The 285789-nt window shown below is 41.4% G+C and overlaps 5 protein-coding genes and 1 pseudogene across 24 annotated transcripts; 4 read left to right on the top strand and 2 right to left on the bottom strand.

Annotated features, from left to right (window-relative positions):
- Window positions 1-56383: 56383 nt before the first annotated feature.
- On the bottom strand, window positions 56384-85324 carry LOC117414915 (ras-related and estrogen-regulated growth inhibitor). The gene is made up of 5 exons (XM_034024767.3): window positions 84927-85324; window positions 83585-83786; window positions 69039-69095; window positions 62090-62163; window positions 56384-58696 (listed from the first exon to the last, which is right to left on the bottom strand). The coding sequence occupies exons 2-5, from the start codon at window positions 83643-83645 to the stop codon at window positions 58289-58291; spliced, it is 600 nt and encodes a 199-aa protein (XP_033880658.1). The 5' UTR covers window positions 83646-83786; window positions 84927-85324; the 3' UTR covers window positions 56384-58288.
- LOC117414556 (histone H2B 3-like) lies at window positions 84049-84550 on the top strand (annotated as a pseudogene).
- Window positions 85325-92726: 7402 nt separating the features above from the next.
- Window positions 92727-153076, top strand: LOC117416165 (receptor-type tyrosine-protein phosphatase O-like). Of its 7 annotated transcripts, none has more exons than XM_034027235.3 (27): window positions 92727-93171; window positions 115824-116094; window positions 117287-117445; window positions 118076-118228; window positions 118510-118932; window positions 119170-119331; window positions 121204-121400; window positions 122042-122162; window positions 123738-123931; window positions 125171-125282; window positions 126892-127055; window positions 129425-129545; window positions 130397-130530; window positions 131985-132120; window positions 134428-134548; window positions 135799-135867; window positions 137768-137851; window positions 138657-138692; window positions 140520-140601; window positions 141542-141632; window positions 142683-142759; window positions 143314-143448; window positions 143600-143722; window positions 145440-145594; window positions 145993-146128; window positions 146560-146681; window positions 149562-153076. In XM_034027235.3, the coding sequence occupies exons 1-26, from the start codon at window positions 93079-93081 to the stop codon at window positions 146662-146664; spliced, it is 3654 nt and encodes a 1217-aa protein (XP_033883126.3). In that variant the 5' UTR covers window positions 92727-93078; the 3' UTR covers window positions 146665-146681; window positions 149562-153076. The 7 variants fall into 7 exon arrangements, with proteins under 7 accessions (XP_033883126.3, XP_033883125.3, XP_058882853.1 ...); XM_034027234.3 differs by having other exon boundaries at window positions 126892-127076; XM_059026870.1 differs by lacking the exon at window positions 149562-153076 and adding an exon at window positions 147327-149555 and having other exon boundaries at window positions 126892-127076.
- Window positions 151001-242024, bottom strand: LOC117415482 (epidermal growth factor receptor kinase substrate 8-like). 11 transcript variants are annotated; one of them, XM_059026876.1, is made up of 26 exons: window positions 241733-242023; window positions 221546-221629; window positions 221091-221188; window positions 193716-193861; window positions 192893-192983; window positions 188184-188260; window positions 181518-181585; window positions 181009-181170; window positions 180133-180282; window positions 177854-177936; window positions 176622-176761; window positions 173568-173641; window positions 172305-172431; window positions 171227-171315; window positions 170684-170758; window positions 170438-170586; window positions 169395-169575; window positions 169086-169120; window positions 165784-165895; window positions 164666-164812; window positions 163172-163207; window positions 161401-161424; window positions 160237-160474; window positions 158461-158656; window positions 156370-156502; window positions 151001-153690 (listed from the first exon to the last, which is right to left on the bottom strand). In XM_059026876.1, exons 5-26 carry the CDS (start codon window positions 192955-192957, stop codon window positions 153577-153579), a joined length of 2475 nt encoding a protein of 824 aa, XP_058882859.1. In that variant the 5' UTR covers window positions 192958-192983; window positions 193716-193861; window positions 221091-221188; window positions 221546-221629; window positions 241733-242023; the 3' UTR covers window positions 151001-153576. The 11 variants fall into 11 exon arrangements, with proteins under 11 accessions (XP_058882859.1, XP_058882868.1, XP_058882857.1 ...); XM_059026885.1 differs by lacking the exons at window positions 193716-193861; window positions 221091-221188 and adding an exon at window positions 155120-155178 and having other exon boundaries at window positions 241733-242024; XM_059026874.1 differs by lacking the exon at window positions 221091-221188.
- Window positions 242025-243253: 1229 nt separating this feature from the next.
- Window positions 243254-245168, top strand: LOC117972583 (uncharacterized protein C22orf31-like). Its single transcript, XM_059027859.1, has 3 exons — window positions 243254-243262; window positions 243690-243839; window positions 244609-245168. The coding sequence occupies exons 1-3, from the start codon at window positions 243254-243256 to the stop codon at window positions 245086-245088; spliced, it is 639 nt and encodes a 212-aa protein (XP_058883842.1). The 3' UTR covers window positions 245089-245168.
- A 1160-nt stretch (window positions 245169-246328) lies between these two features.
- On the top strand, window positions 246329-275239 carry cwf19l1 (CWF19 like cell cycle control factor 1). Of its 4 annotated transcripts, XM_059026866.1 has the most exons (15): window positions 246331-246420; window positions 246604-246796; window positions 248532-248616; window positions 249402-249486; window positions 250027-250128; window positions 251565-251779; window positions 252120-252235; window positions 253710-253794; window positions 255134-255286; window positions 258437-258545; window positions 258967-259046; window positions 260288-260497; window positions 267950-268069; window positions 271592-271689; window positions 273629-275239. In XM_059026866.1, exons 2-15 carry the CDS (start codon window positions 246774-246776, stop codon window positions 273771-273773), a joined length of 1626 nt encoding a protein of 541 aa, XP_058882849.1. In that variant the 5' UTR covers window positions 246331-246420; window positions 246604-246773; the 3' UTR covers window positions 273774-275239. The 4 variants fall into 4 exon arrangements, with proteins under 4 accessions (XP_058882851.1, XP_058882849.1, XP_058882848.1 ...); XM_059026868.1 differs by lacking the exon at window positions 246604-246796 and having other exon boundaries at window positions 246329-246420; XM_059026865.1 differs by lacking the exon at window positions 246331-246420 and having other exon boundaries at window positions 246429-246796.
- Window positions 275240-285789: the final 10550 nt, after the last annotated feature.

Below are 285789 nucleotides of genomic sequence, written 5' to 3'. Positions count from 1 at the left end.
CCAGCACAATTTGTCACAGTCTTCACAATTCAAATGGTTTACATCAGGATTTTCTATACAATTTACTACAATGATGTTTTCTGTACACTATCCTACAGCTGCATTACTGCAGTATTTTCAGCACAGTTTACAGTTAAATATTTTCTGCATAATTTACCACAGTACATTTGCACAATCCACTACAATATTTTTGCATAATTTGCTTATTTTTTCCTTGGTGTTTGTGCACAATATACATTATGTTTACTGCACAATTTACTACATAATTTCAATATTTTCTGGACAATTTACATAATATACCACATTGTTTCCTGTGTTATTTATTGTATGATTTCCCAGGCACACATCACACGCTTCACCATTTCACATTATGCAACATGTTATGCATAATATTTTGTACAATACGCTTCATTATTTTCTGAACAATTTGCTTAATTTACTGCTACAGTTTCCTGAACCATTTTCAAACAGTACTTACTGCAATGCTGATGCCCACTGTATGTTATGTTCTAGTGTTTTCTGCACAATTTAGATGACACTAGGATTTTCAGCGGTTTTCTCTGCTAGCATTGCTAGCGGTCTTGCATACTTTATTAATTAGTGTTTATTGCACACATGACTACAGTATTTTATTTTCACACAATATGCTACAGTAGTGTTTTGACAGCATATCTTATACTGCAGTATAACTTGAAAAGCAGTAAATTACACTGTAGACACGAGCACACTGCAGAAATACAGCAGTATAGTATGTATGCAGACACGAGCACACTGCAGAAATACAGCAGTATAGTATGTACGCAGACACGAGCACACTGCAGAAATGCAGCAGTATAGTATGTAGTATGTTGTGCAGAAATCACACAGAAAGAGCTGTAAACTGCAAATGTCACAGCAGTCAAAAACACTGCAGTCATGTATGCAAATAAGCACTAGTAAGTAAAGCACCTAATGATACGGTAAATATCATTGGCATGAAAATACCAAAGTAGAAAGTGCAAAAATGCTGTAATATATGGTTCAGAAAACAGTGGAATAAATAATTGGAAATGTGCAGAAAACACTAGTAAATTGTGCAGTATTAGAGAAAATACTGCAGTAAATCATGCAGACATACTGGTAAATCAGTTAAATTGGGCACAAATACTGTAGTAAATAATGTACATTGCACAGAATAAACACTGAACTAAATTGTGCAGGAAATGCAGTAATAAATTAGCTGCAGAAAATACTGTAGAGTATTAATATTTACTCCATGACCGAAAATACTGTAGTAGATTGGAGCCCCAGTAAATAAAGTACTACAGTCTGTGCTGGTAGTGTGTAACGCTAATACATATGGTATCTGTAGTAGATACATATATAAGCAGTCTGGGAACAGAAGCTCCTGCCAACCAACCCCCTACCAATTCTGTCAGATCAGCAGGCGTAATGTAGCACAGTGTGAAAGAATAATAACACAACAACTATGCAAATGACAGGTGACTGGCTTCATCAGGTAAAAACCCATACAACCAGAACCCTGCTTCTCACCTGTATTACAAAGGTGATTCCAAATTCTAACACCAGACAATGAGCATTCCGAGCAGCTATTCTTAACTCAGCTGACCAATCAGCAGACTATGTAAATACACAGTCATTTGAGACACAGTGTAAACTGCTACTGAATTGTGATATTGTCGCTTTACAGCTGCTACAATAGTGCGGTTCGGATTAGAATGTCTGTAATAGTCTGTACCAAAACACTCAGTAAATGAAGAGCATTTATATTCAAATAATTTTCTCCACTGCAGGGTGGAGAATGAATGCATTCATCGTTTTTAAACTGACTGACGTGTTTAATGGCTGCCTTTTCTTTTCTCTGCTTAGTTGGATTAGTAGAGTTGAATACTCCATCAACAACATTTTGTATCAATTCATGTGTATGATTACCGTAATGGCAGGTGTATAACAAGCATGTGTACAAGGCACATTACCGTTAATAATAACCATATAACAAACCACCATTATATATGTAGCAATAGGAAGAATGTTACTCGTATCTTTTAGTATTTCCTCTTTCTATTACCATGACGAAACTCAACTAGTTGTGATGCCAGCAGTTGGGTGATTTAAAATCACGCTGATTATTCAAGTACAAAGGTGTAAAATATACAGCTGTGACCAAGAGTGCATCCCCTCCTTAGGTTTGAGACAATTTAAAAAATAAATATGAACAACACTTTTATTTAACATCATGTAATCAAAGAAACTTTTGTTATCAAAAGTCTACCGGAAGCCATAATAGTAGTACAGTATTTCATGTTACATTTTTCAATTTTGAAGTCAGTTTTTTGTTAAGTATATGGAAAACTACAAAGCGGTATGTAATTCAATATGTTAACGTAACATTGTTCAGCAGCTTTCATTCATTCTTTCCCTGTCTCCAATTACAGCAGCACCAAGACACACACACACACACACACACACACACACACACACACACACACACACACATATTAGTTTGTGTGCATTTGCACATGGCTTATTGGATTTCCTTGGATGTCCTTTGCTTAGATAATATCCTGCTTTACACAATTGCTTTCCCATACAAGAGAAAATAAATTTAAACTGCAGAATCTGAATAAAGAATAATTTGCCTGACCGCCAGAAGATGCAGTTTTTCCTTAGGGAAGCATACTACAGTGAGACTGGAGAGTGTGGTCTGTGCAACACAGGAGGCGGGCCGATACATTAGTTCAGCCTCTGCTTAGGTTTTCATTTAAGAAAACAGGACCATCTTCCCAACGTATCCTCCCAGATTTAGGGGGTTTGCAAATGCAGGTTAGGGTTAGGGTTAGGGTTAGCGTTTAGTGAGAGACTGCATTCCTTTTTCATTATAGCCCTTACAAAAGTTTACCACAGTAAAAGCGCAGCAAAGTGTAGTAAGGAAGGCATGGCGAAAGCAGGATAAAGCATAAGAAATATAAAGCCCAGAGAAGTATGGTAATGCATATTAAAAAAAGAACAACAAAAAAACATGCCAAGCCCTGGTAAACTATGGGAAAAACCATAGTATTGCCATGGTTACCGTGATCAAATAACCAACCCCAGATTCAGTACTAGGGGACACTGAGCCTGCAGTTACTCAGGTCTTCCTCTAGGGGTCAGTAGCTTCCTCTTAGTTCGTGTGACAGGCGACCACAGTTTAATATTGAATTTCACAAACTATCTGGATGTCAGTTCACTGTAATCTCTGGATTTAAAACTCAAATTAACAAAGGAGAGGATTCTAAAAGCCATTTACTGGAAATTGTCATTAGCAGGATTTTTTTAGATAGCAGAAACGTGACACTCTAAGACATTATTGTGTGGTAAAATACTCTGACCCATTATATTATTTACACACACACAGTCTAAAAAATGATTCTAAAGGATTTTTGGACCGTTTGTTTTTTTACATCTGCTAATGTTTAAAGATTCACTATTGCTGCTATCATTTTTACAAGCACTGAGATGGGTTCCGATAAGTTCCTGCGATGTGATTGGAAGGCACAGCTCTCCCCTCTGCAGTGTTTATGTGTCATATGCTGTCTCTGCCAACGAGCGACACTTTAATGAGAAACAGCAGGCATTTCAATCAGCAGACAGAAGTTGGGATCACTTCTTCATTTAAACTCTATTCTTTCATGTTTAATTGTTTTTTATAGGGCTTCTACTGTAAGTAATATCCTAATTCCAAGTCTTTTAATTCCATGCTTGATGCAGGATGGTACTTTAGCTAACGTACAGGGCTACAAATCTCCTGCTCCTTGACAATGTCTGGCCTTTTTTCATTGTTCTGGTGAGATTTATCAAGTCAGTCTTCATGAGCTATTTTAAACAGCTTTACTTTGAAGGTCAGGTATCTCACCGCCTTCTTTTAGACAAACTTCACAACGGATCAAACTCAGGCAACATTTTACATTGAGTGTCTCTAATTACTGTGTATTTACATAGTAGTTACTTAGTAAATACAGGTGCACTAACACATAATTGCAATATTATTATGCACAGTTCCAATGCACTTAACATTGCACAATATGTGTAAGTACACAACTGTATCAGAAAAAGGTTTAGAGCTACAGATACACTTAGAGTTAGGGTTAGGTTTAGGTTCAGGGTTAGGGTTATATCATGCAAAAAAGTGTACACATTAAGTAGATAGTAACTATGCATAATATAGTTGTAATTATGTGTAAGTACACATGTGTTTACAGTGCTCCCTCGCTATAACGCGGGTCTCGGGGACACACAATATGAGCGTTATAACCGAAGAGTGTTATAAACGGAGGAGGGGGTGGGGGGCGCCGCGGGACACATAACAACACACATCTGACTAAAATATAAAATAAAATAACTCCCTCTCTATAATGCACGTATAGTGTAGCAAAAATTTAACTTTCCTTGAAGTAACCATTCATAAAGCACCATGTAGTGAACGCTATATTTTTTACAAAAAAAAAAAAAAAAAAAGGTAACATTCCCACTTGTGGATCATTTTAATTACCAGTTTTTTAAACTATAAATAAATAGCTAAACGGCGGTCGGAAGTTCAGTTCGAAGCGACAGACAAGCAAACCAAGTGCGAGAAGGAGAGCGGGTCGGGAGAGGGGAAGAGAGGGAATGGGCTCACCCCAGGTTCGGCTGCCTGAGCGGGGCTGAAGCGTCTTGTCCCCCGGAGAAAGCTGCAGCTCCTCTCGCAGCAAAAATGTAAATACATTAGGCAAGATAACCACGTAATAGGCCTAATATTTATATAGTTATAAAACGAATGCTGAATAAGATGTCTGTGTTATAAAGTGCCAGCGCAGCTTTTCTTCAGTTCAGATACTGTATCAAAAGGGAGAGACACTTTAAAGAATGTCTTTATTGAGAGTCACTTTTAAAAATCCTGACGCATCTTTTTCAAGGGAATTCTCACATAACCCTAAAAAGCCCATGCTATATATAACAGTGGTTCCGAAAACACTGCAAAATCTCTACGACACTTACAGACGTGGTGAGGTCGTGAGGTCAGTGCTGCTGCATTAGCTTAGCTGTTGCAAAACTCAGAGTTTAGAAAGCACAAAAATAATGTTGTGAGCTTGAGACAGCAGGCAATGGAATAACTGGTGGTAAGTGTGTTGAAAGAAATGTTTTATGGAAACAACTATGCAGAGAAAAGAGGAAGTAGAATGTTAAACATAGGAGGTAATTTCAGCACAGCTTGCAAGCTTGTTGATCTGTCTGTATAAACTGGGAGTCACACAAGCACTCAGAGAGACACATGTCTGAGAGCTTCCATCCTCCTCCCGGAACATCGTGCTGAGGTATGGCCAACGTGACTCCCAATGGGAAGTTAGTATGTCCGACTGCCAGACTATTAAACCTAGAGCCCATTTGATCTCTTCTTATGCATGTGTGCTTTGAGACGTGGAATCAATAAATGTAGTGCTGTTTAAGGTCAAGCAGGAGTCAATCAATACTATAAATGTACAAAACAGTGTGCAAGGTACAGAAATGGAAGTCTCTGTTAAATTAAAAGTGGGCCAGAGACTTTGCGGCAAAGGTTTCTGCTTGTTTTGTCCCGTGTCTATGTTGAAAACATATGGGCTAACTTTCTAAACTCACCCTGGGAGAGGTAGAGAAATGAAATAAAGCAAAACCCTGCAGATTGATTCCTACTTCACAGTATGTTCGGCAGTTTTCAGGCAGAGGAACTGAAACAGAATCTATGTTTTTCTTGGAAGTGCCTAAGAGACCAAGAGATCTGTCATCACCCAGTCTTGTGCGCTTGTGTTGTTGGCTTTGCCCTAGTCAATAGTATTGTAGCAGGTGGGACTATGAAAGCCTAGGAAAGCTAAATGAGTTCATTGGGTAATCTGGTGCCATAATTATCAACCTAAAATAAACAGCTGTATAAAGTTTGATAGTAGGAAGCTGGCTGGTAGCAGAGAGATTGCAGGTTTCCCCAGTGCAAGACAGAGAAGAAAAAACACGTTTTGCAGTTTTTATTGGTTTAAAGGAGAGCCCCATTGTAGTACGAGACAGGGAAAAGATTTGACATACCTGCGTATCCTGGGAAGCGGATTACATCGCATTATTACAGCCTCGTATTAACTGGTACCTGTCTGTTTCATTTATTTATGTGTTCTCTTCGTATTTAGTAACTGTACGAGGAGCCGTGTGGATTCTAACTTGAGTCGACAAAAAAAAAATTCGACTGGTCTAAAGGAATGCGGTGCTGATCAACATGTTTTGTTTGTTTTCCTTTTTTGAGTTTTCTTTCTTCGCTAGATTAATCTATTTTTCAGTGGTTGGTTTTAAACTTGGTTTTCTTTTGTTTTTAGAGCACATGTGATTACTGAACATTCTCCCTTATGCTGTGGTGGGGTTGGGGGGTCACCGTGCTCTAGCCTGGCTCTCCGCCCTCCTGTAGCTCATCAGCATTTGCCCAGTTATGACAAAATGTCTTGTTAAGCTTTTAATAGCCCAATTTGTAATATAATCTGAGTGTTTGGAAACTCACATTTGTTTGAGGAGAACCATTCTTGGTGACACTAATTGGACAAGGTGCACTATCTTTAGAGTTCCCTTTAGTATAAACAAAAGCAGAGGGTGGCGTAGTCGAGTCTGCCCATAGTGGGGGCGCTACAGTATCCAGCTACTCGTGTTATCTGTGTTGATATCCAGACTCCAGCAGCTCTCTGTAGCCAAAAGACCCCACAAGCTGCTACATGTTCGAGGGGATCTAAATAAGGGTAATATTATCCCTAGAGTTGAGTTCAGAAGTGACAGCCGCAGGGACTACGGGGGGTATCCATAAAGCATTTACCACCACTCCTGCACCGTTGGTAAGGTGCGGTTAAAAACAAATTATCTTTAAAACATGAAAGTTAATTTCACCCTAAACAGTGTGCAATGTTAAGTCCTGTCTGTCTGTCTGTTTGTCTATAGCTATCTGTCTGTCTGTCTGTCTATATCTGTCTATCTATCTATCTATCTATCTATCTATCTATCTATCTATCTATCTATCTATCTATCTGTCTGTCTGTCTGTCTGTCTATCTGTCTATCTGTCTGTCTGTCTGTCTGTCTGCCTGCCTGTCTGTCTGTCTGGATACAGGCCAGATGATATTACAGTATAATTTACATTCACTTCAGTACAGTGCATTTTTCTCGTTTACGATTTGGCATTTCCTCAGTTTTCAGTTGGGGTTCTCTGGTCCAAATTGTTTCTAAAATAAAGTTCCTCCAAACAGTTTGAGAGCCTCTGGCTCAAATAGCTGTTGTGGTGGGTGATCAATCTGTTACTGGCAACTGAGTGGAGTGCTAATCCATCACAGAACTGTTATACCAATCCATTACTCCTACAACTTCTGCATCCTAAGTGTATTTTGTTTTAACAAAACGGCTGAGTCTTTTGTATCTGATTCATACCATTTGAGATTTGACGAATACCTTTTGCAGTTCTAATGGCGTCAGACCTCTCTAAAAGCTACCCTTGTTCACTGGGGGAACGTGACTGCTCCACCAGGTACCAACTGATCAGTTTTTTTTTTTTAACTCTAATAGCCTCAAACTAAGAAGATTTGTTTCTTGGGAGACTTTCAGGTGACATATGTGGCACTATATTATGGATTTTTGCATTAAATATGTTTTTCACTACTCTGTAGATATGACCTAATTTAGCCTAGTGGGGGCCCCAGGGTTGCTGGCTCCTAATTCGTCTTTGTTTAGCATGGGCAGTCGCTGCTTGAGAGAGAGGCCGAGATATCCTTCTGCAATCATGGTACATTTACAGAGAACATATTGTAAACTGGCAAATCTACCGAAAGTTACTAGTAAAAATAAAACAGCCTGCTTCGCTTACACTGTTTTTAAATTGTTTTTTTATTAGTATTTTCTTATTTTATTTTTTTAAACATATTATTATTAATATCATCGTCATCTATTTATCAAAGCAAGGAATACATGAGGAGGCTGTGTGGTCCAGCGGTTAAATAAAAGGGCTTGTAATCAGGAGGTCCCCGATTCAAATCCCACCTCAGCCACTGACTATGATAAAGCATAGGGAAGCATTTTAAAGCACAGAGAGGTATGGTAAAGCATAGGGAAGCATTGTACAGCACAGACAGAGGTATGATAAAGCATAAAGAAGCATTGTAAAGCACAGAGAGGTATGGTGAAGCATTGTAAAGCACAGAGAGGTATGGTGAAGCATTGTAAAGCACAGAGAGGTATGATAAAGCATAGAGAAGCATTGTAAAGCACAGAGAGGTATGGTGAAGCATTGTAAAGCACAGAGAGGTATGGTGAAGCATTGTAAAGCACAGAGAGGTATGATAAAGCATAGAGAAGCATTGTAAAGTGTTTAATGAGAGGACGCTGGCGTGTTTTGCTGCCGCTTCTCATGATACAGCTTTTTTTTGGTTTAACTGTTTGCAATTGTAAACTTTTTGGAATATCCTTTATACTCCATGCCCATGGATGGATGGGATCCCATGGACTGGATCCATGCCCTGTTTCCTGCCTGCTTGACCTGCTTACCCGCTTGTTTGCCTGCCTGATAATCTCTGCTGCTTAGGCTGCTGCGGGTGCTGTGTTGTTGTTGTCTGAGCCTTGTCTCTGTGCTGCGGGTTTTTGATCTGCTCCTTTTGAACTGGGACTCTGCAACATTGCTGGATTTCTTCGGGTCCACTAAAACTGCATTGGATTGCTGAATTGGCTGGAGTTCTGGGACTGGTCTGTACAATGATATATATCTGCTGTCTATATTTTATAATTATGGTTATTATGATCACTTGCTCTGTTTCCAAGTTACTGTTCAACCATTCATGGCTGTTACGCCTAGAAGTGGTTTGTATGACACATGTAGTTGTCTGGGTATTCTGCAGCGCCGCCCGTATTTACACAGAGGCTCTGGATGTGGACTTATTTATCGTGCTATCTCTAAACACAATATCAGCACTTTGTGGTCACAGTGCGCCAAATATGTACCATGGTGGTGTGGATTTCAATTCCTTGCATTACGTTCCAATTTGATGTCGGCAGTAATGCCGTATTTCCCCCAACACAGAACTCTGCCAGGTTTGCTCTTCTTAATACTTGTTCATTGAACAATAAGACTTTGCTTCGCAATTACTTTATTTCAGAAAAGAAACTGGACTTTCTATGTTTAACTGAGACATGGCATCAGTCACATGAATGTATGTTGCTGAGCCAGGTTACACCTCCTGGCTCTGGATACATTGAAAAGGCTCATTCTATTGGATGGGGTGGGGGTGTAGCAGTTATACACCATTTGTACTACGACTTAAAAATGGTCCCTGTACTGCATGCTACTTCCTTTGAGTGTTTGGCTTTTAAACTAAAAGGCTCACAGCCTTTGCTGGTTATTCTTATCTACCGTCCTCCCAAACCTAACTCTGCATTCCTATCTGAACTATCTGAGCTCCTTACTGTAGTCTGCCCAACAGCTAGTTGTATTTTCATATTGGGTGATTTTAATCTGCGTGTTGATTCCCCTGACTGCACCCTGGCTGCTGATTTTTTGGCAGCCATTGATAGTCTTGGCTTCACACAGCACGTTAACTTCTCAACGCATAGCCATTGCCATACTCTTGATTTGGTTTGCACATATGGTTTGGGGATTTCTGAATTAGAAGGCATTGATCTGGGCCTCTCTGATCACAAGGATATACTACTAAATATGGGCATTCCATTACCTACTCATAATAGCAAACGCATCATAACATTTCGCAATCTTAACTCTGTTACCCCAGTTAGTCTGTCTGAGGCACTTACAAAAATGCCTTTTTACATTGAACAGCATCATTTCCTTGATGATTTAGTCAACTATTACAATGACATGTTAATTTCTATTCTTGACTGTCTAGCTCCTGTTAAAACTAGGATGGTCTCCTTTTCTCATTCATCCCCCTGGTATACTACAGAACTTCACACCATGAAAGCAGCAGGACGCCAGCTTTAACGGCTGAGGAGGAAGACTGGGCTTACTGTTCATGCACAGGCATATGAACAACATCTACTGGCATACAGGGATGCTCTCAAGGCTGCTAGATCCAGCTACTATGGTAATCTAATTGAGGGTGGCAGAAGTAATTCTAGAACCTTGTTCTCCACCATGAATAAATTCTTACTCTTCTTTCAGAAAAAAAAATAGCAACATTAACAATCAGTTTCTAGTCTTCCCCTGTTTCACTCAGAGTGGACAGTCCAGCTACTGTTGCTGTGTCTTCTACTGCTTCCATGGTGACCAGGCTTTCTCACTTCCTCACTATTGATAGTGTTTATCTGTCTGAACTGAGAACTACTGCTTCTCCCCTAGGTCTTATCCCTACCACTCTTGTTAAGGCCTGCTTCCTTTTATTCTTAATGTCATCAATGAGTCTATAAGATCTGGAAGTGTACCGTTGCTGCTTTCACTCCTGTGTTAAAGAAGCCTGGGCTGGATCCTGATGTGTTAAACAATTACAGACCAATATCCAACTTGCCTTTTCTGGTAAAAATTCTGGAACATGTGGTCACATCGCAATTACAGAGCTATACAGACATGCTCAAATTTGTTGGTACCCTTACAGCTCATTGAAATAATGCTTCATTCCTCCTGAAAAGTGATGAAATTAAAAGCTATTTTATCATGTATACTTACATGCCTTTGGTATGTCATAGAATAAAGCAAAGAAGCTGTGAAAAGAGATGAATTATTGCTTATTCTACAAAGATATTCTAAAATGGCCTGGACACATTTGTTGGTACCCCTTAGAAAAGATAATAAATAATTGGATTACAGTGATATTTCAAACTAATTAGTTTCTTTAATTAGTATCACACATGTCTCCAATCTTGTAATCAGTCATTCAGCCTATTTAAATGGAGAAAAGTAGTCACTGTGCTGTTTGGTATCATTGTGTGCACCACACTGAACATGAACCAGAGAAAGCAAAGGAGAGAGTTGTCTGAGGAGATCAGAAAGAAAATAATAGACAAGCATGGTAAAGGTAAAGGCTACAAGACCATCTCCAAGCGGCTTGATGTTCCTGTGACAACAGTTGCAAATATTATTAAAAAGTTTAAGGTCCATGGAACTGTAGCCAACCTCCCTGGGTGCGGCCGCAAGAGGAAAATCGACCCCAGATTGAACAGAAGGATAGTGTGAATGGTAGAAAAAGAACCAAGGATAACTGCCAAAGAGATACAAGCTGAACTCCAAGTTGAAGGTACATCAGTTTCTGATCGCACCATCCGTCGCTTTTTGAGCGAAAGTGGGCTCCATGGAAGAAGACCCAGGAGGACTCCACTTTTGAAAGAAAAACATAAAAAAGCCAGACTGGAATTTGCTAAAATGCATATTGACAAGCCACAATCCTTCTGGGAGAATGTCCTTTGGACAGATGAGTCAAAACTGGAGCTTTTTGGCAAGTCACATCAGCTCTATGTTCACAGACGAAAAAATGAAGCTTTCAAAAGAAAAGAACACCATACCTACAGTGAAACATGGAGGAGGCTCGGTTATGTTTTGGGGTTGCTTTGCTGCGCCTGGCACAGGGTGCCTTGAATCTGTGCAGGGCACAATGAAATCTCAAGACTATCAAGGCATTCTGGAGCGAAACTTACGCCCAGTGTCAGAAAGCTCTGTCTCAGTCGCAGGTCATGGGTCCTCCAACAGGATAATGACCCAAAACACACAGCTAAAAGCACCCAAGAATGGATAAGAACAAAACATTGGACTATTCTGAAGTGGCCTTCTATGAGTCCTGATCTGAATCCTATCGAACATCTATGGAAAGAGCTGAAACTTGCAGTCTGGAGAAGGCACCCATCAAACCTGAGACAGCTGGAGCAGTTTGCTCAGGAAGAGTGGGCCAAACTACCTGTTAACAGGTGCAGAAGTCTCATTGAGAGCTACAGAAAACGTTTGATTGCAGTGATTGCCTCTAAAGGTTGTGCAACAAAATATAGGTTAGCGGTCCCATCATTTTTGTCCATGCCATTATCATTTGTTTTCTTATTTACAATATTATGTTGAATAAAAAATCAAAGGCAAAGTCTGATTTCTATTAAATATGGAATAAACAATGGTGGATGCCAATTACTTTTGTCAGTTTCAAGTTATTTCAGAGAAAATTGTGCATTCTTCGTTTTTTGTGGAGGGGTACCAACAAATTTGAGCACGTCTGTATAACATCCAATGAGCTGTTTGAACCTTTCCAGTCTGGGTTTAGAGCTAAGCACAGTACTGCAACAGCCCTTGTGAAGGTAACAAATTATTTGTTGGTGGCTGCTGATTCAAGATCTCTCAGTATACTTCTTCTGCTGGATTTAAGTGCAGCTTTTGATACTGTTACTCATGATATTTTGGGTATCACTGGCACATCTCTTTGTTGGTTCAGGTCCTATCTGTCTAATAGGAAGCAATTTGTTATCCGAGGCAACTATAAATGTGATACTGCCCCATTTACACAAGGTGTCCCCGAGGGCTATAACTCTCATTCTTTCATCTGCGTAACATTGCCCAGTTAAGATCATTTCTGTCCTCATCTTCTGCTGAGAAATTAATTCATGCATTCCTCTCCTCAAGATTGGACTGCTGCAATGCTCTTTTGTCTAGGGTTTCTGTTAAAGTACTCAATAGGCTTCAGTACTGGCAGAATTCTGCAGCCCGGGTTTGAACCTCTTGTTGTGAGCACATAACACCTGTACTCTATAAACTGCACTGGCGCCCTGTGAGGTATCAGGTTGACTACAAAATTCTGCTCCTTACCTATAAGGCCTTAAATGGTGCTGCCCCTGTTTATTTGAGGGATCTATTGCAAGAGACATTCCAGCGCGCAATTTAAGATCCATGGATGCCGGGAGTCTGTGGATATTTTTAAATCTCGCTTAAAGACACACCTTTTTGATGATTTATTTTAACTTTTGATTTGTTTTTATTGAACTGATATTTTATCTGTACCTTTGTACATTATATTGTATGTTTGTATTGTTGTTCTTGTACAGTGCTTTGGTTCTGAGAAAAGCGCTCTATAAATAAAATCTATTATTATTATTATTAAAGCACAGAGGGATGGTAAAGCATACGGAAGCATTGTAAAGCACAGAGAGGTGTGGTAAAGCATATTAATAAACAAACCATAATAACCGTTATAGATGTTCCCCACAGTAAAAGTACCAAATAAAATTTTCTTTGAAAAAAATCTAAACACAAGCTGTATTTATGTAATTTGCTACATTTTAAATCAATATTAAAAAATAAATAAAAAGAAAACCTTTGTTTTGGCTGCGTCCTGTTTTGAGGACAGTCAAGTTAGATCGGCCATGAAGCTCAACACATAGAAAATGGAGCTTTATCATCACTGTGGGGAGGAAAACACCAAGAAATGTATAATTTTTGGGCTTCAGTTTCTTATTTTATATTGAGGCCTCATTTGAAGGGCTTTATTTGCAGAATGAACAGAAACATTGAGACTTAACTTGCAGTCAACAAAATTAGAGTAAATATAACTATACTATAAATATAGAGTAATATAGTTAAAAACAAAATTCAAATAACAGGCAGATGCCAGTGAAAAAGGCTCCAAAATATTACAAAGTAGCCTGTCCTCAAATGAAGCCATGGCACTTAATGGGTTAAGTCTCTCATTAAAAAGAAATAAACATACAGGAGGCTTGATACTGTAGAGAAGAGTGGTCAGCTGTTTTCAGTGTAGTTATCTCTCCTATACTTCAAAAGCGGTATACAATTTCACAGTTATCATTCCTAGACCTGGCACTACGTCTGCGGTGTTGAAAGAAAAGTTAAGCCAACGATTGCTCCGAACAAGACAACTCTGTTAATACTGTGACAGAAAAAGTAATCTCTGTTTAAAACTGTAATCTACAGGGATTCCATTTTTCAAAGCATTTCTGTAAACTGTGATGGTCTGCACTTCATGTAAGGCATGATTTAATTAGGTATGCATGCACGCTTGTCATGTTTACACTAAAAACACATTCATATGGGAAATAATTCCTCAAGCAATGCAGGATTGTTCCGAGAATAGTTTCCAAAAGGCTGATTGCTTTTATCCATCACAAACTGAGCTTGCATTTGTTTGTTTTTTTAGCCAAGATTTAGATTGACACTGATTAAAAAGCAAGCCAGGTGTCAAACAGCATCAGAAAAGCAATTTGTACCCATTACAACCTTGCTATAAAGTTTCTTCAAGGCTCTTGTAAATCTCTGTGGTTTCCTCTCATCTGCTAAGCATCTATAAATGTTAATAAAGTGTTTATAAAAGGGGAAGCTGTGTGGATATCATAGTGTAAGGTTTGTGAATGAAGCTAAACACGGAATTAACTGCTTTGTTGCGCTATAATTACCAGACCATGTTTAAAATTTGAACAATGTTTATCATTTATCAGTTCCAAATCCCCACACTGCATTCTACACTGAACATTATTGTTTAGATACAATACGTGCTGCAATATTAACAGAGACAGGCAATTGATCAGATTACCTGAACCCCTGGAGAGGGTTCCTGCGCAAATGTGTGCAGCTGGGACGTGGAACAGGAGACGCGTTGCTTGGCAACCAATTGACCAGTCAGGTTCGCCTGACTCTGAGCTGATGGGGAGGTGCGGCTTGGCTGGGGGGCGTGCCCAGAGGCTGCACACAGCTCAAAAAGCATCTGTGTCACAGCTCGAGGTGACTGCATGGCCATCGCTACACAGACGGACGCTGAGCGAAAGCTTGTGCTTGTTGACATCGAGGACGAGAGCGTCCGCTCTGCAGGAACTACTACACGAAACCCTTCCACTGCAGGACGGTGCTCGTGAAGGCATTACCCAGCCGAGACCGCTTGAAGAGGCCGGAGTCGCCGTGAGGATGCTGGGGCTCCGGGAGCCCAGAAGTAGGTCAGTTTAGGGGAGGTTGATCCCAAACAGTATAGAGAGGGTTTAGTGTAGTAGGTTCCTGGAGCGGGGCGCTTCTAGTGAGACGAGCTAACTTTTATTTTTAACTTTCTTTTGTTTTCTTTATTAAATCTGACACTAGGTCTACCATTGCTGGTCCCCTAGTTTACAAGGTTACTGTAGTTAATTCCCTTTCCCATACATTTCCACCATACTTTATCACTTCAATCATTCTAAGCATAAGTTACATTTGCAACTACTTATGGCAAAGTCACCTCCAGCAAACGGGTTTAACATTACCAACACATTTCCACACTACAACAGCAACAGTACAGACTGTGCATTTATGAACACAATACAGAAACATACTCATCACATTTTAGCCGAACGTAGAAGGCATACAGGCTCATATAAAAACTTGGGTTATATACATTTTATTAAAGATGTGTCTTCATTAATATTTTGTACAAACTCGATAAGTACCACTTGTATCATACAGCTAGCCTTGATGTTTCATGAGGAAAGAACCTGTAAGCTTCAACTGAGCAAAACAGAGATAAAATGAAAGAAAGACAGAAAACGTCAAGGCTTCTGAGAATGGTGATATGGGAATGTGAGGTAAGGAAACATTTTTTAAATCGCTGGTATAAAGCGGATATAAATACTTTCGAAGCCAGATCAACAGAGCACAGACATGGTGTTACTTGTAGATTTAGACAGGCAAAAGCACCTTTGATTTACAATGAATTTACACTCATTCCTCCAGATTATGCCCAGATAAAAACTAACAGAGCCTGCGGGAAAGAGATTTACGCTTGGATCTGTCAAAATCCAAGCCTGTTGGTTCTTTGATACCCCACATACCCACAGAATGTATACCTCAGAATGTACTGAGGATAAGAAGCTTTGATCCACAGCCCCACTGTACAGCCAGTCTCCAGTTCTTAAGCCTTTAAAACAATGCCATGCTACTAACCACCAACTGCAATCTCACTCTTGCTGTTCTCCATTTTAGGGCATTAACTAAAAAGCCATTTCTGGCGCTCAGAAATGGACAGATTTATTTCCAGTCCTCAGATTCCTCCAGACTAGAAGCAGAGTTTATTTATGTTGGCTCCGAGACTGGAGAGTCGGCCCTTAGTGCTCATTACAAGAATTATTATCTGTGTGATGAGGGATATTCTTCTATTACTGGACTAACAGACGCACTCACAGCGGATTGACGTCAGTCTAAAGTCGTGGGCCTGCTGATGCGCGTTCCTTTCAGAAGTCTCGGCAGGAATGAAATGAATCCATTCACTAATGTGTTGATGCTCGTTCCTTTCAAAAGTATTTATTGGCAGGAATGAAATGAATCCATTCACTAATGTGTTGATTTCAAAACCAGATATGCTGTCCTTCCCTCACCTTTGCAATTGAGTACTATCCCACACGTCGGAAAGGAACTTATAAGATGTAAGGTTACATTAATGACAGGTTAGGGAAACGGACAGCAGGTGGAGATATAAACTATTTCACTGTTAAACAAGGCGGGATCGGGTTATCAAATCATGTAATCAACATGCTAGTTTAGAATGTACTATTTTTAACCCTGCAATGCCCATTTCTGTGTCCCATCTGATCCGATGCTTAGCCACCCTTCTGTATTATTATTTAAGGAAGGAATACCCATTCTAAATAAAATGCATGAAAAAGATGCAGACCGATCGCCAAACAAATGTGGCAAACTACCTTATGTTGGATTGGGTGCAAGTTCTATTAACCATTAACCAACTTCCTAACTTGCTATATTGTTAAATATAGTGATATAAATCCTATTGGAAGTGTGACTAAAGCACAAAACAACGTATTGTACAGGGAAACTATTAAAGAAACTTCCAGCACAGCACACTGGGATCGCCACAGGAGAACGGTGTCCAACGGTCCAGATAAGCTGCATACCATGTTTTTACGCATTAAAAAATCCGACATACGCACTGAATTTAAATTTAATGCACAAAAATACACATAGCAATTTTGCTGCACAGCTTGTCTGCCTCTCCTAATACTTCCATGAACAACTATCTCCCAGAATACAATGTCTTCAGTTACTAGGAAGCTGTACACAAGTGGTGAGTTCACAGAGATCATTCTGTGCAGAATCTGACCAATTTAGCCAATGGGTGCGTTCATCATTCTTAGAAGACCGTTGGCTAAATTGGTCAGATTCTGCACAGAATGATCTCCGTGAACGCACCCAAGAAAAACAAACCCAACTAAACATTATCCAATCTCTGGCTAGCCCTGTTGTCTTTGTAGCCAATCACAGTGAGAATAAGAGAAATTCAATGCTACAAAGGTTGAAGCATAAACACCCAAGTCCACTGTGAAAGGCGCTATATAAAATAAAGATTATGTAACCATTATGTAAATACATAGTAATTAGAGATACTTCATGTAAAGTGTTACTGGATATACAAACACCCGTGCAAGAAAACATCAAATATTAATAATAATAAACACAACTGCATTATTATTATTATTATTATTATTATTATTATTATTATTATTATTATTATTATTATTATTATTATTATTATTATTAATAATATGAATCTTTACAGTGCAATATAATAATGAATAATCAAAAGTTTTACAATATTTTTACCTATTATCCCATCTTCTCTAAATATTGCTGTTAGTGTGGCAGTATTTCAGACGCAGTCCATTTCGACAGAAGAAGCCAAGCACACAGAGTCTACAAACATAACCATTGGTCAAAAAGAAGGGGGGGGGGGGGGGGGGTGACGGAGGAACATTAAGAGGTTCAGTGCCCAGGACCCTCCTTCGTGGGGGGGGTTCTCGTGGTTAGAACGAGGGGATCTTTTGCCAACATTTCCGAAAGAATCCGGCCCTGGTTCCAAGAGATTCAGTTCACAAACCCCTGTATTTGTTTATTGAAGATTATTTATGGTAAGCTGATGGGATGTGCCAATTTTGTGTGAGTATACTTTGACTGTCACCTGAGATGTATTGGTTCGTATGAAGAAATTAGGTCACTGTTTTTAATGTTGAGCCTCATTGTCTTTATTAAAGAGGACATACTGTAGCTGCAAATATGCCCAATTATTTTACCCCCATTTTCTCCCCAGTTTAGAATGTCCAATTATTATTTTCCCCTCACCACAGCAATTCCCCACACAACTCAGGAGAACTGAAGGTTCAGTGGACGACCTCCGATCCCACGATCGAGCCAGCTTCCTCTTCTACACCCAGGAACTCCAGAGCGGAGGTCAGTGAGCTACCGGCCTCTGGAGGACAAAGGCCAGCCCTGCAGGTGTCCACTCTGAGCTCACTGGGCGCCTGGCCAGTAGGGTCCGCTGCAGCACGATGAGGAGAAACAGTCCCTGCCGGTTTTGCCTCCCTAACCCACGGGAGCGCCAGAGCCAATGCGACGCTCCCTCCGGAATCCCCAGCGAAGACTGATGACTTCACACAGCCAGGACACATGTTTGCAATCATGCAGAGTGGGTCTGGGTTCTGTTGCTCCCAAATTGAATTCTTACCATTTGGATCTAAATCTGCCTTTGCCTGGCTCATTCCATTCAAATCATGAGACAATGGGACTTTTCAAGGTCACACGATTTAAATGAAATGAAGCACTGTCCTGGCACTTCAGATTTTCCAGACGAGCTTAAAGTTATAGGCACAAAAAAACTTAACCTTAACATTTTTACAGGTTTTTATTGTGCTGAGAATCATTCTTTTATTCTTTTTTTTACATGAATTCATATTTGCAAATACTTCAAGCACAGAACTATAGATCAGGGCTGTCCAATCCTGGTCCTGGAGAGCTATTCCACTCCAGGTTTAACAGGGAACATGAGATAATGAACTACTTCAGGGCCTGGATGGAAGTTTAATGGGTTCAATTAAACCATTTAGAACAGGGTTGGAACAAAGACCAGGAGTGGCAGGGCTGACGTTGGACACCCCTGCCCTAGATGAACTGCTGTCTTGTTGCAGACAGACCACTGGAGTGAGTTTGAAGTACAGAGCAGGAAGTGATGCGGTACCAGGAAGCAGCAGCAGGACCTTTACGCTGTGCTTAGTATCTGCCTGTATTTCCATACTTCAATTATGAATAAGCAAAGAACTTCATCTTAGAGAAGGGGGCAAAATCGCTACTAAGAGGTAAGAAAATGTGGCAACACTTTCCATTAAATGTTTGGTGTTTAAAAAAACTAGTAATTTTCTTACTCAGATGGAGTATCCTACAATATTTTCATTGAACAGGAAAAGTTTTTTTTTTTTTTTTTAATTATTATTATTATTGTACATATTATGTATGGTATATAGAGTTCTTTTTTGCAACAACAGACACAGTTTCATAACTGTATAACTGGGATCCAACACAAATTAACCCCTGGTCCAAACCATGCCCTCAGCGTCATAAAAAACAAACTTCTCTACCATAGTTCTATGAGGAGTGTTGAAAAACATTTACAACCGTATTATTCAGAGGGTTATACTTTGATGAAACAGAAGTATTAAAAACATAAACCAAAGACTGAACCATGCTTCTCCGAATGATTCACTGCATCACAGTGAAATAGTGTAGGTACACATGAGATTATTTGGGTAGGGGTGGGGGTAGGTGGCCTTTTAGATATCTGTAATGTTAATATCAGTACATTTGCAGTGGGCTTCATTTTGTTTCAGTTGCATGTCTGGCAGTTTGTATATATGTTTTTGCAATGGTAACAATGTGAAAGGAAGGGGTTTAATCAGCTGGGACACTGCAACTTTAAAAGCTCTTGTCCCTGCGCTGACGAGATATGAGTTTGTTGACTTTGCAAACTACCAGCCGGACGAGGACCGTTTACACCGAGCCCCCGACTGTGCTGATAGCCGGCTCTTAGTTATTTATGGCGCTAATACGTTTCCTGCTGCTGTTCCAGTGCTTAGCAGTTCATATAAATTCCTGAGTGGTAATAAATCAAGTGCTTGAGAGGGTGACGATAGCCCACCTGCGGGAGCTGGGGAGGGACTGAATTGAACGAGACGCTGCCGGGTCTACTGCACTACATGCTTTCAGTGCACTGCAGTGTAACTCGACAGTCTCTCCATGTGCCCTGTGTGTATATATATATATATATATATATATATATATATATATATATATATATATATATATATATATATATATATATATATATATATATATATATATCCTTCATCACAGTTTAATCTATGTAATAAAATGTATTTATATGGCTCTACAATGGTTTGCCAGATTTTTTACAATGCTTTAGCAATAACTAGCAAACTGTCGTAGGGATGAATTGATGCTGGGGACGTATTGTCGCGGGGGCAGAATACAACGCTGCCTCGTTACATAAGCAATACATAATTTTGCAACTAAGAAACACAAATGAAAAACAGCGAATAAAATAAAACACAAAAATAAAAAACGATAAATGCATTTTAAAGCACACAGGACATTTCTGTTATATATTTTAACAGATGTCCGAACAAAACTGTAAATACAAGCAACGATCGTTGCCACAGTTACCGATTTATTGCTGCTTTTGTTAGATGTTTTTATTTTGTTTATTTTTTGATTATTATTATTTTTTACTGTGTACGGCAAGGCTTAATTTGTAAACAAAAAGGTAGCGGAGCGCTATAGTTAAGGAAGAGTGACAATGTTTTTGTTTCTAGACCTAATGATGTACTGACCTTGACCTCCAGTAGCTCCCGTGTAGTTCAAGTTCTCATCTGCTTGTGGATCGCGGGGTGCTTTACTATTGTTTGAACAATACCGGCGGCGCTCCGACTAATCTGATGAATCAGTTTCTTGCTGTTTTGTGTGTAAAAAATAATAATAATAAAAAATCTTTACAGAACACTTTTGTTATTCAATTCATGTATCAGGAAAGAGTTTTGTTTTTTTTATTGTACATGTTTTGTATATAGTTATTTTTGCAACCAAAAAAATGATTATTATGTGTTTTTTTTGTTTGTTTGTTTTTCATACGGTTTATCATTTGCAAACGCTATAATTCTCACCTGTGTGGTGCACGTCCAGCACAAATGAAGCCCTGGTGTACGATGGTATGTATTGGGTGTGTTTGACCATTGTTTGACCCGAGCGTCAGTTTGAAATACCTGAGAAATCATTTGACAAGCGGTTCAATCTGTGTGATCCAACAATGTCAGAGATTGCATGACAGCGGAATCCAGGGATGGGAACTTTAGAGATGAGCGCTGTGCCTCTGTGAACAAAGCAATCGCAAGAGCGCTCAGATTTAAAGGTGCAGCTGCCTATTTTGTATCTCAATTGTCTATTTATTTTAAATTCTCTATTATGCTTTGAAGCGTGGTCAGACTATTCATTGAATCATCACCAATCCTGACCGATCTAAATGCCTTTTATAAACGTCTACTCTAAAGCAACACACACGACAGAGGGGGGGAAATTGCCTCTACTCAGAGGTCAGAGTCACACAGATGCACGAACGGGTTTGAGCTTTCGGTGTCCGGACTGAAATGAAAGTCCATCTCCTGGCTGTGTTTCCCCCACTCTTATTACCTAATCCTTTAATCTTCAAATGCACCGTTTTTTATTCTTGGAGCTCTACCAAGTGCTGTATTTTTAATGAGGCTTTCCCACGTAGATTTCCTTAAGTTGTAATACAGATAGCTATATTTCTTACCGAGTGTTGGCAGGCAACGTTAACCACTTCGGGCTTTAGGGTTTGGAAGAAAAAAAAAGGAGTCAATCTCAGCCGATTGATTCCAGCTTTTTAGTCTTGTATCCATCTCGCTCCTGCTAAATGTAAATCAGACCTCTGCCGTCTGAAAACCTGGCATGACTCATTAAAAAAAAAAAAATGTTTTTCACATTTTTTTTACATTCTGTATTTCCAGGAATGTAATCTGTGAGCCATACACGCTGTGAGCTCTATGATATAAACCATGTTGGGTCTAAATACAGTACCGCTGCCTTTAAAAACTCAGAACTAAGGCTATCAATGGTTATCACGGATTTCACTATTTCTACATAGTTCCCATGCACGGATTAGCACTAGGTGCACTTGCACAGGGCCCCCTGATCAAATGGGGGCCCCGTCACTGAGAAGTTAAGTGCGTGAAAGTAATTAAAAACGAAGGCACTTACACAGTATAGGTTTGCGCGGAGATCCTGGCAATTTGGTGCGCACGCACATAGTAACCGCATAGCAACTTTGGAGCCGCTGAAAACAAACCGAGACAGACGCTGTTTCCTTTGTTACCATCTATTTTGATACAATGCCGAAGAGTTGTGTGGTTGTTGGATGCCGCAACCACGACTACATGAAAGATAAACTGCTGTCATTTTATGAACTTCCGAAGAGGCGTTTAAACCCAGATAGAATGGATAAGTGGCTTCCACCAGACTCAAGAACCATCTGCAGCGAACAATTTTTATTCATGGTAAACATAGTTATACTTACAGTATAAATTACAGTAATACACAATTATAACTTGTACCAAAAAAACCACAATATTGTAACACAGGTATCAGCAGGTACATGGCACTTAAAGGGAACATCCACTTTTTTGTGTTTGTGTGTGTACATCTTCCTATATAACACAAAAAGTAAAGTAAACAAAAAGTTAAGTAAACAGCCAGCTTCTCCAGTCAGCCAGCCAGCTTCTCCAGTCAGCCAGCGAGCTTCTCCAGTCAGCCAGCTTCTCAGGTCAGCCAACTTCTCAAGTCAGCCAGCCAGCTTCTCCAGTCAGCCAGCCAGCTGCTTCTCAAATCTCACCAAGAATGTAAAGTAAGCATTGAAGTCTTTAAAAAAAAAGTTATTTATATATCTATTATATTTTATTATATATTCATTTAAAATACTTGTATATGTCCTAAATTAGTACAGTTTCAGGCAAATTAGTTAATTTGGGTTAATAGTGTATAAAATGTAATAAAAATAAATTGGCTACTTTTGGGCTATTTTTTATTCCACTTTTGGCTATATTTCGGAGATTTTGGTTGAGCTTTTGGCTACAAACATCATATAGATCAGGCAACCCTGGGCACGGGGCCTCATTTATGGTATTGCACAGGGCCTCAGAATAGGTTAGTCCGGGCCTGATAGTACCCCTTGAATATTTCCATTTCTGAAAGAATAATATAAATAAACAGATTTGTATCACTTAAAAATAAATACAGCAAACGTTTGCCTTATTGACGCACTCCCTGTTACACTGCATTCAGGAACCTGGCAGCCGGTTTAGTTTGCTTCCAGTAAATGATTGAACACACACTGCATAGAGCTGCAATATTTCTTTACAATGTCTTCAATGAAAAACACACCAGCTGCATTAACGATCAGAAATATATATGCTAAAGATTGCTCTGTCCAGTAAAAGAAAGGTACATTATTTTTTTATACATTTTCAATGTGACATTGCTTTTTTTCTGATTTAATTGTGAAATATCTTGAAATATCTATTTTTAGTCTGTGAAATGCAGTCATAATCACTTCAGACTCTTGGGTATATGTTAAAAATGTCTGTTACCAAGAAACCATTCAATATGCAGCATGTCCATTAAAAAAAGGCTTTGAAAGACCAAAGCAGGAGGTGAAAAGACTCAGCAACACAACAATTTGCAATTAATGAAGGCTGAGTGTGAATGTGGCTCTTTACTGCTCCATTTCAGGTCATGCGTGATCTAAAGCTGAGGGAACATGAAGCATGTAGCTCGGAACTTGGTTTCAGGAGACTAGGTTTCAGGCCACTGCACGGCACACCAGGGGATACTTGGGGTTTGATACAGCAAAGTTACCTCAAACTAGCTCTCCTGTAACCAGATTTCAAGCCACTTTTTCTGAAAAAGTGGTTTCGTGTTCCCTCAGCTTAAGAGACTAATTTCAAGGCTGTTGAGAGGTAAAGGCGCTGGCAGGCATAGCCTGTCCTCACAGCTCTGGAAGGGAGAGAGCGCACCTCTCAGTCCTGGCCTGAGCGCCTGCCTGTCTGCCTGCCTGGTTTTCAGTTCTTCTTCACGAATTGTGTGGTGTTTGTTTCGCGTTGAAGAATACAGTAATGCCCACTAGGGCCCTAAGTTGAACTACCAAACTGATTTCACTTGTGATATAAGTGCAACAGTGTGGAGTAGTGGTTAGGGCTCTAGACTCTTGACTGGAGGGTTGTGGGTTCAATCCCAGGTGGAGGACACTGCTGCTGTACCCTTGAGCCAGGTACTTTACCTAGATTGCTCCAGTAAAAACCCAACTATATAAATGGGTAATTGTATGAAAAAAAAAATGTGTACAACATAATTTAATTGGTTTGTGTTTTATTATTATTATTATAAAAAATTACCTTTACAGAGCACTACCACACAGTAGTTAACTGCAAATCCTGTACGTCAATAATCCTGTAAATCACAGAATGAAATGACCTTGTCTTTTTGGTTTTGTCCGAGCCTTACCTGCTCCATACAGTCAGCGACCAGCAGGCGATGTCCAGGGTTGTAGTGCTTAAGTACTGGAGCATCAGCCCTGCTAACATGGGAATGGGTTTGTAAAACAGATTCTAATCACCACCAACTGCCGACAGTCATGGATAGCTCATATTACGTACTGCAGTGCCAGACACGGAGCGCTTTCACATCGATGACATGGCAAAGTGTTTAACCAGGCTGGACTGAGAGGAAGAAATCTATTTTACAGCCTGTGTTCATCTGCAGACACAGCACTGATCTTGCAAAAAAATCTGCAGTGAGATTACTCTACCTAAAGCTTCTTTCAGTGGGACAGAGGAATGGAAATGGACACTAGATGCATTATAGCACCATCAGTGTGTGTAATCCTTGTTAATGTAAAGCTAAGCTACAGACGAAAAGCTACTACAGAAACCCTAATTTAAAGAATGAAAGGGGTTTTAAGAGACTACATTGGGGCATTTTCAAAAGGCATGTCAGTTAAGCAATGCTGCTACTGTAACACAGTGAAGGTTAGCAGTAGTTCGGTATACAGGTTGGGGGTCAATTCCATTTCCAATTCCCATCCCTTTTTAATCAATTCGAACACATCATTGATCAAAATTGCAATTAGCCGAGTTCTGTTAAAATTAGCTTCTCACAGACAGTGGCAACAAATTACGTTTATGGAAATCGCTGTTTGTTAGTAAACTGGCTTCAAATAAACGCAGCTGAACGATCACACAATTATGTCTCTAAGGAATTGCAATTGGAATTGTGAATTGACCCCAACCTTGTACTGTAGAGAATCTGAGCTGTATTATAAAATGCCCCTGTCAGCAGGCTGTGTATGATTCTGCGTTGAGATACAGATGATCTTAATTAGGAAGCACCAGGCACCTACCAAGCCCAGTCCTTCAAACGGCCTTTGCATAACGAAGCGCAACTTGGTGTCAACAGGACTAGGAAGATGAAAAGAATGGCAAATGGGATTAGAACGATGATGGGGAGGGCTGAGTCAAAGGGAAAAGGAATTCAAGGATAAGACAGGAACAGGGTTCATTTTCTAAGAGAACTGGGAAAAGTGCCCATTAGAGGACAAATAAAATCTCAATTCAAGCAGAAAGTACAGTAATCCCGTGTCACACACACACACAAAGAAAGATAACCAACTGTCCTCCAGTCACAGATAATGTGTAGAAGTGTGAACTGTAGCTTTTCAATAGTTGAAACTCTTCATAATAAAAGTAATAAAAAGACCCGTTTGCTGTGCTGTTAAGTGAAGCTGCTGCTGAGCAGTTATACAGTTCTGTTAGAACTCCAGTTACAATTCAAACTGACCAGAGTTCCGTAACCACAGCGACACTCAATTTGAATCAGCAGGCTTATAAAAATGTAAAGTTGGAAACTTCACCTGGAACGTTCTAAAAGATATATTAGTGAGTGCGTTAAGTAAGTGAGCGGCTCAGAGCAGCTCAGTAAAAGAATAAATTTAACGACTCGCTCAGTTCTGCTCCCGCTGAACCGCTCAGAGCGCTCCTGAGCATTTTTCATCAGTGATCAGAGCGAGCGGACGGAATGGCCACCTGCAGGAAACAAGTGGAGATGACAGGCAGGATTGACAAATACGTTTGTCAAGAACGATGAACTGGTTTCGACTTATGAAGTTATATGTATTAATTGGCTAAATAAGATGGTAAAAATTGTTGTTTTCGAATTTGTATCATTTAATTTCATTTTTTTTAAATGTAGAGCTGTTTTATAGTTATTAATGTATTATTATTAGGCTTGTAGTATTAATATTATTCATAATTTTCATTATTAATGTTGGTATTGTCGGTATTAAACACAGCCAGATATGAGGTTCAGTCCAAACAGGGCGCCGAACTCAGCGAGGTACAGCAGGGGACAGTAACTTCACACTGGGCCATTTTATCTACCATCACCTCAAACACAAACAAGTAAATAATTATGTAACACAATTTTTGTTCCTGGATTATACTGTAAATCACTTTCACGAATCAGCCCCCAAATGTAGTCTCCCATCATGTTCTCGTTATACTGTCCTTGGTAGCGGCGTTCAAAGTCCAGTATATCCTGGTGGAAGCGCTCGCCTTGCTCCTCCGAGTACGCTCCCATGTTCTCCTTGAATTTATCAAGATGAGCATCAAGGATATGGACTTTGAGGGACATCCTACAGCCCATTGTGCCGTAGTTCTTCACCAGAGTCTCAACCAGCTCCACATAGTTTTTGGCCTTGTGATTGCCCAGGAAGCCCCGAACCACTGCGACAAAGCTGTTCCAAGTCGCTTTCTCCTTACTAGTGAGCTTCTTGGGGAATTCATTGCACTCCAGGATCTTCTTTATCTGTGGTCTGACGAAGACACCGGCTTTGACCTTTGCCTCAGACAGCTTAGGGAAGAAGTCTTGAGGGTACTTGAAGGCTGCTGACTCCTTATCTAGAGCTCTGACAAATTGTTTCATAAGGCCCAATTTGATGTGCAGTGGTGGCATCAGCACCTTCCGGGGGTCCACCAGTGGCTCCCACTTGACTTTGTTCCTCCCCACAAAGATCTCGGTCCGCTGTGGCCAGTCCCGCCTGTGGTAGTGTGCTTTGGTGTCCCTGCTGTCCCAAAGGCAAAGATAGCAGGGAAACTTGGTAAAACCACCTTGGAGACCCATCAGGAATGCCACCATTTGGAAGTCTCCTATGACCTCCCAGCCGTAGACCTCTCGCAACATTTTTCATATATGATATATTTTTTCAATAACATTGAAAATTGTAAAACATTTTAAAATTAAAAACTTTTACAATTTCAAAAATTTTAACAAATTTTATAACATAAAATTCCGAGCAACAATTGTCCATCTTACCTTCCAGAGTTTTTTTGCAGTGCTCACAGGTGAAATGAGGTGCCCAGGGTTTGTCTTGATCCCCGACAGGCATGCCGAAATATGCCTTGTAGGCCTCACACATCTTAGCAGATGCTTCCACGGAGTACTTTTTCGCTCTTGTCTTGATAAATTGGCCGCAGACATAGCAAAATGCGTCTGCCGGATGCTTGCAGCCTCTTGATGCCATCTCACAAAAATGCACTTAGGCAGCTGGAACTAAACTGAACTGGTGGGCTTAAGGCCCCTGTATTTATACTACTATTTATATTACTGGAAAGTTCTAGAAAGTTCTAGAAGTTACTCCAAGTTTACTCAGCACTGAATCTATCTGGAATGTTCTGGAAAATAGGTAAATTTCAAAATATCACTGTCCTAGTCACAAAAGCAAAGTTTGTGGGGAATAATAGCCATTTTCTATACTTTTGAGGCATAAGCAATTAGGAAATAACACTTACTACCCAGGAACCAAAAAATAAATAAAAATTTGTTACACTGTGTTATTATTCGCCATTTTTAAAAGTCGCTCAGCGCTCTCGTGGAGCAGAGCGTTAAGTCATTTAAATCTGCTCAGTGTGCTTTCTGAGCGTTCTCATTCTGAGCGGCTCACTTAACGCGCCCATTGTCATTATTAATAATGCATATTAAACCTGTGTTATTGCTCACAAACTGGCCAATGGTCACTCAGTTTTTCAAGCTCACTACCATGCTCAACTCCAGTCAGTATTTGTACAATGTGGTCAAATTCGAGCTTGTGAAAGAAAACAAAATACTTTGAAAAAAAGGAAAAAATAAAACACCAGATGACAGGAAAATTAGCTTTGGCTTTTAAACTCAATTCAGAAGTTAATTGCCATTGATTGGAACATTCCTCTAAAATGGTGCAGCGTATACAACAGTCAGAGTCCTCACTCGAGTAAAACTTGAAATATCGAACCCTGTTTTCACTTTTCTGAGGTGTTTTCAACACATTTCTCCTCACGGTCCTTGTTAGCACGAGAGCTGGCAGAAAACAACAAGTATATCCCATCCACAGGTCAATCACAGGCCCACACTCCTGAAAAAAATTAAAGATAAACTCTGATAGCATGACTGACGATAGATGAGAATCTCTCTCTCTCTCTCTCTCTCTCTCTCTCTCTCTCTCTCTCTCTCTCTCTCTCTCTCTCTCTCTCTCTCTCTCTCTCTCTCTCGGGCAGAGGTGTCTGGGAGTTTAGGACCTGCAATGAGAGGGTAAGCAGTCAAGCATGTACCAAGAAAAGCACCCCAATCTTGAGGTGTAACAACGATAATGGGATCAGTCAGGGTTCAGCCTGGATTTCATAAGCTACTTTTAAATCAAGCCTCAAAATAAATGAGACACAGAAGGCTTGATTCAATAAAAGCCTACGATGTGTCTAACCCTTTAACACGGTAAAGTGGCACAGTCATTTTGTATTTATCCTATGAGTTTCCCATGATTATACTACGCATTTGCCAAGGTTTGGCATATTTTAATACACTTTTCCACACTGCAACTCTATGGACATTACAGTGCTTACCAATGCTTTACCGTGCTTTCACTGTGCTTTATTTTTTATACAGGTTAGTTTAGCACGGTTTGTTTTTTATTATGCTTTACCATACCTTTCTGGACTTTACCTCAGTTTTACCATGCTTTCACTATGCTTTAATACACTTTGCTGTGCTTTTACTGGGGGACACTTTTATAGGGGAAGATTCTTGTGGTTTTTATTTTTGATGGGGGATGACAATTAGGGGGGTTCTCTTCGTTAAACATATTCACTGATTAATGGTAGACAAACATTTTATCTCATGCCTTCATCAGCATGTTTCTGTCACCCAGTGCAGTTCATCATCTAGTGCAGGGGTGGCAAAAGTTGTCACTTCCAGTCCTGGTCTTTGTGCCAACCCTATTCTGAATTGTCTCATTAAACTAATTAACCCTTTATCCAGACAATGATCCGGTGCGATCCGGCACAAATTAACCCCAGGATATCAGACCAGTTTGAAATGGGATTCATTCAGTCACAGTATAGGATTGTGGCTCGCTAAACCGTACTGTCCCACTCACCTCTATTCTGAGGAACTCACCTAGTGAGTAGGCACTAGATTTGGGTGTTAAGGTTGGACAATTCAGAAAAAATGTGTTGCATATAAGTGACCTTTGACCTTTGTGAAGTGTCAGGTTACAGATTGGATTGCAGATGGAAGCAGATGTAGGCAGTCCAATGTTTGATAATGAAAGTACAGTGGAAACGTGACAAAAAACTAAACGCACAGCGGGGTTGGGGTCAATTCCTGTTTCTCAATTCCAATTCCTTTTTAAAACCCATTCGCTATTCCAATTCCAAAGCCCTTTTAATTAATCCAGCACACCATTGATCAAAATTTTCATTGGCAGTATTCTGTTAAAATGAGCTTCTCACAAGTGGCAACAAATTACTTCAATTGAAGTCACTGTTTGTCAGTCAGTTAAACTGGTTTCAAAATGAAAGCAGCTGAACCATCACAACAATTATAATGTCTCTAAAATATCAATTCCAATTCCTTTGAAGGAATAGAAATTGGGAATTGATTTTAAAAAGGGAATGGGAAATGGAATTGGAATTGAAAAACAGAATTGACCCCGACCCTGAGGGATTAACCACTAATCCTTGTTTAAAATTAATCTAAGATTAAACATCAAAGATTAAAATCTAATAACATTGCACCACTCATTTTAATCCAGGTGTACATGTGAAAGGTGGATTACATTTAAACCTTCCTTGGAGGTGGTTTGAATTTGGACACTGGCAGCATACCTCAAGAGGATTGAGTTACAGGAAAGAGTTCCACAAAGAAAAATTAGAGACATACGATAAAAAAATAATATGCGGCATGTTAAAAGTATATACATGCAGGGATGCAGGGGTCCACCTGTACCGATCACAGTGGATCCTAGATCCTGTACCTTTTTGCCTGACAGGTGAGAATTATACAATTTGCAACTAACCGAATGAAAAACAAAAGTAAAACAAGCAAAAGTTTCCTATTCCATGAATTGAATAACAAAAGTGTTCTGTTACGATATATTTTAGGATGTGACATCAGTGGGTGAGAAAGTTACTAGTTTTCTTTCACAACCCAAACGGCGGAACGCCAAAAAACTAGAGCTTGTCGCTCCTGTTCATCAGATTAGTCACCCTCCGCTGGGATTGTTCAAACCTGAAGATTATATTAAAACAGGGCTCGGCAAAGGAGGGCATGCAGCGTCCGACCCCAGCAATAAGACATGAAATCCACAAGCACATGAGAACGTGAAGCACATATATGGAAGCTACTGTAAATCAAGGGCAGTGGAATATGGTAGAAGAAATGCGATCCCTCTTCCTTAATTATAAGAATCAGTACCTTTTTGTTTACAAATTAAGCCCTGCATTTACAGGTGTCGATAACTAACAAACTTTAGTGGCCTTAAATGAATGCTCGCTCCAAATGTATCGTCTCCGATAAATTAATACTTTCCGTAACTTTGAAGCTTTTTTGCCTGAAACATCATAATCTAGGACAACACAATAAATATAATAGAATTTGCCACTTTAGGAATGCTATAAACACTTTACCACTAAAATAAATATTTTCAGTTTTACGCAAAGTAAAACAAAGCTATGCTTACAGTTAATTCATATTCAGAATTAATTCAGGACAACCCGGTTGGCATAACTAGAGATCGGGTAAAGGATTGTAGGAAAGCAGCAGGCTGCATGTGGGGCCTATTATTATTTGTTTATTTAGCAGATGCCTTTATCCAAGGCGACATACAGAGACTAGGGTGTGTGAACTGTGCATCAGCTGCAGAATCACTTACAAATACATCTCACCCGAAAGACGGAGCACAAGTGACTTGCTCAGAGTCACACAATGAGTCAGTGGCTGAGGTGGGATTTGAACCGGGGACCTCCTGGTTACAAGCCGTTTTCTTTAACCACTGGACCACACAGCCTATGTTGTTGTTTTTTGATAATTAATTTAAAACATCACCTGAGCAGAGAAATAGTATATAATGAGAAAAACTAATATAATTTAATGTCATCTCATGCTTGAACTTTTTACATTTACATTTGCTAAATACAGTGTATAGAAATAAATACTGACTGCTAATCAGAAATCTAGGATCACCTGCTGAATCCAAGATGTACTAATCCTGTTTAAATTATTGTGGTGCAATGTAACTGATTAAACCATAACCCCAGATCAACTAACCCTAGATTAGCACTAAACTGAGTTTTATTGAATCCATGTTGATGCATTCGACCCCCAGTCTTTTTTCAAGCCACCAGAATGACTTGTTTTGCTGGACTCTTGCGCTCAGTGACCTACAGGACACACCTGGCAGGGCTGAAGCGTGGTGGAAATGTCAAAGCAGTGCAGCTGCAAGGGGGCAGTAAATCATAGGAATTAAGAGATTTCACTTCGGCAGCAATGCAACCTCTTTCAGCTTCAAAGTCCTTTCTGTGAGTAAGCCTGAAATCTTTTTTGCATTCCATGTGTTTCGTATTGAAGAGTTGTATTAAATGGGCATTTAAAACAGAAAAGGAACGTCTTTCTGTTTTTAAGCACTGGAAGACTGGTGCTTTGGACTGTTCTGCACTGATCCCTTCCGTCCGTCCATCCGTCTGTTTGTCTGTCTGTCTGCTTGCCTGCCTGTCGGTCTGTCTGCCTGCCTGCCTGCCTGCCTGCCTGTCTGTCTGTCTATCACACTCAAGAATTTTACAAGTCTTCACCAAACTTCTCTGCTAGACTCCTATAGACCTTTCGAATCGAAATCCGATAAAGGGGTTCAGATCACGTACAAGAAATGACAGTGAGCACTGTCTTTGGGGTTACTGGTGGCAGAACATGTCAGTCTTCAAAGTAAGCAGCTGGTTGGTTAAAGACAGGAAAGAAGGCATGGCAAGGGTGGGGACATTTTCACTTCTCCAGCACAGTGAATGGAGGTGCACTACAGGTAAGATTAATGGAAGTATTTCATTAGCTAAAACCTTTGTAATGCTCTTCAGGCTTAAATGAAATAATCTTATATGCATGTTTAAGAAGGCTTGGATTCACAGTGCTGGCTGGAATTCAAGGCTAGTATATGCATGGCCTGGACTGAGCTCAGACACCTCAAGGTTAAGGTCATGAATATGCCTGGGCCTGAAAGTATTAGATTATGGTATACAACACGATAATGAGCCTATTGATACCAGCACAAGGTAATGTTTGTTTTGTTCAGAACCAACCCTCTAAGAGACTTTCACACTGTACCACCTACACAGAACCCTGTGGTATAAGAATGTGACCTCAAATTCTTTTCACCATTTACAAAGCTGAGAAAAAAAACTTCTAGTCGAAAACGTCTGGCAAAGGATTACTCTGTATGCTACCATTGACTAAGCAGGAGGGAGAGAAGAGAGCAAAGAAAAATGTACTGTACTGTATTCAAGGTAACACTTTCCATGAAGTGTCTCTAATTACTGTGTATACACATATGAATTACATAGTAAATACATGTGTACTTACACATAATTACAATGGTATTATGCATAGTTACAATGTACTTAATGTGTAACAATATATGTTACTATAGAATTGTATCAGAAAGGGTTAGGGTTAGGGTGGGTTAGGTTTAGAGTTAGGCTTGGGGTTTGGGTTAGAATTAGGTTTGTATTATGCAAAAATTTGACACATTAAGTACATTGTAACTATGCATAATAACATTGTAATGATGTTGCAGTACACATGTATTTACTATATAACTACTATGTAAACACACAGTAATTAGAGACACTTAATGCAAAGTGTTACCCTCTCTCATTATTTGTCTAACTCAATGGTGTAAATATAGTTTTGACATACATTTGCCTCCCAAAGTCTTGCGCAGCCATAGTTAAGCAAAACCTTTTAAACTCCTCTTTGTTATTTTTTAATGCAAAATGGGTTAAAATGAATGCAGCCATGCTCATGCCCTATCAGTATATTACAGAAGACATATTTTACATTCAAGGTAATAAAACATGGAAATAAGTTCCCAAAGCTCTCCTTTAATAGTATGAGGAGTCCACGGAAAGAGGAAAGCTATTATGTGTTTGCATAACTGCTAACATATCCAAGCAGGTTTGCACTGTGACGACACTATTTCTTCTGCTTTAATAAATAGTATGTTTAATCTTGAGAAATGTTGAACTACCTATTTTTAGACTGAAATGATAATAATAAACAATTTTTTGCTGTGGAAAAAATACAGCCCTGATTGAGTCATGTTTTCATTTTTAAAAAAGAACACAATACATATCAATGCTATTATCCATGTCAGCTTGTACCATGCAGGAGATGATTTACAGGAATGCTCTGAAATGTGGTGTTTTGATTGAACAAGAGCGGATTCGTGATTTACTGTGATGTAGACTTCGTGGGAGGTGGTGCAGCAGTTAGGAGTCAGACAGTCAGGAGTGATGGGAAACTTTATGAACTTTATTTGGCTAGTAGAGGAATTTACATTTCAACTATTTACAGACACAAAACCAAACAGAACAGGACAGATTACTCAAGCAATAATCGTCCTCTAGCCCCTCTCTCTGTGACTGACTTATGAGGTGCTACCCAGTTAACCCCTCCCCAAGGGACACACTAACTAGGCATACTTTAAAATAACCCAAACAAAATGTCACCTAGGCTATTCCATTACATTCATATATATATATATATATATATATATATATATATATATATATATATATATATATATATATATTTAATTTGCCATTTAATATACAAAACTCTGTATTCTACTTAGAATGGGCATCAACCAACACCACATTTACTATTTATACAGGTTTCGTTCCCACCCCATACTTTGTGCCTCATTTACCAAAGGGCACTACATTTGGAGTTAGCACGCATGTAAAGTAGTGAGCCTATTTACTGCCCATTTACTAACAGAGAACGCATTGAAATACGTGCACAGTATTTGGCTAATTTACATACCATACCGTGCACACTACATGTACTGTGAGTGATAATTTAATGTGCACGATAATGCCAGAGACTTACCCATGACCACCCTGATATCAAAAGCCCCAGCAGTCCAGGCGTATCTTTTGGTCAGTAGCTTATTGTGAGGTGGCTTACATTGACTGAAAATGAGCGATCAACAGACACAGCACTCAGCAAGGGACAGGCAGAGGCAACGTAAAGTGAAACTGCACTGCTAACCATTTAAGTATTCCTTGTAGGATCTAAATAAAAAAAAGGCTTTTTCCATTCTCCTTTAATGCATATGCAATAAAACTCATGCTGTGCAATGGCATTGTTTTCTTTTTGTTCTGCTTACTCGAGAAATATTGATTGATGAGATGTAGCCTCAGTTCTCTTCCTTGTCAACATTGTCACCCTACACAGCAGGCTCCATGGATCGGGGTGACAGTGTCATGTGAGTCCAATCAATATCTCCCATCACATTGGGGAAGCCAGCAACCTGGTATAAGCCCACTTTCACATCCTGTAAACCTGTCCTCTGTGTGGGAAATGTAATATAACTCCCCATGAGCTTTAGCAGGGCATGTTGTATAATACACTCGAGTAGCTACAGCTTCTATTGACAGGGAGCCTGTGAATCCAACTAAACATAGGCTGGGAGAAATCCTAGTGCACTGGACAAATGTGACACTGTCCTGGTTTTACTTAGTAAAAGACTGAAGGGACACAAAGCTAAAATAATTATATGCAAACACACACAGAAGATAAGAATACAAGGTAGTTAGAAATGTATTGGAATCCTGGAAGTCTTGCTTGCTCCCTTTTGTTGAAAATTGCAGGTTAATAAATAGGTTGCAGTTAAAGCTGAATAACATTTAAAATAAATAGTTAATACTCTGAAGTTTTCTCCTTTAGGATTTTTACAAAAATGTTGTATTTTTAATTTTATTTGAACTGTATATAATTTCATGTGTAAGCACAACTACCTGGACAATCAATTCTCATTTCTGAACTTGTTCCATTCAAACAAATTTTCATAACCAAGTAATTCAGCAAGATGTATTTATTTCGCGTTAGTGAATCAGTGAATCAAACGAACAAATCTGTTGAATTGATTCACTAAACGTAATGAATCAAACGAATCGAGTCAGTAAAGAGAACTGAACCACACATCACTAGTTTTCAACCCAGAAAAAGAGGTTTAAACAGCGTGCCTATCAGTTGTTAAAGCTTGATTTCCATACACACTAATAAATGATCACTTTAATGCACACACTAGAATGAATGTCCTTTAGTAAATACCATGTGAATACAGCTCATCTCATTATTCTGAGCTGGAAGCTCTTTTAAATACATTAGTATGCATTACCATACAAATCACATATTCATTCTGAATACCATAGTGTGAAGCACTACATTTAGTGTGCGCCATAATATGCCAAGTACCGCATGCGATAATGAATAAAATTGCAATAGTAAATATGGCAATCATGAACATGCTGCATATTAATTTCAATTATCATGGACCATAAAGTTTAGCGCCCTTTAGTAAATTAGGCCCTTTGCACATAAGAATGCAGGCGCCCTATTCTGGCTCCAGTTTATTTTCCCCTGGTGCTCTTTCCCAAAAGGTAAGTAAACTTAAAAATGCATCTTTGCCATCTACTAATTCCTTTGGTATTTAAAACAAATTTTGTTCAGATGTTGCTGGAACTGAGGTAAGTAGATAAGCCGTGCCTGTTTCTCTAAAATGAACTGTCATTAAAAATAAATTAAAAAAAACTGCGGCCAGTGCGTATCAGAATGTTTAACAAAAGTCTTATGCAATGTTCTTAATGTTAACTTGGTGAAGTTCTGGGGGCATGAACCAGGGCTTCGCTATTTCCTAATTTCACCTGTCTATCATCATTGACTCCCAATTTAAACCCGGTCACAGCTCAGCTTTCTCTTGCATCAGCTTTTTTCCTCCTCCTCCCTTCTGCTCCCTTTTTTCATATGCCGCATGCCTCTGTCTCAGTCCCCTTTGGGGGGATAGTGATTCTCACTTCCCCAACCTAGAGTTCCCATAACTCCACAGGTTCTTCGTGCAGTCAGAAGGGACCTCCAGCCACACTATTCTTTCACAGCTCATGTGCTTTATCTTGCCTCATGAAAGAAGGCTCTGTCTTACTTCCTCTTTTATCCTCCTGGGACATGGCCCTCATACTCTTAGTGCTCAAGTCCCGTAACTAACAATTATTTGTGTTCTTTCAGATTCAATTTTCTTACGTCAAGGCTTCGTATGAGCTGTTCTGTCCTCAGAGGGTCGAACCCAGTCGCTAACTGAGGTCCTATAATGACTATAGGCCGAGCCTATAACGACTCTCAGAGAAGTCAGAGGACTCAGGGGCCCGGAGGCCGATAGTGCCAGCCTCGACTCCATAGGGAAGGCTCTCTCGATTGGAGTCCGGCCCGTCCTTTTCTCTCTCTCCCCTGCTCTAGAGGCCGAACCTCAAATCCTAATTTGCAAAACACTCCCTTCCTCCCGCAGCTCTGGTTCCCGCCCCGTGAATTGGTGATGGGAGCGGCTGCATTCTCCATCACACTTAGAATGTATTTTGAAAATGTCAGATACAGTTAATGTTAGTGAGGAATGAGCAGTTTAAGCCAGTGTTTCTCAAACTGAGACTTTCTGGGGACTTTTTTTTACTGAAAAATTATTATTTCACTGTGGCGAGAGGCAGGCGTTGTGAAACTCACATCTACTCTCGCTGCAGTACAGAGCATCTTTCTTGTTTGTTCAAAATTGTTTTTAAGAGTCCCACAAACAAAACACATATATTGTACAGCTAGGGACAAATGTTTTGCATTACTTAGACTCACATAGGGTGGTGCAAAACGTTTGGCCCTAGCTGTGTAATATACAATATACTCAAAGACACTGATACATATAACAAGGTGGAGGCTGGGCACTCACTGCAACATTCATGTTACTGATTGATCTAATATTGCAATTGTGGCACTGTCGACCAGCGCAACTTCAATTCCAATAGAAATCTGTGGTCAGAAACTGCTGAAATAACAACAATTTCAACCCATAAGAAAAAAAACAAAAACATTGTGTCCTGACTGTTCACTGCACCATAAAGAAGAATGAGTTCTGGAAGCATCGATAAAAACATATTACAGAAAGAAAGTATGATTGCAATAATTGACAGACCACCTGAGCTCTGACAGCAGTGCTGTGACGTATCGCCACAGACCCTGTGGATGTCAAAAGCCATGTTAATGAAGTCTGAACGCCTCTGGTTTGGACTGTCTTTTCTGTTTCTTATTCAGAGAACATGTAAGATGTTCTTTCTTGCTCTGAGTTAAATGAATAATTAGTGCACGGGAGAATCGTCAGCAGGTAAGACGATCAAGGGCAGGGCAACGAAAGTACACGATCGGGTTTGTAAGTGCTGTTTGTCTGTTATTGACGATGTACAGATGTTGTTACATGTTTGATAAAAACGTGTCTCTAATTCAGACGCTGTGTTGAATACACTGTGCAGGTTTGCCTTGAGCTGTGCTGGATAAGCTCCTCCCTGTCTGATAGATAACACATTACATGAAGTGTCTCTAATTCATATGTATTTACATAGTAGTTACATAGTAAATACATGTGTACTTACACATAATTATACATAGTTACAATGTACCTAATGTGTAAATTACAATGTTCTTATGCATAGCTACAATGTACATAATGTGTAGATCTTTTCACATGATATATGTAAGTACACGATTGTATCAAAAAAGGGTTAGGGTTAGGGTTAGGGTTAGGGATACGGTTATATCCTGCATAAGGATTTACACATTAAGTACATTGTAATTATGTGTAACGTGTAAGTAACTACTACACTGCAATTAGAGACACTTCATGTAGTGTTACTGTTTGATGGATACTATAATGGGTCTGTTACCATTACATTAATGTGTTATATCTTAGGCTTCATTGGGTACATTTAAACATTTGATTCACAATTACTTTCATGTTCAAAGTGTATGTGTCACTGACTAATGAGATATTTGTGTAAGAATGGACGATGTTAAATGTGCAGCTGTGGTCAAACATTTTGCATCACCTAGAATTTTAGGATTTAGACATAAATAAGAAACAATTAAACTATGTCAACATAATTTAGATCTTTTATTTAACATCATGTAATCAAAGAAACTACAAAATGATATCGCAAGAGTCTACCGGAAGCCATGATAGTAGTGCAGTATTTCATGTCAGATTTGGAAATGTCATATTTTTCAACTTTTTTTTCAGTTTATCGTGAAATATATGGAAGACTACAAAGCGGTATGCAATTCAATATGTTAACGTAACATTATTCAGCAGGTTTCATTCGACTTTAGGAAGCAACATGAGTTCATTCTATAGGGTGATGCAAAACTGTTGGCCACACCCTTATAAAAGTTTCCCATAGTAAAAGCATAGCAAAGTGTAATAAAGCATAGTGAAAGCATGGTAAAGCAAAGGAAAACACTGTAAAGAACAGCGAGGTATGGTAAAGCATATTAATAAACATGGTAAACCAGGGTAAATTACAGTTAATACATGGTATTACCATGGAAATAGCATGGGAAAAGTGCAAAAATACGGTGCAAAAATACCATGGGTAGCTGTATTATGATGTACACAAAGTGATGTAACTATCTCTAACAAATACAGCTTCTTCAAACTCTTGTTTTCCAGATAATGAAACCCAACCCCAGGTATTCATTGCTCTTCATTCAGAGGAATAACAGCCCCTCACTGTTTTGTTGAGTGCTGAACAGAACCCACGTGCTGTTCGCTTCATCAGAATTCAAATCTCTACATAATGGAAATAGCACACAATACAATGCAATACAGGTTTATTTTTATCTAGCACTGTGCAAAGTTAAAAACACAAGAGAGCTCCCATGTACAATACACTCCAGCTACAACCGATTACAGAAAAGCACATTAAAAAAGAGCATGCTTTCAATTTAGACTTAAAAGAATGCAATATTTCAACCTGTCTAATGTCAATCGGAACAGAGTTCAACAAGCGAGGAGCTCAACAGCAAAAAGCTCTTGCTCCAGCTGATTTAAGAGTTCAAATCTTGAAGCTGACACATAAAAAAAATCAACTAATAAAAAAGGCTTTGAAAACAAAAATATATAACACACATTGGGCCTGCTTCTCAAAGCTATTTACTCAAAATGAAATGGTATATATAGATTTTTTTACCATAGTTTACCCTGGCTTGCCATGTTTATTAATATGCTTTACCATACGTCCCTATTCTTTACAATGCTTACCTGGGCTTTATCATGCTTTCACTATACTTTATTACACTTTGCTATGCTTTTACTATGCATAACTTTTATAAGGGATTCACTGTGTAACTGCTCACACAAAACAACCTACTGGGAACCCATTATAATCCCAGCGTATTACCCTGATAACACCATAGCCAGCAGAATCATAAGCTGCATTACCAGAAATGTATTGCACAGTACAGTGGTCCTGATATAGTCTGTCTGCTGATATGGTGTCATGGCACTGCAATGGAACACCAGCAGTATGGATTGGTCCATACCATCAATACCAGTGGGGGCTGACACAGGGAAGCCACACAAACGGGGGGGGGGGGGGTTATACTATGTTATGAGACACCCCTGTGTTTCCAAGAAGAAAACAAGCTCTGGTTTGCTTTCCCAAGCCGTATAAAGAAGGAAAGCAAAGTCTGTCATGTTCATTTATTATTGGGGTCTTTTACAAGTCGTCAAGACACAGCTGCAGAGGTGTGAGATCAAAGTGCTGGCAGCTCCAGTTCTAATCATAAAACAACAAGCTCTCTGTGTCCACACTCACAATTGCATTACATTATTATTAAGACATTTACCAGGCGCTTTTATCCAAAGCGACTTACAGAGACTAGCAGATGAGCTATGCATCACCAACTGTTGCAAAGTCTCTTACAATAGGACCTCGGTCTCATCCGAAGGCTGGAGCACAAGGAGGTTAAGTGACTTGCTCAGGGTCACACACAGTGAGTCAGTGGCTGAGCTGGGATTTGAACCGGGAACTTTTTAGTATCAAGCCCCTTTCATCAACCACTGGACCACCAAGCTTCCTATGCATCCTTGGATCGCTCTTGAAGGATGCACCCATCTTTATGTTTCAGCTCAAGGGTTTAGGAGGTATGTGTTTGCATTGGCTTTTGAGACACAAATATTTTAACAGATTTTGTTTTATGAACTGGGCAATTGCTAACTATGAATGGTTACTCATACAACCTTTCGCTTCCATACAAACTCCAGTGGTTTAATATAGTGAAAGCGGTAGAGTCCAAATAGCCCACAGAACAGTTTTGGACCAAACAAAAATTGTCTAAGAAGCGTGTGTTCAAGTCAGAATCGCTTCAGGCAACATTAGCATGGGTGCTAATGGTCGCCATGGTGATCTTTCAGGATATGACAACAGAAGGTTTTGAGAATTGATGTGGTGTCAGCTGACAGCCAGCACACTGTGATATAGCCACGAGATAAGCACCTATCATGAAGCACTGCACGTGTGTCCTAACCAGCCCACAAAAGATAGTCTTATCGTTTGTGAATGTGAAAAGAGATGTGTGGTCTCTGTAGAACTGTATAGAGTCAATGAATCTTCATTAAGAGTGATTAAAAGCACCGCTTTCACTCTTTTATCAACAAGAAAAAAGGAACGGTTCACCAAGTTCAGCAAATCTCCAGATCATCACAAGTAGGGTGGGCACAATGACTGACAAGCTTCACAGTACAATAGCTACCATTTAAATCCCCCCCCCCCCTCCTCCTCACTGACCTTTTTATGGTGGTTACAGTCGTACAGTCCTTTAGTAGGTCTCTGTGTTCTTTTACTCTAATAGTGAGGTTTTATTTAAATAGGTCTCAAGTTTCATCAACTGGAATGCCGGTCCAGACTGTTAGCTGTGGATGAGCGGAGATGGGAGGTTCAGGGGGCCCCCCTTCCTTTGGGAACAATCATTGATCTGACCTCAATTAAAATCACATTTCATTTTGAATCAGTAAAAGAACAGCATTGGTTCCAAATCATATGGGAGGCTGTGTGGTCCAGTGGCTAAAGAAATGGGCTTGTAATCAGGAGGTCCCCGGTTCAAATCCCACCTCAACCACTGACTCATTGTGTGAACCTGAGCAAGTCACTTAACCTCCTTGTGCTCAGTCTTTCGGGTGAGATGTAATTGTAAGTGACTCTGCAGCTGATGCATAGTTCACACACCCTAGTCTCTGTAAGTCGCCTTGGATAAAGGCGCCTGCTAAATAAATAAATAATAATAATATAATTTGCAACTTGAATTAGGAACCCATCAATTGAATGAAGTGTTCATATACTCATAAGCTGGTAACACCCAAACAGCTCAATCCACTTTCTACATTCATATGCTTATTTGGAACCAGCTAAGACTGACCTTAAATCCAATCTTACATAGAAGTTGTATTTAGTCATTTAGTACAGTGTTCTCCTAAGCTGGGGGAACACAAAGCCTCTTTTTCAGGAACAGTGGCTTGAAATCTGGTTCCTGGAGAGCGGGAGACCTTGTTTGAGGCACCTTTGCTGTAACAAACCCCAAGCCTCCCCTGGTGTACCGTGCAGTGGCCTGAAACCAAGCCAAAAAGTGGCTTTGTGTTTCCTCAGCTCTACTCTAATAGTGAGATATTTTTTAATCGTGTTTCCCTATTGCTCAATGTAACTGGTTGCCACATTGCTCACAGGCATGTACAGTCAAACACACTTAATATTACTGTTAATGTCACCCTCCCTCATATTGAAATGTCCTGGAAAAGATATAATGAAAGTCAGTGAGCACAAGCACCTGATAATAATGTTTTTTCTACTCGACTAAAGTCTTGAAGTTTCAGCCGACAAAAAACATTCCTATCTTTAAAAGCCTCGCTCCATCGTTCTCTCCTTGTGCCACACGCAGGCATTTACAATCTCTGCTATCAAAGAGTTCTGAAGGACCCTACCTCTGGCAGCTAGACCTTGACAGACGAATGATTGCCATGACAACGGGAAAACGCTTCTGTTTCACTAAGAAATCAACAGCAATGGTGCTTCGAGAACAGTCAGATTGAACAGTTTCACATTCGGTTTTATTTTGACGTGAATTCAAAGGATGGCAAACTAGCAGAATGTCTGCGACTATATACAGTACCCCCCCCCCCATAAACAAGCCAGCATTCTAGATGTGTGCGGTATACAGTGAAGTGAGCTGCTTTTAAACTGTGCATCGTGCGAAGCACTGAGCTAGTGGCGTCGTGCCGTTCGCAAGAGGTCTCTTCGTTTTGATGTCTCTCATCTCTCCTACTAATGAGAGGTGACCTTATATATGTTTTTACAAATGAAGATTGTGACAGAAAATTTTGAAGACAGTATTTATTCTACCTTTATGGTTGCACTTCGACACCACTTTACATGAAGTGTCTCTAATTCCTGTGTATTTACATTGCAGTTACTTAGTAAATACATGTGCACTCAGTGGCAGACACAGGGTTCACAGAAATGGTAGGCAATTGAATATCTGAAGTAGGCAAATTATATGTGGGGGTCCAAGGGCCGCTTAAGCAAAACAAATGGTGTATTCTTATATACCTGGACACAGTCATATTTCAGAAGAAAATGTCACCACCCTTTGTTAACAGACTCTGTGGGTCTCATCATGGCCACACAAGACTGCGATTTCACAGCGCAGGTAACGTCTGTCAGCATCCACAAAGGCTTTGTGACCTGAAATTAGCTCAGTTATGACACTTCCTTTTTCTTGACTAACGTAGTAGTTTTGACACAGTGTCATTGCCACTGCATGTCAGCTGATGTTTAGGATGCACTGTAGAAAGATTCTACCAATTATCATTGTCACTATGAAACCACAGACAGGAGAAACAGTAAACAGAATCAAAACTACAAGAATATTCTAACCATTCCAATGGGTAAAATTTAGAACTAAATGATCGTTTAGTTCAAGAAAGCGAAGATTATGGGAAGCGTGTTAGCTGAGGGCTTTGTGGGCCACTTTCTTTAAGCCAAGGTCATAAGGAGGTCAAGCACCAGATGCATGCAAATCCATGATTGATCTTTCAGTGGAAGAACATGAAGGATTGGGGCAAAATCTAATTTTCACTACTGCTACTGGCTGCTGTGAGGTGTAAGCTTTCACAAACAGATGCATTCTTTTGTTCTGTATTGGCTGTGAAAAGTTTTGTAGTGTGAGCTGCTTCTTATGTTATTTCACAAAAGATAAAATACAAATAAATAATAAAAAAACAAAAAAAATAGCTACACTTCTCTTTTATTTATAGTGGTGCCAATTTGGCTACTTAAATGTTTTTAGACTTTTGAAATGCTGCATATTTCTGTAACTTATTATTTAGAGAACAACCAGAATTGTTGCTTTGCCAAATGAAATTAATACGAGAAAGCACGCACCCGTGAACAGTTTGGGGGAAATAAACATATTTTGAGTTGAAAATAAAATGGAATAAAAACAAGATGAAAATGTCTGACTCAAACCAGAAAAGGATGTAGCTAATAGATTGCACAGTTGGATTGTACGCTGTGGGAGTTCATGGAATGCCCAGTCTTTACCATTATATCATATGACTGAAGTAGGTTCAGATAATTAAAAGAAAAATAACTGCCATTTGGCAGTGCAAGTGAAGCGAGAGCAGCAGTTTAGCGGTGCTTCTGAAACGTTTTAGTTGCGTGCTCTCTGTTCAAAACATTTGTAATACTAATTACAAATGTTATTATGCAAATTTTTATTCATCATATAATCCTGATCCTAATCCTAACCCTAACTCTAAACCAAATCAAAACCCTACCCCTTTTCTAATACAATTGTGTACTTACATATATCGTGCAAAAATATGTACTTTGTAACTATGCATAATAACATTTTAATGATGTGTATTTACTAAACAGCTATGTAAATACATAGTAATTAGAGACACTTCATGGAAAGTCTTACCGAAGATTTTTACAGAATTCCACAGATTGTTTTTCCACAGTGCTGTCAATGATAATAATATAAAGGATTTTATAGTCATATCGTTTATCTCCATTCTTTCCACACACTAGGTACAAAAAACAGATGATGTCCTGAACAGGAAACAGGAGACGGGGGAAGAATACAGCAGTCTAGCAGGCTCCGTCTGGATCACACTGCAATCCCCTCAAACTAAGCCCCTGCTGGACGCTGCAGATTGTTTCCAATGTGTTTCTGTAACAGGAAGCTCCACACATGGGCAGGGAGAGTCTGTATCTCTGTGTGTTTGAAGTGCTGTCCCAAATCCAGAAACTTAAAAACACTCAATCACAATTCTGAAGGTAAAACTATAGAGCTGAAGGAACATGAAGCCACTTTTCCAGGAACAGTGGCTTGAAACCTGGTTCCAGGAGATCTAGCCTGAAGCAACTTTGCTGAATCAAACCCCACGTCTCCCCTGGTGTGCCGTGCAGTGTCCTGAAACCTCGTCTCCTGAAACCAAGTTCCAGGCCACAGAGATGCTTTGTGTTCCCTCAGCTTTAGGGTTTCCCAGTCTCTCTAGCTGGTCCGACTAGCTGTGGTTGCGAGCCTTTACAGCCTTTACAGAGTCAAACTGAGGTGGGCCAAGTCTGCCATCTTTCACAACAGAGAGGGTACTGTAGGGGTTGCAGATGTCACAATGCATAGTTGATAAACTAAATGCTTGTCTTGGTCATAAAAGACTGTGGCAATGTGCCCCGCCCCTGTGTGCTTATTATGTGTTGTATGTTGCGTGCGTGTGTTAATGTCGGTGTATAGTCATTGGTACACGGGATATAAACAGGTCTGTGTTTCACGTGTGAGTTAAAAGTGTAGATTTGTATTTAGGCACGAGGAGGGCACAAATCACTTCACGTGCTGGTTAAATGTAATATGTGAGCACGGGGTTGCACAGAATTAATTCACGTGCTGGGATTCAAGTGAATAATTAATTAGTAATTGGATCCCAGCACAACAGTATATATAGATGCACATTTTCATTCAGTCGGGGTTGGGTGTTCGGTGAGTGGAGAACGGGATTGGAGCGGAGGTAAATGTTAGGAAAAAGAATAATAAGAAGTAGTAGTAAAATCTGCTCACCGTGTTGTGTTCGTCTGTCTGTGCACTGTTTAGTTCGTTTTGTTTGTCTATTTATTTTGGCCCCAAGTGCCGTGTCCTGTGTTTTTGTTGTTTCAAACCTTTTATTTTCTGTTCTGTTTATTAAATGCTGAGCGAAAGCATTCGCTCAGCTTCACCAAACCACATCTCTCTGTTTATTTATTTCCTGGCTCTGGTCTGACACCACCCACTCCGGCCGTCTTTGTGACAAAGACCTAAAGCTAAGTAAGGCTAAAACTGGCCCTTCTACGGTGTGCTATTTAGGAGCGCTACAGTGTATGTGGTGGTATTTCTCTTCAGAATGTTTTTTTTACACCCAATTTTATCCCCAATTTGAAATGTCTAATTATCCCCCCCCCCTCCAACCCCCCACCACAGCGGTTCCCCACTCAGCTCAGGAGAACTGAAGGTTCAGTGGGCGTCCTCCAATCCCACAATCGAGCCAGCTTCCTCTTCTACACCCAGGAACTCGAGAGCGGATGTCAGTGAGCTACCGGCCTCTGGAGGACAAAGGACAGCCCTGCAGGGGTCCGCTCTGAGCTCAGTAAGTGTCTGGCCAGCAGGGTCCACTGCAGCGCAATGAGGAGAAACAGTCCCTGCCGGTTTTGCTTCCCTAACCCACGGGAGCACCAGAGCCAAAGCAACGCTCCCTCCAGAATCCCCAGCGAAGACCGGTGACCTGCGCTCCCTGACTGCATGACTCGCCCTGCACACCAAGCGCCCGTGCCTTTAGCAGGGGAGACCCTCGGGTACCCCCATTTCTTCAGAATGTTTAATCAGAATTCTAAGGTACAATACAATACAATTAGATTTTTTTGCAATAGTGTTCATTACTATAACTCTATTACAGTGTACAGTTAAAAACAAAAAGAACTGTAACTGTCTCTGACATAAATCTGGCTTCCAGACAATGAAACCCAACCCCAGGTATTTGCTACATCAGAATTCACTTCATCCGAATATGTTGAGTATGTTTTTTGAGATGTGATAGTTTCCTGCTCCAGTAAAAAAATAAAAAAGACATTCAAAGATTGGTATGTAAAGCTACTAATACCCTATTCAGGCGATTATCACAATTTGAAAACGTGATTGTGAATAGCAGTCATGTGGTTTAAATGCACATTTGGAAACTACCACGCCTCAAAAAACACACTCAGCATACATAATGAGCTCCAATGGCAGTCTAATGACAGATCCACACAGCATGGCATATCTATTGACTGTTTTTCAACATGTAACTAAACTTCAGCATGTGGTTAATTGCATATTAATTAAATACTTATTTATGCCACTCAAAATAAAGCTTTACCGAATGTACTTATACAAACACACACCCCCACACACACACACACACCCACACACACACCCCCACAAACACACACCCACCCACGCACACACAGACACACACCCACCCACACACACCCCCACAAACACACACACACTCCAACATACACACCCACCCATGCACACGCACACACACACACACACACCCACTCCCAAACACACCCACACACACACACACCCACACACACACAGACACCCACACACACTCACCCACCCACCCACACACACACCCACACACACCCACCCACACCCCCACACACACATTGTATTCCCAAAACAGGCACAGCTTGCATTTAGATTAATATATCTGCACCTCCGTGTAATCTTTACTGCAGAAACAACACAGGGACGCGCCTTGTTGTCTAGGCAACCAAGGGCAAAGCCTGTTGACGTCAAACATCCCCCAGTAATTCTCAGCTAAATTGGTATGAAAGCAGGCTTCAGCAATGAGGCTGCGTTTCACCCTGCTTGCATTTGTCAATAGCACGGGGGAAGAGCTGGCTGTGTGATTGTCAGCAGTGAGTCAATGCATCGACCAGGCTGTGACTAGGGGGCAGTATTTGAATGACAGAATACTTCTGTTAAAGGCGAGCCGGTAAATCTTGATTCCTGCAGTCAGTAACGTGCAGCCTGTTCTTGAAGATACTTTTGAAAACACGTCAATCTTATAGATAGATGCGTTCTGATCTTAGTCATTTTATTGCAGCTGTTTTGCTCCGTTCACCCTAAAGGAGGATAACTTCACTCGTATGACTTGCTCACTAAATATCTTGGTATCCCTGAATAGATGATTGTGTCCTCTTTAAAAATATGCTATTTTAAACGAACAGTCTCTCCCACAAGTGCTGTGGTACTCCAGAAATGATCTACTTACTAGCAATAATTTTAAAGAGGAGACGATTCAATAAACCAGGGTATCTGTGCTCGAAAAGAAAACAGCAGTGTGTTCATTTGCTAGGGGCAGGATAATAATCTCCCTGGAAATGCACTTTATATCCGTGAATGAAAGGCCCATCACCAAATCTGATGGAACAACAGGAAGAATGGGGTTGGGTGATTGTATAAACATGCCGTTACCTTGAAGACATTTTCCACCCCACTTGAAGAAACATTCCTTTCAGAGCCGTACACTCATTTCTGAGCCTTTTTTACCTCCAAGGAGTTAATCAGATGCTTGCCCAGTTGGGTAATTCTTCATAGGAGCCTGTATGTCTCAAAGGGAAATAAGCAATTATACCAATACCTCCCCCTGGGGGCAACTTGACATGAACACATCTCCTCTCACGTTTCAGTGCTGTCGGGTTTTATTGATTTATGTTTTTTAACAAGCAATCCAAATCGCACTGTCATTATTGTGTAAACGTTTACCGTAGTAAACTTGCACAGTGAAGTTCCAGCTTTCCCAAAGCCATCCATGCCTTTACCATAGTGTAGGCATGCTTTGCCATTTTTTAAAATATGCTTTACAATACCTCTCTGAGCTATACAATGCTTCCCTATGCTTTACAATACCTCTCTGTGATTTTCAGTGCTTCCCTATGCTTTACCATCCCTCTCCGTGCTTTACAATGCTTTACCAGACCTCTCTAAACTTTACAATGTTTCCCTGTGCTTTACCATATCTCTGTGAGCTTTACTATGCTTCCCTGTGCTTTACCATCCCTCTCTGTACTTTACAATGTTTCCCTATGCTTTACCATCCCTCTCTGTGCTTTACAGTGCTTCCCTATGCTTTACCATCCCTCTCTGTGCTTTACAATGCTTACCTATGCGTTACCATCCCTCTCAGTGCTTTACAATGCTTCACCAGGCTTTATTACACTTTGCTACACTTTTACTACAGGGACCTTTTATAAGGGTTAGTTGACAATGGTTGGTTGTTTAACTTGCTTTACCACACCTCTCTTTACTATGATTTCACTACATTTTGTATAATTTAAGGGATTATTAACCTGATTTCCTCATTCGGCTGCAAATATAAACTTTTGGGTCGCACTTTACTAATAAGTGCCTCTAATTACTGTATATTTACATTGTAGATTAATCTTGAGATTTAAAAATGAATCTTAGTTAATCTTGGTTTTAATCGCATATTTAATTGATACAATTACTGCATCCATCTCATTTAAATTTGTTTTATTACTGATGTTGCCGCATGAAATGAATTACGGTGTGCTAAGAGGGACAAGACAGAGGAGTGCGACTAACGTGCGTTAAAAAAATTAACCTCCCAGAAAATGAACGTGAAAAAAGGAAGAAGAAGAAGAAGAATACATTGGTTAAGACCCGCACAAAGTTCCTCTTTGATATCAAGAGATTAGACGACATGCCTGCCTTGCTGCTGTCAAACAAACAAACAAACCAACACAGAGCTAAGAACACATCTCCGGGATCCTGCCAGTGCAGGGCAGCGCCAGCAATGAGTCACAAACAGGTATGATGGAAGGAATGTTACGATGAACTATGCCTGCAGCCTGTAACCAAATTTAGATATACGGCACCCTGCTGGGCTAAAACCTTTCTCGATTAACCCATTAACTGCCAGTGTCCTCCTTAGAGGACAGGCTGCTTTGTAATTGTTTGGAGCATTTTTAACTGGGTTATTTAGATTTTCTCTTTAACTATATTGTTATGATACCTTACTCTGATTTTGTTAACTTCAAAACTTGTAAGTTCTAAATGTTTCTGTTCATTTAGCAAATACATCCCTTCAGATGCTTTTGTGATGCCTCGATATAAAATAAGAAACCAAAGCCTCAAAACGACACATTTCTTGGTGTTTTCCTCCCCACAGTCATGATAAAGTGGCTCAATTTTCTATGTGTTGAGCTTCATGGCTGGCGTGAAATGTCACAGCTCTGATTACGGGCACTTCTAAACTTGACTGTCCTCAAAACAGGACGCAGCCATTTGTAGCCAAAATAAAGGATTTACTTTTTTTTCTGTTTCCTGATTTTTTCAAAGAAAAATGTATTATGTACTTAATGGGTTGATTTCACCTGCAAAGTGGAATTCTCTCCTTGACCTCCTATCTGGTTCCCCTTATTATTATTTATTTATTTATTAGCAGACTCCCTTATCCAGGGCAACTTACAATTGTTACAAGCTATCACATTATTTTTACATACAATTACCCATTTATACAGTTGGGATTTTACTGGCGCAATCTAGGTAAAGTACCTTGCTCAAGGGTACAGCAGCAGTGTCCCCCACCTGGGATTGAACCAACGACCCTCCGGTCAAGAGTCCAGAGCCCTAACCACTACTCCACACTGCTGCCCTCAATTAGATGATTATTGATTTGTACTTTATCTAAATTCACATTTACAAGAAGAAACGTTTTTCTAAGCACTGGACATGCAGCTCTGTCAAAATGCTGTTTATTATCTTGTTAAGTCCATAACTGTATGATAATGTGATGTTGTCATCCTTTGTGTCACAAAGGTCTTGATCTGCATCACTGGCAGCATGTCCATTTCTCTTGTGGTTGCTGTGCTGCATTCAAGAACAGCAACAGCAAATCAATTAATACCAGAGTGGATTGTGCATGTTTGATGATTGATCACAAGCAATACAGACCAGATTAAATCTAGTTATTCACACTTTTAAATGACTGGAGTGATGTTTCTGGTTAAGAATCAGTAACTATGACTTGCATGCTTTAAAAACAGCAATGAGGTGAAGACCTAGGAAGGGAAACACTCAGGGACTACCTGAAAGTAAGCCATGCAAACTGAGAGCTTTATTTAACCTTCTGTGGTACCAGATATAATTTTTAAAAAGGTAAAATGCAAAACAGCCATGCAAATATACCAGGGTAAGCTCTGAAGCCTCTAGAATGACGATATTTAATAATAACACAATAATAATTTAAAAATTAAACATCGGTGTATTTATTGTAGATCATAACAGCTCGTTGTTTCCATTATGTTGTTATCAAATAAAAACATGTAAAAAAAATCCAGATTAGAAAAAAATAGGTCAGCTATTACCATTTAAACATGTGATCTACACACAATCTGAATGATTAAACACAATCATTATTATTTATTTCTTAGCAAACGCCCTTATCCAGGACGATTTACAATTGTTACAAAATATCTCAACACATTATAATATATCACAAATTATCACATTATAAAATATCACATTACAGAATATCATAATACAGATAAAAGCAGTTATGAAAGTACAATAAGATCACATTCAAGTAAGAGCAAAATAAAGAATACAGTAAACTATAATAATCCATAAGATTGTTTTTCTGTTTTTGAATGGCGTTAAAACAACCTAATAAATTACTTTTCTGTTAATATGCTGAGCACACTGATACAGTTTTGTACTAAAACAAAAATGACAGGACAATCGCAAAACCAGGATGATTTCATAATTTTACTGTTTCTGACTGGTACAAAAAATTAAGTCTGAAAATTGGGACTATCCCAGTTTTCCTGGGACGTCTGGTAACCCTAGTCACAGGTGACCATATTGAAATGACATCATCTAGTTTCCAAACATATGCCTGAATCTATTCCCTGCGGCAAGAGGAATCAGCTCAATTATGACGAGAATGCTGTGAACGGGTGAAAAGCCCTCACGTGTAAATAGTGTATTTTTGTGATTTATCTTGTGATTACTTTATAAATGTCCCCAGGAAGGTTAATTTGGAGCCCTAATGATATGTTAACGTTCACATGAATGCTGCTGGTCAGGCTGAATTGCAGTTAGTTCTGTTTTGGACTCCAGAGAGAGGCTGGCTCCCTGTGTGTTCTCCTGCTAGGCAGCTTTTGTTTTTCTGTGGTTAAAATGTTTTGCTTTTTATTTAATTTAATAAAAGTGTGCAGGCCTTCGTTTGAACCGCACCGTCATAGATGCCTTCGTCCAGTGCGGTCAAACCCTCATAGATGCCTACATAGTACCAGTGTAAGACCTCAGTAAGACCATTAGCACATCGGTGTCTATTCATCAAGAGCCAGATGAAGAAGAATTATTTTCAGAACTCTTCGTGTTCAGGGATATTACTGAAATCAACCGATATCGGGCCAGAAAGTGATACATCGTCAGAATGTGGTTCGCATACCCGTTTAACGCCACAAAATGGTACGCTGTTAAGGCTGCAATCAGGTTCTAATAAAGTGGCCAGGCATTGTATAGGATAAAGTGCTACAAAATATACCTTCAATGAGCCAGACAAGGCTGAATCATGTTGCTGTCCTTAATGCTCAGCTCATCAAGACCTTACCAGAGATCTAGATGTGAATAAGACTCTTGACAATTTCATCCAGTGGGCTACAGTGAGACATAATGTCTTTAAATTCGGACATTAGTGAAGACCATGCGTGCGTGAGTAATTCATAGAGGCTGTAATCCAAACTCCACAAACCAGCCCACTCCCCATGACACATTTCAAAGCACCCAGTGGCAGAGCCGGTGCCTATGGTGTAAAATACCACACTGACGGGCATATAGCAACTAAATGGTTAGCTCTTACTAGTAAGTAGCCCAGCCACACTGAAGTGAAGAAATGCATAGTCCACTTCCTTCAAGTAATCCTGCACTTTCGACCCAGCTGTATGCAAGTTCAATACTTGTGTTAAGAGATTTGCAGGGCTTCAAACTCACACTAGCCCTGCAGCTGCACCCAGTCCTAGGGTTCAGAACTCCTCTTGTTCAGGGATATTACTGAAATGAAATGGTACACTGTCAGGGGTGCGGTAAGAGCAAACAGTGGCCCAAAATGATATTAGGCACAGGTCTTAATAAAGTGACATAAAACTGCAGTAATAGCCACTGGGTACAAAATCAGTTTGTAACCTTGAAAATTTCCTCTGTGTGTCCGGGATTACTGCTAAAATGCACACTCTAAAAATGATGATTGTCAGTTTGTGAAAGCAGATCATTATCAACAAAACCAAAAGCAGGCAGCGGTGCTAAAGCCTCTTTGAACAGAAAATGAGAAATGTAAGAAGAATGCACCCCGATTAAAAGTGCAGATTGTTTGTAAGGGTATGTGCTGAGGGTGATGCTATCGCTGAGTTTCAACATGTAAATAAAATGAGTAATTTCCCTGAAGAATAGAAATTGAAGAAATAAGCGCACACTGCAATATGAAGTTAGAACTTCATATACACTACCCTGGGAGAAAAGTTAGTAATCAATCCAAGTTCTGTAATTAAAGAGCTCACAATTTAACTGGGTAATAATTATTTCTATTTTCATCTAATCAAAACATGTTAAATCTACAAAAAGCCAGATTAGAAAACATTTAAACATTTGATGCCTGTCGCGATGGGAGAGAGCAGTTCTGACGTTGATGGAGGGATGGTAGTATGTGAATTAGATGCAGTAATCATTATGAATAATTCAGACACTTTGCAGACCTGTCAAATCAGTGCTGCACTGGTGGCACAGGATGGACCTCCTTTTCCCAGAGTTCACCCTGGTATCCCATGTTTATTAATATGCTTTACCATACCTCGCTATTCTTTACAATGCTTACCTGTGCTTCACCATGCGTTCACTGTGCTTCATTACACTTTGCTTTCACGCTGGGAAACTTTTACAAGGGGTTCAATTTTCTTGTACAGAATGTATAAAAAGATTGACCACGCGTCCTCCCTGAATCCCCAGCGTTTATGTATCTATACAAGCTTTTGTTAGAAGCTTTCATCGCCTTTTTTCCTTACTGATTGAGGGTTATCTCCAGCTTATATGCCATAGCTGTTTTAAGAATGTCTTCTTGTCAACACCAGAAGTGGAGTATTTTGCTTGTTTTCAGTAGACTGTGCTAATCAACATGTTTTTTATAACTGATTTGATCCCGGGTGAAGGCAAGCTCCAGCATGCAATCGATATCTCTGCTGGGGAGAAAATACTTGAATTCTTGTCAACCTTGTCCAATAGTTTGTTTCGAACAACTGAACAACATCACAACGCACTTCATAGCATTCATTGCATGGGTTGGATTTTCAAAGAGTTGAATCCAGTCTTAATGAACTCCTGTTTATTGAAAAGAGAAAAACACCTCCTGTCTAGACTTCACAAAATGAGTATCAAACCCGTATTTTTTTTTTCAATATGAAGTATTGACAAATATACCTTCCAGTTGCCCTTTTGCTAAGGTCTTTAGAAGTATCCTTTGCCATTTTTCAAGATTTCTTTTTCTTGCACCATTTTTTGATACTGCACTCGGATAGACAAGATTAATCGATTCATCTTTTTTAAATGGATCACAGCCCACAGATGTAATCAGCACTCCACATAAGGTTTTGGGTCTGGGAGTAACTTACTCTCTCATTTTAACACTGACAGAGTAAAATGTTTTCTCAGGGGGTAAAATGCAACATTACCTTGAAGTCATGAGCAATCTCTAAAAATACTGTACAATCTTTAATGGCTCTTTTTTTTCTTTAAAAAAGAGACTTCCATTTTAACTGCAATGTTACTTTGAACTCCTGTACAACCACGCATGTGTTCTACAAGGTTCTTTATCGGCTCAGCGCATTTCTTTCGAGGTATCACACTGACTCTGGAAATTAATTACGTTACTTATATTTTAACATTCTTAAACTCAGTGAACATGTTAAAACTTCAATATAAAGCCATACATATAAATAAAATAAGGAAATGCATTAATAAGTTATAAAACAGTTGTTCGTGGAAGTTTTAGGGGAGGCGGGAGTGGAGGCAGACAAGCTGTGCAGCAAAAAAACACAGACAGAGAAGCCTCTAATACCTCCAGGATCATCGTGGACCATCGTTGAATCAGTCTGAGGGCTCTCTCCAGGGGTTCAGGAAATCTGATCAATTGCCTGTCTCTGTTAATACTAGCAGCATGTATTGTCAATACCTTTCAATGTAGGATGTAATGTTTAATATTTGGAACTAATAAATTGTCAACAAAAAATTTAAACATGGTCTGGTCCTTACAGCGTAACAAAGTAGTTATTTCCACGAGACAACAAATTGTAAAACAAGGAATCTACACAGCCCAGTATTTGAAGATGGGATGACTCAGAGCTATCAAGAAGTGTGCGTGGGATAAAATGGGCATCATGGTTGTGCATGTATCCATTCAGTTTGAAAACAGTATGGTACGGCATTCCATTTTTACATAGCTTATAAAACCACACTACAAAATCTGCAGCTCTGCCCTGTTTGAAACGACATTGCAAACAAGCTTGCAAGCTTATGATTTCCTTTCCAATGTCAATAATTACCGCTTGTGGGTTTGCTGGCTTCCACGTTGATTGGAGGCTGCACCGCCCAGTTTTAGAAGCTCTTGCTCCTCATTGTGTAGCACATGAGGGAGGGAAGCAGGCAGCAGCTTTAGAACAGCTGCCTGCAGCTGGATCTCTATGAAAAATGTAATGTTCTGCTGACTGCAGGCAAACACACAGACCACATTTGTTTTGATGCAGTTCGGACTAGCAATGTTCTGTTCTCTTCCATGACGTTGCCCTAATCCTCTCCAAACCACAGCCTGGAAATAGAACTGCCAATGTCAGCTGCAGTATTTTGCTAAACCCTTCTGGGAGAATTGTAGGTATTTTAAAAACCAGCAATGCCGTGCTTGTTTTACAAACAAACGGGACAGTGAGGTTTAGAAATCTGGGCATTGTGCAGTGAGATCTGGGGATTGAGTTATACGGTTCCTTATAATTAGATCAGAGGACCTGGGGAATACATTTCAAGTCCAATTGGATTTCTCAGTCAAGTACTGTAAACTGAGGCTGTTTGATTACCAGACTCACTGTGGGCTGGTGTCACAGACTCCTTTTAAATTAAGCAAAGCTGTGGTTCAGGCAGGGAACTCGCTTCAACCTCAGATCAAATTACGCAAACATCCAGCTTATTGTAGGAGCTTCCAATACCAGATCAAATCATCAATCGAATAGCTAGTATCTTATTCGTCCTTCGATAAACAACACGTCCAATGATCAGCAAGGAAGGGATTTATATCTTACCTCAATCCATTACGTCCCGGCTGTGTGTCAGAGTTCGCCCCCTCTTCCCCAGCCTGCACCTGCTTTTTGACTTCGTCTAACGGGGGAGGGCAGTTATCCTGCCCTCCTGCCCATGGCTTCCCTACGGTCAGCCTCTCCACTTATCTGCAAGCTAATTTATGGTCTGGGGTAAGCGAAGCCAAAGGCCAAAGGCCAAAGAATGTAGTTTCAAATATGTATAATGTAGTAGTGTTGTCTAGTGTATATTTTAATAATTGCATGAGTTTCCTGGCTGAATTGTGCTGTGCTGCATCCTGGCTGTGTAAAGTCTTCACTGGGGACTCTGAAGGGAAGACACAATGCAGTTTTTTGTTTTTTTTGTATTTCTTTCTTTAATTCTTGAAAAAGTTCACTGCACTGCATTTACTTTTCTTTTCACACAGCTGAAGAAGGGCTTTTGTCCGAAACATCCTGAAATAAATTATTTTTACTGATTTAAACCTTTTCTGTACATCCCCCCCCAAAAAAAACCTTGTTTATTGATTGTGTACAGAGTGTGCGAGGACCTTGCACCATTCTAATGCTTTTTTATTTTTCAATTCAAATACATTGATTGCATTTTATAATATATCACCACACAGGCTGCTAAATATTTGTTAACTCTTAAGGTGCTTTATTTCACAATATTACAAAATCTAGTTGACATTTATTTAATTTTTTTTGCCATTTTACAGGTTTGTCAAATATATTTTCATATCATTACAGAAACCAGTAGACTTAGTAATATCATTTCTGGTTTATTAAACATTGGCATAAATTTTCAGCGTGTTTTTTAATCTGACAGGTTTCGTTTTGTAAAATCAACACCAACACACGTTTTTGGTGTTCCTGGTGCTTTTGGATTTACTTTTCTCCTTTGTTCTTTACTGGTAGAGGTTCCAGGTTTAAAATTTTGAGGATTCAAATTCATTTTCTTACATCTCAGTAGTGCCAGCAACAATACCACTACCCTGTTTTAAAGGAATGTTAACCAAGGTTTTGAAATCCATGTATTACTCGTTCCAGCAACATTATCACCACCAAATGTATTTTAAAGTTTTGATGTGCGCTTGTTTAAAAGAGCCACTATGTTGCCAGCAATAACATCAGGCAAGAGAACTGATATCTAAGCTTTTCTTAGCACTTCTTTATAGACGGACCAATCCTAATGTTGTCAGGGATAACAATATGCATACAAAGGGATAGTAAAGCCTTTGTTAGCCCTTAGAGAGACTGTTATGCTGAAATAAGACATCATGACTGGGTCTAGGTGAATGAAAAGCTCTTTGAGGTTTACTGTGGGGGTGACAAGTTTCAATTCAAGAATAGAATGCAGTTTATCGTGGGAAACAGGTGGCTAAACAGCAGCATTACTCATCAGTAAAGAAGACAGCAATATAATAGCCTCCTTTGCATCTATATCAGGTGAACTGGCACCACATCAAAGCCTATTATGTGTGCAAATGTATTAGAACACCTCGTTTATATCCTTCATATACCTGCCTGCATGAAGACCTCAGGGTGTGAGAATTTACATTTCCGCTCAGTAATCGACGATATAGAAACAATAGGCACTCGTGTGTGACCACTTTGTGCTTCAATCAGGAATCTTAAACAACTTTTAAAAAGTCTCATGCATTTTGCCATCTGTGGCTCTGTGTTCCTTTTCTCTTCCTATTGCAAATTAATTGCATGTGTGGTCTGTTAAAGTCATCAATTAAATCAGACAATGACTAATTTGCCTATTTTTACAATTTTCCAAGATTTCCAGTTCCAGCGATTTCATCTGCACAACAAACCTACAGAAGCAACATGGTGTTCTAATACATGTGCACACTGCTGTATATACACACTGTCGTATCTCGCTGTACAGGGATTTCAGATTACCTAATAAATTCATCACAAGATGGTTTTGCTTAAAGGAGACAGAGCCACTGCTTCAATATCCATGTTCTTTTTTTATCACAGCCCCTTGTGCGCTGCAGTTTTTTCGTATATGTTTGCATATTTCTCAAGCACGATGCTACAAATTATAAATCAAATTGAATCTTGGAGGTACCTGGTGGTCTCAGAGAATGCATCCCCGTTCTTTTTTCTGAAGTCTGCAATCATTTCAAGTGTTTCTCATTGCAATTGAGGTGCTTTCACTGGAGTTCAGGAGGTGCCTTGTAACACAGGCTAGATGGCAGGTAAACAAAAGCACCAGGGTTTGAGTAATCGCAATAAGAGACAGAGAGTGATTGCAAACGTCATAAACGGTTAAGGGGGTAGTCAAATAAAAAAGGGTCTATGACTATAATGCGTGGCCAAAGTCTGACCTACAGCACAAGAAGTGATGAGGTACCAGGCATGCTGAATATCATGCTGTATCTGCATTCTGTTAACATGCGCAAGGGCCATCTTCACTCCAGAACAATAGGGTGACCAATGTCACTAAGAAGCATGGATGACAAAGCCTTGGCTTGTACTTCTATCTGAATGCAGCTGGCAGTCTTATTTATGTATTTACTGGTTGTTTAACTGCTCATCTTGGTCAGCATTTTGTTGATGGCCTGCTTGACGTGAGTGGTGGAGCTCCGTCTCCGGGTCTTCCCCTGGACCATCTTGCGTCTCCGCACTTCCCTGCAGAGCTCATGGAAGGCCTCGTGGATGCTGCCATCCCCTGTGCAGGCCGAGCACTCGTAGAAGGCGCAGGCCAGCTCGGTGGCCAGCTTCTCGCCCTCCTCGGTGCTCACCTGGCGGGCGTGCTCCAGGTCAGCCTTGTTGCCCACCAGGACCAGCGTCACGTTCTTGGGTTTCTTGATCTCGTCCAGGAAGTTCTTCAGAGGCACGACCTCGTCAAAGCTGCCTCGGTCTGTGATGTCATAGACGATGACGAAGCCCTCGCCCCACCTCATGTGACCTTCCCTCTGTAGAAGATCTTCCTGTAGCAGAAAACACACAGAGGGGAGTTAAAGGGGGGGGGGGGTTGTACAACTGATAGGGTTGTAATGATTCCTCGATAAATTATGATACTTTCTTTAAATGGTTCTCTACATGATCACAGATTTCACAATTTCTGTGACATTTACCCATTGCTGTGTAATATGTAGTTGTCTGTGAAAATTCCCATTGATTAATCTCAGAGCAAACTAAAGCTGTAGACTGCAGATAGGTTTTAAAACTGGAATCCTTCCATATTAACCATCCCTCATTTGAAGCAATCATTACCACAGTGCCAATAAAAACATGACACAAAACGACAGAGCCAGCATGAAGACAGGACACAACACAGGCAGAGTTACACGGCACAGACAGGTTACCCTTTACCCTGAAAGAGGAAGCTTCAATTAACATTGTGATCGGGGTGAATGTATTGACTCAGGGTCAGCTCTGATACACAGGGATATGGATTGTGTGAATCGTTGCTCTAGTAGGGATGGGGGAAAATGTGCGCAATTTTGACAGGAATTGTAGCATATTTTAGAAATGTATTTATGTAGGATTAATGGTCAGGAGACAAATATACAAGTTTGCTTTTTAAATAAATGTTTCCCCAGAGCCTGACGCATGCGAAAAATAGGTGGTTTTCAGCAGGTTCCTGTCATTAGTAAAACCCAGAGTAAGTTATCTTTTGAAACAGTATTTACTTTATTTATTTACTTTGGTTATTACTCTACTGCACATTTGCTTCACTCCTATGCTGACAACCCAGCTCTACTTAAAACTCGATCCTGGAAGCCCCTCTGCCATGGTCCGGCTCTCGACTTGCATTCAAGACACAGAGGTCTGAATGTCTGCCAATTTTCTTCATCTCAACACTAGCAAATGTGAACTCCTTCTAGTTGGATCTAAAACTCAACTTAAATCTTAATATAGCTGCCCTGAACCTCGGAAACTGTCTGCTGCTGCCTTCCCCCGCAGTACGAAGCCTTGGGCCGTCCCTACCTTTCTCTTCTCGACTCGACTACTGCAGCTCTCTATATGGCGGTCTCCCGGCACGCACCATAAACTGACTGCAGCTAGTTCAGAATGCCGCTGCCAGGATCCTTACCAGATGTAAAAAACGTGATCACTCCACGTCTTGCCCAGCTGCACTGGTTACCTGTAAAGTTCAGGTTTACTTTCAAAACTCTCCTGCTCACCTACAATGCCCTACATCACACAGGTCCCGAGTACCTCCTCAACCTACTGACCCGCTATGTCCCTGCCCGCAAGCTGAGGTCCTCCGACTTTGGCCTGCTTGTTATCCCCAAGCAAAAGTGCACCACACTTGAAGAACGCTCATTTTTAGCTTCAAGGCCCCGACTCTCTGGAACTCTCTCTCAGCTTTGATGCGTGATGCTCCCACCGTCACTCGCTTTAAATCAACACTCAAGACCCACTTGTTCTCTCTTGCTTTCCATGCTCTTTAAGCCTGATATCTGCTATTAGCTGCTGTGTTGCTGCTACTATTTCATGTATTATGCATTTTTCACTGTATGTAATGTATTATGCATTGTTTTTTTTACTGTATTTCATGTATTATGCATTGTTTTGTACTGTATATCATGTATTATGCATTTCTCTGTATTTAAAGTATTATGGATTTTCTTGTTGTTACTGCATCTTGTAAAGAGCTTTGTGATGGTGGTCCTCTATAAAAGGCGCTATATAAAATAAAGATTGATTGATTGATTGATTGATTGATACTGTAGGCTCTGTTGATGATGTGCTTGGCTAAACAGGGGCAACTCATCTTCAATATGTCTCCTTGTTATATTAATAAAGACAGAAGCGGGCATGTCTGTGTGAACACATTGCACTGAATAAAGACCCACAAGCATCTACACAATCTCAAAAGATCCAATTCCATATCTGAAAAAACAAAAACAAGTAACAGAAATATACGTCCACGCCACCGGCTCTTCACAATAAACAACAAGCTATTATACTACAATCCACACTCTTTTGGTTTGCAGTGGGAAGCAAGGTACGCATGTGATAATGGCATACAAGGAATATTCCGTTTACCATGGAAACGCAGATTATGAAAGGAATAAGAGAATTCCACCTGCATGTACAGAGCATTCAGAATATTCTAGTATTCCGAATACTTCATATTCTGAATACTTGTGCCATGTAAACGTACTGATAGAAACCTGTTGTCTGAACAGTAACCCTTCACGCTAGAGCAGTCAGTGTGCTTGTGGTATACATGTTGCCTGTCTAACTGGAGCCAGAAGCACAGCTCGCCAGCAGGTGTGTAACTTCAAAGTGATTAAAATCACAGAGCTGCCACTGTCTTGGGCTATAGAACTGGTGCAGAAGGAGATGAGTCAAATTAATATAATTTTGACAAACTAAAATAACGAATGCTGGAGTAGGTCGGGCAGTTTTCCCATGCTTTCCTCGTGGTTACAGTCTGCATTTAGCAAGAGAAGACCCACACAGTCCAGGTGCATACCGTGTTCACACAAACAGTTTAATCTGAGGGAAGGTCACATACCCAGGAATGCTTTCCTTTGATTTATATTCAATTTATAAGCAAGATAAAAAAGGCAATGTTTCGAGACTACAGTATATGAGTGCTATAGTATTAAATTCAATCTGTTCACTCTGGTATGACATGTTTTTTAATATGCTTTACCAGACCTCTCTGTGCTTTACAATGCTTCCCTATGCTTTACCAGACGTCTCTGTGCTTTACAATGCTTCCCTATGCTTTGCCATACCTCTCTGTGCTTTACAATGCTTCCCTATGCTTTGCCATACCTCTCTGTGCTTTACAATGCTTCCCTATGCTTTACCAGACCTCTCTGTGCTTTACAATGCTTCCATATGCTTTACCATACCTCTCTGTGCTTCACAATGCTTCCCTATGCTTTACCATACCTCTCTGTGCTTTACAATGCTTCCCTATGCTTTGCCATACCTCTCTGTGCTTTACAATGCTTGCCTGTGCTTTACCATACCTCTCTGTGCTTTACAATGCTTGCCTATGCTTTACCAGACCGCTCTGTGCTTCACAATGCTTGCCTGTGCTTTACCAGACCTCCCTGTGCTTTATTGCACTTTGCTATGCTTTTTACTATTGGTCACTTTTATAAGGGTACACAGTTCGGATATCACCTGGAATGAGAACGCCACGGACAGAATGTGATTTCTATAAAAAAAAAAAATTCTATTCTATTTTATATTTGATTAATGAATGAATATGCCTATGAGCTCTGATGTCGTATGCCAGTTATTAGACCTTCTATGAAGGCGTAATCTTTTTGAGAAACCACGTTTGAAATGCATTTTTAAAATGTGAAACAGCAAAGTGAAACACAGCTGCAGTTACAGGCCCCACTCACCGGACCGGCTGTGTCCAGTATCTCCATGGTAACAACATCATCATCGATATTCGCTTGATGCCGATAGGTTGACTCTAAAAATAAAAAATAAAAGATTATTAGCTAGCAGAAATGGTCCTCAACGCTGTCCAACCCATTGGAATACATTGGAACTGTCCTCTTGTTGTTGTTATTGAAGCTCTTTACAGTGAAATATCAAGCACGGCAAACCAACTTTTAAATTAGATTGTTATCCACAGACCCAAAGGGTTTGTCCTCAGAAGTTCGGTAAACCTCTTAATGTCACAGCTACTTATTAGCCTTTATTGATGCTGTGTCTTTCAAACAGCAAGGCAAATGAGTTACTAAAGATAAAACAGGAGCGTGTGTAAGGCTTTGAAGGGCTTCTGACAGACTGACTCACACAGAACTGAATTGTAATTAGGTGTGTTACAGAGAGTGAGGAATGAGTTCGACTGAACGCTGTTAAAATGCACTTTCGCCTTATTTTACCCGTCTCAGTCTTGATTGAAGCCACGCTCCCATAAACAATCTCGGATCAGTTTCTAAAAATGGGAGAACAGTGCAGTATCTGTTTCCACCTGCCCGGTAAATGTTTTTTTCCTGGAACTTATCACATTGCAGATAATCACTATCTCTGTTGAGGCTGCCTGGAACAGCTTAAATTCACCCGCAAAAATAAATAAATAATAATTCCCAAATCTGTGCCAGCAGAATTGTTGTTTGGCGTTGGTGTAAATGTACACACTCTGTGACTGCTGGACTATACAGCTAACCCTGCTCACTGTGACTGGACTATACAGCTAACCCTGCTCACTGTGACTGGACTGTGCCATGGAACAGTGCAGCACGATGTGGCAGAATCACACAGGGGTCTGGTTACTAATGAGATCTTTTATATTGTGCAGTCAAGCCCTCGTAGGATACAGTCTCATTCGCCACGTTGATAAGCTTTTGTTATTTCTCCGCTAGATTACTGTAATGCTTTGTTTGCCGGCCTCCCTGATTCTAAACTGCGTCGGCTCCAAGCGGTTCACAATGCTGCAGCCAGAGTGCTGACTCACACTCGCCGCTCACAACACAGCACTCCAGTTCTGAAATCACTACCATGGCTCCCTGTTAAGTCCAGCGTTGATTTTAAAATTATTCTTACTATTTATAAGGCGCTTTATGGTCTACAGCCTTAATATTTGCAGGAACTGTTGGCACCTTTTGTCCGTACCCGGAGATGAGCAAATGCTTGCCTCCTGGTAGCTTCCAGAATATGGCTGAAATCAGGAGGGGTGAGGGGGCCATCAGTAGTTCTGCTCCCTGCCTTTGGAACTCTATTCCAAATGGTATCAGGAATGCTGGCCTGGTCGAAACCATTAAATCAATCGAATTTGCTTATTTTTGAGCTGGATCGCTGGGCCATTGGCTTCCTTTTTATTATTATTATTTTTCTTATTGTAAAGTGCTCAGGGATGTTTGCATGAAGAGTGCTGTATAAAAGTAAATTGTTTTGCATTATTATTTGGGGTTCAGCCTTCAGTTTCTGTCCCGGTCAGAAACTGTAAAATTGTTAAGTCGTCCAGGTTTTGCTGTTTTGTATTTCTTTTTTTTTTTTAAAGTACAAAACCGTATACGTGTGCTCAGCAAGTTAACAGCAGAGTAGTTTATTAGGTTGTGTCAACGCCATTCAAAAATAAAATCTTAGAGATTATTTGTTTAATAATTAATATTCTGTTCGTGCCACCAGCCAGGTTAGCCTTTTAAGTTAGTCCCATTCGTGTCTTGATTAACACAACCATTTTTATATATATATATATATATATATATATATATATATATATATATATATATATATATATATATATTTATCTGCAATAAATACACCACTGTTTCACTTTTGAATTATGATTGTGTTATTATATTGAGTTATTGTAACTGTTTCAGGGTTGCTACAGCTTCAGTGAATTGAAGAAAAAGTCACGTTTTGGAAATCTGGAAATCTGCTACCCTTAGTTTGAAAGCAGGATTTAATCTAAAGCTCCAAGCAGTCAGTCTGAAATTCTACAAATCACAACTAGGCTAGCTGTCCATGTGCTTACTGCTCGTTGATTGAGTATTTATAGTAAAATATGAGATGAAAAAATAAGATTAGAATCACAAAAAAGTTCAGTACAGTCTCTTTGTCAATAAGGTCTGTTTTTGGCCCTCAGCGAGCTTGACCAATAATGAAACTTATGGGTATTAATGTCAATTAATTACCTTAAAAAAATATCACTATTTTGCAATGTATTTGTGCAATTTTCCCATGCTTTTCCCATGGTTATATTATGCATTTACCGTGATTTACCCTGGTTTGCCATGTTTTTAAATATGCTTTACTACTATACCTCTCTGTGCTCTACAATGCTTCCCTATGCTTTACCATACCTCTCTGTGCTTTACAATGCTTCCCTTTACTTTACCATACCTCTCTGTGCTTTACAATGCTTCCCTATGATTTACCATACCTCTCTGTGCTTTACAATGCTTCCCTATGCTTTACCAGACCTCTCTGTGCTTTACAATGCTTCCCTATGCTTTACCATACCTCTCTGTGCTTTACAATGCTTCCCTATGCTTTACCAGACCTCTCTGTGCTTTACAATGCTTGCCTATGCTTTACCATACCTCTCTGTACTTTACAATGCTTCCCTATGCTTTACTGTGCTTGCACTATGCTTTATTACACTCTGCTGTGCTTTTACTACAGGGAACCTTAAGGGGAATTGCTATATAAAGTTGATGTACAGTACAATGCTGGGGAATACAGAATACTGTTTTGCTAACAGGTTTCCGCAAAGTGTTTTACATGCACAGTGGATACGAAAATAAATAATACAGTTGAATTTATGCTCAGTGATTTTGATTTCATTACTGCTTGTCAGAATTGCTTATTTTGCCTGGTTATTTACTGGTCTTTTTAGTCAACGTTGCTGCTGTCTTTGTGAAGTATTATTAAAAGGGTGCGAGTTGTGTAGACAATCCATAAAACACAAGCACTTAACATCAACATAAACCATAAGAGGGTGTTTATGGAGGAGCATCAATGAGCCATTAAAAGCTATTAACTGGCTAAGAGTTTCCTACCCAATCTTGACAATCCTTTCTCCAGCTTGGATTTATAACACATTACATAAAGAGTGCTGCGTATTTTTGGGCTACTTATGCCCTGTGACTCTGCATCTATTCTTAGATGTTGCGATCATTCTTAAGATCTGTTATGGTTATTACTGATTCGCTATTAGGTAACTTAAACCCCACACAAGAATTTAGCACCAAAAAAAAATAAAATAAAAACAGGTTTTATTTTTGTTTTCTACCGTAGAGAGACGTTAAAAAGCGTGTAAAACCAGCTTCTTTTTTATTTTCTTTTCTTTTCCTCTATTCTACTTTATTTTCTATTCTGTAAAAGTAGAATAAAAAGAGTGTTCTGCTTTTTGTCAGTTGCATCGTGACGGGGTAATTGGGTTAATTGCTGCTGCTAACGAGATGCAATGACTTTGAGGTCTGTTTGTTTTTTTCCTTACAGGGAAAAAGCTCGCTCAAGACTCACTCTCTCGCCCTGACGCTGGCGCACAGCCGGGACGTAATGGATTGAGGTATAAATCCTTTCCTTGCAGATCATTGGACGTATTGTTTGTTGAAGGACAAATAAGATACTAGCTATTCGACTGATGATTTGATCTGGTATTGGAAGCTCCTAAAATATGCTTGATGTTTACGTGCTTTGATCTGAGGTTAAAGCGAGTTCCCTGCCTGAACCACCGCTTTGCTTAATTCCTATGAGCCTTGCTAAGCTCAAACTTTTTTTTTTAATTGGTTTCAAGGATGTGATGAAAAAATTGAATAAAAAAAAGATCTGGAAACCAAATACCATGAATAATAGGTAGCTGAGAGCGTTATTTAATTTGGTACACCCTCTATTTATTCTACCTTCAAATACCAGGCCAAACAGGATGTAAATAAGACTCCCAATGCATAGCAGTTTGACCCATTCCTGGTTTTACTATGAGTTTAATAAGACACATCTGAGCTTGTTTCCTATACACTGGGACTAATCAAGCTGGTAGTAAAACCTGAAATGGGTGAACCGCTATGCAATAGGAGTCTTATTCCGATCCCTGTTAAATACTCAAATGAGGGTATTTCTGAAACCCAGGACTGGGTGCACGGCGAGTGCTGGTGTCTAACCTTCAGTACCCCTAATAATTTGTAACAGGCTATGTGTCTGAGCAGAGCACAGCAGTACCTGTTTAACCCTTTGAGGTACAAAAAAAAGATCTAATTTTCTTATTTGTGTAAAGAGGTGCACAACCGCTCAGTTCCTTGTGTACCTTCAGGGATTAACAGAGGACGGAGGCTGGGTGCGATCCAGCGACCCCCCTCCCCACCAGCAAGCATTTTAACCACAATGCAAAAGAGAAGACTCGTCTGCATTCATAGTTATATCGCTTTTAACTTCGTCTCTTCTCACCAATAGAGGAGATCCTGAGAACATTCATCTTGTGATCTCGACATAACGCACGTCTCTTTTTGTATTTATGTTTTCCACTGTCCTTAACGTTCCACTGTAACCGGGAACACAAATAAAATGACAAAGCCTCTTGTCAAAGGCAATGCCATGTAAATGTAACGTACTACCAATAGGCCTCTAGTTCAGGCGTCTGCCTTGTGTTCTTGTTTTCTAAGAGTTTCATTCATATTTTCCAGCCACCAGTCCTACAGGGATTTCTAAAGCCCTACCAGATTTTAGGAAATGTAATTACTGAATGTGCAGGGGAGCGTGCAGTTCGTTTTGTTTTTTTTCTGTGACATCCAGCAATATACAGTTTATTCTGATTCCATCTCACCTTTCCAAAGAAAATCAAATGGCGGCCAGATGCCTGACATAAGAATGAAAACAGACAAACGCGAAGTAAGATTTAGGGCCTTGAAGTTCGCATTCTCTCACGACCATCGCTTTTGAAATAATAAATCACTTGTGCATTCCTGGCTATAGAAACGCAGCCGAGCATTCATTTTCAAATGTCTGTCACACAACCTGTCAGATTCACTGTCATTAATGCAACACAGAACTTTTATATTCAATTCTAAAATGATGTATCTCCCAGATTACCTCAACAACGTTTTAATTTGTTTTTATTTGACTTATTTAACCAGGAAAGTCCCATTGAGATTAAGATCTTGCTCTTAATTGTATTATTACTTGTACTGTGATACTTGAAATGTATTTGTTTACGATTGTAAGTCACCCTGGATAAGGGCGTCTGCTAAGAAATAAAATAATAATAATAATAATAATAATAATTCTTTTTTACAAGGGAGACCTGGTCAAGATTGTGGCATAGAAGAATACAAAATTAAACACACACACAAATTCAAATGAACACAACCAATTCAACCAATACAATTGAATTACAAGAAACAATTCAGGAGTATCGGTCAAAACAAAAACATGTCTCTGCTACACAGATGCCAATTTTTAGTTTAAACTCCTTTAGAGATTATCAAAACACTGAGTTTCAGATCATCCTGAAGAATTTTTCCAAATTCTAAAAATAGATATTTCAAGATATCTAATTTCTACAAGTATTTCCACAAAGTGTCTTGTCCGAATGCTTTACGTGTCTGTGTGTCAGAGGCAGAGCAAGAGGATTTTTCGTTTGTGTTTGTGTCCACAGTCGTAGTCGAGGCACTGTCTGTTGCTGTCGTCTTTGTTAGTTGTAGCCTTTATTAGCAAGAAGTAGCTTGTAATAGAAGAAGTTCCCAATGCTTTTTTCATTGCATCAAGAGGACTAGTCACTGAATCAGACGGGAGATGTGAGTCATGGGACTTGGCTTGTCTATTGTCTACAGCACTGCTCTTAAGATTTACAGGTTCATCTGGAGTGGAACTGAGACCCCAGTCCTGCCAGCTCGACAGCTTGAGCATTTCCATTCCTTTCCTTTCTTTTGCAAAAAACAATATGATGACAGCTCGCCAACATGCTGACAAGACGGCCAGCCCATATCTATTACCATCTGTGTGTCATCTACGTATCTGCCCATCTGTCTATGTGTTCCAGATCCCTTTGCGTGCAGTAGAAAATATTGGGATTGCATGCATGCCAGTATATGATTCTAAATCACACTCGGAAATACATTCTTTTAACTGGAGAGGCACTGATCTGTTAATATATTTATTAAGAGGTGGAGTGATTTCAAAGCAGTGCTTAGATTAATTCGATGTGGAATCAGTTCTGTTATTTAGCACCGTTAGCAGAGTAATACCAGGACTCTACTAATACCAGTCCCAGACAGGACTGCGGCTCACTGGCACAAATCAATGCCCCAGTTTCATACTGAAACGAGATGTGGTTGAGTTTTACGGACTGGTATCCACTCTCCGGCACTCCCAGTTCACGTTGGCTCAACAATTCAAGGTCAACGGATGTGGGAAGCATCATTCCCAATCCAGTTTTCAGCACACGATCGCACATTGTCTTATGCAGTTCACTTGAGCTCTGCAGACGTGAGGGTCATCATCTTCCACCCAGTGCTGTGTGATTTTATTCATAACTTTTCATTTGAAAGGGTTAGGGGGTGAAGAATACCTCATTTCCATGCACCACTCAACCCGGGTTCAAAACCCTGCTGCCCCTGATACTGTAGTTTCCATGTTCATTCAGCCAACTCGCATTGGCTGCCAATCCAAGCTGCCCCTGTTTTTTTTCAGAGCCTTTTCCAAAGAAAAGCCTCTCTGTTCATGTCTGATTGGAGTTTCTTTGTAAAGTTCTCAATGGTTCAGAAACCTGTTTTCTACAAACAGTATATACTCAGTTTGAGTTTACTTTGTTGCTGTTTTTTGTGGTGCACAAGTTCAGACATCCTTCAAAAACCTCGTTCTTGGAAACCAACCCAGTAAAATGAAACCACTTACCCAGTGTTGGGTCGTATTCCCAGATAAAGCGCTTGGTCAGAAACCTCACCACTAGAGCTGCAAACAGAGAGAGAGAGAGAGAGAGAGAGAGAGAGAGAGAGAGAGAGAGAGAGAGAAGTTAGGAATAACCTTACCCTCACCGAACTATTTATTTATTTTTAAATTTAGAGCGCCCATTGATTTTCTCCCCAGTTTAGAATGTCCAAAAATGTTTTACCTCCCGCAGCAATTCCCCACTCAGCTTAGCAGAACTGAAGGTTCAGTGGGCGTCCTCCGATCCCACGACCTCTTCTACACCCAGGAACTCGAGAGCGGATGTCAGCGAGCTACCGGCCTCTGGAGGACAAGCCCTGCAGGTGTCCGCTCTGAGCTCACTGGGCGCCTGGCCAGCAGGGTTGCCTCCCTAACCCATGGAAGCGCCACAGCCAATGCGACGCTCCCTTAGGAATCCCCAGCAAAGACTGGAAACTTCACACAGCCAGGACACAAACCTGCGCTCCCCTGACTGTGTGACTCACCCTGCACACCACACAGATGTGCTTTTACAAGGGGAGACACTCGGGGACCCCACCACACTGAAATGTGTGTGTGTGTCTTTGCATCTCCCATGCTACAACAAAGTTTTTTTCACTCACTTCACAACCCCTTTAGGACATACACAGTATTGTTCCCAAACAAACTCAATCTGATTTATTTTTCTATATTGCACATTATCTAATTTTATTTCTTCAAAAACTACAAATTGTAGGACATTCATGTCCGTATTACCATCATTGGTGTAGCAGGATAGCGTCACAACCCAACTCAGAGACAGGAAGCTGCAGGGAAGCGCTAATATATACATTTATGAATCCCAAAATTGGAAGATGATAACAATAAAATAGGGCACCCAGGGCCAAAATAAAGAGTTAAACAAAAAAACACAACAACGAAAATATATAGACATATATACACACACACACACACACACACACACACACACACACACACACACACACTTACAGAGCCAGGCTGAGCAATGTTTTCACTGGGGTACATAAGGAGAGGGTTTTCTCTCTCTTTATATACATGTGGCCATTCCTCAATTAGCACTCAATTACCTAATTTGGGAATGGCCACATTCCACCTGTTATTGTTGGCAGGGATGGATTGAACCCGTAGAGTATTCACAGCGGCAGGGATTCTAATTGGGGAATGGCCACATTCCACCTGTTATTGTTGGCAGGGATGGATTGAATCCGTAGTATTCACAGCGGCAGGGATGCTAATTGGGGAATGGCCACATTCCACCTGTTATTGTTGGCAGGGATGGATTGAACCTGTAGAGTATTCACAGAGGCAGGGATTCTGCCACAATTGGGAAGTTAAGTCCCCCAGCAAGACAAGATGTGCAAAACACCATAGAGATACCATTAACATACCATTGATTTATAGAATACAAAATCACATGCCATCAAGTCAATTAGACAGCCCATATATGTATAGCAGGGCCTCTTAACCAATCAGAAATGCCTTTGCAATAGTGCCTCCATGGCAACATGCGTCTATCCCCTGTTACCATGTTACCCAGAGAGAAAATGGATGAGGGGGTCTTTGAGGTAATCAAATTATTCCCTCTTCATAAAATCAGCAGTTATTCTTCTGAGCTTGACAGTGCAGCAGCTTGGAAAACTAAGTCTAAATTATGCCTGATTAGGACATATGTCATCCTCTCCCAGCGCCGTTACATTCAGCTGTGAGCTACACAGGTTTATTGCTTTATCAGCTAAAGAAACGTTCTGCTTTGGTCTAATGAGCGCAGGTAAAGTCTTTCTCTGGCCCACGCCTGTCTTGAAAAAACGAATTGCCCTCTAGCCAAGTTTCAAGCACCAAACAGCTATTATTATTATTATTATTATTATTATTATTATTATTATTATTAATATTATTATTATTATTATTATTATTATTATTATTATTATTATTATTATTATTGTCTGTTGTATTAATATTCTCTATTCTGTCAGTTGTGTGAAGAATTGGAGTTTGCAATCTTCGCTTTTCACTTGAATCGTTATTTTTCTCTACAAGACTAATGCTGAAAACCCACAAGGTTTGAAGTATAAAGCCCTGTTTATTTCAGAAAGAGAGGTTACACGAGTCTTCACAATCCAGACACAGTGAGATAAGATAATAGTTTCATATCGGTCAAAACAATAAAACATCAAAAGATATAATCCACAGAAAACAGATAGACGAAGGTGGCCCCTCAACTTCATTACTCTCTTAAGAATAAGGCTGTATTTTTTTCATGGTTATCACGGATTTCACGATTTCTGTACTAGTGTAATATGTAGTCCCCTGTGAAAATTCCCATTACTGAATGAATAGTGTAAATATACATCTTTTTATCTCTTAAAAATAAATACAGCAAACGTTTGCCTTATTGACGCACTCCCTGTTACACTGCATTCAGGAACCTGACAGTCGGTTTAGTTTGCTTCCAGTAAATGATTGAACACTCACTGCACAGACAAATAACATAACAACAAGTGCTCTGGCTTTTCTGTTCCTTACTACATCATGGATCGTTATCGCTGTGTTACCTGTTTGACAATGGAGCAATAATCCCGACACTATCAACGCACTAGAGCGGACATTTTGAAAAGAGCTTTGAAACAGACTGTAATGGGGGAGATCTGTGCTGACTATCTGGCGCATGCGTGGTACTGCAGTAAGGGGGCAGCAGCCTCGTAGACCCGCCTGTCAGTCATGGCAGTGACACGAAGAGGTGGAGAAGAGGGTGTGTTGGCTTTCCCTCTCTCTGAGTGGCTGAGAGGCGGGCCTTGGGGGATTGCTCGGCCCATAAGTACTGCGCTAGGTTATGCATTCGAGTGGCCGTGATTGGAAACACACAGAGACGCTGGCTGAGAAGGCCAGTGGTTGGAGCTAGCGACCAAAACAGGCAAGCACGGCTGAGGAAGACAGCCAGCAAGAAATAAAACAAATTATTAAAATATACTGTTACGTACCCGAGGGGACGTGTGTAGTGAAAGGGGAACCTTGGCCACCCCAGTGTATAGTGCATAACAGCGTAGGATGGAGATCCTGAGGCAAGCAGCACCTTTATTTTGTAGTTTTATTACCTTTTCATTTCGCCTTTAGTTTTCATTATTATTTTGAGCACCTGGGAGTGCGCCGGAATCAACCGGACTGTATACCAGTGTTGGTAACTCTGTGGTCTTGACTACCATTGTCGGTATTCAGGCCACGGACAACAGCGCCCTCTGCAGGTCATAATAAATCAGTGTGCTGGAGCGGCGTTTCAACTAAAGTTTTGTCACTGTGTCAGCGAATTGCCCACCACCCTTCCACACAGACTTTAAAGATATAAGTGTAAAAAGTTGTCAGGGTGTTACAATAAAAAGAAAAATGACAGATATGTTATTTGAACAGCTGTAGCAACGCGTGGGGACGTGAAATGCTATATTTTTCGGAACCCGCTACTTATCCTTTAACATGGTTAAGAAGCTTCTGGGTATTCAGTACCGGCCATGAGGGGCCATGTGGAGCTGATTACTACAGTTTACCCATCACTCAGAGTTATCAGGGATGATCTGGCTAATAGAATCAGGCTGCTTAATTCAGCATGAAAACAAAACTTAACCCTTTAAGCTACCAGGGACATATATGTGTCCCACAAATAAAAATGATGCTAACTTTCTTGTTTATTGCAATGAGGTGCACGAAACAGGGTTTAAAATGTACTGACAGGTTGGATCCGGTCGTACTTGTCAGATTCCTTCTCGTGACACTTGAGTCGCTCTCAAATGTATTTTAAGAAGAAACGGTTTGAACAGTCGCTCATTCGCTTGTGTTCTTTAAGGGGTTAACTGGACGTGGAGTTATGAATATTAATTAAACAAACAAATTAAAAAAAAGTGTTTATTATCCGGACAGTCAAAAAACAACGTTTAAGGAATATAAACAAACTGGACCATCAATAAGGCCAACTGATAGAAGTGTACACACAAAACCATCAAACAGAATTACATTGCAGTGGAGAACTGATCAAGACTGTGTGACAGGGCAGCTCGAACCATCAGTTGTCTCTCTGAAGTTTACACTCTGACACGCTTTCTAACTGGGACAGATGGCCAGTCTGCATTCTTCAGTGTTTGCAAGGGCACAGCAGTGTCCTCCTATTCAATCTCCTGTCCAAACATTAAGTAAATGTTGGGTTATATATAAAAGTGCATCATAGTAAAACCAGAGCAAAGTGTAATAAAGCACAGTGAAAGCATGGCAAAGCACAGAGAGGTATGGTAAAGCATAGGGAAGCATTGTAAAGCACAGAGAGGTATGGTAAAGCATAGGGATACATTGTAAAGCACAGAGAGGTATGGTAAAGCATAGGGAAGCACTGTAAAGCACAGAGAGGTATGGTAAAGCATAGGGAAGCATTGTAAAGCACAGAGAGGTATGGTAAAGCATAGGGAAGCATTGTAAAGCACAGAGAGGTATGGTAAAGCATAGGGAAGCATTGTAAAGCACAGAGAGGTATGGTAAAGCATAGGGATACATTGTAAAGCACAGAGAGGTGTGGTAAAGCATAGGGAAGCATTGTAAAGCACAGAGAGGTATGGTAAAGCATAGGGATACATTGTAAAGCACAGAGAGGTGTGGTAAAGCATAGGGAAGCATAGTGTGAACTCATATTTAATCTCAGCAACGCAGCATGTGAACTTCTGATTGCACTGCCCATTTGAAGATACAAAGAAACATTTATGGTTCAATAAAACAGAACCATTTCAGATAATAAAAAATGCCAAACTTTATCATGTAGAGTATTTATAAAACATGGTAGCTCTGTATGTTACTGTTGGTGCTTTGTTCAGAAAGGCACACATGCTTATCTTTGCACACTGGCACATCACTATAGGTTTTGAAATGCTTTTCGTTTCATCAGGTTTCTGCTTCAGTTCTCCCACACGCAAGAGTGACTACATGCATGCAAAAGCGCGGCTTTGAAAACAGGTATGCACTTGTAAATCAGCATCTGCGATAAACAGCTGCCAGCACTATGTAATAACCGAAGTGCAGGATAATGTCAACTGCACACTGAAGTGGCGGGCAATTCTTCTCGTTGGCACTGACTCAGCAGTTCGAGAATCCCATTGAAAAACCGCCACCACAAATCAGTGCTTTACAGAAGCATAATCATCAGCAAAGCCAACCACAGCAGTAGCCTGGCAAAGCAAAGGATCTGGGATCAACACAGTCCTGAGGATCGAGTTCTGGAATGGGTTGCCACTCTGCATACTTCTTGCTCACTGTGCTGGCAAATCAAATCTGAAAACAACATCACACGATTCTCCTACCTCCTCATTCCATTGCAGCTGCCCCCTTATGCACCATAACATAAAAACAAGATCCTGACAAATTCAGTGTCATTATCAAGGGTGCTTGTTGTTCCCAGCTAGGCTCTTCTGTTCACGTAAACTAAAATATATGTCCAAACCTGTGGATCCAACACACACACACACACACACACATACACACACGGAGTAAGAAGTCCTGCGGTACGACACGCACAACCAGGTACTGATTTCCCTATCCCGTCAGAAACGAACAGAGGAGCTGATTAAGAGCAGATGGCAGTGCGTCATTAAGGAGTGTCATTATAGGGTTAAAAACTATAACATATACTGAAAAGAAACAGTGGCTGTTTAAACTTAGGATCTGCATTGAAATGGGTGTAATTACTTCAGCGGAATACAGTACATTAGAGAAAGTACCATTATAGAACTTAGTTACCCTTCTTGCATCAGCACCTACGTATATAAAACACAAAATGATATTACTGAGCACTCTGTCACTTTCCCTCCTCGCATCTGTCTCACAATTCTCTCCGTGACTTGGAAAAGAGGTTCCATTAAATTTTAAAAATAAAAGGCTATTTTGAGCCCTGAAAGTCAAAACCAGTCGACACATTTTAGTGTTTCTGACCATGCTGCATTCCCTATATATATATATATATATATATATATATATATATATAGATATATATAAACCACTAAATGACTGGCCTAGAGGATTATGAATAGACCTTTTAGAAAAACCTACGTTGCAAGAGAGGTTTGAAAATCTCAGGAACTGAAAGAGATGCAGCAATTCAATGCAACACATTACAGAGACACTGAAGCAAAAGCTGCCAAGCCAAAACATTCACAAACCTGGAGCATCCCAAATTCAAAGCGGAGTCCTTCGATCCAGGTCCACATCTCCTTAGCAATATACATATATATATATTGCTAAGGAGATGTGGAGCTGGATCAAAGGACAGCAATTCCAATTCCTTTTTAAAATCCATTCCAAATTCCAATTCCACTTCCAGTTCCGTCGACGGAATGGAATTGATATTGTGCAGCCATAACAATGGTTGTGATCGTTCAGCTGCTTTCATTTGAAGCCTGTTTAACTGACTAACAACTTCAGTTGAAGTAATGTGTTGCCACTGTGAGAAGCTCATTTTAACAGTTTGTTTATTTTTTATGATGTCTCAAGCCTAAACTTCTCGGTGATGCAAAACTTTTGGCCATAGCTGTATGTGAGTTAGTCATGTAAATTAAAATCTGTGGGCGGTTGTTCAAACGGTTTCTTCTTAAAATACATTTGAGAGTGACTCAGGTGTCATGAGGAGGAAACTGACAACAGATCCAACCTGGCAGTACATTTTAAAGCACAGTGAAAGCATGGTAAAGTATAGGCAAGCATTGTAAAGCACAGAGAGCTATGGTAAAGCATATTAATAAACATGGCAAACCAGGATAAACTATGGTTCTTCCAAAATCAAATAGATTATTTTAAAAAAAATGACAGTACGGTATGTACATTATTGGAAGTGCTTACTGTACCTCATTCTAAGTAATACCAGGTTATGTATGCATCATTCCTAAGTGGTTGTTAAGCCCCAAAGCAGGATATGCCATAAATAAATTATTCGCTATTCTCCCACAAGAAATCTTATCAAAATATGTTGTAATCAATTCAAAACCACAGCCTCAGTGAAAAAAATAAAATTAGACTATGAAAAAAAAAAACATTAAAGTTTTATATACTTAAGAGCCTGTAGTTAACAAAATTATTCACATGTGCAGTTTTGAAAGAAACACATACTATGTGTGTGTTTGGATACCCACTCTGTTATAAAGGCCTCATTTGAGGCACATTGCCAGATTGAGATCCATTCTATCTGATAAAGATGTTGTGATGCTGGTTCATTCTTTTGTTATTTCTTGGCTTTGTTTGCTGGCCTCCCTGATTCTAAACTGAGTCGGCTCCAAGCGGTTCACAATGCTGCAGCCAGAGTGCTGACTCGCACACCACATCACTCTGGTTCTTAAACCACTGCACTGGCGTCCTGTTAAGTTCAGGATTGATTTTAAAATTCTGCCTTCTACTTACAAGGCCCTTCATGACTTGAGAACTGTTGGTCTCTCGCCGTGCTTTTGTAGTTCCTAAAGGTCATCTAACATCAGGAGGGCCTTTAGCTGCTCTGCTCCCTGCCTTTGGAGTCCCATCAGGAACGCTGGCACAGTCGAGTCCTTGAAATCACATTTTAAAACAGCTTTGTTTGCGTCGGCTTATTCTTGAGCAGGATTAATTGGCCAGTGGTCTATTGAGTTTTTATTGTAAAACAGCCAGGGTGCTCTGCGTTAAGAGCACTTAAAAGCAAACTGTATTGTATTTAACTGTATATCAAATTTATCCGCTACACTAGGTTTAAAAAAGTTGCTTGCCTTACTTTCTGTTACCATTTCACTGGGTCGATTCAGTTCAACAGTGTCTTTGGGGTAAAATCGTGTTACTGGCTGCAAAGCATGTTAGTCAACAGGAGAAGCAGCTGTTTGGTTAATGACAGGAAATAAGGTGTTGAACGGGTGACAATGTCACTCCCCTGCTGAAATGGCTAGGCTACCTGAAAGTAAGGAGATTTCTTTAACCTAGTATAAGAACCCACAGTCTGATATGTGGAATGTTGAAATGCCTCTCAGAATTCTCTTCACCTGCAAAGCGAATTGAACTTTCATTCTCATGCTTTTTAATTTAAATGACAACAGACGAGTTTCATACCGACAGACAGTGATGTGTATTTCACTCGCATGCATTTCATTCAGAATGTAATTAGACATCCCGGACATGTTCCAGTCTATTACACACTGAGTTATGAATGCTGGAGCAGCCCATACGGGTTTAAAAAATAGTGTTTACTCAAATTTACGTCACGCTTTTTTGACCGAAATAAAAGTTCAAATTTGGGGGTGGCGATTGAGATATCGGCAGGATATTTTTGCTTGCAAATGTGACAGAAAGTTGGCAAACTCACTCTGGTGCTTGAATGTACAGTAATACAGTGTTCAATGCTGGCACCGAGAAATTAAACAGGAATTTAACCTTGATTAGTCTTTTTTTATATTCAAACACTTGTGCTGGTGTGTCATACTGGTAAGGTCGCTATGGTTTCTGCATGAGAGACACACTTTGAGTTACTGTCTTAATATTTGGTACACAGTTGTATTCTATGGTAAAAAAATAATCTTTTAACCCTGCAATGCCCAGTTCTGTATCTAATGTGAGACAATGTTTAGCCACCCTTCTATTTATAATGTTTTAAATCCAGTCTCACAAGACAGAATTTTCCATATGCAGTGCATTGTGTTAGTGGACAGGGAAAAAAAGAGTTTTGTACAAGAAACATTATCTACTTACATAAATAAAGTAGCTTGTTTCATTTAAAGAAATTAATGCACATGCTTTTTCACATGTCTGTTTTGCATCATGTTTACAAGCCATTCACTGAGATGACACTCTCCTTAAGCACCCAGGAATGCTTTGTTTTTGTTCAGTTTTCTTTTTTTAATGTCACTTTTTTATTTCTTTTTTTTTTACCAGGAAGTTTCTTGAGATACAAAATCTATTGTCACACGTCATCCTTATAAAAGAGTACGCCATCAAAAGCACTGCCCAGAAAGAAAGATTATAAAACAACAACCCAACCGGTTTTGTATTTTCTCTTACAGTATTGTGTTACAGCATCAAGTGACAATATCAGGTCCACACACTGAGGGGAACCAGAAAGCAGACAGCTCTAAAGAAGTGAAACGTAAGAAAAAACAATATATTGAAAAGGTCTGTAAATCTGTAATATAAAGACTTCAGCGTCTACAATAACAATAAAGGCACAGTGTCTCAGTTACTAATCCCAATAAAATCCTGTATTAGGCATTACATTGTCTGTACTCTCACCTTCCTGTCGTGATCGACTACCACACCTAGTAGCCTCTAATGCAGTGGTACTCAACTCCATTCCCTCGAGATCTATTCCAGTCCTGGTCTTTATTCTAACCAAGTCTTAAATTAGTTAATTGCCTCTTAGCAGCTTCAATTAAACTACATTAGAACCTGCTTGGAGTAAAAACCTGGACTGGATTAGCTCTCGAGGGCCAGAGTTGAGTACCACTGCTCTAATCAGGGCTGTATCGGTTAAGTAATGCCTTTCTAATGACTTAGCATCTCAGCCCATTGAATTGAATGGAGAGACAAGAGCAGGGCACAAACCACAGACCATATGGTTCCAAGACAAACTCCTTACCATTCAACTGAAGAGCAAGTTAAGACAGGTAAGTGTGGGACTGATGCTGATGTCAGTGTTATTAAGTGATCAGCCACTAGGAGGGTTCTTATGCAGTAGTGGTAGGCAAAGCTTTTAGTCTTAAGCACCAAATGCATAACACTCAGCTTGCGGTTCTACTGCTGTACTTGCTGAAGAATCGGGTTGAAGCCCCGGGTGATTCATAATTCATGCACCGTTGACAGAGTGTCTCGCAAACTGGAGGGTACATGAAGGATGACATGCAGAGTAACAGTGCCTATAAAGGAGACACTCTGTCACGCACTGTTAGGCCACTAGAGGGCTGTTCCACAAGGAGAGCATTTAAGGAGAATCGAAAAGCATGCAAAACAGCAACTTTACGTGACTCCCCCTGGATATAAAGACTGTTGAACCTGCTTGCGTAACAGAGCGGAGAATGGGCACGGACCGGCGACAGTGCACACCACAAGCGAGCGTCTCAACCACAGTGCAAAAGAGCCAGGCTCGTCTGCATTCATGGCTTAAGAGCTTTTAACCTCATCTCACTGACAGGGGGACAGGATCCGTAACTGCAGTGTATCACACAGCATTGCCCGTTACACTGGCATTACAAAGATGAAGTGTCAATGAGAGATAGCAGTGAAACTGGCAGAACTGCCTGAGGGGGTAGAGATATCTGAAGAAAAAAATAACGAGATCCACAGATATCATTCAAGATTACTGTGGAATGCTGTGGTGAAAGCCTCGCAAACTAAAAGCATGAGTGACTTGAAACTGCATCAGCTTTTTATTCTGTGTTTTTAAAACCAAAAAACTACAGAGTTATGGCAAGGCTAATTGAGAGAAAACATGATTTCTGTGAAACGTACCCATCTCTGTGTAATGTGTAGCTCCCCATGAAAATTCCCATTGCTGAAAGAATAGTGGAAACATACATATTTTTTACAACATAAAAACAAATACAGCAAAGAGAGTTCAAGACTTTTTTGTTAGTTAGGATTTATTTGTTAACATCAGAGCTGAAGAAATTGAAATATTTGTATTTTACTGGCCTTATTTTTAAAAAGAAAAGAGAAACGGATTACAAGATTAATGAACAATTCCTAGGATAATGCTGAATATTTAAACGAATGATATTCCAGGACCATAAGCTACAATATTCAGTGTATTATTCATGCTCTATCATTAAGAAGTGAACAGGTCTGGTCTTTGAGTTCATTCTTATTAACTTGATTGAGGGTCCCCGCGCTATTCATTTAGGTTGAAGACTGTAATTCACAGCGGCTTTGAGACTGCAGGATTGTATTGATCTGGTTTGGCCCCCTACCACTCCTGATCATTCACTGCAGCTGTTCCTGTTTGTAGAGCCGGAGCACACATAGACAAGCTACTCCGGAGCCTGCAGCGTAAACGCTGAGCCCAGTTACAATAGGAAGCTCAAACCTCCTCTGCAAAAACGAAACACCAATTAGGTAGCATATACAAGAAAAGACACAATGTTAAGTGTTACCAGATCTATTTAGTGTAGGTGTTTTCCAGAAACTTTAAGGGACACTAATAAATATCTTGTACTTCCAAGGCAGTTAAAACTTTAAGAGAGACAGATAGACTCCTGGCAGCCCTTTGCTGTTAACACCGCTGCAAAGGGCGTAATTTCTTTCCCTGTTGGACTGTTGTTTGGCTGCCCTCCATTTGCAATAATAATTTAGGAAGTGCGTGCTGACAACATCTGTGCTGTACTTTAAACATAATGCAACAGCAGTAAGATTTAACATCTGTTGGAATAGTCAATGCATGTGCACTTACACATAATTAGAGTCATCATGCACAGTTACAATGCACTTAACGTCTAAAATGCACTTAACGTCTAAAATGCACTTACACATAATCATGCTCATGCATAGTTACAATGCACTTAACGTCTAAATCTTATTGCACTGCACATGTAAGTATACAATTGTATCAGACAAGGGTTAGGGTTAGGATTATATCATGCAAAAAGATTTACACATTAAGTACATTGTAACTATGCATAAATACTCATGTAAGACTTGGGGTCCCGTTTTGAATAGAATATTCAATACGATACAATAGGGATTTCTGTGAAACACCTCAAAGCCCCGTACATATAAATAAGTTTTCAATCTTGATTTCAAAATTGGCACTGATGCTGAATCCCTGATATGCTCTTCTCATTTAAAACACATGTGTGCTGCCAGCCCAGTGAAGTGTTAAGACACTTACAGGTAGCTGAGTAGAAGAGCATCTGCACTGTGTCAATGGTAGAAAGCTCATTAATGTATGTGTGTGCTATTGGTACAGTCTTATTTATACATTGCGGAGCTGCTCAGTGCAATGCTATGGACAGCGCTGGGGGAGGTCTTTGCTGTTCTTAGAACTTTCAAATCAGGGTTCTTAAAGCGACAGTGTCCCACAATTCTGTTCAATATCACACCAAATATATGATTCTGGGGTGAAGAGCTCTGCCTTTTAATCAACTGCCATCCCATCCCTGTGATTGTAACTCATAAAATAATTCCATCAGTATCCCCAATTTTACACTTCCATTAGCTACAATGGGCTGTATTTTCTAAGCCTTTCCCAGTCTCTAATTAACTCCTATTTTTTGAAAGGAGAAAAGAATCATGTTAATGTTACAAAATGACAAACAAAATCCCTTGAAGGTGCTGAAGGGAACTTGAAATATACAACACAGTTGTTTGGTTCTGGTTTTGTAAAATGAACAGGTCTTTTACCTCTTTCAAAGAATAGAAGTTAATTAAAGACTGGAGGAAACGCTTTGAAAATATGGCCCAAATGGGTCTCAAATGTGCAGTTTTGAAAGAAACACATACTAGAACATGTATTTTCATTTTTTTTAAAAGTTATTACTTTAGGTTAAAAATGCATTATGTTTCCCTGTGTAACATGCTGGGCGGGAACCTCTTACACTTATACTTCCTAGGTCAGAGTGTCTTCTGGGCCGTGTTACTGGCTGAAAACCAGGCAGGTTGAATTATAACCAGACTGGGAACCACACTGTTCACACACTGACTGCTGTCTTAAAGGTGGAACGCTCCATATACTATAAAAGTTTTATTGACGTACAAACCATAACCCCCTGCTGCTGCAGGTAGTCGCAGGGGGGTGGCTGTGTTTAGTTCACAGAGTGGCCAGAAAGCTTCAAGAGGGAGGAAGCTTGTGCAGCTTTGATAATGTAAAATAATGGCATGCATTCATCATCACAGATCTTTCTTACTGCAATTCCTTGTTAGCCGGAGTACCTGCCACTGAACTCAAAGGCTTCAGCTTGTCCAGAACGCAGCTGCTTTCTCACACTCGTCGTTCTCAACACGTTACTCCAGTGCTCAGGTCCTTACACTGGTTACCACTGAGCTACAGAATTGATTTTAAAGTTGCTGCAATAACTCATGTCCTTCATGGATTAGCGCTACTAACTCTGTGTATTCCTATTTGTCCTCTGAGATCAGAAAATTCAGAGTGATTAGTTGTTCAAAAAATTCATCTTAAATCAGCTGCAGTCAGAGCTCTTTGCTGTTGTGCTCCTCGTTTGTGGAACACTGTTCCGGTTGAAACATTAGATTCTTTTAAGTCTAAATTGAAAGCATGCTTTTTTTGAATGTGCTTTTCTGTAATCGGTTGTAGCTGGAGTGTATTGTACATGGGAGCTCTCTTGGTGTTTTTTTAACTTTGCACAGCGCTCTGGGATGCCAGGGCGTGAAGGGAGTGCTCAAAGGCAATTCAATCATTGATTATGACAATTAAAAGGTTCAGAATGGAAACTTGGTTTCAGGACACTGTATGGCACACCAGGGCAGACTTGGGGTTTGATACAGCAAAGTTGCCTCAAACTATCACTCAAACCCTGTACTGTGCTTCACATGCACTCTGGTTCCTTTATTACATCACTGATACAGTTTACATACTGCAGCCAGTAGACTGGCGTGCAAGTCTATCATAACAACCTCCTTTGAAAACTAGTCCAGTCCTGGTCACCTGACCAGAATAAAAGGCGTTACATCATTACTGTACAGGGAAGGAAGGTCAAGCTTATCCCAGGACTTAGTGGCATGAGCTCTGAGCGCAGGTTAAAGAATGAAACCTCTTCAGACTAGAGGGGACTGGAGTTTACAAAAAGCCGAAACCGTACAGATAATGTTATATTTTCTGGTCCAATCCCTGTTTAATCTATCTAGCACTATGTGGGAGATCTCTAGGACAGCCTTTAAATTGGCAACATTAGCCCCCTCTAGTGGTTATTTGTCAAACAGATAATTCGGTGCTAACGGTGACACAGACACAACTTCACAAACAAACATCATAAACATTATCTAGATAGATAGATAGATAGATAGATAGATAGATAGATAGATAGATAGATAGATAGATAGATATGCTGCTGTTCTAAAAGTTTTCAATCTTTTAGAAGTGTAAAACAACAGGGATATTTACATCGCATATTCCTAGCGTCCTATTTTGAGGACAGTCAAGTGAGACGTGCTCCCGTAATCAGAGCAGTGAAATTTCACGCAGACTGTAAAGCTCAACGCATAGGAAATGGAGCTTTAACATTACTGTGGGAGAAAGTTTCTTATATATATATATATATATATATATATATATATATATATATATATATATATATATATATATATATATATATGCGTCCTAAACGCATCTGAAGGGCTGTATTTAGGCAGAATTAACAGAAACATTGAGACTTAGCTTTTGTGGTTAGGGTAAGTTAAAGAGAAAATTAAAGTTAAAAATGCTCCAGAAAAGTACAAAGTATAGTCCTCAAATGAGGACAATGGCACTTACTGGTTTAAGGAACGGTTTCTCACAGAGTGAAATGAAATTTTATAATACAGAGACACAGAAAACAGCCTACCTGATTTCCCCACTCCAGCTCTGCCAAAGACCGCTAGTTTCACATCGGCGCTTTTCGCCATTGCCAGGGGCAGGTTTATCAACGTGATGAATAGGGAAGGGTGACGGAACCACAGCGCTGGGACTCGACAGATTCCGCAATAGATCCACCTGCTTCCTATGTCAGCGTTTCATCTCTAACTCCGCGTGTGCCATCTACTAGTCTGTAAATACACAACATATAATAAATAAATAAATAAAATAAGAATAATTTATGTTTAACTGTTTCTACCGTTACAGTAACAATTACTCTTAAGCTGAGCGAAACGTGGTTTCCGGAGATTAGGTTTCAGTCCACTGCATGGCACACCAGGGGAGGCTATATAGTGCACGCACACACACACACAACGCATTGGAAGACCAAAACACATGTTTCATTCATAATAAAACTAAATTAATAGTACTACGACTACTACTACTAGCAAGACCCAGCCTAAGGGAGGAAAGAAGCGCAGAGAGACCAGGAAGGAGAGCTATGCTATGTACGTCTACGTCTGAAGCAGGTCCCCCCCTCCCCTCCGTCCCTCCAAGGCGATGGGCATCATGAGCTCGTTCGTCAACGAGCGCATCGCCGGCGAGGAGTCCATCCTGGCTCGCTACAACAAGCGCTCCAGCATCACGTCCCGGGAGAGCCAGACAGCGTGCGCGTCCTGCTGCCCGGAGAGCTGGCCAAGCACACCGTGTCTGAGGGCACCAAGGCCGTCACCAAGTACAGCTCCAAGTAAACCGAGACCGTCCCTGCTCCGTCATTACAACAACATTACTACGACTAATAATAATAATAATAATAATAATAATAATAATAATAATAATAATAATAATAATAATAATAACAGCGCGGTTGCATTCCCAAGGTATGCAACAGGTGTCAATGGAGCTGCTTCTCAAACAGCAGGTATATGTGCACTCAGACGCGTCTATACGAAAAGCGTGCCTGGGCTACTGCATGAGGAGAAAGGTTCAACATATCAAGAATCTTAGAAATGTTCTCAACGATAATAAAAAAAGATAGGGGAAAAAAGCAGTAAGTAATTCGGGTGGTGAGAGCATACAAACAGGTACCCTGTTAAAAATGAATAAATAAAATGGACCTCATAACTAGGATGTGGAAATAACGATATCTATCATTTATAATGATATATATATATATATATATATATAATATCTGTGCTCATACATAGCCTAAATTAAAGAACGATAATAATAATAATAATAATAATAATAATAATAATAATAAGAAGAAGAAGAAGAAGAAGAAGAAGAAGAAGAAGAAGAAGAAGAAGAAGAATAATAATAATACTCACATGAGCAGAGCGAAAATGAAAATAATAACAACTCAATTATAATAATTCTCAATTTTGGGATAAGTGAAGTTAGTTAACTGAGGTGACGCGCGTTCTGAAGATGACTGTTTGATCTTCGCTCTCCTTTCCCGTCGCCCGCAGTCCGTCGCTGGTCGGACCTGCTGCAGCCGGTGAATGCACAGCAGACTGAGTGTATGTGAGCTGACGAAAACCTCGCTGCCTTGTGTGCTTCAGAGTATATCACAGCCCAGCACTAGCGCTGGTTCTGTTAGCTTGCAGGAGATCGTACACAATACCCGGACTGGAGTCCTCCAGTCAACTCACACAAGACTAAGAACGCACTGCAAAGTATTTTTAGCTGTGTCGCAGACCGTCCATGTCAGGGTGTAGCTAACAAATGCCGATGCATTATACTGTAATGCTATAATTATTCTGATCATAGTACTGCAGGACCGGAGACAGTATAGGCACGTTGAGCTCAGGGGAGCCCCCTTGTGGATATCATGTAAGTTACATGACTGGAGTTTGGGAGTTCCACTGTCAATCTAGCGGTACACGATGTATTGTGTTCATTCCATTACACTAAAACACATCATAACGACCCCAACTCTAATTCTTAGATAGAATACCTTTTTTCAAACCTTCTGAAAACTTGGATACAGCGAGATTCTATAACTCGTGTGCACGTTTAATTGAGATCCCAGATGCCTGCCATGGACATTGCTAATATAGGCTTTATATTAGTAAAAAGTTAAGGGTACTGAGAATTCCATTGAAAAAGACATTGCTGTCGAAACGCATCATGGTTTATATTGTGACTCCTTTTCCAGCTAGAAATACTGAGACGAGGTTGCTTTATTCTGATGTTTACGCACCTCGGATGTGACAGACTCCTCCTGTTTTTTTAGGGGTTTGACAGTAAAACAGTGACAGTTTTCTAAATTCAAGTTAACAGACGATCTGGTTAATGCCTTCGTTAGTGTTCTGAACATGTCAAATAACTTCACATGAGTGGTCGATTCAACCAGCATGCCAGAACTACTATCAAGTACTCATTGACGTCAATCAGCTATGACCACGATATCAGTGTTTCCATGATCCAGGAATATGCTTGGTAACGGGGATAGAAATAACAATCATATTGCATAGCAGTCTCACCAATTCCAGGTTTTACTGTGATTAGCCACAGTGTATAGGTAACAAGCTCAGATGTGTCTTATGAAACCCCTAGTGAAACCGGGAATGGATCAAACTGCTATGCAGTGGGAGTTTTATTCCCATCCCTGTGGGTAAGTACAAGCACTGAAAAGTAATTGGAATGGATGCGACAGAGAATTTAATGTTTGGATAAAAGTTAAACATTGCATAGGTCCCAATTTTCATCAACTGGGACGCTGGTCCAAACTATTTGCTGCAGATATTTTGCAGCTTGAATTAAGAACCCATCAATGAATAGAATGCACATACAATCACATGCTGATAATGACAAGCTTCAGATTTTTACATCACTCATATAGTGAGCTTACATATATATATATATATATATATATATATATATATATATATATATATATATATATATATATATATATATATATATATTTGCGGGTCACTTGGGGACCTAAATTGTGATTTGAGGCTGTGATTTGAGGCTTATCGATAGATATAGAACATCTAAAACCATACCTTCATTAAAAAAAATGAAACTTTTTTTTTTTTATAATAATATTAAAATTATAATAATACATATTCTGGGGAGTTTCTAATAGATAGCAAACCAAATGTACAGAACTGTGTAACGAGTCGAGTCTATGCAGGGTTTCTCAAACACTCCCAATACGTGCCACTCTGTTCCTCACAAATGAAACTGTGAATGGCAGCCACGGCGATTCCTGCCCGCATAAAACGCACATGCAATGCGTCAGATGCGAACACACACGGGGCTCGCTGCTTGAGAGATCACACCGAAAACACGGACGGGAGTCCGCGTCACCCTCACAAGATACACGGACTGGAACAGCTCCACATTGAATCTATCGACAGAGAGAGAGAGAGAGAGAGAGAGAGAGAGAGAGAGAGAGAGAGAGAGAGAGAGAGAGAGAGAGAGAGAGAGAGAGAGAGAGAGAGAGAGAGAGAGAGAGAGAGAGAGAGCTACTCCCTTTAATCCCTATTCTCCACTCTCGAAATACATCAACCCCTATTTGCATTTTTATGAAACATTTGTTAAGTAGAATGAAATAAAGTCTTGAAGCAATTAAGAGTAAACATTAGCTTCTAAACTATCTAAGTGGGTTACACAATTCTGCATTCTTGTAAAGCGTGCTGATTTTTCTAACAAGAGTGTGTATGGATCCATAGTGGTGTTAAGAGATCAGTAGGCCTGATTACTGTTACATACCTGTGTTAAAAGGCAACAATACCATGTTGTATTAATATATTGTTGTAAAATTAAACAGTGTCATGAACTAGACTGTGCTACTTTCAGGTGATATATGTGGTAGGATATTATGGATCTTTTACGATAATGTATGTTTTTCACTACTCTGTTGATATGACCTTAATTAGCCTAGCAGGCCCCTTCCTGTATCTGTTCTCTAAGCTAAATTCATTCTTCAGCACAGCAAAAGCGCCACTACTGTGCTGCATAGCCTTTCACAGAGGGACACAAAGAGCTGAACTAGATGTCACTTTAACTGGAACTCTTTGGAAATACAAAGCTAATTGCTTTCCTGGGTCTGTCAGCAGACCCCTGTGTAAAATATGTTGTTAAGTGACAATTAAGAGCATTGAGAGACGCTGTCAGTCCAGGTTTCTCTCAGCCTAGTGAGAAACTACGGTAACAAGGATGGCAATTCATATGAAGGGCAACTGAAGAACTCACTCACAGTATTTAATTAGGCCTAATGCTATCATATGTGCACAGGGTTTTCTTTTAACAGTTGCTAAGCAACCCTAAATACAAAGAGAATGGTCTCTATATAATAGCTTGCTCAAATAATTATATTTAAGTCTGTATTAAAGGTGCTTTCATCTGCATTCAGGAGCTGCTGTAAGTACAGTCTATGTAACACAGGCTAGAGCAGCCAAATTGTCTTTATAGAAGAGTCAGCGCCATCTAGTGATCTGCCACTGTGGATAAAGTTTTCTTTTGTTTAGCTGATGGTAATACACCAGCTGTGCACTAGATGGCGCTACTAATATAAAGACATTTTGGCTGATCTGCATTACATATGCCAGGCAACTAAAACTGAAGAGCAGGTCCCGAACGCGCAGCATTTTAACGCAGATAAAATAAACACACACACACACTTGAATGACATTATTACATTAAGAATGACCCTGAACCAGGTCCTCTCAAAGCGCTGAACACATCACCGGAGAAAATGTGACTAAAAACTAGTTTAAAATTAATAAGATACATTTTAGTTGTTAGTCAGCTATTTCAAATCAATTCACGACCTTTAGGCAATGTACCAAGAAATGCCTTTTGAAAGAGATATGTTTTAAAAACAGGGACAGACTCTGCTAGCCACAGTCTAGGGGCGAGGTAAGAGAATGTCCTTTCAGCCCTGACACGCATTCTAAACCTTGCAATCTCTTTAAACACACGCACAGACGAGCTGGCACTGAGCGTGCTGCACACTCAGCATTAACTGAAGCAGCATCCTGCCCAAGCATCTAATCAGAGTCAACTTCGCACAGAAAAGACGGATAAAAATAGCAAAAACAACAAGCTGTCACGCTGGATATATAAAGACTGTAATGAAAAGAACACAGAAAGAGCTCTGTGTTCAATTAGATACAGACCCTTCAGCCCGAGGAAACTCAGCGCACAGGAACGCAGGAAATTAAAGCTCAGTGTTTAAATCAAAATATCAAAACAGTTAAACAAGAACTGGCTTGTATCAAAGATGCTGGGGGCGTTTAAAACGAGCGAAACACAACAATAAACTCAAAACTCCGGAAGTTTGGGTTCGAACACGGTGGTCAGATGGGGTTGCCAAATTTCCAGAATGAAACCCGGGACATTTTTAGATCAGCTATTCGATCATAAATTAGATAAACTATTACAATTTAATCGTGTGGTATTAGTAACACTTTACATTGTGTCTAATTACTGTGCATTTACACAGTAGTTACTTAGTAAATACACGTGTACTTACACATAATTACAATGTACTTAATGTAACTTTATTGTGTGCATGACAACCTTATTCCTAAACCCTAACCCAAACTCTAAACCCTAACTCTAAACCTAACTCTAACTCTAACCTTTTTATGATATAATTGTGTATTTACATATATCATGCAAAAAGATTTACACTGGTAACATAATTTACGTCTGGTAACCCTGCGCTCATCTCACAGGTGACACAAGGTGCTTGGTGTCAGTTTGGTCCTTAAATGATTGTAACCCACTTCCCAAAACAAACATCATACTATTCAGCACATCTTGCAAGAGAAAGTACGCTCTCAGCTTGATTAAAGGCAGCCACCGAACACTTAGAAACATATTTACAAGTCATTAAATCGAAATACAAAACAGACGAAAACCAGATATTAACGCACTTCGTCTGTTTGTATAGAAACATGTTGTGGTTTAAACCACTCTCAGTGAGATGATACGTGCAGTTGCTGCTAATTTTGCATCCCTTGTCTGCTTAATATCCTATGCTATTGCCTGTGTTTGTTTTCACGTATGCACAAATTCCAGTTTTAAAAGCTCTGAGGTTGCATTTTGAAAAATGACCACTAGGGGCGTGGTGCTATCTTTTTTAACCTCTCTGAAACTGAATTGAGCTTTTCACAGTTGCCACAGTTAGGGGGCATTGAATACCATCTGATCTTTGTATCCTTGATTTCCAATAGCTACTCAACATCAATGAAGGGGTCTGTCGGGCTAATAACAGCATGTTTTGTGCATCCTGTGCTGCACTGAAAACCAGTCTACTTTCCATGGCAATCAAATATTGATCCACTAGGTGGTACTAGCTCACAAACTAAGATATATATATATATATATATATATATATATATATATATATATATATATATATATATATATATATATATATATATATATATATATAGCGCATGTAATTTTAATGAGGGCACACTGTAAACTAGCAGGTCTGCTACTGGGTAGGGAGGTCGGCGTTGAGGCCTAAGAAGAGACCTGTGGGGAAACCTTAAAAAGATATGTGTTTAACACTTGGAAAAGTATTGGCTTTGCTGACTGGTAAACATCGCGATGCAACAATCGCACACTCAATTGCCAGCCGTGATTGGGATGAATTTAAGTGTTTTAGAACACACGACTTGTTAAACCGACGTCCTGTCTACTCTGTGGACATTGAAGATCACATTGGCGCTCCCGCAGGTTAAGGAGGTGCCTGCCGGTTACCTCAAGCAGGACAGGGCGGTCTTTGTCTTCAGAGCCGATTGGCTTGACGGTGGGATGGGAAGAATTCTACTGGCCTTCAGTTCTTCAGAGCTGCTGCGGTGAGGGAACGGAATGGGACATTCTATTGTAAACTGGGGAAAGCAACGGGTAAAAACAAAAAAAATAATATAATAACATTGAGTTTGTAATGGATCCCTTCCTAGCGGCTGACGAGTTAATAATACTGACATCAGTATAAGATCCCTACTTACCTGCTTGCTGTTCAGTTGAATGGTAAGGCTTTGAACTGTATGGATCGTGCCCAGCCTTTGCCTTGAGATGGGATGAGATGCCAATTCATTACAAGTTCTTTGGAAGAAGATCAGGGATTTTCAGACACAATCTAGAGCCCCTTTCACACTGGCACTCCTACCTGGATCCGGACCTGGGTTCTGGCTACCCAGGTCACAATCCCTATAGTGTGAAACCACATACAGGGGTCTTACACTCAGGGTGTGGGTTGACTCGCTTTGACTCGGGCTGAGCGAAACAAAATGCATGATGGCCAACGAAATAGCAAACAGCCAAGGGTTCATTCATCAAGGAACGTTTCTGTTTATTCTGTTCAGCCATATTTTTTGTTGCTTGAGACACACCATGAGTCAGATTGCAGCAGGGATGAAGAAACATTTGCCCTAATCAACATCTGGACCGACGGTTCAATCCAGAGAAGCTTGGATGGAAGATGCTTCCAGGGCATTGATACGTGCATTGTGTTCTTGCGTCTGTCACCCAGGTCGACCCTGCTTCTACGAAAAGCAGTGTGAAATCGCGTAGCCGACCTGCTTGACACCGGGACCTGACCCGGGTGGGTTCTGACCCGGGTAGAACATGCCAGTGTGAAAGGGGCTTAGGTCAATACAGGTCTGCTGCAATAAGATTATTCATAGGGTCTCCTGGGGCAGAATAGAGACCCACATTCCAAATCTGCATTGGCATGCAATACAATCGCAAAGATAACCTCAGACAAAATAAAGGTAGAGTGGAAGACTTTCAATTCTGCGACGCCGGGATACTTAGTCACTCCCTGGTGTTGGAATACATTTTTGAATCATGTAGAAGGGCGACTTTCATAAGGGAGGTGTCATTGCAGATTTAATTAGAATGTGGATTTCCACTAGTGAGCTAAGCTGTGTTGTTCAACATGGGTCACGGGAATTGTATGCAAAACATACAGACCCTACCATCAGATATTCTGATGCCATATGGCAGACTGCATAGATTACACTTTCCTGCATGGCTGCCACCCGGAATAACGAATACTGCGAAAGATGATGACTGTCCCACATTTTAAAAACAGAATTGCAGTGTGTGTCTGCAAAGTGTGCTCCCCGGAGCTGTTGAGACTGTCGCTTGGAAAGACCTTAGTTTGTGTGCATCACCCAGTCCTACCAGCCTCACATATGCCCATTGCACCAGAGTGAGTTGTATCTTGCTTTACAGAATGCTGCATGTCGCAGAACATAGCCCAGCCTTGTATGCGCTTCATGTGGCAGGTGTTTTATATTATTTCGACAAAGACGACATACACATCGGAATGACAAAGCTGATAATGTTTGATGTTTATAATTATATTTATTTTTTAAAATATAATTCATGCTCCGTGTCAACTCCACCCAGGACGTCATTGTAAACGAGATGACCCGTCTCAATACAATTGTCACCCACCCCCGCCCCCCTCCTAAAAAACATCCCATAAAAACTGTGAATTGTACATATCAAGTCATGCTTTCCGTCTTTTTAAAAGGAACATTCTGTGTTTTACAAGTTTTTAGTTGTTATATGTATGTGTTATATTAATAATAATTAATAGTGAAAATCTCTGCAAACGTGATTAAAAACAAAAAGGCATAAACGCTGCCCTAGTAGCATAGATATCTAGCATATATATATATATATATATATATATATATATATATATATATATATATATATATATATATATATATATACCATTTTTTTCACAAAGATTGTTTGTTAAATTGTGTATTTTGCTTTTTGTTTTATTAAAAAGGGTTACAGTTTACTAAATGCGTGTCCTTAATCTGTTACCTTGAATTATGGTATGATAATGTAAAATGCCGAGATACGTTTGCTAACTTGCTATATTGCCATGTTTTGAATACACTGCGTGGGTGAGGGCATTGTAGCCTACATTGCAAAACTGCACCCGCCGCAATTAAATCAACATCTTAATACTACCCGCAACAAGAACAACAAAACACAGCCTCCTTATTATTTTTAAATAACGCGGATTAATGAAGAACAAACAAGGGGAGGAGAGTTCAAAAGAAACATCTGGACCGCTGTACTGGTGCTTTTGTTCAGCCGTTTCCCAGTGGATGCGAGACGTGGGAGGGGCGTGGAGAGGGAGAGGGAGAGTGGGATGCATGTCGGTTTCACCAGGAATGTGATACGATATGCTTTTTTTCTCCATTCATCAGACAAACCCGACTCAGATGGAGGGATTACGGTAGACAGATCAATCATTTCTTTTTTGCTGGTGGCCGTTTTTGGAGCCCAATGACAACACCACCCCTCCGTCTGTGCGAAGCGACGCCTCTAGCCCATGCATCGGTGAAATTGTTCAGACCATCGGGAATCTTTTCTTTTTGGGCGCAGGGCATCTGATGGTGCCAGTGATCGGATGCTGCAGGAGATTCGCCATTGTTTCCACCACCAGCCTTGCCGCACTGTCTCATCACTGAGATGTGGACATTTTCAATGAATTGCAAACTGGAAAGTACTACTGCCACCCCAATGGTGCTGTACTACATCATATGTCTCTTTTTAAACGCCCAGGTAGGACGATTTCAATGCTGTAATTGCGTTTACCCGATAGGCAACGTCTCGAATGTACCTAACCTAGTTTGTTGTTATGGTTTTGGTTATGGGCAGGCACTCCTTTTTATTAATTTAACATTTCTGTTTTTGATGGCTTTGTTGTTTTAGTAGCATGCAATACACGTTGTTGTTTCTGACCAAATGTTCCAGTCATCGTGACTAACAAGACCAGACGATGGAAATAGTCTTGCGTTAAAACGAAACGTGCCTTGTTCTCCGGCAAAATGGGGTCAGATTCGCTGGGACTGTTGCATGCTAAGCGATTCCTGTGTATATTAATTATGTTGCTGCGTCATGTGCTGTGCTGTATTCTTGTCAGTTGCTTTAGCAATGAGAATGAGTTTCCACTGGTAACGCGAGCAGCACGGTTAAACCAAATAATCTGTCTCAGATTTATAGACCCAAGCTGACGACCCCTTCGCTTTGAAGGGATGTCAAAAGCGACAGAGAAATTATGAAACTAAAACGCCCAGAATGAAAATAAAATGTCATTTAAATAACTATTTTTGTGTTAGTTTTGCAAATGGCAGTTAAATGATCAGCTGCGGAAGGATGTTCTCTATAAGATGAAATGGTTGATAAAATGAAGGTTAGGCTACTAGAGAGAGTACAGTAGCGTGCAAATGTGTTAGAACACCTCTCGATTAGTCATTTACCTGCACTAAAACCTCAAGGTGTGCGAATGTCATTTTTCTGTACAAACAATACACTCGTGTGAAAATGTTCTGCCACTTTCTGCTTTAGGCACCTTAAACTACTTTTAAAAAGTCTCAAGTGTTCCTTTTCTCTGACTATTTTAAACGAATTGCACGTGTGGCCTAAAAGTCATCAGTTCAATTAGACAATCACTAATTAGCGTATTTTCCAAGATTTTCAGTTCTAGTGGTTTGATTACACCAGCACAACACATCAAAACTACTGAAGCAATGGGGTGCTCTAATACATGTGCACGCCGCTGCCGTACAATGGTTACATGTTGGGAGAACTTGTGTATAGCGCGTTACTTTGAACTCGTTTTAACCATAAATTATCAGGGGAGATGTAGTCCTTGCAGTTAGTCGTTTTGTATTTAAAAATTAATGTTGATACCAATTTGATTGCATGTTCTTTCCTGCTGCACGAAAAAACTGTCTTGCACGTTTAGAAACATGTTAATTTGCAGCCAGGCGATAATGTGTGTTTACTTTCATAGCGCCACATTGTTCAAAAAGACCGTGCTGGAGCGCTTACAGTCACGTGTGATTTACTTTAGAAACCCATGGGTGTGCGTCCCGCTGTCTGAAGACTAAGATTAAGTTATTTACTGTACCCATGGCGGGCAGTGGAGCAGGAAATTAGGCACTCTTAATTGCTGTTGTTTACAGGAAAAGGTGGGCAGTTATCGAGAGGCTTCGTTTCCCATAACTTAATTACAGGGGCTTGTTGTTGGCAAATCCATGCTGATTAACAGTGAAATAACGACATTGGTTTCTATATTAATGTGTTCCCAAAAGTGGTAGGGCTGTTGCCATGGTGCTCAATAGAATCTCTGGTCTCACATCACTGATATAGTTGTCATGGGTGATTTCCTATACGAAGATACCAAGCTATCCTCTCATTAAAAATATGCAAGAGATTTTAATGAACAGTCTCTCCCACAGATGCTGTGGTCCCCAAATATGATCCACTTACTACCAATGTGGAATGACTGGGTGTGATATTTTGTCTTCCTAGTCTTGCTATTAATCATTTCTTGTTTCCAAACTTTTGAACACTACTCTACATAACTTAGAGTGCTATTTTAGGTTAGCCAAAGAAAAGGTATGATATAGCTGTTAATTTTCTGATGCCGTTTGAAACAAATACGTTGAATAAAAAGAAAACTTACTCGAGACTAAGATGATACGATAAACTTGTAGTACTGCCTTGAAAGGAAAACACAGATGACAGCACGTTTCAGTCATTTCTTCATTCTGAGATATTGGGAAATTTTGAGTATACCTTCCAGTTGCCCTTTTGCCAAAAATATATTGTTTAAAAAACACATGGGAAACTGCGCCTTTAAGTTTCTTTCCTTTTCATTTATTGGCAAAAAAACCAAAACCCACACAGCGAGAAGCTGCTGGAAGGCCATAGAGGCTGAGAGCTGGTAAGCTGCCAGGGGTTTAAGTGACTGTTTGATGGGAGTACACTACATTTAAGTGCTCATTATGTTCAGGCTCTACAGCTATTCAATACCTTTTTTTATTGCAAAGAAACAAGAGAGAGTGGACTGCCATCGATCCAGAGCCACAGAGACCTCCACTGCGGCACGTCAGTGTGTGAATTCTGGGAACAAAACCATCTGGGTTCTCTTCAGATAAGAAAGTAAAGACACGGGCAAGTGAGTGAATTGAGCGAAGTCCATTTCAAACAGTAACATCACAAGGGGCCTCCTACCTCAGCCACTTAATGCTGTTCTCTATAGTACTGATTGTTTGTAGCAGTAATGAGCCTGAACCAATCTCTGGGAATGTTGAAAGCTGTGAGAACACAAAGCTCATTCTTCAGCTCATTCAACAGTAGATTGAAACCTGGTTCCAGGAGACCTAGTTTGAGGCAACTTTCCTGTATCAAACGCCCAAGTCTCCCCTGGTGTGCCATGCAGCGGTCTGAAACCTAGTCTCCTGAAACCAAGTTACAAGCCCCAAAGTGTCTTCAGTTCCCTCAGCTTCATGTTCTAGGGTATTATTGCAGTGGTAAGTCAGTGTAAATATTGAGCAACTCTTCATGCACTTTGTAATTCTTGTTTGGTGGCGGTGCTGTGTCCTGTGGCTCACCAGAGAACAGTGCACACTGTATTTGTCTTCACTGACCGATCCCCCTCTTGCATTATTTATCATGCATTGCCATCGGATCTTCTGCAGGGTCTGTATTTATTATGAATGCCTGCTTTAGACTCTGATGCTTTTAAAAGGGCTCCAGTGCTAGCAAACGGAAATGGCATCAGACAAAGTACAGAACATTGACTTCAAAGATTGATGCTGCTTGAGCAGCTGTGACGGAAACATTAGACTCTTCTTCTCCTTCTTTTTTATTACTTGATTGACAAACATTCTGCACAATCTGAGCGACAGACTACAACAAATACAAGAGTACAACAAATAGAGCCAGAAGTGTTGGTGATATTGTTATTTTAACTTTAAAAAGCAATGATGATATGATGACTGAACCAATTTTCTGGTTCAGTCATCATATCACCCCTATGGCCTTACCCTTATACACAGTAAACAAAGCACAGTGAAAGCATAGGGAAGCATTGTAAAGCACAGAGAGGTATGGTACATGTAAAGCATATTAAAAAACAAAGCATGGTAAACTAACCCATATAAAAGTTTACTATAGTAAAAACACAGCAAAGTGCAGTAAAGCACAGTGAAAGCATGGCAAAACATAGGTAATCATTTTAAATCACAGCGAGGTATGGTCAAGTTTATTCATAAATAGCTTATGCAGTATATGTTCTATTCATGTGATGTCTGCACACCTGCATCAGGTGTACTGAGATTCTGACACCCACTAAATGGTGATTGGTCAATTTTGCAGACGTGATTTATTCTGGAGAAAATGATTGATGCACCTCTCAGCAATCATAACAATATAGTTAAAGAGAAAATTAAAATAACAGGTAGATGATGCCAGTTAAAAATGCTCCAAAAAATTACAAAGTAGCCTGTCCTCAATGAGAGTAATGGCACTTGATGTGAACAGAAAACCACAGTAATTACTGACCTAAAATGTGTTTTCCACCCCTGTTTAAATATAGAGTCTGAATGCAATTCAACACACTGTAGAGTTAACAGCCTCAGCTGTGAGGTCTTGTGTTGCTGTAGCGGTTTGTGACTGAGAGTGGGACGGGGTTGGAAAGGGCTTGTGTTTGAGTGGGAGTCTCGCACACAGCAGCTGTCAGCAGTCCACTATATTATTGTTTGCTTCATGCAAAAGTAATGTACCTGATCAATAAAGCAGTACTGCTGATCCCCTGTGTTTACTTTTAATTATTCCAACCCTTGGGGACGGAGTACAGCCATTGCAGCGCTTTTAATTAACACAAGACTGGGCTGAGCTGCCATTACTAGCCCATTACCGGTCCCTAACCAGTATTCAATAAAAACCCAGCTGCCAATATACAATATATATATAGTTGTGATATATAATAAATACATGCAATGTTTAACTTTTAAATTATGATTGTGTTATTATATACAGTGATTTGAATTGCTGCAGAGTTGCTTACGGCGTCAATGAATTGAAGAAAACAAATATCCTGTTTTTTCACTCTGGAAATCTGGTAACGCTATACAGGACATAAGAACAGCACCCCAACACTGGAGGACTCCTCGCCGTGACGTGCTTGCTGAAACGTTCGTCTGCGTGTCCTGCAGCGTTTTTCATTCACAGCAGAATTGCTGCTCATCATGTGCTTGTGTAGAACTTCGTTGACCTGCCCCAACTCTTTCGATATACCTCTCATTTCCCTGTCCGGAGACAGCTGGCAGACTAGAAACAACGATCAATACAGCCATCCATCCATGAAACTGTTCTCTATAGTACTGACTGGTTTGTAGCAGTAATGAGCCTGAACCAAAGGCAGACATCTCTGGGAATGTCGAAAGCTGTGACAACACAAAGCTCATTCTTCAGGAACAGTAGCTTGAAACCTGGTTCCAGGAGACCTAGTTTGAGGCAACTTTCCTGTATCAAACCCCAAGTCTCCCCTGGTATGCATTGCAGCGGTCTGAAACCTAGGCTGTGTGGTCCAGTGGTTAAAGAAAAGGGCTTGTAACCAGGAGGTCCCCGGTTCAAATCCCACTTCAGCCACTGACTTGTTGTGTGACCCTGAGAAAGTCACTTAACCTCCTTGTGCTCCGTCTGTCGGGTGAGACGTAGTTGTAAGTGACTCTGCAGCTGATGCATAGTTCACACACCCTAGTCTCTGTAAGTCGCCTTGGCTAAAGGTGTCTGCTAAATAAACAAATAATAAATGAAATGGAAAAAAAAGTGCCCTTGGATGTAGTCCTGTTCGCTCTGCCCGCCTCAAACTCTATCACAGTGCAACGATAATGTCTGATCAATACAGCAGAGAGCTTAGGACACCTTTAAAGATATGCAGGCATATTTCACTACATGAGGAACACAGAGACACTGAGCCCATGCTTTCCTCACAGCAGTGGCAATTACAATAACCCTGATGCATTAGTGATGAGTGGGACGGTGGGTAGTTCATTGCGGTGAGCTTCCCTCAGCGGGTGTGTGCCAGCAAACAATGTGAAAAATGAACAGCTAAGCTTTCTCTGTTGTTAGTCTAGGATATCACCGTGGGCCGACGTGTTTGTATTAGAGCCAGTGATGGAATTCATTGGAAGTAGGGAGTGAGGGCTGTGCAGTGCAGTAGGGTTAGGGTTATTGGAAGTAGGGAGTGAGGGCTGTGCAGTGCACTCGGTTTTTAGTGTGTAGAGATTAATGAGGCCTGAAAATGGCTGCCAAAGCAAAGCTGATGCATGCAAAGCTTGTAGGAGGACTGAATTAATGATGTTGAACTGCTAGGCAAACACATTGGGGATGTGTCACAAAGACGGCCAGAGTGGGTGGCGTCAGACCAGAAAAGGAATACACAGAGACGGTGATGGTGATGAGCTGAGTGCAATGGCTGCACTCAGCGTTTATTAACAAATAAAAAGGTATTAAACGGTACACAAAACAGGACACGGCACTTGCGCCAAAATAAAGAGACAGACAAAACGGACTAACACTAAACAAACGGTGCACGGAGACAAACAAACACGGTGAGAACAAACAACTATTATATTTACTTCTAATGATTTTAACTCTCCTCTCTCTCACCCGTTCTCCTCTTCCGAACACCCAACCCTGACTGACTAAAAATGTGCCTATTTATACTGTTGTGCTGGGATTCAATTACTAATTAATTATTCACTTGAATCCCAGCACGTGAATTAATTCTGTGCAACCCCGTGCTCACATATTATATTTTAAATGCACGTGCGTGATGTGCAATCCCGTGCCTAAATACAAATATACACTTTTTAAACACACGTGAAACACAGACCTGTTTATATCCCGTGTACCAATCTATACACCAACATTAACATACGCACGCATATATACAACATAGAACACACAAATGCACACAGGGGCGGGGCACTTTGCCACAGGATGGTATTAAATGGAACATGCAGGACAGTAGACACAGGGCATCCAACACAATGAGTAAATGAATACATGCCTTAAAATTGTATATTATTGTTTGCTTCGTGCAAAATTAAAACCTACATTTTGCTGTAATATACCTGATGAATAAAACAGTACTGCTGTGAGAGCAGCTTGTGTCGGGGTGCAGCAGTCTAAAAGACCACTTCTTGAATTTTTAACCACTTGCATGAGGTCGGATAGGGACCCTTTTCGAGAGTGGCTCTCTGATACGACTAAGGTTTCATTATGTGAAATCAATTGATCAGTCATAGACAGTTAGGCCAGTTTCAAACGGATACTCCAGAGGCGTGCCGAATTCAATTGAAATAAAGTTTGCGTTTGATGAACCAATTGGTTTCATACTGGTGAACCGAAAGCGTATCACACTTATTCCAAAGAAATTTCCCACAAAATCACATCGGAGACAAATGATGACAAGAAAAACTCTGTTATTAGAGTAGGCCTACACAGCGCAGTTCGCTCTTGTCAAACAAATACAATAGAAATACAATACAAACACACAGCTAAACAAGTTTTAATCATATTTAACCATTATTAATGTCCCCTTTATTGTAAATAATAATAATAATACATTTAAAAGGTTTTCAGGCTTTAGGGACTGTTTTTACCCTTAAGAAGACCATGATCTATCCGCCGCACTACAATCTAGTCACTGGGGCTATCTCCGTTTTTGGAAGCCGTAGTGCTAAGGACAGATCAGCGAGCAGATTCCCCAGGCAGAAGCACGATTTTTGGTCAGTTAAAAAATAGAGCTCCATGCTGCTGCTGGGATTTGGGCTACAATACATTTTTTTACAGCTGCATTTCGAGTTACAAGAACACTGATCACAGCATCCCCATGTAGTTAAAAAACCTGTCCCTGACAGTTACTGAAATTGTCATTGTATTGTTGTTTTATTTCTGTTTAGATTTGCCCAAATGTATAAAAGGATCAAAATAAATTGCTCAGATGAAACTAACAGTCTGCGTTTACGTTAATATTTATGCAAACAAGGATTTGATTTATTTATTTATTTATTCAGTTTGCCTTAGGCCTACATTACTCAGGATTTTTTTTTTTTTTTAAAGACAGTATTTAAGAAGTTCTTAAGAAGAAATTTAGGACGATCGTGGGAGAAATGGAAGAATTGAACGTAAGAACAATCTTAGGCAGATCTGAACTATTTTCTTACGAAACTTTCTTAAGTTGTGTGTGTTTTGTTTTTAAGAAACCAGCGTTATCAAATCCATTTAACCAGTACAAATAATAAGGAATCTGGATAAGAAGGAGAGCACAGCTAAACAAAAAAGCAGACTTGTGTCGTGTGTGCCGAAGCAGGATGAACATTGTTCATTTTAACAAAGTTCTCTGCTTTCTGTGAATACAATAAAGCTTAAAGAAAAACAATAAAGAACATGTCATATGTGTGCTCTACCTCGACGACAGAAAATCAGCCTCAATGGAAGTGATTTCCCGGTCAGTTTCTTCTCTACGCACCCTTCCCTCTACGTGATGATGCACTTCCTTTGTCGCCAGTTTGGCTCCTTCGAGTATCATACACAAAGTCCGCTTGGACGAGCCGTAGAAACACCCTGTTTTGTGGGCAGCTGTAGCCAGGAGCACCAGGCAGTGGAATCGGGAGATTAGACGCACCTTGTGTGCCGTGGGTCAGTTCACACACTGGGCATCTTGGTTTCATTACTCCAGTTCAATACACACCACCTCATTAACCCTCACATCTGTCCTTTCTGAAACCACACTGACAGAAAGAACAGCAAACCCTACTATCTAATGAATGAATGGAGCAGCTTCGCCTGGTAGCCTGGGGAACGTTGGTTTCTGTGAAATTTGAGTGTTCGAAGGATGCATTCCCAGTAACAGTTATGATTGTGTGAAAATCGATTCTGCCTGTCCAGAAGTTCAATGCGATCACGCTGTTTTTCATGGAGAAGTATTTTTAACTCATCTAATTAGTGATCAATAAAGCAGAGAGCTTATCATTAGTGACAGCTGACCTGCAGCAGCACTACAGCACATTGAACAGGCAGCCTCCTGTTGTACGAATTCTTCAGTTACATAAATGTATCCACGGCATGTGAAGTCCTGGGTTTCTTGATATAAAACAGTATTGTTGAGGGCAAATTTCAGGGTGAAAACAGAACTATAGCTTTGTAGTAGCATGTCTTATACAAGTTTCCCACGGTATCTCTGCACGGTTATGTATTTTTGTAGCTCTCCCATGCTTTTCCCATGGCAACACTGTAAATTGATTGCAGTTTACCCTGGTTTGCTATGTTTATTAATATGCTTTACTATACCTCACAAATCTTTACCATGCTTTCACTATGCTTTATTACACTTTGCTAGGATTATACTACGGGAAAGTATTAGAGATAGGTGGCCTGGCTATAGTATAAACCAGATCCGGTTTATACTACTACTAGATCAGGCTATTCCACTCCAGGTTTAACAAGTATGAACAACTTCAGGGTCTGGATGGAGGTTTAATGGGTTCAATTAAACCATTTAGAACAGGGTTGAATCTAAGACCAGGAGTGGAAGGGACAACGTTGGCCACCCCTGATATAAAGTGTAGTATTTAGTAGAGTTGTGGATCAATGCAGCTTTAATATGCACACGGGTGATTACATAATAACTAAGGTCCTGTTTTTTTCAATTGTAATTCACCTGCTATCCCCTAGATGTCCCTTCAGCCACTCCAGTTATAGTAATCGAATTCTCAATTAAGAAATCAACACATTACGCTTTGACTAATTAGAAAAAGAAAAGCTAATTATGATGATTATAAATGGTAATTGAATAAATTGATGCGTTAAAAGAAAAATCGAGAGACCTAAACGTGGATTCAAAGACATTGCAATCAAAAAGCATTTCATTGAGCGAACGCACGCAGCAATATCCACCTGGTGTTCTGTACACCGATGGGTAGAATTTATTTTGCACAACTTGCAATTTATCTTTGGACCACACTTGAAGGTCAACAATAGACCAACATTTATCGTCAGAAAAACACAGAAAACGAAAGGCTGAGATTGACAGCTGTGAGATGGTGTCCTCCAGTAAAAAACGTAAGGGGAACGAAAATTCTGAACGCCGACGAGATGTTATTTTTTATTTGACAGAGACATTTCTTTGTGCTAATATTCCCCTGGAAAAAATTGATAATCCCAAACTACGTGCATCTGTGAACAAACATGTAATAAATGCGGGAGCAATTCCTACAGCAGGTCAACTGAGAAGGGAATATCTACCTGTCACAAAGACGGCCAGAGTGGGTGGCGTCAGACCAGAAGCAGGAAGGAATACAGACACAGAGACGGTGGTTGTGATGAGCTGAGTGCAATGGCTGCACTCAGCGTTTAATAACAAATAAAAGGTTTAAACAATGGAATACAAAACAGGACACGGCACTTGACGCCAAAATAAACAGACAGACAAAACGACTAAACACTTAACAAACGGTGCACGGAGACAAACAAACACGGTGAGTACAAAACACTTATAATTATGATTTAACACTATTTAGTTTCTCCTCTCTCTCTCACCCGTTCTCCTCTTCCGAACACCCAACCACGACTGAGTGAAAATGTGCATCTATATATACTGTTGTGCTGGGATTCAATTACTAATTAATTATTCACTTGAATCCCAGCACGTGAATTAATTCTGTGCAACCCCGTGCTCACATATTACATTTAACCAGCACGTGAAGTGATTTGTGCTCTCCTCGTGCCTAAATACAAATCTACACTTTTTAAATATACGTGAAACACAGACCCGTTTATATCCCGTGTACCAATGACTATACACCAACATTAACACACGCACGCATATACACAACACAGAACACACAAATGCACACAGGGGCGGGGCACTTTGCCACATATACCCCCCCTTGTGCGCAGCACACATGGCCTCAACGGCCACCTCCCCCCTTAAATACCCAGCAGTCCCGGCCAAAGTCTCGGGCTGGGAAGGGAGGCTTTAGTGGGCCCATGGCTGGACATGCTGTCAGCTCCCCTGCCGGTAGTGGCACGGCTGACAGCATGCTGGTCCCGTCCTGCAGCGAAAAAGCTGCGGGGGCAGGTGGTCCCCCGACCTCCCCCTTCTTCATAGCCGGCAGCTCCCTCCTGTGGGGCTCCGGCCACAAGAACTCCTGCAGCGAAACTGCTGCTGGGGAAAGTGGTCTCCAGACCTCATCCCCCTTCTTCGTGGCCGGCAGCTCCCCTTTCTGGGGCTCCGGCCACCGTACTCCCTGCGGAGGTACGGGCAGCAGAGGCAGCTCCAGCTCCTCTGCTCCAGGCGGTGGCGGAGGCAGAGGCAGCTCCAGCTCCTCTGCTCCTGGCGGTGGTGGAGGCAGAGGCAGCTCCAGCTCCTCTGCTCCTGGCGGTGGTGGAGGCAGAGGCAGCTCCAGCTCCTCTGCTCCTTGCGGTGGTGGTGGCGGAGGCAGAGGCAGCTCCTGCTCCTCTGCTCCTTGCGGTGGTGGTGGCGGAGGCAGAGGCAGCTCCTGCTCCTCTGCTCCTTGCGGTGGTGGTGGCGGAGGCAGAGGTAGCTCCTGCTCCTCTGCTCCTTGCGGTGGTGGTGGCGGAGGCAGAGGCAGCTCCTGCTCCTCTGCTACTTGCGGTGGTGGTGGCGGAGGCAGAGGCAGCTCCTGCTCCTCTGCTCCTGGCGGTGCTGGCTCCCTCTGCTGTGGCGGCTGGGCATGTGCGCGCCGTGCTGCCTTCAGCAGCATAGCGAGAGGCTGCTGGGGGACACCAGCATCCTGCCCTTCTCCCCCCCAAAAATTTTCAGGGGGTTGAGCCTGTAACCCCTCCCCTTCCGGCTCTTGGGGCTGAACCAGCAGGCATTTTCCCTCTGCTGGTGGCTTGGGTCCCAGGGCTGTGGAAGCCCCGACTTACCTCCCTTTGGGCTGTGGACGCACCGACTCCTCCCTTTTGGGCTGTGGACGCACTGACTCCTCCCTTTTGGGCTGTGGACGCACCGACTCCTCCCTTTTGGGCTGTGGACGCACCGACTCCTCCCTTTTGGGCTGTGGACGCACCGACTCCCCCCTCTTGGGCTGTGGACGTTCGGGCTCCCCCCACTCAGGCGTAGGACGTTCGGGCTCCTCCCACTCAGGCGTAGGACGTTCGGGCTCCTCCCACTCAGGCGTAGGACGTTCGGGCTCCTCCCACTCAGGCGTAGGACGTTCGGGCTCCTCCCACTCAGGCGTAGGACGTTCGGGCTCCTCCCGCTTGGGCTGTGGACGCTCAGGCTCCTCCCGCTTGGGCTGTGGACGCTCAGGCTCCTCCCATTTGGGCTGTGGACGCTCAGGCTCCTCCCATTTGGGCTGTGGAGGCAAAACCAGCAGGCATTCACCCTCTGCTGGTGGAGATGGGGACAGCAGGTACTCACCCTCTGCTGGTGGAGATGGGGACAGCAGGCATTCACCCTCTGCTGGTGGGCCTGCTACCTGGGCTGCTGTTCCTTTTATCGTTGCCTCCAGGTAGCTGAGGAGAAACTCCACACCTTCCTCCAAGGTGTTTGGGGTGTGTTCCTCCTGATAGGCCTCCCATCTCTCACTGTCCATCATCCACAGGGCCCGGACGATTATGGGCAGAGACTGGGCCTCCAGCCCAGCATTCTCTAGGAACCAGCCCCGCAGTTTGATGGCGTCTTCTGCCATTGACCCTTTTTTTTTTTTTTTTTTTCCAGACCCCTCCTGGTCTGACGCTTGGAGGCGCGGCTATCCCACGATGACACCACGTGTCACAAAGACGGCCAGAGTGGGTGGCGTCAGACCAGAAGCAGGAAGGAATACAGACACAGAGACGGTGGTTGTGATGAGCTGAGTGCAATGGCTGCACTCAGCGTTTAATAACAAATAAAAGGTTTAAACAATGGAATACAAAACAGGACACGGCACTTGACGCCAAAATAAACAGACAGACAAAACGACTAAACACTCAACAAACGGTGCACGGAGACAAACAAACACGGTGAGTACAAAACACTTATAATTATGATTTAACACTATTTAGTTTCTCCTCTCTCTCTCACCCGTTCTCCTCTTCCGAACACCCAACCACGACTGAGTGAAAATGTGCATCTATATATACTGTTGTGCTGGGATTCAATTACTAATTAATTATTCACTTGAATCCCAGCACGTGAATTAATTCTGTGCAACCCCGTGCTCACATATTACATTTAACCAGCACGTGAAGTGATTTGTGCTCTCCTCGTGCCTAAATACAAATCTACACTTTTTAAATATACGTGAAACACAGACCCGTTTATATCCCGTGTACCAATGACTATACACCAACATTAACACACGCACGCATATACACAACACAGAACACACAAATGCACACAGGGGCGGGGCACTTTGCCACACTACCCCAAATTGCTGAGTTGCACAAGATGAAAATTGTACAACTGGTAAAGATGTCTGACAGTGTATCTATAGTTACTGATGAGTCTACAAATGCAAAGGAACAGTATGTTTTGCACATTTTGTTTGATCTCCAAGGACTATCAAATACCTTTGAACTGAAAGTAATATTAGCCGATACAGTTAATCTGCACTCTGTGAATTACTCATCGGTGGCACAGGGCGTTGTGAAACATTTAAATGCATTTGAAGTTAATTTTAATAATGTGACTGGTTTTGTCTCCGATAATGCCATTTACATGATCAAGGCATGCAATGACATTCTTCGAGGTTTACTGCCAAATTCATAGCCCTTGCCAGCAATATCTGGGCAAATTATTTTCTGAAAGCAGACAAGCTGGTTGCAACCGTTAAAAAAAACGGTTTAAACATTGCCCAAGCAGAAAACTACATTTTAAAGACCACCTGACAGAAGCAATCCAACAAGAAGGCTGTACTTTATCCACAAAGTTGCCACCTGAGCCATGCATAACACGATGGGGCACTTGGTATTCTGCTGCTGAATGTCATTCCAAATACATCGCTTTTTACACAGGCTTCGTGGAAAAGGAAATGCACACCAAACACTGTAGTGTTAAAGGACCTCCAGAAATTGCTTTTTTTCAACCAGCTCATAATTTTCTGATGGCAGTAAGGATATTCGACCCACAACAAGTGTGTAGTTTGGATCTGGAAGCCCTTCCATTATATTCTATTCCAGGATTTGATGCTGACTGTAAATCAGAAATGGACAAATACCTACCATATGCAAAAGAAAACGTCAGTATAATGAATTTGAATGGATTTTGGATTAAAGCTGAAGAATTATTTCCCAATTTAACACAGAAATATATTTGTCAGTTGTTACCAATTCTGTAGATGCTGAAAGAAGTGTTTCTTCTCATGGCCAAGTTTTTACAGAACAACGTCAGTCTATGAAAGAAGGCAGGGTTAACCAACTGACGATGCTTAAGTTTAATAGCAACATTTAATGCATGGGACATTTTCTTTCATGAAACTGTAAGTGACACTTAATGTGCTGCTTGAGAACAACCTTGCATTATTATTATTATTATTATTATTATTATTATTATTATTATTATTATTATTATTATTATTATTTGTAATATATATATGTTACAGCATTGATGTTATGATTTCAGTATTTTATGTAAATTGTTCCGGGAATCAGTGCTGTTTTTTTTTAAATATTTTGTTGACAAATTATGTGTAGTAAACTGAAACATTGAAATTATTTATTTACACATTCTAAGAAATAATACTGAATAAGACATATTAGTAATAAAGGGATGCATGACTAAATAAATGTCCGTAGCTGCTGCTGCCGCCTAATCAACGCGCCAATGTGCGTTAATAGAATGACTAATTGAGATGATTAAAGGGATCTGGAGATAATTAATCAATAAGTGGTTTAATTAAGCAGACTACATGACCACCTTGTGGTGGGAGGAATGAAGTGCAGCCTAAGAAAGCAGGTCGCGTAAAACGCAGGGCCCTAATAATAACCCACAACCGTGCTAAAACATCAGAACAGAACTGTCATTCTCCTCTAAAAATCAATAACTGCAATAAGTCCTGGTTTAATAAAATAAAAGACACAAATCAATCTCAAATTTGAAGACAGCGAGAAAGACTTCAAGTCGAAATGGTTGTCAATGAAGTTATTAAGCTTGTTTTAGTATTTCAAAGTTGAGCGCTATTTAGCGTTGTCATGGAATCAATTCAATATTATAAATCATGAAGCTACTCTCAGCCAATCAAACTGCCAGATTTCAGAACGTTCCAGCACATCATACAATGCCATGAGTGTCGTCTCTTGAATGGCAGACTACCCACAAGCCCTGGATAACGACGTCAGCTGCAGTGTGTAGCATTGCGATATTTTAAATTTAAACAGGATTGGAGATGAGGCGAATATATCATTCTCAGCTCACAGAGCTGTCTCTGTGGGAGTCTCTATGATCTATAACGGCTTATTTCACTGCAATTCAGTCTAAAAAAAGGTATTTCAAGGTATTTCATGATTTAAACATAATATTTATTGAATAAGGCAAACGATTGCTGTGTTTATTTTTGAATATGTATATTCACACTATTCTTTCAGAAATGGGGAGCTGCATATTACACAGAAATGGGAAGTCATGAAATCTGTGATAACCGATAATACAGCCTTACTGACTGTTTGAGCAACATCTACCCATGACAAATATGAATCAGACTGCACAGACAACACGGTAGTTTTTTAATTTTTTTCTTCTCTTGCTTCAATTTTTGGAGACTGGTTTGTTTTCTCCCCTACTATTAATGAGAAGCTACCTGTCGTGCTGTCAGGTTACTCTTCAGAGGGCCGGCTGGTGCCTTACAGTTCTGCTTGATGCAAGAAAACATCCCGGGAACAAAGAGAGAAAATAAGGGTACATGATGGGAGTGTCTGTTTATCTCTGTCACATTTTGACATGTATTCTGAGAACACAAGAAGTTATTCCACATGCTGTCAATCAGTTACTTGAATACTTTACCGTGATGCCAACACCTCATTCGATAACTTAATGACATCAAAGTTAACTTAAATAAAACCCCACAAATAAAAACAATGCTAACTTCCTCATTTTTGAGGTGCCCGAAACCGAGTTTAAAATGTACTGCCAGGTTGGATCTGCACATCCAAATTGTCAGTTTCCCCTTTGTGATATCCGAGTCACTCGCAAATGTATTTTAAGAAGAAACTGTTTGAAACAAACGCTCTATCCCTTGTGCAGCTTAAAGGGTTAAATACCACTTCTCCAATTTTCATTGAGTGATTTATTGCCACTTCTTCTTCTGTGCTGTTCTGTAGTGTTGGTATTCATCATGGTGCTCAGACGAGGGCTCTCGTTCTGAATGCTCAGCTGTGGCAATGGGGGAGGGGGAGGGGGAGGGGGGGGGGGTGTACTGAATGCTACTGACAGAGCTGTTTAAATCCGAGTTCATTAGCAGCCGGAATGCATGCTCACAGAATACACTGGGGTCTCATCCCAGCTTCGTGCTGTAGTTTGAAGTGGAAATGGCTGACCCAACATGGTAGCAGTGCAAGAGGAGCCTAAGGACCAGGGATGTAAGAAATGAATAACAAAGGGCTCCCTGGGTTTTGATTCAATCTTCATGCCCTGGCTTTGTCTGCAGGTCCCAGTGGTTGCATACATTACTGCAATTAATTGGGATCCTGTGGCTCTTCAGAGGTGCCAAAGGCACAGAAGTCTATTGAGTTGACAGCGCTCTGATCTCAGTCCAGCGCCTGGTTCGGAAGGCTGTGCGGCAGCTTGAGCGATGATTGATGAGGCTTTGAGATATAAAATCGCAGATAAGATATTAGAAATCAGCCTCCATCACAGGCTCGAGTTTGTCAAAGTTTGTTCTAATCCTGTGTACAGATGTCATCCCATGCATAGAACGCTACAGCAATTCTGAACTGCAAGTATTCTTTTTTAAATGTAACCTATTATGTGCCATTGTCCTCATCTGAGGACAGGCTATGTCATTTTTTGGAACATTTTTAACTGGCATCTACCTGTTATTTAAATTTTCTCTTTAACTATTGTTGGATCATTTTATTTAGAGAGAAATTAACGGATTAAGAATTAGAAAAGGTTTTAGAATTTAGTCCACAGAATGAATTCAGTATTGGGACAATTTCTGACAATGACTGCGGGAAAGGAGGACAAATGGGGAGATGTCCCGCTGGTAAAGTACCTTTGATCTCCACATCCTCCAGAATTGCAGGATAGAAGCTTAACTCTAGAAACAGGTTTTATGTTTTTTTTTACAACACTTGTGTCCTGCTCTAGGTGCTACAGGGAAATAACACTTCTGACAAACATTTCGTTCCCACAGTAAAGAAACTGTTAGAGATTTGTGGCTTTTTCTGATTGGTTTAAGGAAAATCATGATGTCACTGAAAGACTGCATTTACTGAGAATACTGAAATGTTCGTTGTATTGCTCTGATCCGAGCTTGGAGAGAGGATACCTGCAAACTGTTGTCACCATGTAACCTTTAAGATGTCTGGTTGTAACTTTGCAACTCAGAACTTTTATCTTCAATAAACTACACTTATCTGGACTCGAAAAGAAGAAGCCAGTGACTTCTCTTTCCTTTCTTCTTTTATTTCTCATCACAACAACTATATTGTTATGAGAACTTACTCGAATTGTGTTGACGGCAAAAGTTAAGTCTAAATGTAACTGTTCATTCGGCAAATACATCCCTTCAGATGCTTTTATGAGGCCTCGATATAAAATAAGAAACTGAAGACTCAAAATGATGCATTTCTTGGTGTTTTTTTTCATGGATTTCACGATTTCTGTAAGATTTACCTATTGCCGTGTAATATGTTGTTCCCCTGAAAATTACCATTTCTGAAAGAATAGTGTAAATATACGTATTTTTATCATTTAAAAATAAATACAGCAAACGTTTGCCTTATTGACGCACTCCCTGTTACACTGCATTCAGGAACCTGGCAGCCGGTTTAGTTTGCTTCCAGTAAATGATTGAACACACACTGCATAGAGCTGCACCATTTCTTTACAATGTCTTCAACAAAACACACCTAACTCCATCAGACAAAGGATTTAAAACACCAACCCCTCCCCCTGTCCGTTTTTCTCCCCCCGGATTCTCGTGGGTGGGTAGGCGGGCGAGTTGGTCGGGGTTGTGGTGGGGGTGGTCCCCACACCTCCTTCGGCTGGGGGGGTCCTGGGTCTTGAAATAGGGGCACCCATCTAACCCCTCTTTTAACCCCCGGGCTTTTTTAAGGGGGCATCCATTTAACACCCACGACTAGTCCTGGGCTTCTGTAGAGGGGCACCCGTTTAACCCCTTTTGTGACCCCTGGGCTTCTGCGGCAACGCTGGCCATCCGTCAGTGGCGACGCTGGCAGCAGCGCAGGGCACTCTGGTAGTGGCAACGCTGGCAGCTGCAATGCTGGGCGAAGGACGTCCACTGAACCTTCAGTTCTCCTGAGCTGTGTGGGGAATTGCTGCGGTGAGGGGAACAAATAATTAGACATTCTAAATTGGGGGTGAAATAATTGAGCACTCTAAATTTCCACCCTTGTCCTTGCTACACACAGCATAGGAATTCCCAGGCTACAGGCTCTTATCTAAGACCTCATGTCCGACGCAGTGGTCATAACCTGCCGGACAACTGACTGCGGAGACAGACCAGGGTCCCATCCGCAGGTCATGACCGCTGTGACTTTTTTCCATTGCTTTATATAGGGGAAAAATGGCACCCGGCTCATATGAGGGTATTCTGCATTTGCATCTTCCGTATGTCCCCATAGAAAGACTAGAGAGAGGGTTTTGTATCCATCCCCACATGAGGTCGCCATGCATGAAAGGGTTGTAGACCCAACACATGTTTTTGTCTATGAAGACATTTTTTAAATGTGTTTATCGGTTGTATTTTAGACAGGATCGCTTTGCCTCTTTGACATTTATGCCAATGTTTAAAGGGAATTTCAAGATTCTGAAGCCAAGTTATCTAAAGTCCAGTTCCCACTCTACTGGGAACCCTGTTGGCTACAATGATTCATGAGGTTTATAATAAGTATAACAGGCTACCCAAACTAAAAATGGGAGATTAAATATTGTTCTTTTGTTGGAAAACTATTAAAAACATATTGAAAGACAGCACCAACTTTCTAGTGCTAACAAAGCAGCTCAGAACTGGCTCTGTACTGTAATAAACTGCAGAGATAGCGCCATGGCAACGCACCGAGTCCTGAGGTTCCAGTGAGATAGCGCCATGGCAACGCACCGAGTCCTGAGGTTCCAGTGAGATAGCGCCATGGCAACGCACCGAGTCCTGAGGTTCCAGTGAGATAGCGCCATGGCAACGCACCGAGTCCTGAGGTTCCAGTGAGATAGCGCCATGGCAACGCACCGAGTCCTGAGGTTCCAGTGAGATAGCGCCATGGCAACGCACCGAGTCTTGAGGTTCCAGTGAGATAGCGCCATGGCAACGCACCGAGTCCTGAGGTTCCAGTGAGATAGCGCCATGGCAACGCACCGAGTCCTGAGGTTCCAGTGAGATAGCGCCATGGCAATGCACCGAGTCCTGAGGTTCCAGTGAGATAGCGCCATGGCAACGCACCGAGTCCTGAGGTTCCAGTGAGATAGCGCCTGAGCTGAGCTTCCAAATCAAAGCTGGAAACACTGAGCTGGAAGACCAATGCATGGAGGCCTTGATCGTCACATCATCATTTAAATGTAAATTGTGACATTTTCAAGAGCAAAAACCTGGGGGACAGCATGCTGTGTTGATAAAAAAAAAACCCCAAAAAAACTGCTAAATAATGAAATAGAGTCAAAGCTGGGGTGTATTATTAAACCTACAGTTTGCTACCAACTTGGAGATCTGCCAATCAAAAAACGACTGACCTGTAAATATTGCTTTTTAACGTAGGGGTGGAAAAGTGCGGCAGATAAAGCTGGACAGCTTGCTTTTAATTGAGTATTTGATGTAGATTTTCTTCGTTTTTTCCTCACAATGTACTGTATACAGTTTGTATTTCCCAGTGTGTAACAGAACTGGAGATCATTATAAGATGTAGCCTATTTTAGACTTCTGAGGATCTTTTAGCCAATAAGAGGACTTGTTTCACCACCACAACTTATCACAAAGAGACCTTTCTTCATGTCACCAGCCGTACCATATTGCTTGTCTGCTGTGCTTTATTCTCAATATTGATACGGCTGACGGAATCATTTATCTCAGTTTATTATTATTATTATTGTATTGTATTTCAGCTATGTAGTTTTCAGTTGGTAAACACAGGGTTAGAAACATACACTAGCCCTGCACCCAATCTTGGGTTTCCAAACTACCAGGGACAACGTCGGCACCCAGGCAACCCGGGCAAGCACCCGGGGCTCTGATGCCAGAGGGGAGCTCACACACACATGCAGAAATACAATTGCAAATAAGTGCCAGCTATCCTACTCAAGCAGCCTTTAGGGCTAGAAACTTTAGTTTTCAATAATAGTCCCGCCTCTTCTCACTCACTATTGGTTTCCGTCCTCCCCAGTTCTTTGTAAAACCGAAAGCTATTGGCTGATCTCGACATACAATGTTACACATGTGCCAATTAAATACATTCTATAATTTACTTTCCAACAATCAAGAGTTTTGTCGAGCCTCATTGTCATAACATCTATTATTATTATAACGCCTGAACGCCTATTGTAATTATATATTTTTATACCATCAAAAGTGAAACTTGCCAAACCTCTGGAACCTCCAAATAAAAAGAAACATAAATTTGGATGTCAAAAACGGAAGGAAAAGACTGCAACAAGTAGAAACATATTTTTATGTAAATTAAAAAATTATTATTTCTGTACAGTGTAATGTGTAAAATGCAGCAGATATATTTTGTATACTGGTAGGCTAAAGTAATAAGAACGATTTTTGGTAGGTGGGGAGGTCTATTGCCCGGGGTCCACAAAAAAAACTAGCACCATCCCTGCAAACTACCATCAGTTCAGTATATTATTTAAATGATTCAACAGCCAGGAGTAACCCTTGTTAAAGATATTGTTCCTTCCCTTATAGCTGCATGAACAATGCCTAACAGTTAAGCTACAGATGCAGGGGAGACTTACTCAAGTGCAATAGAAGGGGCCTGATTGTTCAAACTCCTGCCAGCTGTTGATTTCAGTAATATTATATACCGAAACAAGGGGTGTTCTGAACCCCAGGACTGTCTGCAGGACTAGAGGAAGTTTCTAACCCTCTCTCAGACACCCAGGGGTTAAACATTAGCACAGAGGGTGTGATTAAGCGCTCTCGCTCGATATGAATGCTGGTCTCTGCATGCCTCGCTCGTGGTTTATCACACTGACTGAGCACATGGGAATAGCTGCAAGGGTTCTGGGCTCCATAGTGTCGCCATGCATCGGATTGTAATCGGAAGCGAGAGGAAACTGAAGCAGTGGAACATCCCCAGTGCTGACGAATTCTCCAGGTGTGAAAAGGCAGCTGGGAGCTGTCACCTACTGGCCAGAAATAACAGTGTTTGGATCTGCTTTATTGATCCTGTCATACTTTATATTAATAATAACTGCAGTAGCGATGCAACGTACTGTGAACATAAAGTAACTGCAAGAACACATCATCACCGGAACCCAGGTAGGAGCTCCAGTGTGAAAGGGGCTTAAGTTATAAGCTTGGGGGTGTATGGAGGCTGCCTGTCTGTCTGCCTGTGTGTCTGACCCTCAAGACATCACAGCAACCTAAGGAACCACTAATTCAATTGTGATGAAACTTGCTAAGCACAAAGAACCGCTTCTCCAGTTACTATGATGAAAGTACATTACTGTATTTAGCACAAGTTATTGGGAATATCGCAGTCTGGGGGTGTATCTATCGATAGCAAATCTAGTTTAAATTTTGAAATGTCTGGTACTACAAGTAGGTTAAAAAAAGTTCTTAGTTTGCTTGCCTTATTTTCAGACGGTCTGTTAGTGCTTCACTTCCTGGGTCATTTCACCCCAGCAGTGTCTTCTGGGTCACAGCATGTCAATCACTGGGGGGAGCAGCAGGTTGGTTAATGACAGGAAAGAAGATGTTGGAATTTGAAGCCTTCCACTCAAGTGATTGATGTGATTTCCAGGCTTTGGATACATTCCAGTAAAGCTGTACTGCAGAGATTAAATGAAGTGAATCATAAAGGATCTGAAATCCGTCTCGCAACTTGCGTCGACTGATCAAGCAGTTCTGTCTTTATTAAATTCAGGGGAAGAGAAATGGAATTCAGTCATGCAAAGGCTAAAGCAATTGAAGAAAAGCAATCCCATTAAACAGCTATCTCCCGTGCAGGGTCTACTCTATTCAACTGAATCACCATTGCTTTGATAGCTAGTAATACATGAATACCACTGGATCTTGATTGCCGTCGGCTTGAGTTGCAAATGAGAGTTGTGTTTAACAAAGGCTTTACTGGATGCTGGTCTTGTTACACAGTTGAGGTACTTGAAGAGGCTGCGTTTCATAGGCTTGAGATTGCAGATGGGGGTCTTTATACAGAGCACAATGGTGAATTTCCATTGCCATCGCTGAGGTGGCCTTAAAGCAAGAGTCATAAGAACATAAGAAACGTTTGAGAACGAGAAAAGGCCATTCGGCCCATCAAGGCTCGTCCCTTGTTAGCACACCATTCTCCCTACTGGGGGGGAACTAATTTAAAAGCACAGAATTTTTTTTAAATGTTCCCAGTGTTTCAGATCCTACTTCTTCACCTGGTAGGCTATTCCATTTATAGCTCTCTGTGTAGAAAAGTGCTTCCTACCTTCTGTTCTAAACTTACTTTTACTCAGCTTCCAGTTATGCCCTCTTGTTCTTCTCTCTGTGCTAAGTTTGAAGTCGTGTCCTGGGTTAACTTTATCTAGACCATTTATGATTTTAAAGACTTCAATCAAGTCCCTTCTTTCCCTTCTTTTTTCTAGGCTGAAGAGATTTAATCATTTTAACTTGTCTTCATAGCTCATTGGGTCCTGGGATCAGCCTAGTTGCCCTTCTCTGTACCTTCTCCAGTGCAATGATGTATTTATTTTAGTGAGGTGACCAGAACTGCACACAGTATTCTAGGTGGGGTATAACTAGGGCATTGTATAATCTTAAAATCACCTCTCTTTACTTGTATTCTTTGCTTTTCGCAATATAGCCTAAAAATTCGATTTGCCTTTTTAATTGCCTCACCACATTGGAGAGATACTTTTAATGGCGACTCCACTATAACCCTGAGATCCTTTTCAAAGTCCTTGTCCCCTATTTCCATCCTGTTCATTTTGTACTTATAACCTGGAGTATTTCACACTTCACATTTCTTAGCATTAAAAGTCCAGTTAGGGTGAGCTGAATACCTCTTTGTTTTTCCAGAGTGCCACGTCTTTCCTCGTCACAGTGGAAAATGACATCAGCCTTGTCATGGCGCTGGAGCCGTCGGACCTGAGTGGGTCAGCGTACATCGTGAAGATCACGGGGGAGTCCAAGAACTACTTCCTGGAGTTCGAGAACACGAACAGCACAGCCCCCCCTCCCCCCCTGGTGTTCAACGCCAGCTACCACGGTCTTTATTACATCATCACTCTCATGGTGATGACCGACAACATGATGACGAAGCCGGCCCAGTCCATCACTGTACTAACAAGTGAGCAAACACTGGGCTTCAGCATGTACAAACGCAGCCGCACCGGAGCCTAGTTTAACCAGTATTGCAAATACAATATCAAGTACAGCAGTGTGCACATTGATTACACCCCCCCCCCCCTTGCTTCTGTAGTTTTGATTTGCCATGCTTATGAAATCAAACCACTGTGACTGAAAATCACGGAAAATTGTCAAACTAGGCAAATCAGTGATTGTCTAATTTAATTGAAGACTTTTATAGGCCACACATGCAATTTATTTAAAATAGTAAGAGAAAATGAACACTTAGCCACAAATGGCAAAATGCAGGAGACTTTTTAGAAGTTGTTTAAATGCCTAAAGCACAAAGTGGTCTGACATTTTCACACATGAGTGCCTATTGTTTCTATATCACTGGTTACCGACCGGAAATTGAAATTCTCAGGTATACTTAACCACGATCACACCAGCGTGCGCTGTCCAATGACTATGCTCGTAGATGTCGTAATATTTTGTTTTTTAATGCATGTAACTGGGCTACTATTACAAAGCCAGATGCAAAATTTCAGCTCCAGCAAGGCTTTTTTTGTTATAAGGATCGTAAGCTGCCATAAACAACTATAAAGCTAATAAGAGGTAAGGGAATTGATTTGATAGTCTTTGTTGGCACTGGATTAATTGGGAGTCAGTGGTAATGTCGCTAGTTCTAATGAGAGGTAAGGAAACTGCTGAAAGCCTTGGTTAATGATAAAGAGTGCTGGAGCATAATCCTTTAATACGCAGCACTGACACAAGCTGCAGGTGGAGGGCCATCCTTTTGAGCAATCCCACTGAGACCTCATTATAGCCCTGAATGTATTGCCCTGAAGACACCCTAGCTAGCAGAAGCGTCAGCAAAGCTGGCACAGCCTCGCCAGGAATGGAAACACAAGGGACTGGAATCGAAGACTACACAGGGCTCCTGCCACAGTAGAGCTTCCCATTTGTACCATATGATGCTTCTAACAATGGCGGCATCATTCCATTCTAGTAGCCCTTATCCTATTATTGCCCCTTAGTGCTACTGTCGCACCATTCTCTGTGTAGTCACGATGATTTGACAGAGGGTATAGTTAGCATACTGCGGTACAAATCTTGGTATTAGACAGTTGCCATTGTAGTGCAAGGGAAGGTAGCTGTCAGGTTTTATAATTATTGTTCTCTCTTATTCCCAGAACCTCTTCCAGTGACCAGCGTGTCGATACATGATTATAAGCCATCCCCTGAGAAAGGAGTGATCTTTGAGATCAAGTACCCAGAGAAGTTCAATGTTTTCACAAGAGTAAACATCAGCTACCTTGAAGACAAGGAGCCACGCTCCATGCTGTATAAAGGTATGAGGCAGGATTGCTTAAGCTGAGGGAACACGAGTTTGACCCAACATGACAATGACAGTATTTTTAAGAATGTTCCGGGTGAAATTTCCCAACTTGACCTTTCTATAAACCTTGTACAGCTGCTTCAAATTGAGTGTCGCCATGGATACGGAACTCTGGTCAGTTTGAATTGTAACTGGAGTTCTAACAGAACTGTTTTGATATGCCAGAGCATACAGTTATTAATTTGTAGAAAGATAAAGCCGCAGGTTGAAATTATTTACAGTCAGAGTGCTTTGTTCGTCCAAGTTTTTTAATAATTTGTTGCAAACTGTCCAGCGTGACTCGGTTTTATGACTAAGGCTCAGAGATGTGCTAAATCCAGTATGAAACAGTCAGAAGAATCCTTTTGTGGTGGAGTGTTTTGAGAAACAGTCCAAATTATTTAAAGAGTTTATAGGCTTGCCTTTCGGTTTCCATCATCAGCTCTGGGAACATGAAAATAATAGAGTTTGCATAACCCCTGCTGATAGCTAAATAAGAATGGTCTTCTCCCAGCTTCACTTCAGAGACCGAGATCGATATCGTTTGTGTGCAGCCTGTAGAAAGATTAGTAAGTAATGTGCTGTTAATGGTGTTTTTTTCTAGATTTCTTCAGGGGGAAAACAGTTTTCAAGCACTGGTTGCCTGGGACATGCTACAGCAACATTACATTCCAGCTGGTGTCTGAAGCCACGGTCAATAGGAGCACCTTGGTCAGATTCAGTGGGGTTGGACACGAGCCAAAACAGCACAGAACTGGTACAGTCCTCAGCCTCTTACATGCAAAAGGAGATCAATTCTCTTCTTTCCACTGTATTTCTGCAGTTTTGGCATGATTTCCTATGCATTTACCATAGTTTACCCTGTTTATTGATATGCTTTACCATACCTCTCTGTTCTTTACAATGCTTACCTATACTTTTTTTAAAAAAAATTAAATAACTTTAAAGGTGTGCATGATTATGGGTATGCTGTACAGTATATCAGATGCATCTGCAAACCATTACGGAGACTTCATTTTCTCTTCTTGTCTTTCGCAGTCCCCAACCCGCCCACCAACATCTCCCATCAGATTGTCTACATCACTGCGGGCACCTTCTCAGGCAGGGCCGAAGCTGGGAGCGGCCAGGGGGAAGAGGAGGCCAACACTCTGCAGCCCTACGACCTGACAGAGCACATGAACGAATCCTACAGCTGGGTAGATTACAACTACAATGGCTCGGACACCCAGCCCTCGCCCACCCAGCCCTCCTGGCCCTCCGCCGTGCCCCCCACCCTTGGCGACAGCGAGGAGTTTGTGAACCGGCCGGTGGAGGATTATGAGGATGAGAACGAGCTGGGCTCGGCCGTCGAGTCTCCCCCAGCCGCCACCCCATTCCCCGCTCTGCTGCTGCAGCTCCAGTGGGTGCCGCCACTCCCTCCCACCGCCTACGACGGCTTCAACATCTACATCTACAGGGACGGTACGCTGTGTGTATTATGATTGTTCTTATGTTCTGTGTGTCGGGGAGGATACCTGGTAGTGATTGATAGCTGATCGATATCCACTGGTGCATATATATATATATATATATATATATATATATATATATATATATATATATATATATATATACGTCAGAGGTTCCTTTGTGCCGGACCGCAGCAGATTCCAGATCTGCTGTACTGTACTGTATGTCACACTCCCGTTGTTGTTGTAGGGAGCTCCACTGACGTGGCCAGAGTGGACGAGCACACCCGTGATTTCTCTGTGGAGCTGAAGGAGCCGGGGACCTACACTGTGTCCATCACGACAGTCAGCTCGTCGGGGGTGTGCGACACACGAGAAAGCACCAGCGACACCAGCTTCACCTTGTACCTCAGTGAGTGTCTAGCCCTGCCCACAACTGCAGAACACTCAACACTGAAGGATCAGGGACTCCAGTGTAAAACTACAACAGTGTGCACATGTATTAGAACACTCCATTGCTTCTGTAGTTCAGCAGTGTGCACATGTATTAGAACACCTCATTGTTTCTGTAGTTCAGCAGTGTGCACATGTATTAGAACACCCCATTGCTTCTGTAGTTTTGATTTATTGTGCACATGAAATCAAACCGCAGGAACTGAAAATCTTGGGAAATTGTCAAAATAGGGAAATTCGTGATTGTCTAATTTCATCGATTGCTTTAATAAACCACACATGCAATTCATTCAAAATAGTAAGAGAAAAGGAACACATGCATGCATGAGACTATTTAGTTGTTTAACAGGCCTAAATGAAGCACAAAGTGGTCTAACATTTTGGGGCTCCTGAGTGGCGCATACAGTAAAGGCACTCCGCGACCGAGGACAGGAGCTCCCAGGGAGCGGCGCACAATTGGCCGAGCGCCGCCCGTGGGGAGGGAGGGTTAGGTTGGCCAGGGTGTCCTCGGCTCACTGCGCACCAGCGACCTGGCCGGGAGCCTACGGGCTTGCCTGTAAGCTGCCCAGAGCTGCGTTGTCCTCCGACGCTGTAGCTCTGGGTTGGCTGCATAGCAGGCCTGCAGTGTGAAAAGAAGCGGTCGGCTGACGGCACACGCTTCGGAGGACAGCGGGTGTTCGTCTTCGCCCCTCCCGAATCAGCACGGGGGTGGTAGCGGTGAGTTGAGCCTACAAATAATTGGCTATTCTAAATTAGGAGAAAATTATGAAAAACAATTGGCGACCACTAAATTAAAAAAAAAAAAGAAAAAAAAGTGGTCTAACATTTTCACACTGTTGTTTCTATCTCACCGATTTATTGACTGGAAATTAAAATTCTCACACCCTGAGGTTTTCAGGCAGGTTGGTACATGAAGGATATAGATGACAAATCTTGAGGGGTTCTAATTATTGTGCACACTGCTGCATAAGAAACTAGTTTGTCAAGTACACAAACTTTTTGGCTAGTACAGGGATGGATATAAGACTCCAGTGATCTAGTCCAGGCTTTACTTTGAGTTTAATAGACACACCTGAGCTTGTTACCTATCCACTGTGTCTAATCTTGTCAGAATGCTTTACTTTATTTACTTGTGTGTGTGTGTGTGTGTGTGTCAGTGGCTTTGTTTGTGTTTGTGTTCACAGTCGCAGTTGATACACTGTTGCTGTCGTCTTCGTCAGCATGTTTAGCCTTCTTAAAGAAGTAGTTTGTAATAGAAGAAGTTCCTAATGCTCTTTGCATTGCATCAAGAGGACTGACTGAATCAGACAGGTGTGCGGGAGATGTGAGTCACGTGATTAGCTTACCTATTATGTGAGTTCTGGCTCGACTACAGCACTGCTGCCTATAGAAAATAGTCCCTGAACGGTGTTCCAGTCTGTTCCTGCTCCACTACACCACTGATTGTATTGCGTATCATAACCCCCCTCACAGCAATATAGATCATTTTCTTATGACATTAGTTACAGGTTGAACTGACTAAAATCACAAAAACGTTTCTGGTCGTAATATGCTGTGCTGACGTTCATTAATAAACTGTGCCCTGGATGCCACTTCTGCTGTTTCTGGACTAAAGAGTCTGACCAAATCAAAGGGCGGTGCGGACTGTCAAGTCAATAAGCTGGTGTGAAGTAACTCAGTCCCAGTGGATAATGGGAACAAGGCATAAGCCAGGGGCCCAACCCACTCATCATCCCCCCCACCCCAGTGCATGACAGGAACAAGAGCAGGACTCTCCCGGGGCTCTCCTTTATGCACTCCCCAGCCCGGCAGCTGTGTGTTTGTGTTCCAGGCCCTGAAGGAGAGTGGTTTGAGGCGCTGCAGGAGAGGCCCCAGGATGTGAGCGTGATGCTGCTGAGCTCCACCAGCGCCTCCCTGTCCTGGAGCCCATCCCAGGAGACACACAGTGGCAGTCTGGTCTCGCTGCTCTCCCTCACCTGCCACAAACCCAAACCCAGCCAGAGGATGGAGAGCCACTACTGCACCCAGGTACACTCCGCTTAGCACAGCACAGCAAGGAGGTCAGCTCACAGTTAAACCAACACACACCTCACTGAACACTCCACTGAGCAGAGCAAGGAGGTCAACTCACAGTTAAAACAACACACACACCTCACTGAACACTCCACTGAGCACAGCACAGCAAGGAGGTCAACTCACAGTTAAACCAGCACACACCTCACTGAACACTCCGCTGAGCACAGTACAGCAAGGAGGCCAACTCACAGTTAAACCAGCACACACCTCACTGAACACTCCACTCAGCACAGCACAGCACAGCAAGGAGGTCAACTCACAGTTAAACCAACACACACCTCACTGAACACTCCACTGAACACAGAACAGCAAGGAGGTCAATGAAAGTAAAGCAAATCAAAGTGAGAACTGACTTCCCCCGTCCCACAGGTGAACCCCAACTGACTTCCCCCGTCCCACAGGTGAACCCCAACTCATTTCCCCCGTCCCACTGGTGAACCCCAACTGACTTCCTCCACCCCACAGGTGAACCCCAACTGACTTCCTCCACCCCACAGGTGAACCCCAACTGACTTCCTCCACCCCACAGGTGAACCCCAGCTGACTTCCTCCATCCCACAGGTGAACCCCAACTGACTTCCTCCACCCCACAGGTGAACTCCAGCAGCAGCAGCATTGGGAACCTGACTCCAGGAGCCCAGTACCGGGTCGTGGTCTATCACACGAACGGGCCTCTGGTTGGACCTCCTTCAGAACCAGTCATATTTGGAATAGGTAAACTCTTAAGAGACCTTGCTAGTGATACTGCGCACTTGCCTAGTTTCTTTCTTTTGTTCAGGGGAAGGTGGGGATATTACATTACTGTATTAGCACGGAGATAGAAAAGACAGAGATTGCAAACAGATCTCAACTTCGAGGTTACTGTGAGGCAGCATTTCTTCCCTGATTTCACCTCTCAGGGCTGGACAATAGTTTGGTCTGGCTCAGGCAAATAGTTTGGTCTGGCTCCCTTTCTCAATGTAGACTATGTCATATTTGGGTTAACATTAATACTCCAATATTTTCATAAGCAGATTATCTCTGCAAATGAATCCTCAGATGAGCCATTAAGGCTGGATGATTTTGACATCTCACAAGATTTCAGCTTACCAACATAGTCAAAACAGGCCCCCAAGTAGCCAGATTGAGGCAGGGTGTTATTTTATTGGAGGTCACACACTGTTACAGTTAACAATGTTGTGCATGGCCAGACCACTACGAGACAGAGTCGATCGTCAAAGTTTTGTTGTTTAACAGAGGTAGTTAATACCAGTTATGATTCACAAGTGCAGAAGCTCAGTCACTGGTATTGCCTGTGTAAGGGATTGACAGACATGCTTCAGCACAGGATCCTAGGTTGATGTAGCTTCCATAGCTTCAAACACTCACTCAAGAAGTGAAGCAGCCAAATGTAAAATTGAACAAGATCGCTTTTGTTGAGCCGGTTTTCTTAGACGTAAGCCTGGGTGGGATTAAAATAAGGTTGTTGCCGCAGTTCAAGTTCCTCTGGTTTAATTAAACAGCAACACTCTGATGAGAGACTGAATGGATTGAATGCAGAGGGAGTACAGCGCATGACACGGCCCGCGGCGTGGGTAAAACAATTCTTCACAGAATGTGTTCAGAATCAGTTCAGCGGTTAAAGGATGAGAGTGCCTGCCAGTGACCTGAGAAACAGCAAAACAAAAATACAAGAGCTAGTTACAGATGCCTTCCTTTATGTAGCACTGTGCAGTAGATTATATTCACCTGGGTAGAATCATTCACCTGCTGCTCCAATCTAACACACTTTGTCTCATAATAGCAGAGACTTTAAAAAGATTTCTGTACAGTATGATTTGTTGGGTCATTCAAAATTGCAAACTTCATGGGTCACCTCATCAACAGCTAGACACCCTCTAAAAGCTATCAGGACTTTAGAATCTCAAAATTCACTTTTAACAGAGAGCTCAATTAAAAATAATTATAAAATAAATGGGCATATTTGCAGCTATGTCCTCTTTAATAAAGACAATGAGGCTAAACATTATACTCACACAAAATTGTCCCATCGGCTTTCCATAAATAATCTTCAATAAACAAATACAGGGATTTGTGAACTGAATCTCTTGGAACCAGGGTCAGATTCTTTCTGAAATGTTGGCAAAACCTCTCCCCTCCAAAAAAAAACACCACACATATAGGTCAGTTATCTAGCAGTTACTAACCACTGCAGCAGACAGTAATGATGAATGTACTGAAGGTGGAGATTCACACTGCAGTCTGCCTACTGGCTCCCACTAACCCACAGCTTGCCTGTCTCTGTTCCAGAACCCACTGGGGTCCGGGACCTGGTTCTGTACCCACTGGAGCCCACGGCGCTCATTCTGAGCTGGAGCCGACCCTACCACGTGACCTTCCGCAAATACGTGGTGGAAATGTTCTACTTTAACCCAGCCACGCTGACCCCGGAGTGGAGCACCTATTACGAGATCGCTGGCACAGTCTCCCTAACCGCCTCAGTGGTAACGTATTCTTTATGAGAGAGGGCTGTACTGGGGAATGGCTCTGGCTGTGCTGTTACTGGTCTGGGCTAGTGATTCGCAAACTGGCGGGCGCAGAAGGTATCCTGGCGGGGGGGTGTGGGAAGGTTCAGGATATATTTTTTTACTATTATCGTGCACCTCTTAACCTATATAACGTGGGTGCTGTGCATCTCTCTAGTGCCCCTTTTATTTAAGCTTGCATATTTACTGTGCGAAGTCCGCTGCCATCTGGTGATGTACGTTGTTCAGTACGTGGAGTGCACATTAGGAAGCGTTGGACACAATCACTAAACTATTATTTACAGTGTTAAGTTTGCTCTTATTACGATGGATCGTGCAAAAGAAAAACACACAACAGCAGAGACATCCAGAGAAGCCAGGGGCATGTTGGATTTTTTTTTTTTTAATTCAGAATCCCCCAGTTCATTTTCTACCAATTTGGAATGCCCAGTTCAGGGACCCGAGGCTCAGTGGGTGCCAATCGCCGTCTTTTTACACCCAGGAACTTGAGAGCGGATGTCCGCAGGCTACCAGCCTCTGGAGGGCAACGACCAGCCCAGCAAATCTCCGCCCCCAAGCTCACTCGTTGCCTGGCCTGCAGGGGTCGCTGCAGAGCGATGAGGAGAAACAGTTTAAGCCGGATCCCACCTCCTCAACCCCGGGAACGCCAAATCCAATGCGGCGCCAACCCTATGCTGGGCAGGCCAGCTGTTACACCTATATATATCATTAATTAACTTCTGCTAAACGGTGCTTTAAAAATGAGAACTAACAATGAAACCTCTCAATTGGAAAGTGGTTCATAAAGTCTGACTGAAATAATCAAAACATACTTAAATTTTTTTTTTTTAAATATTCATTAACAAAACATTCCTTAAAAGAGTTGTGAAGAGGGCCCATAGTGTCGAACCATCTCTATTTCCAGAGTAACAGCAAGAGCAAAACAGGCAGAGAGCCAAAAGAGTTTCATCACAATGGCTTGTGGTGAGGTTACTGGTGGCTAAAATAAGTAAGAGAATCGAATTGAGACGCCCATACAAGAGCCCTTCCCCTCGGGTGTACAGTAAGACACAGCCTGTCCATTCTTCTGCTGCAGTGGCCTACATAAAACACTGGGAGAGTCACAGTCAAGAAGCGTACATTTCTGCTTCAGTTGACGACAGAATCTTCCTCCAGTTTCAGGAAAGTGTTTATTTTTTTCTGTTTTTGTTATTTCAGAGGGTGACCAATCTACTTCCTGCTTGGTACTATAACTTCCGTGTTACCATGGTGACCTGGGGAGAGCCGGAACTCAGCTGCTGTGACAGTTCCACCGTCAGCTTCATCACAGGTAGAGCCTTTCAGAGATCACGTGAGCAGCACCAACCAATCAGAGTGCTGTGTTTCCCGTGCGAGAGAACCAAGGTTATTACAGAACATACAGAATTATAAAACCCACAATACTGCGAAATTAAGAAATACTACTTTTACTCTTGGTTTCTTCTTTTACTATTTTATTTATTTACTAAACAACAAAGCATCCCTTTCGGTAGAAGCGTCTTTAAAATACCAGAGATTACGGCAGAAACCTTCATTGAGACTGGACAAACAAATAGAAACAGCTGTTTGTACACCCTTATGTGTTTCTACGTGTTCCGTGGCTCCCTGTTATCAAGCTCAGAGTGCATTTCTTGCACACTGTTTGGAGAGAGTCAGTCCTGACAAAGCACAATGTTTGAGAAATACACTCTCAACTTGATTAGCGGCAGCCACCTAACACTGAGTGCTAAGTGATAGGTCTACAGCTATGGCTATAAGTTTTGCATCACTCTAAAAAATAATTAACTAATTGCTTCATAAGGTTGAATGAAACCTGCTGAATAATGTTACACTAACATATTGAATTACACACCTCTTTGTAGTTTTCCATATACTTCCATATCCAAAAACTAGCAAAATAGAAAAATGTGACATTTCGAAATGAACATGTTACTATACTACTATTATGGCTTCCGGTGACATTGGTTTTATGTTGGGAAATATTTTTAAGAAAAATAAAAAACTGAAATATCTTGCTTGCATAAGTATTCAACCCCCACACATTAATATTTGGTAGAGCCACCTTTTGCTGCAATAACAGTCTTTTGGGGTAAGTATGTACCAGCTTTGCACACAGTGTCTGAGTGATTTTGGCCCATTCTTCTTGGCAGATTTGCTCCAGGTTGTTCAGGTTGGTTGGACGACGCTTGTGGACTGCAATTTTCAAATAGTGCCACAGATTCTCAATGGGATTGAGATCAAGACTTTGACTGGGCCACTGTAGGACATTCACCTTTTTGTTCTTGAGCCACTCCAATGTTGCTTTGGCCTTGTGCTTGGGATCATTGTCCTGCTGAAAGGTGAATTTCCTCCCAAGCTTCAGTTTTTTAGTGGACTGAAGCAGGTTCTCTTGCAGTATTTCCCTGTATTTTGCTCCATCCATTCTTCCTTCAATTTTAACAAGATGCCCAGTCCCTGCTGATGAGAAGCATCCCCACAGCATGATGCTGCCACCACCATACTTCACTGTAGGGATGGTGTGTATTGAGGCATGGGCAGTGTTAGGTTTGCGCCACACATAGCGCTTTGAGTTTTGTCCAAAAAGCTCTATCTTGGTCTCATCTGTCTTCTGTATGTGTCCTCTGTTCTCTGTGCATTAACGAACATTTCTTCAGGTGCCATGGAGGTTCGTTATAGTGAAGTTAGCCTGTATTTATTTATTTATTTATTTATTTATTTATTTTATATAATGTCTCAATCCTAAAATTCTAGGTAATGCAAAACTTTTGGCCAGAGCTCCGTGAAATAAGTGTCGCTGCTGCTGTAGGTTCCAATGGGACCGTGATGTGTAATGACTGTATATTCCTCTGGTTTGAATTGTTTGTTTGTTTGTTTATTGGGGCCTTGTCTGTTCCCCCCAGCCCCCGAAGCCCCGGAGATTTCCTCGGTCGAATACTCCAACAGGCTGCTGAATGTCGGCTGGAAGTACAGCGAAGGATACACGGACCTGGCCCACTCCAGGATGCTGCACTGGCTGGTGGTGGCGGAGGGGAGGAAGAGGGTGAAGAAGAGCATCTCCTCCGATGTGAGCCGCTTTACACTCCCGGTACCATTCTGTTGTCTTTTTATATGAGGTTTGAAATTATTGAGAGTGGCTTCTGATTCTTCAATATTTAGTTATCATGTTTCTTTGTCGTTTATCTGTCTTTGAGCTTGTCTGTGGAGTCATAACTGCCTGGTGTTTGGCCTTTTCAACTCTGCTAGCTCAGACTCTGCAGAGGGGAAGTAGGTGGGATCAGCAAGTTCAAAAGTCATGTTTGTCACACGAGTTGGATTGAATGAGGAACTCTGTTCAATCCCAGACAGGTAAAAATTTCAGACACACTCAAAGCAAGTTTAAAGACAGATTTAGACAAACAATGGTAATACCGCAATATTGGATCAACAGAACCCAGAAACACTCGACATAATTGCAAACTTAAAAAAGCAAGGGGCATGTGAAAAGATAATTAAGAAGACATTTGAAGCTACTTTACAGCTGCTTTTTAAGAATGGCTGTATTCACACTTTTAGTGAAAGCGAGTATGTGCTGAGATAGCAGTGTGCTGACTCTTGTACTCAGAATTGTCTTTATAGTCCAGGGCCTAAACAGGCAAAGAGGCTTATTTAAAGGGTTTTTGCACCCCGAGAGGAATAGAATTTTAGAAAGTTTATATGAAAACTATAATAAGATCCCAAATGGAAAATTACCTATATTATTATTTATTTCTTAGCAGACACCCTTATCCAGGGCGACTTACATTGATACAAGATATCACATTATTTTTACATACAATTACCCATTTATACAGTTGGGTTTTTTTACTGGAGCAATCTAGGTAAAGTACCTTGCTCAAGGGTACAGCAGCAGTGTCCCCCACCTGGGATTGAACCCACGATCCTCCGGTCAAAAGTCCAGAGCCCTAACCATTACTCCACACTGCTGCCACTGGTAACAGTATCCTGGGAGACAGTCAGTATGGTTTTAGGAAAGGGAAATCGTGTAACTAACCTGCTTGATTTTTTTGAGGATGCAACATCGACAATGGATAATTGCAAAGCATATAACATGGTTTATTTAGATTTCCAGAAAGCTTTTGACAAAGCTTAATTCATAAAAGATTAATTCACAAACTGAAAGCAGTAGGGATTTAATGAAATGCATGCACATGGATGCATGGTTAACATGTAGAAAACAGAAAGTACTGATTAGAGGAGAAACCTCAAAATGGAGTGAGGTAACCAGTAGTGTACCACAGGTATCAGTATTAGGTCCTCTGCTATTCCTAATCTACATTAATGATTTAGATTCTTGTATAGTAAGCAAACTTGTTAAATTTGCAGACGACACAAAAATAGGAAGAGTGGCAAACACTGTTGCAACAGCAAAGGTCATTCAAAATGATCTAGACAGCATTCAGAACTGGGCAGACACATGGCAAATGACATTTAATAGAGAAAAGTGTAAGGTACTGCACCCAGGCAATAAAAATGTGTATTATAAATATCATATGGGAGATACTGAAATTGAAGAAGGAATCTATGAAAAAGACCTAGGAGTTTATGTTGACTTCATCTAGACAATGCGAGGAAACTATAAAAAAGGCCAACAAGATGCGCGGATATATTGTGAAAAGTGTTGAATTTAAATCAAGGGAAGTAACGTTAAAACTTTACAATGCATTAGTAAGACCTCATCTAGAATATTGTGTTCAGTTCTGGTCACCTCGTTACAAAGAGGATATTGCTGCTCGAGAAAGAGTGCAAAGAAGAGCAACCAGAATTACCCCGGGTTTAAAAGGCATGTCATATGCAGACAGGCTAAAAGAATTGAATCTATTCAGTCTTGAACAAAGAAGACTATGTGGTGATCTGATTCAAGCATTCAAAATTCTAAAAGGTATTGACAAAGTTGACCCAGGGGACTTTTTTGACCTGAAAAAAGAAACAAGGACCAGGGGTCACAAATGGAGATTAGATAAAGGGGCATTCAGAACAGAAAATAGGAGGCACTTTTTTACACAGAGAATTGTGAGGGTCTGGAACCAACTCCCCAGTAATGTTGTTGAAGCTGACACCCTGGGATCCTTCAAGAAGCTGCTTGATGAGATTCTGGGATCAATAAGCTACTAACAACCAAACGAGTAAGATGGGCCAAATGGCCTCCTCTCGTTTCTTATGTTCTTAATTGTGAGCACAAGTATCAGCACGCCCCTGATAGGACATGTCTTGTCCAGTTTGTCGGGGAGAGAACCGATAAGCGAAGAGGGAGTGGGAAGGGACTGAAAGCCACAACTCTCAGCTGTTCCTGGAAGGACAGTGCTGTCTGTTCTGTGATAAAACACAGCATAATGAATCCAGTAAATGAATGTAGTTCTCTGATAGTGACAGGCAGCCTCTTCCTTGTATTCCCAGGTGTCTCGGAGCGTCATGAGAGCAGTGCTGAGCTTGCCTCCCGGAGACATCTACAACCTCACAGTCACGGCCTGCACCGAGCGCAGCAAGAACACGTCCCAGCCGAGAATCATCCAACTGGGTCAGTACCATCCCGAGAACGAGGCATTGCTGGCTTAATCTCATTCCATTGGGCAGACCCTTCGAAACGTTTCCCCATAGTAAAAGCATTGCAATAAAGCATGGTAAAGTATAGGGAAGCATTGTAAAGCACAGAGATATCTCGTAAAACATAGTGAAGCATTGTTAAGCACAGAGAGGCATGGTAAAGCATAGGGAAGCATTGTAAAGCACTGAGAGGTATGGTAAAGCATAGGGAAGCATTGTAAAGCACTGAGAGGTATGGTAAAGCATATTAAAAAACAAACCATGGTAAACTAACCCTTATAAACGTTTCCCACAGTAACAGCATAGTAGTAATAAAGCACAGTGAAAGCGTTGGCTCGTTATAACAAGCTGTAGCCTTCAGTCACAGTACGTGACAATGACTGTCTCATGACTGTCAAAGTCAGACTACAGCCAGTGCAGAGATTGAAGAACGATAACCGCATGTCACTGTTTCATTTTAGGCTGAAGGCTTTTCTTTTTCATCAGCAATTTTCTTAAATCTAGATCTGCAGGAATCTGCTTTTGCAAAGCGTCCTGGGATGCTTGTGCACGAAGGACGCTATATGCTGGACATGTAATCGGCAGGGTAATTGATCATCATTGAAGTGTAATCGGCAGGGTAATTGATCGTCATTGAGGCCACTTTTCTCTACAGAGCAGTTTGAAAGACTTGCCACATCCTGGCTGAAGCCCTCAAAGAATTAAAATAGCATTGAAAGAGGAAGTTTGAGCTCAGTGTGACAGCTGGAGCCTGTGGGTTGCGTTGGGTGAATTCTGAGGCAGGGATAGTATGCAGGGAGTCTCTGAAGATCTGTGTTGTTACAGAGCCAGCCCCTCCAAAGTCTTTGTTTGCCGTTAACAAGAGCCAGACCTCGGTCACGTTGCTGTGGGTGGAGGAGGGAGTGGTCGACTTCTACAGGGTCTTCTGCAAGCAAGTGGAGTCAGACGGAGAGCTGAAGGTAAGAAGCAAGAGACGGGAGCACCGACTCTACATTAAAACAAATCTCTCATGTTGAAGGTTAGCTCAGGGATGGAAGTGAGACTCCTAATGCAGAGTCGTTTGATCCATTCCTGGTTTCACTATGAGTTTAATAAGACACACCTGAGCTTGTTACCTACACACTGTGGCTAATCAAGCTCGTAGTAATGGAATGGGTGAAACTGCTACGCAATAGGAGTCTTATTTTCATCCCTGTTAACAACAATCTTACTTGCATGGTTTTTTTGGTAATGATTACTTCATTTGTGGTAAGCTGTTTCTAAAGTATATCGAACAGAAAAAATCTGACAGTATGAGGAAGGAAAACTGGAGACGTGATATCCTGCTCACGCTATCTTTCTGTGTTGAATGATGTGTGGTTGTGAAAGTGAATGAAGAGAATGGGAATCGTGCGACTTCAATGGGTGCTGAGTATTACAGCCTGAGTATTACAGCCAAACCCTTTTCTAGTTCTTCAAAGGGACAGACTGGGCTTAACCAGGAGTTCACCAACACCCTGTCAAAACAAGCATCAACCAATTACGTGCCAAATTCATTTTAGTTTGAAACTAAATCACAACTCAAGCTGTATTTAGTAAATATAACAATATAGTTAAAGAGAAAATGTAAATAACAGGTAGATGCCAGTTAAAAATGACAAAGTAGCCTGTCCTCAAATAAGCCTGTTTTGCTGTGGAACCCGGACTAGGTATTGTATTGATTACAGTCGTGTCCATTGTTAACATCGCCTTTCAATATGCCGCCTGCAATTAAAAACAATAGAAACCTGGAAGAACGCATGCTGTATTGTGCTACAGTACGTTGTATTCTGGGTAACACTTTACATTAAGTGTCTCTAATTACTGTGGATTTACATAGTGGTTGCTTAGTAAATACAAGTGTACTTACACAGAATTACAATATGCATAGGACTTAATGTGTAAATCAGGGTTATATCATGCAACAAATGTACACATTAAGTACACTGTAACTATGCATAATAATAGTGTAAGTATGCATGTATTTAAGTAATTACTATGTAAATACACAGTAATTCCAGACACAGTGTAATTGTGAACACTTTAATACTGTACAGCGACTTACTTACCTGGAAAGCTGCTAATCTTATGTATATATTTCCCAAAGTGATGTCAGGGCATGAAAACCAGCTGTATGACTGATGCATGTGATTATTTTTAACTGCAGTGTGATAATAACCACAGTAGATTCTGAAGCCTGCTTCGTTCCTCCTTTTTAAACATTTTCTTACATGATTGCACGTTTCATGGCTTTAACGTTTGAATGACATTTTAAGTCGTCTCAAAGCGAAACAGCAGCAGCAATTTAAAGAGTACTGTCACTTTCGTCTATAACCACCCCCCAACCCCCCAACCCCCCCCCCCCCCACCGTGGATCTCTTTCTCTCGTTAACAGCAGGAGCAGCTGAGTGTGAACAATCACATGGTGACCATCGACAGCCTACTCCCCTCCACAGCCTATAACTGCAGTGTGACCAGCTTCAGCCACAGCACTCCCAGCGAGCCTGCCTACATCAGGGTCTCCACACTGGGTATGTGTAACAGAGAGACCTCCTCCTACATCAGGGTCTCCACACTGGGTATGTGTAACAGAGACGCCTCCTACATCAGGGTCTCCACACTGGGTATGTGTAACAGAGACGCCTCCTACATCAGGGTCTCCACACTGGGTATGTGTAACAGAGACGCCTCCTACATCAGGGTCTCCACACTGGGTATGTGTAACAGAGAGACCCCCTCCTACATCAGGGTCTCCACACTGGGTATGTGTAACAGGGAGACCCCCTCCTTCATCAGGGTCTCCACACTGGGTATGTGTAAGAGAGCGGAGGCCGGGCTCGAACCAGCAACCCCGCACACCGCAAGCACGTGTGCAAAAGAGCCGGGCTCGTCTGCACTCGTAGTTCTAGAAATTTTAACCTCAATTCATCTCACCGACGGGACAGAATCTATAACAGCCGTGAATCACACAACAACACTGACCATTACGTATCCAGCTCCACTCTCTACTGCAGAGCAGAGCCCCCATACTGTCTCAATGCACAGGGAATGCAGCTCCACTCCCTACTGCAGAACCCCCATACTGTCTCAATACACAGGGAATGCAGCTCCACTCCCTACTGCAGAACCCCCATACTGTCTCAATACACAGGGAATGCAGCTCCACTCCCTACTGCAGAACCCCCATACTGTCTCAATACACAGGGAATGCAGCTCCACTCCCTACTGCAGAGCCCCCATACTGTCTCAATACACAGGGAATGCAGCTCCACTCCCTTCTGCAGAGCCCCCATACTGTCTCAATACACAGGGAATGCAGCTCTGCTCTCTATATGTTTAGTCTCATGCCATGCCCTACTTTCAGGTAGTCTTGTACCCATGCACTTCCTTGGTCACTCTGAAGTAGATCTGAAGATTTGGTACTGTTTATTAGATTAACTGTGATTTAAAATCATTAGCTTTAAGTTCTCACATTTAAAGTAACCATATTGTTTCTGTTAAATTTGCATTTACACCTGATCGAGAAGAGACATTGATGGTACTGATAGCTAGTGATTTAGTATCACAGTTAATCTAGTAAACAGGATCACATCTGCAGATATATTATCACTATTACAGTGAATAACACTGCAAAAAGAAATCTCAATACAAATTGAAATAAAACTCTTGGGGTCAAGGCGTGTCACTGGCTACAAAATATGTCCATCATTAGAGGAAGCAGCTGGTTGGCTAATGACAGGGAAGAAGGCGTTGAAGGGGTGGTGACCATGTCACTGTCCTGGTAAAATGACCTCTGAAGTGCAATGTAACAGTCAACCTGAAAGTAAGGCTTGCAAAGTGAGAGCTTTCTTTAACCAGATATTTAAATAAATGCATGTTTGCAGCATCATCTGCTACTTTCAAAATGTCTTTCAGTAAAAAAGTGACTGTGTCTAAGTGCTATTTTCATTTTTTAAGATCCTGGATTTTAATATAAAAAGGTCAGTGCCGCAGGAGGCTGTGCTGTCAATGGGAGCCCGTGTGACGTTTTGTTTATTGAGACTGTACCTTGTCCTGTTATCACAAGATACCAGTATTTGGAATCCCAATGGAATATAATGGCAAAGAGATGTTTTTTAAGGTTCTTATTCTGTTGTAAGCTGAGGGAACACAAAGCCACTTTGTGGCTTGGAACTTGGTTTCATGAGACTAGGTTCAAGGCCACTGCACGGCACACCAGGGGAGACTTGGGGTTTGATACGGCAAAGCTGCCTCAAACTAGGTCTCCTGGAACCAGGATTCCAGCCACTGTTCCTGAAAAAGTGGCTTCATGTTCCGTTAGCATTAAATTTCAATCTGTTTTAGAATTCAACAGAGAGCTGACTTAATTTCAGCTTCTATGGGGAATTGTTATCTCAGGGTGCAAAGACCTGTGCATCCAGAGTGCTTTCCACATAATCAGAGCAGTGTTGGAGGAATTGTGATCATTCCCTTCTGACAAGAGCTGGCATCTCTGCAGACAATATATCCTGCATATTCATAAACCTGAGCCAGAGCGAGCAGGCAGGATCCTGGCAAAGACAACAGGCAGATTAACCAATCAAAATGCAGAACTTCGTGAGCCGGGACCCAATGAAATGCTACTGATTGAACAGGTTGGCCACCCCAGTCTCCACCTGCTTTTTGGCTTCGTGTAACGTGGGAGGGCAGGGATCCTGCCCCCTTTCTTAGGGATTCCCGATGGTCAGACTCTCCATTTATCTGCAAGCTAGTTTTCGGGCAGGGGTATCATGAAAGGCACAGCTCCTCTTGTTGTTTTGCAGGCCGGATTGCCCATGGTTCCTCTTTCTGTTTTGCAGTGCCTGAGATGAACCCCAATGTGCTGGTGATCTCTGCGCTGGCCGTCCTCAGCATCCTGCTCCTGGGCCTGCTCCTGCTCCTCCTCCTGGTGCTCAGGAAGAAACACCTGCAGATGGGCAGGTGAGTGAATCCGGGGGTCGGCACAGCTCCCAAGTGTCATCAAGTGGAATAACGGTCCAGACCATTTCTGTGGTTTGGGGGGTTCAGGGTATCGTCTTCCTCGAACATTCTGGACAAATGTGACCACCTTAATTATTAATTACATTTCGAATCAATAAAAGAAATAAGAAAAAACAACAGCATTGGTTCATTTTAAATTATATGATTTGCAACTTGGATTAAGACCCCATTATTGAATAGAGTGTGCTGTGCATACAATCTCAACTCTACAGCTATGCCCACAAGTTTAGCATCACCTAGAATTTAATGATTGAGACATAATAACAAAAAAAAAAATAAAAAAAAATAAGATATGAACATATTTTATTTAACATCATGTAATCAACTACAAAATTATATCGCAAAAGTCTACCGGAAGCCATAATAGTAGTACAGTATTTCATGTTAGATTTTGAAATGTCACATTTTGTCAGTTTTTCGTTACGTAGATGGAGAACTACAAAGTGGTGTGTAATTCAGTATGCTAACGTGACATTATTCAGCATGACATTAATTTGTCTTTAAAAAGCAACATTTGTTAAATCTATAGAGCGATGCAAAACTTTATCGAACCAGTGCTGCTGCCGAACTTCCGTGATTTTGTCAAACGCTTTTAAATTTCTAACTGTGCCTGACAGCTGCTCTTCAATGTGGTTTTCTGTCCACATGTTGAGGCGAGCTGGAATTTCTTCTGCGCCCCATGAAGCAAAATCTTTGTTGGGTTTATTTTCAACACAGCTGCCATTGTTCGAAACAGTTTGTCTCTTTAGGACACACCTTTCAATGCCGTATTTCTGCAGAGAACAGTTTGGCCCTGTTGGGTATGAGATACAAAACTGTGCTGTCTGAGGTGTAGCTGAGATATAATTGAGCGTCAGTGGAAACAACCTCCAGCTACACCTCACCAGACCGCCCAGCTCAGCTACACCTGGGAGAGGCAGTGAAAACAAGGCCTAGGTTATACACTATACACAGTCTCAACCTGCTGCTCTCAGTATATTTGAGGCCATTGACACATGAGGAGAGACAGTCCAGTAAAAGGACTGTTCAAGTCAGTGGATCATCTCTAAAGGATTGGCTCCCTGTGCAGCAGGAATCCGTACTATTCTGAAGTGTCTTGGCTTTGACGTATTCCAGTACCGGTATGATTTTAGTGTTGTACTTTGCTTTCAGTTGTCTGTCAACCTGCCCTGTTGTTTTGTGTGTTTCAGGGAATGTGGTGCCGGGACGTTTGTTAACTTTGCTTCCTTGGAGAGGGGTGGGAAGCTGCCCTATAACTGGTAGGTGCCTTGCCTGCTCTGACGTGCAGTGTTACTGCTGGAGGTGCTCACTTCAGAGCAGCACGTCTTCTCAATATCTCATTCTAATCCTGTTTTATACTGCCAGACTGGGAATCATTTGCATCTCAAAACTGTTCTCGAGGCTACTGCATGATTTAGCTGGCAAATCCCTAATCGAATGCTAGAATCACATCTCAGTGTTGTACAGTAGAGATACGGGTGCCGAGGCATTTCATGGAGTTTGTGGGTTCAGATTTAACACGCACTTTAATTCATGTTTTGTGTTTTTATTAATACATTTCCTGACTTTTGTGGCCTTGAGATGAACCAGTGTTTTTATATTTTTATGTAGCTATAGATATATCGATATAGATAGGAGCTGATAACTCCTGATAACTGAAAACTATTCCAGCAAAAACATGCTTCTGAAAAGACTCCGCAGGGCTGGTTGTGGGGAAGCATATCAGTGTTGCACAGGCTGCAGTGCACATTGATTTGCCTATGGGCTTCACAGCACAGCACTTTCTCATATACTGTTTACAGGAAGTTATTTGACACTTACTCATATAGCATTTGAATGGGAAGCAATAAACCCAGCTGGCTTTACTTTGTATACCTCAACTCAGCTCAGCTCAGCCTCCACTGAATGAAACTGACATCGAGCTGCACTTTCAAAGGGCCTGTCTATCATTTCAGTGGCCTGCACTGTCACAATAGCTGCTTTTACCACTTAGAAATAATAAGAGTCAATTTAGGCTGATTTCCAGAGAAGTCGAAGCCGACTTTAATTTTCCAGCTGCCGTATCGTGCCATTTAGTTTGAAACCCTGAATGTCCAGCTTTCAGGAGTCTTTTCAGAAGCAGGTAGTAAAAGTACACTTTTTGTTGGAATAGTTAGTAAGCATGGCAAGTCATGATCCAAACAACCATAGAAAAGCATGCAGAACACGCATCACAGAATCAGATGCTGAAGAGATAAGAAATTGAACATTAGTAATATGTATGCAATATAAAGTAGCGACTTCACATTTCTATATTATTGTTATACATCACGTATGAGAAGTCCACTGTGCAGGACTGTCCAGTCTGCCAGTGCATCTTCTCCTCCAGTGTGTCACATCGTCCCATGCAAAGCACATTCAGCACGATTGTAAAGTTTAAAACAGCACCACCACGTTCAATAGTAGTTCATACTAAAAGAAGCTTTATAATTGCAATGACAGACTTTTCGAAATGGTTCTCAATGTCTTCAGTGAATTCATTAGGTTTCTGTATCTTTGATTGTTGAATGTATTCACTTTTAAACTTCTAAATTTAGCACGACTGAGATTAATAGTTACGTATGTCTCTTACTATAATAGTAATCATTTCAGCTTCACTTTGCGGTCCTCTGCTCTGTATATTCCTATTCGTTCCTTGAGATCAGAAAATGCAGAACTCTTTTGTTCCAAAAAATCTTCTTCAAATCCGCTGGAGCCGGAGCTTTCTGCTGTCGAGCTCCGTGTTTACAGAACTCTACTCCGATTGACATTGGGCAGGTTGAAACACTGGATTATTTTAGTCTAAATTGAAAACACAAAGCCACTTTTCCAGGAACAGTGGCTTGAAACCTGATTCCAGGAGAGTGGGAGACCTAGTCTGAGGCAACTTTGCTGTATGAAACCCCAGGTCTCCCCTGGTGTGCCGGCCTGAAACCTCGTCTCCTGAAACCAAGTTCGTGTTCCCTCAGCTTGATATCTGAGGTGAAGCTGCATGCCTTGTATTAACCGCTAATGAAAGACTAACCTCCCCCCCCCCCCAAGCACCTGGATGTTGTCTTTTCTCTGCCACCTCGTTGCACTACCTAACAGAGCACCCTGTTCTGTCTGTCTGTCTGTCCCTGTGTCCAATTCATTCTCCAGGCGCAGGAGCATTTTTGCCTTCCTCACCCTCCTGCCGTCATGCCTCTGGACTGACTATCTCTTGGCTTTTTATATTAATCCCTGGTGAGTATCGCACTTCGAACTGCCATATGAAACACACTTAAATGACTGTCTTAACACACTAACACACGGAGAGAGAGAGAGGGAGAAAGGGAAGGGGAGAGGGAGAGGGAGAGGGGGAGAGGGAGAGGGAGAGGGAGAGGGAGATGGAGAGGGAGAGGGAGAGCAAGGTTCTTGTGGTGACTTTCATGACTCTAATTTTAGGGTTGAAGAATAAACTATAATATAAATTATAATATATGTATATCGGACTGATTAAGACCTGTAGAAAATCTCCTGGCAGCACTTTCTGGGGTTTCCTATTGCCAGTGCAAATTCTACACCCAGTCAGAAACCACAAAAAGACTGCTGCCGGTAGCTGAACACCATCAGGGCTGAAGAAAGAGAAATACTTATATTTTATTGGCTAAGTTTAGAGAAAGTGAAATGGGTGGTTATATGAAGAATTTGTTTTGTGCAGCTACAGGCAGCAGCGGAATCAGCCAGCCAGGTGCAATGCTACAATATCAATTGACATTTCCAGAAATGTCGTTTTTCCAAGCCAGTCAACATCCTTTCAACATTCTTTCAAATAAACATTCAGAAGCTTGAAATATTTGATATACTTGCATTTAAAACCCACTGAAAACAGGAATTAGGACGGGGTAATACAAGTGTATAAAATAATGTCTATCCTCTCTTTTTATTTCATACACAGCTGCTGTGGGCACTGTGTATTGTTTTGTTTTTTAAATGCATTTATGGACTCAAATGCATTATTATTATTATTATTATTATTATTATTATTATTATTATTATTATTTTAAAGGAGCAAAACTGCTTTGAAGAAGAGGAAGCTAACAAAGTAAGCCTTTTATTTTGTTTCAAATCATGGGTGGGTGGGGGGGGGGGTGCGTGTGAAAATTCTAGATTGAAAATGTATAGATTTGTATAGGCGGGTTTTAGAATTCCACAACAGGAAGCAGTACTCCATACATTTCTACAGTACAAGTTGTATAGACAGCAATAGAATACAGATCTATAGAGCTTGATAGACAATACAGTACTAATCTTATACCATGACTCCCCTTGGCTTTTGTCATTCTCTATGCTTTAGCTTGCTTTCACTGTGCTTTACTACACTTTGCTATGCTTATGCATTTAATAGGAACAAAATGAAGCCTTGTAAACGCATGTTGGTGTGATGCAGGCATTGTAAGTGTAGGAAATGGATGATTCCAGGGGTAGTTTAGCAGTGTCTGTAGAGAGTTAATGATAGAGTAGATTCGAATACAGAAACACAACGGTTTTGGCCACTGCCTCCTTCAGTGTACTGAATTCCAGCAACTAACTCAACAAACAGTATTCCCATTCCCCAATGTTAATACTTCAATACTTCAGGTATTGTATTTATTTTTATAGATCTGTTTCCATGTTAGTGTTGGAAACTCAAGTTAAAAAAACATGTTCTTCAAATGACTTGTTTTAATTCTGTTTCCAATCCTTCTGAGTGGTTCTTGATGCTGTGGATATTATGATAAGTTTCTGTTTCTATAACCTGGGCTAGAATGCCTTTATAGGAGAGCCAGCGCCATCTAGTGACCTGACACTTTATAGAAGAGCCAGCGCCATCTAGTGACCTGACACTTTATAGAAGAGCCAGCGCCATCTAGTGACCTGACACTTTATAGAAGAGCCAGCGCCATCTAGTGACCTGAGACTTTATAGAAGAGCCAGCGCCATCTAGTGACCTGACACTTTATAGAAGAGCCAGCGCCAACTAGTGACCTGACACTTTATAGAAGAGCCAGCGCCATCTAGTGACCTGACACTTTATAGAAGAGCCAGCGCCATCTAGTGACCTGACACTTTATAGAAGAGCCAGCGCCATCTAGTGACCTGACACTTTATAGAAGAGCCAGCGCCATCTAGTGACCTGACACTTTATAGAAGAGCCAGCGCCATCTAGTGACCTGAGACTTTATAGGAGAGCCAGCGCCATCTAGTATCCTGACATTTGGATCATGTTTTCTTTAGTTTTACTGGCTCTTATTAATACACAGACACAGACGCTGTGTTACATATGTCGGTAACACTTTAAAATAAGGGCCGCAAATTCATAATGAATCCCGGCTGAATCCCACAGGAATACCACCTGAATATCTTCTGCACTGCCTCTGAGTTCTGAAGTCATTCATTTTGAATGCAGCCCTGTTAATCCATGTGGATTAAACTACCCATATTCATTCCATGCTCCTTTGTAATAAATGATTTGATCACATGTATAAGAGAGAAAAGGAACACATAACTACAAATGGTAAAATGCATGATATTATAACAAACTATAGAGCAGCTAGTTATAACAAACTACAGTGTTCAGTCAAAGTACTGGCAATGGTCATCTGTCTCACGACTGTCACGGCCAGTGCAGAGACTGAAGAACGAGAACAGTCAAATCGAAACCCAGACGATGGCAAGTTCAGAGATCAATAAGCAATAACCGCATGTCATGTCAAACTCAAGTCTTAGTACAGAATATGGAAACAACCTTGTGGCTTAGCCAGATTCTGCAGTGGAAATGGGGACCCCTACGTAGTTACAAAACAGCAGAACACTTTACCCTGCTGAACACGTTGAAGGAAACACTTGAGTTTGAGGTAAACCTGAGCGCTTCCCTCTTCCTTTCTTCCAGCCCGGTCCAGTTAGACGACTTTGACACCTACATGAAAGATATGAGCAGAGACTCCGGTTACAAGTTCTCCCTGCAGTTTGAGGTGAGGCTGATTTCAGCTAGGGATCTTTAGAGTTACACATGTCAAATAAAGAGGTCAGGTGTAGGGTTGATACAGTAGGCACACTGTAAACCTGAGGGAACACAAAGCCGCTTTTTCAGAACAATGGCTTGAAACCTGGTTCCAGGTGACCGGGCGACCTCGTCTGAGGCAACTTTGCTGTATCAAACCCCAAATCTCCACTAGTGTGCCTGGCCTGAAACCTAGTCTCCTGAAACCAAGCTCTAAGCCACAAAGTGGCTCCGCGTTCCCTCAGCTTTAGGTCATTGAATCAATATTTCGTATTTTCTATATATTCTTAAATATGTAGCCTCATCCACATTAGTGTTATAGAACATGGTAAAAAAAAAAGTAACAGCACTCTTCTCATGGTTACACAGATGTAACATTTTAACTTTAATGCTGAAGTTGAAACATTTAGGAAATTAAACTGAATCTAACATCTCTATTTAAAAATAAATAAATAATAAAAAAAAAAAAACAGTTTGCAGTTTGGTGATGAAATTATAATGGCAGGCAATTCACTGTCATTATAAGTCATGCCCCCATTGAAACCTATTTGCGGCAGCTACACTTACAATGTCGCTGAGAGTTAGAAACGCATTAGAAACGTTTCAACCACAGCAGGCTCTATAGAAACATGTAAAGTACATTAACATCAGGGTTTCAGCTGTTTTTTATGTAGATTTAATGACATGCCTGTTTCTAAGTGTTCGGTGGCTGCCTCTAATCAAGGTGAAAGTGGACTTTCTCTTGCACTCTCTGTATGACAGACCCTGACACAGCAGAGAGTGCGTCAGAATGAAACACAATCTCAACTTGATAGAGGCAGCCGCCCAACACTTAGAAACTTTCAGTAGAGTATCTGGGAGTAGCTTCTCAAGAGCTTTCATTGTCTGATAGGATCTGGTTTTCTTTTCAGGACCTGAAGCACGTGGGCTTGGATCTCCCACACGAAGCTGCTGACCTGCCTGTAAACCGAGCCAAGAACCGATACACCAACATCCTGCCGTGTGAGTCCCAAAACCCACGCTGAGAGTCGCGGCTGTTTCTGTAATACTATTAAAGGGAATGTTATACCATCTTCATTTCCACAATATTCCATTTCTATCCCTGTCTGATATCCTGGTAAGATTTTCTGTGGCTGTGCTTCTGAAAAGACTCCTAAGGCTGCGAAGGGAGCATAATTTAGGAACATAATTTAGGTATTTTATTTAATATCAACTACAAAATTATATTGCAAAAGTCTACCGGAAGCCATAATAGTAGTACAGTATTTCATGTTAGATTTCGAAATGTCATTCAGTTGTCAATTTTTCGGTACGTATTTGGAAAACTACAAAGTGGTGTGTAATTCAATACGCTAACGTGACTTTCAGCAGGTTTCATTCGACTGTAGGAAGCAAAATCAGTTAATTCTATAGGGTGATGCAAGACTTTTGGCCAGAGCTGTAGATGAGAATTAAAACATCAGGGGCGTGCCGATGCTCGTACTCCTACTGCTTATTGCCTTTAAGAAATTTTATCAGCAGCTAGTAAATAAATCCATTTATTAATGTGTTGATTTCAAAACAAGATAAGCTGTTCTTCCTTCACCTTTACAACGAGTCCCAATCAACCACAATGAACATGTTTGAAAAGCTGATTGTAAGCAAATTTTCCTCTCATCCGGGGAACCGAGGTCGTAAACTGAAGACAATGAAAATATTTGTGTTGTCAGCTCAATGCGGAAGTTAATTGCCATTGAGTGGTACTTAATTGTAAAGGTGAGGGGAGGACAGCTTTTCTGGTTTTTAAATCAACACATTAATGAATGGATTAATTTAATACCGGCTGATAAATACTCCTCAAAGGCTGAAGGTCCTCCCCATCTAAATTCACAAGTAGCAGTACAGAGACTGTAGACAGACAGACCGCGTTCTGGGCATCTCTCGTGCTTCTGTCTTTATGGCATTGATGTGTTTATTTGCCGTGACGGTGGGAAAATATATTCAGTTGTGCTCATGGTGCATGTGGATGGGAACGTGATCTCTGCCTGTGTGCCTCTCTCTGTTTATTTGCAGATGACTTCAGCCGAGTGAAACTGATTTCAATGCACAACGACGAAGGCTCTGATTACATCAACGCCAATTACATTCCCGTAAGCCAGGTGGCGCTTCACTGCGTGTGCTCAGAGATGCACCAGCAAGCAGCGGCAGGATCCAGGGCTCAGTTTAACTGAAACAGATGCACATCCAGAAACACCCCTGCTAGTTTATTTACTGTTACTGAGGAACACCAGCTTCTACTGCTTTCAAACCCCACACGCACTCCAATAATAATCTCGAGATTCACTTCTGAACTAGTTTGTATTATCTGCGACTGTTTCAATAAGTCCATGCTACAGGGCCAATAGATATTGGTGATGTGTGCATATCCTTTAATAATGATCAGAAGTAGATTAAAAGGGGATGGGACAATATAGTCACTACTATTGAATCCTATTGTGATGTTATTGAGAGTATCAGAATGTGTATTAACATTTACATCTAAGCAACCGTTAAAGGCTGAATACATTAACCACATGCGACTGAGACAAGGGTTCCGGGGTAGTGAGTAAAGGAGGAGCTGTGTGGGAATGTGTGTCTGCTCTTGTTCCCATATTTTGTGCAGCTGGTTTGCAGGTGGGTTTGTGACTCAGTTTTGCATTTGCAGGGGTACCGGTCTCCTCAGGAGTACATCGCCACCCAGGGGCCCCTGCCCGAGACCAGGAACGACTTCTGGAAGATGGTGCTTCAGGAGAAGTGTCGCATGGTGGTCATGCTGACCCAGTGCAGCGAGCGCCGGAGAGTGAGTCACAGCACCTCACCAGCCACATGCAGAGCCCCCTACACCAGGGAGCTGGTTGGCTTGAAAAGCAGTGTTGCACGCATTATAAATCTCCCTGTATATAAATATGAATGGATTTGCCTACATGACGAATCTCATCTTGTCATTGCAGGTAAAATGTGACCATTACTGGCCCTTCACCGAAGAGCCTGTTGTGTACGGAGACGTCACCGTGAAGATGACGTCCGAGAAGGAAGTGACGGAGTGGGCCATTCGCAACTTTAGACTGAGCTACGTGAGTGTGGTCAATGACTTGGGCATCAGTGTAATCAGACAGCTAGGAGGAGGAGGGGGAGTACAGGAGAACTGGGCATTGAATTAACAGGGATAAACTCCTTTACATTTAACACCAAAACAATCCTAAAACTACAAGAAGCTTCATCAAGCAGACAGACGTTTCAGCTGGTGCCTTCTTCAGTGTACCTATAATAAGCACCGTATTTGGAAAACTGACTTCAATTGAGTTTCTTACTGTGTAGTTTTACTTTAATACCCAAAAGCTTGTGAAAATGACCTTCACAGCCCTTATAAAAGTTTACCATAGTAAAAGCACTGGAAGGTGTAATAAGCAGTGTAAAGCAGGGGTGTCCAATCCCAGTCCTGGAGGGCTATTCCACTCCTGGTTTAACAGGTCAAATGAGATCAGGAACGACTTCAGGGTCTGGATGGAGGTTTAATTGGTTCAAACAATTGAGAACAGGGCTGGAACAAAGACCAGGAGTGGAAGAGCTGATTTTGGCCACCCCTGTTATAAAGAATAGCAAGGTATGGTAAAGCATATTAATGAACATGGCAATCCGGGGTAAGCTATGGTAAATGCAGAGTATAACAGTGGGAAAAGCATGGGGGAAAACTTCCAAAATACTGTAGTGAACTTTTGTAAGGGAGCACTCACAGTGCAATATATAAACCAGGGTTGGCCAACCCTGGTCCTGTAGAGCCGCAGGGTCTTCTGGTTTTCATAATTACTTAATTGAACCAATGATTTTATTAATTGGTCAACACATGTTTTTTATGATTTATTGACGATTTAACCCAGCTGTCACTATTGTAGCGGCTGGGAGCTGCTTGTCAGTGTGTGTGTGTGTGAACTCCCTCCTCTCCTGGTCAGTGTGTGTGTGAACTCCCTCCTCTCCTGGTCAGTGTGTGTGTGTGTGTGTGAACTCCCTCCTATCCTGGTCAGTGTGTGTGTGTGTGTGTGTATGTGTGTGTGTGTGAACTCCCTCCTCTCCTGGTCAGTGTGTGTGTGTGTGAACTCCCTCCTCTCCTGGTCAGTGTGTGCATGTGTGTGTGAACTCCCTCCTCTCCTGATCAGTGTGTGTGTGTGTGTGTGTGTGTGTGTGTGTGTGAACTCCCTCCTCTCCTGGTCAGTGTGTGTGTGTGTGTGTGTGTGTGAACTCCCTCCTCGTCTGGTCAGTGTGTGTGTGTGTGTGTGTGAACTCCCTCCTCTCCTGGTCAGTGTGTGTGTGTGTGTGTGTGTGTGAACTCCCTCCTCTCCTGGTCAGTGTGTGTGTGTGTGTGTGTGAACTCCCTCCTCTCCTGGTCAGTGTGTGTGTGTGTGTGTGTGTGTGAACTCCCTCCTCTCCTGGTCAGTGTGTGTGTGTGAACTCCCTCCTCGCCTGGTCAGTGTGTGTGTGTGAACTCCCTCCTCGCCTGGTCAGTGTGTGTGTGAACTCCCTCCTCTCCTGATCAGTGTGTGTGTGTGAACTCCCTCCTCTCCTGGTCTGTGTGTGTGTGTGTGTGTGTGTGTGAACTCCCTCCTCTCCTGGTCAGTGTGTGTGTGTGTGTGTGTGAACTCCCTCCTCTCCTGTTCAGTGTGTGTGTGTGTGTGTGTGTGAACTCCCTCCTCGTCTGGTCAGTGTGTGTGTGTGTGTGTGAACTCCCTCCTCTCCTGGGAGCTGCTTGTCAGGGTGTGTGAACTCCCTCCTCTCCCTGCTCTGCTTGCGTTCCAGGCGGATGAGATTCAGGATGTCCTGCATCTGAACTACACCGCCTGGCCGGACCACGGCGTGCCCACCGTCAATGCAGCCGAGAGCATCCTGCAGTTTGTCCAGATTGTCAGGCAGCAGGCTGCCAGGAGGAAAGGACCGGTCCTGGTGCACTGCAGGTGAGAGAGACGGGGGGGCGGCAGAGACACTGCGCTGGGCTTAACACCTTAGAGTTACACAAGGAACTGAACAGTGACTTGAGGATCACTAGGAGGAAACGGACATGACCAGATCCAACCTGCCAGTAAATTTGAAACCTGTTTTTTTTTTTTTTTTTTTTTTTTTTTAGAGTATAGTCAGTGTGCTTTTGATGTGGTCATTTCTTAAGGTTTCTTCTGTAGAAGTTTTCTGGATTTTCACTTTGAATTAGGTCTATTTAATCTCCACGGATACTGTAGATTCACTCCCTGTGCGACGGGTATTAAAACCCCACCGGACACTTCCTTGGTGGCAGGATGAACACACTTCCCGCTGCTCAGCTCCTGTTGCTAAGCTGCGGTGTGTTTTGTTTTCCCAGTGCTGGTGTGGGAAGAACGGGGACCTTCATAGCCTTAGACCGCTTGCTGCAGCACATACGGGAGCACGAGTATGTGGACATTCTGGGGCTGGTGTCAGAGATGCGATCCCACAGGCTATCCATGGTGCAGACAGAGGTACATGGGGGTGGGGGGCCTCTGCAGCTGTGTTTCTGCTGCCATGAACCCTGTTTTGGTGAGCACTGTGCAGCCCCCTCTGTGAGCAGGTCTTTATAAAATTACCTTGTGGAGTGACGGAAGACCAATAGTAGTTATTTTAAACTTTTTTTTTAACACTTAATTATTAAAATAATACATGGTGAACGAAAATGCCTGTTGTTTTACAGTCATATTTGCCAGTGTAGAAGCGTGATGATAAATCTGTTAAGCTCAATTTTTTAAAATAAATTCTGTGTGGCTGGATTTTTAAAAAAAGATAATATAGAGGGGGGGTTAAGCATTGTATCATGTAGGATATATAAATGGGCATTATAGGGTCAAAAATAAAAGTATAAAGCTTGCCTGTAAGACCCCAGCACTCCCCTCTCTCCATCTCTCTGTCTGTGCAGGAGCAGTATGTATTTATCCACCAGTGTGTGCAGCTGATGTGGTGGAAGAGGAAACAGATCCACAGCGCTGGAGAAATCATCTACGAGAACACCAGCAAGTCCTAACTGCAGACTGGCACAGTGTGAGTAACAGACTAACAAACACATGCATTCAACCAGGGTGCACCCCTAGAGAAACTGCAGCTCACTGGTCAGGGAGTCACGGGGGGGGGGGAGTTAGGTCGGCCAGGGTGTCCTCGGCTCACCGCGCACCAGCAACCCCTGCAGACTGGCCGGGTGCCTGCAAGCTGCCAGACAGCTGCGTTGTCCTCCGACGCTGTAGCTCTTGGGTGGCTGCATGGTGAGTCCGCAGTGTGAAAAAAGCCATCGGCTGACGGCACACGCTTCGGAGGACAGCGTGTGTTCGTCTTCACCCTCCCGAGTCAGCGCAGGGGTGGTAGTGTTGAGCTCAGCATAATAAAATAATTGGCCATTCTAAAATAGGAGAAAATAATAAAAAATAATTGGCAACGACTAAATTTATAAAAAAAAACTAAAAAAAAAAACCGAAACACCTTTCAAATCTCGGCTCTGGACTGTACTGCAATTTGAAAACAAACAATATAAAAATATATTAGATGGTAACTTTACAAGTAAAGTTGTGGGGCTTGCTTTAAGGAAAGTGGTCAAAATTTCAGTTGTTAAAAGTTAGAAAAAATGTTGTTGATGCGGTTACTAAAACAGGTGAACCTCTTGATTGGTAAAAGTTATTTCTGTTTTGATTTCAGATTTGAATAGCAGAGAAGTAGAGGAAGATTCCATATGCTCTAACTTTTTGTCTTACTTGTTGGGAAAGTGGTCAAAGTAGCTGATTTGTGTCAAAAGTTACATTGTTTACAGTAAATAGAATGTTGGAAGTTTTTAAACAATGGGGAGCTTTAGAATATTGAAAAAACTTAATAGTTTAAAAAAGTATAAAAGATATCAGAAAGTTGTATACAAGCACACTGTTCCAGACCGGTCTACACGTTTTAAAGTTTGAACAGCGTTTGTAGCTTAAACGGTGTAAGAGGAGCAGCGTGCCAAAGAATAAGAAGAAGTAGTAGTATGTCGAAGATTTAAAGTGGGGACTCTTGCTTCGAAAGCCCCACTAAAAATGTAATTTGTATTCACTAGCAGCGGAACAGAGCAGTGGCACTAAATCCTGATGAAGACGTTTAAAAAACATGGCGTCCAAGTAATAGCAATAAAACGAATGCAGTAGGGAGACGTGTAACTTAATGGGACAGGACATCTGCTCTCTCAGACCCCGTTCACACCACTGGGACTGAACAGCAGGCCTGAAATGTGGCGAATTGCTTGCTTTTTTATGGAACGATAGCCTGCACCCAGACTGGAAGAGCTACTGGGATATACAGTAATCCTTGATTTGTAGCAGATGTTCCTTAATTTTTTTTTTTTCAATGCAGCACCGTAACAATTTTATAGTATATATTAAAAAAATAAATAAATAAATAAATAACTATATATATTATTATTGACTATTTTGATTTATGTTATGGTGAATCAGTGGTCTTAATATTTATGGATGAGAACAGTGTTTTGTGTGTGTGTAAAGGCAAGCAGCTGAAATAAATGATTGGTATTTTAATGTAAAGATACGCACTTCTGTAGCTATGTATATCGTTGCGTGGAAAATAAACAATGGTGGCTGAATACGTCAAGTTGCCGCGTTATTGATCATTATTGAGATCCACAATCCTGCAGTTTTTATATTTATCGCTTAGTTACTAAATAACAGGAAGAAAAGGTAATTGTGACAAGTTTAGCATAATTTTGAATGCACTGCAGCTTGTATAGTATGTGAAAGAAACAACCTGAACTTTAACCCGGTAGATTTTTTTTTTAATTTAATATTTTTATAATTAAACGATGTAGAAATAATTACCATTCAATACTGATCCACTGCCGTCTTGGCTAGCAGAACATTCAGCTCTCTATTCACCTCTCGTACGCATTGTAGTACAGGAGTGTCTACTGAGCTATGTAACCAAACTGGTCATGTGATACGAGAAGGCGGCCCGAAGTCTGCTTTGTGTTCATATATAGCAATGGCAGGCCCTGGGCCACATCAAAACCGTGTCCTAAATCTAGAGTTCACACATGAGTATAGCAAATGTGAATGAGGTCTTAGATCCTCAGGTATTGAATTGGTTGAGAATCCAAGGAGGGGTGGTGATAGAACACTTTAACAAACAGAAGCGAGACGGATACATGGGCCTTGAGCTGCCTCTACAGGTCTAAATGAGGAACTATCATTGGGTCCATTTCTGTAATTGTATTGTTTAAAAATAATGAATTGTAAAATAATTGATTGAAAAACCACTTGTGTGTTATCTTATTGCTTGATGGCACTTTCTGTTGAAGCACAAACACATTATCCAGTTGTAATAATCACCAATTCCTTCTATAAAGTTGTAATAAACTGTTTGAATACACACTGAGGAAGGCATCTAGCCACAACACGTCTGCTTGCGTGTCTGCTGTAATCAAGCCAGAACTTGCATAATAGAGAAGCTAAGTCATATGACTCACATCTCCCGCACACCTGTCTGATTCAGTCAGCAGTCCTCCTGATGCAATGGAAACAGCATTAGGATCTTCTATTGCAAACTACTTCTTTAAGAACGTAACACGTAAATAAAGTAAAGCATTCTGACAAGATGAAGAAAGACACTTTGTGGAAATTCTTGTAGAAATTAGATAAATGCATTGCCTATTATATGTGTTACTAGAATTTCATTATATAAATAAAATATGAATTTCTATAATAATTCTTGTTTCAGAGAATCTATATTTTTGTGGCGTTTCCGTACCTTCAGATTTAGGACTACACTGCTGGTAATAAATAACACGACAGTTAACTAAAAAAAACAAAGATAATGTAATTCAAAGCTGCTTTTGAAATGTTTCCTTGTGTTGCATGGGGATACTAACTCATTTTCTCTCTTCTCTCCCCCTAGATAAACAGTCCACTTGCCTCCTTCTCTTGCTTCAGTGCTTGCTTTCTGCCAGGAAAGATTTTTACTGCCATCAATACCAAAAAACCCCCAAAAAACAAAAAAACAAGAAAACAAACTAAAAACAGGACGTTTTGTGTTTGAAATGGTAGAAGCATTCGCGAGGAGCTTTGCCTTAAAATATCTGTATTGTCTATGGAGGGTACTTCATCTGGGACATCACTGTACTGCACCAAACGAGGACAGGAGACTGACTGGGGGGGGGAAGACACCGACACCAACACCGGGAACAACTACCATTGGATACCGCCTGGCGTTCTGGGATTGGAGACTTCACAACGCTTTTCTTTTCTGTGGGACGGGACGGGACGGGACGGGGGGGGGGAGATGGTGCAATAAGGAGCACTTGACCCGCCCTCATCAAACCGGGGTAGCGTTTATAATATTGCTGAACAATGAGTTACTCCATCGTGGATACAGTAAACACCATTAGTTTTTATCTCAGGATTAAGTTAAAAAACAAAAGTAGTTTCGATTTTTGTAATAGGGTGATTTGTAGGTTAAAAAAAAAAAAAAGAAAAAATCTAACACGGTCTCATGTTGCTCTGAATTGCATAAGCTACAGTAGTATTAGCATTCACACCTTTAAAAAGGTACGGTACAGTGAATATAGCAAACTGAAAGGCACCCTCTACAGCCTTGCTCGTTCTACAGTATTAATACCCATTGTCTGTAACAGGGTCAGTCCTTCTACTGTGTGATCTCGTTAGCTGGAGTGTGGAGACTGTGGTCACAGACCCTGGGTGAGGGCGCCAGTGTGTGTAACCTTATTGCACTGTGTGTACCTGTGCTAGTTTTCAGTGGCATACCTTGCACTGTATGTGTGTGTGTGCTTGTGTGTACATTTAAACACATGTTGACTATAATGTGTTTTTCAAAAATGGTTTGGGTATGAAATAATAAACACCATCAGAGCAGTAAATGAAAATGAATTTAAAGTTTTTAGTTTAAGATGTCTGCTGTCTCCGGGCACCGTGTGCATCGACACGTTGGTACAAAGTGGGTTAGATATAAACTTGTTATTTGGAGTCTTCTGCATATTCTCAAAGCTATTTTATCTGAATCTTCGTTAGTGCAGTTTTTTTCTAAAAGGTAAAATCAATCGTACAATTATAATGGCTTTTTAAAAGCTCCAAAAACTACTTTTCCTTTAAAGAACTCAACGCTTTATCAAACTAAGTACTGAATTAACTTCCACGACCCAATGGGAGCGAAGGTTAGTGTAAGAGAGGCTTACTGTTACACAATCATGTCAGAAAATACCTGACTTGACAAAATTTTGAGATGAACCAGACGACACTGATGAGCTGTATGTCTCCTCTCATTAGGTTCTTACGATGCAAGTCCTGCATAATCCACACATCCAAGGGAATGGAAAATAATTGGTTCTTCAGAATACTGTTTATTGCAGAATTTCAGCAGGATCATGTGGGGGAAAAAAGGCACCATGACAACTACACAAATACAAACATAAATCATTCTACATGGATTGTTCCCAAATATACAATAACATTTTCATTTAAGCAACAGATTGCACATTTACTTTTTGGGGAAAAAAAATATCCAAAAATGCAGACATTTACTAGTTTTCAAACAATGTATTTCATTATTTTTTTTTTTTTCAGATCATAAATAAAATTAAAAAAGAAAAAAAAAATAGGGGAGAGGGGTGCAGGAATCAAGTTACATACAAAGTGATTTTCTAAAGAACACATTTACAACAGACACCAGAAACTGAAAAAACTAAAATGTACACTTTGTACACTAAGCTTTGGGTTTTATTTAACAAAAAAACTCAAAATGTGCTTGCACTAAGGGGGTACGAAATCTCTGAGACAATTACTGTATGCTTAGTTTCCCCGGGACAAATCTCACAGAACAATCCCTCAGCGTTCCATTCCCTCCGCTAGCTTGCTGTGTTACAATGGGACTGACCGCGTGCACCACAAGCACAGACTCGGCACAAAACAGCAATGTGAGAATCTTGCTCTGGCAGAGGTGGTTTCGCAGCCATTAAAACACAGACAAAGCGACGAGGTCACCTTGCAGATGTGTCGCAGTAAAACCTGAGCATTGTGGGCATTGAGAGTGGGACAGCCCAAGGTGTGCTGGAGGTGCCAAGAGGGTACACCTGGCTGCAGGAATGCGCAGAGGCCGCTGTGCTCCAGCAGGAATGCTCAAAGGGGAAAGTTCACTTCGTAGCATAGCAGACAATCAAGACGCTCAAAAGATCACATCTTAGTTTGTGAAACCATTAAAATCCAGACAGCACCACTGTTTCAATATCTCTAATCTACACTGCCTTGAGCTTTGGTCAAAAATAATTCCATTTGTGTCCAACACCCCCACAAACGACCTGTTTCAAGCGATTAATAACCTGGTTTATTGCCCAAAACACATGTGTTAAAAAAACCTCCCTTTCTGTTCAAACGTTAGCTAGGATAAAGGATGACCTACTGAGGGTTATACTGGCCCGATCCATTGACTTAGTCCTTTGTCCTGGGAAGGTGGAAGTTATGGATCATCATTAATGCCTTCCCTTCTCCTATCCTCTCTCCATAACACACACCGACTGTCCTAAGAAGAAACTGACAGATTTCAGGGATGCAATAAGACTCCCATTGCATAGCAGTTTGATCCATATCTGGTTTTACTGCAAGTTTAATAAGACACACCTGAGCTGCTTACCTATACACTGGTGCTAATCAAGCACATATTAAAACCTGGAATTGGTGACACTGCTGGAAATAAATCTCATATTGCACATCGCTGCACACTGAAATAAAATCTTCTCATCTAAATCCAGCAGTATCGAGTGTTTAACAGTTACAGATGATGGAAGATTCATTCAACGCAATACAGAGCCACTTTGTGACACGGGTAAATCAAACTGCCAGACACAGGAGGACTTCTCATGAACTGTGTTTGCAAAACAAGTGTCACAAACTTGTGATCACATTCAAAAAGCCCTGATGTTAATACAGAAATGAGGTGCCTTGATTGAATTTGACTATGGAACAGGGGAACAACACGGGGACTGTATTATTTGAAGCTGTTTTAATTTGCCAGGAAGGATAGACAGCATGCAATGCAGTGAAAATGATGAAGAGGCCCTGATCAGTGCAGCACACAGACCACATTCTTAGAGGCTTCATGCACAACCATTCTGTAACGTGTCCAAGCCAAGGGGGTCGCACTTCATATTTCGAACGTAAAAAAGTAATTTGTATACCGAAGACTCCATATCTAGAACCTCATTAACGTTTGCTTAAATAACATTTTTTTGGCATTCCTCAGAATCAATGTAAAGCACAAAAAAGGATATACTTGTCTAATGAACCAAATGTAAATAATAAACAATAATATTAATAATAATCTTAGACAATCAATAAATCATGTCATTTTCAAAATGCTTTACTGCAATAACTTTTTTTAATGTGTGCTTCTATTTCGGTTACTTGGACAAAAGTCTTCAGCCAGGGTATCTCTCCCCCACCCCCACCCCAAAACCACTCTCCAGGTAAGCTGCAGTGTGGTGGTACAGCGTGTGTCTCTGGTCTGTGATGGTAAGCTGCAGTGTGGTGGTACAGCGTGTGTCTCTGGTCTGTGATGGTAAGCTGCAGTGTGGTGGTACAGCGTGTGTCTCTGGTCTGTGATGGTAAGCTGCAGTGTGGTGGTACAGTGTGTGTCTCTGGTCTGTGATGGTAAGCTGCAGTGTGGTGGTACAGCGTGTGTCTCTGGTCAATGATGGTAAGCTGCAGTGTGGTGGTACAGCGTGTGTCTCTGGTCTGTGATGGTAAGCTGCAGTGTGGTGGTACAGTGTGTGTCTCTAGTCTAGGATTCAGGTGTCACTGATGCAGGAGCTGTTGTCGCCGGCGCATGATCTCAGTGAAAGCGGTCGTCCCATCCACCGCGTCCTAAAACAATGCACAGGAAGGGAAGGTTAACGCACGGCTCTCTAGTGACCGCTTCCCTCGTCGAAGGACTCCACACCGGAGTCACAGGCCACTGAGCTGAGCTTCTCCTGTCGTCTCCGCATGATCTCCTGCAGCTCCGACGAGCTGCCTGAACCCTGGAAGAGAAAAGAGGAAGAGATCATGCACAGGGCTGGGGTCCAATTGCTTGGGGTATACACACACAGGCTGGCGCTTATCTAGCTAGAGTGCGGACACACAACCAGTGACGTAGTTGAAAATTATTGTATGGAATACAGAATGTAAAACATAAAAACAGCCAGCAATCTTGTGAGCATCTACTTTGTGTCAAGTTTAATTTGGTATTGCTGTAAATACAGTAGGTGTCCACTAGATGGCGCTGGTACTTCAGGATGATTCCACCTGTGTTTGTGTATGGCTGGCTGCTAAAAAAACAAGAAAAACATCATTGCATTCCCCATGGGCCCTTCAGTGCCAGTACCACAGTCCAGCACTCTAAATTGACTAGATAAGCCACAGCATGTGTTGATACACTGCTTGGGCTTTGGAAGGCCATGGTGTACACATAAAGGTCTACGCATTGCTAGTGACAAAGACATTGAAACGTTTGACTCATTTCATTGCTAGGTTTCATTTTAGTGCTGCTAGTTTGGTCAATGATCGCCTAGGTTAGGGGTGAGGTCAGGGATTGCATACATGACTATAAACTAAGAATGAACCAGTGGGTTAGGGTTAGGGAGAGAGCTTGAGCTTAGCTATTTGGTTTCATGAGAATCACTATTAGTGGGGGAAAAGCTAGATCTTCACCTACTGGGGATAATGTATCTTTTTTTTTCTTTTTAAAAAGACAGAGCTCAGTCTGTGTTGGCTAGTTTCTTTTTTTTTTTTTTTTTTTATTTAAAAGTGACACATTGCACACATCTGAACAAAATGCTCCCAACACTAACCCCAGAGGCGTGCCAAACCTGCGGATATTTCAAAACAGCAGTTTCCTTACAAAATTCACACTGTAGAGAATTTTACCTAATAAATTACAAGGCTTATTTGACCTTATTTTGTTACATATATTTGTTTTCCTTTATTATTTGACCTTTGTGGTGTTATTTTTTTTTAAATTTATTTAGCATGCCCAATTATTTTACCCGCTATTTTCTCCCCAATTTAGAATGTCCCCTCACCGCAGCAATTCCCCAAACAGCTCAGCAGAACTGAAGGTTCAGTGGGCGTCCTCCGATCCCACGACCTCTTCTACACCCAGGAAATCGAGAGCGGATGTCAGCAAGCCACCGGACTCAGGGGGACGAAGGCCAGCCCTGCAGGTGTCCGCTCCGAGCTCACTGGGCGCCTGGCCAGCAGGGTCCACTGTAGTGCGATGATGGGAAACAGTCCCTTCTTGTTTTGCCTCCCTAGCCCGGTGTTTATTTAACAGTTGTTTTGTATTCAGTATGTACAGTGGAAGCTGGAGAGGCAGAATGGCACTAAAAATCCCATCTGTTCAAGTGTCCATTAGAAATGAACTAAAACCAGGCCAACACAGACAGGCCCTCTCTCTTTAAACAGCAATACCTGCCACGTTGCAGGAATGAAAATCGGTAGAGGCAGGCCTTATGGAGTCAGCAAAAAGCCTGCAGAGGGGAAGAGAAAAACCACAGAAACACTGCCCAGGCCAGCAGCACAGCACCTCATATAAACCAGGTCTGATCACAAGCAACCCAAGCACAGGACCGCTCAGAAACACCATGCACCCCTTCAGACAAGCATCCCTTCACCTTCTCTGCACCCACACCAGGGGTGGAAATACGATTCCCATTGCATAGCTGTTTGATCCAGTCCTGGCTTTGCTATGCGTTTAATAAGACATGCCTGAGCTTGTTACCTACACCGGGCTAATCAAGCTCGGAGTAAAACCGGGAACGGGTGAAACTGCTGTGCAATAGGAGTCTTATTTCCACCCCGGCACACCTGTTGCTTTCAGAAATAACCTTGCTGAGATTTGTTACTGAAATGATCAGTCGTCTTCAATATGTACCTTCTTCGCACTGCCTTAATAATGTGGCATAAAAAATAGAAGCAGGTATCGCCTGTATTGTGTCTAGAGGTTTTCTCACCCAAAGTCTTGCATGCATACTTATCATACTTTTGTAAAGATTTATAGACACTTAAACACTGGCAAGCACAGGCAGCCAAGCAAGCAAGCCAACAGAGTAAATGAGATACAGTACGCTCTGTGCAACCATGCTAGTTTTACAAAACCAGAGCCAAACAACTTCTATAATTCAACTGGTGCATTTTTATGATCCACAAAGTGGCAGGTCTGAATAACACCACCCTCGGTGGACTCATTGCTTTATATTGTTTATTGTATGTAGGAATGTTCATAAGTGGATCAATACTGTAAAATCACCCCAGGGAGGACCAACGGGATCAATACAGCGTTACAGAGCCGCTTTGTTTAAGATATGCCACTGTGCAGATCAATATTGTAAGTGACATCCCCATTGAAACCTATTAGCAGCAACTACACTTAAAGTATGACATCATCAGGTATAGAACTCACACTCAGAATGCCAACGACAAAGCATTCTAAAATGTTTAAACCACAGCAGGTTGTACACAAACAGAATAAATATATTTAAATCTTTTTTTATTTCTATTTAATGACTTGGCTCCCTCTGATCAAGTTGAGAGCGTACTTTCTCTTGACACACTTTGCATGACAGATCTGACTCATGGGCCTAACACATCAAAGAGTGCGCAAGAATGAAATCCACTCTCAGCTGGATCAGAGGGACACTTCGAAGCAGACACAGCAGTACCTCCAGAGCTGCCTTCTGCACGGTGACCTGGCTGTAGACTCGAGCCCCGTCGTCCGGGCACACCGTCCGCAGCTCGTCCTTGTTGAGAGAGAAGAGCTGGGCCCCCGTCAGCACTCCCAGACTGGTGATGGTCCTGCAGACAGAGAGCGCATTACAAACACCACCTCTCACACTGCAGAGAGCGCATTACAAACACCACCTCTCACACTGCAGAGAGCACATTACAAACACCACCTCTCACACTGCAGACAGCACATTACAAACACCACCTCTCACACTGCAGATCAGTGTAGCAAAGGAATCCACCTCTCACATTACAGATCAGTGTAGTAAAGAGATACCACGTCTCACATTACAGATCAGTATAGTAAAGAGATACCACGTCTCACATTACAGATCAGTACAGTAAAGAGATACCACCTCTCACATTACAGATCAGTATAGTAAAAAGAGATACCACCTCTCACATTACAGATCAGTACAGTAAAGAGATACCACCTCTCACATTACAGATCAGTATAGTAAAGAGATACCACCTCTCACATTACAGATCAGTATAGTAAAGAGATACCACCTCTCACATTACAGATCAGTACAGTAAAGAGATACCACCTCTCACATTACAGATCAGTACAGTAAAGAGATACCACCTCTCACATTACAGATCAGTACAGTAAAGAGATACCACCTCTCACATTACAGATCAGTACAGTAAAGAGATACCACGTCTCACATTACAGATCAGTATAGTAAAGAGATACCACCTCTCACATTACAGATCAGTATAGCTAAGGGAATCCACCTCTCAGTTGGCATTTCACTCGTGACTTACAGTAAATATTACCCTGGCTCATTCCTGCTGTTAAAGTTTGCACTGTGTGATGTAATTGTATAAAGAGTTCTGCACAGCCTAGTCTAGTGTCCTGTTCCTATTCATGATGCACCTGCCATTTTAAACACCCACGCAATCCTTTCTGGAATGATGTTTTACTGTTCAAAGTACATACATCACTGCAAGTAGAATTCTATTGAATAGCTGATTCACTGGAAGTACAGTGGTTGCTAGGAAGAAGCAATTTATTGAGCTTCCCAGCCTTTGCAATTACACTTGGAACTAATCCTTGATTTAATCATCGCTCCGCTGAGCTGGAATTGACAAAGTTGTGCTGTACAGTATGTTACACTTTACACCCGAGTACCCTGTTATCCGACTGTGATGGTAGCTTTTAGCTCAGCTTCTGCTGATTAGCATACATTCAGGCATCTGATAGGTTTAACTAATAGCAGCTAGGTCATAATAAAAATGTACATGTTATGTATATATCATTTTTTGCAACTGTGATCTGGGTTGATCTGGTACAAAATAACCCTCCAGGGTATTTCTCTCAGGGTATTTCAACCCTCCAGGGTATTTCTCTGACAGGTCTGGTCCTCAATGAGTGAAGCAGGAACAAGGTTATTATTGAGAAGCAGTGTTTTAGCTTTATCCCACTGTACTTGTGATGACAGATTTAACAAAGCCCTTATTTTATTTTTTGCAGATTATAAGTGGTGGGGAGGTCTGGATTCAAAGCTTGGCGAAGTTGCCTCATTGAAACATAAATAAATAAATAAATAAATAAATAAATAAATAAATACTCTTCTGAACATCCTCACACAGTGTATGTATAGGACAGCCGATTTCAGGCACTTTGCCTGTCAAAGGGTTTTGAGTGTACATCGCTTACTGTATTAGATAAATAGCATACCTAATAGCTTGGAATAAGCTAACCTGTTTATATCAGTTTTTCATGTCAATTAATTTGACTTGGTTTACTTTATAGAAAGCCATTATGATTAACTGTAGCAGCCACCTAGGGTTCTTCTCATAAAAGGGAGTCATTCTGTACAAATCTGTTGCTACTGATCTTTGTAGTGTAAAGTGAAAATTAAGAATGGGAAAAGAATTCACGGTGAGCTAGTCAGTCTCTTATGACGTCCTTCTCTTTTATTAGATACTGTTTTTAGCTAATTACTAAAAGTTATCAAGATGATTGGTATGAATTCAGACTGTCCACAGTTCAGACGGTCTCCGGAGGCGATGGTACTCACACAGGGCTGAATCCCTTTGCCTGCAGCCAGGCCTTCACCTCCTCCGGGGGGGAACTGTACGAGAGGTCGACCCCCGGGCCCCCCGAGCTGCTACTGCCTCTCAGGGGCCCCTGGATCTTCTTGGGGGCCCCGCTGCGCCCGATTGTCAGCCTGTGCATGAGCTCGTCCTGCACCTCCTCCATGTGAGACTTCCTGCCTGCAGGGGGCGACAGCGGGACAGCGCCATGCTTCACTTCAGTATACTGCTTCAAACACTCATCACAACTGCAGTGATGGGAATAAAACTCCCATTGCATAACAGTTTAATCCATTCCTGGTTTTACTACAAGTTTAATAGGACACCTGAGCTTGTGACCTATACACCGTGGCTAATCAAGCTGTTATTAATTAACACATGGAATGGGTGAAACTGCAGTGCAATAGGAGTCTTATTTCCATCCCTGGATTCGAAGGTAAAGCTCAGGTCAGCTGACAAATGTTTCAGCTAGCGAAGTTTACTACTACAGCAGAGCGTCTCTATTGCTCTCCCGAACTAGTCAAGGTAGTGATTTGTCGCAATCGCAAGCTGTACCATACTAAAAATGGTACAGGATTATCTGGTCTGTTTCCATACTCCGAATCTTATTTTTAAAAGTCAGAAGTCAGTAAACATGTTTGTCTGGTGATACACTCCTGTTGAAATATTTGAACAAATGTTTTTTTTTATTTTTATTTTTTTTATTTAACAAACAAGAAATATATGAATAATAAAAGGGGAAAAACATCCTTCTGTATTCTTACTAGCAAGGGCCTCCTTATTCATCCCTTTTTTGATTTTGAACTACTGGTACCCCACCAGTCTTCCCAGTCTCCATCATTGAATCCTGGTTTGCTCTGTGAGTCTAGGACTGGGAGGCGTTTCCAAGGCAACAGGGCTTTTACCGGCATTGTTCCTGGGCTCTGAAACACCTCACTGCAGTTTATTAGGGATCCTGATGCTGAAAGATTTCAAATCACGTCTCAAGACTTGTTTCGCTTGTAAATTAAATTAATAAAACTAATATTTGTAGAGTTCTGGGATGGCCTTGGTCATGAAAGGCGCTATATAAAAAGTGATGTTATTATCCTATATAAAGTTTCAAAATGCAACTGCTTCTTATAAAGGACCTGCTGCAATGCACAGCAGCCATTATGTAGGGTGTCCTGACCTAATTTGAGAGCCGCTGCTCTAGATATGTGCAGAACTCTCAAGCATGACGCACGTACATACACCCGCCTCTGTCTTCTGAGAGGCCAGCAGCTACACAACCCCATTATGCGACTATTCGGACTGAGCCCTCGACAGAAATCAGGTAGGGGCATTGCTGTCGATCGGGCTGATTTACCATTCAGAGTGAAAGAAGTGAAGAAACAGCTGCTTGGGTTTAGAGCAGCAATCATCACAAACGCAAGCAGGTGTTTCTTCACGGTTTCTTTAAATTGAATACTCGGTTCGTGCAGCACTGAGGCTGTTCTGTCAGCTTGTGTGTGTGTGTGTGTGCGCGCGCTCGTGTGGACTCACGGTTGGCTAGGAGCTGCCTGTCCCGCTGGCTGTCTCTCAGCACCACGCTCCCGCTGTCGCTTGAGTTGCTACTGTTCTGTCAGCTCATGTGTGTGTGTGTGTGCGTGCGTGGTGGACTCACGGTTGGATGGGAGCTGCCTGTCCCGCTGGCTGTCTCTCAGCACCACACTCCCGCTGTCGCTTGAGTTGCTACTGTTCTGTCAGCTCATGTGTGTGTGTGTGCGTGGTGGACTCACGGTTGGATGGGAGCTGCCTGTCCCGCTGGCTGTCTCTCAGCACCACACTCCCGCTGTCGCTTGAGTTGCTACTGTCCTGTCGGCTCACATTGGCGGGGGAGGTGGAGGGGGGGCGCCACCCCCCAGCGAAGGTCCCGGGCACCAGGGGAGGGATGGGGAACGGTGCTGGGACCGGCGGAGGGGAGGGGGCTGGGGGGATGGGGTTCAGCTGTTTCGGGACATAGTCTGTTTTCTGTTTCTGTTGACAAATGAGATACAGGACCCTGGTTAATACAGATCTATAATACATGTGTTCAACAAGTTTCATTTCATCAGGAGTATTGAAAGACTGGGGAATATTATTTTCAGTATTTACACCAGTCTTTAATTCACTCCTATTTTTTAGATGCCTGTTAATTTGACAAAGCCATAACCAAGCAGCCAGGTAATATAACACAAAGTATCCCAAGCAGCCAGGTAATACAACACAAAGTATCCCAAGCAGCCAGGTAATATAACACAAAGTATCCCAAGCAGCCTCTAGTGGTTTGTTTCTCATTTGGTAACTAATAGTCTCTCTTAAAAAAATATAGGAGATAATTAAAGACTGGAGTAAACACTTTGGATACGTCCCGGTTTTATAAAAGTTTATAGACTGTGGTTAATGATGCCAACAACAGTTTCATAAAAATCAAACTATATTTAATAATCAAAGCTAGAAAGCAGAACTGCTATAGATACCACCTGAATATCTTCTGCCCTTCCTCGGAGTTCTGAAGTCATTCATTCTGAATGCAGCCCTCTGTTAATCCATGTGGATTTAATCACCCAAATTCATTCCATGCCCCTTGTAACACATGATTCTGATCACATGTATAAGACCTGCATTCATGGAAAAACGAAAACCCTGGCAGGCGACTAAGAGGGTATGAATTAGTGAATGGAGAGGAAATGGGAATCTAAACGTTTTTAAACGTGATTAATTAGCAGGGCTGAATTCAAAATGAATGACTTCAGAACTCCCTTGGTATTCAGCCAGAATTCATTCTGAATTTGCAGCCATTATTTTAAAGTGTTACCAAAAAGTGTTTTAATGAGCAATGCCGTTGTTGTGAATTCATTTCACAAGATACACCATCTGATTTACTGTGCAGCATGTGTCTGGCAATTCATTAACGTAGTTACCTCTGACAACTCTCCAAGTAATTGCTTGCAGGAAAAAATCAAAACATTAAATTATAAAACATGAAAACATTGCAATAAAAAACAGAAATACTTGTATTACTGCATTCAGAATTTCACAACAACAGAAAAATCTTTACTATACATTGACTCAGAAGCAGAAGCGTTGATAAAATAAAACCACGAATGTCTTAATATTTTTATTCACATGTCCTAGATACAGATCTGCTCATAGCCTGTTATTGATCCATGTTCAACAGGAGGAGTGAGTCCAAGGGTCTGTGCACACGCAGCATTCTGTCTTCAATACTCTGGGAAAGTGGGACGTACAGCCCTTGCAGACTTGCAGATTCCTCAGCTTTCCCAAGGTTCAGCGTGCCTTCTTATATACTGCCCCTTTTTACTGAAGCTTGAGATGCTACAGCTCGGGAATTTATATTGCACAACTGAAAAGGGGGGGGGGGGGGGGGGGGCTGGTCTGTCTATTATATCAACCATTTCAAACATAAGTGACCCCCCCCCCCCTTTCCAATTATTTCTTTCCCCACAGACAGCTGGCATTTGGAATTCTACGCTCAGAACATGTCCTGTGTATCGATGCTGGCATTTCTTTAAGAAAGTTCACTGCGTGATGATTAATTGACAGCAATTTAATCATATTTATTGCTTTCGGTTTGAACAAAAAGCATTAGCGTAAATGCTATTTGATGATGCCATCCATGTTTTGTTTTTCTGTGTTTGTCAAGTCTGTTGCTACGGAAATAACTTGTTGACTTTCCTAGCGTATTCAGGGATGATGCTCCGGGGTTAATAGCGAACTGGGTTTCAAAGCAAGCTGGTGACAAGAATTGAGTTTGCTGTGCATTAAGAAAATATTACACATGAAAACGGATATTCCAAAGGGCATCTTCAAACACATGCTTAAAAAACAGCAGGTAAAAAAAACAAACAAAACCAACAAACAACCATCAAAGCAGCTACAGTAACACTAGCTTCACTGCAAACGAAGCTGAACGCAGAAATGCTCCCTTAAAGCATTGCATTTCTATACATCCAATCCTCAATCCAGCACACTCCAAAACACACAGGCACACCTGGATAGCGCGAGGAGGGCACTTAGCAACATCTGGCCTGAAAGACTACCTGATCTCCATATTTTTATGATAAGATTCTAATTATTTTTTACACCTCAGGGTCTGCTTTAAAGCAGAATTTAAGATGGTTTGAAAACGGACGTGTTACTTTTCCCTTCTGAAACTTATTTTGTACAGAGCAAGGCTGGAAATAGGTCCCACTGCATAGCAGTTTGATCCATCCTTGGTTTTACTACGAGTATAAAATCAGACACACCTGAGCTTGTTACCTACACACTGTGGTTAATCAAGCTCATAGTAAAATCAGGAATGGGTGAAACTGCTACGCAACAGGAGTCCTATTTCCATCCCTGTAGAGAACCAGTTGAAATGTTTAAAAAAAAAAAAAAAAGAGCAGAAACTGTACTAGATACAAAAAACGCACATATTAGGATTAGGATCGTAACCATGTAAAAATATGACATTCAAAAAAATGGAGATGTAAAAGTATCTAAGTTTCTACAGTAAACCTAAGTATCATTCGCTAACAGGCCAGACGTTAGGAGTCCAATCCCAGCGGTTTGATTGGACGCTCGTGTCCATGGTGCCTAATGGGGTCCAATCAGATGAAGGCAGATTGGGGAGGGAATTAACTGGGAATGAGACTAAACGCACTGAGCCTGGGACACACCCAGCCCTACCTTGAACAACTCAAACTCCTTCTTTGGCATCAGGAGCTTTTCGTATACGACAAACAAAAAGGAAAGAAAGGGAGAGGGGAAATGCAACAAACACGTAAAAAGAAAAGGAAACACTGTACGAATGACATTTAAAATAGAAACAGCAATACTGTAAATAAATAAATAAATAAATAAATAATAATAATAATAATAATAATAATAATAATAAACGGTATAATGCTGGTTGCTAAGAATACTCAGCAGTGAAGAAATAAAAATATTTAAGTCTTTTAAAACAAGGCTTTGATATACAATTAGTAACAGTGTCATCAGTGTTATCAGTGGTCCCCTTTACTGTGCTGAAAAGCTTATATCCTCTGCCTTTTTCTCTCCATTTCCTGTGCTGTAGGTCACACATCTTTATCAGCAGCACAGGAAGTGTTCAGGTGACAGTAGTCCATTTTCTCCTGCACTGCAGCAATACATCTGAAAACATCTACATACCCCAGATTACAGCTATGGGCAAAAGTTTTTTATCACCCTGTAGAATTAACTAATGTCGCGTTAACATATTGAATTACATATTGCTTTGTAGTTTTCCATGCATTAAAGGAAAAACTGACACAAATTGAAAAATGTGACATTTCGAAATCTAACATGAAATACTGTACTACTATTATGGCTTCCGGTAGACTTTGGCAATATGATTTTGTAGTTTATTTGACTACATGATGTTAAATAAAAGATTTAAATTATGTTCATATAGTTTTTTTTTTTTTAATTAATGTTTCATTCCTAAAATTCTAGGTGATGCAGAACTTTTGGCCACAGCTGTACATGAGAAGTGAAACAAGCGAGCCCCTTCCATTGGGATGCTGTGATAAAACAGCCCAGCACAGTCTGGAGAAACAAACCTCAAACAGTCCATTGACAGAACAGCAGAAGAGCTAAAGTTCAACTTTACTGACCTTTTATTTTTTTAAAAACAAGGAAAACCCAAAGCACTCGTCATTATAAGTATAAACTAGAGGAAGTATCAACTGGGAGACAACAGATACTTCAAAATTCAGCACATAGAGAACAAGAAGAGGGCATGAATGCAAGCTGAGTGAAAGTAAGTTTACAGAAGGGAGGAAGCACTTTTTATACAGAGAGTTAGAAATGCATGGAACAGCCGACCAGGTGAAGTAGTAGGATCTGAAACTGGGGAACACTGGGAACATTAAAAAAAAGACTAGATTCTGTGCTTTTAAATTAGTTTCACCAGTAGGGAGAATGGTGTGTTAACAAGGGACGAGTCTTGATGGGCCAAACAGCCTTTTCTCCTTCTCAAATTTTTTTTCTGCTCTTATAACCCACTGGTAAGCCTGTCCTCTCCTGGTACTCTCAATTATCAAGTATAAAAAAAGCAAAGCAGCACTACATCGCCAGCAGACGCAGCACGGCCCCGGGGCTGACGAAGGCCTTGCTCAGCTCTCCCGAGCGCAGGGAGCAGAGCTCCTCTCCAGGACTCACCTGGATAGTGTGGCTGTACAGGGGATCCGCTCTCCCGACCCCCAGCTCCTGGTTTGCTCTGGTAATTTCCAGGATGTTGTTTGGCACGTACCCAGAAGCACCGCTCGCGTTTTTAACCTTCCACCACTGCTTCCTGTCATCAAGCACCTGGAGATACAAAACGAGAGGCATGGACTCAAAGACAGGGCTTGAAACGGGCTGCAGCTTTCCGGTACCCAGTACTGCCACTTATATTCCAAAGACTTGCATCGTGGCATTTCTTATAGCCAGAAATATGATCTAAAGTGCATGTGGTGCTGTTTTGAAAGTGAGTGAGCTGGGATTTGAACTGGGGACCTCCTGGTTACAAGCCCTTTTCTTTAACCACTGGATCACACAGCCTCCTACTGTAGGACTACAATACCCAGAATGCATTGCATAATACCACGCTATTTTGAGTTTGGCAAGTGCTCTCTAACTTCAATTAATGTGCAAGTTGCATATTTTAGTTAAAATGTTGCAAATTCATGCATAACCGCACTTCTCTAGGTAGCGAAACACTCTCCCCTCTTCATAGCCTTGTCCTTTCAACTTCAAACCCATAATCAAGGACAGTGGATCCACCAAAGAGATGGGAATAAGACTGCCATTCCAGAGCAGTTTGAACCCCATTCCTGGTTTTACTAGGAGTTTAATAAGACATACCCTGAGCTTGTTACCTGCACTAGGGCTAATCAAGCTTGTAGTAAAACCTGGAATGGGTGAAACTGCTATGCAATAGGAGTCCTATTTCCATCCCTGTAGAGAACCAGTTGAAATGTTTAAAAAAAAAAAAAACGAGCAGAAAAAAAGAGCAGAAACTGCCAACGAGCAGAAACTGAATTGTGCCATCCCTGCACAATTCTAACCTCATGGGTGTTTATACTGCTCCTTGATACATTTACTGATAAATCTTCTGCAGAAAGTCATTCATCAATCATGCATGAAGGCATATATGCATTCCTTTCCTCCTTCTAGAAACAAACATACTGAAGGAGGTGTAGCATCAGTTTACGCCAAATATCAGCTAATTACTCTGCATTCAAGATGAGTAAAATAAGAAACAACCCAATACAATGATTCAGAACCACCGTCCTTACCTCCAAGATTTCGTCCTTCACCACAGAGAGTTCGGTGCCGTTTCTCGCTACAAAGTCATACTTGGATTTGGCAAAGTTGTTTGGTTGAGGTTTCCCGTGGGCCTCGTAATTTCTGTAACAATTGCACCAGAGATTAACAAAGACAGACGCAGGGCCACATGAAACAAGAGCTACCCGACACAGGGGCCGCACGATACAAAGGCTTTTTCATGTCAGCTTTTAGCACGACCTGCTTCAACTTTAGCACTCTGCATTTTGGGGTTTTCAGTACAATGCACTGCTGGATGATGTAGGCGTTGACTGCTTGACTACTAGCCTCAGTACTGATAGGACACAAACAGGTGGCTCACAATTCTAATTCTAGAAAAACTTTTATTTTTTTATTCTATCTTTAAACTAATTGAACACCCAACTGAAGTAAGCAAGTAAAACAAAAAATATATATTATAATAATGATGTTTCTTATTACCAAACTATTACTATTACCTAAATACTTTTACTGTAGTGTTAAAATTGCAGCATTTTAATTGGCTTGTAAATAAATACAATTATACTAGAGCGTGAGGACTCCAATTTGCCAAAGTTAGTTTTTACTTTTTCTGTAACATTACTTGTCAGGGATGGGAATAGGGCTCCTGTTGCATAGCAGTTTGATCCACTCCTGGTTTTACTATGAGTTTAATAAGATACACCCGAGCTTGTTACCTATACCCAGAGGCTAATCAAGCTCGTAGTAAAACCTGGAATGGGTGAAACTGCTGTGCAACATCAGTCTTATTTGCATCCCTACTGGTGTGTTCTTTCACCAAAATCAATGCAGATTGCAACATGTAGCAGTCAGCTTTGACCAACAGGGAAGGCAATGAACTGCACAAATCATTGTCAAGATAATCAGATCAGGATCTCAACATTACAATTGGGTTGTTTCGAGGTCACAAGATACTTCAACATTCTGGTTAATATACCTCTCCCTCTCCGGGTGTGCTAGTGTGATTGAACTGCTTCAATGCACTAAAGACACAAACATGGCCATGCCTGACATGAGAGAAAATAACACATGGAGGGCATGTCACCACATCATGACCTGGACGGCTTTGATTGGCCCAACACATACAGACAGGCCGGTCCAGTGGCTTCTAAGCTAGTCACAGTGACACAGCCATGGAGAGCTGTCTTTGCCTTAATACCAGGAAATACGAGGTTGAGAAAACCACCACAAAATAAACACCCAAGGAAGGAGAGCGAGAGGAGAACATTCAGAAGCAGAAAAATATGAATGAATAGCTCTTCACAAAATTGTAAGAAAGGCATGCCGAGGATAGCAGTGTCACAATCCAAGTCTACACATTTCGCAGCTAAAGGTGTATGGTACTGTCCCATTTCCAAAGTGTCCTGCTTGTCACATAAAGAATGCACAAGTCCACCTCATTGCAGGGGTGTCCCCTGGGACAGGGAGACAAAGGACAGCTTTTCTGTGTTTTCTTTAAGGACTGGCCCGGAATGGAATGAGGATCTATAAAACAGGTTTACTGTTGCAACTTTCCAAAGGAGGACAATAAAAGCAAGCGCAAAGGAAAGGGAGTATCGGTTACCTGTCCCAGTGGTGAGGGGGGGGAGTTTATTGTTTAGGTGAGAATAATAGACACACCAATACTGTACAGTGGGAAAGTTTAACTTCCTTCTCTGCTTTTATGTGAACTGTGTTTCAACAAAGAGGTCTTTTTTCAAGAGACTGAAGAACAATGCTTGGTCAGACACTTTAATTTAGTTGTTTAGTTTGATGAATAATGAAGTTCTGGATATGGAGTACAGTTACAGCTGTTTTCAACTTATACATAGTTTTGAAAGGAGGTATAACTGCAGTGTACAAAAGTGTCAACATTTACTTGTAACAATACGTTTTGACAGCTAAATGATGGATTATCCGAAACCACAGACTAGTCAGAAGAGATAGAGATCCTGTGAATATTTCCTACGAGCAAACCTAGAGAAGCTGTGCTTGTTGTATTACAATGCAGCTGCTATTCAGCACCAGAGACTGAGAGGCATCACTTTAAAAATACAAAAGGAAAGGCACGACTGCGAGAGTCATGCAAGCATGGTTTGAGGTTGCCCATCTAGGCTGGGCGCTCACACAGGGGCAGGGGATAGCTTCCGTGAAGAGAGGAGATTGGATTGACTGTATATATATAAAAAAGAAACTCTGAAAAACAAACTGAAGTTAAAATCGGACCAGCATTCCTGTTTTCTTTGGAATGGGGACAGTACACTTTTTATTATGTAAAGGTCTGAATGGAAGCAGAGTGATTTGCTTTAGCGGCTGACAGCGAAAGAGATCAGGAGCCCGCACACCTCTCCTCCCTGACAGTGAGACAGATCAGGAGCCCGCACACCTCCCCTCCCTGACAGTGAGACAGATCAGGAGCCCGCACACCTCCCCTCCCTGACAGCGAGACAGATCAGGAGCCCGCACACCTCCCCTCCCTGACAGTGAGACAGATCAGGAGCCCGCACACCTCCCCTCCCTGACAGCGAGACAGATCATGAGCCCGCACACCTCCCCTCCCTGACAGCGAGACAGATCATGAGCCCGCACACCTCCCCTCCCTGACAGCGAGACAGATCAGGAGCCCGCACACCTCCCCTCCCTGACAGCGAGACAGATCAGGAGCCCGCACACCTCCCCTCCCTGACAGTGAGACAGATCAGGAGCCCGCACACCTCCCCTCCCTGACAGTGAGACAGATCAGGAGCCCGCACACATCCCCTCCCTGACAGCGAGACAGATCAGGAGCCCGCACACCTCCCCTCCCTGACAGTGAGACAGATCAGGAGCCCGCACACCTCCCCTCCCTGACAGCGAGACAGATCAGGAGCCTGCACATCTCCCCTCCCTGACAGCGAGACAGATCAGGAGCCCGCACACCTCCCCTCCCTGACAGTGAGACAGATCAGGAGCCCGCACATCTCCCCTCCCTGACAGTGAGACAGATCAGGAGCCCGCACACCTCCCCTCCCTGACAGTGAGACAGATCAGGAGCCCGCACACCTCCCCTCCCTGACAGTGAGACAGATCAGGAGCCCGCACACCTCCCCTCCCTGACAGTGAGACAGATCAGGAGCCCGCACACCTCCCCTCCCTGACAGTGAGACAGTGGCAGCTCTCCAGGGCCTGGGACACACTGTGGGGTCCATACTGTTACCTATCTACATGCCGGCTGACCGCCTGCTTAAAGGCAGCCACGGCTGACTCCTGGTCCAGGGGAGGCCCTCGTTTGAAAGCTGTGTTACTGAATGCATACCCATCGGCTGGAGGGAAGTCCTGGACACTGGGTTGCTAGAAGAAAAGGAAAAGAAAGATATTATTGTAGTGAACAAGGAGGTATTCGCATGTATCAGTATTGAAACAGATTTTAAATGTATAACCCACACCACTTTGATATTTAAAGACACTCAAATATAATCTACAGCAGCAGTATGTATGGACAGAAAGCCTATCTCGCATCGTATCCTCACAATAGCTTCTTGTAAAAAATCTGGTTGCACACACACAAGCTGGTATAGACTCCGCCCCCGCACAGAGTAAAGCTGGTATAGACACCACCCCACACCTCGAGCGACAGCCTGGGACGCTCCTCTCTGCGGTGCTCAGCAGCCTGGCTCACAGACTCTGCTAGCTGGTGGTGGTCCTGCTCCTGCGTGCTCCCCAAGGAGTTCAGCAGTGGTGGCTCCCAGCCTTTGCGGAAGCGAGGCACATAGGTGGGGATGTAGTGGTCCTTGGGCCAGTCGCTCCTGCACCAGGGAGAGAAAGTTGGATGCAGCAGTCAGGACAAGGTGGCGCATTGTAACCTGGGTTTCATGTCTCCGAGAGATCCTTTGCATTTCCATTAAATATGCAGCAGCAGTAGCAGCTCACTTTTTAAACACATACACTTGACCCCTGCAATAAGTACTAGAGCATGTCTCTGGTTAAAAGACAGCCGTTATGAAACGTCCCTGCGACTCTCTCAGAGATTCTCATGTTATGTGTACCGGTAAATAAGTGAATGGTAAGCACAGCTGCCCAAACTGTTTTATTAAAATAGTCCTACAGATAAACCAGGGAGTTCTTAAAAGAGCCACAAACATATACACACTGAATATATTTCTAACAGACTGCAACATAAAATAAGTTTAGTTGACTGGATTAGTAGCAAAGACATTATGAAAAAAAGAAAGAGGTTTAGCCTAACTGTACTGAAGACACGACTTCAGTATGTTTGTGCTCATTAAAACACAGGGACAGAAATAAAACCATTGCACAGCAGTTTGATGCATTCCTGGTTTTACACCTGAGCTTGTTTCCTATACACTGTGGCTATTCAAGCTCGTAGTAAAACCTGGAATGGGTGAAACTGCTGTGCAATAGGAGGCTTATTTCCATCCCTGAAACATGAGGTATGTTTAAAAACAACATGACTTTCTTTGCATTTTGACTGTACTTGAATCGACCAAAGACTACACAGGGCTCAGGAGTCATTCCCTTGGATTTGTGTAAAACTGAAGGCGAGCCTGAAGCTCTATTGAAATGAAACCGGAAGCATGTAGAAATTCCATGCATTGTCGTGAAATGAACAGCACTGCTCTAGAGCGAAGTGGAGTCCAGTGTTTTCACCTTGGTTTGGTCCAGGCATCGCCGAGAGACACCCACAGCTGCCTTTCCCCCGGAGTGAGACAGGAGTGCAGGAAGTCAACAGAGTCTCTCGTTAGCAAGGGGCTGAGGACGCTGCTGGCCAGTTCTACCCCCCCGGTGGTCTGGATCACCTGAGAGAAGGAAGTGAACACGTCAGGACTGGTCCAGCAGGACTGGGCACTTGAATACTGCCAGTGTGCAAGGCCTCAGGGCTGTGCTGGTACTCACCATGTTGAGCGGTGTGAACAGGAAGTGGATCAGTTCGGGGGCACTCGGGTTCTGAATGTAGGACTGTAATTTACCCTGCAGGAGAGAAGTCGTGTTACTGAGAGGGCAAATGAATGCCGGAACACGACAAACTCACTTCTGTAGTTTACTAAAGTTGATAGCCATTTTAGTCCCCCCCCCCCCCCCCCCCTAGACTGCCTGGATTAACAAAATGTGTTTAGTCAACAAAATTATGGACGTCAATTAGTGAAATGGTCATTTGGCTAAATATCAAAAAGCTTTGGGAAAAACTAATATATGTTATGATATAAAATAGATTATAATAATATTTTTGTTTATGGTCATTTTTGTAACATATATATTTAATAGACCACGTACGTAATTTAACAACTGAATCAATTCTACTGGAGGCTAATTTCAAATGTCAATATGGAAATGCAAAGATTCTATTCTCAATTGTAAGATTCTTAACACCCGAATTAAAAAATGCCCATAGGAGTCATAGACACACATTGAACATGCAGTGTCACTTTGCAGACATACCAGCATGTTGAAGGCATGCTTGAACTTCTGGAAACAGTCGACAAACTGTTCCTGAGTGGGTGGCTTCGCCCGAAGAGTCAGGACTCCCTCTAGTGGGCACAAACAGAACAGCAGCTATAACAGTTCTGCAGGAACCTGGTTTGAAACATTTCTCTACGAGAATCATAAGCCTTTGAGTCGTATTTATTTTACTGTAGTTGAGTGAGGGGGAACACAGTCTGAAGGTTATGTGAGCATTAAACAAATCACAAGATTCTCATCAAGTTTCTCTTGTTATGTGTAAATAAATGAATGCTGGAAATGGACAAGGAGACTTTGAGGAGTTCTCTTAAGGCAGAGCTTTCCATCCTTGTTGCTTACAGTGATGCAGATAGTAGGGAGCTTTACAAATATATATTAAATAGATCACCAATCAAACAAATACACACACACAAGAGCACGTGTACAGTGTGCAAATATATTTGTAAAGATAGAAGTATAATCACAAATAGAGAAAATAAATATTCAGTCTTAAGAAACCCGGCATGCAAAACTACCAACCTTGTTTCTGGTATATTTTGCCAAAAATTTAACAAAATAAAAATATGTAGGGGCAACAGGCACAGCGTTACATAAAAGAATACAGAATCACCTCTCAAACATAAGCAATCAAGAAAGAAAAATGAACTAAAATGAACATAACATGAACAACCTAAAAACGTGTCATTTTAGAAGAAATAAAATTAGATACTGTGATGTTCAATACAGAAGAATAAAAGAAAATACACAGACTCAATGCCACGGTGCCTGAAGGTTTCAATAGAAAGGAATAGCAGATCGTTACATCAGCAAATATGGAGTAAATGACATCACAAACACATTCATACATTTAAATAGACTGAAGTGAGTGTGGTTACCATGGCATCAAAAGCCTAGAAGTACCTCCACTGTTTTCAAACACACTTTCCTTTGTTAAACATACAAAAACGTTGGGAAGTTGTCTCTTTTGAGCAAAAACTGACATCACTCTGATTTAGCCAATCCTAGAATGCACACAGATTGCACCGTTTAGATTAGTTTATTAAATCACTCGTCTTACCTCCCGGACCCTTCCGTTTACTTTTCTTGGATCTCTTCCTCTTTGACAGTTCAGAAAACGCTTCAGCTGATTTCTGAAGTTTGGTAACAAAATACTCAATGTCATCCAAAAGATGGTTTAAAATTTGCTGCAAAATAAAAAGAATATATATATACGAATAAAAAACACATCTAGTCGTAATGCATCAAACTGACTTTCTTGTGCACGACAGTCTCATTCAGTAATTCACTCACAGGGGCAGGGCAGGACAGGGGCTTAAAGATCTCATGACATCACTTCACTCAATAACCCTAACCCATCACCTCACTGGACAGGCTTAAATGGGGCTCTCACTCAGTGTACAGCTATGGCCCAAAGGTTTTGCATACCCCTACAGAATTAACAAATTTTGCTTCATAAAGTAGAATGAAACCTGTTGAATAATGTTACGTTATCATTTTGAATTACATAAATAGTTTTTAATAAATGTCTCAATCCCAAAATTCTAGGTGATGCAAAACACTTGGCCATAGCTGCATATATATGGAGCAGCTGGATTCACCACAATGGGAGAAGTATGCGATACCTCTCTGGAGTGACCCTGCCCCTCAAAATGTTGTCAGGACCTTTAGCGATAACATTTATATAACAAAATAAAGCTGTCATATTGTCAGCAATCTTACAGAAAAGAAGTCTGGTCGAGCCGGGGATCCTAAACCGTGGGCCTGGTTTACGTTGTATTTGCAGTCAAAAAATAAATTCATGTCATTGTCGGTAGAAGTTCTGGATATATTTTCTTCCCCCGACATAAATAAAACAAACCACACAGCTCCTGCTTATCTTCACAGGCAGGTTTACGCTGCACTTGCAGTCAGACATGGAGCGGTTTCTCAAAGGCTGAGAAATGACACTGAGCTTAATGAAAGCAGTGGCACCTCCACCAGTACGAAGAAACAACCTCTCTCACTAAAGGGATCAAAATCTAAATTTGGGGTGGGGTTCCTCAGTCAGGAATGGCGAATGTCACTGGGGGACCTTGAGCCAAGAAAGTTAGGGAACCCCTGCAGTAAAGCACACTGTTTTCTACAAGTCTAAGATTTCAAAACCACGGCCTTGACTCTAATGTAAAGAAGCTGTGTGCATGTAGCGGACAGTGCCGTGTGATACACTGCCTTTACAGACTCTGCCCCCTGCTCTATAAGCACAAGGTCATGAAGGTCTCTTGCGGGGCGCTGGGGCGCTGGTTCATGCCCAGCCCCTGCCCTGTTACACGCAGTCTCGTACCACGTCACGGTCCACGCGCGCTCCCATCATCTCCAGGGTCTCCTCGTGTTCCGGAACCATCCTCTGCTTATCACCTGTGAGAGAGACATGGAAGAGAGGGCGTGGAAACATCAAACCACCATTCAGCCTCTTAGAACACAATGATCTGAGGCAACGAAACACAGATCATTCAGCCTCCCACCCCGGGCATGGGACACATGACACTTCTGAATATTATATATATATATATATATATATATGTTAGGTTGAATAGTAGCTCATGAGTACAATCTTCTATTGTCATACTACATAGTGTGTAAAGTGTCTCCTAATATAACAGAAATTAGTTCTCACAGTTTGAACAGCTTTGTTTGTTTGCTCTGCAGTGTGTGAAGTGTCTGGCTGGTTGGTTTGCTCTGCAGTGTGTGAAGTGTCTGGTTGGTTGGTTTGCTCTGCAGTGTGTGAAGTGTCTGGTTGGTTGGTTTGCTCTGCAGTGTGTGAAGTGTCTGGTTGGTTTGCTCTGCAGTGTGTGAAGTGTCTGGCTGGTTGGTTTGCTCTGCAGTGTGTGAAGTGTCTGGTTGGTTGGTTTGCTCTGCAGTGTGTGAAGTGTCTGGCTGGTTGGTTTGCTCTGCAGTGTGTGAAGTGTCTGGTTGGTTGGTTTGCTCTGCAGTGTGTGAAGTGTCTGGTTGGTTGGTTTGCTCTGCAGTGTGTGAAGTGTCTGGTTGGTTGGTTTGCTCTGCAGTGTGTGAAGTGTCTGGTTGGTTTGTTTGCTCTGCAGTGTGTGAAGTGTCTGGTTGGTTTGTTCTGCAGTGTGTGAAGTGTCTGGTTGGTTGGTTTGCTCTGCAGTGTGTGAAGTGTCTGGTTGGTTGGTTTGCTCTGCAGTGTGTGAAGTGTCTGGCTGGTTGGTTTGCTCTGCAGTGTGTGAAGTGTCTGGTTGGTTTGTTTGCTCTGCAGTGTGTGAAGTGTCTGGTTGGTTGGTTTGCTCTGCAGTGTGTGAAGTGTCTGGTTGGTTTGCTCTGCAGTGTGTGAAGTGTCTGGCTGGTTGGTTTGCTCTGCAGTGTGTGAAGTGTCTGGTTGGTTGGTTTGCTCTGCAGTGTGTGAAGTGTCTGGCTGGTTGGTTTGCTCTGCAGTGTGTGAAGTGTCTGGTTGGTTGGTTTGCTCTGCAGTGTGTGAAGTGTCTGGTTGGTTGGTTTGCTCTGCAGTGTGTGAAGTGTCTGGTTGGTTGGTTTGCTCTGCAGTGTGTGAAGTCTATGGTTGGTTTGCTCTGCAGTGTGTGAAGTGTCTGGTTGGTTGGTTTGCTCTGCAGTGTGTGAAGTGTCTGGCTGGTTGGTTTGCTCTGCAGTGTGTGAAGTGTCTGGTTGGTTTGTTTGCTCTGCAGTGTGTGAAGTGTCTGGTTGGTTGGTTTGCTCTGCAGTGTGTGAAGTGTCTGGTTGGTTTGCTCTGCAGTGTGTGAAGTGTCTGGTTGGTTTGCTCTGCAGTGTGTGAAGTGTCTGGTTGGTTGGTTTGCTCTGCAGTGTGTGAAGTGTCTGGCTGGTTGGTTTGCTCTGCAGTGTGTGAAGTGTCTGGCTGGTTGGTTTGCTCTGCAGTGTGTGAAGTGTCTGGTTGGTTGGTTTGCTCTGCAGTGTGTGAAGTGTCTGGCTGGTTGGTTTGCTCTGCAGTGTGTGAAGTGTCTGGTTGGTTGGTTTGCTCTGCAGTGTGTGAAGTGTCTGGTTGGTTGGTTTGCTCTGCAGTGTGTGAAGTGTCTGGTTGGTTTGTTTGCTCTGCAGTGTGTGAAGTGTCTGGTTGGTTTGCTCTGCAGTGTGTGAAGTGTCTGGTTGGTTGGTTTGCTCTGCAGTGTGTGAAGTGTCTGGTTGGTTGGTTTGCTCTGCAGTGTGTGAAGTGTCTGGTTGGTTGGTTTGCTCTGCAGTGTGTGAAGTGTCTGGTTGGTTGGTTTGCTCTGCAGTGTGTGAAGTGTTTGGTTGGTTGGTTTGCTCTGCAGTGTGTGAAGTGTCTGGTTGGTTTGCTCTGCAGTGTGTGAAGTGTCTGGTTGGTTGGTTTGCTCTGCAGTGTGTGAAGTGTCTGGCTGGTTGGTTTGCTCTGCAGTGTGTGAAGTGTCTGGTTGGTTTGTTTGCTCTGCAGTGTGTGAAGTGTCTGGTTGGTTGGTTTGCTCTGCAGTGTGTGAAGTGTCTGGTTGGTTTGCTCTGCAGTGTGTGAAGTGTCTGGCTGGTTGGTTTGCTCTGCAGTGTGTGAAGTGTCTGGCTGGTTTGCTCTGCAGTGTGTGAAGTGTCTAGTTGGTTGGTTTGCTCTGCAGTGTGTGAAGTGTCTGGTTGGTTGGTTTGCTCTGCAGTGTGTGAAGTGTCTGGCTGGTTGGTTTGCTCTGCAGTGTGTGAAGTGTCTGGTTGGTTGGTTTGCTCTGCAGTGTGTGAAGTGTCTGGTTGGTTTGCTCTGCAGTGTGTGAAGTGTCTGGTTTGTTTGCTCTGCAGTGTGTGAAGTGTCTGGTTGGTTGGTTTGCTCTGCAGTGTGTGAAGTGTCTGGTTGGTTTGCTCTGCAGTGTGTGAAGTGTCTGGTTGGTTGGTTTGCTCTGCAGTGTGTGAAGTGTCTGGTTGGTTGGTTTGCTCTGCAGTGTGTGAAGTGTCTGGCTGGTTGGTTTGCTCTGCAGTGTGTGAAGTGTCTGGCTGGTTGGTTTGCTCTGCAGTGTGTGAAGTGTCTGGTTGGTTGGTTTGCTCTGCAGTGTGTGAAGTGTCTGGTTGGTTTGTTTGCTCTGCAGTGTGTGAAGTGTCTAGTTGGTTAGTTTGCTCTGCAGTGTGTGAAGTGTCTGGTTTGTTTGCTCTGCAGTGTGTGAAGTGTCTGGCTGGTTGGTTTGCTCTGCAGTGTGTGAAGTGTCTGGTTGGTTGGTTTGCTCTGCAGTGTGTGAAGTGTCTGGTTGGTTGGTTTGCTCTGCAGTGTGTGAAGTGTCTGGTTGGTTGGTTTGCTCTGCAGTGTGTGAAGTCTCTGGTTGGTTGGTTTTCTCTGCAGTGTGTGAAGTGTCTGGTTGGTTGGTTTGCTCTGCAGTGTGTGAAGTCTCTGGTTGGTTGGTTTGCTCTGCACTTCACTCACAGTCTTGGTTCTCAGAAGCTGCCCAGGCTGACCAGGCTGCCACCCTGCTCTTCACATCCACCTGAGTGACAGTGGCAGGGGGGAACGGGGCCGGGGCGGAGGGGGGCGGAGGGATGGCGTTGCTGCTCTTCAAAATCATCCTGGGAAGGCAAAACAAACAGGGGAGTGTTGAAGATAGACTGCAGTACTATCTCGGAAATGTGGATTTAACATTTAGGTCCAGGATTGGAAATAAGACTCTCATTGCAGAGCAGTCTGATCCATTGCTGGTTTCACTACAAGTTTAATAAGACACATTTGAGCTTGTTACCTGTACACTGTGGCTAATCAAGCTCGTAGTCTTATTTCCATCCCCAATCTAATCAAAACCTTAGTCGACCTGACTTAACTCTGATAGCTCAGTATTTAAAAAAAAAAAAGTTGCTTCCTTATGATCTTACATTAATATTGGTGGTTACAGTTGTACAGTATGTGGTGTAACATCACTAGGAGACTAAACTACAGCACTGGAGAACAGGTCACACAGAGAGAGAGAGAGAGAGAGAGAGAGAGAGAGAGAGAGAGAGAGAGAGAGAGAGAGAGAGAGAGAGAGAGAGAGAGAGAGAGCATTGGAATTTAGAATGTACTGTGCTTGACATTCACAACTCCCATTGTGACCCATAGGGGGAGCTGATTCATTCATAACATCATTAACATTGCGAAACAGCACACATCCTTGTAGAATCTAAAAATATTTTATTACCATTATGATTACTGTTGTTATTAAAACCATTGTTGATTTATAACCTTGGTTACCAATCCATACTCTTGCTCTTACTAGCACTAGCAATATAACCTCAATTTCTTCTGTTATCAAATATTTGGATTCTTAGCTTTGTATTTTGTACTTCCGATTTTTAATTTGCAGATGGGAATAATTACAATAATTGTTGCCAGATGAAGAAAAAAAAAAAAAGGTTTATTGTGTTAAATGTACAACATATATAGTTTGTACCAGCATTACCCAGCATGCCAGTTAATGGAGAGAGGTCCAGGAGCAAGGTTCAAGGGTCAAGAGTTTTGAACACCCCTCTGTGATATAATTAATTGGGCAGTGTTTAAACCCTTATTAAATCACTCCTCAAGGGCAGTACCTGTGTTTCCCTCCCCTCAGAAATCTTTTAGAAAGCAGTCTCTGATAATTGCAGTGCTGGGACTGATCACCCGCAGTAACAGACAAGAGCAGGCAGTACCTGAGTGTGTCCGGCCTTTTCTTCTGCTTGCCTCCTTTGTTGTCACTGATCGCGCTTTCGATATCTGACTGGATCAGGTTCGCCTGCAAGGAGCAACGTGTCATTAATGTATTACGTTTTCTTTTTAATTGCTGTACCGCGTCATGTATTTAAAAACCTGCACCAACAGTCTAGGCTACACTTCTAGGTGAATACAGGCATCACTGTGTGGGCAAAAACAAGCCACAAACCCTTGGATTTAATCCTTTACACAGCGTACGAATCGGCCCAGTTACAATGCAGTTCAGTTGGATGTCCAGCATCATTCATTTGAGAAAAGAAAAAAAGTATTTTCCTCAGCATAATCCATGTCATTATATAATAACTGCCACTGAAAAGTTATATTTCCCATATAGGTTTCAACTTATACACCATGAAGCAAATTAAATGAAATTTTCTATTTCTGAAGGGTACCCATTTTATTTAAACAATCTCTAAAAAGAATAATTGAATTTTCATATATATATATATATATATATATATATATATATATATATATATATATATATATATATGAAATACTGTACAAAAAAAACCACAGTAAACTTTTATAAGGGCTGTAATGTAACTAGAACAGGGTAATGTTAACTACCTGGAAATGGATGAGCGACTGGAATAAAAACTGGATCTCAAGTCAGGCTTTGAGCTTGTGCTCAATGTCAGATGATAATTCATTAGTTTCTTTCCCAGTGGGATTTAATATAAATCAGGCCACGTTGTAGACTGTGCTAAACTAGAAAGCTTTTTAAAGACAGCCAAATGCACATAATTAAAGCCTTGCAAGAAGGACAGGAAGGCTGGAAATCCTGTCGTAAGAGACAGAGGAGCTGCAGAGACCAGTGCTGACATGGAGTTATTTCATTTTATTGTGTTTTTATGAATAAAATACAGTTTGATATTCCCAAAATTGTTCTAGATGTTGGCTTCTTTGAAACATGCGTGGGGATGATTTATGAATATCAACAATACTGACTTTGAATTCTTTTTTTTTTTTTTTTAAATAGTGTGTGACTGAATAATATCACCCAGCGCTGTCAAAGATTGTATTTATCTTGGCCCAAGTCAAACAAACCTGGAATGGGTTAAACTGCTATGCAATAGGTGTCTTATTCACATCCCTGTTTTATATTAATAAAGAAACTCATAACATGTCCACAATGTGCGAGTTATGTGCCCTGGGTCTTGAAATTCCTGATCTAAATGCCTTCAGGACATTTACATCACGGTTTCCAGATTTTTTTACACATTGTATTTGCTTTCGCATTCCCATAACTGATTGGCTAATACTGACGTCAGATGTATTTCAACACACCTCCACTTAGCTGTTCAATATAGTTATTTAAAATGTGTGAAAAAAACAAACCAACAATAGGTTACAAAGTTTTCTTTCCAAAGAAATCAGTGTTTTAGGAAGTCCAGGGCCACATCCCAGATAACTGACATTAAGCCAACATTTACCAAGGAGCCGACGTGTGCTTTAACTGAGCATGCGATGTGAACGCAATCTCCAGCGCTCCACTTGAGTGGACGTGTAACTCCTGTTGTTGTAACAGCAGGCATCGCTACTAGTTAATCCTGAACAATGCATGCTATGGTTTAAGCTTACTGGACTTTGATTAACACCCACATGCTCAAACACACCACAGCACCAGATTTACAAGGTGTAGTGACCTACATGGCTTTCAAAACATATTTCTACACAAAACCCCTAAGAAAACCTGAACGAGAAAGTTCCAGTTTGGCTCGCTTTCTGAGCTGCACTTTAGTGAATGTAAGTTTATATGTGAGCGCGTATTTCTCACACTCCCTTTGCTGTATCAGGCATACAAAGAGTGCAAGAGAAAGAACACTCTCAACTTGATCAGAGCTAGCCACCGAACACTTAGAAACATACGTTGCAAGTCATTAAATCTAAATAAAAAACAGACCTGATACAACCTACTTAAACTGTTTATATAAAATCTGTTGTGGTTTAAACATTTGAATGCTTTGTCATTGATATTCTGGAGTGTGAGATCTACTAAAATAAATGCATTAGATTTGACGACTGGATGTCTTTTTCAGTGTCTTCAATGTTGATCCCTCACTGCTGCAGACAGCTGCAGAAATGCTTGTTTAAGGCAGCTGGTTTATGGAGACGGGCAGGGCTTGTGAGCCTGGATCTGATCAATAAGAATGCACAGGCGGGTAAAGGATGTGAGAGGGCTGTACATGTTTCACAGGCTGCGGGTGCAACCCACCTTGATCTCGTCGCACTGGAAGAGGTGCAGGTCTGGCTTGGCCTGGCCCGGTTCTTTACACACCAGCGCTAAGATGGAGTCGTAGCTGCAGGCGTTCATCACAGACTGACAGTGCTGGATCGTGCTCAGGGGAAAGTGCTCCAGCTCGTTCTGCAAACCAACAACACAGCGCCATCAGCAACACTTGGTTACAGTATATAAAAAAAAAATGTTTTCAAAAAAGACAGTAAAAGAATGAGACTAATTTTCTTTTACTAAATTTGGAAAACTACCATACCACAGACTTCCTTTTTTTAATCTTATCTTTCCCCTGCTTGTATTGAGTATACACTGAGCTCCAGAATGAGGTCTCCAGGAAAGTCTTTCTTCAGGACACAAAGCTATTCTGTAGGTTTTACTACAAGCTTGATTAGCCACAGTGTGTATGTAGCTCAGGTGTGTCTAATGAAACTCATAGTGAAGCCAGGAGTGGATCAAACTGCTATGCAACAGGAGCCTTACTGCCAGCCCTGTGCTTACATATACTGTACTGTAAGTTACAACGTGGTGTGTAGGGTATCTCATTGTTATAATGGGTGTCATGTCGTGCAGTTTGAACGAGAGGACCGCAAATCTGCTCAAACTGTGCAAGCTAATTTCTGTTCTTTCAGGAGACACCCTAGACACTATGTAGTATAAAAACAGAAGATTGTACTCATGAGCTACCATTCAACAAAACATTTTTGTTTTTTTAATTCAGAATTGTGTCCTAGGGACGGGGTGACGCCTTTATACTTGGAATATGAATCCTTCAGTGGCGATTGGTGGATCACACCGCTATGCAATGGGAGTCTCATTGCTAGCCCTGCAGTGCAGGAGATGCAGAGGCGGGCTCACCGTGGTCTCCACGTCGATGAGGCAGACTGCCTTATCGTCCACCTGCAGCAGCATGTCCTGGGTCCACACCTTCCCCTTGGCGTCCAGCAGCTTCAGCTTCCGGAGCCCGTCCTCCATGGTCACCATGGCCTCCTTGCGGTCCATCACAAAGGTGGTCAAGTGCTGCTCGCAGCCAAGAAGAGAACAACATTCAGTCACGAAGGGGGGGGGAAACAAGACTCCTGTTGCGTAGCAGTTTCACCCATTCCAGGTTTTAATAGGAGCTTGATTAGACACAGGGAATAGGCAACAAGCTCAGGTGTGTCTTGTTACACCGAGTAAAACCAGGAATGGATAAAACTGCTATGCAATGGGAAATACAAGTACTAGTCTTAGTGTTTTACATAGTTGAAAGTGTATAGTATAATACTACATGTAGAGTTTAAACGCTTGGGAAACGGAAAGGAGATTAAAAACCTTGACTGATAGTGGTCATGATGCTGCTGCAGAACTGAAGAGGGCATCCTTACCTCAACCCGGTACTGCGAGGTCTCTGACATGCTGGAAAGGCTGTTCCTCGCATAGTTCTTCCTTTGCTCTGTGGAAAACAGACAGAGAGAGTCAGATCCAGGGTGAAGAGAGCACAGCGTGAACGATTGCTTGGCTGTGCTGGTTCAAGGGAAAACATGCTTCTTGTTTTTAAATGATGCAGTTGGAAATTTTAGGATTGAGACAATTAAAATAACTATATGAACAGCATTTAAATATTTGATTTAACATCATGTAATCAAAGAAACTACAAAAAGATATTGCAGAAGTCTACCGGAAGCCTTAACAGTAGTACAGTATTTCATGTCAGATTTCAAAATGTCAGTTTTTGGTTAAGTATATGGAAAATTACAAAGCGGTGTGGAATTCAATATGTTAACGTAACATTATTCAGCAGGTTTTATTCGATTTATTTATGAAGCAAAATTAGTTAATTCTAGAGGGTGATGTTAAACTTTTGGCCATAGCTGCGTGTGGCTCTACCAGATAAAGCTGGAATAAAGTCATACAATAGCACATGTGTTTTGGAAACATGCTTTAACCCTTTAATATACAAGGGAAAAAAATGATGCTAACTTTCTTCTTGTTTGCAATGAGGTGCACGAAACAGGGTTTAAAACGTACTGACAGATTGGATCTGGTCGTCCAAACTGTCAGTTTCCGCCTCATGATACTCAAGTCACCCTGCTTGGTTTAGCTATTGAAATGACATGGCTTGTTTTTGCAGCTGATGAAGCTTGGGTATCGGTTAAAGACGCATATTCTAAAACAAACAAGTATGCCAGTAACAGTTAATAGTTTGAATGAGACTTCCCCTTTAAGGAGCAGGTTCCAGGACTTATTTCACCTATCAGTACAGAGAATTAAGCAGCAGGACCGGAAAACAAAAGCACACCAACTGCAATCCATCCAGAATTGTACAGCAAAACGGCACCAGCTGTAGGCTCTCAGTACTTACCACCAGCACTGCTCTGTTGCAATGCTCTCAGTACTTACCACCAGCACTGCTCTGTTGCAATGCTCTCAGTACTTGCCACCAGCACTGCTCTGTTGCAATGCTCTCAGTACTTACCACCAGCACTGCTCTGTTGCAATGCTCTCAGTACTTGCCACCAGCACTGCTCTGTTGCAATGCTCTCAGTACTTGCCACCAGCACTGCTATGTTGCAATGCTCTCAGTACTTGGCACCAGCACTGCTCTTTGTTGCAATGCTCTCAGTACTTGGCACCAGCACTGCTATGTTGCAATGCTCTCAGTACTTGGCACCAGCACTGCTCTGTTGCAATGCTCTCAGTACTTGGCACCAGCACTGCTCTTTGTTGCAATGCTCTCAGTACTTGGCACCAGCACTGCTCTTTGTTGCAATGCTCTCAGTACTTGGCACCAGCACTGCTGTTTGTTGCAATGCTCTCAGTACTTACCACCAGCACTGCTCTTTGTTGAAATCAAATCACATGCCGCTGATTTCTTTGGCAATTGCTGAATGTTACAAGTGCTTTTGTTCACTGCGAGCGCTTGGACGCAACACACATCCAGAAAGACCATCACTTTAACAAGCCTGGCAACACAGCAAACGAAAAGGCAATCTACTAATGCTGCAAAACCAAAAACATTCATTCTTTTCTACAATTGTGCAGCGGCGAATGCAGGCATGGGACAACAAGTTGCTAAGCAAGTTTTACTTGGACTGCAAATTAGCTGACATTAAAAGACTTCACCAATATAATTTACTATATATATTATGCTGTATGCAATTTATGGCTAACCTTACTTGCACACATCACTTGTTTTACAGAACGAAGTTAGAGATCAGATATGTAAAAAATATCTGATTAGTACTGATAGTATTAAAGATATGATGGATATTATATTTAGCTGTACTTCATAGCAGGATGGCTGCACTGGGCGTCACTATGAAGGAAAAGGATTACTGAAACGGTAGTTTTGGTTTTGCAGGATATTTTGAACAGCTAGACTAGGCACCACAAAATCACCAAACAAACCACCATGTGTTCCTTTCTACCTTTCTTTCTATGTTTGGACGATGATCTGAAGAAGTACAGCCCGTCCGTCCCTGAGTGAAGGAAGGGAAACGAGAGAAGTGCAATGGGCATAGCAGAGTACAGGACACGCGCCTTTGAGAAATGGCAATGCCTGTGCGCTAACAAAGAGGCTGAGGAGAGGGGGGGAGTAACACAGTGCCAATTCCATTTCCTTTTTAAAATCAATTCCTAATTCCCATTCCCTTTTAATCAATTCAGACATACCATTGACCAAAATTGCAATTAGCAGTGTTCTGTTAAAATTAGCTTCTCACAGTGGCAACAAATTACTTCAATCCTAGTTGCGGTTTGTTACTCAATTAAATTGGCTTCAGATTTAAGCAGCTGAACGATCACAACAATTATGGCTGGAAATGGAACTGAAAAACAGGAATGTTCTCCCGTCCTGGAGCAGAGCTGCACCACCTGCATATTTTGACAAGGAGGTACACAGGCCTGTAAGATTTTGTTAAGTGCCTCCAACAGGGTGTGCTGTTGAGGCAGAGGGGCAAATGTTGAAGTGGTAATGTTCATCATATCCGACGACAGCGCTCCCTGTGCACATGTATAGCTTACTGGTGGGAAAAAAACTAACTATTAAACCCTCTGTCCGGTATAAACTTAATACGACAGTCCCTTCAAATGTTAGAGCCACAAAACTTTGGCATGGTTTCCTAGTAACCCTGTGCATTTGCTCTGACTTCTGGCAACCAGACTGAAGAAAATGAAAGTCAACTAAGTATCTCGATGGAAAACAAAATCGCACAAACACTCAGCGCGTCACAGGCTCTCAAGGACACTGTCCAGCTTCTGCAAGCTTCCCACACACTGTAAACCCATCAGCGGAGGAACAATGCAGTCAGGCAGGGAGGAAGAGCACAAGAGCCTTTCTGCTCCAAAAATATAACAACACGTCATCACTGAGCGGGCACCCCCTGAGCCTGTTAATAAGACCGTTATTATCATCATTATTATTAATATACTGAATAGAAGAAATAAAATAGACCGATTGGATTTCAACAGCTTTGCATTATGAAGGCCTTGGCACAACAGAGGTCAGTGGGTTTGTGTGTGTGTGTGTGTGTGTGTGTGTGTGTGTGTGTGTGTGTGCGTGCGTGCGTGCGTGTATGTGTGGACTCCTCACAATCCAGGTGACTGCATGTCAATCACCTCGACTCGAATCACACAGCAGTGTTGGGGTTCACAAGAAAGTGATCAATCCAGCATTTCACCTCTCCAAAGTTAGAGTAACGGGGTGGATGGGAGGTACAGAGATCTGTATCACTGTGCGGATTGGTGCATTCACGTCTGTACAGGGGGTGCACTTATACACAAGATAAAACACACAGGGACTTGTATTCAAATGGGACTATTTCAGAAAAAGAGGGGACGTGAAAGACAAAACTGAAAAAGCTATCAAAAAATCTATTTACTATGCTATGATGTGGTCTTGCATCAATGTTACTATCCCATTTTAACATGCTGGTGTATGGAAATGCACATCACAGCCCCCACGTCTTGTATCTGAATTAACATAGAGGAAGTTACCTGCATTTTCTCAGCACGGACCCAGTTATCAGCAAAGTTTACCATGGGAAATTTGCAAGGTAATTGTATCATGATTTTCCCCATACTTGTATCTATTAGGATGCAGAGTTGCACAAACAGATTATTTGGACGGAGCTCTCTGCAGAAATCAGGCGCTGAGGAGGTGAGGGTCACTTCTCAGTGCCTGATTTCTGTGGAAAGCTCGATCTGTATAATCAAATAATCTGTTTGTGTAGCACTAATAGGATAGCTGATTTCAGGCTATAAAAAGGTACATTTAATATTTTGAAAAAAGAAAGTAAAAAAATATTACTTTTGGATTTAAAATGTACCATGTTTCAGTAAAAAGGAGCTAAATATAGTAACCCCTTGCTTTGATCTGCTTTTCTGAGCGTCTGAAATGTCAAACACAAGGTATACATCAAATGAAAGCTTCATTCAATCGTGATCCACCCTCTCCTAAGTTTGTGCCTTTATTAAAAATGACATTTCGCTCAGCAAGCTCTGCTCCAAGGCTGTCAGTCTCTTGTGAAGCTCGTTTAGACGAAGGACGGAGGTTGTGTGCGGTTTTCTTTTATTCTCGTTTGTCAAGGTATGAAAGAAGCTTGACGAAACCTCCTCATAATAGAAAAAGTCACCTATTCTTCTAATGATTAAACAGTGGCCAGAGTTGAACCCTGTAATGCCCAAGCATTTTTTGAAATGGGAAAAGCTACTTGATTTATGTAACTAGGCTTATGTAACAAAACACTTTGTTATTTGTCCTGTCTGGCAACACAATGAACTGCATATGAAAAATTCTGTCTTGTGAGGCTGGTTTTAAAAAATAAAAATACAGAAGGGTGGCTAAGCATTGGATGAGATGTGACACAGAAATGGGAATTATAGGGTTAAAATGTCAGGCTTTATATTCTTGTAGTGCTGTGCAATGTGAGCAAGTCTTTTATTTTTGTGTGTGTTAAGCCTTCATCATTACAGCGTACAATAAGAAAATACAGTAAGTGTGTTTCTGCAGGAGACAGTATCCTGTGCCCTGGCATTTCTATGGCAAGCATAAATCCTTTGCAAAGACTGGCTTCACAGAAAAGAGGTTTTCTATACTTTGTTATCTCACAACACTGCCGTCTTGTCATTAAAATGGAGAAACAGGGGTGAGGCAGTTACATACCGGAACGCTCACTTACACTGCGCGTGTGGTCTGCTAGACTGAGATAACAAACATCTTCAACAACTCCCAGTCAAGCAGCGCAAAGTAGTCTGTTCTACCAGGATTTATTATTCGTTAAACTAATAAAAAACACACCAAAGGTCTGCACTCTGACAGCTCTCAATCGTCCATCACAATGAGGTCAAAGGATCCTGTGAAACAGTAGAATCTGCACTCCTGAATGACTGTATACCAGACAGTACTGCTTCAGGACTCCTAATGGACTTAATGATTCGGTTTAGAATCATAAGATGCAGACTACACAATTAGTACTTATTTTGTTTACCTAAATGTAAAATATATTATTATTATTATTATTATTATTATTATTATTATAATAATAATAATAATAATAATAATAATAGTTTGGCATCCATTTTAAATCCAGTTTGAATACAAAATCTACAGTGGAACCTGAATTATCCAAGTCCATTAGCAAATACCCACACATTATGGTAAACTTGTACTTGACTTTAAATTTGTTTTTATTTTACTGGTATTTGTTCCAAGTTATCACTAAATGTTCTGATCACTGCTTGAAGATACGTTACTGCTGCGGCTCTGTGTTCCAATTCAAGAGGTCCCATGAAGGTTACATGAACGCTGAAAACACGAGCCAACGAAGAGCAGCGACTGGTTACCGAGGACTGACTTCTGAGAGTTCCAAAAGAACTCCAACTCCCACAAGAGCAGAGACTGGTTACCGAGGACTGACTTCTGAGAGTTCCAAAAGAACTCCAACTCCCACAAGAGCAGCGACTGGTTACCGAGGACTGACTTCTGAGAGTTCCTAAAGAACTCCAACTCCCACAAGAGCAGCGACTGGTTACCGAGGACTGACTTCTGAGAGTTCCTAAAGAACTCCAACTCCCAGAAGGCCCGCACTTCGGCTCTCCTCCTACAGCACAGAGCATTGCTATTCCATGACTCGCGTGTTTTTAACATCTCTGTGCTACCTAACACCTTAAAGATACACAATGAATTGAGCGCTTCTTGTTCAAACGGTTTCTTCTTAAAATACATTTGAAAGCGACTCAAGTACCATGAGAAGGAAACAGACAACGACCAGATCCAAGCTGTCTGTACATTTTAAACTGTTTCATGCACCTCGTTGCAAAAATAAGAACGTTGGCATCATTTTTATTTGAGGGACACACGTGTCCCTTGTGCTTTAAAATGTGACCTCTGGAAGTGGAAAGTGAACTTGCAATGAACTATCTTAAAAGGAGCAATAAGAGCTTTGTTCAGTAATAGCTGTGAATCAAACACCATTAAAAAAATCAAATACAAGCTTACCATAACATGTGCATCTTTTATATGAAAATGTGACTCATATGAAATGACAGCAATAGATGAATAATTACAACGTACTTTAAGGGGATATATAAATTCAATGCCGTTTGGAATTCGAGTATACTAAAAGGTATATTACAGTTGCACGCTGTAAAACTGTTTGGAGTTCCTTGTGGAAAACGTTTCAGTTCAGGAACATTTATCTTTTCACATCATCCTGTGAATCTTATTTTCCAAAACCAGGCACCTTTTTACACATTCATTACAGGCAAAACAGAGCATCATTCTTCAAATAACATCAAGAACAAGACTTTCCATAACACAGATACAACAGCTGCTTTCAATGTGAAAGCCTGGTAAAAACAACACGCACAGCAATTGAATCTATTCTGGTTCAAAACAAGACCCTCATTTTAACATGAAACAGGATGTTTGCTGTACACCAGTCAATGACAAAACTGCTTCGCAAGTGGCTTGGTGACAGTGCTGCAGAAATACATGTATGAGGTGAGCATGCTTTTATTATTATCTCAGCTGTGGTGCTGTTCACACCTACCGTACAAGGCCTTTGCTCTGCTCTTCGTGAAGGCTGTGTCCACCTCGGAGCGCTCAGGAGACTGGGAACCAAATCCACTGCAAGACAGAGGTAAAGACATGGGTTCAATCCCCTGTGTATGGCAGCTGTCAGTAGGGGGTGTTGACACTTGGAATTGTATTAAAAGTCCATTTATTAACGTGCTGATTTCAAAACAAGAAAAGCTGTCTTTCCCCGATAACCAAGTCCAATTTGAAATTAACTTAGCTTTTACTATTATTTTAACTAATTCTGGGCACCAGTCCGAGTGTGACGTAGTCCAGACTTAAAGTAAACATTTTTGTGCTTTACCCTCCTTGCCCATTTTGTCGACATCTGGTCTGCTACACAGTGCGATATCAGAAGGTAATGTTTTTTTTTTTAATGTGTGCACTAGGGGCGTTTAAAAAAGTATTACTCGTACTAAGAATTGTCTTTAAGACGTATTTATCGGCAGGTATTAAATAAATCTATTAATTAAGGTGTTGATTTCAAAACAAAAAAAGCGATCCTTCCCTCACCTTTACCATATCAATGTCAATTAAATTCAGCATTGAGTGTTTTAAATGCTGATTGGAAGCTCAGTGTCCCAATCATTCGGGGGCGCTGGCATTTTTACTGCCGTACTACCGAGACCGGAAACTGCATGGAACTTAATGCAGCAGTTAACTGCCATTGATTGGTACTCAATTGTAAAGGTGAGGGAAGGACAGCTTTTCTTGTTTTGAAATCAACACACTAAATGAACGGATGTGTAATACCTACCGATAAATCCTCCTTAAAAAGGCAAGAACCGGCTGTTATGATCCTCCGTCTAGTTCAGAGGATAGTCATCATGTATTTTTTATATATTGTGTATTTAGTGCTCAGGAAAGGCGAGAGATGATGCAATAGTTCCCTGGCTAGTGATGACAACAATACCTACACTCTCTCACACAGACATGGATAGCGCCTTATACAGTGCCTTGCGAAAGTATTCGGCCCCCTTGAACTTTGCGACCTTTTGCCACATTTCAGGCTTCAAACATAAAGATATGAAACTGTAATTTTTTGTGAAGAATCAACAACAAGTGGGACACAATCATGAAGTGGAACGAAATTTATTGGATATTTCAAACTTTTTTAACAAATAAAAAACTGAAAAATTGGGCGTGCAAAATTATTCAGCCCCTTTACTTTCAGTGCAGCAAACTCTCTCCAGAAGTTCAGTGAGGATCTCTGAATGATCCAATGTTGACCTAAATGACTAATGATGATAAATAGAATCCACCTGTGTGTAATCAAGTCTCCGTATAAATGCACCTGCACTGTGATAGTCTCAGAGGTCTGTTTAAAGCGCAGAGAGCATCATGAAGAACAAGGAACACACCAGGCAGGTCCGAGATACTGTTGTGGAGAAGTTTAAAGCCGGATTTGGATACAAAAAGATTTCCCAAGCTTTAAACATCCCAAGGAGCACTGTGTAAGCGATAATATTGAAATGGAAGGAGTATCAGACCACTGCAAATCTACCAAGACCTGGCCGTCCCTCTAAACTTTCAGCTCATACAAGGAGAAGACTGATCAGAGATGCAGCCAAGAGGCCCATGATCACTCTGGATGAACTGCAGAGATCTACAGCTGAGGTGGGAGACTCTGTCCATAGGACAACAATCAGTCGTATACTGCACAAATCTGGCCTTTATGGAAGAGTGGCAAGAAGAAAGCCATTTCTTAAAGATATCCATAAAAAGTGTCGTTTACAGTTTGACAAGCCACCTGGGAGACACACCAAACATGTGGAAGAAGGTGCTCTGGTCAGATGAAACCAAAATCGAACTTTTTGGCAACAATGCAAAACGTTATGTTTGGCGTAAAAGCAACACAGCTCATCACCCTGAACACACCATCCCCACTGTCAAACATGGTGGTGGCAGCATCATGGTTTGGGCCTGCTTTTCTTCAGCAGGGACAGGGAAGATGGTTAAAATTGATGGGAAGATGGATGGAGCCAAATACAGGACCATTCTGGAAGAAAACCTGATGGAGTCTGCAAAAGACCCGAGACTGGGACGGAGATTTGTCTTCCAACAAGACAATGATCCAAAACATAAAGCAAAATCTACAATGGAATGGTTCACAAATAAACATATCCAGGTGTTAGAATGGCCAAGTCAAAGTCCAGACCTGAATCCAATCGAGAATCTGTGGAAAGAACTGAAAACTGCTGTTCACAAATGCTCTCCATCCAACCTCACTGAGCTCGAGCTGTTTTGCAAGGAGGAATGGGCAAAAATTTCAGTCTCTCGATGTGCAAAACTGATAGAGACATACCCCAAGCGACTTACAGCTGTAATCGCAGCAAAAGGTGGCGCTACAAAGTATTAACTTAAGGGGGCTGAATAATTTTGCACGCCCAATTTTTCAGTTTTTTATTTGTTAAAAAAGTTTGAAATATCCAATAAATTTCGTTCCACTTCATGATTGTGTCCCACTTCTTGTTGATTCTTCACAAAAAATTACAGTTTCATATCTTTATGTTTGAAGCCTGAAATGTGGCAAAATGTCGCAAAGTTCAAGGGGGCCGAATACTTTCGCAAGGCACTGTAGCTGTAGACTGGCCCATGCAAAGTGATGATTCCGTGTGCTGATGTCAGAGGCGGAGCTCAGCCTCCTGCAAACCCAGCACACGCTCTGCTGACAGGATTTCAGTTCCAGAGGCACAAAGTTCAATAAATGTAAATTCAAACTTTCCATACCCTCCCACCCCTATTCAAAGCCCTCTTTTCAATTCAGAACCTGGTCTATCCTTCTTCATACAGTGCAAGACCTTGGTGTCTGGCTCAACCCGAGGTTTATAATGTCACAGAACGGCTTCTGGAGAGAGAAAAGCCCCCTACTACCCAGGCAGAAAGGATACAATTCCTATTTTTCCATTTCCAATTCCTTTTAAAAATCAATTCCCAAATCCAAGTCCTTTGAAGGAATTGGAATATATATTGGAGACATAATTGGTGCGATCATTCAACTGCTTTCATTTGAATGCTGATTTTATTAACCAACAAACAGCAGCTTCAATTGAAGTCACTTGTTGCTACTGTGAGAAGCTCATTTTAAGAGAATACTGACAATTGCAGTCTTGATCAGTGATGTGTTGGAAATGATTAAAAGGGAAAGGGAATTGGGAGCAAAGGCTCTCGTCTCCAAAGTGTCCTCTAGCTGTTCTGCGACGCGTGTTTTGGTGTTTCTCTTGTTAAGATCCTGGATTTAATTTTTTATAAAATGACAAATCACGTGCAGCTTCAGCTCCGAGTCTGACTGCAACCGGATCAGCTATTGGGGTGCAGCAGCTGCTTACCGCTATAGACCCTTTGAGACGTTTGTCCAAACTGTACTGCGTTCTCAATGAAAGAGAATGGCAGAGAGATCCCACTGGTCATATAACAGTCTATATATACTTCATGTATTATCGTCCAGGTAATTGGAAGGAAATACACAGTGGCTAGGAATGAGGCAACTGGTGCCGGCTTTACCCTGAAATAATTTTGCAGGAAACGGAATTTAACAAGCAATCTGTCCCGAGAGTGCAGCGGGACCCCAAATATTTTACATTTATTACCGATGGAGAAAGAATGGGGAGGGTCCTCTTTATTCTTCATTTTAACCCCCCAAAAATCATACTGGAGCCTGCCAGGACCCAGTGTCGCACCAGCACTGCCAGTCACCACTGCAGAATGGAAGAACAGATCAGTAAAATTTGACAATACTTGGCCAGCGCACCTGCCATGTTTTCTATTCTGAAATCAAACCGGTATTTGGGGTGGGTTCCAGCGTATCAGAGCATCTCTCTGCTGGCTCTAGAGCTGTGATGCTATCACTCTCAAGTGATTACAAGGGAGCGGTTGACCTTCTTTTTAAGCTAATTAGAACGCTTGCAGTGAGAAAACACAGGGAGCTGGCCAGCAGGATCTGTTAATTTGGAAATCATTTTAAAAGTTGTCAGGCACAAGGAAAATAGATGTATTTATTTATGTCCCCTCTCTGTAGATGCATGTAAAAGATGGACTGATGGAAATACAGCTTATAATAGAAACACAAACAGTTTGTCCTGTAACAAAGATGCCAAGGTCAGAACATCCAAATAAGTCAGATTTGAAAAACATTTGCAGTGAGATTTAAGAAGCCTATTAAAATGCACTGTCGTTGCCTTTATTTTAGAAGTGAGACTGCTAATATTAAAGCCAAAAAAGATCCTAAAATGAGTCTCATTCCTAATTTTAAAACAGGAAATAATTTCTTATCTGGCTTTAGAGCCAAGACTGTTCTTTATTTGGAGCCAGGTTGGAAATTATTTCTCGTTTTAACCTTATTCGAGAATATTACTCTTATAACAAAAAAAAAAAAAAAGGACTTCAAATAAGATTTTTCTTTTCCAGCTGTGAAAAGCATTTTCGTCTGTGTACCTTTTGATTCCCGAAGGTTTGAGTTTTGTGAAAAATAAGACCCTGTAGTGCTTCCTCTTTTCTTTCTCTTTCAATAACATTTCAATATTGTGAATTGCGTTTCTTTATGTATTTTTTCACTGCCGCCTTTCAAGCTCCTTTCATGTGTTTCACATTAATATAAAAACTATGGAAACAGAGAAATGTCATGAAGACTGAAAAGGCTGCCATTTGCTCTTCTTGTGTATTATTTGCTTAGTATGTACTCACTTGGTGGATGAGGAGTAGGCTCCCAGCCCCCCGACAGGGTAATTTGAAGAAACATATCCGTTCATGGCCTAGCTTCACTGACAAGCCTAATCTGAAAGAGAGAGAGAGAGAGAAAGCAACGCAGTACAGGTAAGTGACACATTCCCCATGAAAAACAAACCCACTTTAAAAGTCAGTAACACACAGACCCCTCCACAGCTGAAAATACAAAACCAGTGCACGCATACTGTGTGCAGCGTTCACATGTACGCGGCTGCCTCTAATCAAGTTGAGAGTGTGTTTCATTCTCGCGCACTCTTTGCTGATATTAACGTGCTTAATCTGTTTATATACATCCTGCTGTGGTTTAAACGTTGCGAATGCTTTGCCGTTGACACTGAGTGATGGATCTCCACTCTCAGAGATATGAGTGTAGCTGCTGCAGATAGGTTCTAATGGGGAATGATTGATTATTTGCCTCTATATAAAAACCTATCTAAAAATGGGCCATAAAATCTGAGTGAATCGTTCTGAGATGTATAGATATGTAACTTTTAAAAAAGTACAAAAAAATGTCAACACACAAACTCCTGTATTTTGTGCTGTTGTGTCTGCAGCAGTGCTGGCCTGCTGCTGAGGCTCAGAGTGCAGCTCCCATGCAGCCGCTACACACTCACTGTTGAGCTGCTGTAGCAGTTTGCAAGTCTCTCGGTTAGTTTAGTTATTGTTTGTGAACTGGATGTTTACGATTAGCTGCGAGGTATCTTCTCATTTAGCCTTTGAGAAAATACTGATATAAAATGTACTATTTTTGACCAGTTCAGCTTTGATTTTGGTGTCTCACCTAATTTCTATCAGCAGTTCAATTTCTCACACTGTCCATGTAGTCCCCTGAGGTTTAGCAAGTTTGTTTGCCAACCTCACCAAGTCCTCTTTTCCCGAACGGACTTTGTTGTTCACACCAAACCGTAGAGTGTGGACCAAACCCTCCTGTGGCAGGGAAGAAGCATGTAAACAGTGTGTACGTTTAAATAAAGACTGATTCTTTTGAATGGAAGTTTGGCAGGGATGGGGTTAATTCCATCCCTTCCAAAGTCCACTTGTGGAATGCGGCTGGGTCTTGATTGAATACGTCATGATCAATCAAGTCCCAGCCACGTGGAATAAAAGGAGCCGAATCCTTGGAGGAGTTTGAGGAGAGTTTGGGAGGTGTTCCAGTGAAGGCGCTGCCCAGCCTGGAAAGTAAGGATTAGTTTTGTTTAACCATTTTATTTTGTTTATTTGTTCCTGTGTTTTTTCCATGTATTTGTTAAATAAACGTGCACAGCAGTGCTTTAACTGCAGCTCTCCTTCTCCGAGTCTCATTCCTGCCAGTAACCCTGTCACACCTCTAAACAGACGGCATATGAACACAGCCCTATTCAGTACAAGGACTCAGAGTACTAATATGACCACTAAATAAACGGAAACCCTGCTTTTCCCATGCAGAGCCAGGGGACGGCGGGAGGGGGAGCGTGGGTGTACTTGATATATTTAGTTCTCAGTATTAATGCTTTTTGTGCTCCTGGCCTGTTGTCTCTCTTCAGCTCTGCACTGACATGCCGGGGCAGGAAAGTCATGAGAAACAGTATCTGCTGCTGGGTACGTACTGCACTGTACTATACTGTTAAGGACTTCACAAGCCAACCACGCTGCCTCTGGCAAAAACAGCTACAGCTCGTTCCCATCACAGAATGGGACAATAAACCCTTTTTTTTTTTTTAAATTACCCCCCCCCCCCCTTTCCTACATTTTATTTTGCAATCCCCTCTGTTCTTAAGTCAAAGGACACACACACTAAGAACCAGACCTAACTACGTGTTCCCTTTCCACTTGATCTGCACTGATCCCCCCTCCCCTGCTCCTGTGCTAGGAAAGGGTGTGTTCGGAGTTTCTTTCACAATCCTCTGTAAAAAAAAAAAAAAAACACTCATGAGCCCATGAGTCACCTCAATACAGCCAGTCAACGTTTCCCCTGAGGAAATGCTACAATAAAAGGGTTTTTAAAAGGTTGCTTAAGAAGAAGGAAAAAGAAAGTTTTGTCTTCAGGGGATATTATTCACTGTACTGATCTTGTAGCAGTTGTTACAGCAAGCTTCTGTATTGTTAGGCAATGTGTTACCCAAAACAAAATCAGGGGGAAATCGGAGAACTGACAGAACATTATTTATTAGTTATGGTTTTATACAAACATCGGTTTTATTATTATTATTATTATTATTATTATTATTATTATTATTATTATTATTATTATTATTATTATTATTATGTCTATATAACACTCTGTCTCTGAATTGGACAGCACTAACTTCAGCTTATGTGAAACAAACTCCTGTTTGATGTACAGCTATGGACAAAAGTTTTGACTCGCCTTATAGAATTAACACATTTTGCTTCATAGTTGAATGAAACCTGATGAATAATGTTATGTTAACATAGAGTTACATACTGCTTTGTAGTTTTCCCATAGACTAACGAAAAACTGATGCATTGAAAAATATGACATTTTGAAATCTCACATGAAGTAATAGTACTGTACTACTATTATGGCTTCCGGTAGACACTTGCGATATCATTTTGTAGTTTGTTTGATTGCATGATGTTAAATAAAACATTTAAAATTATGTTCACACACACACTATATATATATATATATATATATATATATATATATACACACACACACACATATACACACACACATACATATATAATTATTTTTTTTTGCTTATTGTATTTGTTTTCTGGACGCCCCTGCCAGCATTTCAACAGTCCCCAATTCAGACTGCCACATCACCAGAATGATTTGTGTTACCTGCTGCTTCATAGACTTTAACAGGGATTGAACCTGGAAAAGGACACTGGACCTGCACCAGAGGGCCCATTCCACGCTCCGTGTGTTACAGTGTGAAGCACACACACCCTCCTGCATTGTAATGTAGGCTGAAAACTGGGTGTAGCTCATATTTTTAAAGTTTATGTAGCCGAAAAAAAAAAAAAGACACCACCACCTCAGGATTTCTAGAGTCTTTAACGTTGCCGTAGTAACACTAGTAAAGTGGAATGGATGTCCTTCAACAAAGAAAAAAAAAACAAAAAAACACAAACTTTGACCTTGTTAGAGACAAAAAACCTTGGCCGAGTTACAGCTGGTCTCCACTTCCCAGAATCATTCAGGGGACAGCGGAGTAGAACTCCCATCTAAATAATTTGCATGGTATTTTAGCAGTGCTCCCTTTATTACGGCTGTAGTTGGGAGCCATAGTTACGGGACCATGCTATTGGTGTTCCTCCTCCTAACGAGAACGAAAGAGCTTCTGTAATTAGTGACATTGTGGGGGAATGGGAGCAGGGACAATGTTTAGGAAGGGGGACTTCTACACTACAGTTTACCATGGAGCCATGTTTAATATGCTTTACAAGGCTTAGCTATGCTTTACCGTGCTTTCACTGTGATTTATTACACTTTGCTGTGGTTTTACTATGGGAAACTTGACCCACGTATTCCTACATGCAATAAAAAAAAGGCATTGAAATGAGGTCACGTTAGATCAGGATTATGAAAATCACCAAAGGTCAAGTAGAAAAGCAATCTGCTGTGTGGGGTTGCTCTGGTTAGCTCATGATTTAAAATTCAGTCATAAGATGTGCAGCAGTACTAAAAAGAAACTTGCCGATACATGGAACAGTTTTTGCAATATAGTAAATAACCTTGAGTCGCTTTTAAAATCTCTGTATACAAAATACTGTTGTCTCTGTTCAAACAGCTAGGAAGACTGAGTGCTGTAGCCCAAAAGACTGACTACAATAGTAGCATGCAGGGATGGAAAGAAGACTCCTGCTGAATAGCAGTACCACCCATTCCAGGTTTTACTACAAGCTTGATTAGTCACAGCGTGTATAGGTAACAAGTTCAGGTGTGTCTTATCAAAAAACTCACAGTAAAACCAAGAATAGATCAAACTGCTGTGGAATTCCCTTGATAGTCATAACTAGAACCAGGATTTTTGTGCAGCAAAACTAGGCACCCTGGGAGCCAAGGGCAATGTCATACCACTCTGAATGCTTTTTTTATACATGAAGCAGCTGAACTTTACAGAGAGAATCATAAAATACAGCTTGTGATACTGTCTGTATCAATGACATGATCAGAGGGTAAAACAGTGTGGTGTTGAAACGGTTCACTGGAGAGCACCTGTAATGGAAACTTATTGAGAGAATCATAGCATGCAGCTGTGTACCTACCATAAAGACCCATGTCAATGCATGCGGTCTGTATCATTGGTTAAAACGATGAAGCAGTGGGAGTTTCATTTTGACGGGACAACAGCGATAACAGAACTTAACTAAGCAAATCAAAAGATCTGTGCACCAAACACTTCACAGATGTGCAATATAGTGCTTTTAAAAACCATATTAGTATTAGTAGTAAGCTACTGTTTAAATTAACTAGACAGCAAGCATGGGGGCAATCTATGTCAAACCGGACGTTCTGACTTCATCTTTGAGGAAGATTCATCCCTTGCCCAGGGTAACAAAATGTCCAAAATCAGGGGATGCGAATACAAATGCCCCTTTACTTTGCTATGTCTGTATTAAACACTCAGTATTTTAAAAGACTGAACACTCTGCTAAACTCTACAATGAAACACTCCTTTGAGGAGCCATTTGCCACAGTGTGGCTCAGTCTGCTTTCCCTTCTCCAAGTGGGAACACACACACATCCACCTTCCTGCTTCCCCCACACTCCCAGCGCAGGCTGCCCCCTGTCCGTCTGCTGTAGGAGAATCCACTGCGTCTTGCAGAGCTGTAGCCTGTGTGAATTGCACAGCTCTCCTGAAGGACACTGTCTCTTAATAACAGCGCACTCCCACTCTGACATAACAAACCCAGCCTGTCCCACATCTCTCACAATCTAGCAAATCTAATTTGCCAGCAATGTGGGTCAGATTGAATCTGGCAACAAGCGGTGTGCTTAAATAGATCCCAGGGAAGCAGAAGGAACGCGAACGCATGCTAGGAGTCCATGTAATAGGATACAGAGCTCTGGCACATCCGGGTGGATAGCTGGCTAATAACCTACAGCTCGCACTGTAAACAATGGGGTCTGGTCACTTTATTAGGACAATAACCTGCACCAGTAGAATTTAAAATAAAGTATACATCACATATGAGAAATCAATCGATCACACTGAAGGATTTGTCAACATACCAGTACATCTTATATGTGTATATAGATGTAATCCTATACGTAACAGAAGGCGTTTTCCTAAAGTTAAAAGAGAACACCTTTTTTGTGTTGAACAGTTGCTCATGAGTATGTAATACTATTTGTAATGGCATATCATTTTGAGTTTAAGCAGACAAAACCGTTCAGCTCAAAACACACACGATGACATCTTTAACTGGTGGAGAGTGTATATACGACCCTGCGCTGTCATCCGACAGGTCGTTGTTTAGACATGGGTAGAGGTAAAGTGTGTTGGTAATGGTCATGATACGCCAGTGTCTGTGACTCCATCAGCACGACTGTGTCTTCAAGGTATGGCAACAACTGTGCATCCCCCAATGCTGATACTGTGCAATGAAACATACAGGAAACTTGAAGACTCTCCGCTGTGTTCCAGCTGTAATTTAACTAAGTGCTGATGAGCTCTGTAAATACTGTAGAGATACAATCTGATAAATTATCTGCAAAGAGCAATGGAAAACTACCTTATTTGCATATATCATAAAGCACCTTCTTGTCTGAAACAGAGGCAGCTGGCATTGCAATAAGAGATCAGAAAGTTACTTACCAGTTATGCAAATAACACAAAAAAACCCAAAAAAAACAAAAACAACTCTGGCAGCAGTTAAAATATCTATGCAACTAAGGTTTAAAAGTCAATTTTCATACTATTTGCTTCAGTGACACTTTCCCTGCAGGGGACTCTAATACATGCGGACTAACATGGTGGTGAAAGGAAGGCTGCTTCAGAAATGCTGCAATGTTAAGTTATTACAGGGATGGCAAGACTCCTATTGCATAGCACTAAGAGTTTAATAAGACACACCTGAGCTTGTTACCTATACACGAGGCTAATCAAGCTCGTAGTAAAACCTGGAATGGGTGAAGCCACTGTGCAGTAAGAGTCTTATTTCCATCCCTGTCCTTGTTTGGAGCACTGTGTTTTAGCTTTTTTTTTTTCAGTCCCGTCCCGTTCCCACCACCCCCCTCCCCTCCATGTTGGTCCACAGGTATTACAATCCCCCCGCACTCTCTCTGTGCTGGACAGATCTACCCTGGCATAAATAAAAGCTTACCAACATGAAGCAAGGGGCTGCTCACTCCATCGTGTTGTGAAGCTCATCTGCACAATGATAAAAACCATTGGAGACGGGGTTCCTGAGTGGCGCATCCAGTAAAGGCACTACACGTGGAGCGCAGGATGCTCTCTATAGTCTGGACGTCGCGAGTTCGAGTCCAGGCTATTCCTTTGCCGACCGAAGACGGGAGCTTCCAGGGGGCGGCGCTCAATTGGCCGAGCACCACCTAGGGATAGGGAGGGTTAGGTCCTCGGCTCACCGCACACCAGCGACCCCTGTAGTCTGCATGGTGAGTCCACAGTGTGAAAAAAAAGCGGTCAGCTGACTGCACACGCTTTGACAGCGTGTGTTCGTCTTCGCCCTCCCGAGTCAACGCAGGGGTGGTAGCGGTGAGCTGAGCCTAAAAAAAAAATAATTGGCCATACCAAATTAGGAGAAAATAATTGGCAACAACTAAATTTAATTAAAAAAAAAAAAAAAAAAACCCAACTACTGGAGATAACACTGAACACTGAAGCCAAATACAAGCTGAGAGCCAGCAGAAATCATGAAAAAGTACAGATAGACCGAGGGACTCCATTCATCCCGCAGGTTGTGATACTCTCAATCACTTGTGCTGAAGGTCCTCAGCAAGTTTAAGTCCTCCCGTTTAATTGTTTAGTTTAGAGTCTTTCTCGTTTTATATGTGAAGACTTTGTTAAGAGACAGGAATCCAGCTGCAGACTAATGAATGTTACCACCGTTCAGAGAGCGTGCTTTTTAAACAGTGATTATGACTGTTAAAGTTTGGCCCTGCTCCAGGAAATACTAAAAGCATTTGGAAGTTATACAACTACTGTAGCATGAAAAACAAACACTACACAATAATTGATCTAAATAATTTGATAGTTAAATGCTGATGCATTATGAATTCTTCATAGGACTTGATTTTGAGATTAGAGCTTTACGATCTACACTCACTGTATGTAGAACACATGACAAACGGACAGACAGGTTCCTCCTCCACAGGGATGGAAAGACGACTCATTGCATAGCGGTTTGATCCATTCCTGGTTTTACTAGGAGTCCAAGAAGCACTTGGGCTAATGAAGCTCAGACTAAAACTTGAAATGGGTGAAACTGCTATGCAATAGGAGTCTTATTTCCAACCCTGCTCCATATACCCCCAGATTCTGAAATTCTTGGACTATCTTGTGCTAAGTCAAGCAGACATGTTTTGGCTTGTGCCTTCCCCATTGTAACTGTATGTGGTGGTAGTACAGGATCAGTTAGAATGGGGTGGCACCCATCACTGTGATCAGTCTTTTAATAGTGGGTGAGGAGCAGTGTACAGTATAAATTCCTTAAAATCAATTCCCATTCCCTTTTAATCAATTCCAACAAGGCAATGGTCAAAATTGTCATTGTCAGTATTCTGTTAAATTGTGCTTCTCACAGTGGCCACACATTACTTCAATTGAAGTCGCTGTTTGTTAGCCAATTAAATTGGCTTAAAATGAAAGCAGCTGAACTATCACAATTATTAGGTCTTCTAATTCCAATTCCTTTGAATGCATTGGAATTGGAAATTGATTTTAAAAAGGAATTGGAACTGCCTTTTTGGCAAGGTGGTGTGTTCTCCAGATACTACATGCACCATTAGAACAGGGAAACATACGCAGAAGGAGATATTAAGCAACCACACAGCGCATCACATTGAATGTGTGTGTTTTCACTGTAAATCGCCTGCTTATCTGTCCGACTTGAAAACCCTTGAATTAAATCCTACATTTTGACTGACACTCAAAAGCCTTCAGAAGATATGGATACAACAAACTAAGCAGGGAGCTGAACTGCGGATTGATCATTTTAACTGTGCGTAACCGTGGGTGTGTTGCTAAGGGCAGACACACCTGTTAAATTCCACTGCACTTTGAAAACGACTGCATTCTTGTCTCTTATCTGTCGTGTTCAAATGTTAAAAGTGAAAAGCAGAATATACTTGTGGTGCAAGTCGAGAGAGAGACTTGTCATAGACATTTTAATATTACTATTCATTAAAAAAAAAACAAAAAAAAAAAACGACAAGTTCTCCCCATGCCTTAATTAAATACTAAATCAGGTGGCAGTGTAATTAATTTTAAGTTACCTCGACCAACACTGACAGAAACAAGATTCTTCTAACTTCATGCAACTCCAAAGTTTCACTTGGTTTTAGCCTTTATTAGGCCAACCATATCAGATGCCAGCAAAAGTGTTGTTCTTGGGAACATCTGTGCTATCTTTTATTACAACTGGGTGAGTGGTTCTTGAGCCAAAAATGTAACTGACATACATGCTTGTATGCCCATAAACTCCATATTCAGAACAACTCTGACACAAATAATAAAGTGCACCACGTACAATGCTTTAGCGGCTGACGTGCATCGGTAACTTCAGAATTTATAAGGTGAAACTACTGTAAGTCAAGTAGATAATCATTTAGGAGAGAAGCTTAGTGGTTAGTGTGACTTTGAACCAAAGGGTTAGAGCAGAATTATTATTATTATTGTTATTATTATTATTATTATTATTATTATTTATTTCTTAGCAGACGCCCTTATCCAGGGCGACTTACAATCGTAAGCAAATACATTTCAAGTGTTACAGTACAAGTAATAATACAATTAAGAGCACGATAAATACAATGACTTTGGTTCAAGTAAGTACAACTGTGACAAAATACAATTCAATAATAGTGTCAGTGATAGTTACATCAGGATATGAGTAAATACAAAATACTACAGATTAAACACTTGGAAGATTACAGTACTCTGAAGTACAGGATTGAATGCGACACTGAAGCACACTCTAATCTATCCGGTGTAATCCACTACTTATCTTAAACACCTAACAGCATTCTGCAAATGAAATGTCATCCGCCAAGAGGAAGGTACAGCTGGATTCAAGAGGCAGGTACAAGCTCACTCAGTTTCTCTGGATAATGAAATCATTGGTACTAAATTATAACCTAATTTCTCCTGAATTGTATTTGCTTTTCTTTAGATAAAACAATATATTATTTACTACTAGATTACATTTGATACTGTAGTCATTCTTTATTAAAAACCCAAAACCAAATCTATAATCTTGTACATTACCTTAAACAGAAATGACAGAAATGTATGTTTCTGTTAAACCAAGTACAGTTTATACTTGGTGACAGAAAAAAATATTGTTTAAGACTATATTATTTTTTGAGAAAACTTCAAGTTCATACCAGGTCGTGTGGGTGTCGTTGTTTATTCTCAGGATTCCGAGCTGCTTCAAATAAGATACCAAAATGGAACTCCTGCAAGGCTGCCAATTGGCCGACAGCCTTTTCAAATGTTCTAATCCCATAATGGACTCCAAGCCATCTATTGTCCTTAGATTCCGAGATGGAATTACAGCGTAAAACTATTTCAGTCATTTGATATTTTATATACAGCAACACAGACAATAAAAGAGAGACTTATATATTTCACAAAATTCAGTATTATTTCTTTTTTTTTAATAAAAACGCATGAGATTTGCAGTCAGTGAAATGCAAAAAAACAAGTTGCTACAGTAACTACTGCCCCAATATTGGAAAAGATGAAAACAAACCATTAAAAAACTAACCTCTCCTTTGTTTGACTATTGTGTAAGTTACATGCACACCACAAACACATTTCCAGAGTCCTATTGTTATAGTGGTCGTAACTACACCCTAGCACTACATATTGTGTTGCATATTGCAATTGTACGTTCTCCTTCTTTCAAGCGAGTCAGGCTTTTCATTTGGTATCCCTGTGCAATGGAAAAACGCAAGTTTGAGGTCATGGGCTCAGCTGTTTTATACAGTATGTAGCCGACACACCTAGCTCTTGTCAATGCTATGTGTGTGCTGTTATTATTTACTGCAGATCATTCCATTCACTATTCACAACAGTGGAAAAGAACCATTCATAAACTCTCCCAAGCCTAGCAATGCAGCTGGGATGTGGTTTCAGAAGAGCAGAACACTGGTCTGTTTAACAATCACGTCAGTGGTGCATATGAGACCCAAAACCCGCAGATTCTGATACTCTCAATAACTTGCGCTACAGTGTGAATAGCCATGACAGTCCACGTAGAATGTGTAAGAACACGTTTTTTTTTTAGCGATGGTCATCTGAGAGAGACACTTCTGCGGTCTCCAAATTCAGTGTGCATATACACAGTACCGACACAAACTTTAAAAAGATTTACAGAATGACTGGGGCTGGCAATTTCATTGTCCATTTTTCCCTCATTCAGACCCTTTTTTACTTACTAAATATCTTGGTATCCCTGAATAGATGATCATCTCCTCTTTAAAAAGAAGTGAAGTTATCCAGCAACAAACTGCCTATCCCCTGTTTTATTGCTTACCAAGAAAAAGCACATTTTGCTGTACCATTATACTTGCATAATTTTAAAGAGAAGCCAATTATCTATTCAGAGACACCGAGGTATTTATTAAGTCAGGGGTCTGAATGAGGACAAACATATATTTCAGCTGATCCTATTAGTTGGCATCAGAAGCATTTGGTGAATAAACCATACAGAATAATCCTTCGCAGCTTACAATGCTTCTACAGCAGCAGACTGAGTGTCACTTGTTAATAGGAATGAATGTGAACATTATCATTTTTGCCTCTGGGCCTTAGAGTACATCTCAAGCGGTGTTCTGTTGATTATTTGTCCCCTTCAGTGTTAAATAAGAAACAGACATTACTGGCAATTACATTTCTTGTAGGTTGTACGTTACAAAACAAGTCCAGCGATCCACAGTTCATTCACCTCCAATCAAAAGTACCGTCTGCTTCAGAACTGGATTTCTCAGTTACTCTGCCTGCAGCCAGCTGAACACAGTGCTGAGTGAGAACGCTACACAAATTCACTGTCTGCTGTGGCTACTGTTCTGCTGCTTCAGTCCTGCTGTCCTTTACAGCAGAACCTTTCAATTACATCCCCTTCGGTCACAATTGTTCAATGTTCTTCTTTTGTGTGAGCTCAATGGAGTTCAAGAAATTGCCCTGCCAAAACATTCATGCATTATAAAATAGATATAGATAGGAAACATGGCACAATTATACACACAGTAACTGAAGGGGATATTTAATACAGGGATGGAAATAAGACTCCCATTGCATAGCATTCACCCATTGCAGGTTTTAACACAAGCTTGATGAGCCACGGTGTACAAGTAACAAGCTCAGGGATGTATTGTTAAACTCATAGTAAAATCAGGAAGGGACCAAGCTGCTATGCAATGGGAGTCTTATGTCCATCCTTGTATTTGAGCCTGTAAAACAGAGGCTCGCCACACAGGCTCGCTTCGGTTCTCTTCCCTTCAAAAACACGACAATACACAGATTTGAAAGAAAAAGCGCTGACACGCACTTTAATTATTACAAAATAAATAAAATGAAAACAAAACCTAGCACTGATTCAACACTAACTATATATTTGTCGAGTTCCTGATTCATTCGCAGGACGGCTAAGCCGTCATATAAGGTCATATTTTCAAGACGAAAACAAAAGGCTTCACACAATACCTTTCAATGCGATTGAACACACCATCAAATCGAGCTCTCCACACAGCAGCAGCCCTGAGCAGACTGACGGCTCTCCTTTAATACCCTGCACCTGGCTCTAATTTACAATAATAGCCAGGTGCAGGTGACAATTAAACTAGGGCTTTTCAGCCCGTGTCCTTCACAGAGGTGGTCCTGTGTTCCCCCCGGACTACACTTTCTTACAGAGCCACATAGGATTCTCTTGCTTTAGAGAAGTATCCTTGTTAAGGCTGGGATGAGGTTGGAGAAGAATACAATGACAAATGGTTGTCTTTGGTAGAGGGTAGAAATCAAAAAGCTAGTTCAAATCTGGAAAAATTGTATCCCTTTCAATTTCTTTTCTACCATTTGGCCAGCTTTTCCCATTGTAGTAAACTGAACTTATTGAAGGCGACAGTATGAAGTGTTACCATTTTATTCAAGACGTGTTTGTGATGGACTGGCTTTAGGAGTGCGCTGGTCAGCAACATGGCTCTTGAGTTAGGCCATTACAGTTTAAGGAAGAAAAATACATTCAAAAAAATATGAAAGAGTTTAAGATTTCCCGTCCAACACAACACACTTTGGCACTTGCAGCCTGGTGATTGCATGGCACATGTTTCGTTATCTTAGAACTGTGACGCGATGCTTCGTAACCAAGGTCATGGGTCTGACTGCTAACCAGGTACCAGAACAGTGGCAGCCGTTTCCTCAGTTTACACTCCAATATTGGGTGAGAAGCAGGGAATGGTTTTATTTGCTATTTTCCTGGTACCCCCATTGTCGCTGCGGGTGGCTGCAAATTGCAAACCACATGCAAATCAAGTCTTCAAACCGGCTTCAAACCGACTGAGATTTCTGGCAGCATTTTAAAATAGCTTTTGATGATGGGGTTAGAAGATCATGAAATTTTCTTGAAATAACTTTACAACTGAGCCCTTTTTAACTGCTCTGGGAACTAAGGGAGGTCAACGCTGCTGGGAAGCTCTGTAGGACACTCCTCCGGCTAAAGCAGGTTATTCTACTACTCGTGCACCGATTCCTGAAGCTGCACAAAGCCACTTTATCAGGAATAGTGGCTTCAAAATGTGGTTACATGGGCAAGCTGGTTTGAGGCAACTTTACTGTATCAAACCCCAAGTCTGCCCTGGTGTGCCATGCAGTGGCCTGAAACCTCCTGAAACCAAGTTCCAAGCCACAAAGTGTCTTCGTGTTCCCTCAGCTTTACAGGATGATGAAATAAATCTTAACAGCTACAGCAGTATATATAGTTCTGGCACAAACTATAGAAAACCTACAGCTATGGCCAAAAGTGTTGCAACACCCTATAGAATGAACTAATTTTCCTTCATAAAGGTCGAATGAGACCTGCTGAATAATGTTATGTTAACATATTGAATTACATATCACTTTATAGTTTCCCCATATACTTAAATTTGACATTTATTTCAAAATCTAACATGAAATACTGTGCTACTATTATGGCTTCCAGTAGATTTCTGAGATATCATTTTGTAGTTTCTTTGATTACATGATGTTAAATAAAATACCTAAACTATGTCATTTAAAAAAAAAAAATTATGTCTCAATCCTAAAATTCTGAAACCAAGTTCCAAGCCACAAAGTGCCTTCATGTTCCCTCAGTTTTAGACAGGTGAGCTCCAGGGAAGGACACAAACAGCAGCATTGCAGTCCCTGGATGTCACATTTCCAGTTATCAGTAGGGCTGGGGCTGCAGCTCGCTGGATTACTCACTTGCCTCTGTGCGGAACGTCACAGACTGCAATGCTAAATTAGATAAAGGTGGCATTATTTCTAACTGAGATTGTCTCAGCGCAGTGCGTGGGGCCAGGGTGATGTCAGAACTTAAGCACTGTAATTAGGAGCCTGCTGTGCCTGGTTAAGAATGTTAACCAGGAGGTCCCCGGTTCAAATCCCACCTCAGCCACTGACTCATTGTGTGACCCTGAGCAAGTCACTTAACCTCCTTGTGCTCTGTCTTTCGGGTGAGACGTAATTGTAAGTGACTACAGCTGATGCATAGTTCACACACCCTAGTCTCTGTAAGTCGCCTTGGATAAAGGCGTCTGCTAAATAAACAAATAATAATAATAATAAAGAAGAAGAAGAAGAAGAATGGAGATCAGAGCTCTGTGTGTGCGTCACATCCATCCACCCAGGCTATTCAAACTAAAACAGACACAGGGAGCATTCCCACCCTCCTCATTTCGAGCTCTCCACAGAAATCAGGCGCTGACAATCAGGTGAGGTTCACTGGTATTGATCGGGCTGATTTACCATTCCAAGTGAAACAAAGGAAGAAAAAGCTGCTTGGGTTTGTGATGATTGCTGCTTTTCTTAGAATCGATTAATCGTTTTGTGCAGCTCTACTGTTTGTTAACCGAAGCATATAAAAAGACATCTATGGTATAAATGTAAGGAATTTACCTGCTTGTTTGTAATTTCTCTTTAAGAGAAACCAAAACCAAATCTCCCCACAGAGAGTAAGCAAGTTTTTTTTTTTTTAATTATATATATATATATATATATATATATATATATATATATATATATATATATATATATATATATATATATATATATATATATATATATATAGTACAGGACTGAGTAAAATTCAAATTGAATAAAAAACAAAACTAAACCCCCTACAAGAAGATATCTTCAGCCAGCTTTTGGATAGCGCTTAGAGTGACTGGCAAAGCTCCAAGTTCCTCCGAGTTTAAGTTTTCACTATCCAAGCTGATGACAAGGTAAACAGACCACCCTTGTTTTATCCCCTGCTGTGTTGGCACTGAACTCTGCTGGAAAAAAAGGGACGTGAAGTACTGCTGTGCTGTAAGTAGTTCATCTTGGGTTGTCTGTCGGGACTGTACCATAAAATAACATTTGCTTACTAAGGTGTGTACACATTAGTTTATATTACATGCAAACACTGTTGCAGCAGCAAAGGTCATTCAAAATGATCTAGACAGCATTCAGAACTGGGCAGACACATGGCAAATTACATTTAATAGAGATAAGTGTAAGGTACTGCATGCAGGCAATAAAAACGTGCATTATAAATATCATATGGGAGATACTGAAATTGAAGAAGGAATCTATGAAAAAGACTTGGGAGTTTATGTTGACTCTAGACAATGAGGGGAAGCAATAAAAAGGCCAACAAGATGCTTGGATATATTGTGAAAAGTGTAGAATTTAAATCAAGAGAAGTAATGTTAAAACTTTACAAAGCATTAGTAAGACCTCATCTAGAATACTGTGTTCAGTTCTGGTCACCTTGTTACAAAAAGGATATTGCTGCTCTAGAAAGAGTGCAAAGAAGAGCGACCAGAATTATCCCGGGTTTAAAAGGCATGTCGTTTGCAGACAGGCTAAAATAATTGAATCTATTCAGTCTTGAACAAAGAAGACTATGCGGTGATCTGATTCAAGCATTCAAAATTCTAAAAGGTATTGACAATGTCAACCCAGGGGACTTTTTTGACCTGAAAAAAGAAACAAGGACCAGGGTGTCACAGAGAATTGTGAGGGTCTGGAACCAGCTCTCCAGTAATGTTGTTGAAGCTGACACCCTGGGATCCTTCAAGAAGCTGCTTGATGAGATTCTGGGATCAATAAGCTACTAACAACCAAACGAGCAAGATGGGCCAAATGACTCCTCTTGTTTGTAAACTCTTAGTTCTTATGATTGAGGCTGCAGTCTGTTCGGGGACGTCGCATGTACAGTGCCTTGCGAAAGTATTTGGCCCCCTTGAACTTTGCGACCTTTTGCCACATTTCAGGCTTCAAACATAAAGATATGAAACTGTAATTTTTTGTGAAGAATCAACAAGTGGGACACAATCATGAAGTGGAACGAAATTTATTGGATATTTCAAACTTTTTTAACAAATAAAAAACTGAAAAATTGGGCGTGCAAAATTATTCAGCCCCTTTACTTTCAGTGCAGCAAACTCTCTCCAGAAGTTCAGTGAGGATCTCTGAATGATCCAATGTTGACCTAAATGACTAATGATGATAAATAGAATCCACCTGTGTGTAATCAAGTCTCCGTATAAATGCACCTGCACTGTGATAGTCTCAGAGGTCCGTTTAAAGCGCAGAGAGCATCATAAAGAACAAGGAACACACCAGGCAGGTCCGAGATACTGTTGTGGAGAAGTTTAAAGCCGGATTTGGATACAAAAAGATTTCCCAAGCTTTAAACATCCCAAGGAGCACTGTGCAAGCGATAATATTGAAATGGAAGGAGTATCAGACCACTGCAAATCTACCAAGACCTGGCCGTCCCTCTAAACTTTCAGCTCATACAAGGAGAAGACTGATCAGAGATGCAGCCAAGAGGCCCATGATCACTCTGGATGAACTGCAGAGATCTACAGCTGAGGTGGGAGACTCTGTCCATAGGACAACAATCAGTCGTATACTGCACAAATCTGGCCTTTATGGAAGAGTGGCAAGAAGAAAGCCATTTCTTAAAGATATCCATAAAAAGTGTCGTTTACAGTTTGCCACAAGCCACCTGGGAGACACACCAAACATGTGGAAGAAGGTGCTCTGGTCAGATGAAACCAAAATCGAACTTTTTGGCAACAATGCAAAACGTTATGTTTGGCGTAAAAGCAACACAGCTCATCACCCTGAACACACCATCCCCACTGTCAAACATGGTGGTGGCAGCATCATGGTTTGGGCCTGCTTTTCTTCAGCAGGGACAGGGAAGATGGTTAAAATTGATGGGAAGATGGATGGAGCCAAATACAGGACCATTCTGGAAGAAAACCTGATGGAGTCTGCAAAAGACCTGAGACTGGGATGGAGATTTGTCTTCCAACAAGACAATGATCCAAAACATAAAGCAAAATCTACAATGGAATGGTTCACAAATAAACATATCCAGGTGTTAGAATGGCCAAGTCAAAGTCCAGACCTGAATCCAATCGAGAATCTGTGGAAAGAACTGAAAACTGCTGTTCACAAATGCTCTCCATCCAACCTCACTGAGCTCGAGCTGTTTTGCAAGGAGGAATGGGCAAAAATTTCAGTCTCTCGATGTGCAAAACTGATAGAGACATACCCCAAGCGACTTACAGCTGTAATCGCAGCAAAAGGTGGCGCTACAAAGTATTAACTTAAGGGGGCTGAATAATTTTGCACACCCAATTTTTCAGTTTTTTATTTGTTAAAAAAGTTTGAAATATCCAATAAATTTCGTTCCACTTCATGATTGTGTCCCACTTGTTGTTGATTCTTCACAAAAAATTACAGTTTCATATCTTTATGTTTGAAGCCTGAAATGTGGCAAAAGGTCGCAAAGTTCAAGGGGGCCGAATACTTTCGCAAGGCACTGTACATAGCCAGAGTTGCACGTTTCTTTATTGATTTTTTGAGCAGGGGTAGAAAAAAATACCTTTATGTTTCTTTATTGAGAGCGGGGTTTATTCGAGGGCGGCGTCGATTAAAAAGCTGATATCTGAGTGAGGTGTTAATTCAAAGTAATACAGTATTTACCAAGCTTACTAACTATTCTCCTTTCAATCACTTTTTAAAAGCTGTATTTCTGAAATGAGGTGGTGTGAAATATACCCACAAGGGGTGCGCAGCTGTCTTTTCTGTCCCCTCTGAAACCGATTTTGTTTTTAGAGATTTTCCATTTTTCTAGCTCACAGGGACAGTACACTTCCAAAGCAATATGCAAACGGTTCTTTTAGTAAAATACCTCATCTGTTAGGGGTACAAGGATATTTAGTGAACAAGAGGGCAGACTGGGTGTACAGTAAACAGCCAATACCTGTCTTAGAAAATTGACATAGAACTGTACAGCTATGGCCAAAAGTTTTGCATCACCCTACAGAATTAACTAAATTTCATGAAGTCGAATGAAACCAGCTGAATAATGTTACGTTAACATAGAATTACATACCACGCATTGTTGTTTTCCATATACTTAACGAAAAAAAACTGCCAAAAATAGAAAAATGTGGCATTTCAAAATCTAACATGAAATACTGTACTACTGTTATGGCTTCCGGTAGACACTTGCGATATCATTTTGTAGATTCTTTGATAACATGATATTAAATAAAAAGATCTAAATGGTGTTAATATAGTTTCTATTTTTAGGTCATGCAAAGCTTTTAGCCACAGCGGTACTTGTGATATGTATTTCCATATCAGAGGAGCATCAAAAGTCCTGGAACCAAGATATCTGCACATGTGGTCAAATCTAGATCATCTATCTGGAGATCCCAGGTCTGATCCCAACTCTAGCCGGGCATGTGACAGAAAGGATTATACAGGATGACACAGCACAAGTGCAATGATCTGTGCAATAAAAAAACATTGATAACCACAAGATTTACAACCAGGCATTCCTGGCCGTTCGCTTACACAGTAACTGTATTGTGCTATTAAGACTGAACAACAATAACTCAACCTCACTGTGTTCCAGTTTCCCGTAATAGGAACGACCATTTCCCCATCTACTCCTACAGCGCAAGTTTATTAGTGCACCTAATAGCTTGACTGGCAGGTCCATCAAGGTTCGTGGGTATATAAACTGTGTGCCCTAATGAAGTAAATTAGCACCTTTACAGATTGCTGGTTTTGTCAACTTCTCATATTCTTAAAACAGAGCTTTCTAAATGAGCAAGCAATGACATGGCACAGTACAAAGCATAAATGCTTTCCTTTAAACATTACAGTACCTTTAACTTCTATTTTAGGAAAACTTGGCTCTGCCCTTGTTCTTCACAAGACATAGAAGTTGAGGGGTAGTTTCATAACTACTGCACACCCTGCTGTGTGTTCTAGCTTACTTAAGACCTCTAAATGCAAATGCAAAATACAGCAAATACCATGGCAGTGACCAAAGGTCCTGAACAGGGGTGAATCAGTATAGCATTCCTCTGCATGGCATGCAATAAACCGACTGCGACACTGCAGGGGAAACATTTATTATTATTATTATTATTATTATTATTATTATTATTATTTAAAGGCAGTCATGTCCCTGACCAGTCAAAATTGATATCACCTCAATACACTGAATCTGTACTTTGATACTTCTTTTAAAAAAATATATATATATTTGGCGTAATTGACAGCTGCAGTTAAGAACTTTGAAAGAAGAATCAAATGCAACTAAAAAACAAACAGTCTGCAGGTAGCTAAAGGGTTGACTGAGTATCTGAAACAATCAGCTGGTAAATCAGTATCTTAGAAAAATCCTTGCAGAGATTCAGCCTACAGACCACACAACTTCAATACAAGGACACAACACAGGAGTCATGAACCTGAGCCACACTGCTGTGTACAAGCCCCCGAGGCACTGCTCTGTTCAAACAGGTCTTTCAAAGTTCAACGCTCCCTTACCTGTAGAGTTTCAGCTTCGGAGTGATTCACAGGCTCCGTAGCCTTGTGGCAGACAGCCTCTCTCCATGTGTACAGTCCTGTACTGATCTGTGAGCAGCAGTCAGGCCTTCGGATATTTCGCAAGTTTGTTAATAATCAAACCTTTTCTCATTGCAGAGCGAATCAATTACACTTTTAATGCGGTCAACTGGGTGTTGGCAGCTGTGTCTTGAAAATTAACCATTGCCAGCCACACAGAGTTCCCCGCTGCCTTGGGTTCTCTTCCTCTGTAGTCAATGCAATTTGAAATCTAAAGTGTGACAAACCATTTTTGAAGTTTCAATAACATTCACTCCTCAGAGCTCCTAAATTCGCTCACACACAAGATTTATGATCCCAGCACAATAATGGCAATGGGCAACTTTTTTCTGTCACACCCAAAAATATGTTTTGTGATTTATTAACCATGACATTGACAAGGATCTCAGGAGATTAAAGCTGGGAACATGAAGCCACTTTTTCAGGAGACCTAGTTTGAGGCAACTTTGCTGTATCAAACCCCAAGTCTCCTCTGGTGTGCTGTGCAGTGGCCTGAAACCTAGTCTCCTGAAACCAAGTTCAAAGCCACAGAGTGGCTTTGTGTTCCCTCGGCTTTAGTAGCTCAAAATAAATCTCAGCAGCTGCATCAGTATATACAGTACCGACACAAACTATAGAAACAGATGATTTACAACAAGACTAGGGGTGGGGAGTGTATTGCCCAGGTTTCCTCACTCAGACCCCTTACTTACTAAACACCCTGTTATCTCTGAATAGAATAGATAATCGTCTTTAAAAAATATGCTAAATACATTAATGAGCAAGAAATCTCACAAGTAGAATGGTCCCCAGAAATGTTCTCCTTGTTCTAGGAAGCAGCACAGCTGGGGACGGGGAGTTTGTTGCCGGATAACTCAGACTACTTTCTCACTAAATAGCTCATTCTCCCTAAATAGATCATTGCCTCCTCTTTAAAAATAGGCTATGAACGAGCAATCTGTCTCCCCAGTTCAGTGGTACCCTAAATGCGATTCATTTGCTAACAGTGCTGAATGACTTGGTGGGGCATTGTAATGAAGCAACACACTGCTGTCATAAGGGTATCCTTATAGCCTCCTAGTTAGTTTGTTGTAACCCGTCTCAGGTTTCTGAAGTTAGGCAGGAAGGTACAGTCCTGCAGGTAGGAGATTTCTTACTGTTTTTTCAGCTCAACGAGAAGCAAGTTTTCTGTATCTGGGAGAAACTGTCACCGATCACTGTGGCTTTTACTTTACAAGCCTATTGACACACTAAAGACTAAGTAGTGGGGTTCCGAAAAATGTAGCGCAATACGTCCCCACGTGTTGCTACAACTATTCAAATAACATACCTGTAATTTTTCTTTTCATGGCCGCTCTAGTGCACTGGGGTTTGAGATCTGTCCTCTAAAATCACTGCAGGAAGAGCGATAAAAAAAAAAAAAACGTAAGTGCTCTGGCTTTTCTGTTCCGTGCCACATCATGGATCGCTATTGCTGTGTTACCTGTTTGACAATGTGGGCAATAACCCTTACACTATCAGTGCACTAGAGCAGCCATTTTGAAAAGAGCTTTGAAACAGACTTTACAAAGTTGTGTAAAAAGTTGTCCGGATGTTAATGAAAATTAATTTTAGGTAGGTTACAGTTGTAGCAACACCTGGGGACGTGACCCGCTATATCTTTCAGAACCCCGCTACTTACTCCAAGTGCTATAGTCCTCATTTGAAGACAGGCTACTTTGTAATTTTTTGGAGCATTTTTAACTGGTATCTACCTGTTATCTTTATTATTATTATTTGTTTATTTAGCAGACGCCTTTATCCAAGGCGACTTACAGAGACTAGGGTGTGTGAACTAAAAATCAATGCAGTAAAAACTGTGCTCAACTTGCTTCCAGAAAAAAAGAAACATAAAAAAAAAACAACTGGGTAATCTCTTGAAAACTTGAAAACTGTGACACAAGCCTGGCGACAGGGAATGCAGAGTGTGCACGAGAAATGAACTTTCCTTTCATCTTCGGCATCAGATCATCCAACCAATTCAGAGACAAACCCTGACTCCAAAGCACCTCTCAGCCCAACTCCCACACCACACAATTCATCCACAGTGTTCCTGAGCAACTGGGGAACGAACAAACGAACGAACGACACAACCAATTTACAGGCAGTCTCAGCGAGCCAAAGCGATCTCCAGGGACTGTCACAGCAAGACCCAGCTCAAATTCACAGTGACCCAGCAATTTCCATGGGCTGTCACAGCAAGACCCAGCTCAAATTCACATTGACCAAGAGATCTCCACGGACTGTCACAGCAAGACCCAGTTCAAATTCACAGTGACGCAGCGATCTCCAGGGACTGTCACAGCAAGACCCAGCTCAAATTCACAGTGACGCAGCGATCTCCAGGGGCTGTCACAGCGAGACCCAGCTCAAATTCACAGCAAAGCAGCGATCTCCAGGGACTGTCAGACTGAGACCCAGCTCAAATTCATAGTGACATAGCGAGACCCAGCTCAAATTCACAGCGACGCAGCAATCTCCAGGGACTGTCAAACTGAGACCCAGCGATCTCCAGGGACTGTCACCGCAAGACCCAACTCAGACCCCATTCAAATAAACATTTCAACAGGGCTTTTTTTTTTTTTTTTTTAACACTAGGACCTTATAGAGGCTATTGTAACCTGGAGCAAACACTATTTTATTTCAGGTCTACAAACACATAATTAGCAGTGTATTCCCACAATCCCTCCGATTGAGTGGCTGGGGCAGGTTGCCTAAACCACTGTAAGTGTTAAGTTTAGTACAACAACACTTAGATACATTTCCCCTTAATGGGTAGACACATTTAAGTCAACACCATAAAGTGTCATTGTCCTCATTTGAGGACAGGTTGCTTTGTAATTTTTTACTGGCATCTACATTTACATTTTCTCATTAACTACATTATATTGTTATGATAACTTACTGTAGTTAAAGTCTAAATATAATGTATTAAATCACAAATACAGCTTGAGAAACAATCTTTCTGTAACATCAGTAATGTTGAATAAACTCCCTTGTTACTGTTTCATTTCACTGAAGTCAGTTTTTAGGCAAACTATTTATCGGCATTGTTCTAATTTGCAAGTTATTTTATTTGATGTACTGGTAAATATCAAATAGTTATTGCTGGTTTTTATTATAGATGCCATTCTTGGAAACTGGGCAGTTCCCCTCGACATCTTAATCCTCGACTGAAACAAATAAAAAACTGTAGACAGAGTTCTGTTCTGCTCCTTTCCTCACTGAGATGAAGGGAAAATAAAAAACCCAGATGCAGTTCTGCAACCAGGTGCCCTATTCTTAACTGCTAAATGGAAAAAGTGTGGTTATTTTGAAAGACGTGAACGCTGTCTGGGAACTATGTTTAAGCTTGTCAATCATTATATATTGTGCCTTTGAGGTATCCAATAGTCAACCAAAGTCAGGCAATTGCAAACTAAACCTGCGTGTGCCCTGTGTATCATCTACAGACACCTCTCCCAGCTATTCCATGCAGCCCGGGCTTCTCTCTCCACTCTGGAGGAAGAAATCCGCACCACAGCTTCTCGGATGAACACAGAACGGTATCTTAGGAGATTTCTCTTGTTAGCTAAGGTCACAAAAGAAAGGGTAACACTCTCGTCAAAGCATATTGGCAAAGAAAATAATTGTGTGGTCACTGGAAAGAATCAAAATCTCCCTCTGTTGTAGAATGGAGGAATCATCTGAGGGAAGTGGTACGATTAGAAACAGTAGGGTAAGGTAGCACTGACAAAACTCCTATTGTTTATGAACAGCAATAAAAGGAGTGGCCAAAATATTTAACTCAGCTTTAATTCTTTACCAACACTGCATTCAAGTCTAGGAAAAAGATAAATAATAATAATAATAATAATAATAATAATAATAATAATAATAATAATAATAAAGCAATGCTTACTTTCTGGTATTGAGTTCCAGGAAGGTGCCACACAAAAAAATGACCGAAACAATCAATCAGAACTACAAAACATCTGAACGGACGTTAAAAACATGCAGCCTCTTGCCTAACCTTGGCAGACTATGTGTTCCAGTGTCTTGTCTCCCCAGATTGCCTTGGTTTCACTGAGAGCTAACAGTATTCTGTTTCCCATTGCTCGGTCTCTCTTGCAGAGGTGTGTGAGATGCTGCCCTCAGCCCTCCTCCCGTGTGGGAATAAAGAGGATTTATTATCCTGGCTATTTACATCCTTTGCAGGTCTCTGTTGTAATCTCTACAAGGCAGAGTCAGCTAATCCAGGGCATGTCGGTGCCTTGCTATAGAATCCACATCTACAGGATCAGCTGGAGTAGAGTAACCATCGAATTCTGTTCCTGCTTCCATTCACTTTGTATCAGTTTCTTTTACATACATCACACCCTAAAGCAGCACCTTTAGCTCTTAGTACGATATCTAACATCCAAGTAACTTTGGGACGCCAGAGTGTAACTCGTTCCCTGCAGCAATCTGATCTCAGTGTTGAAAATACCAAGCGTATTCCATGTCGTATTTCTTACTGTTGTATTGCCTTTCACTGGGGGCACAGTGTTGCAGGGGGGACATGTTAATGGTTACACTCAGGTGTACCAGCTGAACTTGGTGCCTTACAGTAGCACAGTCTGGCAATTGTTAACCACAATGTGCTAACTTTCTTATCTTTGTAATGGGGCGCACAAAACAATTTACTGACAGCTTGGATCTGGTCGTCCAAACTGTCAGTTTCCTCCTCGTGATAGTTGAGTCGCTCTCAAATGTATTTTGAACAAGCGCTCAATTCCTTGTGAACCTGAAGGGGTTAATATGACATTTCCAACAGATACCTCCAGAACCAACACAAACAAACACATCCCCCACATCTAAAAAACACAGGCTGTGCCATCATGGGCATAAACGCTAGAATCTGCTTAATGTTAGTATAGCAGTTTGATCCATTCCGGGTTTTACTTGGAGTTTAATAAGACACGCCTGAGCTTGTTACCTAGACACACTTGGGCTAATCAAACTGGTAGCAAAACCTGGAATGGGTGACACTGCTGTGTAATAGGAATCTTCTCTCTGTCCCTGAGCAGATACATGTATGTAAACTATGAATATGTTTTGGTGCTGTCTGTTAACATACAGCGATACGGATACAGATTCATTTCACCAGCTTTACACTGACACTGACCGTTGCCAGCAGTAACAGCGAACAGAAGCAGGAGATGTACATTTCCATCCTGTCCCTCAATATCACCCAGAAAACAGTGACATGAATAATTTGCATTGATTTTCACATGCTGGTTGATATTTACTGTAGTGCTTGATTTAATTTACTAGCCGTACCAATACATCATGACTGCACACACACACACACACCTGCACAAATCCATTGCTACGGGGTAATTCATCTGCTGTGTGATCATGTTCCCAAATTCATTAAAACATGTTTGTATGCCTTGGTGATGGGATCTATGACTGTGCATGGCAATAATAGGGAGGACAGATAACGCATCGATTGCAGCCCACCCCAATCGGGTCAATACCGACGAACCGGTTTGCAAGAAAAAACGATCAAATTCTAAAGTCCTCGTCACAGCTTCCGCTTACTCTCTGCTTACATGCAAATGGGGCAGCCCCTGTGAACATGGATCGAAGCAGGATCTGCATGAGCGCCTATTGTTTCATATCAACGATTACTGGCTGAAAATTGAAATTCTCACAGCCAGAGGTTTTCATTTAGGCAGTTACATAAAGGATATACAACTCTTGAGATGTTCTATATATATTATATATATATATATATATACACATATAATGGCCAAAAGTTTTGCATCACCTAGAATTTTAGGATTGAGACAATAAAACAAAATTTAAAAAATATATGAATATAATTTAGATCATGTAATCAAATAAAACTACGAACAAAAAATCACAAAAGCCATAATAATAGTAGAGTATTTCATGTTAGATTTAAAAATGTCACTACCGGTATCAGTTTTTCGTGATGCATGTAGAAAACTACAAAGCGGTGTGTAATTCAATATGTTAAAATAACATTTAGCAGCTTTCACTCGACTTTACGAAGTAGAATTAGTTCGTTCTACAGGGTGATGCAAAACATGGCCACAGCTGTACACTATGGGCAAGTGGAGACCAGAAAACCCATTTCACCCGGGCCTCCAGGAGGTGCAAGCAAGGCATGAAAGGCTACCAAATTACCCACAAGCCCTCCTGAAGTCTAAAGAACCAGAGGAAACTGCTCCGAGATAATTTTATATAAACACTGACTGACCCACATTTGCACAATCACCGCACACAAAAACACATCAACATGTCCAACACAGGCCTGGAAAATGACCCATTTCTGTCACTTCTGTTCTCTCAAACAGACATGATATCATCTCTGCGGCTGCGCTGTTTGCACAGTTTAAAAGGGGTAGTGTCCCAGGCTGTTTAAAAATAAATATTTAATGAGTTTACTGCCATACAAGCGCATGCTGTAAATGTTATCTATGACAGAGTTTACTGTAAGTTTTAATGAGTAAATAAAAAATAAAAAATAAATATTTAGATTTTTTGTTTTTTTTCCCCCCCTCCAAGCTACATTACTAACCTCCTGCTGCTGCATGTATCCTTATAAAAGATTCACATAGTAAAAGCATAGCAAAGTGTAATGAAGCACAGTGAAAACATGGGGAGGTTTCACATAGTAAAAGCACAGCAAAGTGGAATAAAACACAGTGAAAGCATGGGGAGGTTTCACATAGTAAAGGCACAGAAAAGTGTAGGTAAGCATTGTAAAGCAGATATTTATGGAAAGACATGTGAAAACTGCAGAGCAAAGTTACTGTAGTAACTTGTATAGGGGTAGTTAGCAAGAGTATGACTGTTTAAATTAACAGAATTACAGAGCTTCTGAGAAACTGGAAACTTCACAACTTCAAAACCACTTCTTCAAAATGTTTTATGGAAACAAATGTCATACAATAATCAAAATGTTTAATTACAGAAAGTGTGATTATAGCAATTTTTGTTTTTTTGACCTTACTAACTTAAGAAATACTAAAAGAAACTTTTACAATTCCATAACAAACATTCCAAAAATAATTCTCTTAATGTCTTCAATGGACAGACTTAAATTAGTTCTGGGACAAATACTGTTGCCTGAAAATGTATTCGACAGATATTGTGCAACAGAAACCAATTCCTGTGAATAAATAACACACATTCTGCAGTACAGAAGAGCAGTTCTCTCTCTTTTTTTTTTTAATAGGATACTTGATACTTTTGTTTTTCAGCCAATTCAAAATTCAAGAATGCTGTCATATGTTTAAAATATAAAAGAATATCGCACATGAAAACCCATTGCCTGTCCCAGTACTAACTTAAATAAGTCAAGCCTTATCATTACAGCCCAGCAAAAAGAGGGTCCGATGCTCTTGCACTGTCCTTTGTAATGCAGTACAATTGGTTCAATTAAATAATTTTAACGTTGGGTGGCATGAAAACCAGAAGACCCTGCGGCTCCCCAGGACCAGGGCTGGCTCCCCCTGTACTACATTCTCAAAGCCATTTACTGTACTTCCGATTGACATTCGCATGTCCTCCCCCCAGACAGTAGAAACACACCCAATAAATTTACCACACCCAGTAATAAACAACCGAGACTTCTAAATTTAGGGGCTTGTGATTATTCTAATATTCTGTTTATTATTAGTTTTAGAAATGTAAAATTATGTTTTTTTTTTCTTTCTTCCAGACAAAAAACTGCACTAATGAGGATTTCCAGTACATAGCTTTGAGCATGTAGCCCACTAAGTTAAACACACATTGATGTTCTTCGTTGTTTTACAGTCTAATCGGTTGATGTGGGCAAAAAAGACTTGAAGTTGGAATGCCTGTTGTCACTTAGATGCGTGATCAAATTGATCACGATTGTGGCAGCTTTGAGTTCTTCGTATTTCTAACAAAAACATCAGAAACTAGTATTATCATTTAATAATCCTTTACTTTAAACCACACGTACGGTAAACTGTGAAGCTTCCCCCAATGTTAAGATAAAATATTAATCAAAGAAATGCATGATTAAATACCGTTTCTGGAGCTGAACAGAAAACCTCATTATTTGATCGGATTGAGTCTTACTGAGATAATGAAAAGGTAGAGATGCAGGAAATAACCCAGATGTAATTGGGAGGAATGAGACTCTGAGTTTAAAGCACTGGTGCACACGTTTACTAAACAAAAGAAACAACAAATCCAGGAGCAAAGCAAAAGGGCACAGTGGCCAAAATAAAATGATTACACAAAACAAATACTAAACACATTCTACTATTCAGACACTTAATAGTCTCCATAACACAGCCCATAAAAACACACCAAGCTCCCAATAAAGGATCTTCTCTTCCTTAAATACCACGTGGCTGGAGTCTAATTAACCATTAATCATTAAATTACAGCTCCAGCCACACTCACATGTTTTATGGCAGGGAGGATTTTAAACCCCTCCCTGCCAGCCCTATATTCCCAACACACACACTTTTGGCATGTAGACCTCCGTGGCTTTATTTTGCGAGCCTCCGGCATTGATCGATGTATTTGTCCTGGTGTCCTATTCGGACCCTGACATACATATTACATTAATAGCACATGCATGCTGCTTTCAGTTGTATTGTTTCGAGAAGGGTCTGCACATTTATTTTGCTTCTTGCTCTTCAATGATTTTAAGGTTGTCTCAATGCATACATATTACTGTGTATAATGGTAGGCGCAGGCATGTGTTCAGTTGTATTTGAAGGTTTTTGTACCTTGCTTTTGAACTGCATCACAATAAACAAGCAAGGCAACTTCCATACCACAATGGAGTATTCATTTAAGAGGAAGGTGAGTCAGGTGCATTTTGAAGGCTGTACAGTTCTGGCCAAAGATGTTGCTTGATAAAGTGGAATGAAACCTGCTGAATAACATATTGAATTACATACGGTACCACTTTGTAGCTTTTCCATATACTGACAACAATGGAAAAAGGTGACATTTCGAAATCTAACATAAAATACTGTACTACTATTATGGCTTCCGGGAGACTTTTGTGACATCATTTTGTAGTTTCTTTGATTACAAGATATTAAATAAAAGTGATGCTAAACTTTTGGCCGTAGCTGTAATCCAACACCAGAACACTGAAGCCAACAGAGCGTTACAAAAGGTTAACAGCAAGCAGCAGTAGGGTGAGCAACAGGCTTGCTATGTGCTGTACACACACACACACACACACACATAGACAAACAGGACTATAATGCAATACACGTACCTTCTTTTGTTGTTCTCAGGTGACCTGTCCGTCCAAACCATCAAAGCCAATTAAGCAAGCCACAGCTTCGACCAGCCCAGGGACCTGGGGGAACAGGAGAAGGAGGAATGACAGGGGCTTGTTATCAATCACACAGCTAGTTCGTGAGTAAAGACATGCAGCTTTGTGCATGACAAGGCAGCCCACCCCCCTCTTCACGTCAGTGTGAGGTTATCAGTGGATTTACTATCATTGGTCGGGTAATAAGAAACAAAAGCCCTAAAGCCCGCCAATTACTGCCTCATTAAGGACCAAGGCCAGGCTGTGTTGAACGTGGCTAAACTAACATCAGATTAGTGTCAGAGGCTGTGGCGTGCGTGCGTGCGTGCATGCAATCTCAAAGCGGCAGTGGCTTGCTAGTAGTAAGGACTGCTGCCGACAAGCAACTCTCTACTATTCATCGCCGTAGTAACCGAAAAGACAACAAAAATGGAGGCCCCGCTGGCATCTCCCGGGAAGCTGTTTGGCACAAGACTGACATGTTTGCCTGGATTTTTAAAGGTTTATCGGGTCAGTTCCTGGAGAAGTAAACGAATACCTCCTGAGAATCAGTTCTACATGGAATAAGGGTTATATATTAATGCTTGCATTTAGTTAGTGCCTAATCAATAGAGCAATATTGATTTCATAGTACACACAAGAGCTTGCCAGCATTCAAGTTTTAAAAACAGTCACAAAACAAAATATTTATATACTGGACTTTTAGGTCAATTTCAGGTAATCATTTCTGGGTTTCTTTTTCCATGAATACATCCTTTAACTACCAAGGCTGAAAAGCATTTGATAGGACTTGAGGGCATGAATAGTAATGCAATTACATTGTAATAACCAGGTAATTCAGTGGTAATTACTGTCCAATTACATGTGAAATGGTCCTCAAACCAGTAGTGTTACCTGATGTAATTACATAGTAACACCATGACACAGTCATTCACATGTAATCACATACTTATTACATCAGTAGTTATGGTAGTGCAGAACCAGACAGTTAAATTTATTAACTATTAAACACTCAATAGCACAAAATGTAAAAAAGAATCTTCATAAATTCAATGACAAACATTTTGACTAGAATTTTTCAACGTCTTCAAATGCTCAAGACACTGAGAAAGACTTTCCATTGAATTTATTAGTTTATTTTAGTGTTTCTATTGAAGACATTGAGAAAGACTTCTAGTGGAAATGTTTAGTTGACTTCCTGTAAAGGTTTAAAGAAATTCATACACTAGAAAACCAAACACTGAACAGCGGTTTGTTTCTGTACTGAGTTGACTCAATTCTGGTGCTTTATTAAACTGCCTTGCCTGGTTTTGCTCACAGATTTGTTCTGCACATTACGTATTTTTCTTTACATGCTTGCGGCTACAGACCTCCGCAATGCACCTGACTGGACTCGGCTTGTGGCAGAGTAGAGGCACTGCGTGCATGTGAATAGTGTGTTAGTTCTGTTAATCTCATCTCTGCTGAGAGAGAGAGACAGAGAGCACCAATGCACCATGATAGCTTTAGCTGTGCTTGGCGGCGTGTGTTTTGTGAGTTAATAAATCTGTGCAAAAAGCCCTAAAGGTGCACTTACTGCCCCTGGGGCTTCGCTATTCCTGCTGTTGACAAGCCTTGACTGCCTGACACTTTGCCACAGAGTATAGTTCATTCTTTATTAAATACATATGAGAGAATTTAGTGAGATGCACCATAATACATATGGATTATTAAGCATGCATTCATTAATTTAAACACGGTTACAATATGCATAAAAGCCACAAATCAGCAAAACCATGTGTACACAACACAGTGATTTAAATAAATAACTTGCAAACTAGCCAAAACCTCGGAAACAATATATTGCTGGCAAACAAACTAAAAAAAAACAAAAAAAACAACACGGTCTTGATTGGATTGTTTTTCCTGTGATAAGGAGAGATTTCTCTTGTCTTTTGTAGATGTCAACGTGTTCTCCCAGCAGGCCTGCCTGCTATCTCACCCCTGCACTTTGCCAAGAAAGATACTGAAGAAATCTGCTTTTCTTCCTCATATAAAAACACACACCCTCCTTTGCGTTTTGGTGTACTGGTCCCTAATCCCAGAAAAGGAAAACCAGGCAGCACCATTCCTCAGGGAGGAAAGAATCCCATGACTCTGACTCCCCGGCCAAAATGATGGGCCTGAATCTACAGCTGTGGCCAGAAGTTTTGTATCACCCTCTAGAATTAACTAATTTTGCTTCATGAAGTCGAATGAAACCTGCTGAATAATGTTACATTAACGTATTGAATCACATACAGTACCGCTTTGTAGTTTTCCACATAACGAAAAACTGATGAATTTAATGTTCGAAATCTAACATGAAATACTAAAAACCCTAAAATTGTAGGCGATGCAACACGTCTGTCCATCGCTGTAAGGAACCGGTCACCTACTGTAACCACTTTGTATCTGTGACGTGAGAAATTGCAAAATTAGAAAATGAAGGATGCAACACAGCAGGGACGTGTGACACAGCTCTTATACAGGAGGTCAGTGAAGGAACAAGGTCATGTGGAAGCCTCAAAAACAGGGGAAGCACTGCTGGGGTACACGAGTGCATTGCAGGGTACGACCGAGGGCATTATTACTAATGGAAGTGTTCGGGGGCTACACTGTACCTCCATTATGTTTCCAAGTGTTAGGGGCTACACTGTACCTCCGTTACGTTTCTAAGTGTTCAGTGGCTGCCTCTAACCTAGCTGAGTGTATTCCTCACACTCTTTACTGTGGCAGGCCTGTAAGTGAAGCTACTGAACACTTAAATTATAAAGTAATTCAATCTTATAAAAAACAAAACCAAATGGATATTAACCCCCAAAAGGTACACAAGGAATCGAGCAGTTCTTCAAACTGTTTCTTCTTTTTCTATTGTTGGGTATCTATTGTAAAATCAAGGACAAATCAATGACCAAGATCCTTTCTGTAAAAACATCGAAAGGTATTTCCCTTTTTTAATAAGAGTTAAACAGAAGCATATTAAAAACTATTTTTTCCTTAAGAGTTTGAAAAAAAATAGGACCTGGTTTTAGGTCTCCAACCAGTGTGTATAAGCAGAATTACAGCACAATTTAACCAGAAACTCAAACTATAACCAGGGATGGGAATAAGAGTCCCATTACATAGCACCCCTGAGCTTGTTACCTACACACTGTGGCTAATCAAGCTCGTAGTAAAACCTGGACTGGGTGAAACTGCTATGCAACAGGAGTCTTATTTCCATCCCTGATGGAACTCCATTGATAGCAGGAGCTCTTAGCCTGGCACATACATACTGATGTTGGTACACCCCCTTGGCCAGCACATTAATATTTTCACAGTGCATTATTTTGCCACATTCTTTCAAGAACAAACAAATATGGTTTTAATATCACTTTGTTAAAAACCTGGTTCACTGTCATTACTCTTCCCAAGGCAGCGGAGCCTCTTCTCAGCTCAGAGGAAAGACGCTTTGTTTTACTGCTGCGGGGTGCAGAAAGAAATAGAAATAGCTTCCAGTACTTTATCGCCATGGAAGCAGAATTCCATATATCCTTGGAGACAGGACTCGATGTAACACATTTCAAAAGACGCATTAAAAGGGCATTTATAGATCACAAGTTTCAGATAGGATGGGTGGGTGTGAGAGATCAAATGATTCTTGGTGTCAGATCGGTGTCCTCCTATTATTCACTGTTGGGTCATCAGACCATTTAGATTACAAATAAAACAGAAACCATTTCACCAGTACTTTGTTGTCTGTCTTGTTGGATTACTGCACCTGCACTTCACCTGCTCTACTAATTACCACGCAATACTACTGGACAGAATTGTTTTGTTTTTTTAACAATCCTTCTATTACAACCACCTGGACAGACAGAGTAAAATAATGCGAGCAAGCAGATCCTCAGTATCATATTACACACTTTTAAAGTAGTTACAGACGCACAGGCACCTCTGGAAAGTGTATGATAGGATCGTATTCCAATTGTCTCAAAACTTGAGATTTTTGAAGCACCCGTGAATGTGGGTTGTCAAAAAGCACAAAGGGTGAAAAAAAAAAGGATGTGCGGCTAACACGCAACAGACCATGAGACCGAGACTTGGGGATCTAATGAACTTTGACATTTCAAACTTTTCATGTCTGATTGACTTGGAATAAAAGCTCATTTTTAAATTGAGGATTTTAGCTTTTATTTGATCTGTGTTTTAATAGGATAAAGCAAAGGCGGAATACAGGAGACATGGCTAGGTACGTGTTATTCTGCTTTTATTCTCATCTCATTAACTTACTCCAACAGTTTCTCGTTCATTTTAATTGTCCTTTCGCTATAAAGAACAAAAGGCTTAGAATTTAAAAGTTTAGAACTTCCTGTGCTGTAGGTCAGCCTCAATACCAGCGTCTCTCCTGCAGACCTGTGAGGCTGTATGGACCTGGCTTTAAATTTCAGAGGAACAGAGATGATGTTTGAAAGTTTTGTTTTCTTTAACAAGGCAATAGCAACAGCCTATAAATGGATTTATAATTTAAAGAAAGAAAGAAAAAAAGAATCTACTGTAACAAGTTACTTGTCTGCCTCCATTTTGCTGGTCTGAGCACAAAATGTCCAGGCAAGTTTATTGTCGTCTGTAACAGGGGAGGTCTGTGCTGACTGTCTGGCGCATGCGTGGTTCTACAGGAAGATGACAGCAGCCTCGTAAGATCCGCCTGTCGGTCATGGCGATGACACGGAGAGGTGGGGAAGAGGGTGTGTTGGCTTTCCCTCTCTCTGAGTGGCTGAGAGGCGGGCCTTGGGGGATTGCTTGGCCCATACGTACTGCGCTTGGTTATGCATTCGGGTGGCCGTGACTGTGAATACCCAGAGACCCTGGCTGAGAACGCCAGTGTAAACATAGACCAGTGGTTGGAGCGAGCGACCAAAATAGGCAAGCACGGCTGAGTAAGACAGCCAGCCTAGGGAAAGAAAATAATACAGAAAATAAATTGTTATGTATCCGAGGGAACGTGTACGAGTAGAAGGGGAACCTTGGCCACCCCAGTGTATAGAGCATAGCAGCGTAGGACGGAGACCCGAGCTGACCGGCTTAGAGGCAGTGGAGGCACTGCATAAGCAGCACCTTTATTTTGTAGTTTTATAGCTGTGTTTTATTTTCCCTTTTCTTTCGCCTTTTGTTATTTATTATTTCAGAGCACCTTTGAGTGTGTCAGTATTAACGGTTTACCAGTATTGGTATTTCTGTGGTCCTGTTTACCGTTGCCGGTATTCAGGCCACAGACAACAGCGCCCTCTGCGGGCTAAAAGAAAATATATAAAATAATTGGGCACCAGTGCAGTGTTGCAAATAAACCTTCTGTCTCCCATGTGTGTCAGTGAATTGCCCACCACCCTTCCACACTGTCCACTGAAGTCTTTAAAATCCTAGCTCGTATAAAGTTAACCCAGGACACGACTTCAGGTTTAGCACCGAGAGAAGAACAAGAGGGCATGAATGTAAGCCGAGTGAAAGTAGGTTTAGAACATAAGGTAGGAAGCACTTTTTTTACAGAGAGTTAGAAATGCATGGAATAGCCTACAAGGTGAAGTAGGAGAGAATGGTGTGCTAACAAGGAACAAGTCTTGATGGCCAAATGGCCTTTTCCTTATGTTCTCAATGACATTGCAGGTACACTTGAAAATATAATCTCTCCGATTCAGCCGCACATATATTTTGTGTCTCAGCTGTGTTTAAGAGATTCCCCGGGGACTCCCCCCTCCCGCATGTCACCATGCGCAGACTGAAATGGACACTCATCAGCTCCTTGAATTTCTCATGAGCGCGGTCACCCTTCGCCTGGCTGCAAAATGCAGTTTACATTACAGGACAATTAACTCCCCGGCAAGCGTTCAAGCATGCCAGCTCTGTACTGTAAAAACAGAGAGCGCTCACCAAGTAGAAACAGCCCCTGACAGGCATCCTGCTTCTGGAAATCAGAATCCTCTGCAGTTTTTAAAATCGCATTTTACCTTGATTTTTACAGATAGTTTTTTCTAATTCAACTTTTGTTTTTTTCTTTTTTTTATTCTAATTTTATTTTACTTTTAGGCTTGAATTGTTCTATTTTTACAAAGTAGCTTTATCTCATTTTTAAATTAAAACCACATTTTCTGTCTCATTTCAATTTTATTACATTTTGTCTTAGACCGTTAACGTAAGGGTTTATTTGTTCATTTTATTATGTGAAGTGTTTTTTTTGAGGTGTTTTGCTTCAGAGATAGGACCACAGAGGGGGTGACATGAGCTAGACAGCCTCCATGCACCCCAGACTCGAACACTATCTATAAATACTGCTATATGCATCACAATTCAACAAGCAGTTTTCTATATGAAAAAGAATTGTGTGAACCAGACATTCTTTAAAGCAGGTGACCAATAACCTGTGCTAAAGAAGATCCTTCGCAAGTTTCATCAAGAGGTTAACTAGAGATGTAAAGATTTAAAAAAAAGTGTGACATTCAGGCAGACAGCATCCATACTGCACCCCCCAGATGATGGCCTAGAACTTGCTGTGTTATATAACAAGTGACAGAATTTTTATTTTTATTCATTATTATTATTTTTTGTATAAAACCTATATCAATTCAATTGAATAGTAATTCAAAATGTACTAAAAGCAGTATCTTGTTGAAACACACCAAGAATGTGCTGAAAAGCAAAAATGATCTTTTCTGACAAGAATGCATTTGGGGTGACTTTTGGTCTTTGCTCCCCACACTGAAGTATGGTTCCCCTTCACCTTTAACTGTTTAACCAGTATTGTTCACTAGAGCTGCACTAACCTGTTATCATCAAGCTCTCCTCGGGAGGGTCTCTGGTGTCGATCGGGCTGATTTACCATTCAGAGTAAAACGAGTGCAGAAACTGCTGCTTGGGTTTGTGTGGATGGCTGTTTGTGACAAGGGGGTAGCGTCACGGCCCAAGCTGTTACAAGCAGGAAAGAGACCCAGAGGCAGTTCAAGCGCATGTAAAACAACAAAATAAACACGGCACGGGGGCCAAAATAAAAGGTTCAACCAAAAGAACCAATCACTTGTAGTGAAGGCTAATGCCCAGCCTACACTTTTAACAAAACAATTAAAAAAATCACAGTACAAACTTTCACCCCCAAACTCCTCCGATACATGTGGCCACTAATTGCCTAATTGGGGAATGGCCGATTTAACCTTCTCTGCTAACCTTACATTCCCCCATACACACACTATTTACACTATTCAACACAGAGTCTAAGAAAAGCAGCGATCACCACAAACCCAAGCAGCTGTTTCTTCACTCAATGGTAAATCAGCCCAATCAGCAGTGACCCTCCCCTGATTGTCAAAGCCTGATTTCTGTGGAGAGCTTGATCCCAGTAATCGAATAATCGGTTCGTGCAGCACTCAGACAATTAATGAATGAACCGTAAAATATGTTGTAGAAATTGACACACACAGATTATTCATTTAAACAAAAGTGCAATCCAGAGGATGTTGGGAATGTCCCCAGTGTCTGTGTTTAGTTTGAAAAAACTTTTTTTCCCCAGTTTGGAAAAATTCATTCTGGTACATTGACCTGTCTAGGGTACCTTACACAGCAGGACTATAAATGCATTGCGGTGTGAAAAGACTGAACTGTCCTAGTGTGCATGGAGTCCTATAGTAACCCTAACTATTGTCGGAGATACAACAAGTGACCAGCATATCACAGGTGTTCAGTCTCCTCCGTTTACAAGACAGTGAATGTGTGCCTGATATCATCCCAGGCCTGCAGTACCATTCTGAAATAATAAGAATAAAAACATCAAGCAGGGATCACAGTATTGAGTCCAGCGTGGTTAACGAGCCGCAGTCTGCAGCAAACAGCATTTCGCTGCGAGTCAGCCTTTTGAAGGGTCAAACTGCTGCCTGCCACCTGCAGCAGGTCTGGTGAGAACTGAAGAGGTTTGTAAAGACCAACAATCAGCAGAACGGAGTCTCGCTCCCTGGCAGGGCCTCCTCTGGGAGTGTGAAAGGTTCTGATAACACAAACAGGAACAGCCAATTGAGCCTCACTGATACCCACTTAATTCCCAGCCTGGTTCCTTTTTAATCATTGACTTCCCTGCGATCTCTGCTTCTGTAGAGAGGTAGACTGGGTAGGGTAGGGTAGGGTAGGGTACCCCCACTGTTTGTAACGTCAAATTCAATCGCTGGTATCCAGACTTCGATGGGTTTAACAAGTAGTAATCTAACAGGAGAGAGAGAGAGTGTGGGGGCTCAGCTTGCCCACAGATTTTGATTATCTCAACAAGAATGTCCTCATAAGGGTTCTCCCCAGGAATTCTGTACAGCCGGGCGGCAGAACATTATAGCCAGGAGCACTTAACAGAAAAGAAATAAACTTGCCTTACCTTAAATATATAATACGACAAAGAATTTGAATAATGTGTTGTCTTTCATTGACTGTATCTGGTTGCTCTTTTTATGTTCTACATTTTTTATTGCTGTTTTTTTATTATGGTAAATTACCATGCTTGTTTAGGCACTCTATGATTTGACTTGGGAAAGATAAAGTAGGTTTATTGGAGTTCACAAAAAAAAACCACGGTAATGTTTTCACTTCCTTTTTAGCTTAATTATTGAGCTTATTGCTTCATTTAAATTGTTTTCTTTATGTTAAGTTTTCAGGGCATTTTGTTAATGCACGTCTATTTTTGTTTTTTGCTGTTCTACATTTTTTGAATGCAATTGTTCATTTTAATCTTTTTCTTTTACACAACAGTACTCACACACGTTTGGTCACCATCATAACTGTTGCATGAAACCAGAGTGTAATAATCCAGCACCTCTGCACTGAAGCATTTGTATGTCAGCTGACAAGTGTTCTGCTGATATCCCATCATGCCTTTCTTCTTAAGGCGTACAGCCTCTATACATGAACCCCCAATATCTCTCACAAGCACCTGGGTACATATTTTTACGATACCAAAACAAAAATAATTACGCTGTTCTTTTTTTTGGTGCATATGTTTAACTATTATGTACTATGTATCACCTTACAGTACAATAATACAACAAAAAAAATAGACAATGATTTATTTTAAATTGATCAAAATGACTGCGAACCTTAAACGAGAGTGGCCTTTATTAATAATACTATGCTTTACAAACGCTGCGATATTTTATTAAATGATTTAAGGCATTTTAGAAACTGCGCCATGAGAGGCTCCGATCTGCAGCACTATACTCTTGTGTGTTTTTGGGGCTTGAATACAGTACATTTACTGACAGTTAACGAGAGCCTATTAGGTGGGAGTTGGGAGGTCAGGGGAGTACAGTACCAGCGAATCAGGAGTGTGTATTGGTTGCTATGGGGCGGGACAAGAAGAGGAGAGACAACGGTAGTTGAGTGTGATGCAGTTGTTTTTCTTAACGAAAAATATTACCTCTGAATATCGGTTTGATTTCTGTTAACTAAAATATATCCTACTCGGTTATTTATTTATTTCTGACTGTAGTTTACCTGCTTGTTTGTAATTTCTCTGTAAGAGAAACCGAAACTAAATCTTCTCATAGGTAGTAAGCAAGTTTATATATATATATATATATATATATATATATATATATATATATAAAAAATTGTACAGGACTGAGTAAAATTCCAATTGAATAAAAAACAAAACAACTAAACCCCCTACAAGAAGATGGGTAATTGTATGTGATAATGTGATATGTGATATCTGTATAATGTACAATGGGATATCTTGTAACAACTGTAAGTCATTCTTAGCATCTGCTAAGAAATAAAATAATAATATCTTCAGCTTTCGGATAGCGCTTAGAGTGACCGGCAAAGCTCTAAGTTCCAAGTTTTCACTATCCAAGCTGACGACGAGGTAAACAGACATCCCTTGTTTTATCCCCTGCTGTGTTGGCACTGAACTCTGCTGGGAAAAAAAGGGACGTGATGGACTGCTGTGCTGTAAGGAGTTCATCTTGGGTTGTCTGTCGGGACTGTACCATAAAATAACATTTGCTTGCTAAGGTGGGTGTACATTAGTTTGTATTACATGCTGGATTGAGGTTGCAGTCTCTTCTGGGGTGTCATGTACAGAGGCAGAGTTGCGCGTTTCTTTATTTTTTGAGCAGGGGTAGAAAAAAAATACCTTTACGTTTCTTTATGGAGAGTGGCGTTTATTCGAGGTCAGAGTCTATTAAAAAGCTGATATCTGAGTGAGGTGTTAATTCGAGGGCAGCGTTAATTCGAAGTAATACGGTATTTTTTAATAAAGTAGCTGGCGAAAATACAGTATTTGGCGGTGGATTGTGCAGATCACCAGCTCAGTTTGAAAACCCTGCCACTATTTGTCATTATTTTTGCTTTGCTAAAAAAATAGCTGATTTATTTTCAGTCATTTTAACGTTTTAGCCTCTCGAAGTGCTTAACATACAAAACCCGCCCCCTCTGATTGGTTAAATGTTGTGTCAAGACGCAACACAGCGGTCATGTGGTTCCAAGATTTTTTTTCACCCAGCAACGCACAAGTGATCTCGTCTGCTAGAAGCGCAATGAATCCTTATTGTTAAAGGCACAGTAGCATCTGCAAGACGGGCAGATCGGATTTTTTCAGCCGGGCAGACCGCCCACCAGAAAAAGCCTGGGGAGAACCCTGCTCATGTCAGCCTCTACACACCCTGTGATTAGAACACAATATACACTTTGTGCTAAACCCAGTCCTTGGCAAGTTTCGTGGCATTTGGACAACACCTCTGAAGTCTACCTACGGTTCTCCCACTTCCACTACAGCTGTGGCCAAAAGATTAGAACCACCTAGAATTTTAGGATTGAGACAATTTAAAAAAAAAACAAAAAAACACACCACACACACTACAAAATGTCATCGTAAAAGTCTACCACAAGCCGTAATAGTAGTACAGTATTTCATGTGAGATTTCAAAACATTTTTCAATTCAGTCAGTTTTTCGTGAAGTATATGGAAAACTACAAAGCGGTGTGTAATTCAATAAGTTAATGTAACATTATTCAGCAGGTTTCATTCAACTTTCAATTAGGGGTGCTTTTGTATGGGCTTGTGGGGTCCAAAAAACAAAAAAAAACAAAAAAGAAAATGAAGCTTTTTAACCCCACATATTAAATACAAATAAAAAATAAAATTCTCAAGGCTATTTCGTTCACCTCTGCAGGCCTGGGTTTGAACCCGGACCTGCAACTCAACAGCCCCTGTTGGAAGCCCAGAACTGAATGGACTGTGATCTGGCCTGTGGAGCGCTCACAGAAACTGCAGGGATGGAAATAAGACTTCTAGGTATCTATACACTGTGGTTAAATCAAGCTTGTAGTAAAACCTGGAATGGGTGAAACTGCTGTGCAACAGGAGTCTTATTAACATCTCTGAACTCTATGGCAGTCCTTGACTGGGACTGTCTATAATCGTATTGGCTTAGTTACAATTAAAAAAAACAACTCTTAAAACAGCTGTGCTTGTGTGAACACTAGAAAACCTGCGCTTCATCCATTATTTAGCAGAAACCACAATCCCTGATAATACGATTTAGCATAATGTAGTTTTCTAAGTGGTTAGGGGAGCTATTTCTCACCGCCTCTTTTCAGTGCGAGTCTGTCATAGAAAGAGTGGAAGAGAAAATATACTCTCAAATTGATTAGAGGCAGCCACCGAACACCTTTTAAACACATTGTAACTCATTAAATCTCCATAAAAAAAACTGACGAAAAGTTGATATTAACATATTGAACCTGTTAATGTAGATTCTGTTGTGGTTTAACTGTTGAGAATGCTTTGTTCACATTCTGAGTAGGAGCCCTGTATGAACTCAGCCACAACAGAAGTGTAGTTGCTGCTACTGTGGTAGGTTCCAATGAGGATGTGAATTATAATATACTTCAGTGGTTGCAGGATGGTGCGCTGCAAGATGAGACAGGACTGCATTTATGAATTGCTGTCTGTGCTGTTGTTAGATTAGACTTGACTATTAAGAAATAAGCATTGGGCGGAAGGCACAGAATAGTCTTCCTCTAAAGGTCATCTGTGTTGTAGTTTATTAACCTTTAACTGGCTGAATAGTCAGAAAAGGGTGTTAAAGGGGATTCCAAATTAAATCACATAGTTAGGGCTGCATTTCACTGTAAAAAATTGCTTATTTCACGATCTAAAAATAGGTATTCCAAGATATTTCACGATTAAAGCAGAAAAAAATATCCCATTCAAAAGGGATCACTTTCTCCATACAACAAATGGTCCTAAATATTTAAATGCTTACATGAAAAACAATAAACGCTAAATTGTAGAATATTTTATTTTTTAACTCCACCGTTTATAGACATTTTATTTTTCACCCGTAAATTATCAAACAAAATAAAAACAATGTGAAAACAGCAACAGACACATGAAATGTCCCCTTCTTGTACAGAACAGAGCGATCTTTAGCAGAAATATTTCCTATTTTGATGCAGCTGGTGTGTGTTCCATTGAAGACATTTTAAAGACATGGTGCAGCTCTATGCAATGTGTGTTCAATCATTTACTGGAAGCAAACTAAACCGGCTGCCAGGTTCCTGAATGCAGAGTAACAGGGAGTGCGTCAATAAGGCAAACGTTTGTGGTATTTATTTCTAAGTGACAAAAAATATGTGTATTTACACTACTCTTTCAGAATTGGCAATGGGTACATTTTGCACAAATTGTGAAATCAGTGAAAACAATACAGCCTTACATACAGTACTCAAGAGCAACAGATTTCCAGAGCTCGAATGCTAGTCCAATGAGTGTAAAATATCTTGTGATACTCTTTTTCTAATTATGCTAGCAGGAGCAATAGGCTGCAATATATAAAACTACTGGAAACAGATACTAAGGGCAGGAAATAAAGTAAGCCTGTGTGGAGGCGAATGACATTCTGAACTCTCTCAGCGTTGCTGAGTAACATTTTGATGATACTGAAGTCAAACCACATCAACACCCTCATCTAGCCAAATTCACCTTTAATTGGTAATGCTAATTATCAACACACATGTCCCAGGCACCAGATCACAGGAGAGACATCAGTCTGTTTGTCTGCATGTCAGTCTGTTCACTAGAGCGGCACGAACAGATTGTTCAATTATTCAGATCAAGCTCTTCACAGGTGAGGGTCATTAGTGTTGATTCAAGTGAAACGAGTGAAGAAACAGCTGCTTGGGTTTGTGTGGATGGCTGTTCTCCACAGTGTCGAAAAGAAAGGCAGCGATCATCACAAACCCCAGCAGCTGTTTCTTCCCTCGTTTCACTCTGAATGGTAAATCAGCCCGATCAGCAGTGACCCTCTCGATTGTCTGTGTCTGATTCTTTGTGGAGAGCTCGATCCCAATAAATCGAGTAATGGGTTCATGCAGCACTGCTGTTCATGTGTCTGTGGAATTCATTTTAATATCTGCTTAATGGAACCCGCCCCTCACTGCTGTATAAAAACCCCTTGAAAGTAAAATACAGGTCAGAACTCAGCAGCTCTGCAATAACTGTTTGTGAAGATATTTTTTCTAATAAACTGCTCCCCGGGGGGGAAGCATTACCTCCACTGAGGAATGTGCCACTTCATTTGAATCGGCTCAGCAAGTGGAGTGTGACTGCCGGACCTCCACACCACAAGGGACTAGGGGCTCCATGTAGACAAGCATGCTCTCGACTGGCCCTTCCAGCACGGAGCGCACTGGAGCAGCAGCAGCAGCAGCAGATCCGACACGAGAGCACAGCAGTGCAGCCACCCTGAAGGTCCAGTCATACAGAGAGCTCTGTGACGGGTCACAGAAAACATGATCGCTGCTATGAATTCAGTGCATCAGTAACTTCAGAGAGTGAGAGAGACTGGCAAACACAGGGATACACAGAAAGACAGTCAGATGGACAGACAATCATTCGGTAACACTTGAAAAATAATGGCCGCAAATTCCTAATGAATTCCAGCTGAATCCCAAAGGAATACCACCTGAATAAGCCTTACGCACTTCCTCAGAGTTCTGAAAGAATTTACTTTGAATTCAGCCCTGTTAATTCATCAAGATTTAAAAACATTTCATACCCTCTTACTCGCCTGCCAGGGGGCTGGAAGAAGTGTTCATTCATGCATGAATGCAGACAGAATTAATTCTGAATTTGCAGCCATTATTTTGAAGTGTTACCAAAAATATCAGGAATGGAAATAAGGCTCCCATTGTATAGCAGTTTGATTAATTCCTGGTTTTACTAGGAGTCCAATAAGACACGCCAGAGCTTGTTACACATACACAGTTGCTAATCAAGCTTGTATAAAAACCTAGAATGGGTGAAACTGCTATGCAATAGGAGTCTTAACCCAATCACTGCAAATATGAACCCTGAGATTAACATGTTAAGTGCTCACTGCTACAGTACAGTGCAGCTGCAGCTTCTTATTCTCGGAGATACAGAAACAGAAGAGGAACGGTTTATTTGTGTGGTCTTTCATATTGTTTTATATGGACTAAGCATACAAACTTACAGTTTCTTATTAGATGTAACATTATCCCTGCCCCACCTCTGCTCTGAAGATTTGGTTCTGATAATGATACCTTGTGCCTAACCACTTCCTGTGCTGTAGGTCAGAGTCACTCCAATGGACCAATAGCAAATCAGAGTTTCAGAACAGGAAGTATTTATGTACGGAGAAAGTTACTTATTTTAAACTATCTTCATTGCTGATTATACATACAGATGAGTCCAGTTTTCAGCTTTGCCCAACACCTGGTCGTCTAATGGTTAGATGGAGACCTGGAGAGGCCTACAAGCCACAGTGTCTCGCACCCACTGTGAAATGTGGTGGAGGATCGGTGATGATTCAGCAAGGCTGGAATCGGGCAGATTTGTCTTTGTGAAGGACGCATGAATCAAGCCAAGTACAAGGTTGTCCTGGAAGAAAACTTGCTTCCTTCTGCTCTGACAATGTTCCCCAACTCTGAGGATTGGTTTTTCCAGCAGGACAATGCTCCATGCCACATAGCCAGGTCAATCAAGGTGTGGATGGAGGACCTCCAGATCAAGATCCTGTCATGGCCAGCCCAATCTTCAGACCTGAACCCCATTGAAAACCTCTGGAATGTGATCAAGAGGAAGATGGATGGTCACAAGCCATCAAACAAAGCCGAGCTGCTTGAATTTTTGCGCCAGGAGTGGCATAAAGTCACCCAACATCAATGTGAAAGACTGGTGGAGAGCATGCCAAGACGCATGAAAGCTGTGCTTGAAAATCAGGGTTATTCCACCAAATATTGATTTTTGGACTCTTCCTAAGTTAAAACATTAGTATTGTGTTGTTTAAAAATGAATATGAACTTATTTTCTTTGCATTATTCGAGGTCCGACAACACTGCATCTTTTTTGTTATTTTGACCAGTTGTCATTTTCTGCAAATAAATGCTCTAAATGACAATATTTTTATTTGGAATTTGGGCGAAATGTTGTCAGTAGTTTATAGAATAAAACAAAAATGTTCATTTTACCCAAACACATACCTATAAATAGTAAAACCAGAGAAACTGATAATTTTGCAGTGGTCTCAATTTTTACCAGAGCTGTGTGTATATATATATATATATATATATATATATATATATATATATATATATATATATATATATACACACATATACACATATACACACACACACAATATAGAATAAAGAAATAAATGGATAAATAAATACCACAATGTCTGAATGTTTAAATATAAAGGAATAGTTGATTGTTAACTGTATAGTAAACAATATCACAAACACATGAATAGATTTAAATAGACATAAGTGAGTGTGGTTACCATGACCAAAAGCCTAGAAGTACCTCCACTGTTTGTTTTCAAACACACTTTTCCTTGACAAGGGTGTGTTAAGTATGCAGAAACGTTGGGAAGTTGTTTTTCGCTCAAAAGAGCCGTCAGCAGTAAAAAGGCACAGGAAAGTGGGGTTGTGATAGTAATGTTGCCAAGAAAGGGTTTTAAAACCTTGCTAATTACTCGCTTTTTCATATATTGCATGTACAAAATTGTTGGTAGATAAAATGGTAGCCATTTCAGCCCAGAGATGATAGACAGAGAAGGAGATGTGATACATTTTATTGGACTAACTAAATTAATTATTTTATATACATAATTAAAACTGTTACCATTGAAAGTGATGGGGTCAAGTAATTGCATCTAAAGGATAGCTGGTTAAGAATCACAATTGATTCCCTCCTTTAAGGGTACAGGACTCGACCAGTTCCAACACACTGTACATAAACATTCAAGGTGACCCCCAGGCTAGACTAAACTGGGTAAGATTGGATTTCATCGCTGCTGTGTGTGTTCCCTCGCAGAACTGAACTCAGCATGAGTTTGTAGAACCGGTTTAGTCTAGAAAGAGAATGAGTTAGCAGCCAGCAACACGAGCCCTGCCCTCACAGACAGGAAGCGGGACAAAGGGGTCGGCTGGGTTAGAATACTGCAACAAAAAAACAACGAGCCAGGGCAGAAATAGAAAACAATAAAAAAGGTTAGAAATCAGATACAAGGCTGGAGGGAAGACTGACTTCCATCCTCATCAGCCACAGATTCAGCCAAGAAATGCAAATCTCTGCAGATTTCAACATCACCAAGTGTGGTGAATTAAAAGACAGCTGTAAACAGTTTAGCCGTGTCTCCTGGGACAGCTGAATTTCTTTAGATAGCGCAGGCCAATATTTTAAACTGGCTCTTGAGAGTGCTCCTGAACAAAAACAAAGTATCCCCTGTGGCACACACTCATGTTGCAGCAATTGCCAAACCCTTTCCATTTCGACTAGCTGACGATATTCATTGGAATGCGTAGAAATGGCCCCCAAATGGGTGATTTTTGACAACGTTTTATATCGGATATCAAGCTGATGTTCACAGTATTTTCTCACTAAAGAAAACAGTATCCATTTATTTCCCTGTAGAATCATAATAAAACAAATGTATGTACCCAATTCAAAAAGGCAGAACCTTAAAAGTGCTTGGCCGCCATCATCCAGACAAAGTCACATTATGCTAACTTTGGAGCCATACTGGCTTGACGGTCAAGGGCACAGTTATATAACACTGCAAGTATGAAGACTGTCTGAAATGGTGCAGAGCCCACCCCCCCTATAACAGATGATAAATACTATGCTACTCAATAGATCGTTAATGTAAGCGTGCGTCAAAGAAGGTCAGAATAAAATACTACTGGCCTCTATACTATGTTCATTATGCCAAATTAACAGTGAAAGTTTATAATGTGAGGGCCCAGTTAATTATTGCACAGGTGCTCACAACATGCTTTGCATGAAAGAAAAAACGGATGCTCCAGTAAACACCCGGTCTCTAACTCAAACCTCAACTTGAAAAAGTAACTCCTAGCACCGAGGCTAGGAATATTTCTCACAGTATTGCTAAGCAAACTGTTTCAACAGTAATCTCCCAAGGATAGGAAGAGCAGCTCAATAGAAGAAGCGCTTGGCATCAGGGTCTGAAATACTTTACAGGAAAGAACACCAATAGCCTTTTTACTTATAAATAGCACATCACTCACTTATTTACATGGTCAACTTAGATTTTTACATAAACTGCAGGTTTTAACCCTTTAAGGTACAAGAGACATGTGCCCCACAAATAAAAATGATGCCCACTTTCTTATTTTTTGCAATGAGGTGCACGAAACATGCTTTCAAATTTACTGACAGGCTGAATCTTGTGAACCTCTGTATACTCGAAGAGACCATTTGAACTACCGCTCAATTCCTTGTGCCTCTGAAGGGGTGAACAGGCTGCTAAATAGCAACGTCAGGCTGAGAGGTTTCTGTCTTGATTTCCCTCAGGGTGAAATTTATGAAGAACTTCAATTAACCCACTTGTCTACTTTAGAACAGCGCCTTTACAGAGCGCAGACCGTTTACGATTCTTGCCGAGTTGCTAATTCGGTTGAAGTCAAAAACCTTGCAAAAGGGCTTTTTATTTGAAAAAAAAAGTTATTTCTATAAATATATTGATTACAGTGCTCATTTGGAGTTGTGTGAAAATGCAACACACACTGTTGCATTTTCATACAACTGTCCTTGCAGTTCCTGTCCTTCACATTCCTACCTTGAGAAAGCAAAGGTGTTCAAGCCAAGCATAAATGCTTTTCAAAAAGTGCAGCTATCATGGTTTTTGTAGCACTTTTAGTTCACTCAGCTTACTGGTAAAACTACACAGGCTGTCGATAGGGTGGTGGGCCACTGCAGGCAGCAAAGACAGCACTGACTCAACAGGACCAGTGTGCAATGTGTTTGAACTGCTAAGGAGGAATACGATCAATGATTACCAGCCTCTTATTCCTTCAAAGATGTTGGGGTTGGGAATCTGTAGATGTGACCTTGCTTTGTGAACCAAATAGACTACAACTTTCAGCTGTCTATATACTCCCTCGTTGAACTCACTCAAAAGTACCTAATTTTGTTAACGGCTTTGAAAAGGACAAATGTTGCTTTAAGTGAGTCAACAGGCAACAAAAAAAAATGCCCAAAGCAGTGTCATAGTCTACCCTGGTAAAACATTAACTGCTATGCATCCCTGTTGCAGTTTAAATTCAGTTTCAACATCCTAAAGTCCTGTTAGCTTTTAGAAGGTGTCTACCTGCAGGGTAACGATCACTGTACTCGGAAACACGGTGTGCTCTGTGCACCCGCACAGGAAGACTAGCCGCTTGCTTTAGAGTCTGCTTTTCAGCAGCAGGACTCTGAACAAAACGGTTGATCTGCTCTTCTATCAGTGATGGAAAGGAGACTCCCATTGCATAGCAGTCTGATCCATTCCTGGTTTTACAATGAGTTTAGTAAGACACCCCTGAGCTATACACACTGTGGCTTATCAAGCTGGTAGTAAAACCTGGAATGGGTGAAACCGCCATGCAATAGGAGTCCCATCCCTGTCTATTCTCACTGTATTGTACCCTCACAGCCTCAAGCTTTGATTCAGCTCTGGCAGCAAAACAGAAAAGGGGTTACTGAAAAGGTTTTACAAAAACACAGACACAAAGGGCTTGTATTTTCAACATTGTTTACAACCCTCAAACATGCAGAAAGTCATTTAATACCAAATAAGGGGTTACGTCTGCTTACCTAATTGTGCTGATCAACAAGCCTCCTCCTATACACATTCAAACAATGAAGACCCCATGCAGTGCATATTGCACATATCAACACATTCACTAACAAACCACGACAGGAGGGCTGTCAAAACGTGCAGTTAATTTTGTTAATTGGTATATTATTCTAGCCAGCAGCCCAAATACCAGGCAGGGGTTCCCGTTCGACACAAAGAACGCCTAACATCTCGAGAAACGACTGCAGTTAGTCCAAATTATTATTATTTTTGTGAATACGGATTTTAATTAATTTAAAACGTTTTTATGTAAGCTTAAATGTCGGGGTGGCAGTTAGTGAAAGGTGGCTGTTGTATTAAGGCTTTTATGGTAACCGTAGATGCCAAGCCGTAGCACACCACAGTACTGTCTGTATCCAGGTGTGGCACTCAGATCCGAGCACATTACAATGCAGGTGAAAACAATCCCAGAGGAACACTTTTTAGCAAAGTATTATATATATATATATTTTTTTTTTTAAAACACGTTTAAATGTCTGCACATAAAAAGAATTAATATTTAGAGCGCACGGTTGTAATATTAATAACACCAGACTAGCAGCAGCCCGACACAACAGTGAAATGTCGTGAAACCCGGATAATATTCTGTTAGAATAAATAAAATTGTATCAGTCACAGTGGCTTCTTCCGTTCTTATTTATTAGAATAACACCAAGATAAAAAAAAAATTGTTGTTGTTTATACTGTCTTAAAAACAAATAGCTAAGCCATTTCTCAATGATTCTACGTTGCATAAATACAAGTTTAAAGCGTTTAAAAGGTAACATGGTGTCCACTCTACTTAAAACTGAGCATGGAACAAATTTATATATACATACATACACACACACACACACACACTGTATAATCCTAAAACGGTAACTTAAGTCAAATCAAGGATACATATACCTCCGGTGTTTCTAAGATTTCGACGCAAACTATACAATTAAAAATGAAAACAAACGCAACTTACCTAAGACGCCCGTTGAACAAAAACCACACCACTTTTCGTCCTGTGGTTACGGTATGGCACTACTAGTCATTTTGCATGAAGAAAGCGTGCATTGAACTGCAAACCTTGTTCAAACCAAAGTAGGAAGTTTCTCACCAGTTCTGTATCCACCTCCACCACGGGAAAAAAACTAAAGTTGCTAATAATTTTGGGAAACAGGTAAAGTATATGTAAGCAAATAACCACGTACAGCTAACCCGTGTGCACTACCTTCCCTGGCGCTCTCTCTCTCTCCAATGCTGATATTTTTGTTACGGCTCGTTATTCCAAATGGCCCGACTCACCTCTCCTGTTTCTCCGCAGACAACAGCGCCCTCTACACCCTGTCTACCGCTTCACAACAGCCTTTATTTTAAAATCTGACAAGGGTTGCCAAGTAGGAACACTGACTAGGACCAGGATCATGTACGTTGGAATTGTTCTTTTTTTGTTTGTTTGTTTGTTTTGTGAGTGTTTTTAAGTGTTTTTGTCATTTGTGTTAAATGATTTGTCTGCTTTTGCCATTGGTTTTATAATGTTATTTGATTGCTGCCTTCTCCTGCCAAGAACCCCTTGTAGGAGGCATCTTAAGAAAGAACATAAGAAAGTTTACAAACGAGAGGAGGCCATTCGGCCCATCTTGCTCGTTTGGTTGTTAGTAGCTTATTAATCCCAGAATCTCATCAAGCAGCTTCTTGAAGGATCCCATGGTGTCAGCTTCAACAACATTACTGGGGAGTTGATTCCAGACCCTCACAATTCAGGTCTTGTTGACGGTCCTGTTTGTGTACATTCCCGGAGGTGGTTTAAGGTACAGGGGGCCCAGACCGCACCTCATTAAAAATGCTCACTGCCCTGCCATGCGCAGCGCACAGGCTAGCAACACTACAATGAACACAAAACAGGAACACTGTTTAATTAAACAGGGTGCATTACGCTTTCAGAAATACAACGGTGCTTTAATATTGAGATGTTATACCTTAAATAATACATAGAAGAGAAGAATACTTCAAGCAAGCATATTGTAAGATTAGACGATCTTAGAGCTTACTTTAATGCATTGAGGTTTAAAACTCCCTTTGTTTAGGATACGGTGTTAACCACAGTGAAAGTTATGAAAGATGGTAACAGTGACACGCCTCATTTATTTACAAAACAGCAGATGATATGAATTATATAAACTGGCTTCTTTGCTACCTGGACTTGAGAAACCATGTGATACTGTGAATACAAACAAATGCGGTGTTTTTTTATGTGTTGATAAGTCTGTGATGGGGCTTTGCCTACGCGTCGATGACACTGTTGCAAAATATGATTGCACAGTTCAAGACTCCCCATTGTTACCATGTTCTAGACTGTTGTTTGCATCATTGTGTTCTAGAGTTTTAATGTTGGTCTTTAGTAACTGGCATACACATTAAGATCATTCCCAGCGATAGCAGGGGAGAGGGCAGCAGCTTTAAATTGTTTTACCGGTAAAAACAGATATTCAGTTCAGAAATAATGGAGACGGTAAGAGGTTTAATATTCATGTAGACTTCAACAGATTCTTTATTAAACACAATAAATTAATACAATATTGCGTTACATAAACATAGCTTGTGTTAGCGATGTACAGATAAATATCTTTAGAAAATAAATGATTAACTAAAAAGATATCATGAGATATGAACATGCAAGAAAATGAACATCTTAGACAGCATTTTAGACAAGTCTTCATGTTAATGTTTGTTGCTTAAAGTAATGGAGTAACACAATTAGATACAAGATGCATTTGGTATTTTGTTAGCTTGTATGGTTATAATGACTTGTTTTCAGAAAGGAGAAAATTATATTTAAAAATAAACAACTCAAGATTGGGCTAATGGCTATTTGGAGGAGGTAGCTCTTTGAGTGTCTAGCCCTGTATTTATTGTGAGGGTTCTAGTTTGTGTTTCAGAAAGAACGCTTCTGGCAGCATGGAGAGGAGGGGGACCGGGCCAGGGCAGCTCCCCAAATCTGCAGCCAGCTGTCGGTGTCCCGGGACAGTCGAGGGGAGGGTGCTCTAGAGGAGGCGGGAGATTCACCCTCCGTCCTAGTGTCTGTAGAGGTAACTACTGGATGTCCCAGTTTTAGCTAAAGAATGTTCATCCAATTGTGATGAATCTTATGATGTGGCCCTGTTCTAACTCCATGGAAACAGCAGAACAATACATGATGTCACTGTTCCTATAGCTATGGGTGGAATAAAATGACATCACAATGCAGTGACAGCACTGCTTGGTATGTTTATAACACTTGATTGACAACTACTTAGAGATAACTAGCAGATTCAGTGAATGGCACATAACAGTATTTCAAACGGATACAATCTGATACAAAGTGGAGTTTTTGTTTACCTTGGTATTTTCATTATTATTTATTTATTTCTTAGCAGACGCCCTTATCCAGGGCGACTTACAATTGTTACAAGATATCACATTATTTTTACATACAATTACTCATTTATACAGTTGGGTTTTTACTGGAGCAATCTAGGTAAAGCACCTTGCTTAAGGGTACTGCAGCAGTGTTCTTGTTGAACCCACAACCCTCTGGTCAAGAGTCCAGAGCCCTAACCACTACTCCACACTGCTGCCCAGTATTTTTACAGTTTTCCCATGCTTTTCCTGTGGTTTGCCATACCTCACTATTCTTTATAATGCTTACCTATGCTTTGCCATGGTCAACTTTTCCAAGATGTCATTACCTTTTACAGAGACATTAGAAAAAAGGGCAATGTCTTTATAATATGTTTTTATGGAGCACAGCTAGCAGAGCTTGAAGTTAAGGGCGCCCCCTAGTGTTGGCAATAACCAGTGCTGTGTCTCTTGTCCCAGGTGGAGGAGAGGCGCAGGAAGAAAGTGGAGCAGCGGAGGGAGCTGGAACGAGAGACTGGGGACCTAGAGGAACGCTGCATTAGAAATGCTGCCGTCATTCCGGACCTCAGGCCCACAGAGGAAGCCCTGAGCTCTGCAAACCCCCGGAGACTTGAAACGAAACCACTCTGGATCCACGGGCGCAGCGTGGTGGAGTATCGCAGGGTCTACAGCGCCGTCGTGGAGCCCATGCTGAAGAACTCATTAGGGAACCCCAGAGGGTACAGCCTGGAGCTGGGCCGACAGATCAAGCAGAGGCTGTGGGAGGCGCTGAGCTGCCCCACGCTGCAAGAAGTGTTTCACCCAGATGGGCGCGTAGAGGTCTGGGACAGCTTCGCACCGGTGGGGCGCAAGAGGAGCGCCCCCCAAATCAGCAGAGAGGCCCCGCCCAGCACCTCCTGCGACTCCAACCAGACAGCGGTCAAAATAGCAAAGCAATAGAGCTGTGCACACCGTGCGTGTCCATGTTTCTAGCATTTATTTTATTTTTATACGCAACAAATAAACATTCCTGGATATTATTCGTTTCATACTGTGTTTTGTTTTATTTTTTTTCTAAGCATTTTTTTTCTTCTTCACAAATTTCAAATTCAAACTGATTATACAAATATTGACTGAACTTGAGCCTAATAGTGCAAAACTCTTACCCCAGGCTTGAAAAAAAAATGACTATTGAGAGTGACCATTGGCCAGTTTGTGAGCAATAAAACAGGTTTAATATACATATATAAAAAAGAGTTTGACCCAAAGTAATATATGTTCCCGGTGAAGTTTCCTAACTTGACCTTTCTGTAAACCAACTGATTCAAATTGAGTGTCGCCGTGGTTACGGAACTCTGGTCAGTTTGAATTGTAACTGGAGTTTTAACAGATCTGTGTAACTGCTCAGCTCAGCAGCGGCTTACCTTAACAGCAAAGCAAACGGGTCTTAGACTTTTTATTATGTAGAGTTTCAACCATTACAAAGCTATAGTTCACATTTCTGCGCATTATCTGTGATTTGAGGACAGCAAAAGCAGTTGAAAGACTACACTCCCTCTTGCTATTTAATTATACAGCAATTTCTGGTTTAAAAGAGTGATACTGATATCAAGGCTTTAAATTTCTTACCTGTAATGATCTGAACACCCCTGCCATTGATTCCTGGGACTTTTATATGGGCTGCAGTGAAAGTGGTAAACTCTGGGTGCACCCACTTATGCACGATATACAGTAATTAACCTCCCTTTTTGATTATTTCAAAATAAAATGATGTATAATGTCCACTCATGTGTTCAAAAAGTTAGGAAAAGTCAAGATGAAATAGTTGTATTAATTGTAACATTAATTATACTGGAACTACTGTCCGGTAAAATAGACACAGAGGATAATAGGAGGGTTAAAAAACAAACAAACAAAAAAAAAACAATAACACTTTTCTATAGGGAACAATTGTGTAAAGGAGTATTACCCTGTGGTTTACACTCCATTTTATAACATTGTACTACTACCTTTAATAACAATGCTACTGGCCCTCGTTTTTAATGTGCCGAGAAACTTTACAACTATTTCAAATTTAACGCTACAGACAAACCGCTGCATCCTGGTACCTTTGCTGTAAGTCACCTGCTCTTACAGCGAGAAAAGCACAACATGGCTTAATGCCAGCGCTCCTTTATAAATATATCAGTACCCACATATTTAATGTCATTTGATCTCCATTGCGGCGTTTACCGTAGGAGCTTTGAAAGCAGTGACGTAAAAATATATTACGCTTATTTGCGAAATAATACGGTATGTTGTGTACGTTCTTTTAAACTTTCCGGATAAAAAAAACTAACATGCTCGCAACTCACTTTAAGAAATATTATTCAATTAAATGATACGGTAACGGTTGAATTATTGTTTAGACAGCTTAGTATACACGGTAAACATTTACAATAAAAAACGTTTTATTTTTATTTTTTTATACCATAGTATTTTATTGTAACTGTGCAAGTGGAGGACGGGTTATTGAGCGACACAGGAGGAAGCTACTTTTCAGTCTCGGAAGATTTGAAACAGACTCAATTTTACTAACAAACGAAGATAATCAAAACATCAGCTGTAAAATCGTCTTATAACGTGCATTTGGAACAAGGAGAAATATGGCCGACAAACCTTTGAGAGTGTGAGTTTTTATTTTTTAATGCCGTTATTAATTTTACAACACGTGGTATTTTCTTGTTATCCTTGGCTTGTGCGAGTGTTTGTTGCCTTTTTAAGTGCAAACCTCTACCGTGTGTTATAATTGACTGGAATCACATCTTGCTCGGGTAAAGTCGGTTTCAGTCCAGGTTAACCCCTGGTACAATGATTTGAGCGGTTGTTAAAACGAGTTCTTCTTTTAAAAAGTATCGGACAATTTGGATGACCAGATCCAACCTGTCAGTACATTTTAAACCCTGTTTCGTTCACCTCATTGCAAAAATAAGAAAGTTAGCCTATTTGTGGGACACATGTCCCTAAAAAAGGATGAAGTAGTAGTGCCATTGATCTGTGCCAACTTTTTACGCTGTGGAATACAAAACTTGAACTAGTTATTTAAATTACTATATAATAAAATTATATATATATATTTTTAAAAAATGAATGGAAAAAAACCCGTCTTGTTTTGTTGCCGTAATCTTTTTCAAATTACAAAACGGTAAAGATCACGTCAGTCTGCACCGATTGAGATTTAGCCGTGCGTCCACGTTTACTTCGAGGAGATAACCAGGCGGTAGTAATAATTAGTCTAACCTGATTTTATTTTAATTGGGTACTCCGTTGAGTGTAAAATGTCATGTGGCCGTAAATTTATGGGGCCGGTTTTTAAAAATGTTGGTAATCGGATTTCCGCGTTTTATCTGGATTACATTGTGAAATTGGGTTTTTCAAAAAATCTAAATGCGATCGGGATTACTGTGATATGGATTTCATTCTGTTATCCGATCGAATGTTGCAATTGGGTTTTTTGTAATTTAAAGAGGAGATCAGGATTACTTTGATCCAAAATACCAGGATATTTGTGATCCTACTGCGGAGGTGGATTTAGCTTTTAAATGATCATAGAACATCGATATTTTGTTTGAAATGTCATAGCAAACACACGCTATATGTCCAAGTGTTATAATATAATATTTACATATTTAAGTTTTGTATCCATGCAAGCAAAAAGGAAAACAGGTATTTAGTGGTATAGTTTTAAATCTTTTTTATATACGTGATGTTTATTTATTTTTAAATGCGTGTTTGTGTGCTATGTGGGGGAAATTACATATTTGTTTCACATTACATATATTAATGTGTACGTCAAAATAAATGGTCAAGTATTTAATGGAGGATCCTTGTAGAAGCAGTTCTTAACAATGGCTTCCCTCACTGCCAATCCACCAAGACGGTCCTCCACCCCCACAGCTGAAGATTCATTAGCCTTTCCATCTAGATCTGGTACCCATGACAGCTCACAAGAAAGAGACGCCTGTATCTCACTGCACCAGCAGGAGAAGACGATATAAGACTTCAGTTCAAAAAGAGACTGAACGGGCACAAATTGAAATACATCTGGCGGAGGAGAACATTCGACTGACAAAACTGAGACAAGTTGAGGCAAAACTTCACATATGCCTCCTCAAAGCTCGTCTGAGATGCAGGACTCCCGACAGCAGGGATGGGAATAAGACTCCCATTGCATAGCAGTTTGATCCATTCCTGGTTTTGGTCTTGAGTTTAATAAGACACACCTGAGCTTGTTACCTATTCACTGTGGTTAATCAAGTTCGTAGTAAGACCTGGAATGGGAGAAACTGCTGTGAATTGAACCTGATTTGCAGTACTACTGTATCATGAGAGTTTAAATGTTGGTCCTTGTTTTATGTTTTCAGATTGGCGTGTGGTGATGTTGAGGGAAGAATCAATGTCTTATACAACAGAGTGAGGGCTGTCCAGAAAAAAAGCGGGCAATTCGACGTACGTATTTGAGCACCCTGTAGTCATTTAAGAAACGCATTGCTTTACCTTCGCAATGCTTGTTTTGTCTTCCAACAAGTCGTTCACTTCCATCAGAGCACCTGCACTACTGCAGGAGGGAGCGTGATCAGAGTACACAAGCACTGTGATGCTCATAAGAGAAGGTTTCTTTCTCCATGTGAATGCTCTCGAGTAAAGCTGAGGGAACACAGACTTGGTTTCGGGAGACTAGGTTCAAGGCCACTGCACGGCAGACCAGAGGGGACTTGGGGTTTGATATTATTTATTATTTATTTCTTAGCAGACGCCCTTATCCAGGGCGACTTACAATTGTTACAAGATATCACATTATACATTATTTCACATTATACGGATATCACATTATTTTTTTACATACAATTACCCATTTATACAGTTGGGTTTTTTTAGTGGAGCAGTCAAGGTAAAGTACCTTGCTCAAGGGTACAACAGCAGTGTCTCCCACCTGGGATTGAACCCACGACCCCCTGGTCAAGAGTCCAGAGCCCTAACCACTACTCCACACTGCTGCCCACTACAGCAAAGTTGCCTCAAACTAGGTGTTCCGGTCTCCTGGAACCAGGTTTCACGCCACTGTTCCTGAGAGAGTAGCTTTGTGTTGCCCTCGCATAAGAGTTGAGAACTGTATTGCCAACTGTATTGACAACCAGGATTGTGTTGAAAAATGTGTTGCTGTGATCTGGCCAACACAGGATGCAGCAAAGGTGAAGTAATGTAAACCCGCTGTGACCTTTTTTGTTGTTTAGCTGTTGCTGTGTGTGGGAGACTTCTTTGGTATGACATCAGAAGCAGAGGCTGAATGGGAAGAATACAAAACGGGAACTAAAAAAGGTAATCCAGTTCCACCACACAGTAACTCAGTAACTCAACACTGCAGGTACTTCCCAGAATGTTTTTTTTCAAAGTTTTGGCAGGGCAACTTCTCGAACTCCATACAGTTCACAAAAATGTAATAAAAAAATTGTGACCAAAAGGAATATGCATTAGACAAACAGAAATATACACCCAGATTATGATACCCTAATTTACTAGTGCTAATGAGGATCCTTGGCAAGCTTCATTGTACAAGTGGTTCTCTAGCTGTATTTAGCACTCTGAAGTGTGGCATGCTTCTGTATCCCCTAGAATGTATATAGTTCTTCAACAGAAACCCCAACTGTCTGCATATTATAATCACATATCAGAAATCAACCAATCACAGCCAAGTGTTTGCCGAAATTCAGCGACATCGTATCATGTGTACTGATGTTCTCCCGTGCTCAGCTTTGCTTCGCGGGCCTCTCGCCCAGACTTTATGAGATGACACCTCTTAGACAGTAAGAGACCTCCCACACACCCATATTCCTTGACCAAGTTTTGTTTTTGTTTCAGCTCCCATACAAACGTACATCCTCGGAGCTGCGGACCAAGATACAGTGAAGTGCTTCCCAAGTGCGGACGGCTGTGAGCTGACAGAAAACATTACTTACTTAGGTATGTGTGGTAACTGTGAAAGAAGAATAAAATACCTGGAGCACGAACAAGGGCCATGCCATGAATATATATCCCTTGTTACTCTGTCTGATACTGATAACTTATCGAGTGTAACAAACCATTTTCATAGACTGGCCCAGTAACGTACGAAATGGGCTTCTTCGGAAATTGTGCCCTCTGTCCTTGTTGCGGTGCCTCTTGGAGTGCAGGGGGTATAATGTGAGGCTCGAGGGTGGGTCGAATGCTGTTCGTGCAGAGTTGCCAATCTTGACTGAGAGGCAAACAGAGCCCTGCATGGCCTTCGGACTTCTGTGAGGTTGGGGAGGAAAATTGGCCGCGTTTGTTCACAGGGATGGAAATAAGACTCCCATTTCACAGCGGTTTTGATCCATTTCTGGTTTTACTACGAGTTTAACAGACCTCAGCTTGTTCCCTGTACACTGTGGCTAATCGAGCACATGTTAAAACCTGGAATGGGTGAAACTGCTGTGTCTTTTTGTTCCATCCCTGTGTTCGTTCGCCTTGTTGTGCTTCTGTGAGCCCTACTGGTCAGATGACCCACGCGTGCAGACAGTCGCTTCGAAGGCTGGTCCCTCATCTCCAGTATCCCTTTCACACAGACGACTTATGACAGCTCAGAACCGGCACTGATGCGGCATTTTGGTCTGTGTGAATTGCTTTTACAGTCACATAACCATCATATTTTATGCCGTCTCTGAACCACCTCACAAGGTAGTTCAGAGACGGGACTGAACCGTCTCAACTCCTGTGTGAAAGGCTATGCCGGCACAGAAGCGCTATAGCGGGTGTGGATTGAAAGTCAACGTCCCACGTGACTGCATACCAGACGTGTTGGGTATTTTTGTCATCGCTGTTACACGCTTTCATTTTTTTCAAATACAGTGGCTGATCAAAAGCGAGATAGTAATTGGAGACCACAAGAAGTTAATGAATTGTTAGCTTTACAATAGTGTCATCTACTAAACAGATGGGGCACTTTGAACTGTGCAGTAGAATTTGGGGGCATGGACTACGCAGATCCACTTAATGTGATCCAGGGATTTCTCAAGAATGCTGCGGAAACTCAAAAGTGAGCAACAGACACAACAGCCATGAAAACGATCTGTTGACTGACAGGTTTGAAAGTTGTACTCGCGCAATCTCTTTCGCTGTGTGAAAGGGTTAGGACGGTATTATACTGGCATAGATTGCGTAATTTCATGCTGTGTGAACGGGTATTTTAAATAATCTTTGAAACGTCTCTGAGACGGCTCAGTAGCAACATTTGTGTGTGAAAGTGGTACAGGGTGCGGTAGTTCAGTGACATCCATTGAATAGTATGTCTGGAGACTGGCCAGTTAATTGCTAAGCAGGATACATTCGAATTGGCCTTTTCAAACTCAAACGATTTCTGTGTTTTTTTTTTTTAATCGCAGGACGCAAGGGGGTTTTCACAGGGGCGTCGGGGCTGCAGATTGCCTATCTCAGTGGCAGGGAGGCTCAGCGGGAGCCGGCCCCAGCTTACTGCTTCTCTCCCAAGGACGTGGACTCGCTGACAGCCCCTCTGGTATCCAGCTCCAAGTTCAGAGGGGTCGACATCCTGCTGACATCACAGTGGCCCAGGGGAGTGTGGCAGTATGGGAATAATCCGGTAAATATGAGAACTAAAACTTTGAAAAACACACTGTCATGTTTCATGATGATGACTTGCTGTCTAATACATAATGATCTAAACTGTGGCAGATATTAAAACTGCCACTCTTTCTTTTATATTACTCCTGCTGGTGTTTTTTCCCCCTGGAGTGAATTATTGATTCACTGAATAACATTGCTACATACAAAACAGTGTTTAGAAAAAAACATGCATGTTTATGAAAATTCAAATGAATGTACCAATAACAGCAGTTATTGATTTAACAAACGGATGCCAAGCCTTGAATGAATCTCTGTCTCGCTCAGTGTTTTAATGTTAGTAATGTCCTGTGTTCCAGGACGTGGATACCAGGTCTTGTGGCGCTTCCTCCGTGGCACACCTGGCAGAGCAGCTCAAGCCGAGGTATCACTTTGCTGCTCTGGAGGGAACGTACTATGAAAGACTGCCTTACAGGTATTGCACCCTGACCTCCAGCAGACTCCTCTGGGAACAAATAGATAGGGAGAACAGAACAGCGAGGGCGGGGTATTGTCGCACAGTTTAGCTCAGTCTGACCACTTGATTACAGGGTTTACTAAGAAATCAAGAGATCGAAGTGTTCTAACATAACAAAAGCTAACAAGGGTTAAACTAAAGCTGTGTTCTTTCTTTCATAAATATCATCATGTACAGCTATGGCCAAAAGTTTTGCAACACCTACAATTTTAGGACCGAGACAAAATAATATCGGAAAAGTCTTTCATGTTAGATTTCAAAATATCAAATTTTTCAATTTGTCACATTTTTTTTAGTTAAGTACAGTAGAGGGTTATTAGCAACCCTGATAAAGATAACTTTCGGTTATTAACAACATTTTCCCAGGAACCAATTCTGTCCCATAGACTTTAATGTTAATGGAATTCTGGTATAGCAACTGCACGCCGCTTATTGACAGCTTTATTACTAGCTGTCGGTGCTACAGAGCGCACTTGAATGATTTATGCACATACTTCATGCAGCTTTTATAACACACTGACTTTGCAACTGCATGTTTCTGGCGAGCTGAGACAGAATCGTGGCTTTGAAACTGGCTACGAAGCTGCACGCAAAATTGAGATGGAATTACAGCGGGAGGTTGTACATTGTAAAAAGCAGACAACGTCGGACAATTTCTTATTTTAAAATGATGTTCTTTAGAATCGGTTGTAAGTACAACACGTATTTTTTTATGTTTGCTTTACTCATTGTAAGGACAATTGTAGTACATCGTTGTGTAGTACTATTTAAGCTGACTTTTTTTTGTTTTACACACGTGTGAAGGAAACAGTTCTGTGTTTGGGTATTTCGTGTTTCTCATGTTCATTTTTAACACTAACATTTAAAACACATGTATTTCAGTGCCATAGTTGTACAACTACAGTATATATCGACATTTCTTATATAGGTACAAAGATGTTTTGGCTACACAGGTAGAAAGATGATACGTTATTAGTCTTGTCCTACTGGAAATGTGCCACTCTGATTTCCTAGGGATGGAAACAAGACTCCCATTGCATAGCAGTTTAATCCATTCCTGGTTTTACTAGGAGTTTAACCCACTAAATGCCATCCACCTGTTATTTAAATTCTATAACTGTATTGTTATGATAACCTACTCAAGTAAATGTAATGTATCAAATTACATAAATACAGATGGTCTGATTTTTTTTTTTCCCAAAGAAAAAGAATAAACATGAGACTAATGTGTTAATCAGACACACCTGGGCTTGTTACCTGTACACCATGCCTCATCAAGCTCCTAGTAAAACCTAAAATGGGGGAAACTGCTTGTCAGTGGGTCTTATTTCCACCCTTGCTCCCTATTATCCAAGTGCCTAGGGTCACACTTGCCCATTGATCTGGAGGTCTTTGTGAACCCTTGTGTTCATTGCTGTTCTCCTTCCTGCAGGAACCACATGGTGCTCCAGGAAAGTGCCCAGCATGTTAGCAGGTTCATCGCCCTGGCCAACATCAACAACACCAGCAAGAAAAAGGTGCAGTTTGACATTTGCCACTTGTATTAAGAGTTACAGCTGGGAGCAGTTTGGCGCTGCATGAACAGGTTTTGAATAATCTAGTGATCTAGTCCAGAGGTACACTATTCTGTATTTTTCACATCCAATATGCTGCCGTTTGTATTCAGAATGGCATTTTGCACAAAAGAAAACGTTTTTAAAATGTAATATCTCAGTCTAATCTACCGATAGGTATAGTTAGACGTGTTTTCCTTAAAAGATTACAAAAATATATACATACTCATCCTGATCCTATTAAAAGGTGTAAGTAGCGATATTTGAGGCCATAGCTGGTTATGGCCCGTGGAGAGATTCCTCGCAGCATTTGTGGTTGTTTAGTTGTTCTTTTTTAGTGCATGCTGGAGATGTCTTGCAACAGTTTCACCAGCAGAGGGCGACAAAGACCGATCAGTAATGCACACAAAACAGTGTGAACGGAACTTTTTTCATGAAGTTGACCACTGTCGTTTGTTGGTTTTTTTCCCCGTTGTGTACGGTACTCCGTTTCTACTGCCTGGCGCTCCTGGCAGGATCTGCATCGGTTAAAGCATTTCTTTACAGTCCATTATTGGTTTACGTTTAGCAGTGTGGAGCCTTCATTTAAAAATAAAACACACACACACACACAAACTGAAAGCTGAAAGCAAAGTCATATGTAGGGCCATAATGAAAACAGCAACAAACTCTTTCAGTTTCAGCTTCCATTGCTTGGACTGCTTCGATACCATCCCACAATCCCCCAGTGACCTTTGATGCTCAGTCTTTCACTCCTAGTTTTACAAAACTAGTTTAAAACATCGCAATGATGTAGCTGGAGATATCATAATCACTTTTTATCTTTCAAAAAATAGGGGCTAATTCAAGATTGAGTCAGGGTTGGGGTCGGTTCCTGTTTTTCCATTTCCAATTCCCTTTTAAAATCAGTTTCCAATTCCTTTTGAAGGAGTTGGAATTTATATTTTAGAGGGAATTGTTGTGATTTGTTCAGCTGCTTTCATTTGATAAACAGTGGTTTCAGTTCAAGTAATTTGCTGCCACTGTAAAGGTAATTTTAACAGAATACTGCTGTTTGCAATTATAATCAAAGACCCAGCCCTGGAGTAAACGCTGTGCAACTATGACCCTTACTGTTTCTAACGTAATGCAACACTCTACCCCTAGTGAATGGAAAAAATACAACAGGGTATTTCATATGCTGTTGTATACTGTTTTCTTGCTCAGAGACAGACCCAATAGGAAAAATATGATGGACATGACCCCATATCCATGAGTGCAGAAGCAGTAATAAATAATGATTTAAGAACACTTTCCTTTGCAGTATTTGTATGCCTTCAGTATCGTCCCAATGAAAAGCATGGACGCTGCAGAGCTGGTGAAACAACCACAAGATGTGACTGAAAACCCATACAGAGCACCAGTGAAAGAGATGCAGAAAGAGAGAGAGAGAGCCAAACCCAGCACCATGCTAGAGGTAAGAGAGCCACAGTCAGCACCATGCTAGAGAGAGAGAGAGAGAGACAAACCCAGCACCATGCTAGAGGTAAGAGAGCCACACTCAGCACCATGCTAGAGAGAGAGAGAGAGAGACAAACCCAGCACCATGCTAGAGGTAAGAGAGCCACACTCAGCACCATGCTAGAGAGGGCCAAACCCAGCGCCGTGCTAGAGAGAGAGAGAGAGACAAACCCAGCACCATGCTAGAGGTAAGAGAGCCACACTCAGCACCATGCTAGAGAGGGCCAAACCCAGCGCCGTGCTAGAGAGAGAGAGAGAGAGACAAACCCAGCACCATGCTAGAGGTAAGAGAGCCAAACCCAGCGCCATGCTAGAGAGAGCCAAACCCAGCGCCATGCTAGAGAGAGCCAAACCCAGCACCATGCTAGAGAGAGAGACAAACCCAGCACCATGCTAGAGAGAGCCAAACCCAGCGCCATGCTAGAGAGAGAGACAAACCCAGCACCATGCTAGAGAGAGCCAAACCCAGCGCCATGCTAGAGAGAGAGAGCCAAACCCAGCGCCATGCTAGAGAGAGCCAAACCCAGCACCATGCTAGAGAGAGAGAGCCAAACCCAGCGCCATGCTAGAGAGAGCCAAACCCAGCACCATGCTAGAGAGAGAGAGCCAAACCCAGCATCATGCTAGAGAGAGAGAGAGAGAGAGAGAGAGCCAAACTCAGCGCCATGCTAGAGAGAGAGAGCCAAACCCAGTACCATGCTAGAGAGAGAGAGCCAAACCCAGCACCATGCTAGAGAGAGAGAGACAAACCCAGCATCATGCTAGAGAGAGAGCCAAACCCAGCACTATGCTAGAGGTAAGAGAACCAAACACAGCATCATGCAAGAGGTAAGAGAACCAAACCCAGCACCATGCTAGAGAGAGAGAGCCAAACCCAGCACCATGCTAGAGAGAGAGCCAAACCCAGCACCATGCTAGAGAGAGAGAGAGCCAAACCCAGCACCATGCTAGAGAGAGAGAGCCAAACCCAGCACCATGCTAGAGAGAGAGAGAGCCAAACCCAGCACCATGCTAGAGGTAAGAGAACCAAACCCAGCACCATGCTAGAGAGAGAGAGAGAGAGAGACAAACCCAGCGCCATGCTAGAGAGAGAGAGAGAGAGAGACAAACCCAGCACCATGCTAGAGGGAAGAGAACCAAACCCAGCACCATGCTAGAGAGAGAGAGAGAGAGAGAGACAAACCCAGCGCCATGCTAGAGAGAGAGAGAGAGAGAGAGACAAACCCAGCGCCATGCTAGAGAGAGAGAGAGAGAGAGCCAAACCCAGCACCATGCTAGAGAGAGAGAGAGAGCCAAACCCAGCACCATGCTAGAGAGAGAGAGAGAGAGAGCCAAACCCAGCACCATGCTAGAGAGAGAGAGCCAAACCCAGCACCATGCTAGAGAGAGAGAGAGAGAGAGAGCCAAACTCATCACCATGCTAGAGAGAGAGCCAAACCCAGCACCATGCTAGAGAGAGAGAGCCAAACCCAGCACCATGCTAGAGAGAGAGCCAAACCCAGCACCATGCTAGAGAGAGAGAGACAAACCCAGCACCATGCTAGAGAGAGAGAGCCAAACCCAGCACCATGCTAGAGAGAGAGAGAGAGAGAGCCAAACTCATCACTATGCTAGAGAGAGAGAGCCAAACCCAGCACCATGCTAGAGAGAGAGAGCCAAACCCAGCACCATGCTAGAGAGAGAGAGAGCCAAACCCAGCATCATGCTAGAGAGAGAGAGCCAAACCCAGCACCATGCTAGAGAGAGAGAGCCAAACCCAGCACCATGCTAGAGAGAGAGAGCCAAACCCAGCACCATGCTAGAGAGAGAGAGCCAAACCCAGCACCATGCTAGAGAGAGAGAGCCAAACCCAGCATCATGCTAGAGAGAGAGAGCCAAACCCAGCACCATGCTAGAGAGAGAGAGAGACAAACCCAGCACCATGCTAGAGAGAGAGCCAAACCCAGCACCATGCTAGAGAGAGAGAGCCAAACCCAGCATCATGCTAGAGAGAGAGAGCCAAACCCAGCACCATGCTAGAGAGAGAGAGCCAAACCCAGCATCATGCTAGAGAGAGAGAGAGCCAAACCCAGCACCATGCTAGAGGAAAGTGTTACACTGTCTTACTGCTGTTGAAAGATATTTGTTTTTGGCATGTACTGTTTACTAGATTAACTGTGATACTAGATCACTTGCTTTCACAAGCTCAGATGTGTCTTATTCAACTCCTAGTAAAACCAAGAATGGATCGGACTGCTATGCAAAGGGAATCTTATTTCCATCCCGGCAGTGCCCGTCTATGGGTCTCAAAACTGGATGCCACAGTAAACTCCCCAGGTCATACAGGGGCACCGACAATTAATCGGGCAGTTACCTGAAAATCCAGTATACATGTTTCCCACATTAAGGGTGGGCTGCCCCTAGAGGATGTCAAAAATACAACAGGGTATTTCATATATGATTAAATACTATTTTCCTGCTCGGAGACAATCCCAATAGGAAAAATATTATGGACATGACGTCATATCCGTGAAGCAGTAATAAATAATGATGAAGAACACATTAAAGCCATAACGTTTTAAACTGTACACAAAGAAAATCCAAAAAATTTAAACAGTAATGTCCTATTTTTTTTTTTTTAACGTAAATTGATTTTCTAATTTTTTCAAAGAGTTGAGTGTCCTGGTGCATTGCAAGCCACTGTTATTTAATATTGTAAGTGAAAAACTGAAATAAATGCAAAAGCTAAATATAAGAATGACTGTACATGCTAAATAAAGTGTACTGTTTTATTGAAAATGCTTGTAATAGTTTAAACGGTAGAAGATCGTCACGCTGGCGGTTTAAACATAGATGTATAGCATGAGAAGACAGGCTGGGATAATCGATTATTGGGATCTCCACAGGTGAGGGGCACTGGTGTCGATCGGGCTGATTTACCATTCAGAGTGAAGAAACAGCTGCCTGGGTTTGTGGATCGCTGTTCTCCACAGTGTTAGAAAAGCAGCAGTCATCACAAACCGAAGCAGCTGTTTCTTCACTTGTTTAATGTGGATTGATGCTTCTTTTCTCCAGAGTGGAGTGAATGCTCAATAGAATGCTTGTTCTTGTCTGGTTTTGCTTGCAGGATGAAGCAGCGCCCCAGTTTTTTTTTGATATGAGCAGCAAGCAGCAGGGCAGGAAGAGACACTCCGAGGGGGGAGGGCACTCCCAGCACAAACAGCCAAGGAAACCCCGTGAGTGGAAAAGCGAGGCTGTGGTGAAAAAAACAGACATGCAGGGCACAGCCCTGCCTCGCTGCCAGCTAGGCTGCCGTCCAAAGCGAATGTGTGTGTGTGTTTGCGTGGGACTCGCTTTAGCTTCACAGTGAGGAAAAGCTAAATGAAAAACATTTCTTGTATTAGAGTTATTATACAACAAATGTTTAAATGCTTACCTGAAAAGCAGTAAATGCTAAATTGTAGAATATTGTAGGTCCACCGTTAGAAAGACCTTCTATTTGCACCATCTGTGAATTAACAAACAAAATAAAAACCTGAATAATTGAAGTATTTTAATACACTACCAGCTGGATGTTTGTCGTCCTAATACAGAGGGCCACGTGCATTAAAACAAAGATAATGAACGTCCTCTAACCAAACCCTTCTGTCACTGCAGCCCAGCCCACAGGGCCATGCTGGTTCTGTCTCGCCAGCCCCGAAGTGGAAAAGCACTTGGTTGTCAGTATCGGGACACATGTAAGTAAAAGTTGCGTCTCTGCATGCTTGCTTTACGTTAGTGCTGATAGCATCTTGAAATGTGTTTATTTACAACAACATGCACAGAGGTAGGGAAGTAGAGTAAGATACTTTAATAACATTTAGACCTGGGGGCAATTAGAATCATAATTGTGTCATTTGGAATGAATTGCAATTCCAATGGAATTGTAGTTGAGACTTGTCTGACCTGTGTAATTGTAGCAACGGACCACAAACTTTTACCCTAACACATATATTGTTCCCCAGCTCTAAGAAGGTCTGAAGGGCAAGAGACAGATTTGCAGGAAAGAGTAGGACCTGTTGACACCTCTCTAGTAAACATTTATTAGGAAAGTGGATGTTTCACTGGGCAGGGAATGGAAGTTGTTCTGAAAAGTTTTAAAAATCATTCACCACCTATTAGTGCTGGCTGTCTCCCAAGCTGCACAATAAAGGATTTCCACATCAGAAAGAGCAAAGCTGTAAGTGACAGAACACTGTGCTTTTCTTAGGTCTGCCCTTTTAAAATGACAGCAGCTAAATCGACCGTGGGATTTTTAATAATTCATTGGTTTTATGATCGCTGTCCAGTTGTGCTTGGCAGTATCATGCTGGCAAACCAAGTATTCCAGGTGAAAGCTATTAATATTTCCTGCAAAGTTAGCACAGTGTGTGCCGTGCAGAGCCTTTTCACACAGTTATGAAGATTAATGGGAGTACTGCAGTCAAGTTAATTGCGGCTTGCATCCTGATTTGTAATGCTGTTGGGCGTAATAAAAAAATAAGCTTATTCTGGAAATGCAAATGTAGAGGATTTGAGTTAATTCAAGGCTTGAAGTTTAAAGTTCACGCATCCCTACAACACTAAATATGCTGATCGAAGAAGGGGATAGTGGTTGCTGATATGCAGTTGCTAGAAAGTGCTTTATGTAGCATTTTAGGGATGTGGGAGCAACAGAACCCACAAACACTTTCAGTGATTGAAAACATTCTGTATAGGGAAGAAAAGAAAAGCAATTCAGAAGACAGTCACAAGATTACAACTTCCAAAGCAGAACAGGAGCCCACAAGACCAGAAAGAGAGGCAGAGGTTTTGATACAAGCTTGATTAGCCGCAGAGTATAGGTAACAAGCACAGGTGTGGATTCAGCAAACTGTATTGACCACAGTCCACAAAACAAAGTGTTACTTGTCATGCAGCTGTAGAACAGTCCCACCCAACCTGCTCTTCTCTCTCTCAGTGTTACCTGGCCCTGGCGAAGGGCAGCCTGACGCCCGACCACGTGCTGATCCTTCCCATCGGACACTACCAGTCTGTGGTGGAGCTCTCCAGCGAGGTGGTGGAGGAGGTGGAGAAGTACAAAGCAGCCGTCAAGAAGTTCTTCAAGAGCCAAGGCAGCCGCTGCGTCATCTTCGAGAGGAACTACCGGAGCCAGCACTTACAGCTCCAGGTAAACGCCAGCACTGAGGGGCATGCAGTGCAGCAAGACTGCACATTTGCACACTACTGTATATTCAAGGAATATATTTTTTGCATATCTACATATGTACATGGGGTTCAATATGGGGTTCTGTTTCCATGGCAACATAGAATATAAAGAAAGGAAAGCCACTGCAGCTTTGTTTAACTGATTTTTTTCGTTAACCCAAAAGCATTGATCAAACAGTCTTCTGAATGCCTACTTATTACAAAGGAAACAATGTAGTAAAAACTACAAAAAGTAAAATTGTACTTTTTTTTTTTTTTTTTTTTTTCTTCTGGAGGTTAGTCACGGTTTGATCAATGCTTTTGGGTTAACAATTATGCCTATTATAGTAGCTCTTTGTAGATCAGAGAAGGAAGTAATGTGTGACATAAATGTCGTGTTTCTGCTTTTTGCAGATAGCCACAAAAAAAAAAAAACACTTCACAGAAGTGTGTTTAGCTGTTCTTTCTGGTAATGATGTGTTGATGCATCCTAAACAGTAGACTGTCATGAACCACATTGAGGAAGTGTACACTGTAGCTGTTTTCAGTTTGCTCAAAGTAAGCGTGTTTCCACTGCTGCAGGGCACCGTTTCACTGTGGTGGCTCTAACGAGTGGCGGATCCTGACAAGCCCCAGGTCAGCCCTAAGACCCCACACAGAGTGTACCTGAGCCGGGCACAGAGTCGCTGTGAAGCTCCACCCAGCACCTCGTCCTTCACCTGTACTGCCAGCTCACACAACCAACAGCAACTCATTAGTTTAAGTCTGATCAGAGGGCCGGTCCCGTCTGTTGTGATGAGATCTTTAGTCTGAGGGACTCTGTCCCAGTGATGACCATCTATCATTACATTTTTTTTTTCCCTTGACAAACATACCGAAATCATTGGGAAGTTGGCTCTTTGTGTGTGTGTATATGTATGTGTGTGTAATATATATATATATATATATATATATATATATATATATATATATATATATAGTGGTTTGCAGAAGTATTCACCTCCTACCAATAATGTCACATTTTGTTGAATTACAAATAATTTATGCAGTTTTTCACACAAACTTTTTTTATTCAAAGCTGTAGTGGTTAAGCTGAACACTGTTATATGAGGAGGAGGTTAAATGTCAGCAAAACTTGCAAAGAAAATGTACAAAATGAAATTTACTGGTTGCACATGAAAGACAGCTGACAGGAGGAAAGAGACCCCATTGGGGCTGGCAAGGGTTAGCTACCCTTGTCAGCAGTATCCAGCTCTGTGTCTCCAGTCTGCGAGAGCAGGGGCGGAAGATGACTCAATGTTGTACAACACGTACAACACGAACGGAAACGGATATGAGTATGGAGAGTACTTCACAAAAGACTAGTTCAAGATCTGCAGTTAGCAAAGACATGGATCTCCAGGTTTGTGTCTGCGGCTGAAGCAAGGCAACAACGGTCAGGGGTTTGAAGATTCATCAAGGGAGAATGAAATGCTTGAGGGAGAAGGGACAAGGGCCTCGCATTGATCAGTACTTCTTACGAAGTCAGTCAAGTCAGTCGAATGAAATCCAGCGACAGGAAGCAAACCACAATTAGCAGGATATCAGCACCCCTGTCATAGACATGAGGAGGACTTGCATGGATACAGTTAGTGATGAACCTAATGATCCTTGTGAACCCTGTCAGACAAACCAGCATAAGAGAGAAAAGAACTTCAACGGGCACAAGCCTGGAGTTAAATGGCCAAGAGCTTGTGAGAAAACTGCGTGGGACACAGTAAACATAGATCTCTGCTTTGCGTTGGAAAGGTTAAGTGGAACAGTTGAAAAAGAAGCTGGATAAATTTGGGGACATCATCTACACTTATGGAAGTGAGAGGTTTGGAGTTGAAAAAAAGAAGGAAAAAGTACAAACTATTCCTGGAACGTCTAGACGGCAGCAGGAGATTGAACGCTTAGTTAGAGAAAGGAGACAGCTGAGGAAGCAATGAAGAAGAGCACAACAAAGTCAGAAGGAGGGACTCAATCTCTTACAAAGGGTCATAAAAGATAAGCTTGCAACATTGCGCAGAGCTGAGCGCCTACGGAAACGCTACAAAAAGGAGCGTGCAAGAACTAACTTTTATAAAGACCCATTCAAATTTGTAAAGAAGTTATTCACCAGTGAGAAGAATGGCACATTAAAAGAATCTAAGTTTGAGCTGGAGAGATATTTGGAGGAAACGCATACAGATTCAAAAAGGCAGGAGCCTATGTCAATTCCTTCAGAATTCCCACCTATCAATCCACCAGAATACTTAATGGAGGACTGTGCACCTAAGTGGAAAGAAGTAGAGCAAGCTGTGAAAAAAGCAAGGGCTTCATCATCTCCAGGGCCTTATGGAGTTCCGTACAGAGTGTACAAGAGTGCTTTAGGAGTTCTAAGAATCCTGTGGAAATTGATGAAAGTGGCATGGGAGAAACAGATTGTACCAAGAGATTTTCTATAGCATTATTGCTCAGAGATTGTCAACTTACCTATTAACCCTTTGCAGTCCATTTATTAAGTGCGCGTCAGGCACGTCAGGTCTAATCAATTTTCACACGCGCAGTTAATTTTAGACGCGCTGTTTAAAAGTATTTTTTTCCACAGTCAAACGGGTTTAAATGGCCCTGCATATCAACAAAGCACTCACTAGGCATCTCCAGCCCCTCCCCACCCTTTCGTTCACTATCGCTTTCACCTATGTAAGAAATAAATAATAATAAAAATAATAGTCATACATACCGATCAATCATCTCCGGATCACTCGTTTTATCACCAAACTCCTCAATAATGCGATCAAAGTCATTATTTTATTACTATAACATCTGAAAAAAGCTCTGCAAATGTCTGTGATAGTCTCTGTGCGCTGACGCACTCAGCCAGCTTGTTTACTATGCCGCACCGTTATCTGATACCAGGGCCATATGTATGATAATCATGAGATACGCCTTTTTTTTTTTTTTTTTTTCGACTTGTCTCGGCTCCTGTCACTCCCACTCGGCAATTGAATGGTTTTTTCAGCTTTTTCCGGAGAAAAAATGACTAGAAACCCATTTTTTGCGTTGCTATAATGATGTCGGACCCAGTCCAACAAAGGACCTGAGAGGAATAATTGCAATGTCGGACCCAGTCCGACAATGGACCGCAAAGGGTTAAAGAACTGCTTCATTGACACTTCAGTACAAAAAGCGGGCATTCCAGGTTTCCCAGGATGCTTAGTAAACATCAGTGTGATCTGGCAACAAATTCGATCAGCTAAAAAGGAGAGGAAGGAGCTCCATGTGACATTCCTGGATTTGGCTAATGCATATGGTTCAGTGCCACATGAACTTCTTTGGGCAGCATTTGATTTTTTCAGTGTACCGATGACAATAACAAATTTAGTGAAAGTCTACTTTGGAGATTTGCAATTTTAGTTTTTCAACTTCAGAATTCAGCACTACATGGCAATGCCTAGAGGTTGGAATAATGGCAGGATGCACCATTTCTCCACTGGCTTTTACCATGGCAATGGAAGTAATCATTAGGGCATCAAAATGGGTAGTAGGAGGAGAGCGCTTGGCTTCTGGAATGCGACTACCACCAATTCGAGCATACATGGATGACATGACAACCATGACTACAACAGTAGCCTGCACTAATCGGTTATTGGGCAAATTAACCAATAACTTCGAATGGGCACGAATGCAATTCAAGCCCACTAAATCAAGGAGGTAAAATGTTCTATATTAATGGTGAGGCAATACCAACAGTGTCTAAGAAGCCAGTGAAAAGTCTTGGGAGATGGTACGACGGGGATCTAAAGGACACAGTTCTTGTGGGAGAAGTTAGACAACAAGCAGTGGAAGGGTTGAAGAGCACAGACAGCATCGCTTTACCAGGCAAACTAAAACTTTGGTGCTTTCACTTTGGTCTACTGCCGAGGCTACTGTGGCCACTGACTGTGTACAAGGTTTCTTTGACAACAGTAGAGAAGCTGGAAGCTTTAATCAGTTCATACATCAGGAAATGGTTGGGAGTTCCACACTGCCTCAGCAGAGTGGGGCTTTATGGTAAAGGAATACTGCCGCTACCAGTCTCTGCTGTAACTGATGATTTTAAGTGCGCCAAGGTCCAACTGGAAATGACATTAGTAGAGTCATGCGACAAATGTGTAAGGGAGGCAGCACCTGTGTTGAAAACTGGAAGAAAGTGGGCGGCAAAGAAAGCTGTGGAAGATGCAAAGGCTGCCCTTCGAATTGGTGATATCATGGGGCAAGTTCAGCATGGAAGAGGGGGTCTTGGTCTCAGTTCAGCTCCTCCTACATGGCACAAGGCAGCCCCAGCTCAATGGAGGAAGCTGGTAGTCAACGAGGTGCAAAAGCAGGAGGAGAGGATGAGGTGCATAAAGGCCGCTTCCCAGGCCAAGCAGGGAGAATGTGGAACAACGCAAGATTGGCTGGCAAGACCTATGGTCAGTGGAACAGAGCAGGATCAGTTTCCTCATCAGGTCAACATATGATGTTCTCCCATCACCACAGAACCTAAACCTCTGGGTAGGAGAGGATCCCTCATGTCCTTTGTGTTCATCACCTGCAACATTAAGGCACATTTTGACAGGATGTAAGGTGGCTCTTAGCCAAGGACGGTTTACTTGGCACCATGACCAGGTGCTGCGATGTTTGGCCTTAGCATTGGAAGACAAGCGTAACATGACCAATAAGTTGCCACCTGTTCCATCAAAACATTACACACAAAAGACAACATTCCTCTGCCCAGGAGAGCAACCAACAAGAAAAGGTGTTAAAACCAAGCCTCACCCAAGACAACTGGAAGCTGCTAGAGACTGGAAAATGCTGGCAGATGTTGTTCAACGGCTTATTTTTCCACCAGAGATTGCCACCACTAACCTTCGACCAGATATTGTCTTGTGGTCTCGATCAGCACACCTTGTTCACCTGGTAGAGTTAATAGTGCCATGGGAGGATGCTGTAGATGAGGCGTATGAGAGGAAGAAACTGTGGTATGCTCAACTAGCCGCTGAAGTGGAACAGCGAGGATGGAGAGTCCGGGTTTGCCCAGTGGAGATGAGTTGTCGAGGATTTGTGGCACACTCTACAACCCGGTTTCTCAGAGACGTCGGATTCAGCAGAGAGGAGCAGCAACTGGCTGTGGTTGAGATGGAAAGATTCTGGTTGGCGATCTCAAGCCCAATAGAAAGAAAGAAACGCTGATGCATGGGTAAGTACGCTGGGCTGAGTTGAGTGGGGGACGGAGGGGGGTGATGCTGGGATGCCAGAATCACCGTCAAGCCCTCCTGAGGTGTCGTGGGCTAGTCGACGAAACTCCGAGGATGGAAGGTGCCCACTTGAAGACCCCAGAGATGTACCCTACTTAGCTCAATCCAGACGGTTGTCATGCTGATGCGCTGGGGAGACCGCACTGTGGTTGATCCCCGGAGCCAGCATTGCAGCCGTTGTGTGTGCTGATGCGCCAGGAAGGCAAATAAGCTGATCCCTGGAGCCAGCATTACACTTCAGCCATCAACACCACGCAGAAGGATATCTACATCATCATATGGAAGGAAACGCAAATGGATGGAGACACAGATGGATCACATTAGTTTACTGTAATGCCATGTCTTAGTTGGTGCTTATCTTGGCGAGAGCCGAGTTCAAATCAGCATGAAGTTTTAACATCTACTCTCGTGTAATGGAAATCATTTCAGTCACTTAAATCAGTACTTGGTAGAAGCACCTTTTGCAGCAATTACTGCTATGAGTTTTTTGGATAGGTCTCTACTAGCTTCGCACAGTAGGATGGTGACATTTTTGCCCATTCTTCACGGGAAAATTGCTCCAGTTCTGATAAGTCTGTTGGGGATCGTCGATGGACTGCAATCTTCAAGTCTCGCCATAAATTTTTGATTGGATTCAAGTCAGGACTTTGACTGGGCCACTCAAGAACATTAATTACCTTCATGTTCAACCACTCCAGTGTGGCTTTGGCTTTGTGCTTCAGGTCATTGTCCTGCTGAAATGTGAATTTCCTCCCCAGTTTCAGAGTCTTGGCTGACTCAAACAGGTTTTCCTCAAGGATTCGCCTTTACTTTGTACCATCTATTCTCCCCTCTATCCTGACAAGCTTCCCAGTCCCTGCTGAAGAGAAGAATCCCCATAACATGATGCTGTCACCACCATGCTTGACGTTGGGATGGTGTTGACTGGGTGATGTGCAGTGTTGGGCTTGCGCCAGATGTAACGCTTGGAATTTAGACCAATAATTTCAATTTATGTCTCGTCTGACCACAAAACCGTTTTCCACATGTCTGCAGTATCATCTACATGCTTTTTCACAAACTCCATAAGTGCTTTGAGATGAGGCTCTTTGAGTAATGGCTTCTTTCTTGCCACCTGTCCATATAGGCCAGCTTAATGTAGGAACCAGCTTATTGTTGATGTGTGAACACTGATTCCCATCTCAGACACAGAACTTTTCAGATCTGTCAAGGTCATTGTTGGCTTCAGAGTGACACCCTGAACCAGTTTCCTGCTTGCCCGGCTGCTCAGTTTGGGAGGGCGACCTGATCTGGGTAGTGTCTGGGTGGTATGATGCATCTTCCTCTTCTTAATGATGGACTTCACTGTGCTGAGAGATAATCAGCACAAATTGGCTTTGTGCCTCTCTACCACTTAATACCTGACTTGTTTCGAAAGCTCCTTGGTCTTCATGGTTGCTTTGTTGGCTCACTATGTGAGTTGCAGCTTGAAAGTCTTTATATACCTGAGGGAAATTATCTACAAGTTAAACCATTTTGAGTACACACAGGCTGAAACCATTTCACTAATTTTGTGACCTTTCAAACACATCATTTGCACCTGAGCTGATTTAGGGCTGCAGTAGCAAAGGGGTTGAATAATTATGCAACTGAGATTAATCTGTTTTTCTCTGTAAGTCTTATTTATATTATATATGCATTTTTTAACTATGTCAATGTGGATTAGTTTGTGTAGATTCTACATGTAAAGTCTAATTTGAAAGCGTCGTGGAGTACGCTCAGGTGCCGACAAAATGTGAAAACTTTGCAAGGGGGTGAGTACTTCTGCAAACCACTGTGTGTGTGTATAATATATACAGTGTGCATATATATATATATATATATATATATATATATATATATATATATATAGATAGATAGATAGATAGATATATAATCATTGACAATGTTATTAATGAACACTTGCGATCGGTGCAATACCTAGTACTATATCTGACTTACACAACAAAACAGACGTCTTTGTTACTTTTGCGCTTTTAAAGCTTTCATTTGTCACGGCTATTGATGAACTCAGTTCCCCTTCTCCTCGTCATTGAGTGTGCTCAGTGCCTTGGTAGTGGTACTGCAGTTGATTGCCTGTATTTCCCAGCTGTTTGTTCCTCTTCCCCCTGCAGGTGGCTCCTGTCCCTGCGCAGTGCTGCACCACTGAAGAAATCAAGGAGGCATTCACTGTCCAAGCCCAGGAGCAGCAGATTGAGCTGCTGGAAATCCCTGAGCACAGCGACCTCAAACAAGTACGCCACCACCACTCCAATACGTAGACTACTGCACCCGCCAGCACCACTCCAGTAGACTCAACTACTGCACCCGCCAGCACCACTCCAATAGACTCAACTACTGCACCCGCCAGCACCGCGAACAATACACTCAACTACTGCACCCACCAGCACCACGAACAATACACTCAACTACTGCACTCACCAGCACCACGAACAATACACTCAACTACTGCTCCCACCAGCACCACGAACAATACACTCAACTACTGCACCCACCAGCACCACGAACAATACACTCAACTACTGCACCCACCAGCACTACGAACAATACACTCAACTACTGCACCCACCAGCACCACGAACAATACACTCAACTACTGCACCCACCAGCACCACGAACAATACACTCAACTACTGCACCCACCAGCACCACGAACAATACACTCAACTACTGCACCCGCCAGCACCACTCGAATACGTAGACTACTGCACCCGCCAGCACCACTCCAATAGACTCAACTACTGCACCCGCCAGCACCACGAACAATACACTCAACTACTGCACCCGCCAGCACCACTCCAATAGACTCAACTACTGCACCCGCCAGCACCACGAACAATACACTCAACTACTGCACCCGCCAGCACCACTCCAATAGACTCAACTACTGCACCCGCCAGCACCACGAACAATACACTCAACTACTGCACCCGCCAGCACCACTCCAATACACTCAACTACTGCACCCACCAGCACCACGAACAATACACTCAACTACTGCACCCGCCAGCACCACTCCAATACAGTCAACTACTGCACCCACCAGCACCACGAACAATACACTCAACTACTGCACCCACCAGCACCACTCCAATAGACTCAACTACTGCACCCGCCAGCACCACGAACAATACACTCAACTACTGCACCCGCCAACACCACTCCAATACAGTCAACTACTGCACCCGCCAGCACCACTCGAATACGTAGACTACTGCACCCGCCAGCACCACTCCAATAGACTCAACTACTGCACCCGCCAGCACCACTCGAATACGTAGACTACTGCACCCACCAGCACCACTCCAATAGACTCAACTACTGCACCCGCCAGCACCACGAACAATACACTCAACTACTGCACCCGCCAGCACCACTCGAATAGACTCAACTACTGCACCCGCCAGCACCACTCCAATACACTCAACTACTGCACCCGCCAGCACCGCGAACAATACACTCAACTACTGCAACCGCCAGCACCGCGAACAATACACTCAACTACTGCAACCGCCAGCACCACTCCAATACACTCAACTACTGCACCCACCAGCACCACTCCAATACACTCAACTACTGCACCCGCCAGCACCACTCCAATAGACTCAACTACTGCACCCGCCAGCACCATTCGAATACGTAGACTACTGCACCCACCAGCACCACTCCAATACACTCAACTACTGCACCCGCCAGCACCACTCCAATAGACTCAACTACTGCACCCGCCAGCACCACTCCAATAGACTCAACTACTGCACCCGCCAGCACCACTCCAATAGACTCAACTACTGCACCCGCCAGCACCACTCCAATAGACTCAACTACTGCACCCGCCAGCACCATTCGAATACATAGACTACTGCACCCACCAGCACCACTCCAATACACTCAACTACTGCACCCGCCAGCACCACGAACAATACACTCAACTACTGCACCCGCCAGCACCACTCGAATACGTAGACTACTGCACCCGCCAGCACCACTCCAATAGACTCAACTACTGCACCCGCCAGCACCACTCCAATAGACTCAACTACTGCACCCGCCAGCACCGCGAACAATACACTCAACTACTGCAACCGCCAGCACCACTCCAATACACTCAACTACTGCACCCACCAGCACCACTCCAATACACTCAACTACTGCACCCGCCAGCACCACTCCAATAGACTCAACTACTGCACCCGCCAGCACCATTCGAATACGTAGACTACTGCACCCACCAGCACCACTCCAATACACTCAACTACTGCACCCGCCAGCACCACTCCAATAGACTCAACTACTGCACCCGCCAGCACCACTCCAATACACTCAACTACTGCACCCGCCAGCACCACTCCAATAGACTCAACTACTGCACCCGCCAGCACCACTCCAATAGACTCAACTACTGCACCCGCCAGCACCGCGAACAATACACTCAACTACTGCAACCGCCAGCACCACTCCAATACACTCAACTACTGCACCCACCAGCACCACTCCAATACACTCAACTACTAAACCCGCCAGCACCACTCCAATAGACTCAACTACTGCACCCGCCAGCACCACTCCAATACACTCAACTACTGCACCCGCCAGCACCACTCCAATAGACTCAACTACTGCACCCGCCAGCACCACTCCAATAGACTCAACTACTGCACCCGCCAGCACCATTCGAATACATAGACTACTGCACCCACCAGCACCACTCCAATACACTCAACTACTGCACCCGCCAGCACCACGAACAATACACTCAACTACTGCACCCGCCAGCACCACTCGAATACGTAGACTACTGCACCCACCAGCACCACTCCAATAGACTCAACTACTGCACCCGACAGCACCACTCCAATAGACTCAACTACTGCACCCGCCAGCACCGCGAACAATACACTCAACTACTGCACCCGCCAGCACCACTCCAATACACTCAACTACTGCACCCACCAGCACCACTCCAATAGACTCAACTACTGCACCCGCCAGCACCACGAACAATACACTCAACTACTGCACCCGCCAGCACCACTCGAATACGTAGACTACTGCACCCGCCAGCACCACTCCAATAGACTCAACTACTGCACCCGCCAGCACCTTTCATTACAGGTATCAGCTTCTTAACACCAATATGCAAATGGGATATGCAAATGTTTGTTGAAGTTGCCAGACCGTTTCACGTGCTGTAGGTCAAAGTCATTCCAATGGTCTCGCTGCAGTCGGACTGTGTGACCTACAGCACAGGACCCAGGACGCAGGAGTTTATCTGCAGCGCAAACAGCTCTACTTCGCATTTCAATTTCAAATGTGAAACAGGAACTTGTTTTCACAGAACATTCACACTCTTACCACTTCATATTCAGTTTCCTGCTCTGTCCCTAGATTTTGCTTGCAGTGTGCTTTTTCTCGGGGTTTACAACACCTGAGCTAAAATGCACCAGCGTTGACCTTAAAGCAATCGTTACCCGAGCTCGTGCACCTCCATTGACCTCCTCTACTGTACTTAACTTTCCACCCCTCTTTCAGAAACCTTTTTATTTCTGTTCACTGCTAATGGTCCATTTCCCTCACCCCTCTCCACCTCTTTGCACCTTGGCATGCAGGTAGCCCCCTCCATTGAAGTATTTATCATAGTAATGGGGGAGCTTTACCCCTTTATTCTTGCAGGGAGTGGCCAGCCCCACCTCATGATCATAATAACGTCTCAGTCGCTACACTAATTGAAAGGGTTTTCATCCTGTCTTCTCCAGATCGCTCAGCCAGGCACACCCTATTTCTATGTGGAGTTAGACACGGGGGAAAAGCTCTTTCACAGAATCAAGAAGAACTTTCCTCTGCAGTTTGGAAGGTGGGTGAAGTTTTCCTCCGTCTCAGTTGCTAGCTGTTAAACACTGTTTTCCACTTTTACCAGGGTCTTTACATTCAACTGGGATGGAAATAAGACTTGCATAACAATTTTACCCATTCCAGGTTTTCCTATGAACTTGATTAGCTACAGTGTATAGGTAGCAAGCTCAGGTGTGTCTTCTTAAACATAGGAGTGAATCAAACTGCTATGCAATGGGAGCCTTATTTCCATCCCTGAAATTTGCACCATTTTTGTGAAAGGAAAATACGACTGTAAATGTTACAAAACTTGCAAAGGAAGGCAATCCTGAAAGTTCATGTAAGGACTTGCAAATACTTGTTTGTTACAGTGTTTTTAGGATTAACAGTTTAATTTTAATAATGAAATCTCAATCTCTCTTACCATAGTCTGTAACTTCATTGTTCATTTTGCAGAAGTGTAGGCGTACGCAGTGTTTTAGTTCAAGGTTTCAACACTGCGGACCTGTAAACTGTTCCAATATAATGTGTATATATCGAGCGGTTGTTCAAACAGTTTCTTTTAAAAATACATTTGAGCGCGACTCAAGTACCATGAGTACTGACCATTTGGATGTCAGTAAGTTTTAAACCCTGTTTCGTGCACCTCATTGCAAAAATTTTAAAATATATATTCAGTGTACCTTCAAGAGTTAAATGAGTTCTAACCATTGCTTTGAAATCCATTTCTTACTTCTCTAGCATTTATTGAGTGTATTACAGGCCCTATTTTATTGTGCTGAGAATAGCTTGGCTCTTAACTTGTTTTACATGAATTTAGGAAAGGTAGATATTTAAAAGCAGTTGCTTCCTGGTCTGATTGCTGCGAGACACATGAAGTGATGAGATACCAGAAAGCAACAGAAATGTTCCTCTGTAGCGCTGTCTTTGGGATTTCTGCATGGTTCAGATTTTAAGCACTAGATAATGCAAGCAAAGAACCAGCAGATCTTCAACAGGACAAACGGGGGATCAGTGATACATTGAGGGGTAATAGAATGGATTTGAAAGCCTGGTTCAACAAGTTTACACCCCCATAGCAGCCTAGGGGTAGCTGATCTTTGCATTTCTTGTAATACGGTATACATGGCATTGGTCCTTAAGAGTGAAGTAACAGCTTCACGTTCACACAAAGGAAGTAGTCTCAATGGTTTTGTTGTAATCTGTTTCACTGTGGTGGCTCTAACGAGTGGCGGATCCTGACAAGCCCCAGGTCAGCCCTAAGACCCCACACAGAGTGTACCTGAGCCGGGCACAGAGTCGCTGTGAAGCTCCACCCAGCACCTCGTCCTTCACCTGTACTGCCAGCTCACACAACCAACAGCAACTCATTAGTTTAAGTCTGATCAGAGGGTCTATCCCGTCTGTTGTGATGAGATCTTTAGTCTGAGGGACTCTGTGTCCCAGTGATGACCATCTATCATTACTAAGCTTGATTGGTTTCTGGGGAAAAAAATATACAGTTAATGTCTTCAGAAGTGTAGAGGTCTTGAAAGCTCTTACAAAAACAAATTGTTGAAAAGGTACAGGTACCAAAATAAAAAATAAAAAAACTCCCTCACTGTTTGGAAAAACTAATAATTTAAATGAGCTTATAAAATGCAAACAAAATATACCTGATTTCAAGTAGACAATTGTACTGATGAAGGCATATTGATGAATTTCTGGACTTTTGTTTCTTATGAGCATGACCTCAGGGCTTTATGATTGTTGGAAGTTATAAATACAAATGACCTTCAAATACACTCAGTGGAAATATGAAACAAAGATGTATTTATTTCTTCCTAACCTGCTTGTATCAGAGTTCTGCTTGCAAAGGAGTCACAAAAATGCTAAATATTTATGCAAGTAAGACGGTACAGCGGTACCCTCCAGGACTAAATTATTGTCTTGTTCTTTTATTTTCCTGGAATTCTTTTCAGGGAAGTTCTAGCAAGTGAGGCTGTCCTGAACATCCCCACCCGCGCAGACTGGAGGGAGTGCAAATACACCCGCGACGAGGAGGAGTCGCTGGCCAAGGAGTTCAGAGAGAGATATGAACCATACGATTTCTCACTGCTGGAATAGGACAGGCTCCCGAGCAGCGCTGCACCAACCCACTATTCAAATCGAGCTCTCCGCAGGAATCGGGCTCACAATCAGGGGAGGGTCTCTGGTGTCGATCGGGATGATTCACCATCCAGAGTGAAACAGGTGAAGAAACAGCTGCTGGGGTTTGTGATGATCGCTGCCTTTCTTACTCTCTGGAGAACAGCGATCCTCACAAACCCAGGCAGCCGTTTTCTACTTTTCACCCTGAATAGTAAATTAGCTCGATTTATTAACACCAGCGATGCTCACCTGTGGAGAGCTTAGCCCAATAATAGATTAATGCAGCTCTATTTCAAAGTAAAGATAGAGAAGCACTGGCACACTCGGGATAGCAAACTTGTGTCTGTTCTTGTTAGGGACCATACTGAACACTGTATTTCATTAACGATAAAACTATTAAGAAATGCAAGAAGATAAAGGCTTAGGCCGGTACCTCCTTCAGTGTTTATTTAAAACCAATACATTGCATTCCATCGCCTTCTCCTGTTTTATGCATAGGGTTACCACATGACGCCATGCACACTAGGACGGTTGAGGCATTTAAACTCGCAATGCATTCTGTCTTGACCTGTCTTGGGCACCCTTTACAGCAAGACTAATCTAATCAGAATGCAATCTCATTAAAATCCTCTTTCTGTTTTACAGGTAAAAAATATGCAGGAACGTGTTTCTGGAAAACTAAACTCAAAATGTAGTGCTGGCTTCTTGTCTGCAGCATTGTGCTTGAAACTGGGCCTGCCCTGTTCAAACAGACACAAAAGAAGCGGCTGTGTTATCCAGAGAGGGCTTCATCAGTGACCTGTTATTACAGGGTTAAAGACAGGTTTCCTTGCCAAGCTTCAGACACAATGCCACAGAAGACAGCTGGAGACACACCTCAAATGATAATGTGTGAAAGGCATATTGCCAGCTCTCAGCTGACATCAAAATGTGTCTTTTTATGGTTTGTTTTTTTCAAGCCCGTCAGGACAGATCTGTTACTGGTTACCGTGAGTCGTCGTTTTCATATTTTCAAGGAAAGGCACAAGTTTGCTTTTGAGGGTCTCGGCACATGTGATCACATGTGATAAACTGAACTAAAAACATTGGGTGATCTTTTTAAAGGGTGTATTCCGAGTACAAAATAAACATTAAATAGCGCTTGTTTCATGCAGAAGTATTTTTCAGCTTTCATTCAATTGGTTTCTTTTTTTTTTTTTTTTTAATCAAATTTTCCAGTAATTGTCAAGCACAAATGAAGAGTAACAGACTATGCTACAGAGATACTGTGAATTGATCAGGCAATCAGAAGACAGTTTTACTGAATACTTTGACATGAAACCAGCACTAATGCATTGGATTATTTTAATAGGAATCCATCCTTTTTACCAGAAATTGTGAATTAGAAAGGTGTGATACATTCTATATGTTCAGTAAAATAATAAATAACTATTTTTAATGGGTTTCAGTCCAGTTGTTTTTAATCTGTTTGAAGGACAAAATAATTGGTGCTGAAAAGGTGTCCAACAGCACTGAAAACAAAGAAATGGAGAGAAAGTGGGAGGTACCATTTCTACAGGGGCTGCTGTTTCCCCATTCAGCGAAGGCCTGTCTCATTGAGCTGCACAGTATGTTATTCATTTAGAATTGATGTGCTAACATTCATTCATTTTATAGGTCTCGAATGTGCAGTTTTGAAAGAAACACCTGTTATAACAAACATACATGTTCATTTAAAACACAATGTCTTACACTAGGTTGACAGTCAATAGGCTAGTAAAAGCAAGTGCAGTCAAAATAAATCAAAACTGATGTGCTTCATCTTGCAATATGTTCAATGATTACAAAACTACTGAAGCAGGGTCATAATGGTAAGTCTTTTTTTTCTCTGTGTTGGTGACGTTTTATTTCAAGTATGTCAGTACTGTATTCTAGCTCATTTAGACAAAGGGGAGACTGTGGATCAAGGTTTCAATCCTGATGCTGTGCAGTGCGATTTCCATTGGCTTCAGTTATTACAGCCCTTCTTCAGTGGGACTGCATTGGAGGAGGACTTGGATATTCACGGGGAGCCTCAGAAGTTCTTTGGGTAAACTGACAATTATTCACTGCGCAAAGATGGAATTTCTGAATTGCAAATCAAATCTAATGCAAGTCTACCACTCTTAACTTCACAAATATCCTGCTGTTTGTTTTAGATCATTAAAATTGACCCTAATGTCCACCAAGGCCTGCAGTGTAGCCATTGCGCAATAAGCAAACCTCAGTGACTGGACCCAACCACACAGGCTTGCTTGTGAGTGATTTATCTTGTTTTGGAGGTATTGTAACGTGGTCTATTCACGCCCTCTGACCGTTTAAGCCTGGGACACACTTGATAGCGTGGAAAAAGCAGCATTTTGCCACGCATGTTCACCTTTTATTTCTATGAAACTGAATTCACATTGACGGAGACATTTTCCGGCAGCGGCAACTCTAGCTCTGACCAATCGGATGGGTGGTTTGGGATTGCATCATACATTATAAATCGTCTGGGTTAGTCGAAAATTGCCTGTAAAGGACAGGCTCCAGTTTAGTAAAGGTTGCCTGAAGTTCATTAGAAGTTTAAAAGTTAATAGATAAATCGATAGATAGACAGACCCTCTATTTAAACCGATATTCTGATTATCTGTCATTATCATTAATAGATCCTGATTGTCTGATTCTGTTATTTATAATCAGAGAAGCGGTTCTCCAGTTAAGTGTTGACATGCAGACAGACTTTCTCCATACCTTCCAAAGTGTGTGCTGAAGAAGATCCTTAACACGTTCCATCACAACTGCATTCTCCAGCTTTATACAAGTCTAAAATGACATACTGTGCAGAAGGAAACTCAAATGGACAGACAGGCAGACTCTATAGAGATTATAACACATGATGTAACGTGTGCCAAGTCTAGTCCTTCGCAATATATAGGGGTCTATTCAATTGATATAAATAGTGGTGGAAACAGATACTAGCAGCTTTGAAATATGACATTAGAACCAAACCTGTACATTTTCACTTGAGGCTCACACACACTGTTAGTTCAGTCAAACTTGGGCGATATAGTCTTTATTAAAGCTCACAGATGGTCAGGGGGGCAGGATAGCTGCCCTCCCCCGTTAGACGAAGCCAAGAAGCAGGTGGAGGCTGGGAAAGGGGGTGAACTCTGACACACAGCCAGGACTTAATGGAGTGAGGTAAGATATAAACCCCTTCCTTGCTGATCATTGGACATGTTGTTTGTTGAAGGATGAATAAGATACTAGCTATTCGATTGATGATTTGATCTGGTAGTGGAAGCTTCTACAATAAGCTTGATGTTTACGTGATTTGATCTGAGGTTAAAACGAGTTCTCTGCCTGAACCACCGCTTTGCTTAGATGGGTTTTTGAAGTCCCATTCATTTAATGATTTAAACTAAGGCTAGATGTGCCCCTGCTTAGACACTTCACTAGAATACGAACACACTGACTGGTTAGTACTTGGTACCAATAGAGGTGAGACTTCCGACGAGGTCAGGGGTCAACCAAGGTTGGGTGGTGTAGGACCACTGCCCCCTAGAGGGGAGATACAGAGGAGGTGGGGAGACAGGGAGAAAGACTTGCAGAACATTTAGTGAAAGACGGGCTCGGCCTGTGTAGTATTGGGTAGCCTATAGGGTTAGCATAGCGGACTGTACCTCGCCTCTACAATTACGTCAAGCTTCCAAAGAGTCCATCTTTAAATTGTAGAACAATGGTCGTAACAAGAAAGGGTTTGTTTTCTTGTGAAGTCTATGAGTTTTCTACCAGAGATATGAGGATCAGTCAACGTTGCTATGGCCAAATGGCAGCGCCAACAGTGTTACAGTTTTTATCATTTATTTTCCTGTAGTATTATCTACAAGAAAACCATCTCGTTTCAGCCAGGGCCTCCTATCCTCCACACATCATTTCCTTCCTGACACCGCTTGAGTAAATACTTGATTCTCTACTTTCTATAGGAGGGATGTTTAATTGTAAAAGCATTTGTTGCACACTGCTTTCTGAACTATCAGGAGGCGAATGGATTGTTCAGCCCATACAGTAGGAACACTTTTCTAAACAACTGAAACTGAATAAACTTTCAATTGGATATTGTGTCATGTGCCAAGATTATTGTTATGTTATTTCAACCAAAGTTCAATGAAAACAGACGAAACAGCACAAACACCAAAGGTGTTTGATAAGACTTTGAATAGACAGGGAACTCGCTTTAACAGATCACACGCCACTTCCAATACCAGACAAATCGAAATAGCTACTTTCTTTCTCGAAGGGTCCCTTCGCCCAACATGGGGTGCCCCGTGACCTCTGTCACTCAACTCCCCTCAAAAGAGGGCGGCTCCCGTTGGCCGTTGTAATATAACTGCATCTAATAAATGATTTCTAATCCTTATCAGAACTGTTGCCTCGCTCATTGAATTTATGATTACAAAGGCAGTAACAAAGACAGCAGAGACAATGGGAGAACAATTGTATCCAACTGCTATTAATGTCTGTTTATAAGTGTCTGGTGGCTGCCTTTAATCAAGCTGAGAGTTTACTTTCTCACGCACTCTTTGCTGTGTCAGGCTGTCACCTCTCACCTTAATTAAAGGGTGACACCAAACACTTAGAAACATATGATAAGTAATTCCGACTAAATAAAAAAAAAAAAACAGACAAAAAGCTGACATTACCATATTTAATCTGTTTATATACATCCTGCTGTGGTTTAAACGTTGCGAATGCTTTGCCGTTGACATTGAGTGACGGCTCTCCACTCTCAGAGATATGAGAAGTGTAGCTGCTGCAGATAGGTTCCAATGGGGGGTGTCTTATAATTACAGTCAAAGTACAGTAAAGCTGCAGAATGAAAACTACCAGGGATAATAGAGCTGGTGTTGAATTTACTAGCAGTAGGACGTTGTGACAATCCAAAACAAAGCTTTCCAGAAGGCTGTCTCCTGACATTCCTATAAAATATGAAACCCTTTAGAGACAGCTTTGTTATGGGGTTTAATCAATGAGATATGGCCTCACTATTGTGAGAAGGTGATTATATACACTCCAATGCAATAACAGTTTTTGTATAATATAATTAACTAATTAATTTACTTTCTGTATAAACCTTTAAGGTACCATGGTAAAAATGGTGCTAACTCTTATTTTTGCAATGAGGTGCACGAACAGGGTTTAAAATGTACCGACAGGTTAGCTCTGGCTGTCCAAACTGTCAGATTCCTCCTTGTGATACTTGAGTCGTTCTCAAATGTATTTTAAGAAGAAACCGTTTGAGCAGCTGTTCAGTTCCTTGTGTACCTGGACACACATTACATTTAAAAAACAATAAAATATTTGATTTACAAATATCTATCTATCTATCTATCTATATATAGAAGAAGAAAGTTTGTGTGTCTGGCAATGAGTTGACGATGATGGCGTGTTTAGAGCTTCTTGTTTTCGTATCCAGAGTTTCCTTCCAGTAACTAACTGCAGCACTTCTTTCAGTACCAGTGAATACAAAGATCATGAACGGAGATCCCAAGCTTCCCGCAGCGTGACTCATTCACAAGGAACGGAGCGCTTGTTCAAACGGTTTCTTCTTCAAATACATGTGAGAGTGTCTCAAGTATCGCCAGGAGGAAACTGACAGTTTGGACGGCCAGATCCAAGCTGTGAGCACATTTTAAACCCTGTTTTGTGCATCGCATTGCAAAATTAAGAAAGTTAGCATCATTTCTATTTGTGGGACACGTATGAACCTCACAGGGTTAACTCGGATTTTTGGTTTTGGTTTTTGCTTATGAAAGCACTCGCCAAAACGTTTGACTAATTGATGAATTATTTATTTGAAGTTTTACCTCGAGCATTAGAGGGTTTAACTACAGCCTTGCAAAAACAGATACATTATCTCACCGACCACACAACTTTGCTTGTTACATAAATAACCAAGAAAGTATTTTCTATTAATAAAGTAAATCTCGCCTGTTTTACACTGGCATTCGATATATAGGTTTCAAATGTGCAGCTTTTAAAGAAACACATATTTTAGCAATGTTGTTTTATTTATTTATTTATTTTTATTTTTTTAAGTTCTCAGTTTGCTTGTCTTACCTCAGCAGTGTCTTTAGGGTCATGTTACTGGCTGCAAAATATGTCAATCAATAGCGGAAGCAGCTGATTGCTTGAAAACTAATTGCACAATTTTGGTTTGAAGAGGTGGTGTGATGAATTCACTTGAATTTGAGTGTGTAGTTTTGAAAGATGCACATATTTTAGCAAACATGTTTTTTTCATTTTGGAAATATGGTAAAACGACCATGGAAGTGCAAGAATGCAAACTGAGTTATTTTGCCTTGTTATTTAAGCAAGATATTAGTTGGTTTATTATTATTATTATTAATAATAATAATAATAATAATAATAATAATAATAATAATAATAATCTTTATTTTATACAGTGCCAAGCATCACAAAGCACTGTACAGTTCAATAAAAAAGACAAAAATAAACATTAGGAAATGCAAGCGTATACAAGTTTTAAGACTTGATTTAAAAATATCCAGAGTCTCAGAGTCTTTGATCACCCCAGGAAGAGCAATCCAAAATCTTGATGCAAAACTTCAGAATGCTCTGTCACCCATTGAACGTAGCCTTGTTTTTGGAATAATTAAAAGACCAGAGCCCATTGATTGCAAATTCTGTGAATGAATATAGTTGTGTACTAAATCTTTTTTTTTAGCATGGAGCCAATCCATTTAGGGCCTTATAGGTCATCAGTAGAATTTTAAAAACGATCCTGGACTTGACAGGTAGCCAAGGCAAGGATGCCAATACAGGAGTTGCAGGATTTAGATTTTGTTAAAACTGGATTCTGAACATACAGCAGCCTGTTGAGAACCTCTTAGAGAAGCCAGCAAGCAGAACATTGTAGTCCTCAAGTCTAGAAGAGACAAAGGCGTGTACTAACTTCTCAGCATCAGACAACGACAGACGGGAAAGTAATCGGGCAGTGCTACGTTGATGGAAAACTTTACCACTGATTGTATGGCTGTGTTTGAACTCCTGATGGTGATGAGCTGCCAGTGAAGTGGGGAGAGCCCTTCTTGTTTTTATTTCATGGTTTCCTTCCTGTAATGTCAAATGCAGTAAATACAAATTAACAGCATGAGAGGAGCTCCTACAGAGCTTTCCCAGCACTGTGACTCATTCCAATAACGAAAATAAACCAAACAAACAAAAAAAAAACATTTCATTCGGTTGTGCTCTTGGTATATCAACACTTCCAGAAAACTCATTAATTAATGGTCCTTATTTTTGTTTATTACCTGTTTCCAACTAACCACCAACAAAAACGAGAAAAAAGAAAGAGGGGACTTGATTGTCTATAAAATCATAAATGGTCTAGATAAAGTTAACCCAGGATATGACTTCTAGTTTAGTACAGAGAGAAGAACAAGAGGACATGAATGGAAGCTGAGTAGAGTTTAGAACAGAAGGGATGAAACACTTTTTATACAGAGAGTTAGAAATACATGGAACAGTCAACCAGGTGAAGTAGTAGGATCTGAAACTGGGAAACACTGGGAAAATTCAAAAAGACTCGAATCTGTGCTTTTAAATTAGTACCCCCCAGTAGGGAAGAATGATGTGCTAAAAAGGGACATTTGTTTATGTTTAAATAACTTTTTTTACACACATAACTTGAGAGACAGACCGTATGGAATGAAATTTAAAACCAAATGAAAAAACATTCCTTGATGAAAACCTTGGTTCAATGCATACAGTGGATGTGGAACTGGTTGTAAACTATTTGACTGATTCCTCTAGTTTCTCATATTCGTAATAAAATGGCAAATCGCTCGGTTTTCCCCACTGTTGCAGCATTTTCTTGCGTTTCCTCCTTATAGAGTAAAATGATTTGAAATCTCCCTGTCATTTACAGGTTGGTTTGTATAGCAGGCTGTTCAGAATCAAATTTGGTGAAGGCTTTAGTCTTTATTAACTTGAGGTGACAGGCACTTGTAAACCAGAAGCAACTCTGACAAGTAAAAAAAGTGATTTTCTTCTGTGTTTATTAACCAGTAGAGGTGGTAGGCCCCTGTACTACTCTGTATTATCCTTTTTGCTTTTTTTGTACATAGTCAGGTACATAGTTTATACAGATAAGTCTCAGTAGTCCACCATAATCAGTACAATCCAGTGGTGTAGTTGTGCCGGAACATTCCGGAACGTTGTTCTGGTACTATTTTCTATAGGCAGCAGTGGTGCACTCAAACTCACATTATAGGCAAGCTGCGTCACGTGACTCACATCTCCCGCACAACTGTCTGATTCAGTCAGTCCTCTTGATGCAATGGAAAGAGCATTAGGAACTTCTTCTATTACAAACTACTTCTTTAAGAAGGCTAAACATGCTGATGAAGACGACAGCAACAGTGCATCAACTGCGACTGTGGACACAAACACAAACAAAGCCACAGACATGTAAATAAAGTAAAGGATTCTGACGAGATGGAAAAAGACACTTTGTGGAAATACTTGTAGAAGTTAGTTAAATGCATTACCTAGAAGTTACTAGGAGTTCAATATACAAATAAAATGGGAATTCGTATAATAATTCTTGTTTAAGGAAATCTATATTTTAGTGCCATTCCGGTACATTCGTATGTAGGACTGGTATATCTCTTTAATGTTAAAACGACCTTAAGTGACCTTAAAGCCGCGCTACCAAGGATTTCAATACCATTATATCGCCTCTCATTAGCGTCAGACACATTATCACTGGCCACATTTTCACTGGGTCCTCCTTTGAAGAAGTGCTGACCAGTGCTTTCAGATCCATTCCTAACCTCTTATTAGCACTGGCCTCATTATCACTTTCCCTTTTTGCTACAGATCTTTCCATTCTTTACTTGTTTATTTCTACATTATTATTTGTTTATTTAGCAGACGCCTTTTATCCAAGGCGACTTACAGAGCCTAGGGTGTGTGAACTATGCATCAGCTGCAGAGTCACTTACAATTACGTCTCACCCGAAAGACGGAACACAATGAGGGTAAGTGACTTGCTCAGGGTCACACAATGAGTCAGTGGCTGAGGTGGGATTTGAACCAGGGACCTCCTGGTTATAAGCCCGTTTCTTTAACCACTGGACCACACAGCCTCCTATACATCAATGCAAAAGCAGATATTCAAATAAAGCTCAATAGATTCAAAGCTGCTGCAGCTTCCTGGTACCCAATCATTTCCTCTGCCCAGGAAGTGGTTCGGTACCAGTTGTAGTTTATTATTATACTGCTTGCAAAGTGAAAGTTTTTTGCAATTTTAACGAATAACCCTTTGTGTTGAAACAACTTTTGCTTTGTTTCGTTACCTTACGTGGGATCCTGGGGGACAGGACAACATGTCTTTACAATGCTTCCCTATGCTCTACCAGACCTCTCTGTGCTTTACAATGCTTCTCTATGCTTTACCAGACCTCTCTGTGCTTTCACTGTGCTTTATTACACTTGGATGTGCTTTTAATATGGGAAACTTTTAATAAGGCTTAATTTACCATAGTTTTTTGTATGCTTTACAATGCTTACCTGTGCTTTACAGGCTTCACTGTGCTTTATTACACATTCCAATGCTTTTACTGTAGGGAGTGTTTAGAAGGGTTATCCTGTAATTTGCTTTTATTAAATCATTAATTCAAAATGAATCTTCTGGGAGTTTTTGAGGAAGGGAATGCTCAGAGTAGGCCAGTGATCAAAGATGATTTTTAGAATCTGTGTTCTCCTCCCGCTGTTCATTGAACATGAAGATTTCAATAAAAGGCAGGGAGTGCCCAGCAATACAATCAGAGGCCATTAAATGGAAACCAAAGTGGGATCAGCGCAGTTATTTGTGGATTTATTTCCAACTGGGCTTGGTCGTGCTCATGGGGATATAAAACGTTACAAGGCGTTCAGAAAGACTCTTCTAAATGTTTTGAATGCCCGGTCTGTCTGATTTTCACCCAGAGTAGAATGATAGTTGATGACTGTTTAACACAAATACACTGTTTACCGGTCATGGATTTATTTTTTATTATTATTATTATTATTATTATTATTATTATTATTATTATTATTATTATTATTATTATTATTATTATTACACGTTCTCGTGTTTTATATGTCTCCAGACACCCTCGATAGAATTACAGCCTTATTATGCACAGTTGGATGTCCATTATTCCTTATATTATTATTATTATTATTATTATTATTATTATTATTATTATTATTATTATTATTATTATTATTATTGCTTTCTATGCACAAGATGACATCTGTACACAGGATAAGATGTACTGGAATTTTGGCAAATAGTTCACTGTGATTGGTTGATTTCTGTTATGTGATTTCTAATAGATATTAGAGCATTATTAATGCTCATGCATTTATACTGTGTGTTTGCAAAGTAACCAACATATTGCATTACAACAGACACAATGGTGCCTATTATACTTATGTTGCCTACATACATTTTAACATGGCTGAAGTCGACACAAGGACTACATAACCCAGAGATGGAAATAAAACTCCCGTTGCGCAGCAGTTTGATCCATTCCTGGCTTTACCAGGAATCTAATAAACACCTGAGCTTGTTATGCAAATATTTCCATCCCTGTATATTGGTAATAAATTCAAGATTGAGATTTTGTTTGTACGGTATATGAGTAGCACTGTATACTCCTTTTCATGCTTCAGACCAAGCCTAAATAAGCAGGGACATCATCAGTGATATTTTCAATGTGAGTCAGCGACATGTAAATAATAACAAAGGAGTAACTAAACATTTGTCCACCTGCAGAGCCCATGTTTATTCAATCACAAATGATTAAATGAGACAGGAAGCTGAACGGAACTTGATTCGCAGTGCGGGGAAGTGTGACGGATGAGCTGTCCTTTGACCTGTGCAACCCCTTTATGTGCTCTTTTCAAAAAGTGATATACCATCTAAAGACCTTTAAGTCTTTTAAATTTTTTATTAATTTAGTGTTTCCGCCCTGATTTTTCTCCCCAGTTTAGAATGTCCCATTACACCGTGTAACATTTTTTTTTTTTTTTTTTTTGGTTCCTGGGTAGTAAGTGTTATTTCCTAATTGCTTATGCCTCAAAAGTATAGAAAATGGCTATTATTCCCCACAAACTTTGCTTTTGTGACCAGGACAGTGATATTTGGAAATTTACCTATTTTTCTGAACATTCCAGATAGACTCAGTGCTGAGTAAACTTGGAGTAACTTCTAGAACTTTCCAGTAATATAAATAGTAGTATAAATACAGGGGCCTTAAGCCCACCAGTTCAGTTTAGTTCCAGCTGCCTAAGTGGATACATATCTGCATTTTTCTGAGATGGCATCAAGAGGCTGCAAGCACCCGGCAGACGCATTTTGCTATGTCTGCGGCCAATTTATCAAGACAAGAGCGAAAAAGTACTCCGTGGAAGCATCTGCTAAGATGTGTGAGGCCTACAAGGCATATTTTGGCATGCCTGTCGGGGATCAAGACAAACCCTGGGCACCTCATTTCACCTGTGAGCACTGCAAAAAAACTCTGGAAGGTAAGATGGACAATTGTTGCTCGGAATTTTATGTTCTAAAATTTGTTAAAATTTTTAAAATTGTAAAAGTTTTTAATTTTAAAATTACAATTTTCAATGTTATTGAAAAAATATATCATATATGAAAAATGTTGCGAGAATCTCTTACACATTAGTCATGGGTGAAATAAATGTATTTTTGTAGGATGGTACAGAGGGGAAAAGAGAGCCATGAAGTTCGCTATCCCAAGAATATGGCGGGAACCCACTGACCACTCAAGCAACTGCTACTTCTGCATGTTGGACCCTTCCAAACGTCAGACTGGCAAGAATGCACCTGCTATCACGTATCCGGACCTTCCTTCATCCATCGCCCCGGTGCCACACTGCCATGAGCTCCCCGTACCCACTC

This window comes from Acipenser ruthenus, chromosome 7 (genome assembly GCF_902713425.1).
Source record: "Acipenser ruthenus chromosome 7, fAciRut3.2 maternal haplotype, whole genome shotgun sequence".
Classification (NCBI taxonomy): domain Eukaryota; kingdom Metazoa; phylum Chordata; class Actinopteri; order Acipenseriformes; family Acipenseridae; genus Acipenser; species Acipenser ruthenus.
The sequence above is the reverse complement of the archived record's forward strand: the minus strand, read 5'-3'. Positions and strand labels throughout refer to the sequence as shown.

Coding starts and splice junctions, on each gene's coding strand:
- cwf19l1 (XM_059026866.1), top strand. CDS start 246,774: ATGGCCGACAAACCTTTGAGAGT. Junction 251,780..252,119: donor GGCAGTATGGGAATAATCCG/GTAAATATGAGA, acceptor CCTGTGTTCCAG/GACGTGGATACCAGGTCTTG. Junction 252,236..253,709: donor TATGAAAGACTGCCTTACAG/GTATTGCACCCT, acceptor TCCTTCCTGCAG/GAACCACATGGTGCTCCAGG.
- LOC117416165 (XM_034027234.3), top strand. CDS start 93,079: ATGTGGACATTTTCAATGAATTGCAAACTGGAAAGTACTACTGCCACC. Junction 117,446..118,075: donor ACGCTCCATGCTGTATAAAG/GTATGAGGCAGG, acceptor GTTTTTTTCTAG/ATTTCTTCAGGGGGAAAACA. Junction 130,531..131,984: donor AGTCAGACGGAGAGCTGAAG/GTAAGAAGCAAG, acceptor TCTCGTTAACAG/CAGGAGCAGCTGAGTGTGAA.
- LOC117415482 (XM_059026876.1), bottom strand. CDS start 192,957: ATGAACGGATATGTTTCTTCAAATTACCCTGTCGGGGGGCTGGGAGCC. Junction 173,642..176,621: donor AGCTTCTGAGAACCAAGACT/GTGAGTGAAGTG, acceptor TCTCTCTCACAG/GTGATAAGCAGAGGATGGTT. Junction 171,316..172,304: donor TAAACGGAAGGGTCCGGGAG/GTAAGACGAGTG, acceptor TGTGCCCACTAG/AGGGAGTCCTGACTCTTCGG.
- LOC117414915 (XM_034024767.3), bottom strand. CDS start 83,645: ATGGCGAAAAGCGCCGATGTGAAACTAGCGGTCTTTGGCAGAGCTGGA. Junction 69,096..83,584: donor AGCTGGAGTGGGGAAATCAG/GTAGGCTGTTTT, acceptor CTCTGTTTGCAG/CTCTAGTGGTGAGGTTTCTG. Junction 58,697..62,089: donor TACTGGACACAGCCGGTCCG/GTGAGTGGGGCC, acceptor TTTCTGCTACAG/GAAGATCTTCTACAGAGGGA.
- LOC117972583 (XM_059027859.1), top strand. Junction 243,840..244,608: donor CCGTCCTAGTGTCTGTAGAG/GTAACTACTGGA, acceptor CTCTTGTCCCAG/GTGGAGGAGAGGCGCAGGAA.